At 40.6% G+C, this 210,713-nt stretch overlaps 10 protein-coding genes and 1 long non-coding RNA gene across 20 annotated transcripts; 4 read left to right on the top strand and 7 right to left on the bottom strand.

The window, feature by feature from the left end:
• Window positions 1–30,841: 30,841 nt before the first annotated feature.
• On the bottom strand, window positions 30,842–69,517 carry LIN52 (lin-52 DREAM MuvB core complex component). Of its 2 annotated transcripts, XM_052694157.1 has the most exons (7): window positions 69,404–69,517; window positions 69,242–69,316; window positions 69,113–69,150; window positions 68,718–68,784; window positions 67,985–68,068; window positions 61,758–61,850; window positions 60,453–61,325 (listed from the first exon to the last, which is right to left on the bottom strand). In XM_052694157.1, the coding sequence occupies exons 1-6, from the start codon at window positions 69,420–69,422 to the stop codon at window positions 61,783–61,785; spliced, it is 351 nt and encodes a 116-aa protein (XP_052550117.1). In that variant the 5' UTR covers window positions 69,423–69,517; the 3' UTR covers window positions 60,453–61,325; window positions 61,758–61,782. The 2 variants fall into 2 exon arrangements, with proteins under 2 accessions (XP_052550118.1, XP_052550117.1); XM_052694158.1 differs by lacking the exons at window positions 60,453–61,325; window positions 61,758–61,850 and adding an exon at window positions 30,842–31,739.
• A 150-nt stretch (window positions 69,518–69,667) lies between these two features.
• ALDH6A1 (aldehyde dehydrogenase 6 family member A1) lies at window positions 69,668–80,232 on the top strand. The gene is made up of 12 exons (XM_052694647.1): window positions 69,668–69,807; window positions 69,930–69,986; window positions 72,239–72,313; window positions 73,020–73,181; window positions 73,743–73,821; window positions 74,374–74,676; window positions 75,100–75,221; window positions 75,464–75,653; window positions 76,273–76,454; window positions 77,807–77,986; window positions 78,189–78,287; window positions 78,607–80,232. Exons 1-12 carry the CDS (start codon window positions 69,748–69,750, stop codon window positions 78,709–78,711), a joined length of 1,614 nt encoding a protein of 537 aa, XP_052550607.1. The 5' UTR covers window positions 69,668–69,747; the 3' UTR covers window positions 78,712–80,232.
• An 8-nt stretch (window positions 80,233–80,240) lies between these two features.
• BBOF1 (basal body orientation factor 1) lies at window positions 80,241–90,886 on the bottom strand. Its single transcript, XM_052694653.1, has 9 exons — window positions 90,583–90,886; window positions 89,379–89,444; window positions 87,762–87,905; window positions 86,731–86,811; window positions 86,288–86,358; window positions 85,860–86,004; window positions 84,947–85,446; window positions 83,328–83,432; window positions 80,241–82,629 (listed from the first exon to the last, which is right to left on the bottom strand). The coding sequence occupies exons 1-9, from the start codon at window positions 90,775–90,777 to the stop codon at window positions 82,557–82,559; spliced, it is 1,380 nt and encodes a 459-aa protein (XP_052550613.1). The 5' UTR covers window positions 90,778–90,886; the 3' UTR covers window positions 80,241–82,556.
• Window positions 90,790–108,039, top strand: ENTPD5 (ectonucleoside triphosphate diphosphohydrolase 5 (inactive)). Of its 3 annotated transcripts, none has more exons than XM_052694651.1 (14): window positions 90,790–90,905; window positions 93,974–94,251; window positions 95,508–95,587; window positions 97,053–97,196; window positions 97,573–97,648; window positions 98,677–98,712; window positions 99,570–99,658; window positions 102,278–102,357; window positions 103,812–103,873; window positions 104,302–104,403; window positions 105,249–105,389; window positions 105,725–105,781; window positions 106,578–106,693; window positions 106,876–108,039. In XM_052694651.1, the coding sequence occupies exons 2-14, from the start codon at window positions 93,990–93,992 to the stop codon at window positions 106,960–106,962; spliced, it is 1,332 nt and encodes a 443-aa protein (XP_052550611.1). In that variant the 5' UTR covers window positions 90,790–90,905; window positions 93,974–93,989; the 3' UTR covers window positions 106,963–108,039. The 3 variants fall into 3 exon arrangements, with proteins under 3 accessions (XP_052550611.1, XP_052550610.1, XP_052550609.1); XM_052694650.1 differs by lacking the exon at window positions 90,790–90,905 and adding an exon at window positions 91,292–91,429; XM_052694649.1 differs by lacking the exon at window positions 90,790–90,905 and adding an exon at window positions 91,668–91,882.
• On the bottom strand, window positions 94,069–102,278 carry LOC128086276 (uncharacterized). Its single transcript, XR_008209317.1, has 2 exons — window positions 100,144–102,278; window positions 94,069–94,568 (listed from the first exon to the last, which is right to left on the bottom strand). It is a non-coding gene; the product is annotated as an uncharacterized LOC128086276 (long non-coding RNA).
• A 2,087-nt stretch (window positions 108,040–110,126) lies between the features above and the next one.
• On the bottom strand, window positions 110,127–117,347 carry COQ6 (coenzyme Q6, monooxygenase). Its single transcript, XM_052694652.1, has 12 exons — window positions 117,188–117,347; window positions 116,727–116,858; window positions 115,962–116,020; window positions 115,324–115,447; window positions 114,756–114,886; window positions 114,280–114,387; window positions 114,128–114,190; window positions 113,742–113,849; window positions 113,117–113,319; window positions 111,934–112,049; window positions 111,339–111,505; window positions 110,127–110,273 (listed from the first exon to the last, which is right to left on the bottom strand). The coding sequence occupies exons 1-12, from the start codon at window positions 117,345–117,347 to the stop codon at window positions 110,244–110,246; spliced, it is 1,401 nt and encodes a 466-aa protein (XP_052550612.1). The 3' UTR covers window positions 110,127–110,243.
• A 306-nt stretch (window positions 117,348–117,653) lies between these two features.
• On the top strand, window positions 117,654–125,088 carry FAM161B (FAM161 centrosomal protein B). Its single transcript, XM_052694646.1, has 8 exons — window positions 117,654–117,932; window positions 119,130–119,692; window positions 121,298–121,635; window positions 122,026–122,153; window positions 122,424–122,591; window positions 123,077–123,176; window positions 124,488–124,618; window positions 124,855–125,088. The coding sequence occupies exons 1-8, from the start codon at window positions 117,784–117,786 to the stop codon at window positions 124,943–124,945; spliced, it is 1,668 nt and encodes a 555-aa protein (XP_052550606.1). The 5' UTR covers window positions 117,654–117,783; the 3' UTR covers window positions 124,946–125,088.
• A 1,478-nt stretch (window positions 125,089–126,566) lies between these two features.
• Window positions 126,567–145,797, bottom strand: ZNF410 (zinc finger protein 410). 2 transcript variants are annotated; one of them, XM_052694655.1, is made up of 10 exons: window positions 145,673–145,797; window positions 142,360–142,554; window positions 134,221–134,356; window positions 133,677–133,910; window positions 133,182–133,373; window positions 132,174–132,333; window positions 131,645–131,826; window positions 129,048–129,137; window positions 127,856–127,981; window positions 126,567–127,333 (listed from the first exon to the last, which is right to left on the bottom strand). In XM_052694655.1, exons 2-10 carry the CDS (start codon window positions 142,390–142,392, stop codon window positions 127,149–127,151), a joined length of 1,338 nt encoding a protein of 445 aa, XP_052550615.1. In that variant the 5' UTR covers window positions 142,393–142,554; window positions 145,673–145,797; the 3' UTR covers window positions 126,567–127,148. The 2 variants fall into 2 exon arrangements, with proteins under 2 accessions (XP_052550615.1, XP_052550614.1); XM_052694654.1 differs by lacking the exon at window positions 145,673–145,797 and adding an exon at window positions 143,948–144,075.
• Window positions 144,829–161,722, top strand: FBXO33 (F-box protein 33). The gene is made up of 4 exons (XM_052694648.1): window positions 144,829–145,382; window positions 150,534–150,644; window positions 155,217–155,902; window positions 159,723–161,722. The coding sequence occupies exons 1-4, from the start codon at window positions 144,871–144,873 to the stop codon at window positions 159,992–159,994; spliced, it is 1,581 nt and encodes a 526-aa protein (XP_052550608.1). The 5' UTR covers window positions 144,829–144,870; the 3' UTR covers window positions 159,995–161,722.
• Window positions 161,723–165,671: 3,949 nt separating this feature from the next.
• MIA2 (MIA SH3 domain ER export factor 2) lies at window positions 165,672–193,701 on the bottom strand. Of its 6 annotated transcripts, XM_052694636.1 has the most exons (30): window positions 193,650–193,689; window positions 193,419–193,563; window positions 192,171–192,304; window positions 191,167–191,253; window positions 189,686–190,838; window positions 188,152–188,367; window positions 187,906–188,006; window positions 185,383–185,514; window positions 183,841–183,862; window positions 183,649–183,737; window positions 183,379–183,447; window positions 182,697–182,807; window positions 182,444–182,515; window positions 181,925–182,029; window positions 179,311–179,433; window positions 178,651–178,774; window positions 177,917–177,963; window positions 177,626–177,716; window positions 176,251–176,389; window positions 175,233–175,334; window positions 174,006–174,066; window positions 173,649–173,684; window positions 172,776–172,843; window positions 172,040–172,119; window positions 171,560–171,691; window positions 169,573–169,731; window positions 168,769–168,900; window positions 167,652–167,728; window positions 167,050–167,272; window positions 165,672–166,234 (listed from the first exon to the last, which is right to left on the bottom strand). In XM_052694636.1, exons 2-30 carry the CDS (start codon window positions 193,531–193,533, stop codon window positions 166,083–166,085), a joined length of 4,152 nt encoding a protein of 1,383 aa, XP_052550596.1. In that variant the 5' UTR covers window positions 193,534–193,563; window positions 193,650–193,689; the 3' UTR covers window positions 165,672–166,082. The 6 variants fall into 6 exon arrangements, with proteins under 6 accessions (XP_052550596.1, XP_052550595.1, XP_052550597.1 ...); XM_052694635.1 differs by having other exon boundaries at window positions 193,419–193,700; XM_052694637.1 differs by lacking the exon at window positions 171,560–171,691 and having other exon boundaries at window positions 193,419–193,701.
• Window positions 193,702–200,419: 6,718 nt separating this feature from the next.
• Window positions 200,420–210,197, bottom strand: PNN (pinin, desmosome associated protein). The gene is made up of 9 exons (XM_052694645.1): window positions 209,973–210,197; window positions 209,707–209,778; window positions 208,880–208,948; window positions 207,283–207,355; window positions 207,108–207,202; window positions 204,987–205,062; window positions 203,155–203,310; window positions 202,928–203,066; window positions 200,420–201,945 (listed from the first exon to the last, which is right to left on the bottom strand). Exons 1-9 carry the CDS (start codon window positions 210,083–210,085, stop codon window positions 200,663–200,665), a joined length of 2,076 nt encoding a protein of 691 aa, XP_052550605.1. The 5' UTR covers window positions 210,086–210,197; the 3' UTR covers window positions 200,420–200,662.
• Between the last annotated feature and the right edge of the window lie 516 nt (window positions 210,198–210,713).

The raw sequence follows: 210,713 nt of genomic DNA, 5'->3' as shown, positions 1-210,713 counted from the left end.
TGTATGTGTACTGCAGGCAGTGCTTGTTTGCTGACCTGTCAGCACAAAATGCAAGGCTGGTATAAAATGTAACACAAATAAAGTTATAAAACAGAATTAAAATTGTAATATTAATTATTAATGGAGTGAAAAATCCTTTACAATTTTAACATTTCCCACAGTATCAGGAAATCTGATTTATGGCATCCTCTAGTATCCAAGCGTTGAAGCTGTTTCCTGAGGAATGATTTTTCCTGCTCTAAACCTTCTCACATCTGTGCTTGAGTATGAACGACACTTACCGGTTTGGCGCAGGCTGAAATGGGTGGCTGAAGAGTCCATCTCTACAGAACATTGCTTCTGGATCCGTGATGCATAATGAGGCTGGCAAGGATCGAATGACCCAGCTGAGAAAAGATCTGTGAGGCAGAGGTGAAGCCAAGGACATAGGCGTGGTTGTTAGATAGGAATGTGTAAGGAGAAACCAAGGTGTTTTGAGCAGAACTGGGATATTTTGGGGCCCTGGAGAGAAGGCTACGCTTATTCCTCAGCACTGGGCAGAGCGAATGGCACAGGATGGGATTGCTGCCTTTCCAGTGTAGTGTCCAGGTTGATTAGCCTGGGAAGACTCCATGTACAGTGCAGCCTGGAGAAGCCATCATCTTTTTATGAAGCTGGGGTGGGACTGAGCTGCTGGTTCCTCTGCTCATGCTATGACATTTCCAACAAACCCTACATAGAAAAATAATCATCCAAGGCACTGAAATACATTATAGATTTGTTGTCAATGACCATTCTTTCCCTGAAGATCTCCTTAACAATCATCAACACAAACAAATGTTTCAAACTGAGGTTCCTCCAGAGGTTAATAATCATTAGAAAAGTGCATACCAGAACTGTGATGGAAACAGTGCAAAAAAGGGAGAATGAACAGGTGAAGTGTTTTAAGGTTTTGATTATGCTTCCAGTTCACGCGTCATCTAACATAAATCTAAACCTAGGAAAATTAACGGTAGAGAAACAGTTCAGTAATTTCCTTAACTTTGAATCTCTGCAACAGAAATACCAATGTGCAGTGCACTTTCATGTGGCCTGAAGAGATGGGTTTATAAAACAGAACAAAAACAGAACTCTTTTCCAAAATACAAAGCATTAACATACCTTCTCTAACTGTGGCTTGTCTTGCATTAACCTAAGGGGCAGTTTAGCTACCTCTGCTCATATTATCATATTGAATAATATTCATAGAAGCCAGTGGAATGACTTGTGAGTAAAGTATTCAAAAAACTGAACATATCAAAGCCAAATTATATGTAAGGAATATCCTTCAAAGCCTGCTGATCATGTATTACAACTACAGAGTGCTAACATTTTAATCATCAAAATACAAAAATCCTCACTGCAAACCTCAAAGTTTTTGAATTAAGTCCACAAAAATAAACATGTTAGGTTGAAAATTACAGAAGGCTTTTAAATAACTTTTTAAGCTTCTTTTTTTGAGCATTAGAATGGCTCCAGTTGGTGTTGTCTAGAAATAACTTTCTATGTTAAAGAAGTAAAACAAAATCAAACTCATTACAGTGTCATCACTGACCTCAGCAAAATGGTCTGCAGCCCATTCAATCATTCAGTATGTTTTTTCTCTGAGCTTTGGACCTTTTGCTTTTTCTGTCTGCTCTTCTTCAGCAGAGGTAGCTGAGGTTAGAGTCTGTTGCTGCACAAAGCCTTGCTGGATTCCTCCAAGCTTAGCAGCTCCTGTAAACCTGGTACTAAGATCTTCTGTAGAGGAAGTCTGTAATAATTTAAAAGATGGAATTGTTCAACATACCACTAAAAGAAACTCGTTAGAATTTTGTTTGAGTATGTGGTGTAGAAGACAAGAAAAGCACCAGCACAGAAAGAGGGTAGCAGGGAAGATAACATTTACATGGCTAGCCAAGACAGATTTATGTATCTAGTACCTTGGTGTGGGTAGGTGAATCCATGATAGTGAATATATTTGGACTTGCAGCTTCTTTTTTTCTTGTCAAAGAGTGCTTCTTGAAGACATATCTGTAATTATCATTGCCCCCTCTAACAATGCCCATGCTGAACTAGGGGGTAAATGTGCCTTAAATTGTTAACTGATGTTTTCAAAGTCATGTTACAAAATTATTGGAGATAAACTGTTCACTCTAGCTCAGCAATGAAAAACAGCAAATAATTTTCTTCTTTGTTCTAAGTTACAAGAGGAGTACAAATAAACTCACACAAGTTTTCTGTTACTCAGCTTTATGCCGTTGTAAGTCACAAAGTGATAGATATTCATGTCAGCAGCCCCAGCTGATGTAGGTGGGTCACAGCTGGGGGGGAAAAGTCAGGGGACCCACAGCGGAGGAGACCCACAGAGCATTTGGCTATCAGGATACTCACAGGAACATAGAATCATGGGATCACAGAAAGACTTGCGTTGAAGGGACCTTGAGGCCCATCCAGTCCCAAACTCTGCCATGTTCAGGGCTGCCCCCCACCAGCTCAGGCTGCCCAGCACTCCATCCAGCCTGCTCTTCAGTGCCTCCAGGGATGGGGCACCACAGCTTCTGGACAGCAGCGCAAGCACCTCATTGCCCTCTGAGTGAAGAATTTTCCCCTAGCATCTCTCCAAATCTCCCTTCATGTAGTTTAAACCCATTCCCCCTGCCCTATCACTATCTCCCTGTGTACTGTATTGTTCTCAACATTTTTTCTGTTTCCAATACCTAGACATGTTTTGCACTCTCAGAATAGCTCAAGGGCTGTATGCCTGCGAGAAGACTGGATAGAACTGAAAAACAAACTGGTAAGAGATTTCCTGGAAAAATCCACTCCAGCAACAGTGACACCACAGGGGCTTAGGGCTTCTTGCTGGGTCTTCCCAGTGCAAGAGGAAAAGCCAGAGGCTGTGTACTACTTATTGTTTTATTAAACACAGCACAAAATAGAAATCACTCTGCACAATTCCAGAAGATACAAGGGGGAAAACAGAAAAGAGTCTGGATTAAGGACCAAGAGAAAAGACAGAATTTCCAAAATTATTTAAGAGAAAAGTGAGAGTATAAAAGCACATCATTAACATGGCTTGAAAGACAGGACATTAATGCAGCCAAAATCTCTTGTTGGTCGGCCACTGCCAGAACATCCACAGCTCCCTGGGTATATGAGCAGCCGGGGGGGCTTTAACTCGGTTGACGTAGGTTTGTGTAATCAGGAAGAGAAAGTGGGGAGTAGGCATGGGAGGGACAGAGACAAAAACACCAAAACAAACAAACAAACAAAAAACAACAAAGGGTAGAGAGGAAAGAAAGGACGGGGGAAAAGGGGAAAAGGAGAAAGAGAGAAAATGGGAGGAGAAGAAGAGAAATGGAGGAGAGCAAGCGAGACTATTTTTATAATTATTGTGGATTGGCTCGGATTAAGGGCAACTAGCTATCTCTTGGTTTTTCCTTTTTATATAACAACTAATCTCCTTCTAATCAGTTATTATTAAATTATATTCCATTTTTAATTCATTCACAGATCATTGGTGGCACAATTCGGACATCTGGACAGATAATTGAATAGAGATAATTTATGTAAATGAGAAACAGTTGTGTACAGAGGTGGGGGAGGGGAGATTCTGGTTCCTGAGGCCAGTGACCTAATGAGGAGCCTCCAGGAGCTGCCCCTGCTCCCTCGGAAGACTCAGGTGCAAGGGGAGATGCTGTGGATATTGAGATATTGTGTGCTGGATATTAGCACAGCCTGAGGAGAGGCCCTGGGTTAGTGTCCGTCTCTGGGGATCTGGGTGCCCTCTGCCAAGGCGAAGGGAGAGTGCAGACTTGGCTTAGCCATGGGAACACCAGGCTTTCCAAATGAACAAGTGCCATCCCCTTTGCCTTGGGTCTGATGCCTTGCACAATGAAAAATCTCTCGGCTACCAGTAACTCAGCACCAGTGCTGCTAGGCAGATGAGCACCACCCAGCTGCCATGCCTACAGCATCATGTAGGCTTGATCCTAACCCTGGGACTTAATTATTCACCAAAAATGCCTCCATGCTCTTTGATAGACATGGTTGAATTCCCCACTGCTTGCCCTGAAACTTGAATTCATACCACAGAGGGAAAACTTACATTATGTAGCCTTCAAAGAGAGCCATCGTGATGCAAGGTTGAGAGCTGAAGAGGATCTGGACTAAAACATCGTACCAGCAGCAGTAAGAAAAACCATCTCAAACGCTTCTACTTGTTGTCGTATATATGGGAACTATAGGAACAAATGAATGATATCTGGCAGTCAAATAACGTGCTAAAAGAAAACACAGTGTGGCAATGGATTCATTTGCAGTGCAGGGAGTCTGTGTTGAGCAAATTCCCACTGTAGCCAAAGGGGATCTAGTCAGCAGGCTCAAAGGAGCCTAGGGCAAAACTGCTTTTGTCTTAAAGGAGTTGCCTACACTCGATTAGAGAAATCACATCTCCATTGCTTTTACTATTAAATTGCTTCTGACTATAAAGATAGTCCACTAGTTTGGTATTGACTATGAAGGCACTCCATGACCAGCTCAGTGTAGTCATGTACAGCTAGGTGAGATGGATCCCACTCTATGGGAAACAAGGTATTATTCTGCTTCTGCAGTAATGTAACAGCATAAATACGTATTTCTCTGCCTCAGAATGAGGATCAAGATTAAAAAGTAGTTCTTGTTTGGGGCTGCAGTTTATTTTTTTTCTGCTACATTTGGATGCCACAAAGCTAGGTGCTGAAGAAAGGAGCATGACAGATAAATTTATCTTCCAAAGGGAGAAAGAATGCTAGACTCAATTGCTATGGCAAAAATCTAATTTCTGTCACTCTGTCACAACAGAAGGAATTTTTAGGTGCATACTGAATTGTCTCATCATTATAAAACCATTAGAGGAAGCGAGCACCATATATACAAATTGTGGGAAAACTACTCACAAGATTTCTATGACAAAGTAAATTCAGGCTTAATTGCCAAGGACGCAATCAAAATAAAATGAAACAGGTTCAAGTGACCTTCTTGCCCAGTGTCTGAAATACACTGGGCTTTGTTCAACTCACTTAGCTCATTTTCAGTTCATTTAGTTATTTTACTATCATTGGTGCTTTTACTACCATTAGTAAATTAACTTTTCAGATCTGTTATTGAACTTCTAATTAGTAAAACATGAAATTGTGACTGGGAAAAATATTATGAATTTTCAGATAGGAGTTATCAATGAGAATGAGAACGCAGCCAGATGACTCTAAATAACAGATTGAGTCTAACTGCCAGGCAGAGACTGAAGTTCTCCAGCAAGTGGAGTTTAAATCTGCTGTTCTTAAGATTTTAATAAATGATCAAGAAAGCAGACCAAGCTGCATACTAATACCATTTGCAGATAATACACTATTGAAAGAATTTGTGCCACTGGGGAGAGAAACTAGAATGCAGTAAAGAGAACATAGATGACTATCAATTCAGCAAACTATTATAGTGGGAAAATTCCAAAGCCAAAGGTGAGAGACAGACAACTGGGCAGTGAGGACTGAAAATAACAGAGTTTGGTGTGATAACAATGTACATTTGCAGTACAACAAAGCTCTAAATAAGATTGAGCTGGCTGCATGTTCAGAAACATGACACTGTAGAGCAGCCTATTAATGCTCCATTGTTGAAAGGATAAGATTCAAATTTTCTGTGCATGCTTACATGTTTAGAGAATAGGAAAGAAAACTAATGGGAATTTGTGGTTTGAGTCTGCAAGGTATACGAAACTGTGCCTGACTTATTAAAGTGATAATCAAGAAGTGAGGAGTAATAATCCCTCAGTTACCAGAAAGGTACAAAATCTAAAGGAAGACTAAACATATGGGCTAGCAACAAGAGGAGGAGCAGTAGTCAACAAGAGAAATGGAGATCATCAGTGCATGGGATGAAGGGGAGCAGTGAGAAAAGATTAAATCTGGGGGTAGACATTCCCCAGAGGAATGTCTGTGGGAATTCTGTCATGTGGGACATTGCAGTGCTGCTGACCCTTGCACACCACATACTTGGCTCTGATGGATCGTGGAGAAGGCATCTGCACTGTGGCAACCTCTTACACCACACACCATGTCCTGTCTCTGCACTCCTTGCCTACATTTCAGCCTCTTTTCTGTGTTTTCCTGCGATCTTCTGCCCACTCTGTGTCTTTCCTTATACTGTTCTTCCTCAAGCAAAATGCCAAGGAAAGAATGTGACAGAAGACAAACATACAGACTGAAAGAAAACAGAAAGAGAGAAGCGGGCAAGAAAAAATCTCCAAACTTTACTTGAAAATCCATCGTTTGAGGAGGATACTCATTCGAACCTAATACATTCCTAGCCTCCCAAGATTTCCCCAAGGAAATGTTGCAGAAATAGATATCTCTATTAAAGTATATAGAGAGTTTATATTAAGTCTTCAAGCCATTGCTTGATTTAGACTCCCTAACAGGGAGGAGCAGTACCAGCATTCAAATTAGGTATATGGTGATGACAGGGAGGCAGATGATTACCTCACTGTTTTAACTTAAGCAGGAAAGCTCTATTAGGCATGGACTGGTGTGGCAGTGATCTAGGTGGCCTTTTTCTTTCAGAAAGATCTCAGAATATTTGTTTATCTCAAGAGCTCAGTCGTCTCCATCCTGTTATCATTCCTGGTTACTGAATATATGTTGGTGTGTTAATGAGGAGTATAGTGATGAAGGGGTCAACAAATGAATGGCTCTTCCTTATGTCTTGTCCCTCTTTATTTACTTCCATTTCAAGTACTGCTGAAGGTTAGAGGATGGCTGTCAGAAATGAGGAGGTGGACTTAGAGAAAAGTTGAACTGGGAGAGGCTATCTCTTTTTTTGCAGCATGACCAGCTACCCCCACCTCATTCTTGACAGACAGAAAGCTTCTAAGCAATCTATTTCAGTGTGCCCCCTCTCATCTCCCTACTATTTTTTGTTAATTTTGGTCCTAATATCTAACCCAGGTCCTTCCATACGTAGTTTTATTTTTTATGGACTGTGTGCCTGCTGTGAGTACGGAGGACAAATTGTTTCCCTCTCACTTTACATTTTCTGTACCCATGATTTGTTTCTTGTCCTCTCACAGTCTTCCCCATTCAAGTTACACAGCACCATTTGTTTCAGTTGTTTCTCACATGACATGTATCAGAACTGTGATCAATCTCATTGCCTTCCTTTAGAGACTCTCCAATAGGTCCACATTCCTCCTGAAAGGCAAAGCCAAAACTGTGCTCAAAAAAACAGCTAAAGTCTCGCTGTTTTTAGGAGAGAGAATTTCCAGAGGTCTTGACAGTTGTGGCCTTATTTATTCCCCATATACGAGGTTTGCTTTTTGCATCAGCGCAGTATTTTTGACAGGGATGGCAATCCTTTCTAATCTCTAGCTCTTTTTTGGAAGAATTGCAGCTTAACAAGTTTTTTTTCCCAACCCATGTTTATGCATTTAATTGTTCTCAGCATCAACTATATTCTTGGCATAGTTTCTTATTGACTTTCATTTATGTTTTTTTCAACCACTTTTCCAACTTGCCAAGTTAACTTTGAATGCTAAGTCAGTCCTTCAATGTACCCAGTGTCTTCCAGGTCTGTGTCTTCCTGATATGCCCTCTCTCTCTTCTATCATCCATGTTGTTAATTAAATCACCATACAGAACCAGATCCAGAATAGATCTTTGTGAAGCTCTTCTCAACGCATCCTTCATTTTAACCGTAAACCATTGAGCATAGATTTCCAAGTACCTTGGTAACTCTAATTTATATTCTTCTAGTTTACTCATAAGGATATCTTTTGAAAAGGAGACTAAACAGCTTACTGAAGTCAAGATACACCTATCTGCTCCATTCTTATCTGCAAAACCTGTTGCCTTTTCACAGTAGGAAATCAGAATGATGGAACTGATCCTTGAAAAATCCACACTGAATGCAGGTGACTGTTTACTTTTTCTTTAAAATAACTTTAGAAATTACTTAGCTATTTATTTCAGAATTTTATTTTCAGAATTTTTATGGGAATGATAATTAAGCTGATAGTTACCACCACCTTTCTCTTTACTGTTTAAAGAGCACTGCCTTTTTGTTCTATTGTCATTCTGAACAACAGTCAGTAGAGATTCTGAGACTGCTGCAGCCAAATCTCTAAGTACAGAAAATCAAGCTCATTAAACTCAATAAATCTGAATGCATCTAACTCAATAGTATGAACTCTACCATATTCTTTCTTCATTATATGCCAGGATCGTACCTCTATCACTTACTAGTTTCACTAATATGATGATCTGTCAATAATTTTTAGTGCCTATTGAGAAGTGATCCAATATTTTGCTTAGTCTTCCTCTTGCCATTAATGAATTTACAGAATGATTTCTTGTTTCCTTTGATGATCCTGCTGCTTGCAAACTTATTTTATGCTTGGCCTTTCTGATTAAGTTCCTGCATGCCTCTGCTCTTCTATACTCATCTTTTTTGCACTTAACCTGCTGTTTATTTTCTGCACCCTTCCTTGACTGGTGTGAAGCAATGGGGAAATTGCGATTTAATCAGGCTGGCTTAAAACTATTTTTTCCTGTTTTACCAGGAGACTGCCCCTCCTAAAGGAAAGGAGGTAAGAGGTGGCTCACATAAATAAGGCTGGTGCTGCACAACCTTGTTCTCCTATGTTATCCTTGTTCCAGTGTATGGAGAAGGTAAAGGGCAGATTGCAGGTTGGTATTTGGATTAGGAGATGGCAGAGCTACAAAAATGAAGGAGAGCTCCTTTTTCCACTGTTGTGTTGGTTATCTAAGCAACTATTCAGATGCTAATTAAGACCATAACTGTAACTCTAATGATATTCACCTGAAAGCAGCATAGGCTGCATCCTTGCACTTGACAGTCTGAGATGTCGGCTTACTTCTCTAGCCTATGTGAACCTGGTGTGAAGATGATTGGTGTGAACTACAGTCCACTGACCAACAGTGCCTGAGTGGTGTGAGTTAAGGAGGGATGGGAGGCTGTGATGTTGTGCAAGCAGGACCTCCTCTGTAAGGCACTCAGAGAAACAAGTGGGGCCTCATCACCTCTCACTATCGCACCGGCAATCCCTCCTGCATTCCTGTTCCTCCTGCATCCAACTTCAGTGGAGCAGGGAGCCGAGCACACAGGCTATGGCCAAAGCTGCAATGTTCCTGTGTCTTCTCCAGCATCCCAGCACTGCTGCACTTGCCCCTTTAGATCCCACCTTCTTCCTTGACAATTGGCCCTCCTCTCCTCATCCCGGGGGTCTACACAGACAGCTCCCCTCCCCATGCCGCTCATTAACACCTCTCCAAACAGACAGACACAGACACCACCAGCAGCTCCTTTCCCCTCCAATCCCCTCCCCTTCCCTTCCATAATCTATCTACATATTAAAATGAGTTTGTCCCTGATTTACATGCGTAAGAAGGGATGTAATAATGAGGACGTAGATTAGAAGATTTAGCACAATCGTTTGTGTAGATTGTGTCCCATCAAAGGGCAGCTCTGACGAGCCGAGATTAAGGAGCAAACAGCTGCCGCTGGAATTCAGTCCATTTGTTTGTTTGCTGTTTTCTCTCTTGACTCCAGCAAACAGTCTCATTAACATGCAAGTGATTTGCCCCTTAAGCCTTTTCCTGTTTATTATTGGGGGAGTTGCTGACGAGGGCTTTATAGAGTCCCTGGCCCAGTTCTGAGAGATAGACGTGCAAATCAAGATTAAAATGAGAAGTAATTAAAAACAAAGGAGGGGGATGACACCTTAGCTCCCTATTCTTTGTGATAGGTCTCAAAGTTAGGGCATCAGGAGAAGATACCTGGGGTGACAGCACAAGGTGTGCTGCCTACCACGCGTGCTGTGGTGGGTCCCTCTCAGCCACAGTGCCAGGTTCTCCCTTTCTCCTGCTCTCCTCTGCTCCCCCTCTGTCTCCCCCCTCCTCAAAATGTCTGGCTGTCTACTAAACTCATTTGCAGCATTTGCTTTAACAGCCTTGTTTGGCACTGCCTTCCATATGGCCCCTGCTCACTCCCCACAATGGTCTCAAGATCCCAGGCTCATCTCCCAGACCATGGATGGATGGAGCTCCTGAGCTCCCACCCTGAACAGACTGCACGTGCATGGCCCCAGCCTTCCACACGCTCTGTGGTCGGTGGGGGACTCAGACACACAAGGACCGTGCAACAATCTCACACATGGACATGGCTGGTGAGGTGACTCCTCCTAAGACTCACCCCTCACTACAGGAGTACTCAGTCACTGGGCTGACTGGGAACAAACTGGCACAGTGTCTGTATTTCAGTGACACATAAGCTCAGCTGGGCAGATCTGGCCCAGATATTTGAAGGTGGCTTTCCTTTGCAGGGAAAGCAGTGGTGTCACTCCATGCTGCCCATCAGCTTCCTGAGTCCAATGCACTGTATGTGCAGCCAGCCAGGGATACTGACTATGGGGATACTGACTATGGGGAATGGCACAAAGGATGTTCTGGGCTGAGAGACTGCCACATAAATCCCCTGAAAATCAAGTAGACCTTTCTCTTCATTGAGAAGAGAAATTGATTGCTGTATCCCCTGTAAGACAAGTAAAAATATAAAGAATCCTAGAAACTTGCTCTGGGAAGCAGTAATGGTTATTAAGTGTCTACGCAGACAAGTGTGGACAGAAGTGGTTCTCTCTGCCAGCTCCAGCAGGAAGCTGTGCCAGTGCATGTCCACATCCAGCCCTAGGTCCGTAAGGGGGCTGCTCGCCAGATGCAGCCACTGTGCACCAAGCGGTTGTGAGATTTGAAGCCTTCTAACATCATCTGTTGATTGATGTTGACAAGTTGCTGTGTGCCTCTAATGGTGACCAGCAGATGAGGACAGTTGGCCACTCTAAGCTGCCACAGAGCCCTGCTGCCCAGGGCAGAGGGGCTGGCCACTGTTTTCTACAAGGTTCCCCAGTTATTGCTGGAGCTATTTTCACGTATGAATGGGGAAAGACTGCAGCACTGCAGATATATGATTGCAGGCTCCATTGTTATGAAAAGGCTTCGGAGAATCAAGATGAACACAAAAAGTGCTTTCTTGCCTAAGTGCTTCATTTTTGTTGCCTTTTGGTAGAGCTGCACAGTCAGTCAGGAGGAGATGAGACTCCACCTTGCTACAATTAACTAAGAAGCACAGAGAAGTGCTCTACTTCCTAGGTTCAACCATTCTGCATAGCAGTGCCTTCCACCAAACCACTCGTACTGCTGGTAGGGGCAAAGCAACGAGGACGAATCAAACCAAAACAGTGGGCCTCAGTGTCACTGGGCAGCCCAGAAGGAGACAGCGTGTCTGTGGTGCTGTAATCGAGGTGCAGCCCCAAGCCCTGAGCGACTGACCCAGCCACACAGCACCCTGTACACTCACCTGCCCTGGGCCACCACCCTCAGTGAGGTCTCAAGCCGGCAGCAGCACACCACCATCAGTAATACTGCCTCTGTAAGCACAGCTTTTTGACCCATAACAACTCAGCCCTATCACAACTGATTTTCAGTGGATCACTGAAAACTGCTCCATCAATCTCAATGTCCTGGATTTGTAGTGCCTCCTTCTCTCTTTTTCTTTTTCTTTTTATTTTTCATCTTATTTATTTAATGTATTTGTTTGTTTGATTGATTTTATTTCTAGAAAGATAGAGTTTTGGTTGATGATGGGACACTGGTTCTGTGACTAGGATCCTTATCCTCATAAACATCAGAGCCACTTTTTCACTAAACACAGTAAAATCGAAGCAGCTGCTCTCTCTTGGATGGAGATAAGATCCAGAGAACTTCACACTCCCAAACTGAAAGAGTTATGTGTGATTAAGAAGGGAGCTGATAACAGAAATGCTTAGTCAACCTTGATGCAAGTGCTCCAGCTCTAAATGGAAATGAGCTGCTGAAATCAATGTGTGCCTGCAGCTTGCCTGTAAATAAACATGGAGCTGTGGGAGAGCACTGCTTGCCTATGGCTCATGTGATGCCATCACAGAGCACGTCTCTGTCCAGCTGCTCCTCAGAGGTGTTCTGATGGGCCTCAAAGAGCAGAGCCAGTGCTGGAAGAAACTAGTGATGGAGAGGGGGGTCTGGAAGAAAACACTCATAGAAAGTGGAAAGGTTGAGGAAAGTTAGGATTCTGTGGTAATTGCTAATTCCCAACACAGAGCAGGAGCACCAAGAGGGCAGAGGAAGGATCTGTGCTGAGGGGCAGGTGCAGCACCCGCTCTGGGAAGTGGCTTAGCCCAGGGGACAGAAGGGACTCGAGGTCCCCCAGCATTTCATCAGCTTCAGCATCGCGTGTGCAGAGGGTGTCCCTGCCCAAGCCTCCTGCTGTGGTAATAAGCACTCAACTGAGAACAGGACAGGCACAGAAAAAAAGCAAAACAAGAGGGGCCTCATGGCCCTGGCTGTTGCCTGTGCCACCATGTGAGCTGGGAGGTGGGGGCATCTCTAATCCCCCGAGCTGGGCCAGCTGCCAAGTCGCGGCTCCTTCCCCAGCAGGGCAGTGTGCGGGCCCTCACCCCGTCCCTCCCATCACCCCACGGCACCCTCTGCAGGGTGAGGACTCCTGCAGACCTCTCCATAGGGCATATGCTGCAGTCAGAAAAAAAATTCAATGCACATCTTTTCCAGAGGTTTTTGGGAACTGCACGGACACCCAGCAGAACCAAGGGGCAGCTTGCAACTCCTCGCTTGACTCTCTAGTCACTGGCTGTTACTCACACCCATTTTTCCAGATCTATGCTAATCTGTTGCCTTTCCTTTCTATCAGAAATAAAGCATAAATTCATCCTTCTGGATACAAGACAGTGATTTTTAATCAAAGCCTCTCAAAGCAGGCAGCTCTTCTCTTCGGAGCCAGATCTGACTCACCCTCCACCACGTCCTCCTTCTGCCGAATATGATTATTGCTGCATTACCATTGCTATTATGTCACAAATTGACGTCTTGTGTTCCTGTTTGTTATCTGGGGATTCTGCTCTAATCTTGGAGATCACTAATGCAGCACAAATCCAGTGCACTGGGTGATAATCTGGACCCACAGGAAAAAAAAAAAAAAAAAAAAAAAAAAAGACTTTCTAGGCATAATCAAAACCTTTCACTTTAATATCACACACAATACTTTTATTGTGAAATCACACTTCCCTCAGCCCTTCTCTCCCATAGCTCAGGGACACCACAGTCTGTCTGCAGCTAAACAAGGCTGTGCTCAGTGTGTGAGTGCCCAGGTCTAGCAGGCAGAATGCAGGACCTGCAGAGAACAGTTTGCGTTTGCATCCTACACACCGCTAACATCTGAAAGTTGGCAGGAGCCCCGCTCCCCTCCAGCCTTGCAGAAAACTCCTCCTGTCGCCAAATACAGCTCCAGAGGTGTTTTTGTTGTGTTAATTCCACGTGAAAATAAATGCAGCATGACTCATTTTTATCAGCAGTAACTAATACCTGTTGAACTTCCATTTTCCACTTACAGAAATCTCCACACAAGTAGGTGTGCTCAGAACAGGGCTGGCTTGAGGAGTGCGGAGTGCATTTTATTCTCTGTTCTCAGCGAGAAATGAACGACAGGAGCGTGAAAAGCAAATAGAGCAGCAACCAGACAGAGAAAATAGAGAGGTAATTCGGGCTGACCCACCCACGGTTCCTCCTCACTGCCCCTGCACGCAAAGGACACAAATGTTAAACAAGAAAAAGAACATACAAACAAAACAACTCCACCAGGGGCTGTTTTTGCCACAGTGCCCGCAAGCTGCCCCACCGCTGGGTCCTCTCAGCCGCCCCCCCCCCCGGCCCCTCTCAGCCCCGCAGCGGCACGCAGGGCCGGGCGCCCGGGTGTCGGTGGCGCGGCGTCCAGGGATGCACTGCTGATCCTAACCAAGTTTGCCAGCCATGCTTTTCTCATGGCTCCCGCACAATGCCCCGTTTTCTGCCCACCTGCCGATGATGCTTAATTAGGCGAGGAGTTGATTAATTTGAGGTAATTGACAGCTAATTACGGGCCTGAGGGCTCATTAACTTGACGTCCTGTCTCCATGAATTGGCTGGAGGGGGTCAGGTGATGTGCAGCCCCCCCTACCCCCCACAACTCAGCTTGCCCTCGCGCCACGTGGCCTGGGGCTGCTGAACTCACCTGGGCAGCCGCAGCTAAGCCAGGGCATGGCAGGACTGCCCTCTGGCAGCTGTGTGCTGGCACTGGGTGTGGGACAGGCAAGAGCAGGACAGGAAGCTGCCCATGCCAATAAAGCATGGTCTGGCCCTGTGGCCCCTCTCTCCCAGGGGCTGCAGTGGAATTCAGACAGGTCTGGGATGTTCCTGGCAATGCTGAGGAGGCTTTTTATAAGCTACATATATACATGTATGGCTGCTGTTTATTTTTGCTGGGCAAGATGGAGCTGAAGAACCGCTCAACTGGCTGATGTTTGTGACAGTTTCTCTTGCTGTGGTAGTGATCATTGCCCGGAGAAGCCATCTTGTCTTTTTTAAGTCTTGCTCCAGACATGGAACATCCTGGGTATTACAGTCATTGAGCTTGGTTCAGGATTCAACAGTAAGCCAGCAGAGAAAGTAGGAGAGAGGCTGAATTAATAGTAAGCCATGGCAGTAAGAAGTGACTATAAGAAACAGTGACAGCTGGGCTGTCCTGGCAGCCACCAGCTTCATAGTAAGGTACTATGCACTGCTAAAGGTGTGGAGAAAAGAGGTGGAAAGAATGGGATCTCTTGGTAAAATTGCAGGTGGTTCTATGGGGGTGCTCATAGGGAAATGTGGTGAAGAATTAAAAAAATAAAAAATCTTAAACTACAATCTTACCTGACTTGCACAGGGCTCTCACCCGAAGGAAGCTGCATCACAACCACGACTTTCCAGATGCTTCCCTTTTCCTGTTGGCATCATCGTTCTTTCTTACCTTGGCTTTACAGTTGTGTGTGTCTCCTATGAATGTGCTCATTCTTGGTGTAATCAGAAGGCATGAAAAATTTTTGGAGCTCTTATTTGCATATTGCTGACAGTGGGTTTTAGAAGCCTGACTAAACAACTTGCTTCAATATCCTGCCGTTGCATTCTGCAGCTAACTTATATGCTGCCCTTTATCTCTTTGAAATGTACTGGGTTTTAATTTTCTAAGCTTTCTTGTTTAAATTTCAGGGAGTTGAGTAAATCTGACATAGAGACTGGTCTCTATGGCAATCATTATTTAATATCCTTCTTTCATTTGTTGTTGCTTCTTTCTACCCTGCCTACACCCAGACTCAGTGATGATTCATTGTACTAGAAGCCAAATATGGCCCTATGTGACGAATAAATTTTGCTCACCTGCTCAGAACCTCTCCTGAGTCTGTCTCTTTCAGGAGAAGGTGCCCATAATTTAAGTTGTATTTGAGAGTAGAACACACCAACAACGTTTATTATAGTGCTCATCACTTAGAACCTGTGAGAGGAGTTATGTGGAACAGCCCAGACAGGTAGTACCATTCTTTTCTCTCTAGATCCATTGTTGAAATTGGCCATTCCTCATCTTGACTATTACAAGGTTGTTGCTTTCCAGTGCAAATACAAAGACTATGCGTGGGTGCAACAGTATTAAGCATTTGGTATAGTGGAGGGCTACCTAGTAGTGGATTTCCTCCACATTTTCTGTATTGATACAAATTCCATCAGTAGCATATCTGAGTCTCATAAGCAGTGATATAACTCACCTTCAGATCTCCTCCTTTCTGTAGAAAGTTTGACCCACCAAGCACTGTACTAATGCTGAGTGCCTTTCTGAAGCAGGGATATATCACAGAAAGTGACTCTCCCAAGACTTTAGAACATATTTCTTTTTGACACTGTTTGCCTGAATTCTCAAAAACTGGAATCCAGAAATGCCACACAACTGAGTCAAGAGCTCAATCTATCTGTAAGGATATTGCTGAGTCCAGGCTTCAAGGATTACTTCTAGGACCAGAAAATTCTACACAGCTGGAAAGCTCTGGATGAGCAGCACCAAACAATCCTTGACAGAATGGTTAAATAGCCTTGATAGGATTGTTAGATCTATGGGCCAGTATAATGTGCAGTTATTCATTTGTGAGGTGGTTCTTCAGAGCAATCCACACTGTTACAGTGTATTTTGACTTTAACTGATGTTAACTTAACTGGAGGGATTGGTTAATGGTACGTGCTCCTGACAAGTTATTGGTGTTTTGTATATAGGTTTCTTGGACATCTAAAATTTCACTAAATGTAAGCTGTCTCCTTTTTGTACTAAGCCTGTAGATGCTGGAGAAGAAACACTTGGAAAAGCCATCTGCTTCTCTCTGATCTGGCAGGTATGAACTCCGCTGTTGAGTTCAAGGATCTCTGAGGCATGTGTGGACAAAGATGCCTACCTTATAACTGCATTTGAAGCTGAAGCTGAGTCTGAACCTATTCAAACACTATCTGTAATAAGTGGCTTTTAAAAAGCTTACTGCCGATTTCAAAACAGGCCAAGAGGACTCCTCTGAGCAGGAGCAGCATGACTGGCCACAGGGAGAGTTTCTTAGGTCTGATTTTTCTGAAGCACTTCCAGCTCTTTTCCTTACATAAGATAATTTCTTCTGTAACATGGAGGAGCACGGAGGAGTGATCAGAAATACAAGCCCGTTCTACAAGTTCTAGCTGCAGAAGTTGTTTTCTTTCCAATATACAGTCTGTGTGACTTAACACAAGGCTGTGATGCCAGCAAGTGTAGCTTGCTATTTAAAGCTTTAAAGCCCAAGTCTTAACTATAGCATGTGTGTATTATGCCCCATATTTGTACCTCTATGGCACTTACTTTGAAGAGGCTGGAATAACAGCCCACCCAGATCATGGAGAATCCTACTAAAGGCATTGTTGAATTTTAGGTCAAGACTCTGCTTAATAGCTTCAAAAACTGCCACAAATGAGCTCTACATTACACAAAGTCAACTTACTACTTATCAAGTCCAAAGAAAGATGTCTTTCATTTTCTATGCTGCTTCCATATAGAATCACCAAAGTTAGAAAAGACTTCAAAGATCACCTAATCCAACCCTCCCTCTACCACCACCATTTCCCTGCTAAGCCATGTCCAGTAGTACAACATCTAAATGTTTCTTGAACAGGTGACATAGCTCCCAGCCACCAGCAATCCCACCTTTATTTTAAGCACAAATGAGTTAGTGGGATCAAATCTCTACACTGCCAACCCAAACGCAGTACACAGTGTACAACTTGCTGATGTGTATGCTTAAATTAATGTGCTTGAGAAGCCTGTTAGCAGAAACATGTACACAGCTGCACAGTTTTTTTTTCCTATATAGAATCCCAAACATATTTAATCTTGAGGAGCTTTAAGTAACTATTTTCTATCAATATCTGGGTTTCAGAAGAGCTGCTAATCAATTGCCGTGCTCAGGAGTAAGAGGGTTACTGTAATTATCTTGTTTGCAAGAAAAATAAGAACATTCATCTCATTTTAGGCTAGTGGGAGAAATTACAATTCTAATATTTATCATTATCCCAAATGTATTTTTATTTTGCTGATGATTAAACGTTGAATGTCCAGTGTTTGTGCTAGCATTTTTCCCATTACTTCTGTAGGGATTTCATATGAATTTTTCCATGAAACGCTGGAATTTTTCACAAAGAACAAAACATTTGTATGTGTTCTGTATTTTAACATGGCAAAGGCAGATCTAAAGACTGCTTAAAATTCATGGGCAGCAGTCCTGACCCATTGCAAACTTGTTTGAATTAAACTGAAGGGCTCCAATGGGGAACTCATATCTGATTTGTTTGACGCTGCTGCAAGACAGTAAGTACGAACCACAAGGATCAAAGACGAAGAAACCTTTCTTTTTAGAATTGCAGTCCACCAGAACTGATCTCCTGGAATGTCCAAGAGAGGTTTACCTTGGAAAGAGTAAGCCACAAAGCGAGTTTCTTCTTCCGAGGATCCATCTCTTTGGCTTTTTGCTAAGCGTGAGAGTGGCATGGCGATGTCAAACCATCTGCTACCTAACAGAGGTCAGGTGTGAGCAGTCAGAGGCTTGCCACCGCACAGACTTGTCTAATGAGTCTGTGCAGCACATGAGAGTCCCCCGTATCTCTGGAGAAGTGAACTCGCAAAAACGATAGCTGACTTAGAGCATCTAACCACACCTTCTCACTAATAAAGACATTTTGAAGTTGTATAGGTCCTTGACATTATTGAACATCAGACACCCACCCCTTCAAAGTATAGATTCTGTTTACCCTGGTAGAATTCCAAGCTGGGATTTACAACCAATTTAGACCTTAGAATTTATAGCAGTTGATTATTTTGGCGTTCATTTCATGACTGATCTCCAGTCCAGCACTGAGACTAAATACATTTACTGATCCAATAGATAGCAATTTTTTTGTTGACTTTCTTCAATAACACTTTTAGCTTATATACATATGAATATGTATGTAGCTTATTTGAATTATATTCTTATGTAATTTTGAAGACTTTTATGAACGTTATTGAAAAAATAATGTAAAAATATCCTCGTGATATATCTTCAGTAGGAAATAACATTTGCCCAGACTAGATATTAGAAGTAAAAAGCCTGACTGGATTCACTTAAGGAGTTAATGATTCCCATGAATTTGTTTCACTGACAGCACATTTGGCTCAAATATATACTACTCTGCCTATACAGTCAAGTGTTCAGGACTGGGGCTTCTGAAGAAGAGATATCTATTTACCTGCTTTAAGGAAAATGACAAACATACTGTTTTTTCATAAAAAATGATAGTTTTGATAAGTCATGAAAACTAGGACACTGCCAGGAGATTGGAGAAAAGGGACTGTGCCCTTGATTGCTAAAAAGGCAAATTTGGAGTTCTCAGGAATACTTACAGATTGCAAAATAATAGGAAAAAAGAAGAAAAAGAATATTGGTAGCCACCCAAAGGTGAAAAGAAAACTATTTTTAGTACCAGGGATTTATAAAGGACAAATTGTGCTGAAGAAACCCAATTGCTTTTCTTAATAGAATTATAAAATTAGTGGATGAAGGGAACGTGACGGATTTGATACATTTGGATTTTAGTAAAGATTTGAAACACAAATCCTACTCAAATTTAATTCAAATTGGCTTGGCTACATTACCACATGGAATGAAAATTTGGCTGTAGACCCACAAACAGAGGATAATGATGCATAAAAGGTATTGTGGTGGAGAGAGAGGTCTTAGTGACAGATATCAGCGTTGGGTTCCATCCTGTTTAATGGCTTCTGACCTTCTGCCTGGAAATCAGAAATTTAGTTGAGATAATGAAATGTAGAGGAAGCAAGAAAACATAAAATGAGATCCCTGTAAAAGTTTAAGTATTTTCCAAACCAAACTATTCAGCCATGGAACAGTCCCTAAAAAACACCAGATGAGAATCACGCTGGCAGAAACCAGAGATGGGCAAACCAATGAGATGGGCACTTACAGTGAAGAGCAGTTAAAAAAAAATAGCCTGCATGTCTGAATAACAGGGCTGCAATTCATCCTCATACAGAGAGACCACAAGGTCTCTGCAGTGTCTGTGAAGACCAGACATGGTCAACAAGATCCTGGGCAGGTTTTGGTGGAGTATTCCACTCCAATGCTGACAGAAACAACACAGATGTCTGGGAAAAAGCACCACGTTTACAATTTACTGACAGGCTTGAGTGGTTCTAGCAGAGCTTGTGTTGCTAGAAGGGGAGCTTCTGTTCACATGCTGGAGGCAAAAAGGTGAAGTAGAGGATTCTCTCTCTAGAAACAAATGGTGCTGCCATAGTGAAGTTAGCCTGATTTGGGAGGAGGGCTTTTGATAGATCTTAGTTAATTCTTTAAAAAAAAAAGAAAAAAAGAAAAAAAAGTAGAACTATGAAAGAAAACAGCAAATTAAATGTATTAATAATAACAGATTTGAATCTCCACTTTCCTAATTATTTCCCTGTCCCCCTCACTCACTCAATGCATTTGCAGTTTTGGCCATTCACCATTTTATCTTACCGTCCACCAACGCGTGTCTCAATAACTTTGGAACCTGCCAGCCGATTGCAGATGACTCTGCAGGGAACAGGTAATATATTTCTGTAGATTTTTTTTCATGTTAAGCAGCTGACAAAGAAATCCAGCAGTTGCTTCACCAACATGAGTGCACTCTCTGTTAGACATCAGAGAATCCACACATGATGTAAGCTTAAGGAATAAATCTATAAGCAAATAATTTCAGCTTTTTAGATAACTTGTGATTGACCATTTCAGTATTATCCTCTCTTTAAGCAGGATCAGGCCCACAGAGCAAGAGCAAGCTTTTCAACATGGCAGAATTAAGAAAACTACATTTCCAGAAGACTTTCATTTCACCCTTCGTGGTCTGTCAGCAAACATTTTGACTGAACAAGTGCAGACTGTGGTACTTGCACCCCCTCTGCATGAGTGTAAAAGGCTCAGGAAAGTATGAAAGAGCATTCCTGCATAAATGAAAATATTATAGTTGCTATTAGGATTTCTAATACTCACGGCTCTCCTAAACGCACGTACAATGTAGAGATAATAGCACTGCCAGAAAGCTTCATTTTTAGTGTTCTGTTTTAAAATTCTCAATCTTTAATATAACATTAAAGTGACTTGTAAGAAAATTTCATCATCTGAATAGTTCGTACAGGTCTTTAAAAAAAGATTAACCTGACTAGTATCACACTGTGATTTATTATTATTTAAATTACTAATGTCTGTCAGTTGCTTAAGTGCATGCATTTTTATTTATTTATATTTTTTGAAACATACCTATTTAATGAAACAACAAGGCAGACAGCAAGCAGCAGAAGGGCCATTGGACTGGAGCTAAGACTTCCCCAGTCTCAGGGTTTGAATTGTGAGTGCTGGATGACCTCTACAAGTCTCTTTACATCTTGATGTCACCTTTCCTCCTTCCAGTTTTCTACTGCCTCATCTGCTCATAAGTTCTCGAGGATAGAGACTTTCATCTAATACATTCATATAATTCACAGCACAATTACTTGCTGATGTCACTCTATATTAAAAGATTACAATATGGTGATTGATAACTGCAACTAGAAAAGAGACATCTTCCAAACACTACTGAAGCCCACAGGTCTGCTACTGTACCATGATTAAGTGGTACATTCATGACAGAAGGTTTTCGTGAAGAAAAAGCCATTGCACCATTTTCCTCCATCTGCACGCACTCTGTACATTTATTATCTGGTATTCACAATATTCTCGAATGCTGTTTCTCTGTAAGGATCCTCTTCATCTGAATTTCTTTCTTGGGAAAACCCAAAATCAACAGTCTTTACATTAGATTGATCTTTGTATGCATATGGAAGTCAAATGTTGCATGATATTATTTGTACAGCATCACGACAGGGCACGAGAATGGTGCTGTAACAGGCCAGAATACTCATATTTACCTGAGCAAAGAAACAGAGGAAAAGTGGGAAAACCAGCAGCATGTTCCTGCGGTATTTTCTCCTGCTGTCTGCCATGGTAAATGTCATCAGACCTTATTCACAGAGGTCACTCCATTCCTGACTTACAGAGCACAGAAATGGAGGCTACTGTGATGGTCTTTAGTTATCTGTGATTGATCTGGGACGTCTCCTTGGACCGTGACTGAAGCATCTGGAAAACAAGGAAGTGATCTGCACTTGGTGGCCATCTTCATGGTTCAAAGTAATCATAGCATAACTTCAGGACTCTATTACAGACAGACCTGTTGTGGTAGGACACGTGAAGGCAGTGGGGATGCAGGTCTCACTCAGCATCCACTGGAGAGCCTAAGGCCAGATGGAATATTTACATTCAAATTTCCTCCACCTTTTCTATTTGTGAAGCAGTATAAAAGCTGCCAGCTCCCTGGGAGGATAAAGCAGGAGCCATAAAGGTTTCCAATTTCCTTTCTGGGCTTTAGTAAGAGGATTACATATCTCCTTCTTTGAGAATAAACCCCTTTGCAGGAAAGATACTTTTCAAGCCCTCTTTGGAGATCAGCTGGAACATCATGACTCTTAAGACTGAAGCCATTACAGGAGCTAGTTTAAAGGAAAGGGCTTCTGCAGCTATGCAGGACTAGACACAGTGACCATGCTACCTCAGGTTGCTGGGATCACAGCCATTAGAGACAGGAAAAAAAAAAAAAGAAGCATAAACAAACAACAGAGCTCAGGCTTCATCCCAGATAACACCAGACTGTTGGTGAAGCTTTGGAAAGACATCACTAATCTTCTCACTTGAAGATCTTCAACATGAAGGACAAATGACAAGGAAAAAAAGCAGGAATCTCTTGTAGCTTCCTTAAATTTAACAAAATATGTCCAAAAGCAGTACTCAAGCATGCAGACAAAGGCAGATCCATGTTTGTAGCACACTGCTCTTCTGAAGAATTGAAGGGCAAAAAAGAGGGAAGAACAATTATCCCCAATGACTGTTTTTTGGGAGCAATTGCCAAGCACACATTTCCAAAGGATTTATTTTTATCCTTCTGGAATGTGAAGAACCGTCCAAATTCCTCCTGCAGGAAAAGATGCTGATGTCCCATCTCTCCCTCAGTGCAAACACTGTATGGTTTAAGAGAGCTATGGATTACTCAGAACACATCAAATGCTTCCACTTTTCCACAAACTCATCTTTAACAATCTCTTTTGCCTCTCTTCCCACACTTGATTCCTCTCCATGCTCTCGCTTTCCTTAGCCAAAGGCTGAACATGATTTTGGTAAGAGTTCAGAACAGCCATACAAATTCTGATTGGAGCCTCAGCAATTGCCCTCAAAATAAAAGGATACAGAGCAAGTAAAGGAAAGCTGTAAAAGGAGCTTATTTAACAGGGAGGACATTGTTTTCCATGAGAGGAGTCAGGCTGTCATTTCTCCAGCATAAGGAGATGGAATTCCTTAAAACTCTGCTAGCCTGCACGAGACAGAAGGATTCAATACCTGCTTTGAGAATCACCCATTAAAGAAAAACAGAGAAGAAAATGCTTCTTCCAGCCACATACCATCTACCAGAGAATTAATGGTCTCCTTTGAATAAAAATGACAAGACAGATCAAGATTTTTGTTAAAACAGAGAAAGCAAATTCAAAGTTTTAGGACAGTATCACATCTCTTTTACTGTACCTCGCCCAAAGACACTGACTAATTAAAGATCTTCAGGAGGACCATGGTGTCTAACTTAATCATTCCTACAACTTTTGAAATATCAACCAGCAATTACTTTACAAGTTACTACACTCCTTTCTTAATAAAAAGAAATCTGTATGACAAGTCAAAAACACTACTCAATTCCATAGACCCTTGAGCTCACTGTTCTCTTCTGCTGAGAGACAGCACTCATGACAGTGCTACAAACCTGCCCACTTCCTACTTCTCTGGGGTAAAGACAACACTTTGCCCTCCACATGAGTGAGCGTTGGTGGGAAAGGGATGGCTGGACTTACTGCAGCAGCAGCTTTACTCTCTGCCATTCTTTGTTCACCACTGTAACGGTCCTTTTGGATGGCTGATGGATGTCATAAATAAAGCTCCTTCCCCTTATACACAGTCTTTGCTTTTCCTTGCCTGTCCAGAGATGCCTGGGTTTTAGAAGCACCAGGTGCAGCTACTGGGACCGCTGGTCGGAGAAACATTTGCCTCCTGAGCCCGTTAATTAGCACAGTAACGGTAGCCGTGCTCCATTAGCCAACCCATGTGGTCGAGTCCCCTCCCCGTCCACCAACCTTGCCCTTAATGAGAGCTGGAAGGGGGACACTCACAAAACACTGCTTCAGAATAATATTCGGCTTTGTCCACGCCGGTAACAAGAGCTGACAGGATCACTACGTCCATTTCTCTTCTAATTAGCACACTTCCAGTTCGGCCTGAGCCAGCAGCCAGAGAAAAGCGATCGGACAACCGTACCGAATCACAAACACAAAGAGGCCCATTCCCCGTAATTAGGTGAGACAATCCCTCAGTCTTTTCTCGGCTGGAGCTTGCCGGTAAGACTCTCGCTGTTTTGGTAAGTCCCAGCAACACAAGTTACACGTCTCCCCAGGACACTAATAAGCCCCTAATTGTCTTCCGCTTCACACGGCTCGTACCATAGGTCCGACTTGGGGGAATTCTTCTAACGAGCGGCAGTCAGCACTCCCTGCACCACGGACTGCATTGGGAGCCGCCTCACAGGCACCGAGACCAGAAGGGGGATGTGGAGAAACAGGGAGGAAAGCAGCCTGGGCGCCGGGGCCCAGCTGCAGCATGGAGCTGGTGTCCACTCATTACAGAATCGCAGAACGGCCAGGGTTGGAAGGGACCTCAAGGATCATGAATCTCCAGCCCACCTGCCACATGCAGGGCCACCATCTCCCCATTTAATGCTACACCAGGCTGCTCAGGGCCCCATCCCATCTGGCTTTGAACACCTCTAGGGACGGGGCATCCACCACCTCTCTGGGCAGCCTGTTCCATTACTAGGGAGAAAGGTCTCCAACCTCACTCCAGCTCTCCATTGCCACTGCTCACCTGTTTGCCTCTCCTCCTGACATACTTTCTTTCCAGTGTCTGACTGGGATCTACCTTGCCAGAAGCACAGCACCTGGTACATGCTTTCCTCTGATGAGGCTGTGCCATGTCTCTGCCCTAGAGTACAGATACAAAAGGAGTACATACATATCATCTTCCCCTGGAAAGGAACACATACAAGTTTTCACAGGACAGGTTTCTAAAGATGGCCCCCAAATGATCAAGAATATGAGAACTTCCAGAGGTTGTGAGGTGGGTAGGAGACCAGAGCTCAAACTCCCTGATCAAAACAAGGTAAAGGGAGGATACATACTCTCTCTGACTTTCTTAGTAAGCCACCATCATCTTAAATACAATTCAGCAAAACGTTTTGTCCAGAACCCCAGCGACAATTTTTAACAAGAAGTCCATTTTGAGCAAAATACTTCAACTGATTCAAAGTAGAGATGCTCAGATCCTGCAAATCCCTTTGCCTTCAGGGCTGCTGGTTACAGACTGATTGCTCCTGCCAATCAGCATCTTACCAGAAAGGATTTGTCCTTAAGATTTACAGTGCTATGACTTTGGTGAACTAAGCAGGGAAGAGAAACCCCAGTGGGCAGGAAGGCAAGCTGAAAAAACAAATTCATGTAGAATCCAAGAGAATGTCAGGCGCAGGTGATTACCCTGCAAGGCAATTTAGGATAGTCAATACACACATGTATAAATAAGTCAGTGAAAGTTAGCAGTAACTAATGAAAGCTACTTTAATACAGGGTGAGGAATACAAAATGAAGGTCACAGAACCAGGCAGCCTCAGCATCCAAGACCACTTGGGTCACTGCTGGTTTCTTGTTTCTCATTCTGATTTAGCTTATGAGCTTCCCTCCTGAATTTTTGTACATAACCTGCTGCATTTTGGAGTACTGCGAGAAGTGAAAGATGTCAAATGGCGAGTCTCTAATGCTTAAGAAGTCACTTTAAGATTCTGTGATTACAAGGGGAGTTGTTAGATGTGCCTGGTATTTTTGGGAAGGGAATCCTCCTTCACACATCCACATGCCTAAAAACACAAAATTTAATTACCCTGTATTATTGCACCTACTCATCATTTGTTGGCCATAGAGACAGCCTTTCAAGCAATACAGCATTGAGTCAAGTATTTTGCACCCTACCAAGATCTGATCAATAAATAAGGTGCAAGGTCACGCTTAGTGCCCATTTTTTTTCTATTAGCAATTAAGTAACCATTTTCAAAGCTCACTCCTCTTCCTCTTTTCTGTTCCATACTGAGGTGTCTGTAACAGAGACAGGCAAGGAGAGTTCTGGCTTCACTGATCACTGATCGGTATTATAGGAATCAGCAGGGAGGCCAGAGGTCAACCACATAAACCCAACAAGAAAACGCCTGCTCTGTGCATGCATCAGCTAGCAGAAGTCGGTCATCTTGCTGAAAGGGACACAGCAGAAAAGGTCAAGTCTAGAAACCAGCAGTTCCAGTGGATGGCAGTCAAAATGTGAAGAGATCCCTTCATGCTGAACATACAGCACAACCGAAACATGGCAATATTACACATATTCTGTACAGATTACACAATTTCAGAGACTGTACATACTTCTGACTACTTGTGCTTTTGAATATCTTCACACAGACTAGAATTGATTGGCAACGTTTCACTTCAAGTTTTGCATTTCATGTCCTCCTGATAGAAGTTGAAAGCATTGATTTAGGGGTAGATTTGCAGAGATAATAGTTCTAGAATAGCTTTGATTCCAAGAATCATAGCATAACACAAAAATCAAGAGGATCCAGCCTTCTTCCACCTTACACTGTTTTTCTCTTTCTTGCCTTTTAAAAATACCAAGGCTCATCTTTCATCAAGGTATATTTTTTTCTCCCTGCCAGGAATTTTACGTTAACAACCAGAGGTGAGTGTTGTGCTGCTTGTGTCTATGCATTTCAGTGTGCAGCTACCCTTGAAAATGTAAAAGGTTTTGGGACAAGGGAGGCTAATATGCATCTCCTGCAACACCAATTTAGAACTTTTTTTAAAAGCATGAGAATGCCTCGCTTTCAACACCGTGAGATGCTAAAAGAGTCAGTGTGAAGCCAACAGGTGGTCACTGAAGAGCTCTGGATAAAAAAAATGATGAAATAATACGTGATGCATAACCTCTACCATAAACGAACTATTAGAGGAATGGCTGGTGACAAAATTGGCAATAATTCTTACAAACTACAACAATTCTGGTCAAGCTACAGACCACCAGCTTTTAGCATCAATTGTGTAACTCAGCGAAAACTGGGAGATGTCTAAAGAAGAACAAAACAGATGCAATAATACATCACATATAACAGGGAAATGTGAACAGATTTAGTGGAAGATATTTTTTCCACACAACTACTGTGTATTGTACAAGGTGTTAACAAGCACAGAAAGATGACTTTTTGATAGAATTTTGAGTTTTACTAAAGCCTTCTGGCTCTTGAAGAAACATCATGAAATAATAGCCTACATCTTCCTGTAAATCAACGAGAAATTACAAAATAGGAAATGAGCAGCAAGAACAGTCAATTTTTGTAAAACAGAGAGGCTGGCAACTTCTTCCACTTCCACTTACTTGTCCCCCAGACACTTACAGGGCCTGTGCTAGTCACTGCCTTTGTCAACAATCCAGTGAGTAATGAGATGACACTTGTTAAAAGGTGCCAGTACAGGGTTAGGGTTATGAAATGGGCATACAAAACTAAGGAGGGGAATTACTGTCACATGATACAATTTGCCTATCATACGCAGACAGCTCACTCCGAGATGCAATCGTTTGTCCTTTTGGAGTGCCCTTGGTGCCTGGGATTCATCCTGAAAGGAACTCCAAGAAAATGTCAGAATATGTGGATGCCTCAATTAAGATTACATCTTTGATATTCTGAGTGACTGCTGACTTCACTAACAGAGTAAAGTAGACACAGCCAAAGGATTTTCTGTATTCATAATCTGCAAGTTGTCCTTTTCTTTTGATCGTGGATGTCTACAAAGTTGTATTAATTTCAATGTATTACCAAAAAAATTGATGCAAGCCTGCTGCAAATTCAGTACCATAACAGACCAAGCTTTCAGACCATAGAAAAAAGATGCATTTTACTTTTTTTTTTTTTTTAAAACGTACCACAAAAGTTGATGAATTACCTAGAATCACTTCCTCATCATGAAGTGTTTGGCACAACTGTTTTCACAGCTGGGAAAAAAAGCACTGTTTACTTAAGACAAGTTGCCTTAGGTGAAAATGAAGTGGATGAGATCAGATCTGCAGTCTCTGTGCATGCAGCTAAGTGATGACCCTGTTTTTACAGCTATTCAAAGCAGGATTTAGCCAATATTGATGTGGGAGAAAACAGTGGAGAAATCATCATTACTACTTACCTCCACAGCATGCCTGTAGTCTGAACACTCCACATATTTTCTTAAGGCATCAGTGAAAGGATGTAATACAAGACAAACGCCAAGAAAAAAAAATGTAACAGATTTAAAAAAAATCACAAATAGAACAGAGACAGGTTAAAAACAAAACCAAAAGCCACTTGTTTCTGACAATACAAGAAATGAAAGGTTCAAAATCAAGTTATCATGTAAGCAGGTTTAAAAACAAATAATACTGTTAAAACAAAAACTTTTCTTTGCACAGCTGAAAGATGGAATTCATTCCCATAGGGCATATTTTAGGAGCCACAAGAACAAATAAATTAGGACTAAAACAAATGAATAGCAGTAGGGCCTACTGCATACCTGGCTCAAACTAGCTTGAAACGTCACTAAAAGGTTGCTGGACAGGCTAACCTAAAGCAAAATCTATGCACAAGTCTTTCGTGTATATTCTTTCCTATGCATCCACAACTGTTTAAAACAAGAAGATGATTACAGGTCAGACAGGTTTGTGATTTGCCTTGTAAGAGCACGTTACATTTTTATGTAACACCACAATAAGATAAAAGAATATGGTTTAAATATCACCTCTGAGTTGGATTAGCCAATCTTACTTACCTGTTATTGCTAAGAGAGTTGTTGAGAAAAACTGAGAAATTGCAGGTTGTAGGATTGTTCCAAAACTGTCCATTTTGCAATGGCAAAGCACTAAGCTTAATGGAATACTACTCTCTTCCATTTAAAGCGCGACAAGATTTTTATATCAATTAACTGAACAAGAATTTATTCTGAATTGGATTAAACTGTAAAGTACTGAATACTCCAAAAATGAAGTGAACAGCATTCACATTATTAGCATTTAATACAACAAGAGCATTTAAAAGGAACTAAAACCATAGGTTTCATTTCCAAGAACTGACAGTAACATCTAACATACCAACGCATGAAAATATTTCATAAAGCACTGCACAAGCTCAAATAGTATTACTGAATTTTGATCTTATTACACTCTTCATTCACATCATTTATCAAAATTTGTGGTTGTTGTTTTAAAATATAGAAATTTACCAGCAATATGAAGTCACCCAGATATTATTATATAGATAATTGCTGCAGTGATGTTGGGAAGGACATCACTGAAGAGGGAAAAAATGGTGGTTCAAGAGGGCATGAAAATCTCCCAGTACCAGTTGGATATTGCCAACTATTTACTTACTGATGGGAATGAAGTAGTCACAGGTTGAAAACTGAAGTGGTGATGAGCCAAGTGTCTTATCAACTTAACAGTAAAGAAGAGCCTAAGAAAGAGAACTGCCCAGGTGACTAAGCCAACAGCTTTTGCATCCCAGAGGGCTCTTCTGGAAACTCAGGCTACTCTTTGAGCTCTGCATTTGTTTGTTATCAGATTACAGAGCAGTAAAGATTACAATTCTCCAGCTATCATACAAAATACGTATACGTATTACCAATAAAAATAAAAATATGCAGCACTGGCTGATCTCTACAGATGACAAAATACAAAGCCAATAAATACAGTTCTAAGGCACATATTATTTGCTGCCCTACAGACAATAAGTACTGCGTGGTAAAGGTTTTTTGTTTGTTCTTAAAGGACACGTATGTTACTAAGAACTACTAAAAGCCTGACATTTCTTACTGGATACACTAGAAAACAAACAGGCTTTGATATCTTCTACATTCCTCTTCCTTTTAGATCTCAATTTCTTAAAGTGTTGGATCAAACAAACCTGTATGAAATGCACAAACTCGTATTAGTCGTTCAGATCAAGTATCCCATTATGTGGTGTGTATACATACTACACATAGTATACAAACTTACAATTGCATTTTAAATGTATAATTTTTAAAACTACATTAGCATTGGCTTGCACCAGCAACTTTTGTCTCTGAACAGTCATTCTTAGCTTCTCTTTTCACTGCAATGTCTCATCTCTCATGTTCTCAAGGGATGGAGTTCCTGTTAAGCATGCTCTTATGTAAACCAAAGTAGGGAAGTAAATCCATTAAGTTTAAAACCACACTCCTGAAATTCCTAAATATTCAGTATTTGTGTCTGACCTTCCCGGGATTTGGGATTTAACTGCCTAAGTTTAGTGAACTGTAGCTGTCCAAAACAAGCCTGGTTTTCAATGATAACAACCATAACCACAGACTGCAAGCTAAAATACCACAGTCACCTTAAGAAAAAAATCAGGGGAGTCTATTTGATTAAAAATCTCCTTTATCACACATGTAACTGAAAACAGTCTCTCTCTGCAAAGACAGACATTTGCAATGCTCTAAGGGCAACCCGTTAACGACGAGGCACAAGTACTATTTCCAAGACATTTCTCCTCTCACATGTGATTATCAGTCTGGGAGATGACAGACTTTGAAAAGCATGGATGCTAAAAGTAACATTTTTAAATGGAAAAGAAACCCTATTCTTTATCCAATGTATAATACTATGCTATACCCTAGAAAGATCATAGTTACTAACACTTAAACTATTATTTCCTAGAAAAGTAGGATGAGAAAGTTCTTGCAAACAAAATCCGAACATGCTTCTCAACTTCTTAGGGCTGACAATGCAGAAGTGCATTAACAGAAAGACAATGCATTAAATTATAAAATGAGTGAAGTCCAGAACTGTGTGCTAAGAGACTGGGTCACATAAAATTCTCCCTTCAGAATTTTATTTTTGCAGGTGAACCTAATTTTGAGATCCCAGTTTTGCTACTTTTAGAAGTGTGAAGACTCCATTTAAGCAGAGTATCCCCATGATGGGACTCACAAGCCTGCCCAATTTTGGAGTATTAAAAACATTACTGCCTTTCAACCTTATAACTCTCCTCTGTTTCTAGCTCTGTAGCAAAAATGAAGTGAAATAGAGAATTGCAAATAGAGAATTGCAGAGCAGACAAAGCTGTTTCTTTGTGTATATGCTGAACTTGCTATGGCAGCTATTTCCTTCATGGTATAGTAAGGCTTCATAGCCCCCTGTATCTGTCAGCCAAGATTTCACTAGAAAACTGTAGCACTGTAAGCTCTCAATACACACAACAGTTGATACAAGCCATAGGAAGTGAAAGGACCAACAGACTGAAGATCCTCTTTGTGGTACTGGGCACATTTCTCTGAAGGCAGAGATCAACTGTAATCTAATGCAAACTGCACTCAATTTCTACACTAAAAGCAAATGTTCTGCAGAACCACTGCTATCTGTCTCAGACCACACCCCAAACTGTTGTCCAGTCATTCAACACAGAATTTGTGTGTAGGAAACCAATGCATGAATAAGACACACAAGAGGGCCAATGCAAAAGGATGCATGCTGGCCAGTCTCATGAAGAGCTGCTGTGTACTTTACACTGGTGCTGCCACTCGAGAACAATCCAGTAAGGTCACGATGGGGGCACACTTTGAATAACTGACTAAAAAATACAAAAAACAACCCATCAGGTGACTTTGTTGTTGCATGCCAGGGTCAAATCCTTCCATTTGGGTATCTTAAGGCAGGAAGAAGTATGAATTCCAACGCACCTAATCACAGGCCTAGTAACCTGCGTATGCAGTATGTCTCTCCTGCAAAGAGAAGAGCTGTGGAAGTAAAAGAGGCGCTTGCTTCTGAGGGTCTACAGCAAGAGCTTTGTACTTCTTAGAAGTTTTGGAGTTCATCTGAATCCATAGTACATAATATGATCCAGTCAGGATACTTTATTGTCCCAGCTTCCGATGCTGCAGTTACTTCTTGGGTTTCTCTAAGATGTTCAGGAACTTCCCCCGAGTCATTTCTCTAGCTGAAACCACAAGGGAGGAAAAAAAAGATTAATATTGAAAGAAATCCAAGAAACCCAAACAGAGTTGTATATTTTACAGTATTTAACCAGAGGGTAAGAAAATCATTTAATTATGCTTCTACTAAGAATAAGGACTTGCTTTATTTAAATGAAAGGTAAATATATCTGCATTACAGCCCAATTTCCTGACAATCTAGAAATGCAGGCAAGGCCTGAAACTTTTCTAAACTCAGCAATAACTCCCAAAGGCTTCCTTGTTACATAAAATCTCAGCTTTCTATTCCTACTGCATTATTCTCTAGCAGATTCCACTTCTGTCTCTATTACCATCCATCTCTGAATGGTATAATCCACATCTCCGTCACTCTGTCTCAAAGTAATTGTTCCTGGATGTTATAATCTCATCAGAGATTATGGAACTCTCTCCATTTCAGGATTACTGGTCCCTGGATGCAACGATCTCCAACAGAAATCACACAGCATTCTCTCTCAGTAGTGTCAATCCCTGGGTACAGTAATATAACAGGGTTTATATTCCCCCCAACAGAGTTCATCCATGGATGGTGTAATAAACTAAAGTTTATAGAGCTTTGGTCTTCTCACTCTCTCTGCATTGTCATTCCTTCGATGTTTAATACAGCAAGGCAAGGTTTATACATCTCTCTTGGCACCATCAATCTCTGGTAGCTGTATTACATAGGGTTTACAAAGCCACTTTCCTGCATGAGATGCTTCTGACTTGTGAACACAAGCTCACAAACTGGCAAAGCAACCCACATACCATCTTTGTCTTACAACTCAATGCAATGCATCAAGGACAGCACAATTAGTGACAAGAGTCCTGGAGAGAGACAATTTCCCCACTGGAGCTTTCCATCATTTCTTTTACGTAAAAGTGTGAGCTTCGTGCTGGACTGACAGCCATCAAAACATGGATGTTTTTATTCACAGGATTGATGAGAGCACGCACATCTCCCCGTGCCTAACCTAGAGAGACTCTGAAAGGCAGAGATGGGAATTAATTTCCCATTTTCTCCATTCAATTCCTGACCTCTCTACTGAGAGGAACAACAGCAATGACAATTAGCATAAAAAAACATGAGGTGAGTGTGTTGCTGATGTTAACTTTTTACTCAGTATTACTTGTTATCTATTTGAATAGAACTGAAATATAATAAGTGTTTGTTTAGCTTAAAATACTTGAATATTCACCATCAGGTAAAGGTATTTTGTTACTTTAGCTATAAAGGTTAGAAATGGTGTCTTGAAACCTATTCTTTACGTTATTACATTCCAATTTAGAAACTCAAATTATAGCATGAGGTGCAGACATGTAAAACAGTATTGTTACAAAGTGCCTGGCACACTGAGACATTCAGAGGCTACAAAGCCCATCGCCACAAGTGGAACATGCCCCACACAGCTACTGCAGCTCACTGTGTTATTCACGTGGTTCACGCCACCAGCTGTGAGTTTTATCATTTAGGATCCACTCTCAAACCTGCTTCTGAATCAGCGTGAGCTACCACAAATGTCATTTACTCCTTTGTATCTTTACCTCCCTGCCTGCAAGATAGTCTATGTCTTTCAGTGTTATTGAAGAGACACACCGGTAGAAGGCGCTGAGAAGGGCAGCAAACAGACTGCTATATTGTCAAGAACTAAGTTGTCTAGCACAAAGAATGTGATTAAATAAAAATGCAAGTTTCTGAATGTGTCAGGTAGGAAAATGTTTTCACCAACAGTTCTAAGACATCTCCCCGCCTTGCACCAGCAACAGTGCATGGTTTTGAAGCACTTCTTATGGAGAAAGCACAAAGCTGAACTACTGCTGATTGAGCAGAAAGTTTTCCTGAGTGCAAGTCCCATATAGGAGATATACGAATACATGACAATTCTGTTCCCTAAAGAGGCTGCACCCTATAAATCAGGCAGAGAGCATAGACTCCTTCTGTGCGCTGAGCAAAATTACTGTGGGTTGGGGGTTGCTCCAGAACACGTGCCCTCCTGTTCACTTGTCATCTGAGATGTTAACATTTCTGATTAATTCACAGACCTCTCATTTTATTCTTCATTCCTTTATCCTTGCTATCCTGTTCTGCTGCAGCTTAAAGATTCTTACCGACCTGCTACAATAATCACCGCCCGCTTCCCCCCCCAACCTGGTGAAATTGTTTAGCGATGCCAACCGCGCTTTTAATTTGCAAGACATCAGACACAGAGGTAATTTATACCAACATCTGTTCATTTCTGACTTCTGAAACAAACTCGCACATGCTGCTACAAAATCCCATTAGGAGCAGGAGACAGCCTTCTGCTATTCTGTATTCCTCTTCTCCTCACATACTCAGCCTTGCAACAGGGCTTTATTTTTAAAGATATGATGCCAAACAGAAAGAAAGGACCTTACATCTTTGTATATGTATGAAGACGGCCAGGAAATAACATCCTCATACCACAAACAAATCCCAGCCAAGCTAAGGGCAACTTTCCACGAACACTGACAATCTTGTTTTCCCTGCTTCAGCTGCTTCTCTTGTCTGCCCAGGGATCACAGTTCAATGTATTCCTCGTAAACACAGGCCAAATACATATTACACGGTGCTGTGTTCAAACGCCTTGGCTATTCCTTCCCCTTTGTTCCTCTCAGATCTGCACTGAAGTGTCTTCAGCTTGGGTTTCGCACAGAAAAGCCTCAAATATTAAACTGACTCTGCTGCTCAGCATTGCTTCTGATGAATGAATTCTTAGAAACAGGAATCATTTCCAACTGGGCCTTTTGGAGCTTGCTAGAAAAAGAAAGAGCTTGTGAAGTAAGACACCATCACCCACATTCTAAATACCAACACAGACTGGGACAACAAAACCCATCTTAAGCCACTACCCAAGGGACCAGTAGAAGCATGCTGTATGGCAGATAGAGGTGGACTTTTTAATTACAAGTTTGGACAGAACTGTAGTAAAAACCTTAGGGATTTTTCTTTAATATGGTTGCTTAAACTACAGACTTGTAGTGGAAAAAGGGCTTGAGCACAGGTTTCATCGCACTAGGAGACAGCTACTACAGAGGCTGTGCAGCACGAAGCAGAATCATGAATCTCTGTGTCAAGAGACAATTTACAGCCTTGCCTTAGCAGTGCATCTACTACAATAGAAAATCAACAATGGATATGATAGCAATAGCTTGGATACAAATTAATCTCACATAGTAGGGACGAAGGAGAGGGCACTGAAGACCATAGAAAAAAAATGCTAAGATGTTATCAGCACTGGTTACAATGGAAGTCGAGCGCTTGAATTGACTCTCAAAAAGATAACTATTGTAAAATGGTTTCAGGCTGTTACAACTAATAGAGAATGCTGTGCCCTGTGAGTTAAGTTTGCTGCTGGGGAGAAGCAGATCTCAGGAACAGGTATTGGACAGTAAAGTCTGAGGCTGAAAGGAGGAGAGATTTCTACTTGATAGGGGAACAGAATAAGGTTTAATATAATCTCTTCTTTAGAACTTCAATCCTTCAATCCTGCATTTAGCCTTGTTGCCTGGGGTCCTTTTCTAGTACAACTGCCCTCAAGCTGTTTCTTCGCAGTAAATTTTGTGGTTGCTAGTTGAAAAGAGTCAGTAGTACAGATTGATTTCCTACAAGTGAGGAGATGAGGGATTACCAAAAGCAGTCTTGGTTAACAAGATTGGGTGCAGATCTCCTGCGAGAGCAGCCCACTCTGCCAGTGCTTTGCATCCTTTCACTATGACATATGGGTTTCATTACACAAAGATTTTCCTGATTTTAACTTGGAAGCGATTATACTGAAAACTCAGAGTTATCTTTACATCTGTAGCAATTTAAAGGTTAAGTAACTTTTAATCAAATGACAAGAACTCAACATTTTTTTTCCTCCACTGATAATGAAATCTGCTGTTCCATATATTCCTTCATGACAATTTAATAAGAAGAAAAAACAATGCACTGGAGATCTGGGCCCAGTCTGATTGCTTCCCATAAAAAGCCTTCTCATACATACAGCAGCACAGGACAAGCTGTGTCATAAGGTTTGGAGAGCCAGGAAATAATGGGAGGATTTACTGCTATAAAGTCAGCAACAAAAATAGTGACTTATATAAGAAACTTTCATCTAGGAGAATCCCTAAGCAACACACATACATACACATGTTCTTAATATAGCATATACTTAAATACAGAAGTGAAGACTTGGTGAAAAGACTAAAAACAAAATGTGAGACAAACTATATTTATAATCATAATCACACTTTCCACTGCTTACTGCCTCTGGGCGTATCTCAAAACAAAGCCTTTGAGCATCTCCAAATCAAAGATATTTTAAAATGAAGTCAGCCCTCAAAAGATGCACTTCTCTGTCTCTTGGGCAATTTTGACTGGAGTTCTCCTCCAACCTGAAAACATAACCGTGTTCATATCTCAATGCCTTGCTACTAAAAAAAAACCCAGACGTACAATTAATGTCACGTGAACATAACATGTTTTAAGCCCTGTAGTATCACACTTCAAATGCTACATTCTTGACTACCAAAATGTTATTTGGGGCACTGTCATAATTTGTTAGCTGCTCAATTAAAATATTCCCCTCATTCAGTTCCATGCAGTTGTACTTATAATAGTTAAGGGACTTGACATTCAACATGGATTCCTCTAAAGTATCAATCATGCATTTTCAAACTGCTGTGTCTTAGCACTACAGAGACAACAAAACTAAGAGGCCTTATTTGTGAAGAGCTATCAGTGTAAATTACCAGTTCAGGGAAAAGAACATGAACTGCAGAAAGACAGCAGAACGCAAGTCTAGGTTAACTCCTCTGTCACAAGGGTATAAAGCTGCAGCAATTATTTCTTTTGTCCTTTAACACAATGTTAGGATAAGAGGACAATTATTTTTCCTAGTTGGCAGGATAGACAAAAAGGCACATAGAAGGATTCTGCCCAGGAGTTAATGTGGGATTCTTGCTTCCGAGACTTGTGAGAGCAAACAGCAAAGCCAAGTAACTTTCAACCTTTATTGCATTTGGAAGGGAAATAAAGTCCCTCACCAAGGTGAAGGCAAAAAGGTATTCTAAAAACAGTAATAAACAAGTTAAGATTGACATTAGTGATAAACAGCTCTTTGAAGATATTGAGGTCTACATCGGTCAAAACTAAGAGAATATTATTAGCCAACTAACATAATCCAAACTTCTGCCATCAGAGAAAGTGATCCACAGAGATCTCCATCTCCAAGTCATTTCTGACTCCCAGGCTCAACGCACACACATGCAGGAAAACCAGACCCCTAGAAACCAACCACCAACCATGCCTTCTCCAATTACTTTGCTAACTTCATAATATTCCCGAGACATATGGTGATTTAATTCCCATCTTACAGATGGGGTCACGTCTCGACAAGAAGTGAGGCACAGATGTATACAAAAGAAGTCAGCAACAGTGCAAGAATTTGGGCTCCGAAAGATGAGTTCTGTCAAGACTTGCTACAGTATTTTGAAATATGAACATCATCCTTGGTACAAAGCATTACTTCCTTCCCTGGGTGAACAAGATGGCAGAATCTATCCTCACTTCAGCTCCAAGACAGTCTAGCATAACTTGTCTGGAAAACTAAGGAAGGAGGGCTTGCAGAAAGCCTGCTTTGAACCAAAGCAGGTAAAGCACATACATTTCTCCTCCCAGTATGCAATGAAAGCAGTTATCTCTGAAAGAGGTAAACAGCAGAGACTTACAAAGTTCCAATCTGCTGGAACAGTTCAGTGAATACTGCCCACAGCACAGGTGTTCAACCTTTCAGCTTGTCTGGGCCACACTGAGCAAAGAGGAATTGCCTTGGGTTGCATAAACATAGGCAGTTCTGAAAACAATGCCTGTTTTATCACCATCAATTATAGCAGATACAAAGAGCACAATAACACTATTTAATAGAGCAAATTCTCAGCTACACAACTATTTTTCAATCACCACAACCATCACCACTGTGTATTCTTGCCAGCTATGAACATGAGCCTACATGTATCACTCTTGAAAAATCAGCACCAGCAGAGGTGACCCATTGATGCTGTCATCACCACTGCCGTAATGCACCACCACCACTTTGCTGTGCTTGTGTCCCCTGTGTCATGCACAGTCCCACATCAGGTGCCATTCTGCCAGACTGCCACTCTCCTGACATCTGTTGCACAGCAACAGAATATAACAGGATATTGGTGGAAGCGTTCAACCTCTACTGATGTACCGCCAACATCTGCCTCTGACATCATGGGCTAACATAATAAAACAGGAGGCATTACTTTTGGAGCAGCTTCATAAAATATACAATATAGTTATTACGTAAGAAACAAAACATTCTAGTATTTAGGGTTTTGTTTTTTTTTTTAATAGCAGACAAAAAACGAACAACAAAAACATAAAACTAGCGGGATACTTGCCTTCACTTTCATGAAACCAATGCATCAGCCTGGAATGATGGCAGCAGCTGCAATTTTTTAGTGAAGTTTCAAGGGGCTCATTGGAAATTTTTGATGAAATTTTACTCCTCCTATACTTGATCCTTGACAACTGTTCACAAAACGCACATACTGCCAAAACTGGTGACATAAACAAGGCATGACTGCGAAGTGAGGGATATTTCTCTCTACTAAGATAGGTCTTATCAAAGTCTGGTAAAGAGACACGGTCAAATTTTTGAGTTGAATACCTGATTGCAAATCTACAAATTCCATTTGAAAGTTCACAGGTGATATATTTATATCAACTGAAAACGAAGTTGCAAATATAAATTGATTTTTTGTTGCAATCTTGAAGACTACTCTAAAATTCCTATATCAAAAAACGAAAGCATTGGTTTTTTTTTGTTTTTTTTGTTTTTTTGTTTTTTTTTTTTGCTGTTAACAGGACTGTGTTCAGGCAGTGTATCAAAATGCACACAATTGTTAGCAGTAACTTAAGTTAGCACTGCACTGAGTCCTGCCCACAGCCTGGTTTCAGCCCAGGTATTGCCAGTTACGTGCTGTTAGGTGGTTGTTGTGAGCAGTGCATGCACATCTGAGGTTGGGCCAGGCCACACGCAGCCCGTGGATTGGACATGGCTGGACTAGAGCCTTAAGAAGTGGAGTCAAACTCCTTTCTTGAACCACAAAATCCCGATGAGACCTCTTTTCATCTCCATTCTTTCCACTCACAGTAGCGGTCTTTTATCCTATGCTTGCTGAGATTGCAGAGCTCCTTCAGAATTCTCCTCCTGGGTGATAACAGATTTATTGCATGCAGATTGAGATTTTCTCGAATATGCCATTGTTGGTACCAATAAGCAATAAAATTATACACCCTCCCACCCCTCCTCAAAAAAAAAAAAAAAAAATCCTTTACAACGTAATTGCCTTGTTTCCTTAATCAGATTTCCCCACCTTGCAAGGCAGCACCATTTTGTTTGTACTCAGTTGCAAACAATGATGTGTAAAGGGCTATGAATGCCAAAAACCACAGCGCTCATTCACACACAGACAGGCAAAGCAAGCCAATGAAAATATTTAAAGCAAGGGTCAGCAACATCCCTGCTAATGTCTAAAGAGCTTCTAAACTTACGTTCCAGGTCACAAACATTGGGATGTGAGGATATTTTGTCCCAGGCAACCTACATATTAAACAGTACTCCTACAGCACCTCCCGCTTGCAGGAACTGGACACAGCCAACATCCTGTGAGGCCAAAGACCTGATCCCTTTGACCCCCAAAGCAGGGAAAGAGTTACATCTTCCCACTGCGAAGCCAATAAAAACCTCTTGATTATAATTTAGATAAGAGCCACTGGATTGAATAATAATGTCTGAAACTCCCCTGGCTGTTTCACCTTGAGACGTCCATCACTGGGTTAAACATGATGCTAATTGCATTTGGATTGATTAATTTCTCTCACTCCTGTCTATTCGAATAATGCTTAACAAAATAATCACAGCACCCAGAGCCAAATCTTCTCAGTCAAAGGAATGAAGCCATCAGAACCAGCAGAGATGAAAGAAATGAAGATGACCCGTAATTACTGCTACGGTGATATCATTACCATATTATAGAAAATGAGAGTACGTGGGGGGAGAGGGGGCTGTGATTATTATTTATTTTTTAATGGAACCTCACATCCCAAGCATACAGATCTGACACACTGGAGCATACAGAAATACAGAGCTAAAAAAAAATATTGTGCATTAAGTTGCATATAACACAGCAAGCATCGTGGCTGCAGATGCATCATGTGTCTTGTACTGCGAGCTGTTTGCTCACTGTTTTTTTCACTGCAGTAATACTCTGCATATGACTAACACAGACATTTAAGATGCCTCCCTTCCCAAAAGGAGGCTCAAGCATGTGCAACAGAACTCACCCATAACCTCTGCCTTTTAATAACATTGCAAGACATCTTACTTTGAAGGCTGGCATTCTAATTTTTAAACCACAAGACCTAAATCTTACTCCTAAATGCTGATTCCTATCTGAAAGCAGTTACAAATTCTGTCACCAGGCACTGTAGGTCACTTTCAACTATTCATTATGCTGGCTCTGTACAGATATCAAATGCATCAAGTCTGGAAGAATTTAAGCTAGAATTCAAAACCAAAATAAAATTTGTAACATCCAAAAGGAAGGCCTTCTGTTCCCTTTATTCTCCAAGATACACTCCCAGAGCCCCTCTCATTTGAGAAACAAATAGCTTGGCAATTGTATAAGATCTTCAGACACCTGTGCACGGCAATTCTAATTGTGGTTTATACAGTTCACTTCTCTCCATGCTGGTTACGTCTGCCCCCTAGTCTCAGACTGAAGACACAAAACCTCCACACAACTAGCAGCTTAAAATATTTACTCTGGAATAAAGCCAAAGTCAAATACACATGCACAAAAAATTCACATGCCAAAAGTGTCAAGACCTAAGACCAGGCACTGACTCATGAAGCTAATTACTGAAAAAATGATGTTCAAGTATTTTGTAAGGCTTAAAGGAATAAATTCCTACTGTCTTTAATACTAGAATGTAACTTGAAAGCTAACTGTACGTAGAAGTTGATGAAACTGTCAAGTGTACTTGAAGAAGACTTTACTAGTTTAAGTTACTCCTTCAACAGATGCAGGTGGTCAAAACTTTGTCAAGCAAGTCCCACAGATGTTGGAATCAAACACTGGGATAGAAAAAAAGAGCAACAAAAAGCACACTACCCTAAAGTTTTCTAACTGCTTGTATCAAAAAGTAAAACAATCTCTTCATGCCTTTCCCACATTTGCAGAGGACCAAGAAAGCCTGAATCATCAGACATTCTCACCACACTATCTGAAGCAGTAATCTTCATTATCTAATAACACACAGAAATTAGATCAAATCTGTTTGCTCAATAACTCTTGAGAATAAAACAAAGGGAGAAATAAGGTGGAGAGGTCTGCACCGAATATATGCATGCAGCTAGGCATGAGATGTTTCTAAAGGTGAACAAGTACTTCTCAGAAGGCATGCAGGCAGAAGCAATGTCTGAATTCCCATAAAACAGAGCATCATGATGCAGCCTCCCTTGCCTACGGAGGCAGCTGGTATTTAACAGCTGAGAGCAAAGCAGGTGAATCTTGAAAGTCACTATTTTTTTCAAGTCTTATCAGTGACCAGGGCATGCAGGCCATGGAAAAATCTGAGCCCAGAGCCAATAGAAACAAAGGGATTAAGAGTTATTAGGAGTAGAGAGAGAATTACATATTTACAGAACAGTTACTGAAAAATAATCGTGTAATGATTATGTAAGTCTCTATACTCATTTTGGCTAATAATGTTGAGATACATGTAGCATGGTTATGCAAGTCAGGACAAATAAATCCACCCAGAACACAACTTGGCATACCTTACAGAGAGGCCCACAGGTCTGTTCCAAGATCAGTACAGCTTCTTTCACCTCCATAGGAGGAAACAAGACTGACAGCAGATCATCTAGGTAACTGAGCACTGAAGCAAAACTGAACTTTTAAATTCAACTTCTGTCAACAATCTTCATAACATGTATCTGGAGAAAAGAAGCTCACACCAGGATATTCTATATTTATTTGTTCAGAGATATGTCTTTATTTTAGAAATCAAAATAAATTTAAGTGTTTTCTAATTGCAAGATTTCTTATTGAACCATTTTACCATGTAGATAAGTGCTGCTCTTGGTGTAACAAATTACCAACACTGAAGGCTTCCACAAGAAGATTCATGCTTTTTTATGACTGAGCAGTACTATTTCATTTACACATTAAGTAAATTAAGATTAATGTTCTCATTGGTAAAACAACAGAAGACTTCTGCAATTTCCAGAAATCCAAGTAAGAAGTCTGTAAGAACAAATACAAGGAAAACACTGGAAGCTGTGCTCCTAGGCAAAAATTAAAACTCAGGAAAGCAGAATTATGGAAGAGCAGCAATACACTGTTTGTAGGCTCTAGGCACAGAAGAAAAGCTCTACAGTCACCTCTGTCTAATTCTTTCCTCCACATGAATCAAAGACATTTACTTTAATTACTTCTCTTATCCATATCTTCCTTTTTCACAGTATATTCACTGCTTGCTTTAGCCCAGCTGCTTTTCAGTTTTCTACTGACTCATTTCATGCTCTCTGCTGGCCATAAGCTTCTTCCCCTGGCAACAACACCCTGAGCTCAGGAATATCTGAAAGTCCAGAACAGGATCCAGGAAATTCAAAACCTTTTTTTTTTTTTTTACCAACTCCAAGCTAGTCACAAGACATCCCAGGAAGTGAACTGATTTAGAAATGTTATACACATTTTGCACAAAAATCTTCACCCTTCTAGTCCCCATGTTGTTCGTTTAAGAAAACCTTGAATTGGATTTGAAGAAAAGAAATACCGAGGTATCAATATGCTGATTCCTCCCAAGTACAGTAGCCAGAGGAAATTTGAGTTGTCACTTCTCACTGGACAAGATCTACTGAATGTAGCAGAGTTAGCTTTCATACTCTTTAGCTTCCATAAATCCTTTCATGTTTATTCACAATTCATGCATGCCACCATTCTGAGGCCATGTCTACCATTATTTCCTTACAAAACCTCCATAACAGCTATAGCAGACTAGTGTTCCTCATCCATTTCTGGAAACCAAAACCAATTGTGTTGCAGCAAAGTAACAGTGAAAACACCTAGAAGACAGCTCAGAAAAGTAAAGCAGAAGAAAGTGGTGATTGCCATGATAATTCATAATTTTACTGACTGGTGTGATTACTCTGATGACTGAGGGAAAACCATAAGCTAGAAGAACCCAGAGGGCTCCATGGTCCAGTGACAATGGGGCTAGAAGACATATTTGAAGGCAGAAAAAGGAATAGATTACGTGTAAGTAAAAAGCTGAACTCACTTCAGTTCACCAGCATTTCATGCCAGGGCATGAAGGACACCACTGGATGTCCAGTGATAGCCAAATACTGGCAGACAATCACTACTAGCTATGGTTGTAATAACAGATGCATATGCAATCTTACATTTATTTCCATAGCACTACCTACCTGTTTGATACTGTTTCTTAACATTGAGTCCTCCACACAGCCACTGCTTTCCTTCAAAGAAGTCTGATTATCAGTCAGAAATCCCAGAGAGAGGGAAGGAATGGCTTCTTTTCTCCAAGTTTGAAATACACACATTAGCAGACAGAAATTGTAAACATTGTTTAATTTTAATATCTCATTTCAAGTCTGCCAGGTACTCAGCATGAAAAGTGAAAGTGTTGAGGTAATCCACAAAACTATCAGATGAAAAACCAAATGGCACCTTGGCCCACTATCCAGAAAAATCCATCACCCAGCCCTTTTCTGTTGGGATTTGTGCTGAATGACGTCTTCTGCAAGTTGACACAGGACTCATGCTAGAAACTAATTGTTATCATCATCATCTCCCCAGGAGAAAAAAACAGGCTGAATGATTTTTAAATTATATGCTCTGATAAGACACAGGCTCCTGACTCCCTGTGCACCAGTGCCATGCAGGCCACCTGCTCTATTGAGCTGCCACTGGGGATACCCTCAAAATGGTTTAATAATAAAAGATCTCTCTAGAGATGTAACTCAAAGCATGCTCTGAATGTACATACTGTATCACTGACTGAAATCTTGTAAATAAAATCCTATCAACAGATAGGATCTAAGATCAGTCTCTAGAAAAGTGTAATACAGTATATTGTGGAAATTTCCTATCAGATGCAAATCTGTCATGCTGCAGTAAAAAAAAATGTAAATGAACACTTCAGCTGATAGAGCAGGGCAGATCAGTGATTGACCCAGTCAGATATCCTGTCTCACTGTACCTATGATCAGAAGCACCAAAGAAAAAAGGGACCATTACTATGAAAACAAATGGAATAATCAGCTCCGAAAGATTCCTCCTCTTCCCAAGTGCTTGTTCTGTAGTCTGAAGCAGCTAATGTTTCACAGTTCATTTTATAGTTTATTCTGATATAACAAGAAATCATCAATTTAATTGCTGGATTGTTTTTCAATAGCTGTTCAGTACATGGTCCAAAAAGAATCTCTTTATGGCAGATAGTTCCACATCAAACAATTCATTGTGCAAGAAAAAAAATCCTCTTCACTTCTTTTCATATGACTGGCTTCCATTATTTTTTCTGGATTCTACCCTTCTTATTCATTTTAGGGCTGGGAATCAATACGATTTTTCAATTTACCTCCTAAATTGAAGAGATGTAAAATAACCAGCAATTTCTTAAAAAAAAAAATCAGATGTCTGCTTTTTTCCCCCTTCATAGTCTCATGAGGAAATCTCTTGATTTCTAAGGAGCTCTCTAGAGAAGAATGCTGTATTTCACACTATCTTGAAACTGTTCCTGACAAAAGACTGCCTGAAATGACCCAGAGTATCTGAAATTCTAGGAGCTAGAATAAGAACCTCTTACTTCCTTGGAACAGATTACAAAGCCTTATTCAGAAAGGAGAGAAGAAACTGCAAACAATTACTAACATCATGCAGAAGAGGTGGGAAACAGCACAGCAATCTGAAGTGCCTCAAGCATGAAGCCACCCACCTAGCTACTATGTTGGGAACTGTGCTTACACTTGGCTGCTCTGGGCCATTCCAAGAGCTCAGAAGGCCTGAGAGGTATATGCAAAACAGGAATAAAAGCTGCTACAACATTTACCAGCTGCATGCAAACTCCGATTCCATCTTGTAACTTGTTCCCTGCTAAGGTCAGATAGGCTTGTCATGAGCATTCTGTTGAACAGCAAGTTTCTAGTTTAGAAACATCAAATCTTATTTTAAAAATAATATGCAGAATATCAGAAAAACTTAGTAAAAATATTTCTATCAAAGTACAAAGAGCCATCAAGTTGCACTGGTCCTAGCACAGGTTGCTGTGGCACAACCTATCGAACTCAACTTATGCTAATTATTCCAAAACTCCACCTTACAGATCTACCAGAGCGACAAGCCTCCAAGGATAAAAGCAAAGTAAAAAACAAACTAAATATTATAAATGCATATGAAGATCAATCATTAACTTTCTCAAACTTGCCTCACCAGAAGTAACAGCAAATTACAATTCCAATTTCTTAGAAAAAAAATAGATTTTGCTATTTATGTACAAGACAAAGAATTTGACAATATTATGGGCAAGCAGCTTACAACTTACAAAGAAAGTATAGGTATGGAGAACAAATCTTGTGATGTTCTCTCCCTTCCTTCCTTTGTAATAGAAACAAGGCTGTGACTAATTGTTGCCACATTTGGACTTCAAGTACCTCCCTTCCTGATCTAGCTCTGAACTATATTATTTTGATGTCAGAAAGTATTACTTCAAATATAACAGAATTGTGTTACTTAGAGGTAAACTTACTTGATGGTTGCAATTATTGGACTAAAACGGAAGCAAGCACCAGGAGACAGTACATTAGTCTGTAAATGGAAACCTAGTTTCTGCTCTTAACACATTCACCCCTGCTACATGACTTTTCCATCCCTTACATCTCCCCATCAGTAACTGGTGTATACCTTTCTGTCAAGTTCAAAGATGGAGGGAATAGGATTTCCTTGTTTCATAATAATCCTATTTCATCCTATTTTAGTTCAGGCCTAAGGCAACTAAAGTATGGTCCCAGACTAAGGTACCTATGCTGAAAATCTTAAACAGATTCACAGAAAGAAACAAAAGCCTCCGCAACAGGAGTTCAGTTTAAGGTATGAATTCATGTAGTGCTTAGGGTGATCATATTTCTAAGGTAGAGTGCAAGTAGATGTTAAATGATAACAGTTGGTCCCAAAATTTGGTATAAAATTTCTCCCAAACATCAGGTCCTCCCACAGAAGACCCTTTTTATGTTATCAAAACCCTTCAAGGAATGCTCTAGAAAGTTTATTCCATACTTGCCTGTTACTAGGACTTAAAAGGCCAAAGGAAAGGAACCCAAAATGTTCAACCAAGTGCCAACACAGAAAGAAGAAACCCCCTAGGTTGTTAAAACACAGCTAGCTAGCTGTATTTACAGCTTGAATTATTACTGTAAAGCCTGAAAGCTCTTTTGATCAAGTTACCATTCTGTTACAGAACGCATAAACACTGGACAAGCGATTTCTGTCCTAAGGCACTTAGGAGATACACTGCATAAGCACAGACTGTATGCATAAATGAGACTACACTGAACAGTACCTTATATCTAACACATCATCTTACCATTTATCAAGACTTCTATAAATACTGTACAACCCACCAACCCATACAAGAAAGAAATTAGACAGTTCCCTGTTCCCTGAATGTTTACAAAGTACCACCCTGAAGCATGCAGGGAAACCAGTTTCATAGAAAATAGCAATCGTTCATAGCCATCTGCCTTCTTGACTGATTAGAATTGGCCACTGTTTTACTATTACTGAATAAAGCATGCCCAATAAGGCACAAAAAAAGCCACGAAAAGGAAGAGTAGTTTGATAAAATAAAGGTGTTCGAAGAAAAAAAATGTCTAGAGATTCTGATGGCAGTCAAAATGATCTCACCTTTGCAACTGGAGACTGAAGAATTCCAGAAGCAAGATACAGACTTCGATCAGATTTGAGTGGATAGATAGGAAAGGTTTTATTTCATAAGTGTTGAACAGAAAAACAAGAGACAAACTTAGATTATAACCTGGAAGTCTGGGCTTACTGAAGTGCCATTATACCCGGGACGCAGGGCTAAAAAAGGAACAGAACATCAGTGGTGTTCACAGTCACTAAGAAACAGGTACCAGAATTTCTTGGAGACAACCACAGGGATCACAGAACAGGAGACAGTAAGAATTCTTGTTTCCACACTTACTTAAATCATCAGATAGAAAGGAAACAAAGAGGCTAGAAAAAGGCATTTTTAATTCCATAGCTTCTAGAAAGGCAGCAATGTTCATTAGCTCCTACCGTCCAGATACTTTTAAATGGGTTTACGTGCTGTTCCATATCATGGCTGTAAACAAAATCAGCTAAACAAAGCTGTCTTATGTAGTTCTGACAATTATCGCATGGTGATATTGTGAACGACTATACAGAATACATAAATTCTATCATTTCTCCCAAATTAATTGCTTGTTTAGGAATAGCCAAGCACTTTCATAACAGCTGTACAAAACTTAAAAAAAAAATGCAGTGACCTACACGCAAGGGGCCAACAAATCCCTATTAACACCAGCCTCAGTTTACTCCACACTGGCATATTTGTTGCCATTACCTTGAGAAAAAAAATAATTGTGTCCTCCCTGGAAATCCAGCAGCAGTTTTGAGCTAGTGTGTACTGTGAGACTATACAAAAGGATGAATGCTCACATTGAATGCTCATAGAAAGATCACTGCTTTTTCACCCAAAAGATAACCAACCAAGATAAGTGCCAGACAAACAGATGGACGCACACTGTAAATAAGGAAAGAGAAGACTACTAAAAATACTTGTTCAAAGTATTTTTACTAGACTTTAGACTACATCTAAAGGAATACTCTGAAATCTTGAAAACAGATTTTGTTGCAAGATACAGCATGCCAGCATTAAATTCCTTTTTCATTAATCCATGGATGCTTTGGCTTCTGTTTCACCCCCTAGGCAGGGGGCAGTCAAAATCCTCATTAGGAAGTGATCTGCAGCTAGGCACCAGGGAACAGGAAAGAGTACATTCTGCAGGCTTTAAAATCTTAGTCAAGACACTGCTTAGAAATAAGAGAGAGCAGCAGGTACATTTTCATTGCCATCTGCTGGATACAATGGACAACTCTAATGAAAGCTAGAAAGCACTGTTTTTCATTTAACACTATCACCATATACTAATAGCTCCCTCCTCTCCATATACTACCTAAACAAAAATCAAAATTGAAGCTATCTCAATAAATGATTTTTATCCCCCCAGACTCTGTCAGTGCACCCAAGAAAGCAAGTTTGAAAATAAATATTTGAGTGAGTATACATGTTACTACCTCTGAGAATTCAGGAGGTTCTCACAGTGGAAATTTTCTATTAGAGTTGAAGAGAAGAAATTGATGTCTAGACTGCAAAACGTATTTCTACATCAAGTCCATGTTATCTCCCATTCCAGAATGTTTAATATTACTTTTTGAAGAAAGCAGTGCAATGAAAAAATTATAAGACAAGTTTGTTTTTGCCCCTCTTCCCTAAAGCATATTCATCCCATTCAAAACCAGAAGGATCTACACAGCTGTAGTGATAGAAACAAACCTGTTTGTCTCAATAAAATGAAACAGAACACTCAAGAGACAAGTAATTTCTGTTGCAAGTCTAGCACAGAAAATATCCTAGAATTTGAGGCTGGATACATACATATTTAATAATATAGAGAGAATCAAAGTTTGGCTTTATCTCTAAGATAAGCCAACTTTCTGAATTCTGCAAATCATTATGAATGTCCTGGCTGTTCAGATTGCAAAGATTCATTAAATATCTCTGAAGTTTGCTGAAATCACTGATGTTACAGATACGTATAATTTCTCATAACAGACATCCTGGCCTTTCCTCTTGTGATAAAATTCCTGGAGACTGATGAGATGACCCTCTTGGTCTACTGGGTCTTTTAGACAATCTACTGAATTATCTGGATTCAGAAAAAAAAAGGAAAAAGAATAGACATGAAAGTGGGTCTGGCACGAAATTGATATAATTGGTATAATAGAAGCAAAAATAGACTGTACTCCCACGTCCTCAAATACAAAAATCATAATTGCTGATGTGAAAAAAACAACAATTGTTAATAAACAGATATTCTGCTCTTCAATGCTCCATATGGCAGCCTGATGGATTAAACACCAGCAGAGTGTTGATCACTCTAAAAGCTCATATTGAGATGATCTGGGAAATCTATCTACAATTTACAAATTCTGGTTAATTTAATTAAAATGCTGCATCACTAAGTGCCTTAATATGTAGAAAGCCATAAGCTTCTGAGGTTTCTGGCACATACACGCCTGCTTACAAAAGAAGCTAGAGAACTAACTGGTGAAAATCTCCTTTTTATCTAGGAATGCACAAAGGATGACTCTTAAACCAGAATAAAAGAAATAAATTTGAGAATACATGCAGGGAGAAGAGAGCAGAAAAAAATCCAATAGACAAACAGAAGGACAAGGGATAGAAGAAGACTAAAGATGTCTGTGCATGAAGGAAAAGCAGTCCAGGCACTGCACTGAGTGCTTCTTCGAAAGGGATCAGCGCTTGATGAGTTATAAATAGTTAGATTGTATATTCATAGGGAGAGATATTCAGGAGAGGAACTGCAAAAATCTTACAATAAGTTTTCATATTCTACTGAATACTGCAGAAAAATGAAAAAGCAATGGCTAGGAGAAGCACATATGGATCAAGGCCTTTCTGGCCTCATAAAATATGACTGGATCCAAAACCATTTATAAAGTTCTTGTGCATTTGAAAAGAGCTGTATTGCAGATTGCCCTTGAGTTTGCAGATGGGGAAGAAGATTGGGAAGAACGGGTTTCAGTGTCTAAAATATGAAACAATGCGTGTATGTGAGGGGATGAAGGCCAGGAAGGCCCAAAAGAGAAGGAGTCCATGATCAGCATGCTTGGCCAAAGGTAAATCCATTACCCTAGTCTACCTTTTTAAGGAAGCCTTGAGATTTGGCTTCTTCAACTGATACACCGCATACATGATCAATTAGCTTAGTTTAGCTAAGGTAACCACCCATTCTCACTTGTGGTGCCAACACCAACAAGTGTCAAAACGGGCTGAGCCTCAAAGATCCTTTCTTAGCTAGAAGCATGGCTGGATGAAAGAATACATTCCTACCCTAAATCCCCTTACAAAACAAATAAACAACAACAACAACAAAAAAACCAAAACATTACAAATGAGCAAACGAATAAACTACTGGAATCTGGAAGCAGATGACTAATGGGGGAAAGAGACAGAAAACCTCTTCTATATCTGCAGGAAGTCAGAACTAAAGGAAGCCAAGGCATTTCCAGCACACTCATTACTGCCTCTGGAACGAATCCAAGCACTTCAACTTTTTCCACTTAAAATCCATTTTTGTTCTTCATAAGCTAAAGAGAAGTTAGCAGATGAAGATGAGAACAGTTTTCCAGGTATAACTGCTAACATTTCAAAGGGTTCTGGAAAGTCACATTAACAAGGAGCTGCTGTGGAAGATCAGACAGAACAGCAGGTCCCCTGCTACCATTGTTTCAGTTTGCTGTAATTTAAAGCACGTTTTTTTTCCCCCCCTCTCCTGTTTCCATTTTAAAAACACTCTGGAGCCAAAATAAAGTTACAGAAGGAAGCAATAGTAAGTTTCCTCAGAACCACAATAGCTTAGGCTCATTTCTTGTTAAAAATACTGATTAATTTTGGATTTTTTTCTGTTATATAATTATCTGTATTACTCTGTTTATTTGGAAAAAAACAGAAGCACTCACTTCAGAATAACAATTTATCCTCCAGACAGGCAGATAAAGTTCTGCCTGAAAGACAGAGAATAGGGCATGTGAAGTTGGAAAGATCTTGTGATGTAAGTCTAGCACAGTATCATAAAGGAAGACAATCACCTGTTAAAGAACACTCCAGCCATGCTTCTACAGTGTGCATGAAAAGGAAGAATGCTGATATTTTACAAGGATTAACCTTATACTACTATTTCCAGCATTAAGAGAACTTGATCTGGAGTAAATAAAAACAAAGCCATATGCTTAGTGAACAAAATCCATATTTTTAAAAAGCCCAATCACATTTATATTTCAAACTCCAATGCCATCTCTATGTTCCTAGATGGACTATCTCCATCTACTTTTTAGAACACATATCTGAGCATGATGGAGCCAAAGGTAATCATTTCCCTCTTCAGACAGGAGGGTACAGAACTTCTATGCTATCACAAGCATTAGGACCAAAACAAATATAGTGCCTAAGACTGAATGCTAGGTTGGAAAAAACCCACCTTCCTTCCCCTAGCCTTCTGTTTCAGAGAGACCAAGTAGGCTGCTTTCAAAACAAAAGCAAGTGATAACTAAACAAAAGCAGATCTGAAAGGTGAGCAAACCCCACAAGCCACGCAGTCATTATCAGTGTGCCGATAGTGCACTTGTTAAAAATGTATATTTTAATTTTCTGTATTGCTAAAGGTCCCAATTTGCCCAGGGATCTAGCTAAGCTGCCATTTTCTACCACGACAGAGTCTAATCTTTATTTAATGGATTTAGCATCTATCTTCACTAGAGTGGTCTCTAAGGGAAAGGGGAGGGGAGTATGAAGGGGGCACGAAGAGATGATCAGAGCCCCCCTCTCCTTCATCCATCCGGCGCTCATGTTTGTGTTCAAAATTCAATTACCTCCTTATTGATACTTCACAGAGATATTTAAGCTGCAAACATGAAGCCCTGATTTCCCAGGGGGCCATGCCCCTCTCTATTTCACTGCTCTGCTTCCCCCAGGGTGAATTCCTAAGGCGTCCATATTAATAGGTAATCAGTCACAATTCATTTATTAAACAGCTAGCAAGGTTTATCAGCCTGCTCTGATTAGCCAGAAGAAGCCACTGAATTCCTAATTTATTTATGGAAATGTAAGTGTCTTTTTGAATTCCATTCATGAAAGAGCGGGGTGCTGTGGATCTGGCATGCAGAATTCTAACAGGAAAGCAGCAGGAAACACGGGACCTGGGGGCCCTGCAGCTTCAGCCTGGGAAACACACAACAGTGACCCCAGCTCAATAGATTTAGGGCCTCGTGCAAACATTCACGAAACAGCTCTTCAGAAGCAGGCGTTGCCACCCACTGCAACCACAGAAAGAGGTCCTTACATGGGGCAGGTTATGTGGTTAAGCAACACCATGAATCTGCGATGAAGTAATGAACAAACAGAATATTAAAGAAAAGTTTCATAAATAAAACATTCAGAGTAGCGCTGAAGACAACTGCCATGGAACACATATACAAGTTTACACATAAAATTCAGCTCTTTGAAATATTCAGAAGACCAAAAGTTTCAAAGTTACTTTTCTAATCATAATTCCAATTGAAACTTTAAAAAATGCAAACACTGCCACTGCATTTTCCATATAGCAGCATCCTCGAGCTTCTGTCTTATATTACCAGAAAGTAAAAACAGCTAATAAGAAAAAAAAAAAAATAATCATTCTTCTCTGTTGTTGAAATGAGAAATGGAGAAATCAATAGAAAGCAGACCTTGAAGAAAGACAACTTACACATACGCTTACTTATGGTAATCAGGATACAGTTTCTGATAACACAAAGCTTATATACAGCCCTCTGAATGTTCGAGGCCACCAAGGCTAAAAGCCATTTTTTTTGTTCTTCCATAGAATCATTAAGGTTGGAAAAGACCTCTAAGATCATCTCATCCAACCATCAACCCAACCCATCCCCACCACACCGACTAACCACGTCCTTCAGTGACACATCTACACTGCTCTTGAACACCTCCTGGGATGGTGACTCCACCACTTCCTTAAGAATTCATTACACAAAAAAAAAAAAAAAAAAAAATTCAACAGCATATTAAAACTTATTTAACAACCCTACTTCAGCTACACTGGCACAACCCGCACTCTGAAATAAAAATATATGATTTCCTCTCAAGTTACAGTGGTCAAACACGAAAAGATGTAGTGCATGCAATAAAAACATTCCAAATACTGGCAGGAACGAGCGTCTGAATTCTTCTATGACCAGAACTTGTATGTTTTTGGTATTTAAAGTCGGGTTGCATAGGAAAACAAATTATGGAAGAAGCATCTTTCACTACTCAAAAAGCAATCAAGCGATTAACTGTTACCTGTCTATGTTTTACACAGATGAGGGTAATTCAGGGCATTTTTCAAGATTTCCAAATATCTTTCCTTAACTACTTAAAGACGACTCAATTCTGGAACAACTGGCAGACATCACATGGTTTTACAGCAGGTCCCAACATCTAATCAGGACACGGCTCCCAATAGTCAGGCTCTCCAAGCCTCATTGCTTGGGAACTGCGAATGATACCAGCAAAAATAAAACAACTTGTTCCCCTCCTGAATTTAGCCATACTTCACTTTTTCCCCCTTCAGCAGTAAATTCACAATAGCAATTTCAGTCTATGACTGTAGAATAAATAAGACCAAACTCACCACTGAGCAGGACGTTTGTGCATGTTTCTTATTGTGAAGCTCACTGAACTTCAAACTCCACATTATTTTCACTCCCTTAATATACAAGCTCCTTATCATACAGAAAACAGCAGCATCATTTGGAGTAGACATCCAGTGAATGCTGCCCAAATGTGTCGGAGAACACAAGCTATAATTAATTTGCAGTTATTTGTAGTCTTCACAGATTGGAAGAGAGCTTTCAAAACACACTAAGTGAAAGCAGTGCAGCACTCTTCCTAAAATTGCAGTCAATGCTCCAGGAGATGCAAGCTGCTGTCATCACATCAAACATTTCTTCCCTGGTTATGTTTAGCATCTAAATTATTATACAACGCTGCTTCCATTAGTTCACACACCCAACCAATGGGCTTACCTGCACAGTTCCTGTAGCACTGCGACAGAGAACACAGCATTACGATCTTAAACAGCTTGACGCGTCTTCAAACTGATCACCAGGAAGTCCATTTTAGTCTAACTGAATCTGATACAGAATGCCCAGCAGAACCCACCTTGATACTGTGTATCCACTGAGCTCAAGACAGAACTGCAATTCATGGCCCAGCATGAAATCCAGAGGAAGGGTTTCAAAATTAAAAACAGTGTTACACATGCATTCCTTCTTTCTAAATGCCATTTAATAACAAGTGGTGGTGAACACCTATTACTCTGCAAGTTACTGTTCATTCTTTTGTGCTGTCTCATCTAGTCATCTACCTCAAGCATTCATTTCTAGCGCTCCCATAACAAAGCCCATCTACTTCTAACGTTACTGCAGTAACAAACCACATGGTTACAATAAAGGATGGGATAGTTATTTCCTGTCTTTCTTGCATATACAGTTGATGCTAGTAGCACTATACTTGAAGTGGCTTATGAAAATTATTTCCCACGCTCTTTAAATATACAATAAACACAACTATAGTTTGTGTGACAACAGTTTATATGCAGAGCAGAGTACAGTTTAGGATAGAAATGAGAATCTCTAATTGACACCATGGAGGAAATTAGTCTGTAGTTGCATATGCTGTATTTTGCTGATGAAAAATCAGGTTATCATTTGAGAAAAAAAAAAAAGTATTATGAGAACTTTAATGACAAGAGGTTATTAAGACCCTTATCGTAGACCTCACTGGAAATTTAATATTTCCAACAGCAGAGAGCCCCCTAGAGCTACTGGAGGAAAACAGTTCAGCAATCTAATGCTGCTTATTCCAACTTCAGGCTCCTCCAAACTCTCCTCCAACTACTGATCAGAACCAACTGCATCTGGACTAGAACAGAGATTAAAATCTCAAGTGAGAAAACAGAAACCACATTTCAACTTGAAATAAAAAACGATCCAATAAAACATAGGAAAGCAACTGAACTACATCATTTAGCTTTACTGTCACAACTTACAGCTGTGAAGAGTACTAAACACATCTTAAACCTCTTTTCACTGTGAATAAAAATTACAGTAAAATTTCAGGAAAAGTAAAATCACCCATTTTTTCAGAACCAACCAATAAAATACAGCACTGGGAGACAGAAAACTGAACCACGGCACACCAACCACAGGTCTGCTTCCACATGCTGAGAGCCCAAGTTAACACTAACAGTTATAAGCCTAACCTTCTGCGTGTTAATTCATCAGACTTACCATGATTTAAGTTTGCAGTGTGCTCAGGGAACAACAAGCTCTTGGACACTTTAAAAAAAAATCCACAAACAGCCTTCAAACATGCTTTCATGGGGAAGTATAAAGTAATGTTTTATTACCAAAATAAATTTCTAAGATCAAGCACTTCACTGGAAGGGGGAGGTGAAGAACAAACTTGCAATGAATATGATGAGAAGTAGTATGTTTCCTCTGCTGGCACAGGCATTAAGCCTTTTTTGATCTCCAGCTAGAACTCAGAAAGCCACAACAAAACCTTTCTGTACAGATGGGGACCATTCAAAATGTCTTAGTACCCAGACAAATCCACAGTAGAATCAAAAGTTGTACTTTTAATATGAAAGTAGACAATAAGTAGAAGCTTGTTAAAAAGGCATGTTGTAAAATCTCCACCACTGTTAATTCATTTTAGCCAGAGGTGACTTTTTCTTTCCCCTAGAAGACAGTTTTTATGCAAGGGAATTGACAATAAATTAATTCAAAGCTTCCTCCCTATGTGTTCAGGCTGTACTTCTGAGAATGCCCTTTGTAGGATGTTCTAAAAATCAAAGAGAAATGCTGTCTTGAAATCCGAGCCTTTTTCAGAAAACTGTCCTCAGACCTGAAATCAGAGATACCTACACCTGAAGAGTAACAGGCAAGCAAGAGAAACAAAAGACTATTGGCAACGCTTAATCCATACAGTGGCTGGAATTAATTGGTATAACCTATCTTAACTTGTCCTGAATTTACCAAGGTTATTCATGTTGACTTGGGCTAAAATGGTTCTTCTGAAAACAGATGGTACTAAAACTCTTTGTTTAACAAGATATTTGTTTCATTTCCTTCCCCTCTCTGAAGATCACTATCCTATTGTCTGACCCTATAGACCTGCTGCATAGCCTCATGATCTCCTATCATAAAAAAACCACCAACAAACTACTTTCACCCATCTTTTTCCTTTAGAAGAACTGCTGTGAACATATTTGCTTTCTCTTCATATCTTGCAGGCACAATTATAATCTGCCACTTCTTTTTCTAAAATGTCTTCTTAAAAGCTTCATATTTAACCTAACATACATAAACACAGAATAAAGAGACGGGAACTGTCTCACCTCCTGAACGACAGCACAAACTCTGCAAGACTCATCAGACTGCCCAGAAGTAATATTCCAACTTTTATAGTAAAACATGAAAATATGATCTGCCAGATTCATATCTCAATAACTAACCCAGCAGCCACATGCATGCACAACAGATAGTCTACTGTAAACAACAGCCCAGCTATCAGATAGGATATCTCACTATTATGCAATTACTATGTATTAGGCAAATACATACTTCTTAACAATTATAGTGGAGAAAACGTTTTCAATTTCCTATTTCATTCCTAGAAAAACTGCAAAAAAGAGGCAGGGTCTCCCTTTCCCCCTGTCATTTCCAAGCTTCCCTCTTTGGTCATTCAGCCCTGTGAATAATTCCATTCTCTCTTCACAGCTTCCCCAAGTTGTAGCAATGTGAATTTCATTCTTCCTTTGTCTCAGCCAGCATTGAAACAGAGGAGACCTGTTGTGACCTACACTATTTCTGGCAGAAAACATCCTTCTGATCTAACAAGCTTTATCTGGCAACTCTAACACAGCTCTTAAAAATAAATCTGAAAAACTAAAAGCTATTATCCTGCAGCTCTCCCTGTCATGCACATAGGATGCTCCAAAAGTAATACTTCCTATTTATTTACATGGAAATTGCAACAGATACAAAGAGCACAATAACACTGCTTGATAAAGCAAATCCTCAGCTACAAAACACTAACATTCAACATAGTCAGCATCCTTAGCTGTGCATTTCTGCCAGCAATGAACAAGACCCTGCACGCAGTGCTCATGAAAATCTGTCTGGCTACCTAGAATATGGTTTCTCTCTCACCCTGCTGCCACCATTGCTGAAATGCACTACCCACTAAGCTCGCATTCACTGTTTGGTCTCCACAAACATTCAGTAAGTGTCAATAAATGTCCAGCGGGTGCAACTTTTTCTAAATACAGGAATTTGATGACACACCTTTGTTCCATCCACACTTCCATGTCAGACACCATATCGTCAGGCATAGACACAGTACTGCAGATTAAGCCTTATAAAGGTAAAGTAGAGAGAGACAATCACATCCCTCTCCCTGCTGGTCACCCCTCTTTTGATGCAGCCCAGGATACCACTGGTATTCTGGGCTGCAAGTGCACACTGCTGGCTTATGTCCAGCTTTCCGTCCACCAGGAGCCCCAAGTCCTTTTTGGCAGGCCTGTTCTTAAGGAGTTCATTGCTAGTCTGTATTCATACTTGGTATTGCCTCAACACAACTGCACTTGATCTTGCAAAATCTCATGACATTTCTCAAGACTGGCCTCCACCTGGACTCAGAACCACTGACAACAATCCTCTGGCTACGGCAACTGACCCAATTCTTTATCCACCTAGTAGTGCAACCTTCAAATCCACTGCTCTCCAATTTAGAGGTAAGGATGTGTAGTGTAGGACCACACTGGCAAGAAGATTCAGCCTCTATTCCCATACCATCAACATCCACCTCTGACCTCGTGGGCCAACATCATAGAATAAGAAACACTGCTTTTGGATCAGCGCTCGTAATTTTACCTCAAACCCACTGATACATTCAAAAATTAATTCCTATAGGAGAACACAATCAGAAAGTTTTCATTCTGTGCCATGTAGATTGGTCGGCTCTCTGTCCTAACCCCTCAAAAGCTCATAGCCATTAAACTATCTCTGCTAGGACACAGATAAATATAGTACCTTATTACAAGATTGCTTTTCTATCTTACATCCAGATTTCAGTGCGTAACAAAATGCAAATAGCTATCATTTTGACACATTGATCTTTGAAACAAAACCCACTACGTTTCATTATAGCCAAACTAAACTTCCATGCATGAAGGATCAGTATTACAGAAGACGGGGCTTAGACATTAAAGAAAACTAAGTTCAGCTGTGTAGAGACAAAGAGCAGGTTCAGACTGAGAATGGAGAAGAAGAACACAGCCATTCTCAGTAGCAGCACATCACAGCAATAAACTCGCTGTGCTAAGGGAGAACATCAGAGCAGAGTCCTCCATTCCTTTCCCTCCCCCCATAAAGCATACATTTCCGCAGGAGATATATGGGAACTAGTTATGAAAGTCAAGCAATTAAAAAGCATTTCAGGGGTATTCACAGGACCGAACCAGCCACAAGTGCCTGACAGTTCTACGTGTGTGCCGGTCCCTGGAGAGCCATCACACTTCAATTACTATCACTAACATTAGTCATTATCAGGCTGGCTGCAGTCCCTCGGGAAGGCAGCTTGTGATGACAATATCCAGCCCCTCCTTGTAAAACAATTCATTAGGCAAAGCGGAACAGCTGGGGCAGCCACGTGCAGGCCCTCAGGCCGACCGCCCGCCAGGGCCTGCAGCCCCCCCTTCTCCTTCAGCTGTAATGGCCCCTGGGGACGCCCTGGGTTTAATCAGTGTTCCTTATACGCAGGGGAAGCATTTGATTGCAAACTTAAACTAATGGCACTTGGAAGGTTATGACAATCAGCAGATAAGAGGCTTTAGAGCATTTTTATCTTGTTCTAATGCTCACAAGCTAATGAGGCAATAAGAGACAGATACTATCAGACTTGGTCCAGCAACATCACACACAGGGTACTGCATTCGCTGGTAATGCAAGAGGTGAGGTGGCAAGTTCATTATTGACCCCGTGGAAGATTTCATGCTCAGAACAGTCGAAATCACACAGTGTAACAACAAAATACTATGAGGCCGTTCATGTAGCCTTGTACATGTTGTCACTTGATCCAAACCAGAAGAAACTAAAAAGAAAATACAGCAATGCCCCACCAACATCTGCTCAGTCTGATGGACAAGTACACTATTTCCTTTCTCAGAACACAGACCAGTCCTTACATACTGAATCGTAACTCCATTGCTTTCAAGCTAGAAGGCCAGATGTACCACTAAACAGGTAAATAACCCCTGGTGTTAGCATGGATAAAAACTAACAATTTTTTAACCTTCATATGCTTTGCAAATAGAAGTATTTTCACATATAGAAGGCAAAAGGATTTTAAGTAATAGATACAGATCAGCTGCAAAGGTTTGAAATCCCCTGCCAAAGCATCTTTCATGATTTGTATGGCATTTTTGTGTTTCTTAAACCATAATGGAAAAATGCACATAACCTTATGCTTGATCAAACTTTCCCCTATCTTCAATTCCTCCACTGACAGTAGTCCACAAGTTATCCTGTCAGAATAAGAGTAGCAAAAAATAGACTTCTGACAGTATAATGTAAGAACATTTTGTTTGTAGTCATGTTTCTTTTTGCATCAAGCACGTGGCAGGTAGAAATGCTTTAATGTGACAGTCCATTCCCTTACTTTTGTGGCTAAAAAGCTCTTCAGTCAAGCCCTATTTGACCCCCTGCTTGTCTACACAAGTGATGGTGCTTTCACCGTTCATTTAAACTGAGACACATAAGAGTCTGTGTATGCTGAGAATCTCTCTCTTCCTGTGCTTAAAGAATGATACTGAATGCACTGTATATCCATACACAGAAAAATGGGTTCCCTAGCCTCAGTTGCACAGATGTAATCAGCTCTGTGGATAGAAGTTTCTGGAAGACTATTCCTCATCCCATAAGAGTGTGAAAGCCATCACTTCCATATAAAAATCTCTAAGTCTCTTGTTCCAAACCAGGCTGCTCAGGTGGAAGCAAACAACAGTTTCACCTGAGATCTCCTACTCAAAGTTGATGAGCTGAACCAAGTGCCTCATGCTATTACATTCAAGTGAGACTATAGAATGCAGGTACTGAATTGACTTACTTCTAGAACAGAACTTACATAGCAGAATCATCAGATCACTGCATGATGTGGACTACAAGGGCTCAGGAGTTCACCTACTCAAAAGAGAGTCAATTACAGAGTCAGACTGCATCACTCAAAGTTTTATTCAGTCCGGCCTGGAAAACCTCCAAGAATGGAGACTGCACAATCACTCTGGTAGTTGAACATGTTCAGCTGCTTGACTGACCAGTGCTAGTACTCCAGATGTCCTCACAAAGCACAAATTACTGCTTTGATAAGCATACTAAAAATCCTTCAAAAAACTAATGTTGATTTGATGAATGATTCCAGAGATTTCAAAGCAGTATGTTCAGCTGGTTTCCAGATTAATCAGATATTTTCTTCCCCTTTAACACTGAAAAGACTCCCCTCCCCTAACTACTAGAATTATTTAGAACAACATTCACTCTATCAACAAACTCAACAACTCTTTTCCAGAAAGGATTCATTGCAGAATTTCTTCATACTATTAAACAAACTAGAAGAGAGCTTTGAGAGAAGATGTTCAATTATTTAGGAAGGAATGCCAAGGTACAACTTAAAGTATTATTTATTAATTTTTAAGGCAAGCAGCACAAAGTACCTTTCACATCTACAAACTAGAACTGGAGATGTAAATAAGAGGAAAGAATGAGGAAAAAAAGGCAGACATCTCAATAAGATCAGATACAAAGTGTCTCACTATTCAGTTTTTACTGACAATTGCTGTTGCATTGGTCACCACTCATTACGATCAACAGTAGTTTTAATATTATGGATATGTGCCAAGTACTTAGCATGTGATCCTTACACAGAACTTTGGAAACCCAGTTACTAGACCCAGACAGACGTTGTCTAACACTTGAAAAATCACCTTCCAGTATTTCTACCATTAGTCTTCAGAATTAACAAACAAGCAATGGCAGATGTAAGAGCATTGGGAATGCTAAGATGTCATCTATGTACATTTAAAAATTATCTACACAGTCATAGAGTTTATGTTGTGTATTATTACGTTCCTTCCACAAAAGATGCCCAAACGACTTAGAAAAACTTCAATAAGCTGCATCCAGGGCTTTTGATGAAAGTTTGACTTTCACAGTTACTTTAATTATTTAAAAATGCCATGGAAAGAAAACATTTACTGAACTTTTTAGTACACTAAAAATCATAGACAAATAATCCAACCTGAAATATATAATTAACAAATGATTCTGCATACATAGCATGCAGAGAACATACTGATAAAAGTGTCAACAACAGGCAAACGAAATAACTGCAGAGAGAAATTACAGGAGTTTGAACTTCTGACACATTTAAGAGAGTTCCAGGATTTTCTCCTTTGCCAACTCTGATAGTATATACCTCCTTCTGCAGCAAGCAGAGACATCAATGCCTGAAGATTAGAATGCTATATTAGTACTCTCCACTGAAATCTACAACAGCACTTTCCCCTTAGAGTTAGGGACAGAGAGAAAGGCTGAGATGCAAACATTTCTGAAACCTTCAGAAACACTGTTTCTACTTTGCAAGCAGACAGACCTTATATCTCAATCCCTAACAATCCATATAGCATTTTTCCATTTTTTTTTTTTTTTTTTTTTTTTAAACAACAGAACAGTTACCTGGATACAGCATTGTTTTATGCTAAAAATGCATAATTTATGCACATGGTTAATATATTTTATATCATTAGAGCATGTCTCCCTAATTTTGTATTTAGGAACACTTTTGACCAACCATTTTTTCTGCACGTAGAGCAACCACACACCCACTTATTTACAATAAACAACAGCAGCCGAGGTCCAGACCCAATTTCCATCCTCACCATTGCAACCCAATCTCCTAGCAAGTTAATGCAAATCAAAGCGAACGTTTCTCTGACACTGGTAGCAAAGCGCGCTCCTCTCCCAAGAGAGACCTGTAAAACAGGACAGTCACTGACAGCAGTACAATTACTGACACAGATACAGACTTTATGGACATGTTTATCTCTGCTGTAAATCCACACTCTCTCTCCACTCCGATTCATGAGTCATAAAGAAATTGCAGATAATGAAAAAGTTGGAGAAATTTACAACGTGTCGGAAGCCTCAGACAGCCAGAAGAAATTAAAGAGCTGACTGAGGATAAATCACACAGGTACAATTAAAACTTCCTATTCCTTCTTCACTTCCAAACTGGGGTACAAGCCAATGGAGATGATGGAAAGTTGAGGTCACGACTCCTCCGACTGTAATCATTTCTTAACTACCTACATGTCAAAATTAGCCAATTCACAGATCATGTTTGAATGCCAATTTCAGGCTGGCATTCTGATGCCTCACTCTTCCACCCAGAATGAATCCTGTCAGTAAATAAACAACCCAGTGAGCAGTGTAAGAGAATGTGATTTCCTCATCCCTCTGCAGATGCAAAGTACACCTCTTACCATATCACCCTGCCTTAAAATGAAGCAGATCTACAGCATGGGAGGAGTGAATAGAGACAACCAGGAGAAAGGCCAAGGTTTCATGTGAAAATCATGGCAGCTTGGACATCACAGTGACAGGGGCTGTATAAATACCCTAACAGATCACAAGCATTCCTTTCACTTTTCTGAAACAACCAAATAATGGTAGAGAGTTACTATGAATGTAAATCAGAAATCGCCTGTATTAACTTTGTACTTTTCCAGGAAGCCCATAACAGGTAAGGAAAACAAAAGCAAGCATTAGCATTTCAATTGATAATGCAGCTCCTGAAAAAAACCTCTCTGATCATTTCCTAACCCACAAATGAACTATCCATAATGTGAGACATTTTCTGGAAGAAGTCCACTAATTCAACGAAGTAAATCCTTATACTAACCGCATATTAAAGAAATCCAGTGTCCAAAGAGCATAATTTTGTTGTCCAGCTATAAAACTCTGCCTTCAAGCCTTGAAGCACAGTGTATACTATTTCAAAGTCTTTGCAAACGCGGTACTAAATAACAAAATAAGAGAGAAATATGCTTCCAGGCAAAGCTGAAATGTAATGAAAATTCATTCAGCAAGGCAGGAAAATGTAAAGGAACAGAAAGAAAAACAGTTGCTACAAAGAAAATTCTGAACAGGGCAGACATATGATATGGAGGCATGCTGAAGCACATGCATCTCAAACTGTTTCCTTCCTAGGCAAGACAGCCCACCTCACTGCAGTGTATTTAATATAGTGTATTTTTAAGTTTAAGACCATAATGAGCATTAGACTTGGCATAAAATATTCTAAGTCCAACATATTTAGAATAATATAAACGATTCCAGAGCACATTTTCTTCCTTCGTGTTTTAGGTAAATATAGACACATTAGTGCTAGAAGCTCCACACGTCTGCAGGTGCTGGCTTTTAACAAAGAAGCAGCAAGCACCCTCCTTACTCTTGTCAGTAGTCAAGATGCTAAGAACACTGCTGTATCTTTCTAATCACAAGCACCAAGGTCTCCAAGTCTTACAGGATCCAGACTTGGATCCACAGCATGGAAACCTCCTTCACTTTGCTTCTTATTTCTGTAACAGTTTCCTTCTCAACCACCATGAGTACTTTAAGTAGTCTTACTTCTGCCAGGAAATAGTCATATTCAGCAAAGAGTCTGCTTTCTAAATAGGTTCCCAAAACCTCATTTTGGTTAACAAGAAACTGTGAGAAACCAGCTCCCTTTGCAAAGGTATAGTCAGACTTCTGAGCTTAGAAAGCCTCTGTGTTAATTAAATCAGGACTAAATAAAGAGCAGTTATGGTCATTACTTCCTTTTTTTTAATCTGATCAATTATATAATTAACATTATAAGCCCACTTGGGTACACAGGCCTCTAATTCTGCTTGGAGCCCACAGGCAATGTATGTTGACACTACACAAAGGCACTCCTAAGAAAGATAACTCATTACAGAAAACGAAAGACGAGATTCAGTAAGACAACAAATGATCCTCATTTCTTTCCCCAATTCCATTCCAATTCAGCAGCTTACACAAAGTTCAACTTAACTGCAAATAAAATGTCATGCTTTGTTTTTTAAAGCTTAAAATATAACACAAGCTCAATCTACAAAAGATGGAGATCTACGCTCCTACCTGTGATCAGTAGTAAGAAAAAAAAAAAAAACAAAAAACTTTGAAATTGTCCTTGTCAAGAGAAGGATGCAAGGATAACAAATAGAACTAAGTAAATGTTTCAAAAACATGCCACAGTTAAAACTCCGCCCAAGGAAAGAAGAAAAGACAGAATTGTTCTTTTTCTTCAACCTACAACAAAGTTGAACTTCCAGGCACACACAGCATTTACCTGAGAAAAATGAAAAACTCAAGATGACCAGAAAAGAATGGCAATCTGTAACTAGCTGGGCATTTAGAATGAGCCCCTTTACTCTGCATAAACTTCAGAGGCTTCTGAGACTGCAGAGAACTATAATTCACAACTAAGGACAGCTTAACTCCTCATCCCCATCTCTATCTGTCTCTTTTTGCCTCTTAAAAGTTCTCTCCCTTACAGGAACACTTCAGTGATTTCTGGCAACAGTTGCTAAATTACCTTGTGTTACAGTCCTGACTATTATAAAAAACAACAACAACAACCCCAATTCAATACCTTCCTTCCACTCCCCCATTTCATTGCCAACAGGCCAAAGGCAAATACCTATAGAGGAGCATAAGACAAGGACACAGCCCAGTTTGCCTACTAATCTTTCAGCTTTTTGCCCTCTGTTTTTGACCTCTTTGTTAGAAGGATTTATCATTCAGCAATTTGTCTCATCAATTCAAAGGTAACTTTGTACTCACAACCTCTGCCTTTAAGACACATTGCAAGTTCCACCTTGCTTTTGTCCTGACACACCACTGATTCTCACTGGCCCCCATACTTAGAGAAACAGCGAAGAGCTGCTCCCCATACGTGCACCCTCTGCATTCATCAGTTCTACAGACATTTTTCCACACATGGCACAGTTGTCTATTCAGGCAAAAAAAACCTCCTAACTTATTTATTCATTTTTCACATTAATGAAAACTATCACTAATTCTGACTACATCCTGGCTGACTTCTCCTTTATCAATGGTGCTTCAAGACTGACACCCTCGTTGTTCACCTGACATGCCCACCTCACCCAAGGCTAATTCTTGGCCCCTCAGTTAGCATCAAGCAGCTCCTCCACTATAGGATAGCTATTTAATTTGCTTGACCATGCTGAACATATATGGAAAAGAAATTGGTGCTACAGAAAAGGAAATGGGAGAAAACTTCCTGGATTCCAGTGAAAGCCAGGGCACACAAAACTAAGAGGGATACTTGGTTGAGCATGCCCAGTAACAATCTCATTGCTCTTGAAGTACGAGGATTTGAGATTGGACAATGCAGTCATTATACATTCCTAATTTTACAGGAAGAAGAGCACAAAACAGCTTCAGCTCCAAACAGAAATATAATCTAACCCAAAAGAGAAGACTAGCACTGCAGACAGGGAAATTATAAACAGTATTCATATTCGTAAGGTCAGTTATTCTGAGTTTTCTAGTACCGAAGATAGATAATGTAAACAAGTACCATTACCTTCCCAGATACATCAGACCTTAAAAAGAATCTGGCTTTGAAGAAAGTCTTGCACTGGTGGTATCATCAAATCTACCCTCCGACAGCACAGCAGGCTGATAGTTATTCCAGCATCAGCAATACTTTACAAACAGGCAGTATGTGTGCACACTTGGGCCACACAAGATGCTCTCAGACACTGAAGACAGCTAGCATAGCGCTAGCATTTTAAAAGAACTGGTAGAATAACCCAAGAGTTTAGGAGTATATCACCCTTCCATTGAGCCCAGGCAAACTAGAAAGAAGCTCATATGAATTTAAGAAGGCATATAATTCAGTAATGATTAATTTAACCAAACTGAAATCTGAGCAATAGATTTGACAAAATGTAATTTTAAGTGCCGGAATCCTGCCTTGATAAACTTTACAGATGTATTCAGTCCCACACTTCCTTTAACCAAATGAATCATCATACAAAATTAACGTGAAGAGTGCCATGAACTGGTTCAGTAACAGATCTCACAACATAATTACAAAGTCAATAAACAGGCATTTTTGTCATGGAGCACTGCAGGAATCATCATGGTCCAGGCAGCATTTTTACCAGTAACTCAGACAAAAACAAAAGCCTTTGAAAATACAAAGGAATTGGAATGTAGAAGGTGGCACTGGAAAGTAAAGTAAATAAAATACTGACACAATGAAGCAGAATTGTTTCTCACACAGTACAGGGAAGACAAGAAAATATTGTCAAAAGGACAGTGCAAATTTAGAACACAAAGTGTCAAAGTAACTCTTGAGAAGAACTTCAAATCATGACAGACTGCACAATATTTTTGAAGTCTCAGGACCACTATCAGAAGCTTCATGCTGCCATCTAGAGGAGGGCAATCAGCAGGGTTTCTTAATTCTGTTTTTGGTAAGCAGTTTTGATCATCACTATGTAAAATGTGAAATACTAAGTTTCAATCCAAAAAGGCAAAATCAAATCATATACCACTGAAACAAAACCACAAGCTCTTTAACTTTAACGAGCAGATCTCCTGGATTTTTCTTCTTGTTCTCTTACTAACCTAAGTCTACAAGAGAAAATGATAGTACTGATAGAAATAGTCCTGAGAGCCCATGTTCAAACTCAGCATTTCCTTATATGTGAAAGATTTCCCAACATAAACGTATACGTCATGACATACAAAGCATTCGATGTGTTACAAATATGATGAGAGGTTATATATACCTTGGAAATTTAATATTTCAATTGCTACACACTAATGGATATCACTCTCAAATCTCAGATCTTCTATTTTCTTACTTGGTCTTCTTTTCATATTTCTTTCCAGTAAAAATAAACAGAAATAAACACAACAAAAAGTTGATAATCTTTTTTTGCTCTCTTGAGTTCTGCTTAAACTCTATTTAGCACACCAAAGCTGCTTGACATGTAAACCTACAGCTTAATTGAGAAGGACAATCATCTGCCAATCTTATTATTTGATTAAGATTTCCATTGTTAAAGTATAACTTCTACTCCACTAAAAGCCTTATTCAATCTTTGTAGATGTTAGCACTGAAAGTAAATTTCTACCTATGGAGAATGTATTCAGACAGGCTTAATGACCTATTGATAAGAAAGCATTTGGGTATTCCAGGCTTACTATCATGAGACTTTAAAGTTTAACCCATTTTTTGTTACCCACTGAAATGAAGCTGAAAAATCTTTAAGTCTAAAAACATTCAAAGCTACATGTAAAGCCCAAGAGTTAGCTGTAACTGAAGTCTATGACAAAGCAAAATAAAGAAGAAAAAATTAATTGCATCAATATGCACAGGTACTGTTTAAAGGAAACACAATCCCTTTGGAATCTTCAAAGCTGGATCACCACATTGACAGCAAAATCCTAAATGCAATGATGACAAAAAAAGGCATCTTTTTTCCTCCTCCTTAAAAAAGGCACAGACATGAACTGGTTGTTGTAAGTGGGATGAAGGTCAACTTCAGAATGCAGCCACAGTACCTCCTGCTATTGCTGACTATGGAGAAAAATAACTGAGAGGCCAAAAGCTGCAAGAGCACTAATGGCTAACAGAATCCTTCACACCAGTTAAATTTTTACTCTATAGGCAGTACAAAAGGTTTCACGGAAGTGCTGGCACAGATACTCTGATAAAGAGTGTTAGCACCTAAGGAGCAAAACCAGTGATTTACCTTCGCCAAACCTAAGTCAGAAATTTATGGGCCACTAGAAAAACCAGACCTTAACATACAAAACAGGGAAAAAAAAAATCTAAAATAAGAAATTCTTTTAATTGTGCTCTATTAGGCTTCACTGCAACCATGACAGACTTGCCTAGCGAAGCACTCTTTTCTTCTTCAGAAAATTCTCTACTGCTCTGTCATAATTGTGTGCCACTTCCCACATCTCTAAATGTACTTTTCTGACTGTAAGTGCAACACAAACACACACTTCAGTGGCAAGATTTATAACAGTGGTCACATCTGTGCACAAAACTCACATTCATCCAGTCCCAGCTGATAAGCCAAGTTCTGCAGGCCACGAACCTTCTCCATCAGGTTAGCTATAGTGAGACTTCCCAGCTCTAAGAAGAAAAAGTGTGATTTTTAACACTGTCTGTAGCCCTCTAGTGGCAGTTTATATGCTTACCACTTCACAGAGCATTCAAGTCACACTTTCAACACTGTTTACAGTGTACAGCATATATTCTTCTCACAGCTCATAAAAACCAGCAAGACATTCCAACCATTCCAAAGCAGGAATGGCAAGCAAAAAAAAAAAAAAAAAAAAAAAAAAAAGGAAAAATAAACCAGGGATTTACTGGTTCAAAAAGCAGTAACATGGAGAACAACTGCATTTGTAATCAAGATATATTCTTGCAGATGATAGGACTAACTAAAATATAAGTAATGAACAAGACAAAGACTCCTAAGCAGAATCATTCAGCTGGAGATTCTGATTTTGCAGATGTAAGGACAAGAGGCCTGAGGCTATGGGAGTCACTAACAGGAGCCTCCTGCCTTCAGAATTGAAGCAAATTAATAGCATGATAAAAAAGTAAAATTAGCATAAAATGGTTGGGCAACCAGGACAAAATCCTGGAAGCACTGAACAGAATAAGAGGAGCATCCCCCATCCCTTCACTTGCAGAAGGCTTCAGAAGGCCTCCGAGCTCATTAGGCACTGAATTTCCATCCACAGCCAACCTTGCTACCTATGGTGCTCATACTCACCCTTTAACATATCGATATCATCATTTTCCAGTTCAGCCATCCATTTGGGAGGTGAGTTTGTAATAGGCTGGTTTAGGGAGAGAAAAAATAAAAAAAAGACAAAAGGCAAAGCATGCTCAGATAAGTACATTTTTAGCAGCATACAAAGCCTGATCTAACATTTACAACTAGTTACACTGACAGGATAACTGGCTCCAGGTACCCTACAGGGATACTCTAATGCCTATTTCTATTTTCTAGCTCTCCCTAAGCAAGTCGGGAGTTACAGTAAAACACCAGCTGAAGCCAGCAGCAAGAGCAGCATTCCCCAAGGTTCAGGGCAGTGCCTTTCTCCCGAGCTGTGACAAGTCGCAGTCACAGTAAGAGCCACGCAGCACGAAGTAGGGACAGCTTACGCTTTTGAAGGAGGCGGCGAACTCGGCGACGCCGGGCACTGGAAAAGAGAAGCGAACAGCGCCGGGTGAGCGCGGGGCCGGGCCGGCAGCCCCGCCATCACCCCACTCGCACGGGCCGGCCGCACTCACACTGCTCAGGCCACAGATCCGGAGAAGCCCGGTCAAGCTTCTCAAAACTCAGCAGTGAGGCTTCCAGATCGGCACCTACAATACAGGGAGCGGAGCAGAGGTGAAGCGGCGCACGGCCAGACCACACCGCAGGGTGACGATAATCCCATCCGCGCGCCTTACCGTCCCCGGGAGCCGCCATCTTGCGCGCGTCACGTGATCTAACCCGCCACCCGCGGGAATCCACCCGTGTGACCACAGAGCCGAGCCAGTGCGCCTCAGTTCTCGTGGCCAATCGCTGCCCCGGAGGGGGGGGCGGTGGCGAGAGGGGGCGGGGTGAGGCTCTCCCTCGGCGGCATTGGCTGGCGATTGGCTGGCGGCCGGCAAGGCCCCTCCGGAGGCGGCGTGCAGCGGGCGAGGAGGGCACTCGTCTGACCAATGAGCGGGCGGAGGCGGGCCTTCGGGCAGGCAGGAGGTGTGGCGAGGGGCGCTGTTCGGGGTCCGCGGCGCAGCGACCCTCGGCCGGGATGGCGGCGGCGGCGGCGGCGCGTAGCGTTTGGGGCGGGCGGCGACACGTAGCGCTCAGGGTGAGGCGGCGGCCACCGAGAACTGCAGGCGGGGCCAAGGATGGCACCCCGGGGGGGAAGTAGGGGATCTGGGGGCGGCGGCGAGCCCCGCGTAACCGGACTGCTTTGTGTCCCCCATCCAGCTGCCGCCGAGAACCGGTGTTCCCTGGATCGCTTCGGCCGCCGCCTCCTCCTCTGTGGTGAGTGGCGCCGGGCGGCTCCCCGGGGCAGAAGTGCAGCTGGGAGAAGCGCTCCTGCAGGCGGGCGGGAGGGGGGCCTGCGGCGGGGCGGTGAGGCTGCGGGGCGGTGGGGCTGCGGTTGGGTAGTTCACCGAGGTTCTGCCGGGCTGGGAGGAGCTCGGGTTTCCTGCACTTCCTTTAGTTCTGGAGGAGATGGTCTTCTCCCAAACGCAGTCCGAGGCTCCGCTTGCCCCGCTGTAATGTCAGCCACATCAGCACTTGTAACGTTTTATTCTTATTTTAACCCACCGCGGTATTCCTTCGCAAGCCAAGGCCTCGCTCATCCATTACCGGCATTAGGTCAGACATCTCACTTCAGCCCTGCTCACTGACAGTGTCTCAGCCCTTGCCGTTCTCTTCCTTTTTCACTCCTCCACTTTTCACTGCCATGACCTGTCCAAGTCAGCCCCATTTATTTTCCTGATTTGTCCTCTGATCTCTCTCCCACCATCACACCAGCGTGAGCATCCCTGTCCTCATTGCCCTCACCAGGTGACCTGCCTGGTGGATGAGGGAAAGGGTGTCGACAAAGTCTACCTAGATTCAGCAAAGCCTTTGGCACTTTCTCCCATAGTATCTTCCTGGAGAAGGTGGCAGCCCATGGCTTGCACAAGTACACTCTTTGCTAAGTAAAGAACTGGCTGGGGGGGCAGACTCAGAGAGTGAATTATCCTGATTTATTCATCTTTATTGATGATCTGGACATGGAAATTTAGTGCACCCTCAGTAAATTTGCAGATGACACCACGGTGGGAGGAAGCGTCAATCTGCCTGAGAATAAGAAGGCCTTACAGAGGGATCTGGACAGGTTAGATCAATGGGCTGAGGTCAATTGTGTGAGCTTTAATGAGACCAAGTGTCTCGTCCTGCACTTTGGTGCACTCCATGTGACACTACGGGCTTGGGATCAAGTAGCTAGAAGACTTTGCAGACGAAAAGGATCTGGGGGTGTTAGATACTGACAGCCAGCTGAACATGAGCCAGCAGTGTGCTCAGCTAGCCAAAAAGGCCAATGGTATCCTGGCTTATATCAGAAATAGTGCAGTCAGCAGGGGAGGGATCGTCCTCCTGTACTTGGGATCTCAATACTATGTTCAGTTTTGGGCTGGGAGGGAATGGCCTCAAGTTGTGCCAGAGGAGGCTTAGGTTGTGAATTAGGAAACATATTCTTGGAAAGAGTGGTGAGCCACTGGAATAGACTGGGCTACCCAGGGAAGGTGGTGGAGTCACCATCCTTGAAGGTGTTCAAGATTTGTGTTGATGTGGCACTGAGGAACATGGTTAGTGGGCATGATGGTGATGGGTTGATGGTTGGGCTAGATGATCTTCGAGGTCTTTTGTAACCTTAATGATTCTGTGATCGCCCTCTCATAACTCCATGTCCCAATTCTCTTCACACAGCTTCCTGATATACATGGTTTTATCCTCATTTCTAAGACCTGTGTACCATCCCTGTTCTTCACTCCGCATCTCTGTTTCCTCTTCTTCCTATCCATTCTCCCCAAGTGAATGTTCTGTGGCAGCATGAAGCGTTTCTCACTTTCTCCAGGTTTCTTCATTACCTCTCAATATCAGTTACTAGTTTCCAGTCTCTTCACTTGTGCGGCCCCAGTTTTTCCTGCATGCTACAGCACTAACTGCATCTTCTACCCCTGCTTTTTCTTCTCCATACTTACCTGAGCTCCTTAACCAAAACTTTCATTTTTGTTTCTTCTGCATCTGTACTGAAAAGCTGTGCCCTCTGTGCTGCCTGCCGTGACCATAGCTGTGAGCTCAGCAGCAACAGGTTCCCTGCTCTTGGCTGCAAAACCACTTGGGAAGCAGGAACAGGACAGCACTGTGCCTACAGCTATGAGCTGGGAGATGAACCAGCTTAGTGACTTGATGGGAAGGAAGTGTAGCGCAGTTTGCACCAAGTGAGCAGAATTCTTACAAAGTGAATTATTAATGTTTGTTTTTTTAATACGTTTAGGAACTGCAGGGTTTTTGTGACTTAGTAATTGTAGTGACTGAGTAGATTAAAATAGTTCTGAACATAATTCTAGCAATGTATATCTTCTGTAATCGTTTTTAGACAGGGTTTTAACAATTTTAGTCTAAATTGAGGGAAAAAATGGAGTACAGGAATAAATGACAAAAGCTTGCACATAATAGGGCACATTGTTATGTGTGCACCTTCAGGCAAAGATCACTCACTGTCCTGTCTTCCACAGCCAACAACCAAACTGTTCATCGATGGGAAGTTTGTCGAGTCCAAGACCACAGAATGGATCGATATCCACAACCCAGTAAGTGAAATGGCTTCTGCTCATATACCCACAGTTGGTTTGCAAGAGGGTGCTGTGATTTCCTTGAATCACTTGGTGAAAGGGGGAAGTATGTGAAGTGTGTGTGCTTCTGGAGAAAGCTTAGAGTTGGAGCTTAAGATGGATTTAGCATTGTGTAATTGCTTTGCAGTTTCCTCTTCATGTTCACTGTCAGTCTTAGGGAAGTAATGACCTCTTTTATCTCCCTATGTAGTAAACCCCTGATCTCTAGAGGGAATGCTGAAATCCTTCTTAACTATTTTTCACATAGAAAGGCTCTGTGAAGGCGATGTCAAAATTCCAGAAAGCTTCCTTTCATCCTGCATGTATGCAGCCTGATATAATTTGATGCCAGCTGAATGTGAAGTCCTGATAAATTGCAAAATGTGTCAGACAAGTCAATGAAATTCCCACTTGGAAACCAGTACTGCATTTACACTTTTCTGTGTGCCTGATTTGAGAAGTGTAGACTGAAGATTTTCAGAACTACAAAATGCATAGAATTCCAGCTGTGGTCCAGGCCTCTCGGTGTGCACTAAGAGAGCAGTCTCTTTTCTGTTTCCCCCTGAGAAGTACAGCTTCTTTTAGAATAAAGGTATTAAGTGTGTGGTTTGCAAGGACTGTTGAATGGTCGGCAAGGACAGCTGGAAAAAATTGAGTTTTGATACAATTTGTTTCTTTCCATCAGGCCACAAATGAAGTAGTTGCTCGTGTACCCAAAGCTACAACTAGTGAAATGGAGGCAGCTGTAACTTCTTGCAAAAAGGCTTTTTGGAACTGGTCAGAAACATCTATTTTGAGTCGCCAGCAAATCTTCCTGCGTTACCAACAGCTCATCAAAGACAATCTGGTGAGACACTGCGGCTGTGTGTGATGGCTGTTGCTGAATGCATTGCAGCTGACTGTGAACGAAATTGAGAGACTTAATCATTAACTGAGTTGTTGTTAAGGTGTTGTTGCCGTAAGTGAGGAGCTGACAGAGTCACCATCACTGAGAGGTAGCAAAGCACTCTCCAGGCCGAAGCAGACACAGAAGCAGTACTTCTTAGGGAATATTATTCTGCATTTGTTTCTTTTACCAAAATACCACAGGAGGAGCTTGGTGGAGAATGTGCCAGTTGACAAAGACAAGTGAGAGAAGTGTATTTTTGGATTCCCCAGGTTTTTCTGTGTCTGTGTTGTGACACATGAAAGCAATAGAATATAAACCAGCCCACAGTTGTTTGTTGGTTTTGGTGTTTTTTTTTCAATATCGCTTGTGTAGCTCATTGACTTCTTGTGCAGCCCTTGTCGGCTTTCCCAGAATCTATTCAGACTGTAATGTTCAGCAGATGTTAAACTTATCCCTGAGCCCTTCTTCATGGGCAGGCATTTCCCTAACATTCATAAACTTTGTGTTTTCCATTTTCAGAAGGAAATTTCAAAACTCATCACCTTTGAGCAAGGGAAGACCCTGGCTGACGCTGAGGGAGATGTGTTCCGAGGCCTCCGTAAGCTGCTGGCTCCGTCTGTTACAAAAGGGGCTTTCAGAACCCACAGGAAGGGAGGAATTCTCCTGAGCAACTGTTTGCTCTTGGAGTTTGTACATCTAGCTCCCCTCATAACTTCCTTCTGAAAAAGAAGGGCAGTTGTAACTCCAACTTGAGAAGTTCCCTTAGGTAGAGTTCTTAAGTCACTTCCAAGTTGTTTGATCCTTTTTTTTCCTAGGAGTGAGTACTGAATGCTGCAAAGAGATAGGAACTTCTCACTTGTGCTGAAATGTCTGAGGTTGAATCCCAGCTGGTACATTAAAACTACATCTGTACTACTTTTACTGGGGCTGTTGAATCTGTGCTACTATCACAGTGCTGTATAGCGTACTCAGGAGAGAATCCATTCACAGTGAGCTCACAGTGCTTGGGAGAGCAGAGGGATTTTCTGGAGCACAATGAGTTTTAAGTCGTGGCTGGAAGAAGGACTTGGGTCAAGGTAGTGCTGAGAAGGGAGTATGGGGAGTGACCGTTATCAGATCACCCAGTGGCATGTTGCCCTTTCTGCTGCAGAGGTGGTTGAACACGCTTGCAGTGTGACATCTCTCATACTGGGAGAGACCATGCCCTCCATCACTAAAGACATGGACACTTGCACCTACCGTCTGCCCTTGGGTGTGTGTGCTGGCATTGCACCGTTCAATTTCCCAGCGATGATTCCTCTCTGGATGTTTCCCATGGCTATGGTTTGTGGAAACACATTCTTGATGAAACCTTCTGAGCGTGTGCCAGGTGCACTCATGTTCCTTGCCAAGCTGTTTCAGGATGCTGGTGCCCCAGACGGGACTCTGAATATCATCCATGGACAGCATGAAGGTAATAATAGCTCTTGTTGGATTGGAGTATGTATGCGTTGTGGTGTGTGCTTAGTGGGGGTGTTAGAGCTGTTTGAGCATCTGATCCTGCTGCTGTTAGAGAGGTTTGGAAAGACCTCTGTCTTAGCCCCTATCATATATGTGCAGAGCTCCTGAGATTTGACTGGCGGGCCCGTGTTTCGAGTACTTGGGGCTCAGTGCATGAAAAGCCAGCAGAAATCCTGTTGTATGAGCCCTGGGGCAGAGCTCACATGCTGAGAAGTTAGAGTGGAGAGACGCATGAGCAGGCAGCAGGAGAACTCAAATATTGGAGACATGCAAGGATTCTAACGAGAAGAAAGGTGCATAGATTAGCAGCATGGGGATGAGGGCAGGGGGAAGCATTTTATACTGCAGTGTATAATGTATTATTTCCTATTTGAAGCTGTGAACTTCATTTGTGACCATCCGGATATCAGAGCTATCAGCTTTGTGGGATCTAATCAGGCTGGCGAGTACATCTACGAAAGAGGATCCCGGAATGGCAAGAGAGTCCAGGCTAACATGGTAATGCCACTCAGCACAGCATGCAGCACCACACAGACAGACTTCCTCTATCTGTACGTGCTTGAACAGACCACACTGTTCTGCAGCAGACACTGACTTTGTGACTGATAATTACTCGCTGAGGCTGACCTTCTTGCCATCCTGTAGGCAGCAAAGTCATAACTACTACACCATGTTATTACCGAGCGCTAGAGAAATGAGCGGGGCTGGTTAATGGAGTCTGTATGTGTTTTGTATTTTAGGGAGCAAAGAACCATGGTGTGGTGATGCCAGATGCCAATAAAGAGAACACCTTGAACCAGCTGGTTGGAGCTGCCTTTGGAGCAGCTGGCCAACGCTGTATGGCCCTGTCTACAGCAATTTTAGTGGGAGAAGCACAGAAATGGTTGCCAGAGTTGGTGGAAAGAGCCAAAAATCTACGTGTAAATGCAGGTACAGATCCTGATAATTTCTTACCAGCTACTTTGCTTCTGTAGAACTGTGGCTTTTTAGGTTGGTGTGTCTGCCATATTGTAGTGTGTCTGTTGGAGCTGCTGGCTCTGTAGGCTTGATCCATAAGGATGGGAGCTAGCAGATTGTCTGGATTGGGACACAGAGTCCTAGACTTGGAGTTAGGAATATTTAGGAAGGAATGGCAGTACAACCGTGCTGCAAGATTTACAGGTTTGTTTTTAACTGGAACTTTGAGATTATGTCCCATATAGAACACAAACATTTTACATAGCAATCTCACTTACAGGTCCTTCCAATTTGTAGTAAGCATACAGTAAGAGGGAAAAATGGAAACAAGTACTTTTGAGATTGATATTAGAATTCTCCTGCTTTTCATTTGTTTCAAATAAAGTCTTGCATGGAGGAAAAGTTTTCTTCCCAGTGATTAAAACTATGCTTATGACTTCTCTTGTTTGTTGATTATGTTTCTTAATGGTACAAATCTTTGCTCCGTGTCTCAGAAACATCAGAATTTTCCTATTTTTTTCCTGCTAATGTAGTTACCTTCATTATGCCTAAGAGGAACAGTTAAAAACTTTGCATCTCTGCCTCTCTGCAGGAGACCAGCCTGGAGCAGACCTAGGGCCTCTAATCAGTCCCCAGGCCAAGCAAAGGGTTTGCCACCTGATTCAGAAGGGAGTAGAAGAAGGTGCCAGTCTTCTTCTGGATGGACGTAATATCAAAGTGAAGGGCTATGAAAACGGCAATTTTGTTGGACCAACGATCCTTGCCAATGTCAAGGTGACTTAACAAAAACTGCTTGATGCTGTATGTTGCAGGATCATTTGAAAAATGAGTCAGCCAAATTGGTCAGTATTCAGGATTCACCACATAGAAATCTCATAAATAACTCAGTTTTCCCTTGCACAATTCCAATGAAGTGCTGGTTGTGTAATGTTGCTGTGGAGGTGATGAAAGAATTCCCAGGGACAGAACAATATTAATAAAATTACTGATATGAATAAAGTTAATAATCTTAACTTTTTTTTAATGTAGCCAATTGGAAGAACACATGGACAGTTTGTACAGTGTCAAATTAAATGTCCACTGAGCATTGTGTACTTTCTGTAGCAATGGCCAGCGGCAGATGCCTAAAGAAGATTATGACTAACAGCCAAACATGAAATTTTCCTGTCTGCCCATTATGCATTCCTACACTTTGCACCTTCCTATTTATAGATATCAATATAATGCACAGCATTCTCTATGGGAGAATATTTTTTTTTACCAGGCACACATCTCAAGTCAGTTTTCATATCTAAATTCTCCTTTTTAATGTTTATGCCATCAGCTGTATTAGTTAATTACTGTTTAAGTATTAGATTCATTTTGGGCCCTCTGGTGTGATTCCAACGTGGCATACCAGTCTTGATAGTTCTGCTATTGTTGTATTCCTATGATTTTATGGATTAAATGCTGTTTATATATTTCCAGCTTTTAATCTGTTTCATAGTTTTCCTGCACTGTTTTCATTAAAAATCTTAAAATGTTTCACTTTCCTTTAGTGCATTGTAAATAGTATTCAGAAGTAAAAGTTTCACTGAGTGTTTTTTATTTGTAGTTCTTCATATATGGTCAATATTAATAGTTCAATATTAACCACATACAGCTTGCCTGTCAGGTGCCTATTTTGTAGTTTGTTGTGTTAGTTATTAATGATTGAAGTAATTTCTAACTGGTACTTCTGTGTTTGTCAGATACTGCTTATTATCAAGCATAAGTCCTGGGCACTCAGTTTCAGAGAACTGCAGGTTATCAGCAAGATATGAAGTAAACTATCCTGAATTAATCCTGGCTTTAATCAGCTTTGAGCAAAGAGTAGACCTGTAACTCATGTTAGGCAGGCAGTAAAAGCAGAAAGTACTTTAGCAATTACAAGTTGTACCCTCCTTAGTAGATAGGTGGCAGGGCATGGGAAACAGTGGAATGACAACCAGGACTGAAGGCAATGGAATATGATGGGTGATTCTAGGGATACCCTGAGCTTGAGCACTTGATGTGTTTATATCCTCTTCCCTAGGATATTTGATATATTATATCCTATTTATTATATTCAATATCCAGTCTGCTTTTTCTGTTGTTTGTCTTGGCAGCCAAACATGACTTGTTACAAGGAGGAAATCTTTGGACCTGTCTTAGTGGTTCTGGAAGCAGACACTTTGGATGATGCAATTGAGATGGTGAACAATAACCCCTATGGAAATGGAACTGCAATCTTCACCACCAATGGAGCCACAGCTCGGAAGTATTCTCACTTAGTAGATGTGGGGCAGGTATGTTCAAGCCAGAATTATTGCTATTGATACTCACTCACCATTTGTGGTAAATAGCCATCCAGCTACAGCAACTAATCGCTGACTACTCAGCCAACACTGCCCAGCTTCAGATTAAGAGATACAGAATATTTTGGAGAGTGCTCTGCAATCTGCTGTTTTTTTATCTTGTGTGTAATATGGTGGCTATCTTTTGCTTTAGGTGGGTGTCAATGTTCCAATTCCAGTACCTCTGCCCATGTTCTCTTTCACTGGTTCTCGTGCTTCTTTCAGAGGAGATACAAATTTCTATGGCAAACAGGTAACTTGCCAAATTTCAGATTACTTTCTTAGGTTGATCTGAGGAAAATCACGTTAGCAGTGGCAATGGGAAAATAGTCATCAGATCTCCCCTTACTGGGGGGAGATTTGAGAAGGGAGCAAGAACTAAAATAGCAAGCTTTCCCATAGGGCCAGAATCTTTGGGGAACTGTTGAAAGGAATAAGTTGACAGGAATTGTTCCCATGTAGGCAAACACAGTGCACTGTAGATATGGCAAACAACTGCTTGCTACACCTGTGGCACAGATATGAAGAATTCCTAAGGCCAAATATCTGATCTTTGCATCTCTTTCCCCCAGGGAGTGCAGTTCTACACACAGCTGAAAACTATCATTTCTCAATGGAAAGAGGAAGATGCCACTGTTACCAAGCCTGCTGTGGTTATGCCAACTATGGGGAACTAAATCAGCCTTTAAAGATGCTGTCTCTGGTGCCCCTCTCTTTCCATGTTGCAATTGTCCTGACTATCATGGTTTCCTTGGGAATAAATAGAAAACTTCATTTTCTAAGGGCCTCTTTCTATGTAGATCAGGCAAGTTTAAAATGCACAGTCTGGGTTTTCTGTTGCTGTGATTGTTTTTGTATAACTACAAGGAAGAAACTATCCTATCTAATTGAAAGGGAAAATAGATGGGCTTTACTTTGTGTTTCTTTCTAGACCTTCTGAACATGAACGTTTTTCTGCTTTCGGCTTCAGTACTTCTAGCCTTAGTGATTCACTACCAGCTACATCTTGTAGCAGTTTTCTTTACCACTTTCTTACATGTTGAGATTGTGAGCTCACCATACTCAGATGAGTATTCACTTTGAGTCATGTGACTGGGACACTTTGGATGTGTCACAGAAGTGACTTCTACGTACAATGAAGACAGCAAGTTTTGGAGTTGCAACTGTCAGTCTTTCGTCAATTGAGGAATTCCCAAAATACCTGGGAAATATCTTTCTAAGGATTTTTCGGGGAAGCACATTTGATCACTTGTCTAAGGACAAAATAAATACCTGCATCGCATAGTAACCTTCACTGTGCCTCTTACAGCTGGAAATTGTTCCTGTTGTGCACATGGCTTGCATTCTCCAGCTTACTATCAGTTCCATTATACCTGGAAGTTGGTTGGTGCCTTTTTGCCTTTTTACTAACAGTAATGTGCCTGCAGATCCTTTAAGATAGTGGAACTATGGAAGCAGAAACATGTGTGTATGTCTTGCATCATAAGATCATGTCAGTGTAGTTGGTAGGAAGAATAGGTAAACAGGTCAGTAGGAGGAAACACCTGATTTAATCACAAAGCAATTAGGCCTGTTCTGTGTGTTTTCCTGAATATAAATGTATTTTTTGTGTGTGTGTTTGATCAACTCTGTCACATTTGCTCAAATACAGTCATGTCCTCTACGGACTGCAGATCTCAGTGCTAGAGATGGGTAACTCTTGCTATACCCTGTTCTTATACATGCATTTGGAGCTGGATAGCTTATATTTTTATTCTTGCTTCCTAGAAGATGAAGCCATGAGGGGGGAAGGGAAGGGGAAAATCTGCAGGGACTTCATTCAAGTACCCATGGAAAATGATACTATTCTAAATGATTGTAATCATTACTTGTTCTGATTAAAACAATCTGAATGTGAAGACTCTGTATCCTGCCTTCTGATAAAGATACAATGTAACACATGATTATTAGAGTAACTACTGGTGATCCACTAATGTTTCTATCTTAGTTTGTTGGTTTTTTTTTTTTCCTTCTGCTATACTCTAGAGGGAAAATTATCACCTTGCAATTTGATTATGAATTAAAAATTTGCTAATCACTGCAGAAAGTGATTGCTCTTGATAAGATATTCTATAGGTGTTCTGTTGACCATATTACCCTCTTTGCAGAGGCTGGCATACCAATTTCTTTTGTAACCTCTGTATAAATCCTTTTTTTTTTTTAAAAAAAAAAAAAAGAAAAAAAAAGAAAAACAGTATTTCAAGAACTTCTGTAGTCATTTCCTCATACAGCATTCCAAGGAATGCCTTGGTTCTATTTCCACATATCTATTATGTGATCGCAAAAGCTGTTAAGCCCCATACACTTGACTTTATTGCAAACTGAAAATACATCTTTAATCAAGTTACCACCCCAGTGCTGCATTCAGCAGATAAGTTGTAGAATTGCAGCTTTGCTCACAAGGTAACTCGCAAAGTGAAAATTGCAGATGAGTCTGTAAGTGCTGTGGAAGTTGTTCCTGTTGATGCCATGCGTACCGCTGCCTTCCTCTACCCGTAGTGTTAACATCTGAGTACATGGAAGGATTACTGCACAAGATGACGACTCATAATTCAGCCTGCTGTGTAATGAATATCTGGTTGGAAGAAATATTTTCTGTGCTGAAAAGATAAAATATTCTAGGTAAATCACTAATAACACCTTGACATTCATTCATATATCTGGGAAAGGAATATAAAGTAATAATTTGTACTACAGTCTACAGTCATTTGCTTTCGAATCACTGATTTTTTTCCCAATCAGTATTGCTATTCTGACTTTTCTGTTCAAAGCACAACCTCTTTCTTTTATAAATTCTGAGATTTACTTTGATAGCAAAATTAGTCTTTATTACAAAGCTTGCCTTCTGGATGGAGACCTGCAGGAGTCACTGCACTTCTTCCACACTTGTGTGCAAATTCATTTTCTGATCATCTGCATTTCCCACAGCATTTTGAAATCAGATTATTTTAAGTGTATCAGGAATACAAATTTTTTATCTGCCTTTTTAGTTAATTAAACATCTTTTTAGATCAAGCTGCAGATTCTCACTCATCATGATGTACATGCTTCATCTCACTGCTATTATGGCTTTTCACCCACCTGTTTGTTATTCTTTTTAATTAACATATGCTATACAAGGTAAAGAACATCTTCTGTATTATACAAAAATGTAATCTCACTATGAAGGATTTCAAATTTCTGCAGTCTCTATTAAAACACAATTTTATAGTCAACCCCTGGTTTTTGGCTTGTTTTTATTTTTTTGGCCTGGAGGACATTGCAGTCTAGATTCTCAAAACTGTTTAACAGTGTAAGTCCTAAAAAAAATGTACATTTCAATAGTTTAACCATATTTGAGAACTGGGCTCTGCAACTTCTGCTTCTGTTTTCCCTGTCTGTACAAAAAAAGCCACCAGTCACTTCCACACCTGTTTCTGGAAGTGGCAGTCAGCCTCTTAGAAGGAGCTCTCTCATCTTCCCATTAAAATCCCTCTATGGATTCTTTATGAATGTTATCTGCTCATCTGGTTCCTGAGTGTTAGGATTTCAATTGTGAGTGTTTGACTGCCTCATATCTGACATAGTGCTCCATGATAACATGGTAGAACTCCATTCATTTCTTCAGGGTAAATTGATTTTGCTTGCCTTAGAGTATTATAAACAGCTGCATATCGCATCTGAGTCTGTCTCTGAAAACCAGGCATATGAATGCTTACAGCAATTAGACAGATAAATGTGATAGAAAAACACATTTCACCAGAGATGTAACGACAGAAGGATCTGCACAATAGAAAGGTGCTATAAAGGAAAGGAAGAAGATTGCTTACATGTATCAGAAGACTCCAGATTCACAGGGGAAAGCACCACCAGGAAGGGATCTCCAAAAAGAGATCCTTCCCCAGCAGCAGTCAGCCTTGAAATGAGGTCTCAGAGAGGTGCAGCCAGGCTCCACCCCTTCTGGTCACACAGCTGAATTGCCTTCACCTGTGCCCCCAGGGCTGACCGGGTTCTTTCCCCAGGTGCTCAATCAGTGGTTCAGGCCATGACTTAGCAGTTCCTGTACATCACTCCCCACACACCTATCACCTTTAAGTGATCCTATACTGAATACAAAATCAGCTTAATGTATTTTGTCATTTAATCAAAACTCTCTGTTCTAGATGAAAATATGGCTCTCTGTACAACTGTAGCCTTTCACTTTTTTTCCTCTAAAAATACTAAAGCTGCTTTTTTGATAAGAAGAAGCTTTAAGATAGCATGAGATTTTTATTTTTTTGTGTTTGTCATGAAAAGCTGAGTTGACCCCCTACTAAAAGATCACTACGACTAGAAATATAAAAGTAACAAATTCCTCACTTGTCACACATATATTTCTTTGTATACATCTGTCTACACCAATACAGATCTTCAGATAAACTATTTTGAAAGGAGGAGGGATGACAAAGAGAATTACATTATCAGGACTGTGGGGATGTTAAACAGTGTAGTAAAATTTAGTGTCTTACCCAGCTATACTTTCTTTGTTAGCATCAGCAGGAGCTGGAGTTGAAGTAGCCAGATCTCTCCTGTATTTCCTGTGAGGAGGAAACAATAGCAAAGTTATTGTCATCTGAGGGTGATGTAAACTCAACTAGATTTCTAATCCCAGAGCAAACTCCTTGTTTTCTAAAAAGAGTAGCAAGCCAGAAATATCAGGACACTATTGAGTTATTGCAATGCACTATCTGAAATCAGCTATATGAATCAAACATACGTTCACTATTGAATTCTGTATTTTGTGGAAAAATAATTGCAATTGAAAGTGAATGAGGTGAGTGCAAAGCAGGCATTGTACAGGCTGTGGTCAGTGCTACTGTGCACTGTTTCTGCCCTTCAGTTATCTCTGGCTTTACAAATATAGGGTTGACTATTTCATGTTTGATGTTAGCAGAGGTCCAGATAATCCTCTTTACCACTGTGAAGACTATCCATGACTGACCACAATAATAGTTATTTGGGAATCAGGAAGGAAATGGACCAATGGCCTGATCAATTCCTTCAGTAGATACACCAGAACTGTGTTTAATTTTTGGTTTTTTTAGAGGAAGAAAAGTGCACATCCAAAATTGGTATATAGCACCTCTTTCATGAGGTTAAAACATCTTACACCAAGTCACACAGTTAGCTAGATTCTTCTGGTAGATGCAGAATCTCCTCTGCTCTGGAGTTTATCAGCCAAGCTTCTGTAACAGAGAAAGTTCTGTATTCACCTACTGATGAAACAGAATATTACCATAGATTTGTGTCATTCATTTTGGCAAAAAGTAATCTCAGGACACGCTCTTTTTGTTCCCATGTCAACTCACTGACATCTACTTTTTTAAACTGGGTATTTTCCCTGAAAAACACAGAAAAGATCAATGGATTAGGAGAAAATGACAAAGGCATTTCTCTCACTCTATATGTGTAGATATATGATATATAGATATAGATACATGATATGTAGATATAGATGTATCATATGATTCTGTATGTGTAGAAAGTGTTTTACATTGCAATTGGTAAGCTATTCATAGTATGTAAGTTCAGAAGATAAATTTGTGTACTGTCTTTCTAATTTCTAAATCTGTGGCTGTCTAAATAAGTAGAATAATAATAATAAAAAAAAACAAACACACCACTATTTCTGTTATACAGTTATTGATTATAAATACCAGGAGGGAGGAGGCTAGTACTGATAGGTATTAATTTCAAGTACATTGTCCTTTCCTTACTTTTTCATTGTTCGCACACAGGAGAGTTAACATGTAACCCACTTTTATCCTCAATTTCAGTCTTCCCCTTCTCTTCTTTCGAAGGGAAACTTCCTTAGATCTCTGCAAACTACTTTCCCCTCTGATTTCTGAATTCTGTGTCATTGCTGTGATAAGCTGAATGATGCATTCTAATTGATTGCACGTCAGTGAGTTGCTCATTCAACGGTTGGTGCATACTAAGCAAACATTTTATTTGGGAGTAGTATAATCGTGACCTCTCACCAAAGCTGGATGCAAACAACAGCTATACTGGTCCCTAATTCTATGGCTTAAAGCACATAGATATTGCTGTAGTTTGTAGCAGGAGGTTGGAGATCTATAAAACTGGCTACTGCGGCATGTGTCGCCTCAATTTAAACTAAGCTGCATCCTAATACAAATTCTTAGATGCTTATAAATCAGATTTTGGTTTTTTATTTTCAAACATAATCCTGTCAATCAGTTCTACAGTGCATATGACCTTCATACTGATCTTATTGTATATTTCATGCAGTAGCTTGCTTTATAGATTATTGTGAAGCTTGAAGAAAACAAGCTCTGAAACTACAATGCAAAGCCGAGAACCTCTGACAAATGAACAAACAGTTGAACAGGGAGTACATGCCATCTACTGGTTGCTTCAGTTAAAACTGCCAGCAGGGTACTAAGGAGCTATTAAGATTGTGACAACGTAATTTTTAGGCTTCAGTGTTGATAGGTAACTGTAGTGAGAGAAAAGAGCGTTGTGAGAATGATGCCTGTATGACCTGCAAAGACCAGAGATGCAACAATAATTATTAAAAAGAAACTGCAGAAGTAGAAGTACATCTATACTGAAAATTCAGTATTAACTTCCGTAGCACATTGTGGAATATGGAAAGGTCACTTTTGAGCCTGTATTCAATTTAATCCATTGAAATAATGACAGAAAGTGTAGTTAGGCATCCAGAAAGCCATTGTTAATTGATAGGATGTTACACCTCATAGTTATTCTCATTACAGCAGCGTCCACAAGTATTCCAAATCTAGACAATATAATCACAAAGATTTTGGGGTTTTGTTGTATTTTTTTAAGGTACAGTAGGAAGATAAGCACTAGTTTTTGATGTTAAAATACCAGTAGCATTTCTCTGCTTCTTCTAGGTCTCTGTACACACTATTTGTGCTGTTCACGTTGCTATTAAATGTTTTGATTTTGGGAAACTCTTCCTTCCCTGCACACGCCTCCATCATTTTCCTGTAATAAACAGCCTGGGCCATTTCCTTATAGTGTTTTCTGCTGGCTATGATCTCCCTCTTCACATGTTCCAGAGCATCCAGGAAGAACCTTTCCACTTCAGTCCTCTCATTTAAGATATTCCGAGCTAGTTTCTTCACTCGGTTCATCTCCTGATCCTTCATTTCTAGCAGGTGCTGCAGTTTCTTGATCTCGACCATGCTAGCCTGGTTTTCTATCAGTGCCTGATGCTGTGTTTTTTGAGTCTTTGTCTCAAATTCCTTAGTCTTGCGACATAAGGCCAGCTCTAGTTTTTCCACTTTATTTTGCAGATCTCCTATCTGTGCTTTCTGCTTGTTGATCAGTAGGATCTTTTTTCTCATCAAACTTTCAGTGATTTCCTGAAAGATTAGAAGAAGAAATTACTTGGGCTTTTGTTTTGCACCAAATTTGGAGTTTTTTCTTTTCCCCCAGCAGTGACAGTGTAGTCAAGATGCTGGCACCTTCATACTGGAGAGTGAATATTTCTTTGGAGTCAGTTTCTTGTTTGCAACAGAAGCCAAATGAAGGTTTGATGAGTAGTGTGCACTACAGAAAGACCTATTCTTGGACCATTATGGGAGAACCTCCCTTCAGTCTCCTCCATCATTAAGATGGAATCAGTGCTCTTCTTTCTTCAGCTAACTCTGAGTTCACAGCTGCAAACAGGTCTGGCTGTGAAGAAGTTATTCTCAGTACACTTACATCTGTTTCCAGGACTTCAAGGACCCCTTTCTGGAGGGGAATGAAACAGAACTAAAACCAGAACAGAAACCTTTTCCTGTGACAGAAGAATTTTATCCTCCTCTAACTTCTGTTTCATTTTCTGTAACTCCGTTGCCTCCTTCAGGTGAGAAGATGAAGCACCATGAAGATGAATGTTCTCTTTAAAAACTTGTCTCTCAACGCTGTTCAGCTGCCTGGACAGAGTGAAACAAAATCCATGAACGTTAATCATAAACTTTCATACTTTTTTTTAAATATTAAAATCATTACTTCATCATCCTAATTTCCAAATTAAGCCTTATAGCTTAAATGTGAGTGTTGCCATCATCTTGACATTTAAAATTAGAAAAACAGCCTCAGTCATCACCAGTTTTGCCCTTCAAGGTCCATGCAGTAACATGGAAAAAATAGCTCTTCAAAACACAGCACTAAAATGGTTCAGTAAAGTAGAAAGCAGAAAATGCAAGAGCTTCTTACAAAACAGCTTCGTGTCGAGCAGCCTCTCTTGTCATCATTATCTTCTTCTCAGCATCTTCTTCTAGTCTTTTCTGAAAGAGAGAAAAGCTGGTTCAAGCTTTGCTTGAGGCCCTTGGAACTGAAGCTTAAAACCTGTTACAGTGTAAATTCTAAAATCCTACACAAGTTTCAGTAGCACAGCTTCTTACTAATGAAAAAAGAATGAACTTCCATGGGCACTTAAGTTCCTGATAGCAGTGGAGAATAATGCCTCTCTGGGACCATGACATCCTATGCCTTTCCTTTGAAAGCTGCACCTACCCTTCATCTCAGTCATCATACTTACACTGACATGAGGAACTGTAAACTGCTGAGAAAGGAGCTGTCAGAAATAAAGAAGCCAGAATAAGCAGTGGGAGAAATCATTCTAATAAAAGTTCATTTCATTGCCTGTCAGCTTTTACCTTCTCTTCAAGAAACCTCCTCTCCAGTTGCACAACCTCTTCCTGATGTCTCCTGTTTGAGATCTTGATATTCTTCTTTAGCTGTGATAAAAAAAATAAACCTCTGTAATACCAGTGTTTTAATTTCAGCCTCATAATTAAAAAATGCAGATGCAACAACTGAAGGAGGTACTTGGTACTTTTTCCTGGCACTACACCACCGTCCTCATCAGATCTTCCCACAATCTCTAAAATTCATTTAAATCTGACTTTTGGTGCTGTTCTGCTTATTCTTCATAGTTCACTTTTGCCTTTATTTTCATATCAGTCAGTCACTCACATACATGATCTATCATTCTGTTTCATGCTTAGTTTTAGGAATCTAGTTTGCCTATTCATTCAGTCATCAAGATTTAAAATCCAATGCCTCGAGCATCCTTAGAAAAATGCATGACTAACTTTATTGAATGTCTTTGTTTAAAAGCAGCTATATGTTAACAAACCAAATGCCACTGAGCAATCATTTTTGTCCATAGAAAACATGTTGTTTTGTTTCCAAGACCTGCATTGTAGCTGGAAAAAAAATGAGGTGAGCTGAGTCAGGAAGACAACTCAAGTTGTTTGAGGTGCCCGTTGGATCTCCTCAGTCAGCGGAGATGCTTGCTATCTCAGCTGAAATGTGTTACTGTTAATGCCACTACTTAATATGTGTAGCACAGATTCAAAACATGCACTAAATCCTCTGCTGCATCCATATATGTGCTTGTATGATTCCACATTGATTTTGTTAAAAGTAAAATAAAAATTAAAAACAAGCAAACGAACAAACAAACACAACACCCTACAGCACTGGCCCATTGCAGATGCAATTTCTGGCTATGGAATTTGCTTTTTACAGATTTAGTGCTTTTCCTCAGACTCTGTAAACTGCTGAAAGAAAACAGTCTAGTAGATCAGCTGTGTCTGTTCTCCACTCCCAAGCTCCGTTACCATAAAGCAAGAAAGGTTGCTTTTTTAGTATGTGTTACAAACCATCTTTACGACAAACTTACACCTTCCAGCTCTTCCTCCATAGCTGCTTTCTCTCTGCGGAATTCCTTTATTAAATTCAATTCTACTTGAATTTGGCTGATTTCTTCAACTTTTTTCTGAAGTTTCTCTTCCAGTTCTTTTATTTGTTGGGTATAATGGTCTTCCTGCAATTCAGAAATAACCAGTAAGAAGGAACCAAAATGAGAGAAGCCAGCCATCAAATCTTGTAACATGAAACACGTAGCACACACTACTGAATATCTGAAATCACAATGAACTGCAATGTTTTGAAAAACAAGGAATGCAAGAAATTCATCATGAGCAGAAGTGCTGCAAACTCAGCAGAAGCTACCAACCCTCTAATGAAATAAAAACTTTAGAAATGACTAGTAAGTGTAAAGCAGTATTTGGAGCATCAGTCATATCCTTCTTATTCTTTATAATCTGAGGATGGGAGAAATGTTATGGAGCCTTCTTCACAGCAGATGCTGTCTTAAAGTGGAGATGAGCACAGTTCTGTGTTTCTTCATTGAAGCCAGGTTGTTAGTGAACAATAATGTTCTTAGTTCTTTTTATGAATTTTTGCTTCAATAGAAATGAATGAAGGAGAAATATAGAAGAATTCAAATTAATTATTTGTTAACTCGATAAAAATGAAACATCTTTTTGCTGGTCTCTGGCTTCACCATCACCCAGCTGGTTCTTCACACTATCTCAGATATTATAAAGTATTCACAGAATCACAGAATGGCCAGGGTTGGAAGGGACCCCAAGGATCATGAATCTCCAACTCCCCTGCCACATGCAGGGCCACCAACCTCCCCACTTAATGCTACACCAGGCTGCCCAGGGCCCCATCCAATCTGGCTTTGAACACCTCCGGGGACAGGGTATCCGCAACCTCTCTGGGCAGCTGCTCCAGCACCTCACCACTCTCTCTGTAAAGAACTTTCCCCTGACATCCAACCTAAATCTCCCCTCCCTCAACTTAAAACCATTTCCTCTTGTCCTGCCGTTATCCTTTCAAAGAGTTGATTCCCCTCTTGTTTGTAGGCTCCCCTTAGGTACTGAAAGGCAGCAATGAGGTCACCCTGCAGCCTTCTCCAAGCTGAACAAGCCCAGCTCCCTCAGCCTGTCCTGATAGGGGAGATGCTCCAGTTCCCTGATCATCTTCGTGGCTCTGAACCCTCCCCAACAGCACTCTGTCTTTCTTGTACTGGGGGCTCTACACTTGGACACAGTACTCCATATGGGGCCTCACAAGAGCAGAGTAGAGGGGGACAATCACCTCCCTGTCCCTGCTGGTCACCCCTCTTTTGATGGAGCCCAGGATATCATTTGCTCTCTGAGCTGCAAAAGCACACTGCTGGCTCACGTTAAGTTTTTCATCCACCAGGACTCCAGGTCCTTCTCTGCAAGGCTGATCCTATTATCTAAATAATAGGGTATTCCTATTATCCAAAATAACAGAGAGTCGCAAGGTAATTCCCACATCACCATTCTTTTTTTCAAGTTCTTTTCTACTCAAGATTCTTGCAGAGTTTGCTGCCCTAACTTATTCCTCACACTAAAATCAGAACTACTGTTCAACCTGCTCAGTGGATCCCATTGTTCTGAGGACAAAAAAGTTCATTCACCAGTTTCTTGTTCTCTTCTTGTGTTCGCTGTTTCAAATCAATTAGCTCCTTCTTCAGTTTCTCAGTCTGTGAAAATAAAAATCAAGAAATGTTAACTGAGGGGGGAAGTTAGAAAGGAGTAGTGTCTGAGCTGTGTTTTTCTCTTTAAAATCAATTATGAGAAGACACCAAAAGAGAAAGGTCCTCATTTGCAGTGTTCAGGCTGATTGAAGTGTACTTAAAACTGGAGAGTGAAAGAACCACCCTTGGTTTGTGCTAAGCAAGGGAAATAGTGCAAGCATGAACAATAAAAACCCACCTGTACTACATAGAGTTCTGTGAATTAAAACTGCATGGATGGAGGGTTTTCTTCCTTACTGTTTTGTGCAATGGTGCAGCACTGAGAAGCAGTTCAGAAAAGGAGGTAAAGCAGCTGGAAAAGGGATGAGTAAGGGCTACTACTCATGATAGCTACAAGAAAAAGGATTGGGTGTAATCAAGAGCATTGTCTCCTGTCATTTAACCCCATCAGTGTTCTGGGGATTGATGATTTGTGCCTTAAACAGAATTTTTAAATCATTTATGAGTTCTGCTCCAAAAGTAATGCCTCCTATTTTATGTTGTTGTCCCACAAGGTCAGAAGTGGATGTTAGAGCTGTGGCAGTAGAGGTTAAACCTTCCCAGCAATGTTCTGCTCCACGTTGTTGCCATGCAACAGATGGCAGCAGAGGGGCAGTCCGACAGACCGATGTCCTGACATGGAAGGACGGGATGGAGCAAAAGTGTGAATTCTGTCATGCGGAAAAAATGGCACCCATTGCCATTGGCATTCATCAACCTTTGCTGAATGGAGACCAACCGGTGGATGCAAGCACGGTAAGGTGCAGGTGGTGCCTTTCAGCAGTGGCAACAGCGCATCACCTCTGCTGGTACAGATGTTTAGGAGCGTGGCACGCAGGCCCTTGTTCTTGGCTGGCGAAAATGCATAGGTAATGGCAGTGGCTACGCTGAAAAATGGTGTTTTATAGCTGAGAATTTGCCGTATCAAATAGCGTTACTGTGCTCTTTGCAGCTGTTACAGCTTCCATGGAAATATACAGGAGGCATTACTTTCGGAGCGAGCTACGTAGTTCCAGCTCGTTTCGGAGATGCCGCTTCCCTCGGTACTCGGACTCGGAGCGGTCAGAGCGGCGCTAAGGCGCCCACCCGGCAGCCCGGCTCGCACCTCCGCCGCCCTCTCCCGGCCCTGCTCCGCGAGGAGCGCCAGCACGGCCGCCGCCTCCCTCTCCGAGTGCCGCTGCCGCTGCAGCAGCTCCGCGTTGCGCCGGGCCAGCAGCCGGGCAGCCTCGCGGTACTCGGTCCGGCCCGCTTCGGCTTCCGCCAGCCGCGCCTCCCACGGCGGGGCCCGCCCGCCCTCCATTCCGCGGCTTCCGTTACCGCCCGCTGCCGTGGAAACCGGGCGGCGACGTGCAACCCCCGCGCCGGGCGGCGCGCTGCGTGACGTGCGGTACCGGCGGGATGTGGCGCCGGCGGCGCTCCGAGCTGCCGGTGAGCGCGGGGCGGCGGGCGGGGGGACGGCTCCGCGTCGCCATGGGAACCGCATCCGGCCCCGCGCTGCCCGCTGACACGGCCGGGCCGCGCGGGACGGGCGCTCGCGTGGCGCCTCCTTCGCGTCCGCGCCGTTACCCGCGGGAGCCGGCGCTCCTGAGGGAGCGGTAGGTGCGAGAGCTGCCGGCGGCGAGGCGTCTCGGCAGCGCCCCGGGGGCGGGAAGCGGCCCGGCGGGCTGCGGGGTCGGCGTCGAGGCGTGCGTGCCGCGAGCCCGCAGTGCCTCGTGCCACGCCGCTACAGCGGGTCAATGTTTGACTAACGTCCAACTCGGTTAACTTTCAACTTCTCGCATCGCTTCCCTGCGCCTATCCGAGCGTGTTCCGCCGCTCCTATCGAGTAATGATAAACTCGAGCCCGCGCCCCGCTGACCCGCCAGTCGCAGCGTCCGCGGCCCGCAGCGGAACGGCGCGTTGAAGGACGGCGGTGCGGCGGGAGCCGGGAGGGGAGCGGCGCCCCGCTGCAGGTGCGTGCCGGGCGGGCTGCGCAGCTCGGTACCGCGCGCCGGTGCCGGCCGGCCGGCCGCTCGCGTTCGTGAACCCGCACTCGTACTCCTGTGCCCCCGCTTGCTTTCTCCCGGCTGTTTGTTCTTCGTGTCGTCCGTCCCGCTGTGTTCTGACGGCATCGAGGATTTTACCTTGGTGGAGGGAAACTCTTTTGGAAATAGTTTTTCTTTCTCAGTGGCCGATCCCCTCCCTCCCGCCTGCCTCTACCCTAAGATGTTCCCTTCATCCTTTCTTCTGACCCACTGCTCAAATTCGTCTTTCACTGGCATTTCAATTATTCTATGCCATCTCCCTCTGCTGGCGCTGCCCTCGTGCTCTCCTTGCCCATCTCTGCTTCTTGTGGGTGCCGGCGTGCATCTGCTTAGAAAGTCAGAACTGCTCATCAGAGAGACTCTGTGCTTTTCTCTTTTCAGGTGAGGGAGGAGGTCCTGAGGTACTGTCGTGGGATTTTTTGTGGGGGGAGAGTGGGGACCTTAGATGGACGAAGGTGGAAAGAAAGGGAGAAGCCAGGGGAGAGGTAGAGAATGGGAAGAGTGAGATGGTGCTGGATGGCTGAGAAGGGCTGCAGAAGAGGCATTTTGTACAGGAGCAGTTTAGTCAGGAGACCTGGCAAGAAGAGCATGTGTTAATGGTGGCAGTTGGTCAGATATTTTGGGATCAACTGAGATCATGCAGCTTATGTAAGTGTCACGTGTGCTGCCTGTAACAAGATTCTGGGGTTTGTTCTCAAGGCAGGTGCTCAGTTTTAGCTGTGGTTGTTTAGTAAACAACATACTTGCATTATACATCAACACCTCTCCTGAACAGCTTCACCTTCTGGTCTGTCAGAGAGGGATGGCAGGGCTGTTCGTTGTGCAATCATAAAATCTCTTCTCAGAACATGTTTGTAAGGCAGAGGGGATCCTGTGCAATCAAATAAAGGTCACAGAAGATAAGCAAGGCTCCCCTTGTGTAACAGGCTGAGCTCTGTGTTTGCTCTGGAGATAGCTGAGTGCTTGAATGAGTTGGAAAGGTGCTCAGAGAATGACTCAGCATGATGTGGTTTGTGAGAATGGGTAAAAGTTAATCTCCTTCTGCTCTAACTACAAACAAAGGTTGAAATAATGGAAGGTGTATAAGGGTTGAATGTGGGAGGGAAGGATGAGTGAGTTCTCTGGGCATAGGTGAAAGGTATAGGGAAATAGAAGCTATGTCAAATTGTGTAGAAAGGAAAGGAGAGAGGTTAGGGATTGTAATGGGTAAGAATAGGATAGAGGTTACAAATAAAGATTTAGAGAGGCTGAGCAAGTGAGGTTGAATGGATCTCTAAAACACAATTAAATGCTAGCACTAAAAGCAGATGAGGGCTTGAACAGAGCAGATGAGCAGGCTTATGGGCAGAACATTCATTGCTATGAGCAAATGGGTGTGTAAGCACTTGTCTGGGGAGATGAGTGCAGCTTCTGTGTGTGAGCATGTCAACACAGGTGATTTTGCACAAGGTGGGATATCTGGCCATGTGCTCATTTCTGCTGTTCAAAAGTGAACAACAAAGATAGCTACATACTCTCCTTCTCTTTAACCAGACACCATTATGAAGCCATCTTTTCTTTATTAGCATTTGTTAGTAAAGAACTTTTGCAAAGAAATGCACAAGAACAGAAAGGAGATATAGTTGTTGATATAGTACTGATATCCAGTACTGAGACTCCTGATTTCACCCAAAGGCCTTGGCTTACTAGAAACTGATGTTAGGAGCTTCTTGTAAGCAATTTGAGTGTTTGGGATGACTGGGCCACTGGAAAACTGTGCTTTTTGGTTTTGTTTTCTCATTCTGAGAATGAAAACTCTCAGGAGAAAAGGGTGAAGAAACTAAATGAAGGGAGAAGTGTGAAAAATAGAGAAGAAAGGTACTGAGAGGCAGAGCCCAGGTGCGCATCACAGCTTGGTCCCTCTTGTGCAGCACAGGAGCCCTTGGGAGCCAGGATGCTGCCTTCACTCTTTGCACTGATCTTTCCCAGAAGTTGCTCAGAGCCTGAGATAAAATTCTCTTTCTTTGAATAATACTTGTGTTTCGCCACAGCATCTCATGCATATAAATATCAGGGCAAAGTGGCTCTGCCTTGAGCTCCCCTTTGATGGTGCTTCTATTTAGACAATATTTGGACTTCCTGGAGTTTCTGGGAGCTGTAAAACTTGAGACTTTTAAAGCCAAAGCGGAGAAAAAAAATGCCCAAATAAAGTAAAAGCTAGAAATACTGGGGAAAACATCGTACTTCAACTCTTCTGCATTTGGGAAATGGAGAAATCTTTACTGTGAAAGAACAAAACACTTAGATGCAGTTCTAGCATCAAAATGCAGTTCTAGCACCAAAATGCAGTAAATAATAACTTGTGGATGAGGTGCTGAAAAGCTATTTTCTATCCAAAGGGCAGAATATTTGTGTAGAGGCAGAACTTTTTCTACAGACTTGGTTAGGAGAGGACTCTTAGTAACTTTCCTTCCTATTTGTTTTTCCCTACAGGATCTACACCAGCTCTATGACTGTTGACCCACGCTTGACCACCTCAAGTGATCCTGGCATGATGACATCTTCCAGACTCCCCATCCTTCTAGCACTGGTCTTTTCTTCTTTGTCCCCTGTTCTTTCCCATTCAAATAGGGAGATGTGGTTTCAGGATCTCTTCCCACCTAACACGTGCCCTATAAATGCCAAGACCAACACTTTTTATGGCATAATGTTTGATGCAGGAAGCACTGGAACCCGGATCCACATTTATACCTTTGTGCAGAAGAGCCCAGGTGAGACCCTGTGTCAGTCTGTGCACCTGCCATATGTTGACTCAGGTTCTGTTTTCACATGAGAGGATTTTGTTTGCATCAATACTGAATTTGGGATCAACTGAAGATTTCTCCTGTTTATCGTTCAGGTCATCCTCCGGGGGGGGTGATTGATTACCATTTATGGTGGTGTTTCACTGTGAAAAGTTCTTTCTTGCACATCTTGAGAAACCCAGAGGTTTCTTTCTGGGTATATTGAATTTCTGAAGATTTTCACCTGTGCAGTTGTTTAAAGGAATGTCCCATTGAATTGGGAAGATTTCCAAGTTGCCTGTTACCTGGAATTATATCAATAAATATTTACATTCTGTATATGTAACATTTTATATCAAAATGAAATCAATACATTAAAGAATTATAACCACCTAGGCAGTTTCCAGAACTGTAAGCAGATGCAGCACACCACAGAATATCTACATCTGATGTGGTGTGGAGGTGCCCAGCTTGGCTGCACATTAAACAGAATTCGAGAGGGTGAATTAGCTTGTGTACTGTGAACCAGCAAATCTGCAAAGGTTAAAGGCTAATAAGCCCTTCAGGGCCACATGTAGTGCCCGTATACTACAGTACTGTAGTACCTCATGTGGGCTTCACATGATTTCAACATTCTTTGGGAAGGGCTGGTGCAATGTCCAACTCCGATAGATGATATGCAATACTGAGATATACATGGTAGAGCCACGCTGCTCTGGGAGCAATAGTCACATTTGTTTGGCTTTGCAGCCAAGTGCCTGGGGACAGTCAGCTCTGTTCAGCATTCTCTGTCTTTATGAATGGGATGAATCACCTATGAATAATCAGGAGCTGACTGTATGTGCCTTAATATGAATTAATATTTCACACTTAGCTTGGGAACAAGAAAGGAAAGAAATTTCGTTAAGATTAGGCAACAGTCATGCTACATTGCTACAACTTGTGACTTACAAATGCATAGTGAACAAACATCCTTCTAATTATGTTTGTAATAAATTGTTGATGAACTTGGAGGACACAAGGGCAATGTTCTGTTAAGTATGTTTCTGAAATGGAGGAGCAGTGTATTTGGGGGGATTTATTATTTGCAAGGGGAAATCAAGGAGTGTTTCTTTAAGAGTGCCTCAGACAACCTTTTGGAAGCTAAAGAAGATATATATATATCTTCTATATATATATAGAAGATATAATATATATATATATTTGAATTGTTGATTGTTTCATGTAATGTTTCATTTGTGCAGAAATCCTTCCAGAGTTGGAAGGGGAAATATTTGAATCTGTGAAGCCAGGTCTTTCTGCCTATGCTGATCAGCCTGAAAAGGTAAGGCTCTCTTTCATTCCCCATGAGTTGATCCTCCTTCTACTAATATCAGTTGCATTCTACCAAGCAGTTCAAATATTCAAAATTGTAATGCAGGGAGTCAAGAAAAATGTAAAGATTCTATTACTGGCTCTCCAAACCTATTGCTCCACTTTTGTGAGTTAATTTCCACACAGTAAAATGGAAACTATTACTTCATGTATTTCATCAGTGGAACAATGGCTTAATTAATTGCTTAACTGCTATATCTAATTAGATCATATGTCTTTGAGAATATTTCATCACAGCTGTAGCTGAGTAATGATTTTGGTATGGGCAATTCCTGTTTTACTGATTATGGACTTTCGTTTTTATTCGTGTATGGAGTTTTTAAAAAATAAAGCTGGGCAGATCCATAATCTGCAATCAGGTATGTTAATTAGTACTTTATTAATAAATTTACAATTTAGAATTGTAATAAGAAACTGAAGTTAGGTGCAGCCTTTTTTATTTTCAAATGCATACGGTTGCAAATTCATGTGCAGTGCACTTCTTTCAGGCCACTCTGATCAGGAGTCAGAAATGAGCAGCAGGGCGAAGACAGCTAAAGGAAGCGAGCTGATACAAAGAGCCAGTCCTGGGCTGAGCTGCCATTTTCCAGATCCCTTCTGCTGACAGCAAGCTCATTCACAAGCTAAAGGAGATGCCAGGCAAATGATATATTAGATTCTGTGCCTTGCCTGCTTTAGCAGTCCTGGAGTTAGGGCTAACTTAGGGGGAGCTTCAGATTTCAGTGTGCAGTGTGCTCAGCTGCATTCAGTGCTGTAAGAATTTTAGTGTGAAACTCTGGCGAAGAGTAGATGGCTCTTTTTTAAAACTTTGATAAGCTCTGTTGTGATTTCACTAAATTGTCTTGTTTATTGGGTAGGAGAAGAGAAAAATCACCACCAAGAGACATTTCTAGAAATTTCACAGGAGAATGCTTATTGCTAATGCCAAACTATAATTGTTAGAGCAGTATAAATAGTTGAGAGCCCAGCAGTGATGTCTGTGCCTCATATGATAAGCACTCTACAGCTGTCATTGTCATTAGGCTACTTTATATGAACTTGGAATTCTTATGTGCATTTACTGAAATCCACAGACATCCCCCCTGACCTTTGCAGTATCAGTAAGTAATTGCACCACTTAGTTTTATCATACTACAAGATGCCTAGGTTTGTCAGATACTCAGTTCCCATGCTTCCTTCCATCTTTTCCAAAAATACTTTCCACAAACAATGAAATTTAATTCTGTCTCCTAGGATATAACTCTGAATGTATCTGACCTTCCTTTAAGGTTTGTATGAGATGCCTAGCACAGTTTTTATGCTTCTTTTAGGCGTGGATGTTTTCTGCTGTTGAATACCAGTTTCACTAGTTTTGAGGAGTTAGGAGGCACATTTTCTGAAGGAAAACTGTAAGAAATACAATTTCTTCCTTTAAGGGTGCTGAATCCGTCAAAAAATTGCTGGACATGGCCGTAGATGCTGTGCCACCTCATCTCTGGAAGAAGACTCCAGTAGTGTTAAAAGCCACAGCTGGACTGCGCTTACTGTCAGAGGAGAAAGCTCAAGCTCTACTCTCTGAGGTAATACTAACAGCTTTTGGGTACAATACTATTGCTCTGTTTCATCTTTCCTGGCTCAGTTCTCCAGTCTGTTGCCATCTGCGAATTTTGGCTGTGAAAAGTAACTGTAATCCCACCATAGCATGAAACTCGCAGACTTCACAAATTTTCTTGCATGGTCCTGAAATCCTCTGTCCTGGTGTGCATAGAAGACTCTGGGAGAGAGACTTTGGATACGTCGCTTTCTTTACTGGCCCTTAGAAGAGGAAGAATTTTGTTTGTCACGCTCTCTTGACTTTTTTTCTACTGCAGTGAAAAGGAAAGCTTTTCTCTGTCATTGTCAGAGCAGAGCAAGACTGTTCAGACCAAGGAACTGAATCATTTTCTCTTTCTTCAGGTGAAAGAAGTCTTTGAGGAGTCACCATTTCTTGTTCCAGAAGATAGTGTTAGCATCATGGACGGGTCTTATGAAGGTGTGTTTTAGAAGGAAGAAAAACTGAAGGCAAAGAGGAACGGGAGGGGAAGCAGGAATGACTGAATTTAAAGGGGAAATGCTCACCTAAACTGAGGGAAGGAAGAAAAACATTTCTAGCCTGGTTTGTAACCTAAATAAGTAATGTAAAAATAAGTAGATAAATCAGATTGGAATGGTGCAGGTAGTTAAGTAGCAAAGGAAGTAACCCAAAATACAAGAAAATATGTAGGCTTGGAGTTAATGACTATTTATAAATGGTTTTGCAGTGCAGAACAAACCAATGATGCATTTTGGCTACATATCCTGGGTAATTCTGTATGGATGTCTGATAAAAGCCATCCATGATGTCACATTCAATTCTGAACATTTCATTATGGTGAATTTTAGGAAGTTGTTCAGGGAAGGCAGAAAGAATTATCACGAAGCTTAAGCAACCAATTAATGGAGTAAGATTAAAGAGCAAAATCTGTCCATGGGGGCCAAGAGAAAAAGAGAAAGAACACAAAGTTTACAAGTGTTTGATGAAGCACAGTGGAACACGCCGTGTGCCACTAGGATTAACAGATGAAGCGTATATCAAGGAGAAGTGTGGTACTAACAGGGAGCAGGACCGGTGAGGCATAACAGAACACAGCGTAGCCTGCCAAGTTCTGTTTTAAAACCCACCTCTCCTACTGTCACGTTTCCCTGTGTTTGGGTGATAATCATGCCATCCTCAAGCCAGCTGCTGGAGTCCAAGAGCAGCTGTTTGCATTTTAGTGGTTGCTACTGTGTGATTTTTGTATGCTACAGTTGCATACCTGCTACAAATGTTGTTCATATCCTATCTAATGAGGTTTTAATACATCAATAATGTGTAATATTAAACTGACTTGTAAGTTTGAATTAACGTTTAAAATATTAGAGAGATTATATTACATTACATGGAAATCATTACTAAATAAGTAATGTGGAATGGTGGTAAAAGTAGGCAGGAGGTCACGAGAGTATTCAGAGGTGACTTTTTTTTCCTTTTTCTCTCTGCAGGAATTTTAGCCTGGATCACTGTGAACTTTTTGACAGGTAGCTAATGCTGTATAACTTCTCTTTACATTTGAACTTGAGTTTCTTCTGCAGAGATGATCTCTCTGTGTGTTCCTCTGCCTTGGTTGCTGTACCTTCCTATTCCTCCCCACTGTGGCAACAGTGCTAAAGCAGTGGATTGACTTGGGCAGATTCTGTCTCAGAGGCTGTCCCACATGTAGCAAGAAGGCATCTTGATCCAGAAGGTGCTAGGATTTACTCAGGACTGGGAGGCACTGGCAAGCTGGTTTCTGTAATATATGTCGGGCCATGGTACCACTGACTTCTTAGAAGATGGGAAACAGGGTGTTATGCTATTCTTCATCTCACTTTGAACTGTGCAGTGAACATGATGCTATAGCATGCATTAGCCCAATGTGCTCTAATAAGTTCTGAGAGTGCAATCTAGCAAAGAGAAAATAAAATCAGTGTTCTAGTAGAAATCTGAGTAAGCAAAGAAAAAAATTTCAAAAATGTTGTCCTGGGTGAAGAGGAATGATAACAGTTTGTTCTGCTCTTTCTAATATCCTTATTCTCCTACTGTTCTTGACGAGCACCTATGGTAATTACAGAATTTATGCACTGTCCCTGACAATCTTCTACTATGTCTCTTTCTTTCCGCTTCTCATGTATACCCAAACATTCATCTGCTTTTGTCTCTCAGAATGTGAAACTTGAGTCAGAGAAGAAATTTTCTTAATACCTTCTTTACGACAACATTCCTCTGATGGTTTTTTCTTTGAAGGCCCACTCAGCCTCATGATGTGGGAATTTGTCGGTTGCCTGAGCATACATGCAGTATCCGCATTATAGCATTTTGCCACGTCAGGCTGTTCTGAACATGATGTGGTTTGCAGGGCAGCTGTCTGGCCATAACCAGCACACTACTGGGACCCTGGACTTGGGAGGAGCCTCAACCCAGATCACATTTCTGCCACGGTTTGAGGTGAGGAGTGGCTGTAAGCATACGAGTCGAGACCACAATGCCAGTGGGAAGACATGGGCACAGCTGGGCTCTGTGCTCTCATTTTGGCTCTGGCACAAGCAGAACATCTCTGATGTAGTGAACATCTGCACAGCCTTCCCTTTGACATCAGCAGTTGGCTGATAGGCACTTGCAAACAAAGAAGCCTGGATAAGCAGGCAGGAAAGAGAAAGCAAGCAAATGTGTAAAACCAAAGAGAATTAGCCTTTGTTTTCTAGACTTAGGCTGAAAAATCCCCATGAATGAAAGACAATTACTTTGCATTTGATAAATGTAGCACATTTTTAGGGAATATTCTTACATATTACAGCAAATTAGGGTCTCTTCTGAGTTATCATTTCTTTCCATTCCAGATCCTCACTAAATGTGGCAGGGTGGGATAGTTGTCTAATGGAGCACCTGTTTTTACTTCTAATAGCACAGCTACTCCTTCTTTGTTTACTTACCTGTTCCTTCTCGTTTCCTGGAGAATTCTTGTCTCTGGGGGACTCTCCCCATCTCTGCTGGATTTTTCAGAAATTCTGTATCTCTTTAGAAAGTCTGAATTGGGACCCAAGTATGAAAATTGCATGGGAAAATTACCTGGATGTTAAACAGTGGAGGGATGCTACAGCATTCAGTACCTCCATATTGCCAAGTTGTTTTTGTCCCTCTTGCTATTTCTGAAGTAGTGTAACATATTTTGCTTACAAGAATGGAAATTCTCAAATAGGTGTTTGGGGACCACTAAACACATGGTTTTCATATCAGAATATTTGAGTTCTGCCATGGTGGGTCATGTTGAAACCTGATGTGCAACCTTATCATGTTCTGCAGAGCCTCTAGTACTCTGGACTTGCCCTCTGTTTTGTACTGATAACACCTGCTGAACTGGGCATTGGACCAACAGGAAAGGGTGTTATGTGTCAGGGTTTTAGAGACTAAATAGAGCTTTAAAGGAGGCTGGACTGCAGCTCAGGATTCAAACTTCTCCTTATAGCTTTGCAGGAAAAGGCCTTGAAGGTTTGCTACTGACGAGGGCCAACAGTATGAATAGTAGAGTGGTTTGGAGTAAGGCTTCATGTATCCTAGTTGTATGTCGTGCCTGCTGCAAGCCTATGTTATCAATTTCACACCAAAAAGCACACATATGGCTCAGGATGCTTCTGAAAAATTCTGCCCATGTGACAGAATTTTGTCCCTTGATTTGCAGAGGTTTTTTTCCTCCTATAACCTGAGGCAGTTGCATATTTGCTTTCATATTATTTTTTTAAGAAACAGCACTGTAATACTAGGAGATTCATTAATGAAAGATTTGCAAGCAAATAGAAGATGCAGAATGGTAACTACAAAGAGCTGTTTTAACACTGCTATGCTTTTCATGATTTGGCTGTTGCCAAAGTTATAAGCAACTAAAATTCAACCATAATAATTATGAAATTATTTGTCTAGTGCCTGCCTCACCTGGGACTGTGTGAAGAATTCTATATTTTCATGAATGCAAGGGACACGAAAACAGTTGTTTTCTCCAATCAATTTTTTTTTTTCAGGACTCTCCTTTTTAGAAGTTTTTGTGACATAAGATTTAGGAACAGAATTCAGAATAAGGCAGGCTCAAGGGTCACTGCCACTCCTACACAAATCTACCCAATGCCAAAAACAAACCAGTCTATATTTGTTCAGGAGAGACTTAAGCTAAATACTGCCGAACCTCTTTCAGTGTCACGCAGGCTGCCCTCCAGCACTCTGTAATTGCAGATCTGTCTTTTGCTCTGTCTGGTTACTGGAACAGCAGCAGTGACTCTGAAGGTTCAGTCCTGAGATTCTGCTGTTTGGCCCAGAGCAGCAGTGTCTGATATGAAGGCATGGAGCCAAGAAGGGATGGGAGGATGAGGTTAGAGGAAGCAGAGGAAAGGTTAAGGCCTCAGGGACTGGAAACAGAAAGGAACAGTAAATGAGTCCAGAACAGGTTCAGATTTACAAGAATGAGAGTCAGCGTGGCAAGGAAATAGAGACTGAGTATCAGTGGGGCAAATGTGCACAGAGAGGGAACACTCTGAGTGGGAGAAGATGAAATAGTGAAGTGAGAGCCGAGGGTAGGATGGAAACATTTAAACCAGGAGTGCAAAGAAGTGCAAAAGCCGAGAGTCAATGTTCACAGTGTTTCTTTGACTATCTGGAAATAATTCAACTTGGGAAAAATCTGGTTTATACTTTAATTGGCATTTTTAGATTCTTCTCTGTGCCTGAATTAAGATCTCCAGCCTGGCTTGGAAAAGTTCATAGTGCTTCAAGTGCAGCTGATTTCAGTGGGGACTCTGTGTGTATATATAAGAAAGCATACAAGTACTCTGAAAAACTAAGTGAATTAAAGAGTATTTTCATCCTGATCTGTTTTGTTTCCCTATTATTCACTGCAGTAACACAAAGATGCAAATAAATAAACTCCATGTTAAATACTGCAAGCATTACACCAGCAGGCACCACTGGAAAACTTTTTTTTGTTTTCAAAGGGTATATCTGTGATATTATATCTATCAGTTATTTATTTTTTGTTGCATAATTACAACTAAAAGTTTTCTTCTTTTACTTAATTTTTAGGAAACCCTGAAGGAAAGCCCTAGTGATTTTCTTACCTCATTTGAAATGTTTAACAGCACCTACAAGCTCTATACCCACAGGTGAGGAGCAAAAAGGCTGCTGGCTCTAGTTGGAGAATCAATCTCTCTGCAGCCTCTGAGACCAGAAATGTTTGTGTTGTCCTATTGCCAGCTGTTGGGTCTGTGATTTATTTACTATATATTTTTTTACCTGCTTGAAACATTAGTTGAACTGAAACATGACAGTAGGCTGGAAATACTCCAGGTTATTATCACTGCAAAGTACTAATAGTCCCTCAAAGGAAAGGAAGCGTTATGAGTACTCTGTTTAAGAATTTTTATTACTTGGTTCAAGCCAAATATTCTGGAACAAACAGAATAGTAGATGTTGTGCCAGCAGTCAGAATTAAATTAAATTAATTAAATTCTTAGTTCTCAATTCCAAATAGCCCATCTCTTTAGTGACTGGATAAAAAGTAAAACTTAGACTGATGTAAACCAATGAGACAGCTAATACACAACATGGAGCACAGACTCTTGAGCCAGCTTGACAGATTATAACTGTGCTTACTGAATTAAGCAAACAGGTATCTGAGATGTCTGCAGTGATACCCAGTTCCCCTTCATTATCTATATAGAACTCAACCATGCATGATAGAGTTTGTCTCAGCACACAGCTACTGGGGCAAAGAATACCATTTCAGTTAACTGCAGAAAATGTTTACTTGACAGCAAAGCTGGTTTAACAGTCCTCCTCTCACACTACTTGAATTTATGAAAGTAACCGATTGCTGTATTTACCAACAAATTCTATCGCTTGCAATAATTGGGATTTAAAATAATCTCATAAAAATGGGGAAGACTAATTTAATGGGGAAGATTAATTTAACCCTGGTTATTACGTAAAAACTTGCATTAACATTACTAAAAGGATAGGTCAAGTCAAAGAGAAATGGAAATGAAAGGCCAGCAGGGATTTAATCTAGCTGCGTTGTTAAAGCCAGTAACACGTAATGATATTCTCATAAGTGTTGTTCACAACCCTAGCTTGCAGTATAGTGGTATTATGTGAAGTCAAACAGAGGCCAACTTCATAGGAAGACACATCCTCATTATAGTGGGACACTGCAGTTTTGTTAGTTCTGTTAAGAGCACCTGTTAAGAGTCTTATGCATATAATGTAGGAATGGCCATACTATTCCCCTGCACTCCTCACATAACTTTATTTATCCCTGGTTTTTAAGACTAATGCATTTTTACATTTCAAATAATGTCCTGTAGAAATGTCACACCAACTCTAACCACTTTCTGCAGTTTAAGATTTACCCATCTTACAGCATAATGTGCCTTGGCATCTGTAATTTTGGGACTTGGAGCTGTTCAGGCAAAGAGAACTCTCTATTTCCTTTGCATAGAATAGTGGGAAACAAAGAAAAGGTTTGATTTGAGTGTTCCAGGATTTAGGAAGAGTTATGGATGAAACATATCAAAAGTGCAAGAATTAAAAACTGAAATGTTTTCTTTTGTTTTTGCAGCTATTTGGGTTTTGGATTAAAAGCTGCCAGACTAGCAACTCTTGGAGCTTTGGATACAGAAGGTATGTCCAGATAAGAAGATTTCTGAAGAGATAAGTAGGCTTAGTCTTGCATCAGCAACCCATTTCATATGCCTTCACTGCTATATTTCACACTTTTCCTGGTATAGATCTGTCCAGAAACTGAGCCTACTGCTTTTTTTTTAGGAATGTCATGTGAGAAAGCTGCTTTTCCAGTTTCAACTAGCAGTGAGACTGAGGGTAAATTCCAGAAATGCACACACTAAATACATAGCCAGCCATCAATATACAGCTTTACCAGCTTTCACATAAATGCAAAACAGCATAAGGTTACCCGAGTAGGTTGCACAGTTCAGACTTCCTTACTTTTGCCTGAAGACCTTAATGAAGGTCTTTCAGCCTTTTCTTTTCTGGCTTTGCACACTGATAACTGCATTAAAATTTATCCTTCCTGACCCTCTCATTTCCAGTTGCAGATGGACAAATGTTCCGCAGCTCTTGCTTGCCAAAGCAACTGGAAGCAGAGTGGCACTTTGGGGGAGTGAAGTACCGGTATGGGGGCAACAAAGAAGGTAAAATAAAGCAACTTTTTGCTTCTTGTAAGACAAGTCTTGCCTCCAGCATCTGCGTTTTTTCTTGACAAATACTCTGTCAGTTATCTTACAGTGTGAAGGATACCTCTCCAATCATAGACCTATGGAGCTTTGATAGAGCCAAAGAATGATCTGAAGCCATAAGAGTAGCTGGCCTGTGCTTGCTATACACTGCCTTAATAGGAAATGTTAGTTACTCATACAAACAGGAGAGTTCTTTCTGAGGCTTGGAGCTGAGTGCTCTGGCTGTGTTAGGGTACAACAACTGGTAGACTGAAGAGTATCCTCTTGTGGAACTCTTTCTTAAGAATACTGTCTCTAATGCTGCAAGCAAAGCAAGAAGCTGCTACCAGCAGTGACTAGAACAGCCCCCTTTGGTGACTGACACTGCTTTGCTTTACAGTAGGAAACAAGATTGCTGTGCTTGATTGAGTGTGTGTGACTTGTAAACTACAATGCGAAGGGGAAGGAAAGTAAAGTTTTACCTTGCAGGTGGTAGCAAACAAATGAGATTCTGCTGACCACAGAACACAGCAATGGGAGCTTTGCCTAAAGAGGAAGCATTTCATGCACCTACCCTAGTATGCTCAGCTTGCCTATCAGATACTGCTGTGAACTGCTTTAGCAAGTTCCACTTGAGGATGGTGATCTAGAGTGCTTGCTCCATGCAGGTACCACACTGGATTATGGAGAGTCTATCTAAGCTCTTCTCAACTCCCCTGATTCTTTAATCTCTGCTTCTTCCCCTTTTCACTCTTGCCACCAATTCCTCCATCTCCTGGATGTGCCTCTTAGGCTCATCTTATCTGTCTTTGTCCTGGCAGGAGAGACAGGATTCAAACCTTGCTATCTGGAAGTACTGAAGGTTGTCAAAGGAAAACTGCACCAACCAGATGAGATTCGTGGAAGTTCCTTCTATGCTTTCTCCTATTACTATGATCGAGCAGCTGACACCAACCTAATAGGTAAAACTGGTCTGGGGTAATCTACTACATGTGAGCATGCCAACCAGAAGGCAGAACCCTGAAGATGGAGACAGGTGAAGCAGGGAAATGGCGCAAGATGTCTAAGGAAAAGGAAACACACAAAATGCCTTCCTGTAACCCTCATTTTTGGTATTTGGAATTTGACAGAAGAGACTAGTGCTCTGAATGCTACTTATGCTTGCTGCTCTGTTCGTTGTTACCAAGGACTTCACTCCTGGCCCATCATCACAGAGTTGTACCCCAGAGTCTGCTTAGATTTAGAACTCAACTGCTTGCAGGTTTACGAAGATATTGTCTCACCTCTTTCTTTTCAGATTATGAACAGGGAGGAGTTCTGGAAGTGAGAGATTTTGAAAGAAAAGCCAAAGAAGGTAACTATCATCAAACATGGGAAACTGTTGGGGAGGATAAATCATTAAAGATGAATGTTTACAAGGCAGTACTTCATGTATTTGACTTGAAAAAAATGACTGTTCAGCCTTTATTTCACTTACACTTCCATGTCTTGCTACTTACCTTCTGTTACGCCATACCTCTAACTGTTGCTGAATAAAGTATTGAAGAACAGTAACAAGAGGGAAAGTGGTAGCATCTTTGCAGTTCTGTTCAGGAAATAAGGGAAACAGCTTATAAATGTCAGCACAAAACAGTACATTTCCATCTAAAAGATGATGCTTGTTGTAAATGCACTTCCTAGTCACTGTAACCCTTGTTGTGGAATCTTTGCTGCAGCGTGAGTGGTTGTTTGGCTATAGTCTCTTGGGCATATGGTTGAAAATTTAAAATTAAAAGCAGCTGTCAGCCCAGAAGGTGGAATCTGTTACTAGAGCCATTTTTGGACAGATTAAGGAAGATAAATGTTGCCACATTCTTTAAATAAGCAGTCTACCAGGCAATTACCCTGTCAGCTATTGATTGAGCACAGGTTCAATCTTCAAAAGAGCAATATGAACTATGTTGCTGTAACAAAACATACACTTCTGATGGAGTTAAGAGAAACTGTAATTACTGTATCATTTACTCTCTAACTTTATAGAACAGCTGTGTAGTATGTACCATGTGTCATACAGAAGTAGGTGATGTGTTTTAGTGGATTTTGGCTTAAGGTCATTTCAGAAGCCCCTTTATTTTGCTGATTTTTTAAAAAATTATTTTTTCTTTCTCTAGTCTGTGATAACATGGAGAGGTTCAGCTCAGCCAGTCCTTTCCTCTGCATGGATCTCACTTACATCACTGCTTTATTAAAGGAAGGTTTTGGATTTAGAGACAACACACTCTTACAGGTGAGAGGTTCAATCCTAAAACCAGCTTTCCAATTTCTCTATCAAACAACATGCAGTGGTTCATTTTTCTGGCTAACTAGCTACTAAATCTTTCCAGGGTTGCTATGTGTAGTTGCTGTCATGTGCAACTCTCAACATATCGGGAACACTGTTGGTAACAATTGCTTTTTTTCCTTTTATAGTTAACAAAAAAAGTGAACAACATAGAGACAAGCTGGACTTTGGGTGCTACCTTTCACTTATTGCAGTCTCTGGGGATAACATATTGAACTGTGACATTCCTATGGATTTCAGCATTTCTGAAAGTTTGAGAAAGCAAACTGAAATCACCAGGTATGTTATCCAACTGGAGTCAATCACAGAGTGGAAAATGGACCAAAGCTATAAAACAGATCCTCGCCTGGGATTGGCATTGCACATAATGAAAGTTGACACAATATAATTGTGATTGTCACAAATAATCCAGAAGCTGCCTTCTGAAAGTCAAAAGGCCTAAACTCCTGCAGTGTATCTGCAAGAGACTCAAAGCCAGCTTTCACCAGCACATTTGTATAGCATCCCATTGCTAAAAGCACAGCATATTTGGGACGTGGTGGTAAATTACAGATGGTATTTCTCCTCCCCCATTACTTTAAGCATACAGTACTGAAGTTTGCTTGCAAGACATTAAATACAGAAATTATACATGACACCAACAGCCATTCAGAGAAAATTAAACAATAACCCTGGATGCTCCCAGCCTCAGTGTTCAAGTACCCAACTGTTAGCTAATATATTACAAGATGACATCAGCCTTTCTATAAGCACTCTTCGGGTATAATTTTAGGAAAGGTATTGGCTGAAACATAGGCTGTACCACACCAAGCATTTCTTTCAGCAGTAGTTTCTTCAGCAACATCTGTGCTGACAGACTGCATGACTACCTTTGTGCTGCCCTTTATAAGTTTGTACTGTATGGCTGCACATCTGGATGTCAGGCCTTGATTCATTTTAGCATCTACACTTGTAACACACAGTTGTGCAGGCACAAAACTAGGCAGCAAGATATGTACATGTGCCAGATACTGAAACTCCACTGCCAGAAGAAATGCTCGTCACATTACACCACAAGGAAATTAAGGATGGGATCAGACGAAATGTCTGATGTAATAGTTCACATTGCCTTGACTACATTCTGTTCAATATGGAATATGGAACTTAAAGATGAACTTAGCACAGGCTTAGGAACAGAGGTTTCATTTACCCCTGCCTTATGACAAACACTTTGTTCTTTTCAGGCATTTGCACTTACATGTATATTAGACCACATCTTTTTCACTTTGGTAAAACCCAAGATTGGTCTCACACTACCTTCTCCGGAAAATGGATTTGAAAATAATTGTTAATGCCCAGCATGAGGAAGAAATAGTGCACTCAAATCCTAACTAATCTCAGCAAGTAGGTTGGAGTCCTAGGAATTTGCCTTACTATGAACACTGGTCATTTTCCTCTAATTAGCAGCACAAGTCTGGCAATGGCTGATGAAGTTATCCCATTTCCCTGCCTCAGGTTTTATGGTGATGGGATGCAAAGCATTGGTCAGCACCAGGAGTCCAAGGAGCAGGGTGGAAGCAGCCTATAACTGTCCCACTTTTGACACCTTGCTGTAAACTCAGACTGTTTCTTTGGAATATGAAGTGAGCACCCTACTTGTGCTCCTTACCAGAATCAGTTAGAGAGATGCACGTTAGGAAATGCATCAGCACCACAGCAAACTTCTGTTCCTCTGTCACTACAACAATTTGTTTGAGCAGGAAGAAAGTAGCCATGGAATCCAGCCTTTTCTTTATGAGGAACCTTTCTTATTCCCCTGCTTACCATTTGGCAAAACTTAGTGCATGGTCTGCATGCATGGTTTCAACAACAAGGTGACAAAAAGCATATTCATCTTCTGAATGACCAATTTTCTTCACCTTTGTATTCTTTGGAGAACACAAAGAAGGTTGCAGTGATTAATAGCCAAGCATGTTACTCCTGAGAAGTAGCTAATGTAATGAATCAAAGGCTTCCAGTCTGAGCCAGTGCTATGATAAACTCTCTTAGCAGATCCCGAGGCCAAGAGCCACAAGCAGTGAGGCTGTACTTGAAACACAAAAGCAAGGGGGGTATTATTTTTAAGGCACAAGCAGAAGTTATCTGCCAAGTGAATAAAGCCTAGCTCTGACAAGTAACTGAGGGTTTGGTTTTGTCCTGAGGGAGGAAATCTAGAAGACATACTATGTGGAGAAAGTTTCTTTTCTTTGCCTCAAACTCTGGTACTACAAATCCTAGGTGGGAGCATCCATTATCCTGTACCAAAGTTGCATTAAATCTGAATGCTCAGGGCCTTCATTTGTCAGTGGCACAATTCATTAGCTGAAACTCACCTGCTGCTCTCTACCAGGGGTCTGATCCTGCACTCACAAGAGAAACAAAAACTAAGCTCAAAGGTTTCTTTTAGAAGAAATTGCAGAATTGAGCTCTTACTGTTTACATCTGAATTACTAAAGTGGATTGAGGATATAGGGAAGCCAGTCATGTCCTCGCACTCTAGTGCAATGATTTTATTTATTAGCTTAACTAAAAACTAAGCAGCCTTTTAAGGGAAGAGTTCTACTTGCACCGCTGATTTTTATCTTCTCCTTTGTTAAGTCTCTTATCCTGACTACCAGAAACTGCTTAGTATGTGTGACTGAGGAAGCACGAGTGATGGCTTTCAGTACAAAACTTATGTTTAATTATTTGTGATTTTAATTCCTGATACTGGTTACCGTATCTACAAATCTCACCCAGTAGCAGTGCTCACTCAATGTTGTGAATCTCAAATGTCTAATGCAGGAGGGCTGGCATTTGGAACATAAGACAGAATACTTTGATTTTCTATTTTAGTAATTAAAGCATTTTTAACAATATTTACAACTTTGTCCTGAAGTTTTCTTTCCTTGATGTTATCTTGCATCTTGTTTTCATGGTATTGGAAACCTCTTAAGACTGACCAATTCCACAAGAAACATCGCTATTAAATAAAACCATCATGAGAATGCCAAAGAAAAAGGTGAAGGAGAGAGATTAGAACATTAAAGCATACCTATCTGCCACTGGGAGTTGGTCTCTTCTGCTGAAAACTTGCCCTCCTTCCGGAGTCCAGGAAGTGGTTAAGAACACAGAATTGACATAACAGTTTCAGAATCACACCATGAAAAACTGAAAGTAATTAAACAACAAAATTTGTCGCTAGCAAAATTCAGCCCAGTCCACTTCAGTCTTCAATTTAAAAGGTTCAAACTAAAAGCAGACTGTACAGACAGTTCAGTGGCCGAAGGGATAATGATACCACAGGAAGAGACCTCAAACCTTGCTGAGAAGAGCAGATGAGATATCATCTGCATAAACCAGAGAAGGTGTAAGACACAGCTCAATACTTCAGTTTTATTGTTAAATTAAAATAACACAATTCAAAAATTGTATCAGCAACAGTCCTTATACAAATAATGCACACACTGGCAAACTGCTGATCCAAACTGAGAACGGATCACTTACTGGCAAAAGCCATGATTTGCTCCTAAAAAAGGGAGAAAGAAAGAAAAGTAATTTGTAAACTGGTAAGTGCACATTTCAGAAAGTAGCCATAATCTCCTTCCCCTTTCCATGTGGACAAGAGTTCCTGTCAGCCTTTTAATTAAGTGCAGAGTACCCATCCCTGCATGCAAGGAAATTAAAGAAATTGCAGCATTCTTTTCCTTCTTGAACAGCACAAACGGACAGAACCAACACGTTCTGTGGTCAGAAAAGAGGCCTTTGCTCAGCTTTCTGCTTTCAACAGAGAAACTGAATAAACACCAAGCAGTGAAGCAGCAGCATACTGCTCTTCTTAGTACAACTAGAGACATCAATTCAGCCTAGTGTTTTCCATAATGTAATGCACAGGAATCTGGCCATCTGTGTCTTCCGTAATGTAATGCACAGGAATCTGTGTTTTAATAGTAAGGAGGTGACTTGATTTGTGCAACAGAACTGCCAAATTCAGAAATGAGAAATCTAATTTGAAGGCATTGTGGAACCTTTGAGAGAAGGTGCCTCAGTGAACATCATGAAAATCCACCAACTACGTCAATGCTGTACAAATTTCTGGCAGTTAGGCTGAAAACAGAAGTTCTGTGTTTAAGTCTGAACCTTCTCAGGTGACTTCCATTGAAGACTTCAACTTCAGCCTGGAGAGAACAATTTAACAGAGCAGAACAGCACAGAAACAGTATCTGTATAAGTCGCACCCCACATCTGTCGAGTCACCTGGTATCCTACTCTTAAGGAAGGTTTGTTTTCAGAGGGCTATTTTTTTCACAGTGCATTTCTGGAATGCAATTCAAAGTTCCACGTTCGCGTTCCATAGCAAAATAAAGCCAAAGACTACTAGTGACTTTTGACCCACAATTACTGACGTATAGATATCAAGATCCTTCATGTTCCCCTGTGCTGCGAAGAAATCATAGCCATCACAGTTATTTAGGAAACCCTCAGGCTCATTCACAACACAAAACCTCATTTTGAACAACTTAGCATTTTCCAACCAAAAATGCTAAAATTGCAAAATTTCTTCAATGGCTCATGTACAAAGGAAGAATCTTACTTTGATGGGAGGCAGGGCATTTGTTGCTTGCAATCCCCATGTCCTCAGCAACACCAAGGGAGAAAGGCTTGTGGAGTAAAGCCTCTTCAGTAAATCAATAGCAGCTATCAAGGAGACATTGTGCCTCTGACGTTCTGTCTCAAACCTTAAGAGATGTTTTAAGGATCCTGGAAGAAATAATTGAATACTCACATTAAAAGTGACCACAAACAATTGTGCATCTTATCTGTATAGCAGTCTCCACAGATAACTGAAAATACAGAACAGATAAATGGTCCATCTTAATATAAGCTTGAGTCCATCAGCTAGTGTTAGTGTCTCACTACCTTTAACTACCATCCTGCACATCTTCTTTTTGCTTTTTTAAAGCATTTTTTTTTTTAGGTTTTGAGAATGTGAATGGCATCCAAGTATTGTTAATTCCTCTGCAGCCAGTGAATAGAAGAAGAGTTTTGCTTCAAACGTGCTTGTGTCTTTTAAGCAAAAAAAGCAGCAAGCTTAACCTGCAAACAGAGATGGTGCTTGTCCTGATGGCAGCAGCAGAGGTTTGTAAGGCTACACATCTCACAGCCACCTCATTGTCTTGGATCCTTACCCAGATCTTGCCCGTTGAAGGCTGCTGCACTGAGGTGATGAGCTAAACATGCAATATCACCAAAACCCAGGTTTACACCTTGTCCTGCAAGTGGGTGGACTCTGTGTGCTGCATCCCTAGAGCAAGAGAAGACAGAAGAATAACCCTTCTTAAGAAAGCCAAATGGCTGACAAACTCCTCACTTTTTTGCAATTAACATGATCTTACAGCAGCATATACAGCTTTATCCAGTACCTCAGATAAAGCTGTATGTGTATATGTACCCTGTGCTGACCTCCAGCTACAAGAAGCAAGAAAAAGAGGGGTCAGCAAAAAGATTGATTTTACCTTTCCGAGATAAAGAGGTGACTAGCTAAAGTCTAGTGTCAGATCACACGTGAAACAGGCTTTACTATTTTTCTAAGTGGCACAAGAGGAAGCATATCACCAACACATTTCACAAACAAAAGCAGAGAGACATAATGAATACAAAGTTGTGATGTATCACTGAAAAGAATCTGAATTTTTTTTTTGAATTAGGAGTACACTTATCTGCAAAGAACGAAGCTGAACATACTACTTAAAGTAATGAAGTTTGAGTATGAAATGTAAGATCATGCACGTAAAATGCTAATGAGATATAAAGCACAGAGTACTCATAGACACAAAGTGACTCAAGGTGGAAAGAAAGAATGTATCAGAAATGTAATACCGCATCAAGAATTACTATAAACTACCAACTTATTGCAGATGTGAGGGAGAGGAATGTACACTCAGAACGTAAAAGATGAGTTACTTCCCTCTTTCTATAGATAATTGTACAAGAGAGTATGACATCCTATTCAGAATTACCTGTAAGTTTTGGCATTTGTGCTCAACACAAGTGAACACTCAAACTCATATACAGAATAGCTGCTATGTATGGGGAAGTACGGGTCCATCATGAGACACTGGACTGTTTCACTGGGCTACACAAACAAGAGAAGGAAAACTGTCCAATTTACACAGAAGGCATACAACAGGCAGAGAGCTACTCATACAAAAGGCTTTTGTTGACACAATAGCAAATTATATAAACGGCCTGGATAAAGTCAGCCTCTAGCTATAAATGCATTTCTAACCATCTAACATGGGAGTTGCTGTGCTCACATCATTTCTAATCACACACCACTCGCTCACCCAGCAGCTGCTCCGGAGACCTTACCCGATGAGAGCCACGCGGTGCCTGACGTACTGCGCTGCGTGCCCCATCCCCAGGGGGAACACGGCTCTGCTCTCTGGATCTACTTCAGCAACACTGGGGGGCAGCTGACGCACCGCAGTCCCCGATGGTTTCAGAAGTGAAAGAGCAGATCGAAACATGGCTCCAGCAGCATCAATGAAGTCAGAATGGTTTACGTTGCTCCACTGAAACAAGCGAACAACCAGAACGAAATCTTTAGACATTGACCCACACTGGACATACAAAAGAACTCAAAAGAAAGAAAATCTCATCTAGTTCCAGATACTCAATTAATTACCAAGACAAAATAGATATAGAAGAAACTACCTTCATCGCTTTAGCACATATAAGTTTTCAACTAGGATAAGCCCCTGTTTCCCATCATTCAGAAATATAGTTCAGATTCTACCATACCTTTCAGAACTAACTTATACCAGTCCCAAAGGGTCATCCTTTTTTTGTCAAGTGTCCTCTAATATCATCACTATCATAAGCTGCAGTTTGAGAACCCATCTTTTCCATTACTATCCTTTAAGCTGTAGGATTCCATTGTACTTCTCATGACTGCAACAGCCAGCCTCATAACTGCTGTAAGGCTGATACTCACAAAGGCAGAGTTGATGCTATCCACAAAACTTTCCTTGTCCATAGTGAGAAGTTTTGAAGCGTGTTCATGAGATGTAGACCAAACCAAAGAGCTAGTAGTGTCAGACAGCTGGATATAAAAATTTCAAGGGTAATTATCAAGAGAAAAATAATAAAAACAAAACAAACAAACAATGCAAAGCTTTCCTAGCTCTCTTATTCCTATACCAGTCCAACTGCATGTTACTTTCCCAGCCAAACATACTACAGGTAGGAAATACCAAGGATAAAGTGCAAGGGAAATAACTTCAAAGGTAGAAGGACAAAACAGGCAAGGCACAGACAGAAGAAAAATTATTAAAAGAACATACTAAAAAGTAAAAACACAGAGACCGTGAGGTATCTTACTGGCAGAAGTGCAATTGGTCCTGTGGGGAGGAACCTCTGCCATGCTACATTATTGTCTGTAGCCTATAGTGGAAAGAAGTGGACAGTTAGGAACTAGTGACTTAACATCATCCTCTTAAGCAGAAGACATGAGACAGTCTGTAGAATTTCACCTCAGACAAATGAAGAGTTGCCACCACAGCTGACTGGTCATACTGATGCTCAATGTTCTGAATTTCAGCTTCCTTCCGGACTACAGAGTTATGGCCATCTGCACCAATCTATGGAATAAAGAAATACAGAGCTACCTCTTCATCAGCTCCTGAGAAAGCCAATACTCCAGTCTACAAATCTCCACTACTGTGTACACATATTTTTGTTTATACAGAAGAAGAAAATGTATATAAGCTCCCTCAGATCAGAAGAGGTGGTCCCTTCTGCTCCTGTCAAGTTTAACAGTTTTCTTGTATCAGGTACAGAAAAGGCTACTCAGTGTGTCTGTCCCTTAGCACCTCTGACAGTTAGCAACTCACCTCACTTAAGCCCTCCACGTGGGTGGAGCGGCACACACGGAATCAGAACCAAATCCAGTGGAAAGGACTTGGGCAAGAGATGATGCCTGATCAACAGAAATAAAAAGTTTAGTTACCAGCAGTTTGGTCTGAAGTCTGCGTCCATCAGCTAACTCAATTTGGACCCAAGGGCTTGTGTCACTGCTGTGAGAGGGAAGGGGCCAGGTATACCCCACTGCTCTGCTCCCGTAGAAAACCTCCACCCGGTCTGGTGGGAACACAAAGTACCATGGTCACTGCATGACACAGACATAAAAAAAGGAAACATCACTACAGCAGCAAAGGGCCACGCACGCCTTTAGTGGTTCTCTAAGAACAGATTCTACAATTCTCAAGGCAAGAGCGAACAGATCCGACAAACTGCCCCTGCAAAGCCCGCTCTAAACAGAACGCTACACATCTTTCTATTAAGTCTTATTTCAGAGAAACTGGGAGCTGGTGAATAGAATGCACAACTGTCTTCACACTGTGTAGCCTACAACAGATAGATTCTCCATCCCCCCCATTTCAAGAAGCTGCCCACGTCCCAGAGTCATTTGTTAGATAAATCATCTTTCTCCCTCTCTTAACTTAGCGTACTCATCAGAAGACAAGTTATTGAAAGTTCTCTTGAGGAAATACAATATTAAAGAAGTTGTCCACTACCTGCTACTGCATCTAACTGTTTTGTAAGAGCAGACATAATGACATCATTCTCCACTATGTAACCCATGTCGTCTAAGTCATCTTTCTCAAAAGTGATGATGGCTTCAGAACAAGCATCCCACACCTACAAAGAAAAACATTATATGAAGCTACAAAATAAACAGGTACCACTCCTTTCAGAGAACATGGAAACATCCATCGTAACAGCAAAAGAACACGTTGATCTAGGAACGCAGAAGTAGAGGATGTATCCTGAATTATAGTCCATTCTAAGTTACTAAAAGACATCACATAATTCCTTTCAGGCAATGATCAAGATTAATCTCAGACGCTAATTCTGAAAACAGAAAGTTTTTTCCCCCCTATTTTCCTGTTACATAATTAACACATAATGCTACCCTATCACTTTTACCTTTATTTCTGTCTTTCCAGACTCGTACCCACACCTCCATGTTTACAGTTTCCATTAGGAACCAACCTTTCATCCTGTAACATCACCACTCTTAGAACAGTTATCTCCCAAGAGAGAACTATGGCCTGCCCTTTGCCAAAAGAATAAACTCTGGATTACTACTGGAATTATTTGTGAGAATTCAAAGCAGGCAAACACAATGTATTTGCAGCCCTGAGTGTGGCACCTGCATGCGTCGGAACGGTTTACATCTCAGGCTGACGACATGATCCCAGGCACCAAAACCTAAAACAGAAAGAGGACACAAATAGGTTCACATTGTGACACTGAGACCCAAATGAAGCTGAAGCTCATTTTGTGTTTCCCTCTCTCACTGTCCATGTATTGCTAACTGCTAATAATTTGCCCAGACTCTGCTTCCACTGCACCTAAGCAGGGCCAGTGCTGCCTGAGTCAGTGCTTTCCCAGCTTCAGCATCTTGTCCTGCTGCTAATGTAAGCCAAACAAAAAGGCACAAGACTTCTCCTCAAATGCTCTCACTTACACATCAACTCTCATTGGGCAGCACAATAGGCACAAAAAATCACGGCCATCACCATTTATAATATTTCTTCCCTCATTTGAAATCAAGGCTCAAATGTGCCTTTGAAATGAAAATTGATCAGAAGTGAGTTACCAGACTGCAAGCACAAAACATGGGACAATTACGCGTATTTTCTGAACAAAGTATCCTAGGTGCTACAGAGAGCACTTTGCAACCTTTTGCCAGCTCAGCATCACACACACTAACACCTAATGTAAACATAAGCACATATATTAATATTAAAAAAAAATATATCAGACTGAGCCATTAGAATGTGGAATCTTGTTATCAAGAGATGCCTGAGCCAATCACTGCTACTCAACATTTAAAATACTGACACAAAGCCAAACAATTCCACTTATTTAATCCCAGGCAGTTCAGAACACCAAGCATAGAAGCGACACCTACTGCTCAGGAGGGTTGCTGATCCAGGAGAGATGGAGCTGACCCTGTTGCTGTAGCTCTCTGGCAAGCAATATTCCTTCCTAGGCCCAGCTTCCAGCAAGGCAATTTTCTTGTCGTGGAAATGGATATCATGTCCTTAAACAAACAAATACAAAATACTTTGCCACACGCTCCTGTCAGATGCCTGCTTCTTGGTTCTGCATCTCTAACTCCTATGCGTTTTTGTGATTAGACAGAGCACAGTCTAAACCTTACACAGAAAAACACCACAAGGCAGGCTCCGAGCAGTCGGCTGAGCTCTAGTACCTTTTCAGCTTTATGAAAACAACCCTTTGTGATCGATAACGCCCGTACAGTTCAAGCATGCATTAAGCTTTCTCTTTTTGTACGGACTTCCCCTTTTTGCACGCTGTCCCCGCTCCCGGCCCGGACCAGGCCGCTTGCGGAGAAGGTCACGGCCTTACCGAGCGCGGCGGCCATAGCGCTGCCGACCATGCCGCCGCCCGACACCACCACGTCGTAGAGCGGCGCGGCGGAGGTGAGGGGGCGGATCGGGGCCCGCGGGCAGGCCCGCAGCCGCCCGCCGAGCGGAGCCAGCAGGGCCCGGCCGCACACCGCCGCCATCGCTGCGGAAGTGACGTCACGAGCGTAGCCAGCGGGCGGAAGTCGCGCAAGGAAACCATGACAACGGTACCTCTCCCCGAGGGGCGAGCGCTACTAAAACAGTTCTTTCAGATCACCAATGAGCGAGCGGGAGGATCTGCCCATCTCAGAGTTTGATTGGCTGCTTAGGCCGGGAGGCGGGTCTAAAACGCAATCGGCCTCGCTGATTGGCGGGAGACGGGCGCGGTGATGGGGCGGTGGCGGTCCGCAGGTGAGGATGGAATCCGTGCTCGATGGGGTTGGTCTGAGCCGGGAAGGGCGGGGGAAGCGGCGGGTAGCGATTGCTTCCCTCCCCTCTTTGGAAGCCGTCACCCCCGCAGCTCTCCTTGATTTTTTCCCAGGTGACACGGGATAACCGAGCCCCTCCGGCGTTAGCTGTCTGCCCAGCGGCCCCAGGATGGAAGGCCGTCGGTCTCTGTTGGATCTGGGCCTGCTATGCCAGGCGGCTTTAGGGAGCGACGTCAGCGCCTCCCAGGAGGATGAGGATCTCGGAGACCTCTCGCGGGAGGCGGCCGCGCTGCGGGCCAGGCTATGCGCGGTGCTCAGGTAGGACGGCGCCCTTTAAGGACAGCAAAATCCACAGGACTGGATGACGCCTGGGGAAATCCTCCTGCTTCTCCCCAATTCCAAGCAGTAACACGGCGCTGTGGATTCCACGATGAGCACAGGCATGCACCTTGTCCACGTTCGTGTGGTACCAGCACATTGCCCAAAATGTTCACTAGTGTGATGATGGGGCCTGAATGGGAGCCCACATAAATAGTGTTCACATAAAGCATGAACAGCACAAATGGCCGATCCCCTTCCTGCTTGCCAATTGAAATTTGCTAACAGATAATGTGCATGGGTGTTACTGGCCAGCATCCAATCCTCAGAACTGCAGTCTCTCCTGCACCTGATTTTCCAACACTGTCCTCTGGGATTAGTTCAGCTTGAAATTCACTAGCAGATCACACCCTCTTAAATAAAAAGCAGAGTTTATAAAGAACAAGATAGGACAAACTGCAGCAACCACCTGGCAACCACCTGTTTACACACAATTGGCCACTTCCCTTTCATAGTGCCTCCCTGTTTGTCTGTGCTTAGTCCTCTCTGATCCACCTTGATCCTTCCTTGCGTTTGATCCTTCCTTAAATGTCTCGCAATAGCTCTAGCCAGTCCCTCGTGCAATCTTCAAACATCCTATGAGAAGTTTTCTGTTTCTGTGAAACCCATGATAGTTGTGTTTGTGTTTAATTATGAGTTACATTCTCTTCTTAACAGTTACAAGCTTTCCAGCTGAAGCTCTTGAAAGTTGAACTTGCAGACATGCTTCCATCTCTATCTTAAGAGTTCTGGCGTTTGGTACCTGCTATCTTCTGTTTATTAGAGCTTGTGCATCTGTGTGCCCAACTTATTGCCTTTCCCGATTTGGTATCTTGTGTTGAATGTTCTTGAAGCTAAAACATTCTGTTTAACTTATGGCCTTCATAGCAACAACTTACTAGCATCATAATGCTGCATTAGGAATCTAGATAGTCACAACTGCATTTTGTATATGGAAAATTGAAAACAAGCAAAGTTATGCTTATGAACTTAGGTAGCAAAGCAAAACTTGGAGATGGAGAACAGTGAGGCCTAAGCCTGTCTTCTGACTACCAGCTCAGCGTACAGTGTCTTTCTCTTAATCAACAGATCTCCCTTCTTTCATTTCTAATTTTTAATAATTTGCCTTATTTCCCCTTCATAATGTCTTTGTCTTAGTCATACATCTGGTAACAAAAGGCAGTCCCGTTCTTTGATTGACCTCACCTCGGACAGTACCTGGGATCAACAAAAACCTCACTTGTTTCCTAAACCCCGCTTGAGGCCAAAAAGTGCTTCATCTCCCTGGATTCCTTCCATCACTATCCCTCAGCCCTTCAAAATGACACTGCGAGAAGCTCGCAAAAAATCCCAGCTGATGAAGTCAAACATGTTTCTTGAACTAGACAAACTGAGAGACAGAAGGCAAAGCCAGGATGAAGCTGAATGTCAGAAACAGTTCCGGGCACAGCCTGTACCTGCCCACGTGTTTCTGCCCCTTTATCATGAAATAATGGAACAGAATGAGGTTCGCAGGCAAATAGCAACACAGAAAAGAAAGGAGCTGCTACTTTCCACTCAGAGACCCTTCAGTTTCCTGGAAAAGGAGGAGAAAAAGAAAGAAGCTATCAGACAAAAGTTCCTAGCAGCAGCAACCCCAAATGACAGCTCCAAACTGAAGAAAGTAAATAGAAAAGTTCCTAGATCAACTAATGACACACTCCTTGGAGATAAACTCAAAGGTAAAGTGCTTGGGCTCTTCCTGCAAAAAAAACCAAACACCTCCCTGACCGTCCCTTGCCGTTTCAGTGCTAGGAGGTAGAATCATGGCCTCCATTAAATCACTTGGAGTATAAAACCAACACCATTACATCCTCTGGTATTGTCTAGTCTCCTCTATACTACCGATCATTACATTTCATCTAGAGACTCTCAGAATAGGGAATCCCAAATTTTATAGTCTTGTACTAGAGTCAGCAGTGGCAGTTCTACACCACTCCCAAAAACCAATGGATACACTGAGCTGTTCAAATTTCTACATTTCTTTTGCAGCATATCATGATAGTTTAGGAATCCTTCCTTAAAGTGAATTCCTTTGGTTAGCCTAAAGGCACTTGCATGAAGTGTGGTAGAAGTATGAAAACAGATGTAGTGCTAAAAGTGTCTGTGGTTCAGGCAGTATCTTGGAATTGATATTTTCATTCCCACCCAAGCCATCTGAGTTGCACAGAACTATTTCCTAGGAGAAAAATATTCCCTGAGCCCAAATCAGGTAATTAGTCCAGTTCTATGCAATAGCGCCGTAGTTCAGCGTCTCCTGCCCTTCTCTAATGTTTTCTGATACCTTTCAGTCACACTCCTGAAACAAGTGAGGAAGGTGCTTGGACCATTTTAGAAGGAGAGACAGTCAAGGGAGTTTTCCTGATCCTCTTTTTTTCAGATGGCTTAAGCCGTCACAGTTGCAAGTTAAAAGGGAACAGTACAGATGACAGGGGCTAACCCAGATAGAACAGCTTATATTGGAATGGACTTTAAAGATCCTGAGGGTTCCAAACCCCACCCTGTGACAGTTATCATTGCTTTTCTCTCTCTTTTTTTTTTTTAAAACTACTTGCCATCAATTCCTTCTTGAGTACAACACCAGCTCAGTTTTCATCAGAAAAACATATGTTATAGTGTACTAAATTAAGTAGATTGGAAATGTAAAAAGAGAGCAAAGGATAAACCATTTTCTGTTTCTGCCTGTTTCATGAGGAGGAAGGGGGAATGAGCATTTCATATCTCAATCAGTGCAAACATATAAACACACTCAAAACATTTCTTATTTTGTCTACATTTTCATTAACATTTAGTGTTGCACATAAAAGGACATTCTTTGATGTTATACCCAAAGCTTCCTTACTTAAAATCTTTTTCAGCATAGACAGACACTGCTGCATATTAGATAGAAAAGCCATCATCCATTACAAGTACATCTGAAAAACCTGTTTGGATCACACAGTCAGCTTTATGACACCATGTCCAATACAAAATATAGAACCTTGACCTGGAACCCTAAGAACAGTAATAGGAAAAGGCCTGTTCAATATCTTACTGTGATGACAGAAAGAGATCTGTCATATTGCCTGAGAGTGAGACACAACCATGGTTCTTTGTGCTCCTTTGATTTTTTTCAACTTGGAGGCAGAGAAGGGGTGGAAAGTGGGGAAAGAGAATACACGATACCTGTTTGCACTTATATGAGTAGTTGCCATTGTAGAAAAAAAAAATAATTACAGTGTGCAGTGGCAATTTTGCAGCCTTTTACATCACTTGTATTCTTCTCATTGCTGTTTTTAATTCATTAGAAGCTGAACTCTACAGAGAAATCCGCATTCAGATGAGAGCCAAGGATTTGCTGGAGAGCTCTGTAGCTCCAATAGATACTAGCAACTGTCGGAGGGATCCTCAGTCCCGAACTGCCACTAAAACTAAGCAGGAAAGACTTGGCTTCTTGCAGGACAGAAGCTTCAGCTTCAAGCCAAAGATTAATCCAACAGTACCAGATTTTGAGGAACTTTATTGGGCATTTCAGAGGGAAGCAGTAAGAAGACAAGAAATCAAAGAGGCAACTCGAATTAAGCCATTCAAATTACGAACCTCCAACCTCCGTGGCAGGCAGAGAGAAGCTAATGAAAAGATAAAGGTGAGATGACTAGATATTTCTGTGGTACTGTTCTCCCTGATTTCCCTGATGGCAAGTTCTTAAATACATAGCATTTACTTGTTATAGCTTATGTCCTTTAGTGAGACCTGTGGCCTTGGTACTTATCTCAGGAGTACTGCAGAATTCTAGGACAAATCAAAGAATAAAGAGATGAGCTATGGCAGCTAAGGCTCAGCTTCTCTTCTATACTCCTAAGCAAGTCTCCTTCCTGCTCATCTCTGTCTGTCCCCATGTAAATCCCTAATGATGGAAGACAGAAGAATGAGTGCATTGCCCACATACCTCCAACTGTTCTCATTACTAGACAAACGAACAGAGGAGCTTTTGTGCTGTGAAAAATCACACTGAATAAAGTTCCATTTCTTTCAGGATTCTCAACAACTTTCCAAGGTTTCTGTGCAAAAAAGTCATTCTTTGACTGCACTTTCCTCTCTCTCTTCCAATACCCTTCCAGTGCATATTACAGATGCAACAAGAAAAAGGGAATCTGCTATTAGGTAAGTAAAACTTTGCCTACAAGACCATACACCACCTAGTGACTGAAATGGAGAAAGTTATGTTCTCCCTCATCACATTGACAATAGTATCCTAATTGTTTCTCTGTGGCTGGTCTTCTTTTCTCACTAATTCTTGTCTTGCCTCAGTCAGTTTGGGAGCTACACACTAAATTTGTAATCTTCTAAGGAGAACAGCAAAAAGTGAAATTGTCAACCACCATACAGTCTGGAACTCTTAAGTGAGCTTATTACTTACTTTCTTCTATACAGATGCTCCCAAGAGAGCAAGAAGGAAGGAGACAAAGAAGGAATTTGCTGGGTAGAGAAACAGAAAAAGAAATGTCATGCTATTCGTAAGTCAGTGAACAGTCGAGCAAAAGCCCTGGATCCACATAAAAGTCTGGATGAAACACACAAGGAGAAGCTGAAACAGAACCGGTCAGTATCCTATTCTGCACAGAAATAACTGTTTGCTCTGGTAACTGGGGATGATCAGGTAATTCTTTAGGAGGAGTTAGTCTAAGAGTTTTCTTAGAGTTAACCTTTAGCTACTATACCCATTCCAGATTCAGATGGATTTCTTCACAAGCACTACCTTTTCCACACATAATAGCTTTCTTTACATTAACATTGGTAGAAACTAATTTGTACAACTTCAATGTCTCCCTTGGTAATGTACATAAAACACATAAGACAAGGTTTTGTAAAAATGTTAATGTCGATTCTCAGCTTACACTCTAATTAGTAAAGCTTGCTAATGGTGTGTAGCATTGTAGCAAAAGCAGTGTTCTGGCCATCACATGGAATCACATTTGGAATCTCAGAGCTATTTAAAGGACTAAATGGCTACTGAGAATTCCTTTTTCCCTATCAGCTACAGTCAGAACGAAACCTGTTTTGGACATGGAAATTTTTCATTTCAGGCAAAATATGAGAGAAAGAACAAAGGAGTACAGAAAGGAGCTGGAAGAAATGCAGCTGCGAGTCAAGAACAGACCATACCTCTTTGAACAGGTCTCCAAGGTAACTGGTCAAAGTTCCAAGTGTCTCTGGATAACAGGATGTCTTTCATTTAGGACAGGCACTAAGAAATCTAGTCTTAAGTTATTCACAGTTAGGTGCTAATGCTTGTACAGTCTTTGGCCTACACACGGGACAGCCACACAAGTGTTAGGAAAATTCCTTTCCATGACTTAAAAAACACTGGTACTTACCTCTTGATTGTAGAACTTTCCAACCCCTAGTATATATTGCAATCAAAATATATGGTCTGCTCAAAATTAAGGCCTTTTCACACCAGAAATGATATGACTGCCCATTCTGCACCTGAATACAATGGCCTGCAGTCTAGAAATTTTAATTTTTTAAAACATCCTGTCTGGTAGAATCACTTCTATCATCTGCAAGCTTGGCTGGCTGTTGAGCACATATCACCATCACACAGTGAAATCTCCACACCTCAGATGACTGCAATTAAATACTTTACTTTCTATAAAATATATTTCCCAGGGTTTTCTCTTTCAGTTCTTTCTCCTTGCACAGCTGACAGATAACTGGTTAGAGACATACTGAGAATATGTAGCTATATACTGATCTAAGTTTTCTCAGTAGAAATATCCTCTTGACTCAAACTTTCTGTTCAGGTGAGTGATTAATGGAGACAGAGAACACATTTGTATGATAAATTTTGGTAATATTTCTGTTTGTCACATTGGTGAGAATTAATCAGTATTGATAACAAACCCATTTGGAGACTATAATTTTATCCTACCATATAGAAGACCTTAATCTTTAGAAACTGCCCACTACCTCTGGAAAGCCTCATTTCCGACTACATTAATTTGTGAAGTTTGTGTGGAGGCAATGAGAATATAAGAACCAGGGTGCTTTGCTTTTAGCTTCTTGAACACAGGCTGATATGAAGCTATTTTACAAGTTCTTTTGAAGTCCCTTGTGGTTAGTGCTTACAAATTGTAGGCCAATATGCTTCCAGAATTTTTCACAACCCTTTTAGCACATATTCTCAATCTGGGTGTCAGTCAGGATTCAGACACAAGTGTGCCACTGTATGCTGTAGAAACACAACAGAAGAGGGAAGTAAAAAAAAAAAAAAAACACAACACAAAACAAAACAGATGCAGGAAAAGATGAGCTCCAACTTTGAGAAATGTTGAGAACATTCTCCCTATATTCAATTTCAATTTTGTACTCTATGGTAGACAAAAATTGTGGACTGTTGTTCTCATTAGCAGTGTCAGCCCCAAACTTTAAAACAACATAAGCTGGCTAATAGAGAAGCCCCTGTTCTACATGCTTACTGTTTCAATTTGATAGCATGATGCTCGTCAAGGAGCAGAGCGTCGCTACAGAAACACCCTCCAGCAGGTTGGGCTAAGTGAAGAATTTGTAAGGAAAAAAGGGAAAGATGCTGCTGACCTGCTGGAAGAAGAATCTGACATTCACAGGTAATAATGCAATAGAGATTTTATGTCTTTGACTGGAAATATTTTCAGTTTTCATAAAGCAATTCTGGATTGTACCATGTAATATAGGTAAAATTAGATCAACTCCACTCCTCTTTAATTAAGCAGCATATTTTATCCATCTTAATTTCTATGACAGCTAGGTAGTCCATGTATTTCTTATTTGGTGGAGTAAACAGCAAGATATTTGCAGTATTAGATAATCACTATTTCTGCAGATTGCCCAAGCTTCGGAGCGAAAAGGAAGTTTGTACTATACAGGAAGGAGAACCTCAAGAAGAACAGAAAGGAAAAGAAATGACAACATAAAATTTAGCAGAAGAATCCGTCCATTATCTTTTGATTTTTAATGTGTCCCCACATTAATCCTCAGGAACTTTCTGTTTCAGGCTGACAATAATTGTTCTGGGGTAAGTGAGATGTAAAAACTTAATAAAGGAGAAAAAGACTAACTGTTGTTTAGGTCACATTTTGTCCGAATTTGCAAACACCACAGGCTCTTTTAGTCTTCTTGATTGTTTCTCATGTGAGCCACTTTCCTTTCTTTAAAAACAAACAAATAAACAAAACAAAAAAGTTTCAAAGGTTGAAGCGCTATCTCTGGATAAAAGTAGATACGGAAGACTGAAGAAGTTCATCTTCTAATGTCAGCTGCTTATGTCCATGTCAGAGAAGCACACAGAAAGGTGAGAGTTCTCTCGGTGTGCCAGACATTAGTTTGTAGATGCATGTGGTAGAATTGACTTTAAGCAAAGTTTCTACACAAAAAAAGCATGACTTGACCTACCTTGGAAGAAGTTTCACGAGGAGGTTCTTTTCTGGACTGTTAGCTCTTCATTCACTCATTACCAGCTCTACTTCTCCCTGTCTTTAGGAAAAAGCAATACTCTTTCTATATTAAAATCTCTCACATAAATCCATTATTTCAAACTCAGTTTCAATTTCTTACCAACTCAGGTCATTTATTTGGTCTGAAAAACAACCAAAATTATTAAGATTGTAATTAAGCAATGCAGAACTTTGGATTGCTATTTTTCTAATTCTGCTATTACTGTGATATCAAAGATGGACTTCAGTGGAAGCAAGATTAGGTATTACCTGTCAATATGTCATGCTCAAGTGCCTGGGGCATCTTAAATGGTATAGTTAGTCATTGGTCATTACACATTAGTCATCTTCCTTTACTTGATAGTAATAAGCATCTCAAAAATATAAACCCTTACCACCTGTTTTCTGAGAGCTGTGATGTCAGAACACTTTGACATTGGAAGATTTTATAATGACTATCAGTGTTCCTGCATTGTCCAATTTCTTCATTGATCTTTTCCACACATAAATGGAAGTTGTGTCTTCTTTTATCTTCTTTAGCTCAATCCATTTCTCCATAACAATTCCTCCTCATCACCAAATAAAAATACAATACCTGTAACAGCTAGCAATTAGATAGATACATAAAACTGAGTTTGTGGCACCGAAAATCACAAAGAGTATTAGAACTTAGAATTTAGGGCCCCAGGGTTTTGGGTTACTATGTAACACTTTCAAAGAAATCAGTTCATGCTGAAGCATAGCTCAACATGTTGTGTTTCAGCAGTCTTTACTGATGCAAAGAATCTCCAACAAACCTAAGCTCAGGCTTGTGGGGCTTTTTTTGTTTTGGTTTTGGTTTTATTTTTTTTCCTCTTCTTTTCAGTTCAGCATTCTACACATTGCATCTGCTGAGTGCTGTCCCCTAGACTGAAATTGTAATATCTTTACCAAATTGTAAATACCTTTACCAACAGCAGCACTACATTTACATTAGCTGGGGAGCAATATAAATTCATCTTCTTCACACAGGAGCCATAACAAAGGCAGTATCTTAGCAAAATTCTGCTTCCTTAATAATGCTAATTCTGAATCACAGAATCACAGCATATGAAGAACAGAATGAATGAAAAAAATGACTTTATCTTAACAAAAATTCAAAACATCTACATGGTAGAGTAATTTTTAGAGGTTAATATATCAAAGAAAATTTCAGGAAAGAAGCAACTGGAAAAGAACACAGCAGTTGTAATTAAATGATACCAAGTCGTACATTTATTTCAGGTATTAAGTCAGCTCCTGACAGTGAGATGTATTAGAATATAGTCTCTGAAGGTAAAGTATGAAAGGTCTGTTGCTCAAGATACTGAATGTTTGTACATTCAGTACAGTGCCTAACACAATGAGATCCTGGTCCTTAGCTGGAACTTCTAAGTGCTCCAGTATAACAAGTGCTTTAGGCTTTAGGAGAATGGACTGCATGAACAGTTTTGAAATGGTGTTCCACGACATGGGCTAAATGACATGTAAGCAGTAGACCACATTTTGAGCTCTGTAGGGAGAAACTTGGTCCAGTACGTCTTCTCCAGCTCCAGCATTATCATTTGTTTGCCATCTACCCAACTCGCTCTGTGCACAGTTAAAGCAACGCTTACTCATCCCACTGCAACATGGTGAGTCTCTAGGAGGAGCAATCAATCCCACTTCAGTCACTACATATAAGAGGGCGGAAGAAAGAGCAGCCGGTCTCACCCTCCTCCACTCCAATAATAGACTCAGTATCTGGCAGATGTAGAGACTCCACACCAAGGCTGGGCTGAGAGTTCACAGAGATGAGATTCTTACTATGCACTGTAGATTCTTCCAGCAAACTACTGCCCATCAACAACTCTGTTGTGGAAAAAAAAGGGGTAAAACAAAATCATGTAATGATACCACAGCATATGACACATCCCTTCGCCTCCTCCAATTTGTACAGACTTCTTCATTAGTCACCTGCTTTATCAGGTTTATCAGTTACTACTCAGAGTCTGAGCACCTGGATCTCCCATGGATGGTAACTCCTATATTTTTCTGTTTTGTTTTGAACCTTAGTATGTCAGGATCTCAGGCAGGTTTGCCTTTTTCTTGAAATAATTTACACAAGGCTTCTTACAGCAAAAAATATATATAACAAATGGAACAACTTTAATGTTAAAAAAAAAAAAAAAAGAGATTCATCTTAATTTTTAAAATAAAACAATCCATCCCAACCACAATACAGAAATAACTTTGTCTTCTATCCTAGAAAAGGAGAGAGTGAGTAATCCACTCTCAACACCAAGAGGAACAGTCTCCTATTCCTTACTGTCTTGTGGTCTCTCCCCTTCCCTTTGACCACCCACTTCATTTGAGCACTTTTCCCCTCTTTACCTGGTTGTTCTTGCTCTCTGCTGCCACCTGTTCCAATTCGGGAGTGATGTTTCCTCATATGCACGTTTCTGCTACCACTCTGGGAGAATGTCTTCCCACAAATTTGGCACTGATGGGGTTTCACTCCTGGGAGAAAAAGGGGGAAAAAGTATTCTATGAATTAACAAATCGGGAATAAAGATCTCATTAAACAAGCTGTCAAATAGCACTGTTTTTAAATGGCTGTTGATACCCTTTGTGCTAAATATCAGTGAAAAAAAAAAAGTGAGAAAGTTTCCTATAGAGCAGTAAGCTTCCAGAACATGAGTTTTAGACACCAACGTTGCTAGCTGTTGGAAAACTCAGTTCTGAAGAGTAAAATAAAGTCTGATATATAGGAGGAGAGTTATTTGAAATCTCTTACTCAGTATCTCATAAACTAGAGTACAAACTGACCGAAAGCAAGAAATCAGAGGTGAGCTTCTGATCATACAGTAGAAGTACAGGATCTGGTTAACGTGACTGAGTAGATACTGAATGATAGTGTCACTGTAAAAGGATTTTCACAGAGGACAGACAAAGGAGTCTATCATTCCTCCCATCTACAACCAAGTATGATATCAATAAGAGAGAGCTCAGTAGCTACAAACCAGGAAGATAGATGTTATAAAAAGCATGGAGAACTAAGATAATCCCTTCTTCAAACAAGCCATATTTATATTGTGCTGAAGATATTTAAGACAGATCAATCAAAACAGAAAGCAGAAGCTTTGAAATACGCACAAAATGTCCATCTAATGTTTTGTAGCATTAGATCACAAGTACGTGGTATTACAAAAAAAAAATCCTCTACCTATGGCAGAAATTCAATCATGAGAGACTGAATGGCTTTGATTAATGTAAAGCTATGCTAGATTCTCTTTTTAAAATAAGAAAATGGCAGCTATGAAAGAGATATTCAACTTCATGACATCTTAAAAACACTTTAGAAAATAGATTTTAAAAATGTAGTTCGAATTTAGAAACATATCGTTTAGAAAAAATAAAATAAAATAAACTGTGCAGGCCACAGGTAACACAAAGAAAACTGACAAAAAGCACAGCCAAAAATTCCGTAGAAAACAGAACATTTTTCTTCAGGAAGTCAAATAAAACTCTGATAATAAAGTTCTTTTCTCAGTTAAATCACAGCATATCAAATGAAGCCTCTTACCTGAGTGGACAACTAAATGTTTTCGAAGGCTGGAGTACTCAGCAAAGGAACGACCACATCCCTGTGCTTCACACAGAAAGGGTTTTTCCCCTGGAAAGGAAAAGTAAGTTTTTATAGTTTGGGTTCACAACTTGATTTGATTGTCCAAATCACCGAGAACTGCCTAAAGATCTCTACCTCATTCTCCTTTACGGCCATACATGTAACCAAAGTCAATAGAAATAACACATATGCTTCCTAAATCTTCTATAAAGCATTCTCTTTATCAACTTTCAAGAGGAAACGTTCAAATTCTCTTCCTAAATATTCTTAGGTCATCATTAACTGACAGATAAGAAAGGATGCTCTGTTTCTAAAGAGATCTTCCAACTGAATAAATACCAAAAGAGTAATAAAACAGGGTCTGGAATGATGCAGCATTTATGTGCAGGTCTTAAGAACTATCTTCATGCTTGAGCAACTCCCAGGATCCTATTGCCTTTCTGCCTCTCAGTGCCAAAAATGCTATTAGCTGTATTTTCCTTCATATCAGATGCTATACTTTATTTCAGATCAGGATGACCTTGGCAAAAACCTGACAGAGATGTGTCAGTCATTTATATTTATTCACAAAAGAACAGTAATTCAAGGCACAATTTGTTCTCATAGACAGAAAGTTGCTATTTGTATATACCTCCAGAGCTAACATTGCATTTGTCTACATGATCATAAACTGGGAGATGACTGTATTAGTGCACTGTAATGTAATTAATCTGTTCTAAACTCCTTTTTAATGCCTTAAAGAAAATCAAAGCTAACTGTTGCCTGCAACATCCCACTAAAGATCTCAATATGCCATGCTTAAAAGTACAATTTCAAGCCTTTTTTTATGCTACTGTGTCAGAATAACAACTTCATAGATTAAGCAAGCTACTTCAGTTATTTTGAAGTTATTTTGTCTAACATGTATGTAGCTCTTCAAGCGCAAACTTATTTTTTAAGTTGTTTCTACTGTGATTTTGCCTTTAAAAGTCCTCTCTCTACAGTTTATTTCTCAGCTTCGTATCTGCTGTAGCATTTAACAGATCAGTTGGTGTTACAGAACTGAAACAAGTACCGGATTCCCAAACACTATTTGCAATTTCTTTTTTTTTTTAACCATTTAACGCTTGGAAAGAAAGAAATAAAAACTACCACTGACAAAAACAACAGTATAAAATCCCATCTATAAGAAACCTTAGATGTATTTGTATATCTGCAGTTTATAACTTAGATCTCATCAAGCTCTTAATCACATGCTATCAAAACACATTTTAAAAAGACATCTTTTCCAGAAGCTACTACTCTGCTGACTGCAGAACACTATTGTAGAAGATTGAGCATGAGTAACCTGGGCCTATTTACATTGTTTAAGCTTTGGCTGGGAGCTTTAAACACACGCACACAAAAACCCCACCTGTACAAACTATGGTTAGTTACTGTATATTCAAAATTTTATTTTTGGCATATATCACTTTTAACTACATCCTAACATCTGCACCCAAACCACGTTTGCTAGTTAGACTGCAAATGCCTTTAAAACAGCAACTTTTTCCCCTGTGCGTTTTACAAAGTACCCAGCAGAAGGTAGTGCTTAAGGCAGAAAGCACGTGCAGCTGCCAGCAGCCCACATAATTGGAAATTTCATTTTACAAGAGAGGCTGCTGTGCTCTCCCAGTTTTCAAGTTTATTTTGAAACGTTAACCAGCTGTAATGCAGCACTACCTTCTCAGGCCAACAGGGAATCTCCAAAAACATTCTGGGAGGCTTGGATTGGGCCATTTGTTTCAGTGATGCATTAACCTTGAGGCTTAAAAAACAAACAAGCAAAGCTTCCAAAATATTCACTAACAACTTTGCTAACTTAGATTAAAACAGCTGATCGTTTCAGAAGGAATTTCTGCAGCTCTTCAAACACCTTTCTAGGGTAAATGCTTGTAAAGCACTCTATACATTGTCAAGACTTTGGCTGGCAAAACTTCTAAAAATACTGACAAGGCAGAATTCTGCACATGAAGCAGCATAAACAAACCATGTATAAAATACAGCACTGTGAAATAAAGGTTCTTCTTTTATTTAATATAAAAGATTGTGCATTAGTTAAGAGTACATAGGATCCAATATATGGTGACATCCCGAATTAGCATTACTACAAATAGAGCAGTTTGCATGCCAAAATGCTTTCTTCAACTAATGCCTTTTTCTATGAGATTTTGCTGATTTTTGATACTCATTCCACTGTACTCATTTCCCTAAATCTCTCACACACAGTCATTCTACATGCAGCATAAGGTAAGCAGATTCAGCCAAATGTCAGTATAGCTACAACTGTCTACCAGGACTCACACTGAAGAAACACCTAAGCTATTGTGCTTTTCAGGAATTTAAAATAGCTTCTTTATGAAAATAATTACAGCAAAGGTGTTCACTTATTATTCATCTGAAAAGGGACATTAAAGAAGGCCAGAGATATACAAGCCTAATATTTTCAAGAGTTTGATGATGGAGGAGGCAGTGCTTTATTCCTCACTTAAGACCCCACTTCTTCAGACCACAAATAGATGAAGTCTAAAACACACCAGTGTGAATTCGTAGGTGGTTCTTCAGATTTCCAGCTGTTGTGAATTGTTTCCCACAACCCAGCTCTGTACAAACAAAGGGTTTTTCACCATTGTGAGTTCTCATGTGCACCTTCAGCCTCTGCAAGACATAAAAGCTTTTTCCACAGCCTTCTGCTGGGCAGGTGAAGGAACGATCATTCCTGCAAAGCAATAAAATAAAAAAAAGCTGTTTCATTACCATCTTCTTCAGTATATTTTTCATCAACACTCAACTTTTTCAGGTTGTTGAAATAAAAATAAAAAACATCTTTATTGAAGACATGCTGAAACACAAATATTCTAAATCCAACACTAATAAGAAACTTCAAAAATAACCTGTCTAACCAAAATGTCTCAACATAACTGACCATATGAAGCAAGCAGCAGGCCTACTATTTCTAAGGTTTACCAGGTTTCCACAGCTTGCTGACATCAGAAGGTAATGCTTTCCCAGCTACAGAGCATCTTTTTTCAAAGTCATGACAACGTGTGACTTTATTCTGCTCACCGATGTGTTTTCAGATGATATTTGAAGTGAGCTGGCCACACAAATGTCCGATCGCAGCCTTCAACTGTGCATTTCAACTTCCTTTCCATACGAGATAAGTGAGGAATGGGGCTTGAGTCTTTCGGCTGCCCATCTCCTGAGCAAAGATGAACATTTTCACCTGGAATAAAAAGCCCATCAAAATCTTAAAAAGATGCAGATTACTAAAACGCATCAAATCTAATAGATAAAAACAGCATAAAACATGATACAGGACTGTAAAGCAGAGATGTGGCAGGCTACTAATTGTTTACTATGTCCTACGTGCTGCTACCCAACCCATAAGAAGGATCTGATACAGATTCACAATCCTCTCCAGGACCATAGACTACTGCCAGCAAACTGTTTGTATCATACAACCTGCTACCAGATGAGCCTTGTCACAAGAAGGATAGAAAACCAATGCACCAGAAACTGTAAAAACAGTCTCAATACCAATAACAACCATCCAATTTTAAGTAGCAGTCAGAGTAATATTTTTAAAAACACTCTAGCTAAAAAGGGATGCTGCATTTCTTTGCAATTATTAATTGAAATAATTGTCATAAAAATATGTCTAAATACAATCACGTACTCCTCAGATAGATCATCTCAAAACCTAGAGTAGCTGGAAAGAAAAAAGGATAAGTTATGATAGGCATTAAAAATACATCTGAAAGTGAAAATGAAGGTTAAAAGAAAAACAGCTGTAGTAAGAATGATACTTTTTGCATGTACCAGAGAACACAGGGACTGCAATGGCACTGCTGGCTTCACTGAAGTTCATTCTCTGAGAAAAACTGAGGAGCCTATTTATATTACAGAAAAATTACATGATTGTTCTGCGTAACTCTCTGTTACTGCTAATTTGAGGACACACAGAATAGCTTAAAAGTGAGAAAGAGTGAAAGAGAGAGGAATAAACAATATGAAGCTAGGAGTCTTGTGTGGAACGTTCAACCTCTAAGACACAATCAGGAGACATCCTACCATTATTGCTTGCTTTGGCATTCTTAGCGAGCTGTGCTCGAGTTGCAGCAATTAAACTGTCATGGGCCAATTCTTGCACTCGCAGGAACCATGGAGTACTGCTGTCTGTGCTATCATGAGAGAGAAAGTCATTCCCAGAATCTTCTACTTCATCTTGAACAAACACCAAGTGCTCTGCTGGAGAGCCCAGCCCTAGAAAAGAAGACAACTTCATCAAACAGATGGATAATGTAATAAATGGAAGAAGGAAGTTTATTTTCCTTCCCAGAAGCTAGCATTCATTGCATAGGTGTAATTGCTGCAATGAAAACATCTTCACTGACCTCTGTACTGTAGGAAGCTGTTGATGATTAAATACTGCTGGAATATCCAACAATGTGCAGAAAATTTTGTGACGTTTCCCTTTCGTAAGCGGCAGGGACAGAGGTGTACTATGCATCTCCTGCATTCTGTTGTCTGAGACATACCCAGCCAGATGGTAAACAGGAGAATTACCTGCTCTTGTTAGGTTGAGAAGAATAAATGAAGTGCTGTCACTGGGCTGTAGGTCTTGCAATAAACTGGAAGTCTCTGGAGATGACAGAAGTTCAGGTGGTTTCTGTACATTCTGTACTCTTGTTTCCTCTCCATCGGGGCCCACATTTACCTGGAGGCTCCTCAACACAGCAGATGAAGAAACATCTTTGGAAGAACTAGTGTGACTTGGAGAAGTGAGATCTCTTTCATCATCTGGTGAAGAAAATAAAACAGAAAACAAAAAGTATAAACAGACTGTGATGAAAAGATACTTAAGAAGTTATTTTTCTAGGAAAAAAAACTAAAAACAAACAAAAAACTTGAGAGAGACTGGGAAGAAAGGATATTTCTGACTAGTCTGACTTCACTGTTAGATGAGAAAAGTTTTAGTCATTCTTCTGAACTTGTTCCTCCATCACTGGAATGCATTATCTGCAAGAGGCAGGGATGATGCACCACAGAGAAGTATTTAAGACAGCTTTATAAACAGCATGCTCACAAAGATCCACTGCATAGATTTTACCTGGTAACATGAGTCTGTTGCATTCTGAGGTCTCACTAACAGGAAGGAGAGAAAGACAGGTGATGTCTTTTGGCTCTGATTCCACCAGCCCTTGAGCTAGTGGAATAGAAGTATTCTGAACAAACTGAACCAGCAGCTGGAAAAAAAGAAATTGAAGATTAGATGGAGAGTAGCATAAAATATTAATCCTACTTAATTGCAGGAATTCCCCTGCCTGTCTTTTGTAAGAGACATAAAAGATAATTTATTACCATCAGAGTGACTATAAACTCTTCATTACATTAATGACAAAGAACATATCATTTATATTTGTCATTTATAAAATATCTACAAAAATCTCATTTATTTAACAAACAATAAAAAACAAGTTCCGGATCACTGCAGAATATACTGAAGGTTAAGCAGACCATTTCATGTTTTCTTTAATGTATCTTTTAGAACTCGAACTTTACTGCACTATCACCTCCTATGTAAATGTTCTCCATGATCAATCTTTGAAATAGTTGTTGTTGCTTTTTTTATATTATATTTAAACACTTGACAAGTCGGCCTTTTAAATTAAAAGGCAATAAACAGGCTGCAAAATGTCTGACTAATGGCTATTCGAAGTTGGCAGGCAGGACTCAGAGGAACAAGATTGAGATGAAAAGAGGGAGGTGTGCCCAGAGTCTCATCTGTCCAAATCAACTACCACTAAAACCATCAAAGGTGAATAATTACAGCCATCATCTTTAGTGCTGTATGAGAACCTGGCTCCACCTCTCCTAGACCCATTTAAGAGCTGACTGCCAGCAGGAAGGAGCTCTTCTGGAGATCCCTCCTCTGGAGTTTTGCAGTGAACCCAGGATGGGGGTAAGCTTTCTACTCTCTTTTTGTTATTGTAATCTGCTTTGCCAAACTCTCTTGTTTGTTTAATAATTATAACATCTTTATATTCATTGACTATGCAAAACCCACCCAGTAAGGGAATTCGGCAGAAGAAATAATACAAAGTAAGGGGGACTGTTGTGTGAAACGGACATCTGGGAGATGATACAGAACACTGTCCAAGAAAAAGGCCAAAGGCAGACAGAGGAGGGGTTCAAGGTGGATTAGGCAGAACAAACACAAGAATATGGAAAAAGATGGACACAAAAGAGACCTGTTATGTTTAAGTAGTCAAGTCATAAGTCAGTCAATTCATTTGCCTGGCTAAAACCCACGCTTAACCACTCTCACAGTCCATCCTGTCTCCTTATTAAACTTAATGTATTCATGTAGAGCCCAGATGGAACTATCTGTGCAGTGTGATGGTTCATCAGGGTCAAAAAAAAAGCAAGTAAAAAAAGGATAGCACGCTCCTCTCACTTAATCACAATCCACTTGAAACAACAACAAAACTCACAGTCATTCATTATCTAATCCTTATACTACACATTTATTTTGTGACTGCCTGAACACTTAAATTTCAGAACCACTGACACCCAAATCTAAACAATTTCTGTAACAGATACCAGCCTTTTAAGCCTGTCCTACAGCAGAACCAAGTACCTTAAACCAAAGAAACTACAAAGAACACAAGAGATTAGGTTTTGATCCCTTTATGCATACATCCTCTCATGAAAATGCTGGCAATGCTGATGCTTCCTCAGTTTTACCTCTAAGAGAGAGTTGTGAGGCATTAATTGCCCCGAGTGGTCTCATCTGGAGACCCACTCACACCCACTGACCAGAGACCTATTTAATTTAAGCTCAGCCTAGGACCTTTTTCTCTTCCCAAGCTGTAGTTTTAGCTATCTTCAGTTCTATTTCTGGTCTCATCTCTTGGATGGATGTTGAACCTCTGCTACAGCAGTGACTTCAGCCCCATCTGCTGCTGTTCCTAACCAGACTACCTGGATGGCACCAGACATGGTTCACACTGCCTTAATTAAAATTATTGATGGCTCCTGTTACCAGCATCTCCCTCTGCCTGCTGCATTCAGGTGCTACAGCACAGAATGCTGGTCTTGCCCTGCCTGGGCTGGGTGTTCCCCAGCATGCCTACCTGAGCAGAAGCCAACTTTCATTGACAAATGCAAAGGTAAGCACTATCTTAAATCCACTTTAATACCAGTATGCCACTTGAACTAGGTCAAGAGCCAAACTGCAGTTCAAAAGCTTAGCGGTTTTCTTTTTCTCCTGTTGGCTATATTACAGAACAATGCACTCCTTAGCCAGAAGAAAGAATGATGTCTATACTTTCAAAAATGATATGGGCAATAAGAGGTTGCCACCCCGAAGGATTTGCATTCTAGTTTAAGTCCAAGAAATACACAGTGGAAGGAAAAAGTAAGAGATAGAAGATGGGTGACAAAGCAACAAGAAACTGGACTGAAATCTGAGCAACAAAATAGTTCTAATTTGTAGGACTATCATTCAGTTCAGAGTTGGCCTTGATCTCTACTGCAGCCCACTCCATTATGAAGTGTGTATTTTTATGAACTCTTCTGTTTCTGTACAGATGGCCTTAAATAAAACTTTTCCTCCCACAATAGGCAAGCATTGCTCCAAAGCCTCCACTCTACTGCAACACTGAGCCACTAGGGAAAAGCAGAATGTAGCAGCCACAAAATAGATGCCCAGAAAATATCATTTTAATTTTCCTTGTGAAGTAATAACAAACTAGTAAGGACAATTATGGGCCAAAAGAAACAGAAGAAAATATAAGAATATGAATCACTCTCATTAGTAAAATGTACAATTTTAAAAAAATCACAAAAACTTAGAATATATCAAACATACCTTTCCAAACCCTGTAAACAGTTAAGGGAAAATACAAATTTTAATGTGTAAGTTAGCTCTTAACAGCTAGCTACTTTCAGAAATCTTTATTCTGTTAAAAATCATTAAATAGTGTTGTGACTACAGCAACTTGGAATGTCGGGGGGAAAAAAATCACTACAAACACTACATTTTGGTTTTACAGCTGAAAGCAAACAGGGAACTGTAAGAATATTTGGTAATGGGCTATCCAACATTTTAAAAAAAAAAAAAAAAAAAAAAAAAAGGAACAGAAGTGGTAATAAATAACATACACAAATACACAGAATAAGAAACTGCAGATGAGAGAGTAACAAAGATCAGAACTCCTGGGACAATGATGGATGGGGTGGATGTGAACAATTTGGGTGTGACCTTGGAGAAATTCAACCAGAAACTTTGTATGAGGAAGGAAAATATCATCAAGGGTTTCCAGAACAGGCCTTACAGAAAAGAATAAGCTTCTCATAGGACACGTCAGGAATTGTAATACTGAGTAAAATCTATTATTACAATGTCCTAAGCAGCCCCTTGGGAACAGGGAAAGATCATGGTGGGGGGGATGAAGATCAAGGTAGATAGGGGAGGAATAACTGTGGGAACAGGGATGGATGAGGATAAAAGGAGCCGACCAATTAGCAGGCTGTAGGTCAGGGCTGTGCCCATCCTGTCTTCTCAAATGCTCCTAAACAGTTGTCAAGTGTGCTCATCAAGTAAAATTCAAGTCAAACTAGCCTGTGAATTGGAGAAAATCATGATTTAGAAGCTGAAAATTCTGCCCAGAGGACAGATTGGGAAAAAAAACCTACCAAAGGTTGGATACAGATGCTGGAAGGACTCAAGGTCTGATAGAGACTGGATAGATCCATGACTGTGTGAGTATGTGTGTCCATCACACATATTAGGATGTGTATGAGATGTCAGCAAATTTCAAGCCTAATTTCCTGGTGAATATCAGTGGTTTTCCTGTTCCGTGGGAATGCTGTTTGTGGGTGCCTGTAAAGGTACAGTCCTTCTACTCATGTTAGTGTTTCTATCGTACATGTTGGTACTGCACATGCATTCATGGGGTTTGCATTCATTTGCAATTCAAGTTTAGCCTCACTTCTGGCTGGACCCAGAAATAGTCCAGTGGTCTCTTATGTGAAGGTCCAGGAGGGCAGGAATCTCCTGGGTGCTGGAGTTCATCAGATCTTGTAACTTTGTAATACCTGACATCACAAACTGGATACAGATGGGTTCTGAGTACTCCTGAAGCGGTGGATATAAATGTTGATAAAAAGGAGACTGATCACTCTGTAAGTATGCCCAAAGAGCTGGTTTGCAAGCAAAGCCACAGGGCTTTTTATGACATGAGTGTGCAGAATATTGCCAAGTCATAAAAGGAAAAAGAAAAGAGATGTAAAATGGCTTTGCTCCATAGCTAAGAAAATAAAAGCATAAGAAAATGTCACTTGGAATGTATCAATATAAATCTTTGTATTTATTGCAAAAAGGCATTCTAAACTTAGAGATTCAAGGCCACATACAAAATGTATGGAGAAAATCTATTAGCACTAGAAGGGGGGATAGGATGAGCAAAGTCCAACTACAGCTTCCTATGGACAACTTCTTTTGGCTCTGCTTTACTATTCTCTCAAATATACTCTCCCTTCCCTTGGCTGAAATACTGAACTCTGAAAACCCTTTAAGTAATGTAGACAGTGCAGGTACAAAAAACGTAAAATATTTACTGGCTTTTCAAATAATCTTCATCCCTGCTATTCAGTGAGAAATAGTAGGAAAGGATGATCCCAGTATCTCATCACCCCAAGCACTACACAATGCTTGTGTCACCAAGAAGGCTTAGGTAATGTCCTTGACCCAAGAGAAGAAAGAAATATTTAAGGAACTGGGAACCTCTCCTAGACATTGCTGAAAAAGCATATGCATCAAAGAAACAAATGGCTATCTGGCATGAATCAGCTTGAAGATTGTGTCCCAGAAACAGATCCCTTTTATAAGATGATTCAAATGCCAAGAAATGGCAGACACAGCTGCTTTGTTGGGGGCAGTGAGTGGTGGAGCGGGGGGAGGAAAAGAGAAGAAGGTTGCTCTAGTGCAAATGTTCCAATCTGTCCTTCCACTGCAGGGCTAGACTAACTCCCAGAGCAGCATGGACTATGTTTTAATCAATACTGTTTCTGTTCTAAATTTAACCAGTGAACTGCTACAAAATCAAACTGTCAAAATAACATTTCCTTGCCATCTTTTCCCCTCCACTGAAAGGGGGGTACACAGTAGGAGGATGATCAGCTGGGAACTAAGATACTTTCCTACCATACAATGTCCAGGGAATTAATTCACAAGAATCCCTCCTTGTGAGGTGCTGAGGAGGAAAGATTCAACAGCTATGTCAACTTACAGACCAGATCTGTAATTTGCTTGGTTAACTGTGGTAAAGCTCCCCAGACAGCAGAAAGCATTCTGCAATGGGCCAGTGTGGTAGAGGTGGCTGGAAATACTTGCAATTTTAATGATTCACTCTGAAGGCTTAGAATGTGGAAATTGCAGATCTTATCAGTTCCCTGAGGAATGCAAGTAATACAGCTTTGGGAGCAGGGAATGCAGATGAAAAGGTAGATGCCTTACAGCCTTTATAAACTCTCCAAGCAGCTCTGTGATATCTTATCACGGGAGGATCTGTCCCTGTTCAAGTATTAAATGTTTGCTTTTTTAGAGAGATAGAAAACGGAACAAATGATGCTTATGCAATCCATCTGTAGTGTCTTGATGAATATTAATATACATGTTATTTGTGCTTAAATAGTCAATTCTTAATTAATACCTTTCTTACATGGTAAAAGTATATGAAAAAATATCTGTGGCTATGAGAATTAGGGTGCCACAGCTCATTAGCAAATACAAAATCACGATGACTTTTAGAAGTACTGGAACTAATATTTGCAAAAGATTATCTACCTGCTTCTCTCTAAAGGACACTCACTAACTTAACACTCAGTTTTCACAATCAGAAAAAAGGTGTGTATAGGAGGGTAATACACAAGTACAAACAAACTCCAATTTGTAAAATAAAACAGCCTTAATCAAGATTGAAGAACACAGTTTAAAAGACAATATGAAAAAATGTGCTCTACAACCACTGTAGCATTCATCTAATGGTCAGTTCTTACTGGAGAATGGCTTACTATGTTCTGCTTTTGCTGGGAAGAAGTACAACCCTTCTATGGGAAAACAGGACTATTATGCAAACATGCCTAATTAACAAATATTTTATGTAAGGAAAATGAGGCCCACTTGCAGTTAATTTGAGTAATAAGGGAACAAGCATTGCAAGTATCCTGGCCCTTCTTTGTCAGAAATAATCTATGGGAATCCTCTCCCTCAAAGGACTGAGGTCACAAAATCCCCTGTACCTTACCATTCCAGAACCTAGAGAAAATTCATTAGCAGCTTATGCAAAATCAAAAGAAAAAGGAAAAGAACTCCTTGCAGCCCAAGCTGAGACTACTCAGGGTTCTTGTGAATTTGCAGCTATTCTTCCTGAATTGTGTGATTGGAAGGGCTTTGTTGAACTATAAATACCTTACCACGTTATCAGGGCTGTGCGAAGCTACCAGCATATAATCATTATTTCCAAAAAAGACACTGGTTTAAGATACCTGCTACAGTACAAGTGAACTGAAAAAAAAATGAGAGAAGGCTCAGCAAAAACAAGTTTGCTTACACCTGTGAACTCTCCCAAAGTATACTTCATTAACAGTTCTAAGTTGCCTGTTCCATGACCATAGATAAGGCTAAGAATGATGAAAAGAAAGAGAGAAAGTGGTATAGTCCTCTGTTCTTTTAAGTGAGGGAACGCAAAGACAGCTTTCAGCCTTAAAGATCAGCTAGCAAGACGAGGGAAAGGAACAGGAGAGAGTAAACAATGCATTGATAGTACTGCGCTGAAGGTAACAACTGCAGACTTGTATCAAGCAAACTACAGAACCTGATACAGTGTCTTTGTTACTCTTACCTGAATGGGCACTGAATGGGAACTGCTGAATCAGGGCCTGAACCTCTGATTGATCACCTGAAGCGAGCAATGAGTCAGCCAGAGAAGCACAGGTGAAGGCAATTCACCTCTCCTAGACCCATTTAAGAGCTGACTACCAGAGGGGAAGGATCTCTTCTGGAGATTCCTCCTCTGGAGTTTTACAGCGAGCCCAGGATATGGGTAAGCTTTCTATCTATTCTTTTTGTTATTATAACCTGCTTAGTCAAACTCTCTTGTTTTTTTCATAATTATAACATCTTTATATTCATTGATCATACAGGCATCATGGGAAAGATCAAAAGCAAAGGGCACAACAGGGACGGGGAGACGCGTAAAACTTATAATGCAACATCTTGGGGGAAGATCAATGCCAGAATGAAGCCAAGTGAATGGAGGAAGAACCATGGAGAAGAGAGAGAGAGATTAGAGTTCCTAGTCACAGGTTAACCCCTCAAATTCCCTTCTCTTTACTAAATAAACTCTATTCTTGAATACTTCTCCTGCAAGTAGGTGTTCTGCTTGTCAGCAGACATGTGAATGGGAAGAAACCAGAGACTGGAAAGACCCAAGCTCCTAGTGGAAATTGGCTAAAAAGCTGTGGGTCTGGTACAGGTACAAGAAAGACTTTAACTATGGTAGAGGCAAAAGACATCTGTGAACGTGAGTATGTGCAAAATGACTTTGGGTATAGCCATGTTCTGCTTACAAACTTTAAGCCTTATTACCCTGCAAGAAATAACATGGCTTTTTGCATCATTCACACTGTTTCTGCTTATCTCTTAAAGACACTTTAGATGTGCATATATCTACAGTCAGCTGCATATGCACAGCACATACACATGTTATTGCCTGGGGACAGGCAAGCAGCCTCAGCCTGCTGAGCAACTGGGAACCCTTGGGTACAATCATCTACTGCTCCTGCCAACTCCTTATTGGAAACACGAGCACTTTTAAAACAGAACTGGCTCATTAAAAAAAAAAAATAATAATAATAATAATTCACATTCCTTAAAGCCAAGTAAAGTCAGTTTCTTTTGAGGAAAAGAAGTAGTCAGTACAGCAATTTATTTTATTCTTTTAACAGAAAGAACATTATAATACTGCAAGAAGAAACGTAACCTGAGAACAGGCAAGAGTATTGGCTTAAACCTGAGAGGAAGGGAAAAAGCCTGAAGTATTCTTCAATCTTTTATCGTACACAAAAAAATGAAAGTATCACTAAAGGAAAAAAAAAAAAAAAAAAATCTAAGCAGCAAACTCAGTAATCTCTGAACTTTTCCTAAGTGTTGTCTGTGAACTTCTCTGGGAACCAAACTCACCTCTGGTTTGGATTCTAACTCATCCGATAACATTGATTCAAGTGTTTGATTCCTGCAGCTGTCCTCAGCAAGGCACAGATATGTACTTTTAATTGGGAGAGAACAACACTCTGCTTATTCTCATATTTTCTGAAGTATAAAACAAAGTGATGGTCCTCCTGCACAAAATCGCGTTGACCAAATACTTGGTTTAACCTAAAACAATAAAAAAAGGGAACATAAAGAGATGGAAATGAACAAACAAAAAGCATGAGCAAGAAAAGGTCAGCAGATATGGCATGTAACTGCAGAATGTACTTTGAAATATATGAGAAAGCTCATAGAGGTTTCTTCAAATGTTCTTGAACCACCAAAATAATATCTTAACATCTGAAACTGATTTTTCAGTGGCTATTTTCCATGCTTTCATAGAATGGCCTGGGAAAAGGACCACAGTGGTCATTTAGTTTCATCCCCCTGCTGTGTGCAGGGTTACCAACCACCAGACCAGGCTGCCCAGAGCCACATCCAGCCTAGCCATGAACGTCTCCAGGGATGGAGCATCCAAAGCCTCCTTGGGCAACCTGCTCCAGTGTCGCCAACCTCTACGTAAAAAAACTTGCTCTTTATATCTAACCTAAGCCTCATCTGTCTCAGTTTAAAACCATTCCCCCTTGTCCTATCACTATCCACCCTTGTAAACAGCCACTCCCCCTCCTATTTATACTCTCTTTCAAGTATTGGAAGGCCACAATGAGGCCTCCTCAGAGCCTTCTCTTCTCCAAGGTAAACAAGCCCAGTTCCCTCAAACTTTCCTCATAGGAGAGGAGGGCTCCAGCCCTCTGATCATCTTAGTGGCTCTGTGGACCCACTGTAAGAGCTTTCCTTGTAACGTATAATTTTCATTGAGAATCTTGTTTACCTGGAAGTGTATGGAACTGATTGAAAACCACAAACATCAGCATGCAAGGGACAGGAACTGAATCCCATATGGGGACTATCCAAATGTCTGACAGGCAATACATGCACCTCATCACTATGAAACCTCTGCTTGTTCTCTATCACATCAAACTGGTGGTGGTGACAAATTTCTATGGACACAGATATGGATTTGTAAGGTAAGTTCTCTTCAGATGCTATTTCACAGACAATTGTACAATATTCCTTCTTTGGACTACGAGGCAAAGCAGGAATGTATAATTCCTAACTACCAAAAAAGGGCTTTGATACTAATGGGAGGTGAACAAACCGAAGTTCCTGCCACACCTCCCATTTATCACAATTACAAAACCACCTAACAGAGAATCAAAAGCGTTCCCACGGTGCTCGGTGTACCTGCCGCACAGGGTTGGGACAGCAGCGATGGCGGCGAGAGCAAAGCGGAGCGCCCCGCCCCGCAGCCCTACCGCTGCGTTCCTTCACCTCTCAGCCCGTCCCGGGATAACGGGCCCGGGAGAGCGGCAGGCGCGGCCCGGGGCCAGCGCGGCGCCGTCTCCTTGCGGCCGCACACCAGCGGGCCGCGTGCCCTAACCCTCCCTCCCGCCAGCGCGGGGGCAGCCCCAGCCCCGCGGCAGAAAGCGAGTCCCGACGGAGCGCCCGGCAGCCTTACCGGCATCTCCGCCGCCCGGACGTGACGCGGTGCCGCCCGGAAATGCCTACGCTGAGGAGGGCGCCACCCTCAGCTCTATGGTGAGCGCTGGGAGGAGCGCCGCATCCGAACCGCAGCGCCGCCTTCTCCGGGGCCTCCCGGCTGTACCGCCGGCTCGGGCTGAGCTTCTATCGCGTTCCGCCGGGCTCCGTCCCGGCACGGCGGCGGCCCGGCGGCCCCACGCGGCACTTTCTCCCCATGTCATTTCCGCAGAGCACTGAGCTGCGGGCGCGGTTACATTGAGACACTCGGTGACCTCAGGAGCCCTTTGACTCAGCAAGGTGGACCGGTTGAGCAGGCATTAAAATGAGGATAGACGCGTAGGAGCGGGACTGCCCCCCGCGTCAGCCTTCCGGGCTGGGGGCTTCTCCTGCTCCTGGCCTCGCTTGCCCTAGGAAGTCCGACGGGGCCGCTCGGACGGGTTCGAGGAAACGCCGCGCGTTTCTCTACACGCACCGGGGAGTATCAGGAGGTTTCGCGGCTCCCGAGCCACGCACCGCCTCAGGCTGAGGCCGCCGGGCGCGGAAGGGTTAACCCCCACCCCCACCCCACCCGCGGAAGCCGTAGGGCCGGACCCGCCCGCCATTCGAACGGCGGCACGTTCCATTCCCGCCGCGGGGCGCCTGCGGCCCCCCGCCCCCTCCCCCGCGCCGCCCTGCTCTCCCCGCCCGCCCGCGGCGCGGCGCCTGCACACTCCACCCTCGCGACCAACGCGGTACGGCCCAGGCGGCGCTGCGCGGGCGGGGACACGGCCCACCTCCCTTCGCACACCCGCGCGGCTCTGGGCGGTGGTAGAGCCCGCTCCTCCCCCGGCGGCGGCGCGGGTGGTGCGTCCCGGCGGCGGCCGCGTCCCGGCCGGCGCCCGCCCCCTCGCCTTGTCATTGATGTTGTTGTTTTTGTCGCAGGAGCCGCAGGCGAGGCCGGGGCCGCCGCCGCCTGTGGCCTCCGCAGCAGCAGCGGGGCTCGGGCCGGCGCCAGGAATGTCGGTGTGCGGGGAGGCGGTGGGCGCCGGCTCCCTGCCCAGCGAGCTGGTGGTGCACATCTTCTCCTTCCTGGCGGGCCCCGACCGGCTGCGGGCCTCGGCCGCCTGCTCGCACTGGCGGGAGTGCCTCTTCTACCCGGCCCTCTGGCCGCGCCTCCGCCTCAGCCTCCGCGTCTCGCCGGCCGAGCGCCCGCGCCTCGAGTTCCTCATGCGCAAGTGCGGCTGGTTCGTGCGAGAGCTGCGCGTCCAGTTCGCCGCCGACAACTACCCGAGCGGCGGGGCGGCGGCGGGCGAGGGCGCGGCGGTGGCGGCGGGCGACGGGGAGGCGGCGCCGCTGTGCCCGAGGTGGCTCGAGCTGCTGAGGACCTACCTGGAGCTGGTGCTGTGCGTGCTCAGCAGCGTTCGCAACAACAGGTACGGAGCGTGCCGCCGGCAGGGGAGGGCAGAGAAGGCGGCGACGGGGAACACAAAGGCCGCAGGGGCGCCTCGGCCTCCCCGGGGCGCGGAATGGGCGGGCAGCGGGGCTCCTCGGGCTGCGTGCGTGCGGGGAGCTAATAGGGGAGTTAGCGTCGGAGTGCTGGAGCGAGACTTCGTTTCTCCCTCACAAAAGCCGCCAAGAAGGCCGCCGGCCCCGCCAAGGAGCTCCCCTGTGAGCCGGGAATGAGGCCTGGCCTCAGCAGGAGGAGGTCTTTCTGATTGCTTACTGTGGACGTGCTTCAGGCGTGTGGCGATTCCTCGATCCGCTTGAGCAGTGGATTCCTTTTCCCGTGCTCTGGGCTTAAAATGCACTCAGATCGCACTTATTCACACCGACTTTGGTAGCTCTGAGTCTTAATTTGCTCAGGTTGGACTTCTAAAATGAAAACGCTTGCTTTCTCTTTGCTTATCTTGCTAACACTCCCACGCAGTATCTTTTAAAAACTCAGAGGTCATAATGCACGGCCTCCAGTCAGAAGACCAGACTGTGCAGTGAGGTCACAGTGTGTTGGGAAGCCGTGCAGGCTGCAGGATAGTGAGTGGCTATGTGCTTTCCTACCTGGCAGTGTACATCACCTGCTGGGTGCAAAGCGACCACCGCTAAATATTTTAGGGCATTTCTGTAGATAGTTGTTGGAAAACTATTGGTAGCTGCATTGTCGTACAGCCACCAACTCTGACTCTGAAACAGTTAAGAAGCAGCGTGAGGCCTTCACTTCTCCTCTGGTTTGTGTGGGGAAAGCTGAGCTTCAGCTCCTGGTTGGCGTTAAGGGAACACAAGTGCAGCATGCGAGGTCTCACTTTCGGTTCCTAGGCCCTGCGATGCCCGCAGGTACTTCCTGGGGGAACTGCAGCGGTTGGAGGCGCAAGTGTGCTTTTGGACACTGCCTGTGGGTCACAGCTCACCTTCATCTTGATTTGTTTCTTGCCTTGTGAATCCTCAGCCTGCAGGTTTAGCTGCCCTAATCAGTCTCCTCTTGCCTTTCAGAAGAAGCTTTCACTTTGCTGTTGAATCCTGGGGAAATTCAGCTGATATCATACATGACGTCAGTTGATGGTTATCAAATCTGTTATAAATACCGCTAGGTGGATTTCAGCATTTTAAGTGGACAGTTAGAAGCTGCAGAGATATTGTGTGAGAGATTCCTTGGGGAAAAAAAGTGAAATGCATTATGAGAATGGTTTCGGTGTGCTTCACTTTTGGAAGAGAGAGATTTCATAGCGTTATCTCCAGCTAGTGCATTAACACCGCCTTCTGAAGTCCTTTTTACACTTTTTTGTATGTACAATGTGGCTGAAGACTGCATCAAAACACTTGGTAGTAGCAGTTGTTTCTTCAGTGGCTGTTCTCTGGTAGATAAGTGTAGTTCTGTGGTAGGTACGGATGAAAAGTTACCATCTTTGATAACATTTAGTGTCTCTGTATATTCTTGATGTGATCTGAAACAGCAGATCACTTGTCTGCTGGTGTTTGACTTTGGAGTGAAAAGTGTACCACCTGGAAATGCATAGTACCTAGTTATCACAGCAGACTTTTTTCAGTGAGCTACGAAAACATGCGAGGGGGATTTACGTGAAACAGATGTACATTCAGAATTACTTCTAGAATGAGCTTTTTTTCCCTCATAAGCAAGATTTGAGTTTTATTTTGATACTTTTTTTTGGTTCTTGAAAAGTAACTATCCACAACCAGTTCGTTGACAGGTAGAATGTTGTTGTCTTTTAGATTTTTTAAGTGAAGCTTTTAGATAGAAATGAGATGGAAAGAAACGTTAATGTGAGTTAAGTTGCTGCTTGGTTCTGCTTTTTAGTTTACCTCTAAAGTGGAACCATTGTCACCTGCTCAGTGCTTCATTTTATTGGTCGAAGGACTGCAGTCAGTTGCTTTGTTTCTCTGCTTCTGGTTGCTCATCTGTAGCACCAGGGTGATTAATGATTTCTTTTTGTGCTTGCAGAATGTTCTTGTACACGTGATAGCTATTCCAATTTCCAAAATAAAGGAAAAAGCAATGTTTTTAACTTCTCCAGCAACTAAATTGCAGCAAATGCATTCCTTTTGGAACAGGGTTTGAAACAGGATGATTCTTTCATAGCTCCTGTCAGCCCTCCTGATAGCTTTTTGGCAGAGAAATCCAAAGGACTTCCATCTTACACTTAAAAGCTAGAGAGGGAGAAATCCACTTTAGTAAAATGGTGTGCTGTTTCTTAACCATGTAATCTTGTTGTATGATTTAAATCTGTTATTAAACAATACAGCAACAACTTCCTCCTTTCAGGAAAAAAAAAAAAAAAAAAGTTCTGTAAGTGAAATTCCTTGAGGATTTATAATACTGCAGGACTTAAGAAAAGACTAACAGTAGGACTAAAGGTAATGCAACTTCTGGATGTCCTCTTGGGTACAGGAGGATGATGGTGTGCTTTCATGCAAATACAGTAGTTTCTGTTAAGTCTCTGGAAAAGTATTTTGGAGCAATCTTTGGTAATTCTGATAGAATTAAAGAGGTTGCAGATGCACAATTAGAAACCCCTGATAGCATTCTGATCGGTATTGTTGCTGGTAGTCGGCATCCACAGGTATGTTGAAGGTCTGTCTGGTGTTTGAGGCAGAGCTCAGGTCAACACAGCTCTCATTCTGCGAGTGAGAGCACATTATTCCAAAATACCACTTTCTTGGCACTGAAACCAAGAGGAGGAGCTCTGAAATTCTGTAATTTCTTAAAAAAAGAAAGTACCGAAGTGATGTCTGTAGTGGTTTGTAACTTTTCCGGTTGTTCGACAACAAATGAAGCGAATGGAAGTGCAGTATGTTCTTTCCAAGCTGTGTGCATTTGTAGTATATATAGTATTAAGATGCTGTTGTGACTTTCATCAAAAGAGGACAGTTAACTCCTAAATTATTTTATTTAATAGCAGTGGCTTTACTCATCCAATGGAGTAAGGGTGAGAGGTGAGCCAGATGCCGCAGAGATTTTATTGTCTACAGCAGTGACAGATCTAATACTGAATGGAACTATGATCACATTTTTTGATGGTTGTAACTATGCTGTGAGTGGAAGAGTAATCAGATGTTTTTGCTGCTTAAATAGTAAGGTGGAAAGCTTTTACTGTGTCTCTATAGTGTGTAGAATGGCAGTGAGACAAATGCAAGCAAACTGTGTGAGGTATTTGTAAATGGTGTTTTGTAAGTCTTATTGCTTATGGGCTCTGAAAGTAACACTGCAGCAGCATTCACTGGGATCTGAGTAGCACTGAACAAGACCTGAGTGTGATGTGAATATGCAGGTGAATCAGAATTGTTCGAAAGATTGCGTTTTGGCTTAACTCTCAGAATTAAGTCAGTGAGATCAGAAGGTTATGACTGTATAATTAGAATATTGGCTGTGAAGACTGCCTCTCACACCTGATGGATGTTTCTGCTGACTTTCCTGTGTACCAGGCTTTCCTCAAAATCTGTGGGAGACAGAAGAGACAGAAGAGCACAGAATACTCTCAGTGGTGTTGCCACAGTCTTAAGATTGCCCTGCCACACCTACTCTTCAGTGTGATCAGGCATTGACTTAGATGTGTAGAATATTATGCATGTGGACAGGGCTCAGTTATATTGAAATACCACCATTACAGCAGTCCTGTATTTCGAATAATTTAATGTGTTTTGATTTCTGAAATGGCTGTAAAATCTAGGTGCTTTGCTTTGATATTTGACTTGATAGGAGCTTGTGGAGCTTTTATAGTCATTCAGTCAGCCATAGAAGAAAAGTAGGAGATGTGACAGTGGCTAGATTTCAGCAAGCAGCTCTGAGGTTATTTAATGCAGGAACTTCAAACAGGTCCTTAATTATTTGCAGTGGATACCTATTAGGTTCAGACTTAAAAAGGTAAAACCTTGACTCCTTGTCACCTTCTGCTCATCCTGTGGAGGTAGAGAACTGGCACCAGAGCTTCCCTAGGCTTTGAGCTTCGTGACTGTATTGTGTTTTCCTAAAAGCTGATCTGCAGTATTAGTGTATGAATAGTAAGCCAGCAGAAGTAAGGATTTCTATGAGTTTCTGAATTGTCAGCTGCCAGTTAATTGGTGTCTGCTAATTAAAGTTAAAGATGAATTTTACTCTCACAGCCATTTGCGATTTTGCTGTGTTCATTTCTATGGGCAAACTATTCCTTGAATGTTTGGAAGTAAATCTAACTTACTGTGTGTATAAATAAATTTAAAAACATCCAGAAAGATCTTTTGTCAGTTAGAAAAATGCAGCAACAACAGCCTGAAAAGAAATACTGAAAAAGAAAGCTGCTCTGAAACTGTTATCATTTTCATAACTTCTACTTCATCTTTTTCAAGGCATAGGAAAGATGCAAGTCACAGGAGTGAACTGTAGTGGGGAATGAGAATCTGCCTGTCTGTCTGTCACACACACTAAGACAAGTCCAGCATAAGACTAGAGGTGGTCTTTCACTTCTTAGGTATTACTTCTGAAAATTGTATCACAATGGACAAATAATCCTCTTCTGTTGACCAATGTCAGAACAGCTTCCACTACTTTGATGTAATGGAAATCAAACACTGACTGGGATTGCTGGGATCTTTTGCTCAGCTTCCATCAGAAGCTTGTGCTGCCTCAGCTGCTGCATATTTGGGCCCCCCGTTCGTAACCTGGCTACTATACAGGAGTGTTCAGGAAAGGCTTCTCACGGTTGTATTCTGTTAGTGCTTTGAACACAGCATTACCTTTGAAAAGGAATAGATAGCTGATGTTTTCACCTATGACGTTATGTGCCCACGTTCCAAGAATTAAAGGGAACGAGAAAGTACTGCGGGAAGTCGGCTTTATGGTGGTGGCCTCTGTGGTCACTGGAAGCTGACGTTTGCTTTACAGCTAGAATCACCAGTTTGTACATCCCTCCTCCCCTCTATGCTTTGGTCTCTGTTTAGCTCCAAACGTGCCTGTACTGCAGGACAGTAGGATGCTTCCCAGAAGAGTTTATGTGTTCCGTATAATAATGTGTTCTTACTACTGTTTTTGTCTTATCCAGAGTGTTTCCTTACAGTGTTTTTGTTTTGTATACAGATCCCTTTTTGTTTTGTCATTGCAGGAACCTCCAGAAGTTAAGTCTCTTTGGGGATATAAGCATTCTGCAGCAACATGGAAGTATATCAAACACATACCTCGGCAAGGTTGACCCCGATGGCAAAAAGATTAAGCAGTAAGTCATATTTTGTAAACTGTCAAATATGTTAAAACAATACGTATGAGTTTTTCATGTCTGAAACAGGGACTGAGAAAGCTTCACTTTTTTTTATTGGGTGAGAATCAAAATTCTTAAGTTGAATTTGTTTTATTTCTAGTACTTGCATGATGTACTCTGATTTTGTGTTCTTCTTTTAGGTGGGAATCCTTTCTTTCATTTTTATATTGTGCTCTAGAAACAACTTCTGTTAAAACAAGAGGAGGGACAGGAATCTTACTAGTACATTTACTATTGCTATACATGGAAAAAAATATACAAGGAGCTCATCTGATGTATTCACTACTGCATGTCCTCAATTCTTGTTGAACTTAAAAGAGGACATAAGCACCAAGAACTTATTTTAAGTTGTATCTCAAAACTAGGTTAGGTATTTGTAGGATTCCTGTAAGATCTTAGCTCACAGTGTGCTTGTTTAGTCTCAGAGGTGTATTTTAGCTTGCCATAATTACACTGCTGTACAGTCTTTGAATGCATATAATCAAAATACCTGGTTTGTGCTCTTTGGAAATGGTGCAAGACAAATTTAAAAGCTACTGACATCTGGCATCAATTATCCCAGAGGAGTTATGCTAAGTTAAATAGTTTATTAGTTCTGTTAAAACTTTCCATATAGATAAAACTTGAATACCCTCATTTTAATTTGTGTTAGTGTAAACATTGTCTGGGTGGCTTGAGAATAAGTACAGCTATTCAAGATCTTTCCTGTTTATTTTCAATGGTTTTAGAACTAGTATGAATATATTGTCAGATCAGTGTATGTATGAGAGTGCAGCTATCAAACTAAATGCTTGGTCCTTGCACATCAGAGTACATAGAGATGTGCATTTTTCTTACCCTGTTATGCTTAGAATGCAGAATTCAGAGTAGTTTAAGCTCCAGTTCAGCATATGTACTGTCTGCAGGTAAAAAGCCCTTTTCTTATCTTTCGTGAAAACAAATATGTAATGAAATCATTGTCCTGAGGCTTAGAGAGAGCCATCGAAGCAAGTGTTTACTCAGTTGAGCATATGGTTCAATATTTCTTTGAACTAATAACAAAAATAACTATGCATACTTCATAGCATAAACAATTCAAAATTAATTTATTGTCTGAACTGAAATTAGTCTTTCACATCGTTACTGACCTTTGCATGTTTTGGAATGAGGAAACAAATGCTACCTCTTCTTTGTTTTATGAACTAAAGCAGCGTGTTTGGAACCTGCTAGTTCTTTTCTAAATTAGATGAAAGTTGGCAGTGGATCATCAGCACTAACAACATTACTTTACTTCAGGAAGTAAATCTTTGTCTTTGTAGTCTTGCCTTTTGCATGTTTGGGTGTTTGCATCAGTTAAGTTACAAAACATGGGTGCAAATAGCTAACACTGAAGGATATTGAGCAACCTGTGGAGACAGTGTTAATAGTGGCTGAGGATTTTGGAACCTGTGTGGTGGTAAATGTTGCTGTCTCTTTTGGAAGCTTCCTACAATTCAAACAGTTAGAGAAGAAAACATGACACTTCCTCAAGTCCATAGCATGGAACTGAATGTAAAAGACCTTGGGTGGAATCTCAGTTGGCACAGAGCCATTAGGCCGTTCCCCAGTAAAGACTAGCTGTTGCTCTGGGGGAAGAGGAGGCCTTGGGTTACGTTTCCAAAATCCTTCTCTTGCAGTGGTCAGCACGTACAAGAAATGGGTTGTTTTCATTTGTCTTGGGCAGAGCAAAGCAAAGGCAGTTTAAAGTATTTGCTTTCTGAAATCTGCTTTCTGTGTTTGTTCCATGTGTTTCAGATAGTTTTGTTTCCAAAAGAACCAGTTTTAGCCTCTTGCATGAAACAGGACGTGTTGACTGATACAGTTTTTAAGCAAATGAGCTCCATATAGGTTTTGTTATTAGGTTTACTTCCTATCCAGGGCCACCAGTGCTTTTCTGTACCAGCAGTTGTAGGCTGATGGGGAGCATCCCCTTCACTGCTCTTCACTGGGAGCAAAACTAAGTATGCTTGTTGAGACATCACTGTTCTAAATTGCTTTCTTGCATGTGCTGGGCTTTGATTATATTTTGTGTTTGTGTTTGAAACCATGCTTACACTTACATTTTCTAAGTGAGCCTTAAGATAGTCACATACATGCTAGGATGAATTTCATACAACATAGTATGCAGTTGAAGTGTGGTTGTAAAATAGGTGTTAATTTCCAAGAATTCACTTAGTGTGTTCTAGAATTTAGACACAATTCAAACTGTTTTTGCAAACTCCAATTAGATGCAGTCTAAAATGAAAAATAGGATGTAAGAATTTACAGGGAAGGAATAAACCCTTATTAGGGTGATAGAAAGATGTATTTGAAATCTGTTAAACTAAGAGCCTGCAGTTTTTATTGTTCCTCCTGTCTATCCTCATATAAAGCAGGCATTTAAAGCAAGCCAAAAGCAGTCATTGCTAAATATATACTGCAGTGCTGGATCTCTTTTTTTATTATTAAATTAGCAAAGAATTAGAGGAAAGGGTCTGGAAAGTTTTCTTAGGACATACGGATGGGTAACCTATCAGCATGAATCTAAATACATGTGTAAATACTTAAATACAAAGTTACATAGCATTAAATCAGTATCAGTTTCCAGTTCTGTGAGTATTAGAACAGTACTCCTGTAAGCCTAGATGCTTAAATCTTATCAGAAGCACAACTTAAAACTTCAGTGCAGTGAGGTATGGATAGTAGTATTTGACAGAGCATGTCAAAATTGATTTGTGAATTGTTCTGTAAGCTGTTACAAGCACTAGTGTTGCTTGGACTGTTGCAGAGCAAAGGCTACCATTGCTGTAAATGTTGTGTCTTTCTGAGGTACTGTGATGGCAGTGGGGAGGAAAGCACATACAAACAGGGAGAGGAGGATAAATGAGGATTGGTCTGTTAATTTTCTTAAACGCCAGGACTATGTGACATCAAAGGTGGCAGGTCAAGTGAAAGCAAGAAAAAAGGGGGATAGTACTGCAGAGTTCTTTGTAGTTGGATGTTACAGTTGCGAAGGGTTGGCTCAAAGAGGAATCTGGGCACATTGCTGGAAGTGAGGCCCCTGAGGGTTACTGCAGACCGGAAGCCACCTCTGGCTCAGGAGGTGAGAGCTGAAAGCTTTTAGAGAGGGGAAAATCTCTGAGAAGCATGACTCCATGTTTCCCTTGTTCTCTTTCCTCTTTTTATGGTGTTTGTGCTTTTCTGCTGTCACGATATGGAGCCTTTAGATTCGCCTGGACATTATCTTGAATATAGATATGGGGATAAGAATAATAACTTTGTAGCATTGTTTTGAGCATAGATGTGAATGTTTGTGTGTGTTATTCAACAATAAAGGAGAAAGAGGTCTATGGAAAACATTGCTTGATTTGAGGCACAAAAATTCCTGTTGGTTCCTACTGGATGGATTTGCCTTATTTCTTCAAGTCTCAGACCTGGCATAGCCTAGCTCAGTTGCTTCCCTTAAATGCTGATTTTGCCTTAGAGCTGACTGAAATTTGAGATTAGACTCATCTATATTTGCAGCCTAGTGTGTATATGCTCACTGAACATGTTTGGGCAGAGAGAGATCATTTGGATCCCTAACAGCTGTGGGATGAGGACTGGAAAACTGTTTCTTTTGAGGAGGTTGGTAAAGTAGGACTGTAGTATTGATATTTGGTATTCAAATCTTACCTTAAAATACCTTTTTGGATTACATATCTAACTTAAAGAACATTTTTGCATTTAGAACAACCTAATAGGAGTTGTGGGAGATAGGAGAGGTGGGATGCATAAGAGGAAGTGTGTAATAATCATACAGTGCTATACATCACATGAGGACTCTGATGGTGTTAGAACTGCCTCCCACTGGTGATCTGGGATCAAAATGTCACCAGATCCAAGCTACTCCTATAATGTGTCAAGCTGTTGACACTGAAAAATCCAGTCAGCTGTATATTCAGAATTGTTTCAAGAATATCATGTGTTTGGTCTTTACCCTTCAATGGGGAAAATCAAGCAATAGATTTCGGATTATTCTAACATGGAGAAACTTAATTTGTATTCAACTTTTCAATGAAAATGACTTTTTGACCATTTTAATTTGCAGTTCTAGAGAGGCTGGCTAACAAATACTAGAAGCTGTTTTTAAAAACATGGTTATTGCTTTTAAAAACATCATAGGTTTTCTTATTTGCATAACCTTAATGCAGCTGTGGGAAGGTGCTAGCATGTGCTAGGATGTGTGCTGAGAAGTACGAAAGGAAGATTCATAGTGCAGCACTGCAATTGAACGATGAAGTGCGTTGTTTTTTTTTGGTCAGGATAGTTTACAGTTCAAACATTTGAAGCGCAGTGAAGGCTGAAGTCAGCAGCACATTGTGTTCTAACCTTTGTAATTGCCAATAAACTGATGGTAGTACCTTTAGGATAAAGCCATAAATAAAGAGGGGAAGGAACAATTCTTCAATGGGGAAAAAAAATAGACTGATATGCAATTGGTAACACTAAACCATGTTTAACAGCGTCGTTATCTGTTTTGTTTACTTACAGAATTCAGCAGCTGTTTGAAGAGATACTGGGCAACAGCAGGCAATTGAAATGGCTGTCCTGTGGGTTTATGCTGCAAATAGTAACTCCCACATCATTGTCGTCCTTGTCAAACCCCATAGCCAACACCATGGAACATCTGAGCTTATTGGACAACCACATCCCTGGTAACACCACTCTCATCACTGCAGTTGAATTGGAGCGCTTTGTGAATCTGCGTTCGCTCGCTTTGGATTTCTGTGATTTTACGGCTGAAATGGCAAGAGTCCTGGCTGACAGCAACCATGTGCCTTTGCATCGACTGTCTCTCCTGGTCCACAGCGTTTCCATTATGCACAAGTCATTGGACAGTATGCCAGAAGATGAGAATTGGAAGGCGCTGACGCGCAACAGCACCAATCTTCGGGTCTATATCATGGCTTTTGATGTAAAGAGCGATGATATGTTAAGGATTCTTAAGCCCAGTATTCCCCTAGAGAGGATTCACTTTGACAGCTACATCACTTGTGTTTCTGGAGCTGTTGTTGACCTCATATCCAGGCAGTATGATAAGTTCCTCACTCATTTTATACTAATGAATGATGTGATAGATATGTCTGGCTTCCCAGATCTTAGTGACAACCGGAACGAAGATCCACTTGTCTTATTAGCCTGGAGGTGCACGAGGCTCTCTCTCCTAGCTGTTCATGGTAGGTAATGCGTTGTGTGAGCACGGTACGTGACTGAAACACTTAAAATATTTCAGCTTTTCTGACTGTAATGAGCTTCTGTAAGAGTCATGTTCAAGAGTCTGCTGTGTGGTCACTATACAAGCTGTTGTAGTTCATACTGGTATTTTCACATTTGAAAATAGGAAATTTGTGTGTTTACTTATCTTAAATATACTTGTAGCTTATGAAATTTGGATGAGAGATCACGTAGGATTTTGTGACTGCTCACAGAATTGAGCAGTAAGAGCTGAGTGTTCCGGGAGGCACAGTGCAGGTTTCCTCCATGTGGCTGGGTATATGGATGTGAATGCTGCAGAAGCTTGCTGTGTGTGCCGTGAGGTCACAGGCTGTTAAGATTAGATGATTGTACTTCCTGTTTGTGTAACTAACACAGGTTAAGTACCTCGTGACTGAGGGGAAGGAAGTCTGTTACCAGCTTGGTAACACTGGCAGCAGATGAAGGGGGTGTGCAAAATTTGAGACCTCTCTACTTGAAGTGTGGGGGAGAAAAATATAATGTGGAAGAGGTTACCATGCTGAGTGCATTGATTTCACTGGTAATACTATAACTAGGTTTATCTCACCTTTTTGCTGTGTAATTGTAAATCAAAAAGAAGTGTATGCTTACATTCAGCTTTATTAGAAGTTAGAATAATTTGGCACATTTGTAAGGCACCTGAAACTGAAACAGTGCAGAGTGGTTGTTTTGGTTTGTGCTGGAAGTGGCTTACAAAGAGTGAGCTTGCTGATGCATGAAGGAGTTAAGGGATGACTCTGTTCTGTTACGTAAGAATGAATGGCCATTTCCTCAGGCAGCTTGCAGGAATAAATCTCCAGTTACTCAGCACAAACAGGAGACATCTTCAGCAAAAGTGGTACATTCAGATCTCAGTTGAAGTCAGAAAGTCCTGCTGTATCCTCCCCTTACAGTTTCACAGATTGGCAAATGACCATACCACTCAGTAAAGGTGGATTTTAGCAGTTTCTCTAACACTAAATTGAAGTTTCAGGGCCTTTTAGAATAAATAAATGAAATCCATTTACCTTCTTCCTACCACAGGAGAATCTCCTAATACATTATTTGAATTCAAAAAGATGGTAAAATACCTGACTATAAGCTAGTGTGTCACCTGTTATTAGTGCACAATATATTACTCTGTGCAGAGTGTTGGGAAGGCAAACACTTTTTACAGTTTTTGTATCAAAGCATTGTTACTGCATCTTCTGTGGGGATTTTTGTATACCTGGGAGAGAGAATGGCCAACCATCAACCACACACTGATGTTGAAATTCAGATTCTTTTCCCCTTCTTTTCTCTCCTCTTTGTAGACCAAGTTAGCTAAGCTGCTTATAAGTTACTACTAATTTTCTTAATTCTTATTTTTACTTTTTTAAGTTGTGAGTAGGACTTCTCTGTTACTGTAGTATATGCATCTTTCTTCTTGAGTGGTAACACTGAGAAGAATATGGCTAGGAAGAAAGATCTAGAATGCTGTGGTGGTTCAGTATAGCATCTTATTCTCACGCTTGCTTTTTTTTTTTTTTTTTTTTTTTTTTTTTTTTTTGAGATTTATGTAATAATGGTTTCTTGTGCTCTTGTTACATTTCTTGTGATGCTACCAAGCTTCCTTTAAGAAAGAAAACTTAAAAAAAAAAAAAAAAGACTATATTTGTTTGAGGAGACATGATTGGCTCAATTTGTAAGTGCATGGGTTTCTTTTCGTTAGATGAGAAGCAGTTATTCTTCAGTTTCTAATATTTTTCAGAGATTTTCCCTCTTCTGCTTTTAGTTTACTCTGGAAAAGTCTTTGATCCATGCTTAGCTTTGGCTGCCACTTGGCACTGGCAAAAGGAGGGAGAGAGAACGAGTCTGAAGGTCTCTCTTTCTTGGATACCTCTGGAGCCTTTTCTGACATCTGTGCGGTCGTATCATCGTCCCACCAAGGTGGCATCATTAGGAGCACAGGAGAGCCAAGCCAAGGATATTAACTGCTGCTGGCAGCATGTAGGAATGGTGTGAGGAGTGTGTTGTCTTTGGAGATGGGATGGTAGAATGGACAGTGGTATGATCTGGCCATCCTCAGGGCCTGAAATCCTTAATTCAAAAGAAAGACATTTCATGTGGAGTTTCGAGATATTATGTGCTGTAAATGTGCTGTATTACCTGTGGAATCCTCAGTGTTATTCTGTGTCAGAGCAAAGTTAAAGCTGACATTTGCACCAGCAAGGGAAAACTGCTGTTCATGATGTGTTTGATACTTGTAAGGAAGCGATTATTCCTTGTTACCTCTGGAATACTTCAGCTGAGCAGAGGCTTCTTTGCTGCTGGAAGGTTCCTGAGAAACTTGAGGGAAAACTTTTGAAAAGAAGATTTAAGATAAGATTAACTGGAAAAAAAGATCTGGCAGTGAAAAGTTACAGCAAAAGCCGTGTACCTGAGCCCCAGGTAGCACAGGGGATTTAACCACAGTTGTTGCCCCTTTTATTCTTCATGGCTTTTTTTTTTTTCCATTACCTTTCTTTACCGTCAAAATGTCTGAAGGTATTGTGAGCTCCTTCAAGGCCTGAGAGGAGTGTAGGTCACAGAAGTGCAATTTTCCATTGGGTTTTATGCCCTACAACCTCACTGACAGCGTTATCTTTTGATTCTCTTGTGCCTGCAGATAAAGCTTCAGCAGATGAGAATTGCAGGAGTTCATGCATTCTAAATGGTTGATGTCTTAGAAATGAGCCAAAGACACGTTTGTGGGGTTCCTTGTTCAAAAACTACTTTGAGCAAAATATCTGTAGGAGTCTTTACAGACAAAAAGTTGGGGAAAAAAATATACTTGAAAATTTCTCCTTTCTTTAATCTCTCACTACAGTTTTCCTCATTCTTTAATCAGCTGTCATGATAGTTCATGATGTAGAACATGCTTATTGCCTTCCTGAAGACCAGACCATGGCTGGTTGTTACTCCTCCAGCAGCATGCTTTCCCAATTCTGATACTGCACAGACGGTGCAGTAGAGGCACCTGGAGGCTCCAGGAGGCACCTGGGAGAATGATGATGATGAAGGCAGAAATGAGCCTTTTTGTTTTGCAATGGAAGGGCTGACTTGCAGAGCTTTCAAAAAAGGGAAGTTCCCAAGTACTCTGTGTTTTGCACCAAGACAAAGAAGAGCTTAGCCAAGATACAGAAAACTAGCAGGTAACTGCAGAGTAAGTGTTTTGAAAGAGGGATGCTAATACACAGTAATTGGAAGAGAGGGAAGCTTTATAATTATGTTTAATCTCAGGTAGAATAAAAAGATATATGTAGATTGTTTTTTTTTACAGTGGTGGGACCTGCTTCCTGGAGAGGCTTCTGTTCTGTTTATTTTCCATCAAGTCTACCTCTAAGGCAATAAAAGCTAACTCTGGTTTTCTTTCCTAGCAAAAATACAGATTTAAAATAGTCCTTTTATATATCCACTTTAAATAGTTGATTAGTTGCTTCTTTGTGGTTTATTTATAAGTAGGTGACAGAAGGTTTGATGTTATAGTTACAACTTAACTTGTACCAAAGAAGTTGATACAAACAGTGAAACAATTCAATATAGAAAAACTTTGAACTAACTGAAATTATTCTGATATTTCCTTATTATAAATGTAAAATTGAACTTTCCTACTTGCAACCAAAGCTGAAATTGGGAGGGGAATTCTGCCAGACACAAGATGACAAAGTAAGTTGGGAAGGATTTTAAGATGATCTGACATTAAATACTTCCATAAGAAATGCCGTACTGCAAAATTACACAGCACTTTTTTTCCCCCTACAGGTTACACAGTTTGGGCTCACAATCTCATTGCAATTGCTCGTCTTCGTGGCTCTGATCTGAAAGTGCTGGAAGTCACAGAGGAAAGCATTGATTTTGACCAAGGAGAGCTGGCCGACCAGGATGTGGATCCAGTACATAATCTCATTGAGCAAGTATCTCTCGGGTTGGGTCGACCTTGGCATGCAGTCATGGACATAGAGCTGCTCAGTGTCTTCACTGAGCCAACTCGTCATTTTTACAGAGAGATGCAGAGCTTCAGTGAAGGCATTTAGCTCCTTATTTACAGTTCCTGTGGTTACATATGCAAGTAGGGTCCTATTATGTTTTGTTTTTTTTTTTTCAGTAGCGTGAATTAACCCCTTTTGTGCTGTGTTTAATCAGTATTAGCTATATAGAATTACATATGTGTATTCTACTTCTTGATCAAAGAACGTAGTCGGGTATTGGTTTAGAAGCTGAAAGTGGCAGTGTTTAGGGTTTTCACGGTTAATGGACTTGTCTACCAAACCTTACAGAGAAGCAGCCAAAGGCTGTCTGAGGTTGCCGGCTAACTTTATTTTTATTGAGTAACTGCATTTTGAATTATTTTTGCTATTATATCGGAGTTCTGTGCTCAGGAGCCAGCTGCTTTTGATATCCATATCCATAGCCCAGTGGATTTCTATGCTGTCATTGTTTGCTTAATCTGGTAGCATGCTACTTAATAGGCTTAAAAGGAAGAGAGGTCTATCCAGGGCTGTTCGTTGTTAGACTCTCGCCTTGCTTCATTTCACATACTGGTTCTGAAGCATGCCCTGCTGCCGCTCCCAGTTCTCCTTGGCTGTCAAGCAGTGCTGCGAAACACTCGCTTTTCAGATAGCAGTACCTGCAGATTCACTCCATGCTCCGTGGTGTTTCGAGTTCTTTGTGTAAACTCCTCCTAGTTTATTCTCATCTTCTGTCGTGTTCCTCAGAAGTTAGCTTTGGGCCAAAGTTTAAGAGAGAAAAACTAGGAAGTGCACTCCGATGAGGTAGAAGCATAACAGTAAAGGCTTCAGTATAAAGGTATACACCTGCAAACAAACATTAGTCGTGAAATCCCTAGCAACTAAGTCACTGGATTTTCTCTGTCAGCGCCTGTGTCAGCTGCCAAAGAATAGATTAAAAACGAAGAAGTGCCCACATGCTGGCAGGGGCAGGCCAGCTTCTGGCCAGCCAGATACTGCTAGATTGTAATATATAAGGTCGAATTTCGACCTGTGGTACACAGCTGTGCTGTGGCTCAGTCAGCAACCTCAGAACTCTTAACAAACATGCACCTGTTTCACTGTGAATAGTGAATGTAAAGGAAGGAAAGGAAACAAATACAAAGCTTGTTCTATCACAGGTATGAGCTGCTACGATGCATGAAGAACATTCCATGAAGTATGTTTTAAAATCTTGTTATATCTGAGAGGCTTTAAAAGCCGATTTAACTGTTTCAGGGCAACCGCGGTACAGACGTGGTCTCTGTGAGACTTCCACCTGACCCCAGTTTTAAGTGGTACGAATGTTGTGCATTTAATGTTTAAAGGACAGTCTGCAATAATAAAGTAAGTGGCCAACGTGGGTGCCCAGCAGTGCTGAGACCTGGCTGCTATATTGTAAGCTTTGGAAAACACAATTTATGCAACAGATGTCCAGATATGATTCTATTTATGGAAAAAGTTTATATGTGTTTTACAAATGGTTTTACCATCTTATATTAAAATGACCTTTTGACAGGTGTGCGCTGTTTTGTCTCCAGTGAGCACATACCATGCGGATTTTATATGTACATCAGTAGAGTGAATCCACTGGCACAGTGTGTGTATATGCCAGATGTGGTGAGATTTTATCTTATAAATGTGATCAGATTAAAAAATAAACTCCTGACAGAAAATGTAAGGAAACCAGCTGAATGTTTGAATTGATGACTGATGTTGTATGGTTTATGTTAAATGTATATTCTTTTAATCAATAAATAAAGCATTAAAAATTGATCACTGTATAAAATATTTTGTTGTATCAGCATGAGAATTTCTAGACTTAAATTGCAATGATCATTCATAAGCTGTGTATAACTGGTAGCTCCCATTGTGTTTAGGTCAAAGAAAGAGTCTAAAATGTCATACAGCAGTTTCTTTTACTTGGCTGAATTTTGTCAATGTTTTTGGAGGGGAGGGGAAGGGTGCTTTGCTGAAGCTCAGACTACCAGACCAGTTAGCACAAACGATATATCACAATATGACTTACTAGACTGATACAGTAAACTGTGGATTGTAGAATATAGAAGACTATTTTGAGAAATTCCTGCATCCGTTGCAATTGCTTAAATCAAAATCTAATGTGATCTAGAAAAATGTGTAGTACTCTTTTTGGTGTCCCACTATTAAATAGATTATGAATACCCACAATGCTTCAGTTGACATTTTATCCGCACTCAGAGTACGTAGCTGTGTATTCTGAATGAAAATTGCAGATGTCTGATAAGCTGGTGGAGCTGCCGTGCCCTGCAGCGCCTGACTGTGCTGTGAGAATTGTTGGAGTGGCTGTTCAGTGTGTGCGTGCCAAGCACGGGTTTGGTTTGAGCTTCTGAATTCCATTTTGTGACAGCCCAAACCACTACCAGGCTGCACTGCTTGTCGGTTGAGCACTGTCCTAGATCTTGTAGCTCTGGCAAGCAAGAGCATTTAACAGTTTGCTGGAGAGAGAAGTAGATTTTGCTGTGGGTAATAAGTAGATAAATATGACTATAGGTTTTAATTTTCCAGTAAAGTGAAATGTCAGGACACAGTCGTGGTGCCTTTTGGGGCTCAGCTTCACAGGGGAGGTTTCTGTAGCAGTTAAATCTGACAGGGATGTTCAGCATCATCTGGGCCTTAAATCTGGTTACAAAGTGATAGAAGGATTTCTGGCAGCTCCCATGCAAATTGCTGAAGATGTCGGGTCCTCAGAGTTGCAGAATGTTAATTTTTTTTCTCTGCAGACTACAGTGTTTCTGTGCATAGCTGCATTATTTACTGTAATTGGGACTCGTTTAGCTTCATTACCTCGATGTTTGTAGTCTGTTTTCTGATTTAAATTAGTGTAATGTTAAAAGGTAAGGTAAGGGGCAGGAGAGTTTGGCCACTTGTCAGTGGTAGAGAAGTGTGCAGTCCTTTCACTATGCTGAAAATGGGCTGTCTCTATGGGGGTTAGTACTGTGGTGAAATACTAGGAAGTAGTATGCTGTTAGTACTTCAGATGTGATTCCTCCTTCAGCTTGAAGTCTAATGTCTGGATATGGTTTGTGTTCCAGGTTGAATTCATTGTGCTTAGTCTGTATACTGCAGTGAACCTTTGCTCTTCAAGTATAGGGATCTGCAAGGCGAGTGGCTGGAGAAACAGAGACCTTCAGCAGAGTTGGAAAGGTACACCTCTGGTTCTGTTTCCTTAGAAACAAGTAACAGTTGGCCCTTTCTGGGTGGTTGTGCATTTAGCAGTAGTTTGAATTAGTGGTACCAGGATGAAGGGATTCAAATTAAAGCAGCTGTAAATCAAATGGCGGGCAAGTTGGTCCTAATGTAGAAAATACCACTCTACTTTGAGAGGGGCCAGAGGAGCTATGTGAAATTGCTTCAAGTTTGCATAATCCCAACAAGAATTTTTTTTTCTTTTTGTTTTTCCTAAAAAGACAGGGGTGTTAAGTTAGTCTTGTTGCATTTTGGATTTAGCAGCAGCAAGTTGGAACACAAGCCCTTCATTGTTACAGCTCATTGCTCCTTCCCAGTGGGGGGAGCAGGGATTTCCCTGCACACGCGCTTGTGTGATCCTGCTCAGGCAAGCTTATGTAACCCATTTCGTGAACTACTCTGTCCTACTTCCTGGTGCATAAATATGAGCTTGTTTTCGTTGCTTGCCTGCAAATGCAGCTTTGGGATACTGCTGGAAAAAAAAGAAAAAGTGCCATTCTGTTTGCAGGATGCTCCAATCCATGCCTGTTCTGTATTATCTTTAGTCCAGTTAGCTTTCATTTTGCCTGCGGCTCCCTGCCATTGTGGGCATGGAGTCTACTGTTTTGGTGGAGGAACAATTGTATTTTGAAGACAGTTAATTATAAGCTAAAACAAATATTTAGCTCTGCATCTGTTCAGATAATGGAGCTACACTTACAAGTACTTTTGGGATTAAAAAAAAAGTTTGTTCTGTTGGCAGTATTACCAACATTAAGGGCCTCGGTGATTTTGGCTGTTTTCTACACATGGGGTTATTGGCTGACAGTTGGTGCTTCTGGCTGTTCTTAGGGCTGATGCAAAGGTGGATGTATAAGCTGGACAGCTGCTTTTAGGGGCCTGGTTAAGTCCCACAGGCCAACTTAGAGCCTCTGGAAAGCAAATCATGGCTAAAAGTGATGCAACAGCTGAACTAAGCTAAACAGCAGTTAAAGATTTCAACACACGAACCTTTAAAGTGCCTGCTGCCAGTTTTCATTGGCCAGTAGCTTAAATAAAGGGCTTATCTAAATGCCTTTGACTAAATTAGAAAGAATAAAGAAATAGCAAGGAGGAGCCATGGGGCCGTTCTGCAGCCAAAATAAGCCAATGGGGAAATAAGGTTAAGAGCAGGAGTGTTGCAGAAAGAAAAGCTCACTTTGCAGACTTGATCTAAGCAAGCAGTTACCAAAAAAAGTGTGCTGGAGCTTTCTGGAAACTTCTAATTATGGGGTGTGGTAGCTTGAGAGAGTAGAGCAAGTGTACAGAGTTGGTTAACATTAAAAACTCTTTTCTGTGTGTGTGCACGTATGGAGAATGGGGGAATGGCAGCTTGCTGCCCACTGCTGCTACTCTAAGTGGAGCCTTAGCTAAAAACAGTTTTTTTGTTTTTTAAAGGGTTCCTTACCAGATGACTGCACTGTAATTACATGGTTTTCAAGTTGAAGTGTGTTAGAGCCTTAACAACACCAACTGACAAGAGCCAGCAGCTTCTAGCAGGGGCCTTTAGACTGTATGACAGCAGGTAAATATGGAGCAAGGCTCTGTTCTGATACAGCCTGTCACCTTAATGAGAATCTGTGCCCTGGTTGCAGGAAGGCTGCTTTGGCTGCTCTAACAATCACTACCATGGGGCAAGAAACAAAGAGATGCCACTTTTTTTGTGTTCTTCAGTTCTGCTTTTTTTTTTTTTTTTTGTGAAACTTAACACTCACTACAAAGTGTGTATGGACACAATTCTAAAACCTTTTTCTAGCCCCTAAAACAATTATGTTTGGGTTTCTTTTAAATGCACGTTTGTCTTAGCAGCATGTTCTTGACAACTCTTGTTGCTTCCCTTTGCAAAGTATGTTGGTTATACTTGCTTCTGTGCTCTTTCCAGGCAAGAAAGGAATTTTATCTTTCTTTGCTCTTTCAATTATCTGTAATATTACATGGTTACAAAAGTCTCCTACCATGCTGTATGGCTACTTGGTTGATAAATGCTGATGGCTCTCCAGCCGTGCAGAGTTGAAAGAATGAAGACTGTAAGCTTGGGGAGTGCTTTTGTTTAGTTTTGTCCCTTGTTAGTGTTAGAACACTGTTAAACTGAATTCATGCTGGGACAGTAAAAAAGCAAACAAAAAATACTAACTAGGACTTCAGCTGCTGTTTACCGTGGCCACGCATCTAACAACAATTGTCTGGTGATGCTGAAGTATCACATACAGTTGTAAGATGGTAACTCCTTGCTTTCACAGCATCTTGCCTTACAAAAACAGAACACCTGCGATGAAACATACCTTAGGCTAGCAGTTTTCAATGGTGATAAGAGTTGCTTCACATTTCCTTTCCTTTGTGCCACAGTGGTAAGTCCCTGGCATCTGCCATTCTATGAAGCTTTCTCAACTGAAAGATCGCCTACAAGTCATGAACAGAGTAGTAGTTGGGTTCCTCTTCCCTTCCCTAAAACTTTTCTGTTAACATGGTACTACAAGTATTTATTTAATTTCATCATCTTTACATTTTATTTATTCAGTTTTTTTCACATTCTATTCATTGAGCAAGCATCAGTATTAGCATGCAAAGCTTCCCTGTACAGCTAAACAAGGACAAAGCAGCTGCACTTTTAAAATGATTCACATTATTTAATTTTATATACCTCTGAAGAGATCACCCAAATTAGAAATACTTAATTTAAAGTGACTACTGTACAATGGAAATCACTTATTCACAATATTTGTAGTTATATTTTGTTCTCTATTTACAAAATACTATCCTGAACATTTTCTATTAAGCTTCAATTTGAGCAAAGTAGTTTATTTATACTTAAGTAACAGCAGTTACTTAACGTAAGAGAAATGCCATTAGAAGAGTAGAGAAATGGTTTGGCACGGTGCTCAAACACCTGTCAAGTCTCTTGTTGTGTTTCTGGTTGTTCTGTGGCCGATGTATTTGACTGAGGTGACTCGATTCTGTTTTCAGGAGGTGGGGGTGGACGCAGGAATTCAGGTCGCTGAGGTGGATAGTGAGGAAAGGATCTCATGGGAAATGGATTTCTCACTGTGAAACAATGAAAGTAGTCCAGTTAATACCAATCACAGCAGCAAATCCTCACTTGCTCCTTCTACCCCATGCACCTTTCTGTTCACAATGGCCTATCCAATTAGAAGTCACAAGGTGGAACCATCTAAGATGATGTTCTTAGATCTATCATGTGCTCCACTGAGACAAATACTCTAGGAAAGGAAAGGACAAAATACCCACTTTCCTCAACTGGGATCTGGTGCCAGGCTTGTGGCATCAGCAGTTAGTGTCTGCTAATGGGCTTCTGCTGCTGCCACCACTACCTTCAGTTTGATGTGAAATTTGATCTGGTAGCCCCTGGCTGTCATACTGTAAAGGTGCTGTGGAAGATAGAGATTACTTCCTTACAGCTTAATCTGTGAACAGCAAGAGGCAGAAAGAAGCCCTTCAATCTGATACCTGCATCTTGTTCCAAAGATGGAAACTATGGAAGTGAAACAATTAACAGGTATGTCACAAATGCATGCCTTTGTATGGACATTAGCATACCTTACAACTAAAGAATGATGAAGCTCTATGATTTATGTCTGATGCAGCTTCACAGCTACTTGCATTTCTACCTGAGAAAAGGAACCTTTCAGCTGCTGAACACTGTATGCTCTTTTCCAAAGGTAATATTAGTGAAAAAACACTACCACAGTGAGCAGCTCTGAAGAAGTAAATATACACTACCCCCGTAACCAGAAAGTTAGACAAACTGAGAAGTGGTTTGTGCATATTAAAACTGAATGAACAGGCAATAAACCACTCACGTTCATTAGCCTGAAGTAAATGCTAAAGGAGTTACATACTTGGCAGTGGAGGGCGTGGAAGCCCCATGTCTCGTACTGGAAAACATTCACGTGGTCCGTAAATGCCAGCAGGGGGAGGGGGAGGAAAAGGGGGTCGTCTCATGAAGGGTCCTCGGGGATCCATAGGCATCATTGGAGGTCTGACTGGAGGGAAAGGTGGAGGAGCAAACCCTGAGCTGACTGCTTCACTTTCAGATGCCAGCAGCTGATCAGGGAGAGAGTTCTGTAACACATTAAAACAGGGAAGATAGCTTAGGGAAAAGGTCAGAGAACATCTTAAATCTCATCAGGTCCACTTTGACGTGGACTGTCACACAAGCCATAAACCAGTTCTAAGCAGCATAATCCTGAGCAAGGCTACTTTGGTGCACTGACCATCACCTTGATTATAGTCTCACTTTTCAGGTTTTAATTAATTTTCAGCACTGATTATGCTAGTAACATCTCCCAGTTAACTCACATGACAGTGAATACTGTGATAAAAATCCACATACAATTTTTATAACTTGGACTGCACAGTGCAATATGCTGAGTATTACAGACTATTTTTTTCTATATCTTTTCTGTTATATTTTAAATCAAGTTTCTGTTTAGCTACTTACGCTAAGATTAGAATGATCTTTCATCTCGTTTCCAGTTGGTTCTGTTAGCGGGCTATTTTCTGAAGATGTCTGCCCATCTGTATGCAGAAGTTAAACAAATTACTCAGTGCTGACTCCCCCCCCCCAGTTTTTTTCTTAACTCAGAAGATACAAGCAAGACAATTAAACATAGGGCTGTACCAAGCACCTACTCTGCAAGCAGACTGAAAGACAACCAAGGAACACAAAATCTGCACTTCAGCATTTTCACCAACCTGCGCACAGTTCGCACATGAGTATTTCCAGGCTGCAGCTTTTACCAAAGGTTTTTTGTATACAGATAAAGTTTTTGGTTTTTTTCCTCAGAAGTTACACATGCATTTTCCTAGAGGTTACCACAGCAGCTGCATTTCCCCTTCTCATACCTTATTCCTTTGGCAACTCCCACTTCAGCTGAAAGTCCTACTCTATAACCCCTGTTTCCCCAGGCTGGGAATTACTGCACTAAAACATAAAGAGCAACAACATCACATCATTTCAAGCAGGCTTTGCCTGTGTTAGAGAAGCTGTTACTTAACAACCTGAAACATTTTTTTAAGCCATGCAGAGCATATTCATTCCTTGACACTCAAGCTGCATAACACTTTCTGTTTTAAATCCCTGTTAAGTTGCTCTCAAACTCTGTCAAAACTTCAACCCTTCTGACAAGCGTCTTGCTCTCCAGCTATCTGCCTTAAGTTAAGCTTTTGTAGTTAGACATCTCATCTTAAGAAAAGGCACGTTAGCTTGCTAAGAATGTGTAGTCAGTTCACTTTAGAGTTGGAGCCTGGATTCCACTACTGTGAGATGTTGCTCTTCTGAGATCAGATGACGGGTGTATTTTTACAAATGCTTAAGTCTGATGAAATTATATGTCTCTAAAGAGCAACATTCACAAGCTTAATGAGCTGCTAAATGTTGGCAGCAACGTTACCTAAATGTTATCCACTGTTTCCATTAAGTAGACTACAAACTGCCAAAGAACCATGCACTCAGGAGAGACTGTTATTGCTAATCCCTCCTATGGCTCAGTACAGTCATCCTATACTGAGATTCTCCAGTTGACTGTACCATAGAAGCCAGGTAAAGTAATTCCCACCTGTCTTCTCAAAAGACTGCATACTATAAGTCCGCAGCTCTGCTGGTCCAGAAAGTCTTCCAGTATTTGGAGGATTAGGGAAAAATCTTTCTTGTCTTCGAGGAGGAAGAACTGCATCAGTATAAGGCTCACCTATCGGTGGAAAAAAGAAAATAAAAAAAATCAGAATATCACCAAACAGGTCAGTGTTTCATACAATTTTACATCAGCAAAATTCTCTGGCTATCTTATGCTCTTGTACATAGTCAAAGTGACTATTAAACAGGGTGGGAAAGCAATCTTAGATTCAGTATCAATGAAGGCCAATATACAAACGATCTATTGTTTATTTTAAATCACACTAATCTAAGAGTGACATTTCCCATTACATTTCATAGTACCTTAACACGTTTCCAACGTACTTGCACTGAATTTAGTTATTATGCAGCTACAAGGCAAGCTGCAGCAGCAAGATTCAGAGCAAGGCTGGGTAAGAACACAGTTCTGGACAGGAAAACAGGAGTACCTCTGCATTATCCTATAAGTAGCTGAGATCTAGCAAGTAGGAAATTTGCCAGATACAGTTTGTTCATCCTGAATGAACTTTGAGTTTCATGATCAAGCTCATATGCAGTTGATGAGGCTTATATACAACTATAATATCTTGCTGCAACTGACAATTGTTCTATACCCTCTTTGTTTTTTTAAATGTTCATTTTTAAAATCGTAGTATCTTTGTTTCTTTAATACAAGCAAAAAATACTTAAATATATACACCACAAGTCAGTAATTCCATTCTTTCAGTAGCTAAGCAGATTTCTGTACCTGATGGAGGCAGAATTATTCTGCGTTCTCTGTCCCAGGGAGGAGACAGAGATCCAGTATCTGATGGTGGTCTGTGGGGATCAGTTAATCTATCAGAACTCACGTCTCCTCGTTCATTGCTGCCTTCATACATGACAGTCGATCCTGGTCCTCTAGATCCTAATTGAACAAATCAGATAGCTCAAACTCATGTTTTTAAACCTTCCATCATGTCTTTCTTCATTAAGTCTGAAAACAATGGAACGTATCACGAAATGTCAGCACTTTCAAGATACAAGAGGAGCAAGGGTCCACAGGAAACTCCAGCTGTTCACTGATGATGATCTACAAGGAGCCTTTAAAGGTTTCTTTGGAAGGAAAATATCTTAGTTCAAGAGAAGTGTAATCTACACTACCTGATTTTTTTAAAAATAATTTCTAAGAGTACTTGTTAATTCAAAGAAACTGCTGCCTTCATGGTGTTATTTTCAGCACTAAAATAACTGTCACTAACAACAGCTCATCAATTTAAAAATTATCACTCAAAGTTAATATCCTTATTAAATATATCCATTCATATTATATTCAACACTATTGTCATTGTCTCTATTATAAGAAAAAAAAAAACAAAACAGAAAAGACCAGGTCAACGTATAAGTTGGAAGAGAAATTGTGACAATGAGTGACTTCAGGTTTGTAGTTTTCTTTCAGGTAAGACTTGTTCTGAAGATTAACAAAATACACAATTCTGGTATTCTCCTCTACTCCGAAATTCAACCTAGAATTCAAAGCCATTTTCTACCCTGCACAAAGTGAGATGAGCACTATAATTACACTATAATTACTGCAGTTACATCAACTACACACATCGTTTATCTATCCAAGTTATATTAGTGCTCTATTGCAAAATGAACCACAGTTATTCTTTTGCACAGTTACCTTCTTTGCTAAGACTTCACTTTGAAATCCAGTTTTCACCTTACTCACCAGTAAAGTCTGAGCTACAATTTGAAGATTTGCATGACATCTAAATTGCATTACTTACTGCTTCTATTCAAGTAGAAGTTGTCAAACCTGTAATTTTTGTTGTTTGTAGTATAGCTATGGTTGAACATTCAACCTCAGCTTTTTTTTTTTCCTCTTAGAACATGAATCAACTTTCAGATGGAACCATCTATTATTTATGGAGAATTAAAGTACATAAATAGACAATGCTAGTTTTTAAAAATCAATGTTGATTATTGAAATCCCTATAAATATTTTGACATATTTCCCATTAAGTAAGTTGCCAAAAGATCTCATAGCAGTACTAAGTTATATAGTAGCTTCTTCATGACCTGCAACAGATGCTGAATTCCATACTAGAATTCACCTACACTGTTTCCATTAAAAAAAATAAACATTAAGGAGTCATGTTTCCTTCCCTTATGACCCAAGACACCGTGCGTTTCCTTCACCTACTTCTCAACTGATACATTCTACTCCCTGTGCACAGCCTTCCTGTTCTCTTTCAGCACTAGGGATAAGATTCAAACTTCAAAACTAAAGGGAGAGAAGAATCAGTAACTTCCTACAGAATCACTTTTCATGACTCAATAAAATGTTGAGAATGTAGGTACCTCCACTTCCCTTCTCTCTCTTTAAACGAATGTATGAATGAGGTGAAAGCATCTGTATTTTTAATGCAGAAATCTGACTCATTTAATTTAACATCAGAAGTTATTTCAGCAGAACTGCATTTGTCCAGTAAGACCAAGGTTGCCTCTCTTCTCAATTTGCGTTTGTGAAGTGAATCCACTGACTAACTCAAACCAACAAAATTTTCCATTGTACTGGTGTACGTTATACAGATTTAGAAGCAAGATGAAAAACAGGAAGAGTTTGTCTGTTTATACTGAATTGGTTGTTTTAATGCATTTGTCACCAGTAAGAGGAAAAGGTGTGACAGATTTATAGCAGAGGAGAGAGAAATCCAGAACAGACAGGTTTTCAAGTTTAAGAATTGTACCTCTTCCTCCTCCTGCACCTGGAAGCATAGGTGAAAGCCTTAAAGGACCCTCCAATAAAGTTGGAGGGGAAAGAAAAGCTCTTGTTTCAGATGAAGGCCGGCCCATTGGTGAGGGTCCATATGGGGAATGCTCTGGAACAGTTAAAACAAAATACTCAAGTTCACAATACTCAGTTTAGCAAGCTGTATTAATTACTTAACTTCTCAAGTGAACTTTAAAACTAAATTCAATAAGTGAAATGAGAACTGCGTTCCAGTTACTGTATGTGTCACATTTCCATCTACTCTCATCAACGCTGCCAACACTCTTAGTTTCAGTATTACCTACAACAACTTATGACTTTTTTTTATTTTTTGACATGACTTATTTGTACACACATGTGGCCAAGATAGGTTTGAAACAATTAGATGTGTGTCAGCGCAGGAAACAGAACCAGAATTCAGAACTATTAGGGTCTATTTTACCATTCAATACTGTACCTCTGAATGGTCTAACTGGAACATCAAGAGCATAAGGATCTTTTTCTAAAAGGTCAAGTTTAAATTCTGCTTCAGTTAATCTGTAAATAAACAAAGAAAGTGCAAGAATGTTAGCAGCCTGCACTGCTTACTATCAACTTTCCTACTGTAAGTGCTCAAAAGACAGACACATTCTCTAAATAAACAAGCGATGTCACAGAACTCTGAATTTAGTAATTCCTCAAATTTCTTTATGCTACTGTATTTAAACTGGAATTCAGAAGTTCAATAGCATGTTAGATACCACAAGTGTTAGCACAGCAATGCTCTCATGAGCACTCTATGCTTCAGGTCTTTATTTTAATTGTCCTTCCAAAAGTTCCTTTCCACCACCTAAGCTTTTAGGTCAGTACTAACTTCTGAACTGCAAGTTGCAAGATCATTTGGTAATCATGACTTCTGGTTAATTCATACACATTAGAAAAACAGTGTCATTAAAACCTCAGAGTCCTAGTACTACATTCTGCTTCTTTCATGAACTAATTCAATACCTCACACAGTTCATATTTTCTTGCATGGCATTATTACAGGAATCCTCAACTGTCTTTCAGAGCTACGATGGAATACTGTGCACTTTCTACCTTATCACAATTACCACTGGTTAACACAGGTCTAGAAAACACTGAATTGCACAAATCCAAAATGTCCTCCAGTGTCACATTACATTTGTTTAGAATCAGATCAGGACTGCACTTACTTTTGTCGGTTATGAGCGTTTTCTTTTCTTATATCATTGAGTTGTCTTTCAGCTGCACGAGCTGTCAGCTTCCAAGAGGGACAAAAATCAGATGCTTAGATATTTTATTAATTAAATCCTTCATAAATGTTAAAGCTCCTAGATCTAAGACATTTTTCTATCTGAGGTGTGTAGATTGTATTTTCATTGCATACTAGTGATGCATAAAGCACATGAAACAGAGCCTCGGAGACATCACCAAATGATACTAGCAGTTCTGCTAGCTAACTTTTTGGAAACAAGGAGGCTTTCCAGCAGATTCTTAGAACTGCAGGAATGGAATTCTCAAGCTATAGCTGCTTTGAAACATCTACAGAATACATACAAGATTTAAAATCTCCAATGTTACGTAAGAAAAATGTATATTAAATTAATACAATTCAAATCTATATTACAATCATGACGTGCTATTTTAACAGGACGATCTCATACAGACCATTCTGCAAAACTGAACATTTATTAATCAGGGGATATTGTAACAATTTCTGTTTGGAAAAAAGTAAAAACAGAATTTATAGCACCATTCTTAGGAAGCTGTCAATGGAACACGCTGTTCTCACAGGACACAATGTCTTCTATTTGTAGATAAAAGGAGTGGAGTGCATCCAGGAAAAATATTAAAATGGCACTGAAGCAAGGCCAAATGCTTGTGTTATTAGCAAAATGTCACACACTTATTAAACGATAGCATGTTATTCAAGCAGAGTTAGTGCAATAGCAAATAACACTGCAGTACTTAAATTCTACTGAGCTCATAAAGCAAGTTATTCAAATCACTGAAAAGAGAGACAGCAGCTGATACAAAATTAAGAACATTTGGTGTTTTAAGCTTACCCAATTATCATGAGCTTTCTTCTCATGTGAGGTAATCTGTGGAAAAAAAAACATTATTACATCATTACTGAAGAGCATTATTCATCTAAAGAAGAAAAGTTAAGACTGAGTAAATGCTCTTATTCATAAATTTAATGTGTATAATTATGAGACAAACTTAAACCAAAGCTCCTTTTTCATAAAGTTACAGTGATCTCTGCTAAGAAACTGAGTCTACCAAAACAGATGGTGTAAGAGAGGTTAAAAGAGAACAAAACAAAAGCCAGACGAAGTATCAACACCTAACTGGAAGTGGTATTTCACTGCAGTAGCATCCATCCTACTTGGCACAGCTGCCAGGTAACACAAAGCACATACCTGATTCTGATAAGAGCGAATGGTTCGTTCTAGCTCTTCTTCCAGATCTTTTGCTCTCAGTCTGTAACAAAAACAGCATTAATGATGCCGCAATAAACTGCTGAGGAAAAATAGTTTTAAATATAAAAAGCACAACTGTGGTACTTAAGATTTCATATCTAGAAGGAAGTATTGTTATTTAGGCCTAGACTTAACAGCACTGATGTCATTTTTGTGTATCCTGCGGTCCTTAAAGTAGTACATGCAGGATGCTAAAAACACATTCCTCCCAACTCTTCAGTGGTCTGTGATATATTTCCAATTTAAAGGAAATTATCCTTTAAATCGGGGGGTTGGACTCGATGATCTCTGGAGGTCCCTTCCAACCCCTACAATTCTGTGATTCTGTGATATCCCTCTACATAATGCCCTAACAGCCAGCCTTACCAGCGCAGCAGCTGTTAACTGGCTGGAATCTTATGCCATTTCAGGCTACCAGTCAGTTCTGAGGGACAGTTACTTGCACTAAGGTTATTTCCAGACCACAAAAAGCATGAAGCCACCTTGTTGTTGTCAACCTCCTGTGCACAGCCTCTGCAGACGGGCCCCAGATAAATGGTGAGGATGCTAAAAAGTGAATTGTGTATTCCTGTAAGAATACTAAAGAATGCCTACAGTAACTTCATATTCCAAAGAAGAATTACTGTAATTAACTCTTCAGAAAGCATAGCTGATCAGTACTGTTCACTTTGAATCAACACTCTCAGAAGCACTACAGGAAGACAGGAAATGTACATTATAGATCAAAGAATTATGCTACCAGTTAGAGAAACTACAGACAGCAGTCGTAACACGAAACAGAGAAAAACAGTTAAAAAAAAATATAGAAAATATTCCTGAGTATTTTAGGAAAGAATTTCTAAACAGCAATATTATTTCACAGCTTACACATACAGAAATAGAATACTAAACTACATAATGAATATGTTCAGAACAATGGGAGAACCAAATATTACATTCATTTTAACTTCTGATTTTGATGTCTGTTCAGCTGACATTTAATTACGACTAACACTCCAATCAAAAAGCTATCAGTGGTCTTCTGTTCTCAATTATGTATGGATTACTACATACAAGCAAGCACACACACAAACAAGAAACTATCTGGAAGAAAATACATTCACTTCTTCTGGTATTCTCTATTGCCTTTTGTTTACTTTCAAACAAGTGAGTAAAATTTGTCATTACCTGTAGCTGTTTAGTTCTTCAGCAGCGTGAGTAATTTTTTCATCTACTTTAGAAAGCTTTTCTTCTTTTTGTAGGCGTTCTCTCTCTTCTACTGTCAGTTTTCTTTAAGAAAATTCACAAACTAAGGTTAATTCTGTTTTTAAGTCAACAATTCTGTAGTCAGAATATCAAGAAAAAAAATCTCAAGTTACTTGGCTAGAATGTATAGAAAATGTTTATCTAGATAAAGGATTTTACTGACAACAAACAAAGTGCAGAAACAGGATTAGATTTTATTCATATTAATTTATTCAGTTCATTAGTTTTGTTTTATGAAACATTATCACTATTCCTGAAAATATTCTGGGAGATGATTTAAACTCCCAAATACTAAAGCTCTCCTTTTGCAAAATATTTACTCTCTAGGGAGTATTTCTATTTAAAACAAACAGAAAGCGCATAACCCCCAGCCTCCCCCCCAGAAAAACAAAACCAACCACAACCAGAAAAAACCCAAGTACACAGACCTACATTATCTTTCAATGCTATTTCAGCAGCTATTTAGCAGATGTTCTGTTAGTACTAATAGCCACTTTTACTCAGCTGTTAAACTGACTTCAATCCATACTGGCCATTCTTGTCTTTGACAAGCAGCATATGTTTATTGAGCTTTGGCATGGTATGTCTAAATGGCTAATTTTTAAGTGGTTCCTTTCTATTCCCTCATCTCTTTTAAAATCAAATGTTAATGTAGTGGATTTCTGGGTTTTGCTACACTAGCAAGGATGCCAATTACACAGGTACTATATATGAACTACAGAGCAATTTATTGTTGAAAGTAACACTTAAAATGGGCCCTGCATACTGCCTAGTACAGAATCAAGGCTTGCGCTGCTTCTCTTGCTACCTTCAGAATTATGTTTTCTCCTTGAAGAAGTAATTTTTGGCTAGTAGAACTGTAAATCATTTTCAACCTAAACAAAAACACGTGAATGTCAAGCAATAAGCATTTAATATAAAAGTCAGGAGGAACCATCACCTGTGTAGTTTCATTTCATTTTCTTGATAAAGCTCAGTCATAACTTTAAGTTTCTGCTGAAGCTTTTGAACTTCACTTTCCAATCGTTCATTTTCAGATTGTAAGGAAACCTGTTCACTTTGGAGGTTTTCTATACGCTCTGTCAAATACAGAGATAATTATATAAGCAATTAGATACAGGTCACAAAATTAAAGTATTTGTAACATGTCTAGTCTGTAAAAAGCCTGTAAAAACTTTTGATACCACATTAACTTAATAAAGTATGCAATAACATGTATTAATACATTTCAGTAATGATACAAATTGAGAAACAGTATTGGCCTTTTGATGGGAAGCCAGCAATTATATTCTCTACCTGACACAAAGCGCAGCTCTGAGCAAACTAACCTTTGCAACCCCTCCCAACGGTTGAGCTTCTCTAGACAGTGCTGTTTTGTAACTCACAATGTAAATCTTCATTTACAGCTTTTATTATTGTCATTACCCCACTAAAAGAGTAAAATCTTTATCACCATATATTCTTGTAGATTATCCATACAAAGTCTTGCTAAGATACCTGAAGGGATAATTCCAACTTGAATCTCAATTATTTGTCTAACTACTTTATGATCCAGATTACAATCAGTCATGCTCTTTATTTACTATTCCTAAGCCTAAAAAGCCTTACTATTCCTAAGAGCCTCAAGTAAGTTTAAGTACTTTTGTGGGACAGAGTAAATATCCATTTGAAAAATGCATCAGCATAAGTCAGTGTAAATGACCATTAAGCACTGAAAAAATACAGTTTTACAGAGCTGTAATGTATGTGAATGATGTACCATCATTCAAATATCAAAGTGTGATGGCTATTCTGCTTGCTTTCATCAACAAAAGCAACAATTAGTTACAGAATTTTCAAATTGTAGCAGCAGTATTTTCATTTAATAAAGTTTAATTCAGCATGACCTATACAACAAAGGAAAACATACAAATACTTCTAGCTTCAATGCTCTAAAATGCAGCACTTCAGATTTTAATAAGTATTCAGCTTACACTACAACTAAACTATCAATTTTAGTAGGTAGTTTTAAAATGTTACACTAGAAGTCCGTTGTTTCACGTCCAATATTTATGTAAAGATATTTTATGTTTACTAATATCACTTAGCCCAGATACTTTAAGATTTTGTAACTTCCATACTGCAAAAGAGTACAATAAAATTTAGAAATGGTGCTTTACCAGTCAATTATAAATTACTCAACTTGGATTGCTTCACCACCAAAATCAAATATTTAAAATAGCTAAGCAATTCAAACAGGCATTTTAAACATCAAGTAGATCTATTAACTTAAACTTAATCCAGTTTTTAGTGGAAATAAGATGTCATTTAATTACCTGTTAGTTCTCCCTTAGCTTTACTTTCATCAGACAATTTTGAATACATTTGATCTCTCTCTGTTTCCATGGTCTTTAAACAAGCATTTAACTACGATCAAAATGAAAAAAATAGCTTAAATCTATTAGAAACTGTATGCAAAAATATTTAAACGACAAAATTGCACAACTTTGTGATACCACTCGATAACTATTTACAATTAACCTTAGCATTAAAAAAAACCCACCATATATTGTATTTAGATTCCCCCCCTCCCCATTCCATCTACTGATTTCTTAAAATACACATACCTTTGCAGCATAGATCAATTTCTTTATGGTTCGTTTTTGCTGATCATCTGATTGACAGAATAGAATGTATCACATATAAAGCACAGAAAGATTTGTGACAGAGCTTACTACTCTGCTACTGGCATCGGTTTATTTTTATTAAAAAATGCCACAATAGGCAAAGCATATTTTAAAACAGAAAATAGGTATTCTTCCCTCCCTGACAGACTCAGACTAAGAGTGAATGCACTCTAAGATTTACTGGGTTGCACTCTGTGCTATCTTAGGACTAGAGAAAGAGAAGCCATGCATGAATCAGAAGGAGAAAAGGCCCTTCTGCGCTGCTTTTTCAGGGGATCCACATCTTTATCCCCAGTGCTATACACTGCCTGCAACAACTAACAGCCGTGGAATGACAAGCAAGTAGAAAGTAAGCTCTAGGGACCCACAGTAATACTGCTTGGAGGAACTTTAGGAAGAAATTAAAGTAAGGTTCCCACCTATATACGTATGATAATCACTGCCTAATACTAACATAAGCTAAGTCACTCTGCAAGAGACCAGGCATTGAGTCTTTTCATTTCTCTGTAACAATTAATACACTTGTATCTATAGCCACCCATTACTCTATGGTAGCACAGGCTACCATTACTCCAGAAGTTTCTAAGCATCAAGTAACTTGTCTGACATGGATAACATTGGGTGTTATCCAGTTTGTTGGTTTGATATCCACTGAAACATTTTAAATGTCATACCTAAATGCTCTCCATTTTCTGTTTCACCCTTTAAATCAGTGTCCCAGTGGTTATCTTCAGCATCATCGTCATCTCTGACTGCTGAACTCCAGTCTTTCATCTTTAACAAGTACTGTGTCAGTGACTAAGAAAAAAACCCACACAAAACAAGAACAGTAAAATAAGTACAAATAATATAAACTTTTCCAGGTTTTCTAACTTTTGTTTAGTTCCCTTAGTAGATCAAGTGAGCTTTATGTGTAGGACTCTCCACGTCCAACATTATACTCCTTCCATTAAAGAATATATGGCATGTCATGGTATGCTCTAGGAAGACTGTTCAAGTACCCATATAAATAGGCTTTTCACAAGGCTTCTGAATACAAATAAGGCCCCAACCCCCACAATCCAAATCTCAGAAAAAATATACCTATTTATAAGAATCAAAAGTGTTTCTCCTTTTTAAGATCTGCTGGCTTCCAAGACTGTCATAATGCTCCACCTGTGCTGCTAAGCAACTTTATTTGCTTAGCGAAAAAGGAGACACTACAGGACAGCAAACAAAAAACTCAAAACAACTTAATGAGTATTAAGACAGGGATCATTTGTTCAATTCTCTTGAAACTTCATGGTTAGCATCAGTTTGAGTAATCCAATTCAAAGCTGACTTTCATAATTTACCTTGACTTGACTCTCTTTATCTTTCAATACTTCTTCTATATCTGCTTTAGAAGATTCAAACATCTTAGTTTGTTCATTTAGTTCACTAAATCGTTCACCCCATCCTTCGGCTTCTTGTAAAAGCTGAAAAGGGAAATACTAGGTTAGGGTGATCGTTTCTTAGAACCAAAAATCACAGATGAATATCAGTTGAGCACACTACATGTACTGTCTTTTCAAAAGCAGAATTTTAACCTCTCATCCACCAATATGAATTAAACAATTCTCAAGATTTGAAAATAAATTCTATGTTATTGCTCCATTGCTTTTACTACAGAAGTTTGGCTACTGGCACACAACTGCATCTTTCAATCAGTAAAAGTCACGTGTGAATTCATAGCACAGTGCAAACTGGGTATTACCAACAAAAGAAAATACTGTTTTTGTCAGTACAGAAGACATACACAGGCAACTGTGTTTATCATTAAACATCGCTCCTAAAAGGGAAACTAAACTTTGAGTAGCTTCTGCATAGAGCCGAACAGAAAATAAATTGACCTTACTTAAATCCTTGTAAGAATAACAGCGAAGGAAAAAAAAGCAATAATGTGCAGTGAAATAAAGCAGCAAATATTTCTCATGTTCCTAGAGAAAAACGTAAAAACCACCCAACCCACAGATAAACATACAAACAAAAAATAGGAATGTGGAGTTCGTTAGCAGTTCCCTTGTTCAAACTAAAAGGCCCAGTCCTCTCCCTGACACGTCATAAATCTGAGAGCACATCTGTTACAGTGCTTAAACTGTGATGCGCCAGATGATGACCCATCAGTGCAAACAGAGGAAAAAAGTACTCTAATTTCTGTGAACAAATAACATTTTTGTTACCTTTTGAGCATAAGTGAAATTCCATCTTTAAAAAAAAAAGAAAAGAAAAAGAAAGGGATAGAGATCTTCCAGTACAGTGAACCAGTTCACACACTTAAACAACCTTAGAAAAGAAAACACAAATAAACAAAGCAAATACTTTCTCTTCTTTTCTTACTGGGCTCTATAAACTACTTTCCAGGTTCTTCATTCACTAAAAAGCACAGCAAAACGCAACACAGACCTTCTGAAATTACTAAAAATGGCAACACAGCTATGATATGCCAAACTTCAGTTACTTATCCTAAATAAGGTGGTTAACAAATGACCATACCCAGGTTATTTTATCTGGAAGGAATTAAAAATATATACTTAGTTAGGAACCTGACAAATCGATTACACCCCAACGACTGTTTTTCTGAATTTCTCTTAGGTCTGCCTGACATAAAACTATTGTCTATAAAACAGTAAATTTCAGCACTCAGTATTACCGTGCTTTAAGTCCTACTTTTAAGTGGAAGAAAGAAAAAGAACAAGAACAATCTTTTCCTCAAGGAGAAATAAATAGAAAATTTGAAACCAAGAAGCTACTAATAGAAAAAAAAACCCTCTATTAAAACTTTTAATTGCATACAGCTTTACAAAATTTCATAGAGATATGTTGTCACATTGAAAATAAAACACTCAGTTCAGACACTTCCTTCCCACAGAAAGTTACGTACAGATTTGATGAAAAAGAACTCCTGAAAGAAGATAATTCTCACACAACTTTGCCTTGCAGTGATCAAACCAACATCTGCTATTGATCAAATCAACATCTGCTATTCGTCCACTCACAGCATCTAACACAACTCTCCTCACCCCTTCCCCCCGTTTTATTTTTTTATTGGTGTAGTCAAACATCTAACCTTGCTGAGAGTAAGAACAACATTAAGTTCTACTGACAACAGAGCTGTGCATATCTGGAACGTTTCTCTACCAGAAAATTCCAGTAACTTCCCTAAAAACCAGCAAGTTTGATATCAAAGGTGCTTTAATAAAATCAGCAGGCCTGTACGTCTAGCTCTTCAAGATACCTGCCAGGACACATTTCACACAACAAGATGAGTCAGACAGGAAAACAAGTACATATCCATACAAAAATGAAATAGTTTATGTAGCATTTAATGTTCACAAATATTATCTTTTTTGTTAGAAATCGTAAGTTCATTATAAAATTTGGCATTACACTGAATGTCTACTGCATATGCTGATGAGATCTGGCTGTAGAAAGGAAGAAAATAAACAGCTAAAACTTGAGAAGTAACAGTCCTTTCTGTATCACCACATTACCCATCTGACTTCACAGCAACACTGCATTAAGTTCCTTTCCTGCCTTTTGCACAGTCTGACATTTCTTCATTTGTTTGGCTTTATCAAATTAAAGCATTTGCTCTTTGCTGCTAAAAAGAATCCAAGCTGCAGGCTTGCTGACATCTTTCCTCAGCAAAAACCCTATTAGTGTCACATTACTACATGCCATTTTCCTCAATAATCTGTACATGTGTTTCTTCTATTTTTTGATTGTTTTTTAATCAACACGGAACTACTTTGGACAAAATTTTTCCATCATCATTTTAAAGGTATGCTTGCTCTTCTTAATTCCATTTACAAAAACATTCATGGGCTACTCACAGACCCGTGCATGAGGAGCTCCTTGGAGAAGTCACATTTACAAAGCACTGTACAAAGATAACATTTCTAAGGAATTAAACTAGGAAGAACTTACCTGCTTCTCACTCTCCTGAAGCTGGTGGTTTTCATCTATGGCATCTTGAAGAGATGTCTTGAGTCTCTCTGTATTAATCTGATATACTTTTAGGGTGGACTTGGCCTACATTTAAAAAAAAAAAAGTGTGCTGTTTCAAGTGTATGTGAAGACATAACAAGCAGAGTCACCACGGACTGGTTCTTAATTTGTCTAAGTACATTATATTTGTATTCTCATCCTTTTATCACAATTTCTACAGCTTTTGCAGACTGAAGTCTTGCAACAACGTGTACCATTGTAGAGTAAGAAAGCAGAGAAAAGACAATGGAATTGCATTTCCCAGTAAGTGACAATCACTATAAGAAATCAACATTTAGTAAATCACGGCACATAGAAATATTAGAGCCTTTGCAATTCTTCTCATTTACATACCATATTATTTCTGCCTCCTACTAGTCAAAATTGTAAACAAATAACTACATTGAGAATGAAGGAATGATGAAGCTTTGAAAACAGAAATTATAAGATAAGACATACCTCAGCAACTTGTGATTGGATAGATTTTGCCTCTTTCTCCAGAGATTCCAGTCTTTCCTGAATTTCAGCCACCTGAAAATAATTATTTTTTTACACAGCTTCTTCAATAGATTCGACTGGAAAAGTCTAAGCAATTGCTGAAGTTATTTTAATTTTCAAACTGTGAAGGTTGCTAACTCTAAACCAGAGAAAGCTGTTTTTCTGAGAACATTAAAATGAGTAGCAACACAGAAAAGATCATTTCTATTCTTACCAATTTATCATTTTCTGATTGCTTGGATTTTTCTTCTTCCAGTTCCTTTTCCAGATTCTCTATTTCTTGGTTGAGTTCCAAGTTCGATTTGTTCAGTTGTTCATGTGTTTCCTAAATCAAGTTGTTTTGACAATTAACACACTTGATATTAACTACATAAAAAGAATACGTTTTAAATTTCATTTTAATGCAAAAATGACAAAGTACACTTAACATCACCAAATCAAGTAGAAATCTCAATGAACCCTAGACTCATGCATGCTAACAAAACCTTTAACAACTAGCTCTATCGGGTCTGAAGTACAGAACAAAATAAATCTGTTTGCTTTTTTGTTACTTGAGTTTTATAAATATTCCGTTATTTCATTCAATCTCTTTTGAAATCTTTTACAAATATATACTAAGTACAAGGGATATAAATGCAGCAATTGCATCTGATTTTGTTACTGTGTCAATGCAAGGCTATTCTGAACTTATGCATGCCTTTTCTTTAAAAGTCCTGGTAATTTTAAAACGTTCCAATAGGCTATAAAATGCATCTGAAGTAAATAGAACATGAGAACATACTTCCTGCAGTGCCCTATCTCTCCTGTTTAACCAATTAATTATTGTCTAGCATGCCATTGGCTCTAGTATCAAATGATGATTTCATCTTTCTTCCTTTTTCTTTTTTTTTTTTTACCTCAAAAAGAGATGCATCTGATTCTTTCATAATGTTGTCATCCTTTAGAGACAATTCTAAATCTTCCAACTGAAAAAAAAAAATCAGAACTTATATAAAAAATTGCCTATAGAACAAATAAATAGATATATTTATATATCTATTTATATATATATTATAATATATATATATATTATTATATATACAATAAATAAAATTCTAGTCAAACACAGATTTTGATTGCAGTGTGAGATACCAATAAGGCACTGAATTGGAAGGTTGTTAGGTTACCTCTTTTTTGCTAAGGCTGAGTTTCTCAAGAATTTTGCATTTCTCTTCAACTAGTTCAGCAATTTTATTGGCAAGCTGTTTTTCCCTTCCTAAAATAAACAGACAGTTAGATGTTGCAACATTCACACAATAAAAAGTAGCAAAAAGAAGGTTTGTGAAAGTTATGCATCAAACTACGAAAAATAAGCTTACCTACATAAAGTCGACTTCTAACCTGAAAGAAAAAGAAAAAAATAACAACCTTGAAAACGTCTTACATAGTATCTGAAGATTACTCTTACATAGTATCTGAAAACTATTGTCTGTGGTAACAATCAGGTCACCCACTGAGCTGAAGAAAGGAACACAAATAAAGGCTGCAGCCCAGTAACACACACTGCCAATGCAAAGTGGTAACGGCCAGAAGAAGAGAGGAAGGACAAAGGATAGTTACTCTACATGCCAGCTCAGACTTCCTGCGAAAAAGCAAGAAACCGCATGCTGTAATACATAACAGTCAGAGCTGCAGTAAGGGCACTACTTGATGGGCATCCTGCCCACTTCCCCCTGTGGGAAGGACCAAATCAGAGGCTGCCACGTGAGGACTAATGCCATAGAACCAAAATTGAACAAACAGCAGGATAAAATGCTACTAACAGCCTGGACAAGAGATGAAGAGGTTGAATGAGCCAAAATGTTGCAAGATGACATTTCTCTCACAGATGTGCCTGGAACATGTCTCTAACATCTAAGGAGAATGAATTTCTCTTTGAATTTCCCTGTAACCTTCTCATCCCAAGTCAAGGAGTCTAAGCAAGAAAAATGGAACAAACTCATAAGCACATCTGTCCTTTCAATCCCTAAAAGGGTTGATACTGGATGGCATGTAAGAAGAAAACAATACTAGAATTGTTATTTGATTCAAGTTTAAGTTGAAATTTACATTTTATATCCATTGACTGGAATGGAATACAGTAAAAAAAATTGCAAATAGAAACAAAGCAAAAAACCACTAAAGGAATGATAAAAAAATTAGAGATACATTAGCTTATACACATAAGGATTCCTCTTCCAGACAACCTCAATTGCTGCTGCAGAATAGGTGGTATTTTTCCAGGCGTAATGAGATAACAGAACCTTTAATACAAACGCAAGTGCTCTTATTTGAAAAATAAAGATGCCACGCAGCCTATCTCCAAAGACAAGTGTCATCACACCTAGCACCAAAAATCACACTCTGATTACCTGAGTACAAACAAAACTTGAAGAATACTGGATTACAGATAACAAATTCATTTCTTTAGTAGGAAGAGGTTGGTAGGCAGATTTGCATGGGTGAGGATCTGAGTAATAACAACAGAAGGCAACCCAAACCTCAAAAATATCATATGATGTTTGTGTTAAGAGGTTTCAGTACTACATTTCTTCAGCTCACCACTCACAAACAGCTCAAGATAAAATCAGTTCAGTACTCTGACACGTAGCATCAAGGTCAATGGTCAAAGGTTTTTAAAATGCGTCCCTTGATGGGGATTCATCCAGATTGTTTTCACCTAGTTGCTTTAGAAAAACACCTCCTGTCTTGACAATGTGGGCTACATCCCAGCTATTCTCCTTTTTTTTTTTAAAAGAGAGTCTAAATACAGAGTTTTAAACTACTGTGATTGAAGTATTATGTACCTTGCAGAGTAACAATTTGAATTGTTAGAAACTGCCAATGTAGTCTGTATATCTGCATGCCAGTTGAACACTTACTGACTGATAACTTCTATATAGGAACAGGAAAATTGTAAAGGCTCCAGCGATGCTGACAGCGATCACTAGTTCCCAAGGGAAACCATAGAGATCAGGTCCCGGTCTCATGTCTTCAGGCAGCGATGCCACAGCCTGAAAAATAAAATTGAAAGATTGAATTGAAGAGGTAAATATTTTCAACAGAAACAGACACAAGAAGTAATCTAAGTCAATATGTACAGCACAGGGCTGTACATCTAGCTTTTCTGAGACTCCAAGATGGTGGTTAACAGGAGCCTGAGTTTTGTATTACACGTTTACTAAACGGAAAAAAAAAAAAAAAAAAAAAGGATCCAGCAAGATCTGATAAGGACCAGACAAAGCTCTGAGAACTGCTCCTGCTGTGCGTGACAGTCACAACTCAATGCGTACAGTAAACGCAACGTGTCTTGAATAACCTGTTGCCATACAGCAAACCTCAATCTCTAATTCTTTAATAAAGCCTTAAAACCATCACTACCTCAGCAGGGCACAAGCTGGGGCGGGCTCTCTCTCCGGCACCTCTCCCACCCTGAAGGGGCGGGCAGCGTGTACCGATCCCTCCGGGCGGCTCAGCGAGCGGCCGGGCCTCGCCGCTCCTCGGGAGCACAGTTCGGCCCTACGCCGCGGGCTCCCCTGCGGAGCCCCGAGCCGCCGCTACGGTGCGGGCCGGCTTTCCCCAGAGCCCGGTTCCCACCACAAACCCCAAAGGGCTTCGGAGGGGCTCCGCACTCACCCTGCGGGTCGCCTCGGCGGCCCACCGGCGGCAGCGCTGAGCCGCGTCCCGCAGCCCCAGCCAGAGGCCGGCGTCGGCGGCGCCCGTCGCATCCTCTCGGCCGCCGGCAGCCATCTTGCCGCGGCGCCGGCACGGCCACGCGCGGCCCCCTTCCGGCCCCTCGCCGGGCAACCGGCCGTACCACTGCCGCCGGCGGTAAGGGGGAGCGCGGCGGGCCGAACCACTGAGACGCGTAGGGGGACGCCGCCGCCGGGAAGAGGGAGATCCCGCTGCGGCGGAGGGGAGAGAGCGGGACGGCGGCAGCGGGCTCCGGGCCTCGGCGCGCCGCCCAGCCGGCAGCGGGGCACGACGGCTGGCGAGCCCGGCAGGCCGCCCTCGTGAACAGCCGGCGCCCGGAGGAGCGGCTCTTCCGACACCGACGTGCGCTCGCCGGCTACAAAACTACTTCGCGGACACTTACCTCCGCCGTTTCTATTCGCCCCGCGTCACGGCGGAGCCGTACGCAGACAGAAGCGCCAACGGCCGGGCCGGCTCCTGAGACAGACCTTGCCCCGCGCAGAGGCGGGCCTGCCGTCACACTTGTGACTCGTGCCCAGGGACGACAGGTGGCGGCTCTCCCCGCCGTGAGGCGCGGCCCGGCCAGAGGGAGGCGTGCGGCGCCGCGGGGGGGCTGGGCCTCGGGAACACCTGCCTGTCTCGTAAAAACCGCCCGTAATGCGGCTGCCGTGAATCTTTGGGCAGAAGCTGCTGTCGCTGCGAACGATTCTGGAGAAAAGACCTTTACGATCAGCTAGACCAGCCACCCTCCATCGCCACTACTAATCGCGTCCCGCGGTGCCGCATCTACACTCGAACACCTCCAGGGATGGTGATTCCACCACCTCCCTGGGCAGCCCGTTCCAGTGCATGCCTGAACATTCTTTCGGGTAAGTTTTTCCTAACACCTAACCTCAGCCTTCCCTAGCACAGCTTGAGGCCATTCGCTCTCATCCTGTCACTGCTCCTCGATAGAAGAGGCCGACCCCTGCCTCTTCACAGCTTCCTTTCAGGGAGTTGTAGAGAGCTGTAAGGCTTCCAGAGCCTCCTCCAGACCAAACAGGCCTAGTTCCCGCAAGTGCTCCTTATAAGGCTTGTGCTCCAGACCCCTCACCAGCCTCGTTGGCCTTCTCTAGACACACTTCAGAATCTCAGTGACTTTCTTGTAGCAAGAGGCCCAAAACTGAACACAGTGCTCAAAGTGCACGACTCAGAACAGAGTACAGGAGGACGATCACCTCCCTGGTCCTGCTGACCACACTATTTCTGATACAAGCCAGGATGCCATTGGCCACCTTGGCTATCTGGGCACACTGCAGGCTCATGTTCATGGCAGTCAACTAACGCCCCCAGATCCTTTTCCTCAGCACAGCTTTCCAGCCACTCTACCCCAAGCCTGTAGCACTGCCTGGAGTTGTTGTGACCAAAGTGCAGGACCTGACACTTGGTCCTGTCAAAGCTTGCAATAGTTGGCCTCAGCACATTGATTCAGTCTGTCCAGTTCCTGCTATAGGTAACTGGACTTCCTTCCTACTCTCAGTCATATCGACACTTCCTCCCAGCTTGGTGTAATCTGCAAATTTACTAAAGCTGCACTCAATCCCCTCATCCAAACCATCAATAAAGATATCAAACAGAGTCTGCTCCAGTACTGATCCCTGGTGAACACCACTGATGACCAATCGCTAGCATCTTAGCAACAGATACTCATGGAAGCGAGGAGCAACTCTTACCTCTTTGACAGGACTTGTAATTGCTGAAAAAACAGTCTTTACCAGTGCCCCCATCTCAAAAGCACTCAGGCACAGAAGTATCTGATTTATCCAGCCTACGTCTGCTTTGTTTGTAAGGAAGAAAAAAAAAAAAAAAAAAAAAAAAAAGAAAGAAAAGAAAAATTATGTTACTATGGTATATTTAATATAATTCCAACTTTTTTTTTTTTTTTTTGGCCATTTCAAATTAGGAAATTTTGCACATACCATTATCTGGAATGTAGTTCTGAATTTGGAAAATGTTATCTGAGAAAGGCTTTTCACCATCATGTTGAAAATCAGCTGCTAAGCTTGGCATTTTTTCTTCAGAATTTACTGAAGGGATCACTGTTTCTTCTGAATGTTGCTCCCTGTCAATAGGTGCATCCATTTCATATTTATCCTCTGGCTTTTTTTCCAGCAGCCTTCTTTTACCACCCACTCCTGCAGATAATTGTGAAAGGAAATGGTGTTTATTATCAAAGGATTGAACAACTGTTCTCACACAATTTTTATTTTATTACAAGATATGAATATCTAACTGAGGTTTTCATTTTATTTTCTTTCTTCTCCTCAACAATTAAAGATGCCGTGTAAGATTAAAGATCAGCAGATCTTTTAGGAAACTACAAAATAACAAACATCACAGCAAAATACAAAAAACACAGACACATTCATGCAGAAGGATATTGGAAGGAATCAGCTGCCTTATTTCCTCTGACTTGAGGTAAATTTTTTGGAGTGAATAAAAAGCATTTCAAAATACACTTTAAAAAAAAACAACAAACCAAAACAAAACAAAATTCCACACTTTGCCTAACCATGTAGAAAAACATAGAATCTACAACAAAATTATTTTTTAATTCTAATCTCCAGGGACACGAGTGGCCAAAGATCTCCATCACAAGTAACCCAATAGCTTCCACAAGTAGGCTGTGATTTCACAGTGAAGCCTTTCACATCGGTGCAGCTGTACAAGTTTGTTTCCCTCACAGAGCTGCTCTCAGCTTAACATTTGTAAATAAAATTGTTGCTACATAATGAAATGGGTTCGGTGAATCTGCATTTATCACACAGCATTTCCAGAGTGAGACTGGTGTCACTCTCACATGGGATAATCTTGACACCTAGGTGGTCCCCACTAGTGTGTAATTTATTTTTTGAATTTACAGGTTTGTGAATATAAGCATTGAGGTTATTCTGTTCATTTTGTACTATTTCAACTGCTTCTGTTTTTTATTTTCCCTGCAGTAGTTTCCAGTTGATTTAAAGTGCACATTTCTTCATTCACATATACTGTTCTCCTTTTCTTCACTTCGTTCCTCTTTTGAAAGTGAATGGTGTTCACTTGAGAAAAATCTCATGCCTGTGAACACTCTGTATTTTCAAAACTTAATCTTGAAGGTAAATACAGAGAATCTTTGGAGATAAGGTCATCATAATAACCTCTTATGTTGGTGCTTTCCTAGATTTAACTACTTTTAGAAACACGTTCTTCAATACTGGAACAACTAAACACATCCCCCTGTAAACTCCACACTTTCTCTCCCTCAGCTACTGGAAACTGAAACATTGTAAGATCTGTAGAAATCCTAAAGGGAAGAACTGGTTCTGTTCTTCTGATATGTCAGGCATCTCTTCTATATTGTGTCCGAGAGTCTCTCACAGTACTGAGATGGGAGAAGAATTTGACCTGATTCAATTGGTTTATCACATCTGTCTACATAATTAATAAAACTCTTTCAGATGTTTTCATACCAACCTGGCTGGCCGTAGTTTCTTTCCAACTCTGGATCTCTATCTTCAGTGTTTTTTAGCAGTTGACTTACTGATACCACATCTTGTTCTGAACTGCAGGGATCAACTGGATCTTCTCCATCACATATTAATTTATCAAGAGATAATCCTGTGCTGCTTGAGGTATTTTTGGTATCATTAGGATTTGCTGTTATCTCCCTGGCATTTGGCATGCTGCTGTTTGAATCTGTTACTTCTGGTGCATAACTCTCATTTGCTTCATCTAACACTCCTTTGACTGTCTCATTTGATTCTTTGTCTGTGTGTGATTCTTGCTGGTTTAAAGTCTGTATTTCTTCATTCTTACTTGCTTCATCTTCTCTTTCTTTGCTTTCATGGTCTTCCATAGCATCTGTATTTTTCTCAGCCTGCCCAAAATTTAGAACATTGCTTAAACCCAAACTAAACCAATTTGATGTGGATTCTCGACTGTCACTATTTTGTTCTTTTTCTGTCGATAACTCTGTGGCTGCTGTGTCATGTTCATTGTAGGAGTGAGTATCCACCCTAGAAACATCATGGACTTGTACATCATTTTCTGGTACCAAACCAACATTCACGTTCTCTTTACCAAAATATAGAAAATCCTTCAGTCCACCCTGAAGCCAACCAGATGCACTGGGCTCTTGTTCCTCCTTGTCATGTGGCTCCTCTAAGTCATTGTCAGTAGTTACTGCTATTTTTCTGCCTTGGTAACTGTTTTCTTCTGACGGTTCAGAAATGGCTTTTAAGGTCTCTTCATCATTTTCACTTCTCGTGGTGAACCACCCTGCAATATCAGAAACCACCCAACTAGACTGAGTTGGAATGGGTTCCAATGGGAGACTGTTTGGGAGTTCTGACTGTTCGGCATCTTCATTTCTGTTCTCATTTTCACTAACCAATTCCTTGTTTGCAGACTCCTGACTCTGAGATTCTTTGGAACCGTTTTCAAAAACTGATTCAATTGTTTCTTCATTTTGGAAAGAGTCTTCTGTCTGATTTAAGAGTTCATTTTCTTGCAGCTCTGATTCTGCGTCAGGTGGTGAATATTCACTTTCTTTGTTCTGATGATGTAATGCGCTATCTTCGCTTTCAAAAACATACTCGTCTCCATCAAGACAAAGGAAATCAGTTTCCTAAAAGAAAAATATAAACTTCTAAACTATTTTCATATATAATTTTCTACAGCATTGTGTAACACAGCAATATACCTTTATTCTCTTCCTCTGTGTGTCTGTAACTTTATACAAAGAACTGTAAGTAACTGAATTTTTCCTAGCAGTTCTATATTACTTACCAGATAAAAAATTATCTTAAAATACAATAAATACACAAATGGAGCAATAATAAAAGAACTTTGTCTTGAATTATCTGAAATAAAATCTGCATTGAAACGTGAATTTCTAACTTGTTTTTAGATTTTTCATGTGGTGTAAACTGGAGAATCTGGGGATTTTGGTTTACCTTAGTGAGCACTTCAATTTCTTCTGCAATTAAAACTTCCTCAACCTTCACAGCATCTTTTGGGAAATATCCAAAGTCTTTTCCTTTCTGTAAGACATATTAAGCATTTAACACATTTAAGCATTTAAACTTCAATGATTATTATATTGGGTGCCTGCATATGTGCTAGAAAAGAAAAAGAAAGCTTTATTTTTTGTTTCTCCTTCACAAAATTGTTCCGTTTGCCAATTCAGGAAGCAAGAAGTATATTTTATGGCATGATAGCCATAGGACAATGGGAACAGTTTTAAATGAAAAGAAGGGAAATTTAGATTAAATGTTAGGGGGAAATTCTTTACTCAGGTGGTGGTAAGGCACTGGCACAGCTGCCCAGAGAAGCTGTGGGTGCCCCATCCCTGGAGACACTGAAAGCCAGGTTGAATGGGGCCCTGGGCAGCTCTGCACATGGCAGGGGCTGGGTGGGCTTTAAGCTCCCTTCCAGCTCAGTTTTACTAGCATTTGGAATTGGATCTGCCCATCCACTGCTTTTAGCTGTAATGTAAATAATGGTTGCTCTAACTACACTGTCAGTTGTTCCAAATCATTTAATATATGTGATAACTTCTCTGGGAACTTTCTGTGAGCACTGAGCTGTAACGTCAGGTCCCAACACTGGATTGTCCACTAAGTAACCATAAAAACTCATTACCAGCAGACCTGACCCAACAGACCTGAATGTTCTTAAGGGAACTGGATGCAATCATTGCAACCAAATGGTTAGAGGAGAAGTCAGAAAAGTTGGATTCTGATCTGGGCTTTCATTCTCAATAAGGAATTGATAGATTTGATTTTTCCTCTTACAGAAAGATAAAAACAATGAACCATCTCACAAATACGATGTTGACCCATGGCTAGTTAACATTACAAACGAGATGGAAAATCCCTAGAAGGAAGCAGGCTGCTGCTGCTGTTATTATAGTATCTAAATTATTTATGTGGGAAGTCTATCAAATTTAAATACTTACACTTCCTATCCACAAATTTTCATTTTTCCTGGAAAGTTTGGAATACACAGTTATCTCCTCCCCTGCTTTGAAGCTCAGATACCGGCAGTCAGGTCCCAAATAATCTGCGGTGGCTTGAACTCTGCTCATTGCCGCTGGAATGATGTGTAGGAAGAAAGGAGCACATAAGTATGGTAACCACTTCATCTGAAGTCAGACAGGTTATTGAAAAACCCTGACATGTAGTAATATATTAAAATGTTATGATACGATGATACCACTCCATCACCAAGTGGAAAGTTACTGAAAATACAGAATGGAAAAAAGAACCCTTTCCTGTTTTTTTTTCTGCTGCTTCGTGCAGACACTAAGGTGAAAAGCTCCTGTCCAATATCAGCATTGTTTTTAGCACTTACCATCCAAGCTTTCAAGGCTGAAAAGCAAGTCGAGAATTAGCAAATTCAACTATTGTTTGCTCTAGTCAGTCTGGAGCCCATTCCCTACACAGACTGATATCTCTGAGCACCCAGAAGCTGGGGAAGTCAGAATGGCTCCCCAAGAAAATCAGGCTGTCAGCAGAGGAGGTCTAAGCATTTAGTATGAAAATGCCTGCACATTACCCATTGCTGTCCACTGGTGATTCAGTGGCTTGCTGACTGCCTCCTGCAAAGCTATTTAATCCTCAGGAGCTCCATTACCAGTTACTGCTCTTACTTCATCTTAAAGACATAAGGATAAAGGATCTGTGTGCCATATAGAAAGGATTATAAAACAAGCAAACAAACAAGAAACTCCAAACAGTTTGCCTAGAATAGAAAAATACAGTTTTACAGAACAGGCAATGAAACAAAGATATACGTTCTTTCTTGCTATACAGCCTACCTTTTTCTTTTTTGAATATATATTGCCTGTATGTGTGTATGTATATATGCCCAGAACCAGCGAAAAATATTTTCAAGTTGCTTTATATTGACTGCCTTGTGGAAACCTGAGAAAAATGAACTATTCAGGAACTTTGTTTTGTTTTGACTGAACTTCGATCTTTCTGTTCTTACACAACACAGTCCAGAAAGTTTTTCAGGAATATTCCTGGTTTTTTTTGTTTGAAAATTTTAAGCCAATTATTCATAAACTTAGCATATTGACAACAGAGATTTTCTATGGCTACTCATTTTCATTTGGTGCTTTATTTAATTTCAACATAATGGTTTGCAATAACTAAATATACACTGACAGCTTTAGGAAAAAAAAAAAAAAGGAGTTACTTACTCTCACATTCCCAATCACCACATTTCTTCCATTCTGAAAGTACCTTTGTACTCCGTAGGCTTGTTAAAAATGAAAGTACTAGCAGGAAAATTCTGGGATCCACTATCCTTGACATTTTTGAGTAAGTCTAGAAACTGTGGATGCACTAATGTGCAGAGCACAAGAATATTTTACATTATTTTTCTTATCCAAATGGAAAGTTGTAAATAAATCCCATTTCCCTTCTCTCACCTGCTTAAGCAGAAGTACACTATACTCAGTCTGCTAACAAACTGCAAAGTCAGGTGTCCTGATTACATGCATGCGTTTAATAATTAACCAAATCCTCATAGCTAGACTGATGTTTTGAATACAAAGAAACTGTGGTTCTGCTCACATCACAATTTATCTATCTATCACATAGGTATTTCTTTGTTTTCTGGATTATGGATGAATTTGTAAGTTATCACAACCATAAGATTTTAAGCTGGATTATAAATTACACGTATCATTACCACACCATTTGTCAGAGAGAAATGCTTCAAATCTAAGCAGGTGGTGCATCTTGCTTTTTAAGAAATGCCTTCTGTTTCTTAGCAACTTACCCCCCAGTGGAGTTACAAATGTTTTCTCAAATACATATTATACTTTAAAGTAGTTACGCAGGAAATGGTGCACAGGTTATATAGGTCGGGCTGTAAATATGATCCTACAGAGTGGTTTGCTTTAGAAGTAGATTTTACTTCAAATGCTTCAGAGCGTTACCCTGAACTTCTGAATAAGCCTGCCCTTCTTTCAGTCGTGAGCATGAGTTGCACGTAACTTGTTTTGCTTTTTGTTTTTGGGAGCCTGAGCTGTGTCTTACTTGCAGCATAGTTCCCCTCTCTCCTGCTCCCCAACGCAGATCTGCCAGATACCTGTGCCGAGCCTGACCGATGAGCCAGCACGTGTCTACAGGAGGCTGGGAAGTAGAGCACAAAGTGCACTGCAACCAGGGCCGTGTTAACTAGCAATGTCCCACAAAGAAAGAAGTCATGGTAGCTGACGTCCTCCAGTTGCAATCCAACACTTTGCCCCCCACTCTTGCTATATGACCTGATAGTCAGACAGCCTCTGCTATGATCTGACACACCAGCTGCCTCTGCTATGAGTTCTCTGGCAGATTACCTGCCCCATGTACCCACTGGGATGAAATCACACCTGATTCATCCCCAGTGCTCTCCTCTCAGTAGCACCAATTGATGCTGCCCCATCCCCAGCACCAATGTTCTCTCTCATCCATTCCCCTGGATCTTACAATGAGCCGATGACTGGGGACCTTTCCTGGGGCCCTTGTGGGTTTAACCATAGGGGGAGAAGGTGGAGAAAATAGAATACCAGGCAACTGAAACATGACAAGTTCATGGAAGCCTGGAGAGGAAAAAAGGGGACGAGCTTTTCATTCCCAAATTGCTACAGATTAGGATAGACTGATGAGAAAGAGTAGACAAAGGAATGTGTATTGGTGAGAGGGAAGGACTACAGAAAACATTGATATTAGGTAGAACCCCAATATAAAGCACTGTACAAAATCAGAAGGACAGAATTTTTATACTGGCAAGATTAAAAGCTGATCAGAAGAGTCAGAATGTTGCTTACCAGCCATGGAACATAAGACAAACACAAACTATGGGTTTAGAAAGACTAGCAGTCTCTTTTTGACCCTGAAAAGATGTAAGTGGTTCACCTAAAAATGAAAAAGCCAAATACTCTGGCACTCAAAATTACATAGGTCAGCAAGTTTGCACTGGAGAGGAAACTAAGACACCCACACATTATAACTACATTTTACACATTACACGTTTACATTCTACACATTATAACTGTATTTGTTAAAAGATACCAAAACAGCTCTGACTTTTCATGTGGATTCTCAGGTCTTTATATGGAGATACTGAAATTGTTGCAGCCCATCGTAGCTGTTCCATTTAATCTACATCTACAGTTTTCGAGTTACTGTGGGCAATGCTTATTGTGTAGCTTAGTCTCAACAATCACTCTTCTAGGTTTTAAGCTGTTAAAAGGCTGTTTAGCAGTGCTCTGATCTTTGTTATGTGTTACACATTTAACATAACTTCAATAACAAAATACGTATCAGATATTATTTTCTTCAGGATGTAAATCCCACACTTGCAGGTGCGGGATTTATGAACATGGCTTCTAATCACCTTTGAACTTAATTCAAAGATAAATGTTCATGGAGTTTATTATAGCTGGCTTCCAAAGGACAAAGTTGAAAACTTCACATCAGATTGAGCGACACTAAACTTTGTTTGTTTGGCAAGTAAAAGCTAGGCACTCTTCTGCAGAACTGAAGCAACAAATGTAAGTACTATCATTCATGCAAAGACAGACAACGCTAACAAAAAATTAAAATTAAATTCCATTTCCAACAGCTTTTGTAAGGATGAAGCTATTGTTAAAAATATTATTAAATCTCTGGGAATTATATTTTAGTAACTAATTACTGAACTACAAATACATAACATATATAAGTACATTAAAAACTTGATAACACTGTACAGTTTTGATTATATTTTTATGATAGCATCGAAAGGTTCTGTACAGAATGTAAGGTTTTACTGGGTAGAAGATTGCACAAATAAGTGGAAGAATATTAAAACATAGTTCTCTTGATTTAGGATGTTAGTGTAAAAGTGCAGATCAAGTTTTATACTGAATTATGTTTCATGCAAAAAATACATACTTTTGTTTCAAACAAGTATTTTTAAAAATCTAATAAATGAAAGGAAGAAAAGCAACACCAATTCACTCTCACTTCTTCCAGTTAAATAAATAAGAATACGCATCATTTGTTCTCTAACCAGAACAAAGCAAAATTCTTTGGATATGGTGTTCAGTTGCAAGGAAAGGGAATTACTGCCTTCCTACTACAAAAAGGTTTAGAAACACGACAACGGCGTATTTGGAGAAAATCCTGCAACTTGTAACCTAGTACTTTGAATCTTGGAGGTGTAATCTTATGGTTTCAATGTCTCACATTTTGCAACATATTAAAATATTGTCTCCACAATAAAAACAACCCTGACAAGGTTTGTGTAAAGCACAGGTTTTCTGTGTAACAGACTGGGGGAAAAAAAGTAAAATGAGCAACCTTATATCTTCTGAAACACAGATATCTGGATGTGAAATATGTATACCATTGCCACAGCACTCGATGGCATCATAAATGCCTGTGGTCCCAGAAACACTTTTTTTGAGCAGGGAAGCCCGTTTCAAAGATCTGGGACACACATGAAATGAACAAGTTCGTCTTGTTGTACCACAGTAATTGTTACAAAGTCAGCAGCTAAATCTGGATCTTAGAATCATACCCGGGGTTTAACCTCAAGAACTTTACTTTCCTTATGAACAAATGGTGATGGAAAAATCAATTTGCATATTTACTGGCCTTGGAAATTAATTTGAGTAGAGCTTTTTTTTTTAAGCTAATAGCTCTTCAGAAAAAAAATACTTTCAAGTTTCTTTTGAATACTTAAAATGAAATTGTTCCAAGAACAAAGAAATCCAGTCAAGTAAAGAAACACAAATTTGAAGAAGCTTACATTCTATGCAAGGTCACATTTCAGCTTAGTGTTCACAAACAATCCACCTGCTCTGACAATGACTTGGAGTAGAACATCGTGGAAAACAACGCATTCCTGGAGACTTCCAGCTTCTCTCTCCATCAAGACTGAAGAAAATGGAGGCACATAAATGGTATAGAGACAGTGCACATAGTACAAAAGCACTGTAAAAAACCACCTCTGTATATATATTCTAAATTCCTATTTAAATGCAGGGTGTGCCACTTCATGCAAGCACTACATGTGGTTTATTGACAACTCATATAAAGTATCTCAACTTTATTAGTTTTTGCTCCTCTTGATCACTCATTTTCCTACATTACGTGAGTGAAGTGAGATCAGAGTATTTTTCCATCTCTACTCATCACTACGGGGAAAGGAAACAAAACATTTTAATGACATTCTAGTCACATATTATCTGCACTTAATTCCCAGAACCCCAAAACTGTTTCACCAAATTCAGTCTTTAAATATTTATGGCATACTGATATATATATTCAGTTTCCACTATTTGAAATAGTAGTCTTGGAAGAGGAGAAGGAAATTTCACTCATGATCTCAGTCTTACCCGTAACTCTGAAATCATCTCACGCTAAGAGAATACAGAATTTTATCTACTATTGTAAAAACATTCCTGTGTGAGAGGGTAGAACTTTGAAATGTAACTAAATTACTGAAAATAAAACGTAAAAAAAAAACAAAACAAAACACCACCACCACCAAGAGTCTTTCTGCAACACTGTGCTAATAGCATACTGTTATGTTATACTACTACAGTAGTAGAATATTGGTTGGAATATCTAGCTCTTAGAAAACTTCATTCTCAGAAATGTATCAGATACCAACATTTTTATACATGTCTCACTGAGCTGCTTAGGCTTAGCAAAATCAATTCCAGTACCGTTAAGTAGTGGCAGTTGTTTCTTAAAAGGAGCATTGAACTATCAAGCACATTTCCTGCTTCATAAGAACAACAAAATACCTGTATTCTCACCTTCTCAAGAATATATTGCTTAAATATTAAATTTAAATATTAAATATTAAATAATTGCGACCTGCTGTAGGGAACCTGCTTTGGCAGGGGGGTTGGACTCGATGATCTCTGGAGGTCCCTTCCAACCCCTACAATTCTATGCTCCTGTGATTCTGTGAATAGTAACCTGAAACACAAAATCATAATGTACTCAACCCGTTCCCTACTTTACATACCAGGACTCCCTGCTTACTATACATGCTGTTAAATAGCTTTTAAGAAGCAGCCTTCTTCTACAGCTTTGTGTACCTACAGCATTAGCTATTAAAACCCTCTCAATGAACCTACAAAATGTATTACTCAACACTGGATCTCTCCAGCTTAAAAAGACAAACCTTCAAAATACTTCATGTTATACACCTCAACAAGAAAACCAAGAAAATTGAAACGGCTTTTGCTAACTCCTCATTTCAAATTGTCTTTAGAAACATGCAAGGCAATAACACGCATTCAGCTACTCATTATAAAAATGTGTTCCTTGTGGTAAAATACTGTTTAATACCTTAAGACATTTGAACATTTTGGCTCAAAAACAAACAAAAAAACAATCCAAACCCACACCCAAAAGACCACACTGATCACTTTCCCCTGAAGGTATGGCAGACTTCTGAGAGGTAAAAAGGAACCTTGTTTGTAGAGCAGCTGCGAAGATGGGATACTGAGGTAATGAATGGATGAAGAATCCGAATAACGTGCAGAACTCATTGAGAGAAGAAACCTGAGGAGCTTTCCCAGCATTTAAATCCATACTGGAAGAAATCCCAACTTCATCCCTTGCTAGACATGTTTCTGTAAGCAGTAAGGATCAGGGGTTCAGAACTCTCTCTCTACTTAGAGTACAGAAGTGTTTAAAAAGTAACACCCTCCCAACTACCACTATGCACATCATGTTCCAGGAAAGCGTATGTGTAGTATTTGATGAATTAAAATTAACTTATTGCTCGTTTCCATTTGGAAATCTCTCCAGGTCTCCCCAAGCTGTGGTTCTGCACAAGATGAATTCTCTTCCCACCCAAACAGTCCAAACTATAGCAGTGTTTCACATTCAGTTATCAGGCATGAATTAAAACCTGTAAGAATTATTTCGCACACAAAACTAAGGTACAGTCACCTGCAGTTATGATACATGTTTTATGCATATGTATAATCAATGAATATTAGGATGTTATAATAACAAAATAAACAAGAGAGTTAGGCAAAGCAGATAATGATAGTAAAAGAGAACGGATAGAAAGCGTACCCATATCCTGGGCTCACTTACAAACTCCAGCAGAGCCGATCTCCAGACGAGATCCTTCCCCACTGGCAGTCAGCTCTTAAATAGGTCTAAGAGGGGTGCAGTCAGGCTCCACCCCTTCCAGCAGCACAGGAGAATTGCCTTCAGCTGTGCTCCTGTGCCTGACTCATTGCTCACCTCAGGTGATCCATCAGAGGTTCAGGCCGTGACCCAGCAGATCCCATACAGCATACAAAGGCAGTACACTTGTCTTACAGAAACAGACATAGACATTGAGAGTAGTCTACAAAGCAACATTTATTTGCACATGTACAGAACACAGCAACAGATGTTATTGTTCTTCATACAAAATTATATAAAACAGAATTCCTCTCCATAATAACATACCACTTTGTGTTGTATTAAATACATTCAGGAAACAGTCTTGCACGCACACAATGTCAGTATTAGGTAGTCCCGAGTAACTCCAACACTGCAATGTAATTATTCCTAGTGGTATGAAGGGATCAAAGATAGGACTGCAACTAAAACATACTCTTGGTTGAGGAGCGAGCTGAAGTCTTTCTGCCACTGTCCATCAAAGCAAGGAGCATTACTAAACATATCAACTACCTCAAAACATAAAATGTACACTACCAAAATACCTGCAGAAAGCAGGTGAGAGCAGTATTCCAGACTGACTTGAGCTATCTTGGTCAGCTTTAAGTGTTCACATTTAATCACTGCTTGCCTACAGGTAGGAAAAAGTTTCATAGAACTGGAATATAGAATTGACTAAGAATTTGTGATTACAGAAGAAAACAAAAAAACATAGATTCAAAGCAATTACTTTCCCTTCCCATCTAGCACTGGAGGGATTGGAGAGCCTTAAGTTTCCCATTATTGCAAGAAATAGAGGGGAAAAGCAAAATTTTACGTTTCCTGCAATATTGCCTCCTTACATCTGATCTAAAAGGGGAATTTAAGTGTCAACAAGACATCTCAATTTATTTAAAACGCACATTTATTTCTACAAAAAAAGCTTATGGTACAGAAAAAGTGATCACACCAACTTATAGATTTGCCTATTAAAATATACAGAGGATCTTAATGAATACAGAATATTTAAAAAAAAAAAAAAAAGAGATGCAAAGGAGTGTTAATCTTTTATTTTTACATTTTCAGGAACTTCACATAATTTTGGTAGGTAACCTTTTACAAAATTATGTAAAAAGTACAAGAATGCCTGGTAAACAGTCTGCATTTTTCCAAAAGATTTTTTACAGCATGCAATTCTTAAGGCAGCCTTCTCCTCCTCCTTACACGGAATCCTTTCACTCAAATAATCTTCTGCTGCAAAGATTAGCCTAAGGAAGCTTGGTCTCTTCTGTTAACGCCTTTTGTCTTTCCTGTCTGATTTACGGTCTCTTTCACTCCGTGAGGTTCTCCTGCCTGACCGACTACTCTCTGATATTGATCTCTTTCGGTCAGATCTTGAACTCTTATCCTTTGAACTTTTTGCATCTCTACTCCCACCTTTCGAGGACTTGTGACTTCTATCTACTCCTGAAGCATCCCTTCGCTTCCTTTCTGCACTCCTCCTGCGTTTTCTGTTTCTGTTATGACCTCTTCCTCTGCTCCGACTTCTACTTTCACTACTGGTAGAGCTACTGCTGCTACTGTCCCTGCTGGTAGTTCCACTCGTGCTGCTGCTGCTGGAACTACTCCGACTGCTAGTGCTGCCAGTGCTGGAACTACTTCCACTACTAGTGCTGCTTGAAGTACTACTGCTACTACTGCTGCTGCTGCTGCGACTATGGCTCTTAGCAGCTTTGTTCCCTGCCCTACCCTTGCTTCTACTTCTAGTCTTATTTTTCATTTCTGCACTCAGTGTCTGATTCTGCTCTGCCTGTGCCTCAACCTTTACAGACACCACAGCATTTTCATCTTTGTCTGTCTGGGGCTCTGTATCCTGAACAGACTGAGATAACTGAGGTGACTGTGGTGGTGGCACAGACTGCGGCTGAGATAAGGCCTCAGCCATGGGTTCTGGCTGAGCTTCAGATGCCTGCTCCTGTTTTTCTTCAGCTTCGGCTTCAGTTTCTGTTTTGATAATTTTCTCCTTTTCAGGAGAAGGAATATCACACACTTTTTCTGGCTGAGCTTCACATTCCATTTCTGGTTCTACTTCTTTGCCGTTCTCATTATCTACAGGTTCTACACTATCTGCCTCATTCATTTCAGCCATATCCTGCTCATTATCCACTGGCTGAATATTTTCATTTTCCTCTTTTGCAACTGTGACCTCTTCATGCTGACCATCCTGTTGCTTGTCATTGTCCCTCAACTCAGCAGCCTCTTCTATTTTAATCTCTATTTCATGTTTCTGTTCTTCCTCTTCCTGTTCTTTCTCTGCATCACTATGCCCTGAACCTATTTTTCCCTTTTCCTCCCCTACCTCCTCCATTTCTACATCATTGTGCTGATTACCTGTCTCCAACTCTTCCACCTGCTGAACCACCTTACCCTCTTCCTGCTCCTTGTTCTGTTCTTCCTTCTTTTCTTCATTCTGCACCTCCTGCTGCTCTCTTTCCTTCATAGATTGTCTTCTGGGCCTGGCCTCCATTTTGTTAATCTGCTCTGCAAATTCATTGCGCCTGCTTTCAAAGATTGCTAGGGAATAAAATGCACCAACAACAGTTTCAGACAGGTAACTACAGAAACTGAAGATTATTTTCTCCTTAATTATAAGCTAGTAAGTGATCAAAATGTTTAAGAACTTCATCCTTATTCATTCTGAAGTAGTGAGCCATTCATGCATAATGAAATGGATCACAAGTTAATTTAAAATAAGTAGGATAAACAGCTCTGCTGAGTGTCGGAACAACAAAATCCTAGATCTAAACTAGGAGTACTTTTGACTTCACTAAAATGAATATATCAAAACTGTACTTAAATTCCTTGGTATTCAGGAATAATAGCTGTATTTATACATAAGGCAAACAAAGGACACTAAAAATCAGTGGAAAGCAGATCAGATATTAAAAAAAAGTTTTAAGAATATAAGCTATTCAGACAGTTAATTCAGCTTCCATTATTCCCCACCCCAGGTAATGAAGAAAACTTCCTTAAGGAAAGGATAAATTCAATTTAATCAAATGAACAGCAGGACTACCATCACCTGCAGTATTCTGAATCGTTTTCCACAAGGAAAACGTAATCATCCTGTGAAACAGATACAGGAACACACAAGGAAATAAAAAGTCAAAGCTCTAGCGCTATGCTTTAAGGAAGAGTTTCACAACTCCTAAAGTGAAACGGACAAGAAAACCCTGCATTTTCTTCTGTTCCCAAAATGTAGAATGGGTCTTTCTGAAAATGAAGCTGCTGCCTCAGCGTACATCTGGGTACTAAATTTAAAGAACATTTTAAAAAGGTTCTTCCAAGCTCACATATACACCTCTTGTAAGAGAATTAAAGCACAAAACTAAAATCACTGAAGGACTAACGTTTTTACTTTTGATGAACACCCATGCAAGAGCATTTTGCTCTAACCATGAAATTACTGTATCTAAGCAGAAAGACTTATATTTGTAGAACAGACACCAAGGGGAGGCAAGAACAAAAGCAGTCATGTATCACAAACAACACTTACCATTCATCTTTTTCTGTGATTCTTCCATCAACTTTTGTGTAGCAGGACACATTCTGCCAGGTATGTAGAATAAGTGAGGTTTTGTCTTTGTTCTTATATATTTAATTATTTTTGCATTATGTTCATTCCATTCTTCTTGCTGAGAATTGAAAACAAAAATATCCCCTAAGATACAGAAGAGTGTATTTTTTGCGACAGAAAGATTTGAGAGCAAAACTAAAGCTTACCAACTGAGCAAGCTCTACTTTTTGCTCCAGTAACCGCAGCTCCGTTTGTTTAGCACGCCTTTCTTCAAACAGCTCACGTCTTTCATTTTCAACTTGTTTTCTCTCTTCCTCTGCTTGTACTTCGAGTTTTTGTTCAATTTCTTGTCGTCTCTTTTGCTAAGATAAAGAAATATTCATTTTAATTTTTTTTTTTTCTAAATCAAGAAAGTATCCTGCTTTGGTACAACTAAAATTATTTATATTGTAAAAGGCATTTCCAAAGAACAAATAATCTTTATCTACTTAATCTACTAAATTACAGGTAATGGAAGAAAACAGTGCCAGTCCTTGCTGGCACACAATTTTTGGAGGATTAACTATATAACCATGCACCCCTATGGCTTTTTAACTGCTTTTCTATCATTCAGTTTGGATTTGAATTTTCAACACAAGCTCTAACACTTTTTTCCAAACGGCAGGGAAAAAAAAGCAACAGAAGACAAAAAGCAACACATTTCAGGCACTTCAGCCAGAAGAAAAAACAACACTTTCTCCACAAGCAAATGAAGGGAGACAGGCTGAAGTTTGTAAACAACAAAACAAATCATATCACAGATACTCTGGAGTATTGCCACCATTAATTAGGTATGTCACTGTAACCCAAGAGTGCCCTATTTGCATATCCTTATATTGCCATACGCTCAGATTGCAAAATAGTTGTTTAAGAATATATATATATATGTATATATACCCATGTGTGTGTATATATATACACACATACATATATATATATACATACATACACACACACACACATATGGTTTAGTGCTTGGACAAAAAATATCTGTGTCCTAACTCCTTAGGTTTATACCTTCACTTCAAGTAAGATTTTATATATGAAATAGCAGCATATTCTCAGAAATATGTTGCAATGAATAGGAACCTCTCAGTCTCTTACACAAACATACCTCCAGACCATCTCTTGTAATCATTTCCTACTCTGAAGGCAAGAAGGCAGAGAACTTTTTGCCCAGTACTATTTAGATAAAACATTAGGATATCTAAATCCTGAGTTGCAAAGTAATCAGTATCAACACTGCAACCTAGGTATGCTAAAACCACACAGAAGTGGTTATTAATTTAAGGAATTTGTATCTGCTTCTAGACTGCTGGAAATACAATTCTCCACGAACATTTAAACGCTGTTTGTAATCTACAAGTAAATATTATTCTTAATTGAATAACCCACCTAGGACAACAGTAAGAGGTGCTATAGCATCCACTATTCAAAAGAGCATGCAAAAAAAACAATTACCACCAACTTAGATCCAAAATATTGAAGTTACCACTAAGCTACAAAATTTGCAATGCAGTACAGTCACACACTTGCTCACTAAAACTAGGAATGCTCATTTTCTCTACTATAGAGCAAACTGCCACTTGTATTTAAGCAGAAGGCATGACAAAGCTGTATGTTCCTGTATCATTCTACTCAAATTTCAGGAATTTTGAAGTGCCCCAAGAAGCACTGATAAGAAAAGAGAATCTATTTTGAATTTTACATCTTTTGAAGATGAACTGAGATTAAGAAGCATACACAGATCATTGCCTTACCACTTCCACAATGGTCAAAAAGCATTGCAGGGTCATAAAATCACTGCAGTCTCTTTCCTGCTTCCCCACCCCCAATTCAAACTAAATTAAAGCAAACAAAAACCCATTTGTACTATTACCAATTTGCGACACCTGTAAGTCACACCATGGAAATGTTCATTGCTATTTAAAGCAGCTTAATCAGACAATTTGGTTTTATTATTTACAACTGAAAGATTTATAGAACTAAAAATAAGTACCCTCTCAGTAGCAACTGTGGACTCCTGCTTAAATTTTTGAAGAGTGCCCATCAACAAGCCAAATATACGTCGATTCCTGAGTAAAAACAAAAAGAAGTTTGAGATTCAGTTCAAGCACCAAGATTTTTATTTGTATAAACAGTCAGAGAAAATTTTCCACCTCAGAGATGGTTATTTTTAAAGGCTCAGTACTACACAAGGCCACTAGCAATAGAAAACAAACTGACTGCCAGCAGTTGAGGATATAACTTACACCATGATATCATGTTTTGCTTAAGGGTAAGACACAGCACCTATCTGTAACACAGCACAGTTAGCATTGGGAAAATTAGCTCTGCACATCAGAAAATAACAACACTAATATAAAAAAAGAAAACAAAAGGAGGCCATGGAAGAAAAGACTGAGTAAACACAGAGTGAGATTTCAAAAAGGCACTGAATTGGAAGGCTGTTAAGTTGTCTGAAGAACATCCCTGTGCCACTGGGGGGATTAAGCAGTAACACAGCCACAGAGGAGTGAAAGACTATCTGCCAATGATCTAACTAACAATATCTTATTATATAAGACACCACACGCCAGAATTCTTCTTATTTAATTAAGGGCACTTGAAGAAATTTACGTAAACAAAATTCCTCAAGGAATTCCCTTCTTATGAACCAGCTTCCTGAATTTCACCTTCTCTTTCTTCCCATTTAATGCAAAATTAAGCCTTTATAACAAGAAGCTGACTTTCTTACTTGCCTTGAACTTTCACCTAATGAGAAGAAAGAAGACTACCCTTCTCACTCAGGACTCCAAGGCTCTATTCCAGTGGCAATAACCTGGCACGCAGAGATAAAACTACCTGTTCATGCAACAGCAAAAATAGCAATAGGTGAAAAGCTGAAAGCTAGAGATTACCTCACCAAGAGTATCTGTATACAAATGGCAACCCAGAAAACCCTGAGCAAAGCCAGAGCTGAATGGATGCTGTCTCCCTGAAGGCCTCTTTCCAATGAGTCACATGAAGATCAACACTGTTTCTCATCTCCCCAGAACACAACTCAAATGCAAAATGCTAAAACTACAATTGCAAACAGACAAACCTTTTGTGCCAGAAGCCCTATAAAAGTCCACCACCATTCCTTCTGTAGGGAAAAAGTCAGGAACTAATGATGGAAGCAACAGCAGCATTAGAAGAAGCAAAAGATGACCAAGCAAAGTGTCTTTTTGTTCTAACTGATCTCTGTTCCTCATCAAAGAAGTGCAAAACAATTCACTATTTCAGCTCTGATTCTACTTGAAGCATAAGTGATTATGACACCAGGTAGGCCACTGACTGGAGAGTCCAAGAAGTTGGATACTGCTGCAAAGCTGCTTTTCCAACAGCTCTTCTCAAAATAAGTGCATCTTAACAAGAACTTTAGTGAGCTACTTTAAAACACACACACATGCACAAGAAGAAAAAGGAGATATAAACACTAAGAATTTAAAGAGGTAAAAGGAACGTCAAATTATATGCACAACTAGCCTAAAAGTATAGTAAGAATTAAAAAAAAAACCCATGAAGGAGCTACTCTGCAAAAAAAAAAAAAAAAAGAAAACTACACACTTAAAACCTTTTTTCAGCCAACAAAAGAAGTGGGAGTAGTAAGAATCACCTGTACTGTCTTTGGCAGCTGCTCTTTCAAGATGTATACTTACTAGCTATAAAGGTACACAACAGGTTACTTCCAAGATACATTGACACAATCTTCTATATCACAAAGCAGGGCAGAATGGATGTCCCTGTGTTCACATTCTGGGTTTATTTCCTGTTTTAACAGTCCAAAATGTTAAGTAACCAATTAAGTTGTCCTACTTAAAGAGGACCTGTTACAATAACAATCTTATTGTTGTAGATGGCTTGAGAAGCAGAATCTCTTTCAGCTGTGTTACATGAATGATTTGTTGTTACTACGGTAAATATTTTGAGAGAATATTTACCTAAACCAAATCTACAATCTACTCTATTCTGGTGCATCTTCAAAACCATCTTTGATACATAACAGCATCTGTATAACGCCTTTTAAAAACTGAAGTTACTTCCTAAGCTAGGACTCTGAAGCATCACCTAAATGCATGAAGAGACTGCTGCCTACCTTTGTTTTCCTTTCTCATCCATATTTTGATCTTGTATAAGGTCTCGACGTGTTCGCTCTTTGGAGGTAGCAACAACAGAAGATGGTAATGCTGGCTACAACAGAAAAATACAAACTTCTTAGTTCACCTAAATGCTTTCCTTCTTCCTACACAGCTCCCTTTGTCGTGCATTACCTTTTTAATATCATCATCCTCTCCATCACTTTCTTGGCGTGATTCTCTTCTCGTCCGACGCTCTCCACCCAGCCTGAGGAGTAAAAAGCATTACTGGCCACTGGAGAACATTTGTTAACAACTGCATCTGTATATGCCAGCATATATAGTCAGCAGAACCAACAATTCCACTAAAAGTGTTGATCAGAACAGTGAGAAGAGATAAATAGTGCTTTCACAGCACTGCCTAAAAAAATACTGTTCAAAAAGATTTTTAAAGTACCACGTGAGAAAAAGTGATTTAAATTTCAATGACATTTCAGTAGTAAAGTAGGAATGAAGAACCCATGTTACTGCCCTATTTGACTTTCTAGAGCAGTTATGGATTTTGTTTCCTGTTTGGGCTTTTCTTTTTCCAGAATGCCTAAAATGTTTATTTATGTAAGAGAAATACGAGTTAGATTTAAATGCATCAAGACACAGAGGGCAGTACGGTTTTCTCAAATTCAAAATGCTACTGAGGTTATCTAGGCAAATACCTAGAAAACAGTTAAGGACAGACAAAGCATTTAGCTGGGACCTGAGCCCTTGGATAACCTCAGGTTTTTCAACAAAGAAAGCTAGGCAATTTATTAAATGAAAGTTATTTTCAGCTTTTGATCTCAGCTTTGTGGTATAGCAGTTTACTATCTCTACAGCCATTTTTCAGTATGCATTTTGTAGAACTCAAAAGTTAAAAAGCAAGTGTTGCTTTTGTCAAGATTTAGCACTGCATGTAAGCGCTCAGAAAATGCAGCTCACTATAACCAAAGCCACATATGATGGATCTGCATCCAGTTGTGAAAGCCTGAAATCTTTGTATATACTGTCACACAGTAGGCATTAAACTTAATGAAAGGGAAATCCTAGTCACAATTTGTGTCTATTGTTAAAGAAGTCTGGGCTAATATGCAAAATTTAACACAGCAAACTGCAATGAATTTCCTGCTTTACTTAGTGTAAGTTTTTAAATCAAGATTTTACGATTTGGCATCTAACACTGTAACTATATTCAGAAAACTGATCAACTCACTACAGCCTGCAACAAAAACGCCCAGAAATTTAAAGGAGGAGTTGCCTGCAGAATGGACAAGGAACAAGAAATACCCCTCCACTGCACTGGAGCAAGTACAAAAATGAGAAGTGCTCTTCATTATAGCGCGTGTGAGATTTCAACACCTTTGAGTTTTCTATCCATAGTAAATACACAAAGTTATTTAATTCTCTATACAGTTCTCTCCACAGTGATTCCAGAGGCCACATAAGCCCTTGAATCCAGCAGAGAAAGAATTATACGTTTAAGTGTCTCCACTGTGCAAGAATCTTAGCACTGATTTTATCTTTATATTATTGCTGTAGTCTTCATATTACTCTAATAATCTTTAAAATACTATAGGATTTAGAAAAGAGATTCCAACACAGTCAGCTCCAAAAACTTTCTCACAAGTCACGAATAAATTTCTGAAGAAGACATAGAAGGTCATCATTTACTAAATTATTGCATCTAAGTATTTAGAATATACTGTTACAAATTCTCATTCTGAGAAAGCAAGGTCTCTACATGCATTTTTCCACCCACCTACTGGATGCCCCTTCAAGATCCCGCTGTTTGGCTGGGGGTCCTCCTCCGCTATCCGAGAATCCACGCCTAAAAGGAAACCACTTGTGATCTCAGAGCAAGGCATACATTTTACTCAATTCTGTAATCATTTGACTGCTGCTACAGGAATAAAGTATTTAAATGCACTGTATGTGAATCAACCCATTTAAATTTACGCAGATGAGCTGCTACCCTCAAATGAGCTACCTCAGTAGGTTCAAAAAGTTTTTTGCAGAAGTTTTTAAAGTGTTAAGGCCTCGGCAACAATTTGGTGTTGAAATTTAACAAAAGAAAAGGAATGTACTATGTATTTGATAAGATGAAATTACTGAGTACAAGTCTGTTCTTGATTCTGGCTCTACCACAGAGATAAGAAATAAAAGAGGGTAGAGATGGTAAATTCCCAAAAGAAGTCACCTACATGAGTTTTGGGAATTTTGGAGAGTTCCATTCTTTTTTCTATTCTCCCTAGAAATACTACCAGTTTCTTAGCCACCAAGACAGTGATTTTGCACCACTTCAAAGCAAGGAGGCCCACCTCAGCAGAGAGCACCTCCCTTCATTCTGAAGGTCCTCCTTCACTTTAAGGGTAACGGCTGGAAGCGCTTAGGAAAGCCACCGGTATCAAACCAGGCACCGCAGGCTATCGAACCCCGGCTGCCCTTGCAGGCCTCCCACTCGACCGCGTTGTTACAGCAGCAGCTTCCGATCCCTTACAGCGAGCACAGGGATCAAATCAAGAACGCAGAACGCGCAAAGACAGCAACCCGGCGCCACGAGAGAAAAGGAGAGCCGCGGATCCTTACCTCAGCAGTAAGCTCCCTCGCCCCCTACCTCCACCAGGGCCTGAGAGGGCCAGCAGTCTGTTCTGAGGGGGCCTGCGGAAGACAGCACAACGCTCAGCGGCACCGCCCGGGCCCCTCGCAGCGTTCCCGCGGCGCTGCCTCAGGCGCGGGGCCCGCAGCCATCGCTGCCCCCCCCACCTCCGCGGGGACGCCGCCAACCGGCCCGGGGCCGCGCCGGAGATGCGGGGGAGGCCTCCTCGAGACGACCCCGCTAAGCGGCCCCTTACCTCACATCGTTGGGGTCCCGGCCCGTGAGCTTGCGGATATTCTCATCCACGTGCTTAAGGCTCTCCTTGGCCTTCTCCAGCTGCTCTTGCAGCGCACGCACTGCCACCGCCATACCGCCCACCGCGCGGCCTAGCCGGGGCCCAGCGCAAGGCACCGCTGGGTAACGGCGGGAGAGGCTCCGCCCGACAGCCGCCACTCGGCTCCGCGAGGGACGGGACAGCGCAGCCAATAGCCCCTCGGCGGACGCCGCCGACTGCCAATAGGCGGGCTTGAAGCGAAAGGGTACGCCCTCCTGGAAAGGCTCTCCGCACTCATCCGCCAATCACGAAGCTCAGAGGCGGACTGACATCCTTCTTAACCAATTACCGAGAGCGGCCGCTTGCCAGCTCTGCGAATCAAAAGCGGGAGAGCCAGAGCGACGTCTGTGTTAGCTAACGAAAAGTTACTTCGTCACTTTCCTGTGGTGGGAGCCAATCACCTTCACGGTCCCACAGCCTCTGTGCCGAACGAGCGAATTAGGCGGAGCGTTACTGCGGGCTGCCGCGTAGTACTCTCCCGCGCGGCACAACGTGAGCTACTGTAACGGGTTCTCACGCGGAGCGGTGTCGGGTGGGCGTCGCGGGCTTTGGGCTATAGTTCTCCCCCCGCTGCCCGCCGGGACGCTGCCCTAACGGAATACGGGTGCCGTTTTTGCTGGGGCTCCTCCGGCTGCATCCCGCGCCCCGCCGGTTGCCATCTTA

The sequence above is a fragment of the Tympanuchus pallidicinctus genome, unplaced genomic scaffold, assembly GCF_026119805.1.
Source record: "Tympanuchus pallidicinctus isolate F22 unplaced genomic scaffold, pur_lepc_1.0 scaffold3, whole genome shotgun sequence".
NCBI lineage: Eukaryota > Metazoa > Chordata > Aves > Galliformes > Phasianidae > Tympanuchus > Tympanuchus pallidicinctus.
This window is presented reverse-complemented; position numbering and strand designations above follow the sequence as displayed.

What these genes read in the sequence shown, in the direction of transcription:
- LIN52 (XM_052694157.1), bottom strand. An exon ending in TGATATCGATATGTTAAAGG is followed by an intron (nt 68,069 to 68,717) that starts GTGAGTATGAGC and finishes TTTTCTTCTTAG; the next exon opens with AGCTGGGAAGTCTCACTATA. An exon ending in TCAGCTGGGACTGGATGAAT is followed by an intron (nt 61,851 to 67,984) that starts GTGAGTTTTGTG and finishes CCTGTTTTACAG; the next exon opens with GTCTCTCTTGGGAGAGGAGC.
- ALDH6A1 (XM_052694647.1), top strand. Translation starts at nt 69,748, where the DNA reads ATGGCGGCGGCGGCGGCGGCGCGTAGCGTTTGGGGCGGGCGGCGACAC. An exon ending in CGATCCTTGCCAATGTCAAG is followed by an intron (nt 76,455 to 77,806) that starts GTGACTTAACAA and finishes TTGTCTTGGCAG; the next exon opens with CCAAACATGACTTGTTACAA. An exon ending in CAAATTTCTATGGCAAACAG is followed by an intron (nt 78,288 to 78,606) that starts GTAACTTGCCAA and finishes TCTTTCCCCCAG; the next exon opens with GGAGTGCAGTTCTACACACA.
- BBOF1 (XM_052694653.1), bottom strand. Translation starts at nt 90,777, where the DNA reads ATGGAGGGCGGGCGGGCCCCGCCGTGGGAGGCGCGGCTGGCGGAAGCC. An exon ending in GCCGGGAGAGGGCGGCGGAG is followed by an intron (nt 89,445 to 90,582) that starts GTGCGAGCCGGG and finishes TTATTTTCACAG; the next exon opens with ACTGAGAAACTGAAGAAGGA. An exon ending in ATGAATGACACAAATCTATG is followed by an intron (nt 82,630 to 83,327) that starts GTAATATTCTGT and finishes TCCTCCTCACAG; the next exon opens with GAAATACAGGAGAGATCTGG.
- ENTPD5 (XM_052694649.1), top strand. Translation starts at nt 91,683, where the DNA reads ATGTTCCCTTCATCCTTTCTTCTGACCCACTGCTCAAATTCGTCTTTC. An exon ending in CTGTGCTTTTCTCTTTTCAG is followed by an intron (nt 91,883 to 93,973) that starts GTGAGGGAGGAG and finishes TTTTCCCTACAG; the next exon opens with GATCTACACCAGCTCTATGA. An exon ending in TGAAAGAAAAGCCAAAGAAG is followed by an intron (nt 105,782 to 106,577) that starts GTAACTATCATC and finishes TTCTTTCTCTAG; the next exon opens with TCTGTGATAACATGGAGAGG.
- COQ6 (XM_052694652.1), bottom strand. Translation starts at nt 117,347, where the DNA reads ATGGCGGCGGTGTGCGGCCGGGCCCTGCTGGCTCCGCTCGGCGGGCGG. An exon ending in ATCAGCAACCCTCCTGAGCA is followed by an intron (nt 116,021 to 116,726) that starts GTAGGTGTCGCT and finishes TTTCTGTTTTAG; the next exon opens with GTTTTGGTGCCTGGGATCAT. An exon ending in GACTTCAGACCAAACTGCTG is followed by an intron (nt 114,388 to 114,755) that starts GTAACTAAACTT and finishes TTTATTCCATAG; the next exon opens with ATTGGTGCAGATGGCCATAA.
- FAM161B (XM_052694646.1), top strand. Translation starts at nt 117,784, where the DNA reads ATGGAAGGCCGTCGGTCTCTGTTGGATCTGGGCCTGCTATGCCAGGCG. An exon ending in AAGCTAATGAAAAGATAAAG is followed by an intron (nt 121,636 to 122,025) that starts GTGAGATGACTA and finishes CATTTCTTTCAG; the next exon opens with GATTCTCAACAACTTTCCAA. An exon ending in GAAGAATCTGACATTCACAG is followed by an intron (nt 124,619 to 124,854) that starts GTAATAATGCAA and finishes CTATTTCTGCAG; the next exon opens with ATTGCCCAAGCTTCGGAGCG.
- ZNF410 (XM_052694655.1), bottom strand. Translation starts at nt 142,392, where the DNA reads ATGTTATCGGATGAGTTAGAATCCAAACCAGAG. An exon ending in AGTTAGAATCCAAACCAGAG is followed by an intron (nt 134,357 to 142,359) that starts GTGAGTTTGGTT and finishes CTTTTTTTCCAG; the next exon opens with CTGCTGGTTCAGTTTGTTCA. An exon ending in ACATTTAGTTGTCCACTCAG is followed by an intron (nt 127,982 to 129,047) that starts GTAAGAGGCTTC and finishes TTTTTCTCCCAG; the next exon opens with GAGTGAAACCCCATCAGTGC.
- FBXO33 (XM_052694648.1), top strand. Translation starts at nt 144,871, where the DNA reads ATGTTGTTGTTTTTGTCGCAGGAGCCGCAGGCGAGGCCGGGGCCGCCG. An exon ending in GATGGCAAAAAGATTAAGCA is followed by an intron (nt 150,645 to 155,216) that starts GTAAGTCATATT and finishes GTTTACTTACAG; the next exon opens with AATTCAGCAGCTGTTTGAAG. An exon ending in CTCTCTCCTAGCTGTTCATG is followed by an intron (nt 155,903 to 159,722) that starts GTAGGTAATGCG and finishes TTCCCCCTACAG; the next exon opens with GTTACACAGTTTGGGCTCAC.
- MIA2 (XM_052694635.1), bottom strand. Translation starts at nt 193,533, where the DNA reads ATGTCAAGGATAGTGGATCCCAGAATTTTCCTGCTAGTACTTTCATTT. An exon ending in AAAATTTGTGGATAGGAAGT is followed by an intron (nt 191,254 to 192,170) that starts GTAAGTATTTAA and finishes TATGTCTTACAG; the next exon opens with AAAGGAAAAGACTTTGGATA. An exon ending in AAGATCATTCTAATCTTAGC is followed by an intron (nt 167,273 to 167,651) that starts GTAAGTAGCTAA and finishes AATGTGTTACAG; the next exon opens with AACTCTCTCCCTGATCAGCT.
- PNN (XM_052694645.1), bottom strand. Translation starts at nt 210,085, where the DNA reads ATGGCGGTGGCAGTGCGTGCGCTGCAAGAGCAGCTGGAGAAGGCCAAG. An exon ending in CGAGGGAGCTTACTGCTGAG is followed by an intron (nt 208,949 to 209,706) that starts GTAAGGATCCGC and finishes GTTTCCTTTTAG; the next exon opens with GCGTGGATTCTCGGATAGCG. An exon ending in ATCACAGAAAAAGATGAATG is followed by an intron (nt 201,946 to 202,927) that starts GTAAGTGTTGTT and finishes TTTATTCCCTAG; the next exon opens with CAATCTTTGAAAGCAGGCGC.